The sequence below is a fragment of the Polyodon spathula genome, chromosome 15 (assembly GCF_017654505.1).
Source record: "Polyodon spathula isolate WHYD16114869_AA chromosome 15, ASM1765450v1, whole genome shotgun sequence".
Classification (NCBI taxonomy): Eukaryota; Metazoa; Chordata; class Actinopteri; order Acipenseriformes; family Polyodontidae; genus Polyodon; species Polyodon spathula.
Window position 1 is genome coordinate 25,450,536 of NC_054548.1, and position 288,358 is coordinate 25,738,893.

The 288,358-nt window shown below is 39.9% G+C and overlaps 5 protein-coding genes and 1 pseudogene across 9 annotated transcripts in view; 1 reads left to right on the forward strand and 5 right to left on the reverse strand.

Moving 5' to 3' along the window:
- LOC121327904 (ras GTPase-activating protein 3-like) overlaps positions 1–17,236 on the reverse strand; it is a 72,363-nt gene extending 55,127 nt beyond the window's left edge. The window contains exon 1 of the mRNA XM_041272229.1: positions 17,034–17,236. Coding sequence (XP_041128163.1) covers positions 17,034–17,088 — 55 coding nt within the window. The 5' untranslated portion in view covers positions 17,089–17,236. The remainder of the gene's footprint in view (positions 1–17,033) is intronic.
- Positions 17,237–33,881: 16,645 nt separating this feature from the next.
- LOC121327866 (tripeptidyl-peptidase 2-like) lies at positions 33,882–71,345 on the forward strand. Of its 2 annotated transcripts, XM_041272151.1 has the most exons (30): positions 33,882–34,269; positions 35,592–35,720; positions 36,626–36,721; positions 39,821–39,925; positions 40,220–40,344; positions 41,343–41,506; positions 41,923–42,077; positions 42,956–43,032; positions 43,341–43,468; positions 53,495–53,594; positions 56,353–56,501; positions 56,652–56,767; positions 57,097–57,268; positions 57,704–57,861; positions 58,096–58,172; positions 59,500–59,606; positions 60,090–60,244; positions 60,879–60,995; positions 61,664–61,764; positions 61,998–62,094; positions 62,535–62,672; positions 62,848–63,092; positions 63,712–63,790; positions 64,979–65,017; positions 66,535–66,686; positions 67,466–67,562; positions 68,302–68,432; positions 68,696–68,903; positions 70,402–70,521; positions 70,852–71,345. In XM_041272151.1, the coding sequence occupies exons 1-30, from the start codon at positions 34,105–34,107 to the stop codon at positions 70,939–70,941; spliced, it is 3,792 nt and encodes a 1,263-aa protein (XP_041128085.1). In that variant the 5' UTR covers positions 33,882–34,104; the 3' UTR covers positions 70,942–71,345. The 2 variants fall into 2 exon arrangements, with proteins under 2 accessions (XP_041128085.1, XP_041128086.1); XM_041272152.1 differs by lacking the exon at positions 64,979–65,017 and having other exon boundaries at positions 33,883–34,269.
- A 1,132-nt stretch (positions 71,346–72,477) lies between these two features.
- On the reverse strand, positions 72,478–75,366 carry LOC121327784 (annotated as a pseudogene).
- A 6,342-nt stretch (positions 75,367–81,708) lies between these two features.
- Positions 81,709–185,008, reverse strand: LOC121327777 (FERM, ARHGEF and pleckstrin domain-containing protein 1-like). 4 transcript variants are annotated; one of them, XM_041271983.1, is made up of 27 exons: positions 184,811–185,008; positions 177,160–177,349; positions 121,989–122,093; positions 121,404–121,446; positions 120,868–120,946; positions 116,223–116,320; positions 114,901–115,015; positions 112,571–112,718; positions 112,177–112,272; positions 111,644–111,807; positions 108,410–108,478; positions 107,774–107,849; positions 107,203–107,440; positions 99,913–100,100; positions 99,555–99,644; positions 97,119–97,252; positions 94,740–94,821; positions 93,322–93,559; positions 90,884–91,014; positions 90,576–90,644; positions 89,824–89,913; positions 89,010–89,092; positions 88,262–88,374; positions 86,989–87,152; positions 84,451–84,558; positions 83,852–84,003; positions 81,709–83,170 (listed from the first exon to the last, which is right to left on the reverse strand). In XM_041271983.1, the coding sequence occupies exons 2-27, from the start codon at positions 177,328–177,330 to the stop codon at positions 83,089–83,091; spliced, it is 3,126 nt and encodes a 1,041-aa protein (XP_041127917.1). In that variant the 5' UTR covers positions 177,331–177,349; positions 184,811–185,008; the 3' UTR covers positions 81,709–83,088. The 4 variants fall into 4 exon arrangements, with proteins under 4 accessions (XP_041127917.1, XP_041127914.1, XP_041127915.1 ...); XM_041271980.1 differs by having other exon boundaries at positions 111,644–111,810; XM_041271981.1 differs by lacking the exon at positions 184,811–185,008 and adding an exon at positions 182,265–182,341 and having other exon boundaries at positions 111,644–111,810.
- Positions 185,009–187,798: 2,790 nt separating this feature from the next.
- Positions 187,799–210,621, reverse strand: LOC121327776 (importin-5). Its single transcript, XM_041271979.1, has 26 exons — positions 210,502–210,621; positions 207,909–207,989; positions 205,382–205,574; positions 203,998–204,100; positions 198,595–198,691; positions 197,852–197,956; positions 197,462–197,584; positions 197,254–197,374; positions 196,641–196,728; positions 196,257–196,363; positions 195,708–195,832; positions 195,496–195,585; positions 195,235–195,408; positions 194,760–194,978; positions 194,565–194,648; positions 193,706–193,838; positions 193,424–193,545; positions 192,967–193,063; positions 192,421–192,593; positions 191,971–192,082; positions 191,576–191,631; positions 191,302–191,424; positions 190,685–190,904; positions 189,839–190,067; positions 189,380–189,521; positions 187,799–188,525 (listed from the first exon to the last, which is right to left on the reverse strand). The coding sequence occupies exons 1-26, from the start codon at positions 210,577–210,579 to the stop codon at positions 188,439–188,441; spliced, it is 3,282 nt and encodes a 1,093-aa protein (XP_041127913.1). The 5' UTR covers positions 210,580–210,621; the 3' UTR covers positions 187,799–188,438.
- A 62,130-nt stretch (positions 210,622–272,751) lies between these two features.
- On the reverse strand, positions 272,752–287,988 carry LOC121328025 (ras-related protein Rap-2a-like). The gene is made up of 2 exons (XM_041272476.1): positions 287,086–287,988; positions 272,752–275,018 (listed from the first exon to the last, which is right to left on the reverse strand). Exons 1-2 carry the CDS (start codon positions 287,397–287,399, stop codon positions 274,784–274,786), a joined length of 549 nt encoding a protein of 182 aa, XP_041128410.1. The 5' UTR covers positions 287,400–287,988; the 3' UTR covers positions 272,752–274,783.
- Positions 287,989–288,358: the final 370 nt, after the last annotated feature.

Here is a 288,358-nt window from a genome sequence, read left to right on the forward strand (position 1 = left end):
ACCCCAAAAATGAACTTCACAAAAGCGGAGGTTTATTGTTTTTCGTTTCAGTCGTAAAGCAAGCTGTGATAAACAAACAAACAAAAAAACAAGTTAACTGCAAAGTATACTACAGCAGAAGCACACAAAGTCTTTTTGAACTTCTATTTTTTAAAGGTACGTAAAACCTAAATTTGTGCTTGCTTTTAAGAAAATATTTCTTGAACACTCAGTTAATCACCTCTAACAAAATATCTGGCCTGTCCTTTGCATTTTGCACAAATAAACACTTGATTCCATTCAAGATTCTGGCAGTGAAAAGCTCAAGGACAGCATGATTACAACAGTCAATTCCTTCTCTCAAGTTTGCAGTCTGATTTGCTTTTTAACTACTTGTAATGCAATGAGTGTTCCTAAAACACTAAAAACAAGGAGGGAAAGATCCTTTCGCTGTATGGAAAACACTGCTTCATCGAACATGTATGTAAGAGTAGAACCACAAGCATTCCCTGCCAGGGGCAGTACATTGAACACTGCATGGCTACTCCACAGAACACATCAAATAAGTACAATTAGAAGGATAAACTCCTACATAAAGATACACTTAGTCTATGCACTGTCTGAAAGAGAACTGTTGGGAGTAATCCCATTACAATAATCCTGTGGTGTACAGCTATGGCCAAAAGTTTTGCATCACCTAGAATTTTACGATTGAGACAGAATAAAACATTTTAAAAAACTATATGAACATAATTTAGGCATTTTATTTAACATCATGCAATCAAAGAAACTACAATATGATATAGCACAATTCTCCTGGAATCCATAATAGTACAGTATTTCAGATTGCAAAATGTCAAATGTTTCAATTTGTCAGTTTTTCGTTAAGTGGATGCAAACCAATATGTTAATGTAACATTATTCAGCAGGTTTCATTCAATTTTCTGAAGCATCATTAGTTAATTCTATAGGGTGATATAGCAGTTGTCCATAGCTGTACAGTACTGAAGTAAATTCAAAGGCGCACAGTGCGTGGCTCTCAAAAGTATTCACCCCTCTTGGACTTTACCACATTTTATTGTGTTACAACATGGAATCAAAATGGATTTAATTAGGAGTTTTTGCCACTGATCAACTAAAAAAGTCCATAATGTCAAATTGTTCTAAATTAATTACAAATACAAAACAGAAAATAATTGATTGCATAAGTATTCACCCCGTTGCTATGACACATCTAAATAAGCTCTGGTACAACCAACTGTCTTTAGAAGTCACATAATTAGTTGAATGGAGTCCACCTGTGTGCAATTAAGGTGTTTCACATGATTTTAGGTTAAATACACCTGTCTCTGGGAGGTCCCACAGTTGGTTAGTACATTTCCTAACAAAAACTACATCATGAAGATGAAGGAACATTCAAAGCAAATTCAGAATAAGGTTATTCAAAAGCACCAATCAGGGGTAGGATATAAGAACATTTCCAAGGCATTGAATATCCCCTGGAGCACAGTAAAGTCCATTATTAATAAATGGAGAGAATATGGCACAACAGTGAATCTGTCTAGAACAAGCCGTCCTCAAAAAGTATCCGGGCGAGAAGGGCACTAGTCATTGAGGCCACCAAGAAGCCTATGGCAACTCTAAAGGAGTTACAGTCTTCCATGGCTGAGCTGGGAGACTCTGCATAAGGCAACAATAGCCCGAGTACTTCACAAAACTGGCCTTTATGGGAGAGTGACAAAAAGAAAGAAATTGTTGAAAAAAACTCACATCAAATCTCGGCTAGAGTTTGCCAGAAGACATGTAAGAGACTCTGACACCAAGTGGTAGAAGATTCTATGGTCTGATGCGACCAAAATAGAGATTTTTGGCCTCAACGCTAAGCGCTGTGTTTGGCGCAAGCCTAACACTGCACATCATCCTGAGAACACCATCCCTACCGTGAAGCATGGTGGTGGCAGCATCATGCTATGGGGATGCTTCTCTGCATCAGGGCCTGGAAAGCTTGTGATGGTAGAGGGCCGAATGGATGCGGCAAAGTACAGAGAAATCCTGGAGGAAAACCTGCTGAAGTCTGCAAGAGACCTGGGACTTGGGAGAAGATTCATCTTCCAGCAGGACAATGACTCCAAACGTACAACCTAAGCCACACTGGAGTGGCTTAAAAACAAAAAGGTTAATGTCCTGGAGAGGCCCAGTCAAGGCCCCGACCGCAATCTAATTGAGAATATGTGGAAAAGTTGAAAATGGCTGTTCACCAAAGGTCCCCATCCAACTTGACGGAGCTTGAGCAATTTTGCAAAGAAGAATGGGCAAAAATTGCAGTGTCCAGAAGTGCAAAGCTGGTAGAGACTTATCCAAATAGACTCATGGCTGTAATTGCTGCCAAAAGGTGCCTCTACCAAATATTGGCTCAAAGGGGTGAGTACTTATGCAATCAATTATTTTCTGTTTTGTATTTTGAACTAATTTATAAAAATTTGTAGATTTTATTTTTAACTTTGACATTATGGACTTGTTTGTGTTGATCAGTGGCAAAGACTCCTAATTAAATCCATTTTGATTCTATGTTGTAACACAATAAATTGTGGACAAGTCCAAGGGGGGTGAATACTTTTGAGAGCAACTGGACATTCATACATGTTCCAGGAATCATTTTATTGAGACAAGATTCCCTGAATGAAAGAGTTACTGTGGAATACAGTCATTCTTAAATGTGGGCGAGGAAGTAGGAATGCAGTTGCAGACACAATGTACCATCCAAGGGCTTTCAAGTGCTCATCTCTTTGAAAACCAAGCCCTAAGAAATACAAGTTCTGCAGTCCTGCTACCTCCTTTTGGGCATCTTAAGGGATGTTTTCTATCAGACACCATCAATGAGATTCAGCATCTAGTGTTTCTAGAACTCAAAGTTTCAAACCCAAAGTTCTGAAAATCACAGCCTGGTCCTAGTATAGCAAAACAGGAAGTGTGACCTTTGATCGCAGACATCTGTTTCCATCCCACGCGAGTTTGATCTAAAAACTAGTCGTGAGAATTTCTTGGGGGGGTGGGGGGGGGGGTGAGGGGGGTTCTGAACCCTGAATGGAACTCCATGAACCCTTGTATTGTATAGGTTGTTGATGTGTGGTTCTGACACGTCACATACAGCTGAGGGCTCTCCCATTTAATACCCCTTTTTCTCATTGTATGATTTGTATAATCCCAGGGGCTGAGAGTACTTCACAACCAAAGCAGCTTTTATTTTTTAAATGTTAAACCAAAAAAACCCAACATGTTAATAAAGAAATGTGGGGCTCCAGAGTGGTGCATCCAATAAAGGTGCTCCGCGTGGAGTGCAAAGTGTGCCCTATAGTCTGAACGTCGCCGGTTCAAGTCCATGCTATTCCTTTGCCGACCGAGGACGGGAGCTCTCAGGGGGCGGCGCACAACTGGCCAAGTGCCGCCCGGGGGGACCAGGGGTTAGGTCAGTCACCCTGCCCTTGGCTCACCGCACACCAGCGACCCCTGTGGTATGGCCCGCCGCCTGCGGGCTTGCCTGTAAGCTGCCCACAGTTGCGTTGTCCTCCGGCGCTGTAACTGTGGGTGGCTGCATAGTGAGTCTGCTGTTTGTAAAAAAATAATTGGACAATTCTAAATTGGGAGATAACAATAAAAAAATAAATAACTGCCGACTACTATTTCAAATAAATAAATAAATAAATAAATTTAAAAAAATAAAGAAATGTGAGGCTGTTTAGGAGACCCGTGCTTGCCACTTTGTCAATCATGAGCAACACATATTGAAAACAGGTCTGTGAACGGCATGAATGAGAATCACTATTTAGGTAGAGTGGATTGTATTAGGGAAATATGGCATTCTATGTTTGTTTTTGTTTTTTTGTTTTTAAATAAAGGTGTCAAACCATTCAACAGGAAGTCCTTTCTCGACATCTTCAATGAGGAAATGGGGTTAGATTCACATACTTCAACAATGAAGACATTGAGAGAGAACTGGACTCCAGGTGGCTCAAAACCACCTGAAAACAGCATCGGTCAATAAAGGGTTAAAAAAGGCAAACTGTGCAAATAGGCATCTATATCTTTCCAGGCTGAGACGGCGCACTAGAGCCCACTTCTCCTTGTTTCAAGTGTAGCATGCGGTCTCCTGGCTTCGAAACAATAGTAACATTTATATCAAACATGTTTACACTGGCACTCTGTCGATTACACAAAAAAAGGATTTAGGCTTGTCATTTTAAACATGCCACGATGTCTAGAATTATCTTTCCCTTCTGTCGTGTTTCAAAGGCTACCAGAGTCTCGGAAGCTCTCCCAGGGGCCAGCGGAGTCACTCACACCACCCCGTCACTTACAGTGCCTATAGAAAGTCTACCCCTTGAACTTTTTTCACATTTTGTTGTGTCAGTGCCTCAGAGTTTCATGCATTTAAAATTAGGATTTTTTTCCACTTATCTACACATCATACTCCACATTTTTAGGAGAAAAAAGTTTTACTGAGAGAAAAATTATATATTAAAAATCCAAAACTGAAAGATCATAATTGGAGAAGTCTCCACCCCCTGAGTTAATATGAGGTGGAAGAACCTTTAGCAGCAATTACAGCTGTGAGTCTGTTGGGATAGGTCTCTACCAACTTTGCACACCTAGATTTGACAATATTGGACCATTCTTCTTTACAAAACTGTGCAAGCTCTGTCAAGTTCCTTGGGGAGCGTTGATGGACAGCAACTTTCAAGTCATGCCACAAATTTTCGATTGGATTTAGGTCGGGGCTCTGACTGGGCCACTCAAGGACATTTACCTTTTTGTTCCTTAGCCACTCCAGTGTAGCTTTGGCTGTGTGCTTTGGATTGTTGTCATGCTGAAAGGTGAACTTCTGTCCTAGTTTCAGCTTTCTTGCAGAGGGCAGCAGGTTTTCCTCAAGGACTTCCCTCATTTTCCCTTCTATCTTGACAAGTGCTCCAGTCCCTACTGATGAAAAACATCCCCATAACATGATGCTACCATCACCACGCTTCACAGTAGGGATGGTGTTCTTTGAGTAATGCGCTGTGTTGGGTTTGTGCCAAACAACGCTTTGTATTTAGGCTAAAAAGTTTCATTTTAGTTTTGTGAGTCCACAAAACTTTTTGCCACATGGTTACAGAATCTGCTGAGCGTTTTTTTTGCATACTTCAAAACGTGATTCAAGGTTGGCTTTCTTGAGTAATGGCTGCCTTCTTGCCACCCTACCATACACGACAGATTTGTGGAGTGCTTAGGATATTGTTGTCACTTGCACACTTTGACCAGTGTTGGCCATAAAAACCTGTAGCTCTTGCAAAGTTGCCATTGGCCTCTTGGTAGCCTCTCTGATCAGTCTCCTTCTTGCTCGGTCATCCAGTTTGGAGGGATGGCCTGATCTAAGCAGGGTCTTGGTGGTGCCATACACCTTCCACTTCTTAATAATCATCTTGACCGTGCTCCAAGGGATATTCAAGGCCTTTGATATTTTTTTATACCCATCCCCTGATCTGTGCCTTTTAACAACTTTGTCCCGGAGTTCTTTTGAAAGCGCCTTGGTGCTCATGGTTGAGTCTTTGCTTTGAAATGCACTACCCAGCAGAGGGAACCTACAGGAACTGCTGAATTTATCCTGAAATCATGTGAATCACTACAATTACACCTGAGCTAATTTTGGATTGCTATTACAAGGGGGTGGACACTTATCCAACCAAGCTATTTCAGTTTTTAATTTTAATTAAGTTTCTACCAATGTCTCTAATATATTTTTCACTTGTAAGTTGTGTGGTAGGATGTGTAGATAAATGGAAAAAAAAAAATGTATGCATTTTAATTCCAGACTATAAGGCAACAAAAGGTGAACATTTTGAAAGGTGTAGACTTTCTATAGATGCTGCATATACTGTAGCACTGTGGTGAAGTGGACAATAAGCAAACACTACATTTCACATAGGACACAGAGGCCCAAATTTATAAAGGATAAAAACCGACCGCAAAAAGCCACATAATGTGGTGTTCAGTATGGCAGCACTCAGAGTCAAAATAACAATCTATTTTATAAGACTAATTAGGTGAAGCCAGCAATTCCGCAATCAAACAATTGAAATACCCCTCACCGCAATTAGTGGTGGAGAATTACACACCTCTCACAATAAATAGCAGGTTTGGGTCCACCCTGTGTGTGTAGGCTACACATTCCAAAATAAAATGAATGGCACACAGAGCCCTTAGCCTGGTACTAGCCATGGTGATGAGGATACTCAGAAGCGAAAACTGAAATTTACCAATATGGAATTGGAGATTTTGGTACAAGCAGTACTTGTAACACATGAAGATGTGTTACAAGCTCGAAATACATCACCAGGACAAAAGAATAAAATGTGGAATGTGCAGTGGCTTCTTAATGAACAAATGTGCTACTTCCGAGTTTGTAGTCTAGGTTGCTTATACATTACAACACATCATCCAGTTACTGTGCTTAGTTCAACTTCTTATTTCGTATAGAATAATTCCAGGCATACAGACTTTTCAAACTTCAGAAACAATAAGCTTTACTTACATCCATGGATAATCCTTCCAATATTTTACAGCAATATGTTCAGCAACAATACAGCTGCATACAAACAGTCTTCAGTTTAATTATAACTTCTATCTTCTTAAAGTCTTATGCAGTTACAACTCTCCTATTTCTTATGTTTGTCTGTATTTCCTACTCTATATATGATTTTAAAGCATATCTGTATGTTATATATATTGTCAAAAAACTGTGCTCTAGCTACAAACTAACCGCGTCATCTGTCCCTCTGCCCTTTTTTTTTTTACCGTTATCTTTCTAACTCGAATTTAACAATACTGCCTGAACCAATATTTTTAAATACCAGAATGCTATATTACAAAAAATACATTCTGTAGGCATTACTAAAATAATGGTGGAGGATGAGCCCTCATTGTATGAGACTTTTTCTTTCGTGCGCCTCGGAATATCGTTTCTTAATCTCCTCCACCATTCTTTTAATATTGCCTACACTCTAAGTAGTAAAGGCTCTCGTTAGAACAATGCATTATCACTATGGGGAGACCCTTTTGGGTGCTTCCAAGAACCTTTTTTACATGGATTCTATATTCTCTATTTGCTGACACTGTTTTGTCATGTAAGCTATGAAACATGTACTGAAAATGGGAGTTTGCAAAACAATACAGTACCGGTATTATAAACCATAATTTACAAACTGGCTTGATCAGAAGGGTTAAAACAATGAGCGCTTTGCAAAATGCTATTAAATGTTTCTTTGTCCTTGAAAACAATGTCTCTTTCTTGCTGCAGACAAGTCTCCCACATCACCTTGTCTTTTATATAGCCTACTGTCTGACTGCAGCAAATTAACACATGCTTTTCAGAGTTCTGAAAATGATCACGCAAATACGAGGCTCACAGTTACCAGCAGCTTTAATAAGTTAGACTGAATATTTAATAGACCTCACTTGCAAAATCCCCTCCCAATTTTTGCGGTTTTTTTCAGAAACGCCCCAAAATTACATATGCACATACAGAATTACATATGCATCAAGGGCTAAAGCACACAGAGACATTGGTCCCGCAAATCATGTATTAACTGCGTGTTTATGCCATTGCGTGTGTTTTATAAATCCCATCCAAGAAATCAGGACCCTCAGCGCCCATTTTACAGTCGTAAAACACGCGCAATCCTTTTATAAATCTGGGTCAGAGAGTTGTAAAAATGACATATTTCACACATTTTAGTACCTTTTGAATTCAGATGTAATCATGCTACTTTGTATGAGTAAGTGATTAATGACAAATTGACTATTTTACTAAAAGGCAAAATGCAAATGTCACATGGATGAAATCAATAATGAAGAGCCACTGGGTGAATAGCTTTTTGTATTGCAGCTATCTGCGTTTCTGGTCCTTCTTTATCATGATAACAACAAGCAGAGCTTGAAAATGGCATTAATTTCTAAAATGTTCCTGCTGCAGGTAGTGGAGAAGCATGCCAGTTTAGTTTATAGGGGCCTGGTCATTGCCTACAGAACTGAACTAAAATGGAAAGTAAACAAACTGGAAAGCCAACACAGGCTGAAAGCTAGTGGAACACACAGAGGGGTATGTAAGAACACAGTCAAGTCACAAAAGAAACACTTGAGTATAAAATGTAACATAGTTGTTGGAGAACGAAGATCAGCTTCCCTTCCTCCCTCCCCAGAGAGAGAGAGAGAGAGAGAGAGAGACTGCTATCCCAAGAGAGGCCTTAGCTTGTAAGATGTAAAAAAAAATGTTTTAATTGGGTGTCATTTTCTAGCACTGCTAATTGAGTTTCATTGAAAACACACACACAGACGATTTTCCTCACTTCAGTTCAGGTCAGCTCAGCATACCTCAACAGAAGATATACAGAGCTGAAAAAATTAATTAAGAGAAAAAAATTAAAGAAATAAAAGAAAGCATTACTTTAAAGACTCAGGCTTTTCTTTTTCTTTTCAATACACAGACACACTTCATTGTAGCCAACAGTTAGGGTCTCCAGGGAATGGATCCCTAAACCACAACAAAAGTGCTCCATTAACAAGCACAGCAACAGCTGCATGGGAATCATCCAGCAAGCGGGACTTTAAACAAGACCACAATTAAAATCAATAACTGGTTTCCTAGAGCGTGGAAAACAGCGTGCTTTAACAGAGATCCCACATGAATAACCCTGCTACACACACTGTAAAAAGAGGAAACCAGGAACAGAAAAGGAATTTTAGCAGCATCCCAGACGTAACATATAAAGTAGTTAGGTGTGGTGTAACAAAAGGACACAAGAAAAAGTAACAGAACTGTAAGGACCAATACAAAATGTTTACGATGTGTTTTTCTACAAACAGGACATTTGTGTAAACTCATTTTGCTTTGTTTTGAATGAAATTATTCTTATTTTTGCAGCTGGATTTTCTTTTTTTTTGTCGTCTTGCAGAAGGAACGGCGGAAGGAAATGACACTAAATTGTATGTATTCACATCTATCTCCACTCCCTTGCAGTTTGCAGGCAAGGTGGATTGTCAGCTAAAGCTAGGAACTGAAAGTCTACCCTGTTTGCCATTTCCCCTTACATGTAACACAAAGCAGGTGCAGGTCTTTAAATGGAAGAGAAGCATAATGGTAAATGGGTTGAGAAAGCAAACAATGGAACGATGTGCCACTTAATATCAGTATACAAGTGCTATTGAAAAAAAAATGCACCATTGTTGTGCTCTCACCCATAAAGGGGACCTGTTTTGAACAGAAACGACAACGTTCATTGTTCCATACGTCAAATAATTTTAAAATTTAATACATTTAAAATATTCCTCCCCCCCAAAGATGTTTATTTTACAAACATATACACCACTTTTAAGATGAATACCGTCTGCAAAAACACTTAAAAAATTTAAAAACACATAGGGGACACTACAGCTTTACAGACAACAAAACATCTAAATAAAAAAATTGCACAGCAAGTTTTTACATTAGCATAGCCTTTCAGATGACAGTTGCACTTATAGCAAACACTCTCATGTGCCTTTATTGGAATCCCTTCCTGTATTTTAAAGAGCCCTGTTTTCAATTAGAAGATCACATGGCTAGCTGCATAGCTCTGTTTTTAGGCAATAACAAACAAGAGGCTGGGAGCTTGTGGTTTAGTAAGCCACCACAAGGGTATGCTGGTGAAGGAGGAGAAGCCAAGGGCCCGAAAATCGACACTAGTTAGTGTTACCAGACCACAAATAAAGCATTCGCTGCTTTATACAATAACGATGTATATCGGCTTTCTCATTTTTTAACAATATCTGATCTTGGCCAAAAAGACTTTACATTATGTCTTTGTTTGTTGCTGGCTTACACTTAATTAAACTAAATAAAATGGGAAATACAGAAAAGCTGTATTTTTACAGAAATACCAAAAGACAAAAGGACAAAAAGAGGTTTTAGTAAATGTAATACAAGTGTCTCAAGTTCGTCAGGTTTTGGAGGTTGACCCAATTTTCTTGTTACAGGTTTAGCCAATGTCAGTATTGTAGAAAATTCTGTTATTTGGGCATTATTTCCAGGCAACTGGACTGCAAAAAAGGGCCTAGCTTTTACAACATACTGGTAAAAGGAGTCTTAATTCAATTTTGTAACTTAAGTCATAAGTGATAGGGAAACCTATGTGTATAGTAGATCTCACGGTGCACCCTTCAACCCACTAAAGTGTTTTTTAATCTGTACATTACTACTATAATTGTAGTAGAAACTTCAAAGCTTCAAAAGAGCACTAGCCACAGAGGATAATACTCGTGCCCAAGTGTTTTGGCTTTATGCTGTTTCTGGGTACAAGCCTTTCATTCCTCCCTGAGCAAACAAAAAATGTTAAACAATGGAAAACTGAAGCCACATGGTGCAACGTGGAACACTGCTTCAGTTACATTTCATATGCAAGCTGATAAATATCAGCCCATCTGTACTAGAAAGCCTTCACCGTTTACAGAGCATTTGACTTTTCTTTCAGCTTGGGTCCAGTTCTTCTTATCCATGCTGATCTCAACTTAAGAAGAACAGAAACAACCAAAGTGGTTGCAGGATCTGCATATTAAGCAGGAGGTCCCCCAGTTGCAGCAACATACTGAACACAGGAAACTGCATTGAAACACCACATTCCGCAAAGTGGTAGCACCACTGCACACAAGCCCACTGCCTATGAATACGTGCTTCAACAGGAAAGTGAAATCTTGTATGCTGCTGCTCATCAGGCCAGTAGAACAGTGAAATCATTTAATGGAATATTCCCTCTGCGAGCAGTGATCCTGGTTTAAATATGACCTCTCCCTAGTCTCCTCGGGGGGGAAACACTTGTAATTTTAGTTTTAATCTTGTTAAAGCACATTCTCATATATCTCTGACTGTGTTCTTCCTCGTCCTGCCAAAAAAAAGCACACACACACACACACACACACACACACACACAATCCTGATTCAAATAAAAACAATAGGCAGAACCCAGAAAATTAAGTAAATGCTCTGCACCACCCACCCACCCCCCCCCAAGGCATTTTAAATTCCTTAAGGCATAGTCCCCAGACACATACAGTCCCTGGAGCATTTCCCAGACGCATTAGCTCCAGATTAAGGATAACAATGACCTCTTGGCAGGTACTGTACAGGTTCTGTCATTAACCCAGCCAACTTTTCATGCACTCTTTCTTAGTTCTACAAGCTTACTTTACAAGTCCACCTGTCTGTCTGACTTCAGTACACAGGGCATTCATTCCTTAGTAACTGTAGCCTATGGGTCAATCCAGATCAAGCGGGTAAAGATCCACAGAATTGGGTGCTGGCATGTCAGATTTTCATCGAAAAATGAATGAGAAAGATATCCATTAGAAATGAAAAAATGTTAAGTTTCAGCTAGCTGTGTTTGTAAGGTACTGTCCAGTTCATTAGAAGCTAAACGCTCACCCGCATTCACTTAATTTATGTTAGTAACGTTTCCATATCCTAGTTTACAATCTCTTACTTCAAACCCTTTCATTGCTGAGCAAAATCTTGCCTTTACTTGAAAGTACTGGGACACAGTAGCTTCATCAAAGCTTTGGGAACCACCTGTCTGCAGCAGAAAACACAGAGCTACCTGAAGTAGGTATAGATCCCTGCTTTCTTTAGTCTCACGTGAGAAAAAAAGTGTCTGTCTTAGTTATTGACCCATGAGAAAGATTTGCTGAAACTTCTGTTAATAAATTATTCTATCATCAAACAATAAATAAAAATCGCACAAGATTAATACAGAGGTAAAGATAACCATTGTTTAGATCACTTAAAAACAGACACTACAGAGTGTTAGCTAGGAATAAGTAAGGTACGACAACACTACTACTATACAGGGTACAGGGCATTGTGGTTTATGTCACTGACTGGAAGCTACAAGAAACTTGTTTCAGATCTCAGCTCAATTAGGTAAGTCACCCCACCCAGCTCAAACACCGGGGTGCCCAGCTAAAATATATGTAATATGAAGTACCATGGCTAGTCTTGGTATGCTATTTTAAATTACATAAAATACAATACAAAACAGGATTTATAAATGGGAAAATGATGGAGGTCTACATTTATATAAATATGCTTTAACAGCAATCTGGCTGGAATTAGCTGGTTACTAGTTAAAAAAAAATAAAAACAAAAAAACATTGTAGATTCTCCAGCTAATCAGCCTCACTGATGATTGCTTCCTTTCTTTCAAGCCCAAACCCTTGATGGAAATTTCAGGGCTACGGCATGCTGCTTCCTTCAAAAACACACAGAAGTGTTTTTGTTTAGTCTTTTGAAACTATGGCACACTTTGTTTTGTTGAAAAGCAAAACATAAAATTGGCAAGAGTGGCTTAGCATTATTGTAAATCAAGAAAACAATTATTATTAATAATAATAATAGCAAGTAATTTAACAGACGCTTTAATCCAAAGTGATTTACAGAGACTAGGGGGTGAACTATGCATCACAACTGCTGCTGCAGAGTCATCTATAATAGGACCTCATTTTTGTGCTGTTAGGGGACAAATAACTGTGGATCCCCTTTTTTGGACACCTTACGGAAAAAAACCCCCGGGGGGACGGGGGACGGGGTAACAGTAAGGGGCTCTTAGGCAACCGCGAAGACTTTTTCAAAACTGAATGTCTAATTTCACAGGAGATTCACAGGAGAAACAGAAAGAGTGTTTTGTGCAGCTTGTCTAAGGTCACGGTAAATGCACATTGCATATAAATGAAGGAAAGCAAATGAAACAGCCTACACAGCAAGGCTTGGGTCCAAATGCTTTGAAGCGGTCAGATTTCACACCACATCTATAAGCATGTACAAGGACCCACATCAGAAATAACTAGAAGTGTAATGCAATTGCATTACTATAGGATATATTTAAGAATAGACTCAATATGTTACTTCTAGCTATACAGAACCCGGAGTAAGAAACTAGTGCACACAAAAGGTCCTCAATCTCGTAATAACCACACAGTACCTGAAAGGTTACACATATACGTATGAAAGATCAGAATTTATCAGATTATAGTCAAATGTAAAAACGTCAAAAGAAAGCCAGGCATGTATGATAGCCGGGTGAAACTAGGTGCAAAAAGATTGACAGGCAGACGACACAACGTTTGTGAATTAGCCATGGTTGAGCCACCCCTCTTCCTGTACTGGAGCATAACCCCTGCACTGGAGTGCTAGCTTTTCTGTGACAATCAACATCTCATGCAGAGGACACCTGCCACACAGTGCTCTCACACCATGAGCCTCCAACACTATCTCATCATCCAACTCATTAGACGTATCCTATCCCATTTATGACTGGACCCAACTCTGCTTAGCTTCTGAAATTTGATGAAACCAGCAAGACTTTGTTCTAACTACGATGATGTAACAAAGAAGATTCCGCACTTGGAAAGGCTTGCAGCGGTGCCTGTGATATTTATGCAATATTTAGCGATGTGTTCCCCCAGAATCATTGATACAGGTTGGTTAAAAGAAAGAAACGTGTAATTGGTGGATATCCTTCTAAAATATTCTTAAGGTCACATTTTGGTTTTGAATGATGCTTCAATCCAGGAGTTTGCTACTCCTTTTGAAATTTGCTGGTCACATTTTACTATTCTTTAAATAAGTTGTTAAAAGTTAACCTCGCGAACACCTCACGCAGCTTTGATGCTTTTTCAATGTAGATTTATGGGTAGCGAATTAGAAACCACGCCTGTATCAAATTCATCCACAACGACAGTTTAACACCGCCACACTAGATTAGATTAGAAACATGAACATTTTGTTTAAGCGATTCTACTTCTGTCATTATGTTGCTTATATTTTCCCACAAGTTTGGCTGATCAAATTTCCTATTGCGTAACCTACTGTATATCTACAGCCCTCCGTTCCTCTTGTGCAGTTTGCCCAGCATCGGGTATCGCGCATTATGTGCTCCACCCCCCTAGCTCTGCTGTCTTCTTGGGAATTCAGAATGGCCTGCAGAATGTGTGACATCACTCTTCAGGCCTGGGTGGGTGGTATCAAGAAACATCTGAGAAAGGGAATGCTGCTAAGCTGCAGCGCAGGCTTATTCAGAGACACACACACACTATGACTTCACCTTCTCTGCCCAAATCAGCAAAGGGAAGTTTAAGGCTAAACGACTGAATGAGCGATTCACTTTTGAGAGGCACAGCAATCAACGCAAATTAAATAGAAGTATTCACAGCACAAAGTGTGTTAACTACATCTGTAATTAAAAAGAAATAATAATAATTAAGCAATAAATATTTTTACATTTCTAGCTTCCGTTCGGATAATGATATCAACATAAAAAGCAGAACAGTGGTTCTGCACACAAGAATTCCACACAATTCTTCATAACTACATTAACCAAATGAGCCCATACAATAATTTATTTAGGGGTTGATTCGATCAACCTAAACCGGACTGGCAGAAGCCATTTAACAGCATGAGGGGGGTCCAGTTGTGGGTGTGCATGTGTGGATACAGCCGATTTGTTTACATTTTAAAAAAAGAACACAAGGATTTGCATGCACCGCCAGTCAGCACGTATTCTATTCATAGAAGTGCATTACACAATGAAAGCAATTATATAGCCTGTGCTCTTCTTAATGGTCTGCTGGTGTAGTAGAATAACAACAGACAGCTTTGATGGGAGGGCTTTGTATTTCTGTTTGTTTTGTTCATCTTTACCACACTTGAACTCACAAGAAGCCAGCAGTCAAACGAGTAATACTTATTTCAACTGGACTGCCAAACACTATGGTTATGCAGTAGAATAGCCCAAACATATTTTTCGGCCTAAAAATGTTCAGAGGTAATCCAGGCGAGGTACAAAGCTCGTACTTTATTCACTGCTAATTTGCCGTTTCATGTTCCCTTGAAGCACCATGAACACTTTAGTCTGCAAAAAAAGGAACATAAATCAGGTAAACTATGCATGAGTGAGAGTTTCTCTTCCATGTTTATTAATTCCAACCTGAACAAAAACAGTGTATCATGTTTTGACTTCGGTTAGTGACGCTACAGATTGAGACAGATAAAGCACGCGCATAACAGCATAACTCACCTGGTTTCTATTGTGTATCGCCAACAACGGTGTGTGGTCTTATTAAGAAGAATCTATATATGTGTTTAGGAGAGATTACTTAACACATTGTTAAACAAAACCACTCATCAATTTACTGAGGGGATACATAAAGACAACGTGTTGTGGCGGTATACTAAGTTACAAAAACAAAACACATAGCTCACATCCGTATCGGCCGCTGGTGCTGCAGGCAGGTGAACGGGAACCTTTCAAGCGTTCATACTTGCGTAATGCGCATGCCCACACTATTTTCACCTTGCACTTTGCATGCACATATTTTTGTTTCCTTGCAGGCCGAGAACACCCATCAAAAAAAAATACCCGTCTTTGGATATTAAATACGTGTTTTGTAAACTTACATTTGATTCCTCATGTAAATTGAGTTGTTCTATATTGAATACTATTACTATATATACTAATACTACACTAACTAATACAGCTATTAACAAACGATAGTGTACTACAGAGGTGGTTGCTTTTTTTATTTTTAAAAAATAAGAATAAAAACCTCTCACACTAAAGCAGAGCTCGAGGGCTCTTTTTTACAGCGGTATCGGTGCTATGCTTCAGTGCGAGAGGTCCCGGGTTCGCGTCTGCCCCCCGCCTGTGTGATGCTACTGCCTGCGTTAACCGAGATCGCTACAACATTTTTCACCGTAAAAAGTATTTGCGCAGTTTTCTTACACCATCTTATTAAGCATTCTGACATTTTACCGATGAAGAGGAATCAGTGGATCCCTTTTAAAAAGTGCAGTATTTTTGAAAACTTGTTGAATGCAGCACAATGCAGTACTATCGAGATTTTACATGATGCACGGATGTAGTTTCTGAAATACCGCAGTACTGTTTCGTAGAAGGCTCATCTCCCTAGATATTTACAGAAACTTACACTGGCATTCTGCGACATGTTTCATCAGAAGACTCTCTACATCAGTGTTCGTCACTAATTTTCAGAGGGGGGGGGGCACTTTTGCGATAAGACATAAGTGTGAGGGCCGCCACACTGCCTTTTTCACATTTGTGTACTGTCGGGGGCTGCATGTCAGGGGCCGCAAGTGGCCCGCGGTCCTTGCAATGAAGAACACTGCTTCACATACAGGTATTACAGATCTGTATAGCGAGTCAGGTCACTCAGCCGCACAAGTTCACAGAAAGGGGCGGTGTCCGGTGGGGTTCAAAAACATGTCTCCCAACTCGGGTGAAAAAAAAAAAAAAAACGAGAACACGCCTACAACTGCAACACATGCAGGTCAAGAAATGGAACTGCACCGGCTTACTACAAACAGCGGATCGGAGAGCAGGAGAGAGAGGAGTGCAGCCATTCAAAGGACAAGCCATGAGTTTTTAAAATGTTTGATCCGATACATATAGCCGTAAGTATTACACATAAAAAGACTGTTAACATCGAGGGAAATACTGAAAGCGTTCTCGTTGACAGCTGTTACCAACTAGAGTTTACAGCTTCCCATCAGAGCGCTGGCTGTCACAGTACTTGCTAATTCCATGTACAGCTGCAGCAGCAAGCAGCAAGCAGCAAGCCGCAAGCCGACAAGCCGTGTTGAAATTAGCACGCAATCTTAAATGACCTTTTCTAAAACCGTGTCACGCGTCTGTTTCAAACATCGTGCTTTAAGAGAGACCCTTTTAGTAAATCAATACTTTTCATTATATATATATATATATATATATATATATATATATATATATATATATATATAATATATATATATATATATAGTTAAAACAATAAAATAAACAAATTCCTCTAAATTTCCATGTGGACTACATCAGTTCGTGGGAAACAGAGAGTTTTAAAAAAAATGTACTTGGAATCAAGAAAGCAACGAGATGCTTATTATTTTAGTTAAACTGTTACAGCAGCCTGGGATTAAAATGTCTTACCTATTTTGATTTTGACGCTTTGGAAAACTCGCAGTCCCTCTTCCTCCACTGCCATTCTCACGGCCCCAATTTTCTCTTTTTGGTTCCGGGCGGAGGGTGCCTCTACAGTGTCAGTACTTGGGTGGATTGTCAGTGCAATGTAATTCTATCGGGCCGGACGGATGGCTCACACAGTCCACACACACACACAGCCAGACTGAATGTTCAAACTCTCAGAACTTTCGTCAGAGGGAGGGACATGAACCGCCCTCCAGTTATCCGATTGGATTAACCTCAGGGGCCGCAAGAAATAGGAGGGGCGTAAAAATAGATTCCTTGGCACGAGGATGTGGCTGTATCTGAAACGTTAGGAAGTTGGCTCAGTTGGTTAAAAACTGAGTGAGTACTTAGGGCAAGCCGTTTTAACATTTAATCAATTGCTGATATCAAGAATGGCATTTCTGATGTCAAGAATGGCATTTTTTTATATCAAGAATTGTATTTTTGATATCAAAAATGTGATTACAATACTGATAATATCAAAAATGCCATTCTTGATATCAAAAGTGCAATTCTTGCTATCGGAAGTGCCATTCTTGATATCAGCAATTGAGGATTAAATGTTAAAACGGCTGTAATTGTATATCTCATGTCAGATTAATTTTATGCTTGGAATATGCTTCGAATGTGCCTTCGCATTCCAATGGTGTGCTGCTGAAATTCAGGACGGAGCTGCGCTAAGGTAGTTCAGACAACACTACCACAGATACGTGTTTATACAAATTGTTCTACAACTTGAGAACGAGTTTAGTCAATAATGGCAGTTAACGGTCTGTTTTAGGATGTCTTTAAACAAACCACTCGCCCTTCTCAAGGTTCGTGGTTTACTGGGACATCCTCCTGCGGTGAATAAAACCCGTATATACCACAAGCGATCAATCAGTATCCTCTCTCTCTCTCTCTCTCTCTCTCTCTCTCTCTCTCTCTCTCTCTCTCTCTCTCTCTCTCTCTCTCTCTCTCTCTCTGTGTGTGTGTGTGTGTGTGTGTGTGTGTGTGTGTATATATATATATATATATATATATATATATATATATATATATATATACACACACACACACACACTGCTTAGGTATACACTACTGGCCAAAACACCTCCATTTTTCCAGTTTTTATTGAAATATACGCAGTTTAATGTCTCAATGTAGTCTGAAATGAAAGTATAGAACAAATAAACAATTGGAGATAAAAAAAGAAATCATGCAATCTTTTTGTTTAACAAAATTTAATCTAAATTTTTGACTCATCAAAGTAGCCACCTTTTGCAGATATAACAGCCGAACCCACTTGTGGCATTCTTTCTACAATGGAAATCAAATATTGTTCGGAAAGTTCTTCCCAACACTGTTGCAGAAGTTCCCACAAATGCACTTGTAGGTTGCTTTGCTTTCACCCTTCTGTCCATTTCATCCCATACTAGCTCGATGGGGTTTAAGTCTGGAGACTGTGCTGGCGATTCCATGATTTGAAGCCTACTGTCTTGTTCTTTTCTTTTAAGGTAGTTCTGACATAGCCTGGAGGTATGTTTTGGGTCATTATCTTGCTGTAGGATGAACCCCTGACCAACTAGGCATATACCAGAGGGTATTGTATGGCGCTGCAAAATGCTGTGGTAGCCGTTTTGGTTCAGGGTGCCACTCACTCTGTGCAAGACGCCGACTCTGGATCCAGCAAAAGCGTCCCAGACCATCACGCTTCCTCCTCCATGTTTGACAGTTGGTGTCACACACCGAGGAACCATCCTTTCGCCTACTCGACGGCGTACAAAAACCCTGCGTGATGAACCGAAGATTTCAAATTTTGATTCATCGGTCCATAAGACCTTCTTCCAGTCTTCAGTAGTCCACTGGCGGTGCTTCATGGCCCAGGCAAGCCTCTTTTTCTTATTTTGCCATCTTAGCAATTACTTTCTTACTGCCACTCGACCTGTCAAACATGCAACTCAAAGTTTTCTCTTCACAGTTGAAACTGAGACTTGCTTACTTTGACCAGTGTTAAGCTGTGCTTGAAGCTGTTGTCCTGTGAGCTCCCTATCACGCAAGCTGTTGACTCTCAGAAACGTGTCTTCTGATTCTGTTGTGGCTTTGGGTCTGCCAGACCTCTTCCTGGCATAGTTTCCTCCAGTGCCTTTTGATAGTGTAGGAAACTGTACTCACTGACATCTTGGATTTCTTTGTAATTTCTCTAAAGGAAAGACCTACACTTTTAAGGGTTATAATGGTCTGTCTGTCTTCCTTTGTTCATTGCCTTTTTCTCACCATTATGATAGCAATATACTACTTCCTGCAGTACAACACTGTCCAAATAATGCTTAAGAGGGTGTAGCAACACAGTCTGTTCCAACACTGCTTTTATACAGACAGAGGGTTTGTAAATAATCAACAAAAGTTGGGACACCTGTAGGAATTGTTAGCATCATCTTTCAAGGCTTAATTTACTTCCATTGCTGCAGAACAGCTGTAAGTTGTTAACCCATTACTTGTTCCCTGAAAAAGGCATTTTTGTATAACTCTGAAATGTACATTATTTTTCAGTTTTTGATAACCTAAACTTTTTTTTTTAACCTCTGGCAGTTTATCGCTTACCTTTGTACCATTTCAGGTTATTCACTAGACTTGAACTGCTTAAATTTCAATAAAAACTGGAAAAATGGGGGTGTCCTAAAACTTTTTTCCGGTAGTGTGTGTGTGTGTGTGTGTGTGTGTGTGTGTGTGTGTGTGTGTGTATATATATATATATATATATATATATATATATATATATATATATATATATATATATATATATATATATATATATATATATATATATATATATATATATATACACACACAGTACCAGTCAAAAGTTGGAGTACATTTGCTGGAAACTATTTTTTTTTTTTTTCCCATAATTGACAATGTTTTACGTCTATACATTTCTGTAAATACTTGAAAATGAAAACACATGTTACAGTATACAAATCAAAACATAAGGAGTATCAAAGCAATGTTCAAGAAAATTGAAAATTGTCTCTAAATCTTGGATTCCTCAAAATAGCCACTCTTTGCCTAATAACAGCCTCACAAACACGAGGCATTCGGTTAACAAGTTTCAGCAGGAAATCACCCGACATGTCTTCCCAGCTCTTCTGCAACAATTCCCAGAGATGTAGGACACTTGTGGGTAGCTTTGCTTTGACTCTTCTGTCCAGTTCGTCCCATAAAAGTTCTGTGAGATTGAGGTCTGGAGACTGGGCAGGCCTGGTCATTAGATTGAGTTGTCCTTCACTTTCTTTCTTTGCCAGATAGTTCTTGCACAACTTTGAGGTGTGTTTCAGGTCATTATCTTGCTGAAGGATGAAGGACTGCCCAGCTATCCATAATCCTAATGGAATGACTTTCCTCTAAAGTATGTTATGGTAGCCATGCTGGTTGAGCTTGCCATGGACTTGGTAAAGATCACCAACTCTGTCACCAGCAAAGCAACCCCAGACCATGACACTGCCTCCTCCATGCTTGACAGTGGGAACCACACATGCAGAACTCATGCAATAATCGACGGTTGGACCCAAATATTTAAAATTTTGACTCATTGGTCCATAAGTCCGACTTCCACTCCTCAAATGTCCAGTTTCTGGGTTTTCTGGCCCAGGAAAGTCTCTTCCTCTTATTTTGCACTCTTAGCAATGGTTTCTTTGCAGCAATTCTTCCAGTTAGGCCAGCTTCACGCAATCTCCTCTGAACAGTTAATGTTGAAACATCTGTACTTCTAGTAGCATTTAGCTGTGCTTGTATTTAAGGGGCAGTTAATCACCGGTTTCACAGACTTGTGACTCGAATGAACTTGATCTCTGATTCTGAGGTCACCATTGGCCTGCCTGACCTTGTTCGGTCCTCATGAGTGCCAGTTTCTTCAAATCGTTTTATGGTCTTGGCCACAGCAGTTACAGACACTTGTAAAGTTATTGTGATTTGTCTTAAAGATTGACTTTCATTTCTTAAAGTAATTACAGACTTTTTTTTTTCTTTGCCTAACTGAGTGTATTTTGTCATTTTCTGCTCCCTTACATTCAGGAATGACAAAGTTGTGCCTATGCTACCTATATTTATAGTAATCATGGACCCTCACCTGTTAACAATGATTGGTGATAAAAGGTTAATTAGGTAACATGCTAGTTAACTCAGAGAACATATAACAAAGACACTTTTATACTTAGGCCAGTATTCTAACACCGTGTTATACACATTTCAGACTTTTAACTGACTTGGGCTTCAGGCTGAAATCCCCTTGCTTTGGGTGACCATTTCATTGAAATTGACAAGATTTACATTTTCATTTAAAAATTAAATTTAATATAATGAAATATTAAGTGTTTATAAACAAGTTTATACAGTTAAAAGCATAAATAACCATGAAAAACCTGGTTTCAAGCAGGTGTACTCAAATTTTTGACTGGTACTAATATATATATATATATATATATATATATATGCCTTTCAGAATTAATTATTGTAAGGTGACATTGGTTTTATGTTGGGAAATATTTTTAAGAAAAATCCCTAGTCCTCCCATCATCGTGAAGCAGCAGGAACCGGGATTCATCAGACCAGGCAATGTTTTTCCAATCCTCCAGTCTCCAATGTTTTTATTCCTTAGCCCACTGCAACTGCAGTTTCTTGTTTTTGGTGAAAGATGTGGAACTCTGTTAGGTCGTCAGCTGCCAAACCACATTCGTGTCAAGGTACGACGAGTTATGCATTCTTTTATGGGTCTTTTGGGACCAATCTTGTACTGGACTGTCAGTTGACTAATTGTAGCCTGTCTGTTGCTCTGCACAACTCGTGTCAGCCTCCTTTGGCCTCTTTCATCAATGAGCCTTTTTCAACCACTGGCCTGCCGTTGCCTGGATGTCCTTTGTGTGGTGGACCATTCTTGATACACATGGGAAACTGTTGAGCGTGAAAAACCCAGCAGTGTTGCAGTTCTTGACACACTCAAACCGGCGCGCCTGGCACCTACTACCATACCCCGTTCAAAGGCACTTAAATCTTTTGTCTTGCCCATTTACCCTCTGAATGGCACACATACACAATACATGTTTCAATTGTGTCAAAGCTTTAAAATCCTTCTTTAACCTGTTTCCTCTTCATCTACACTGATTGAAGTGGATTTAACAGGTTACATCAATAAGGGATCATAGCTTTCACATGGATTCACCTCATCAGTCTATTTCATGGAAAGAGCAGGTGTTCCTAATGTTTTTTGTACATGTTGAGTACACTATATCGTATATATATTTATAGTATATAATATATATATATATATATTATATATATATATATATATATATATATATATATTGTAACATTGGTTTACTTTTGCTATCTAAAAACATTGTAGCTAATTACTTAAATCATGAGTTCACGAAAATGAACCACCAGGTAGCAGTATAGAGCACAGTAGTGGTTTATACTGTTTTAATACACCACTGATATTTAACAACTCCAGTAAACATGATACCAGGGTATCTGTACCATGGCTATTAAAGAGGGGGCTCAGTGGACAGGCAGCTGACTCACTAGTATTTTATGCAAGTTACCATGAGAGACTTGGTTTCAAATCAGGATCAGGTCTCAAGTGAACATGATTTCCATTACATGAGAGTAGATGTTGAATTTCATGTTGATTTGAACTCGGCTCTCGCCAAGATAAGCACCAACTAAGATGTTGTTTTGCTGTAAACTAATGTGATCCATCTGCATCTCTATCCATTTGCGTTGTTTTCCATCTGATGATGTAAATATCCTTCTGCCTGGTGTTGATGGCTGAAGTGTAATGATGGCTCCATGGATCAGCTCATTTTGCCTCCCCAGTGCATCAGCACACACAACGGCTGTGATGCTGGCTCCGGGGATCAACCCAGTGCAGTCTCCCCAGTGCATTAGTATGACAACTGTATGGATTGAGCTAAGTAGGGTACATCTCTGGGGTCTTCAAGTGGGCACCTTCCATCCTCGGTGTTTCGTTGACTAGCCCACGACACCTCAAGAGACCTCAAGAGGGCTGGGACGCCAGAATCACCCCCCTCCATCCCCCACTCATCTCAGCCCAGCTTACTTACCTGTACATCAGCGTTGCTTTCTTTTTTTCTATTTTGCTTGAGATCCCCATCCAGAATCTTTCCGTCTCAACCACAGCATGTTGCTGCTCCTTTCTGCTGCTTCAGATAAGTTCTCCACTATGTGATGCAACTCTTGCCACTGAACCCGATGTCTCTGAGAAACCGGGTTGTAGAGTGTGCCACAAATCCTCGACAGCCCACCTCCACTGGGTAAACTCAGACTCTCCAATCTCGCTGTTCCACTTCAGTAGCTAGTTGAGGATACCGAAGTTTCTTCCTCTCATACGTCTCATCCACAGTATCTTCCCATGGCACTGTTAACTCTACCAGATGAACAAAGCATGCTGATCCAGACCACAAGACAATGTCTGATCAAAGGTTAGTGGTGGCAATCTCAGGTGGAAAAATAAGCCATTGACTAGCAGCTTCCAGTAGTCCTGAGCGAGGCTTGATTTTAACACCTTTTTTTGGTGGTTGCTCTCCTGGATGGAGGAATATTGTCTTTTGTGTGTAATGCTTTGATGGAACTGGTGGCAACTTATTGGTCAGGTTACGCTTGTCTTCCAATGCTAAGGCCAAACATTGCAGCACCTGGTCATGGCAGCAAGGAAACCGTCCTTAGCTGAGACCAACCTTATATCCAGTCAAAATGTGCCTTAATGTTGCAGGTAATGAACACAAAGGACATGAGGGATCCTCACCCACCCAGAGGTTTAGGTTCTGTGGTGATGGGAGAACATCATGTGCTGAACTGATGAGGAAACTGATCCTACTCTGTTCCATTGTCCACAGCTCTTGCCAGCCGATCTTGCGTTGTTCCACACTCTCCCATCTCATCCATTCTCCCTGCTTGGCCTGGGAAATGGCCTTTACACATCTGATCCTCTTCTCCTGCATTTGCACCTCATTGACTACCAGATTCCTCTGTTGAGCCGGGGTTGCCTTGTGCCATGTAGCAGGAGCTGAACTAAGTCCAACCTCCTTTTCCATGCTGAACTTGCCCCATAATATGTCTGATTCGAAGGGCAGCCTTAGCATCTTCCACAGCTTTCTTTGCCGTCCATTTTCTTCCAGTTTTCAACACAGGTGCTGCCTCCCTTACGCATTTGTCACGTGAATCTACTAACGTCATTTCCAGTCGGACTTTGGCACACATAAACTCCTCGGTTAGAGCAGAGATTGGTAGCTGCAGTATTCCTTTACCATAAAGTCCCACTTTGCTGAGGCAGTAAGAAACTCCCAACCATTTCCTGACGTATGAACTAATTAAAGCTTCCATCTTCTCAATTGTTGTCAAGGAAACCTCCTACACAGTCAATGGCCACTGCAGTCTTGGCAGTAGACCAAACTGAAAGCAGCAGAGTTTCAGTTTGCCTGGTAAAGCGCTGCTGTCTATGCTCTTCAACCCTTCCACTGCTTGTTGTCTAACTTATCCCACACAAACTGTGTCCTTTAGATCCCCATTGTACCATCTCCCTAGACTTTTCACTGGCTTCTCGGACACCGTTGTTATTGCCTCACCACTAATGTAGAACCTTTTATCTACTACTTTGCCTTTAATTATAGAGATGCTCCTTGATTTAGTGGGCTTGAATTGCATTCGTGTCCATTCAATGTTATTGGTTAATTTGCCCAATAACAGATTAGTGCAGGCTACGGTTGTAGTCATTGTTGTCATGTCATCCGTGTATGCTCGAATTGGTGGTAATCGCCCAGAAGCCAAGCGCTCTCCTCCCACTACTCATTTTGATGCCCTAATAATTACTTCCATTGCCATGGTAAAAACCAGTGGAGAAATGGTACATCCTGCCATTATTCCAACTTCTAGGCATTCCCATGTAGTGCTGAATTCTGAAGTTCAAAAACTAAATTGCAAATCTCCAAAGTAGGCTTTCACTAAATTTGTTATTGTCATTGGTACGCTGAAAAAATCAAATGCTTCCCAAAGAAGTTCATGTGGCACTGAACCATATGCATTAGCCAAATCCAAGAATGTCACATGGAGCTCCTTCCTCTCCTTTTTTGCTGATGAATTTGTTGCCAGATTACACTGATGTGTTCTAAGCATCCTGGGAAACCTGGAATGCCTGTTTTTTGTACTGAAGTGTCAATGAAGCAGTTCTTTAATAGGTAGGTTGACAATCTCTGAGCAATAATGCTGAAGAAAATCTTGCCTTCTACGTTTAATAGGGAAATAGGACGAAACTGATTGATGCTTGCAGAATCTTTTTCTTTTGGTATAAAGACTCCACCTGCTCGGCGCCAACAGAGTTTGATGATCACGATTTTGCCCCTGGTGAACAGTGATGCACATACAAAACAACCCACCATACAATTTGACGTCATTGGCAGTCTGCTTCAAAAGCAGCTTAGAATGGGTTTCAAATATCAGTTATCAAATACTAATGTTTTCTTCTTGTTAGAGTCAATATGTATAATATTCTGGTCCGTGATTTTTAAAAATTCAGAAATGAAAGCAGCACTGTGGCCTCAAAAAGTCTCACCATGCAGAAGAACAAAAGTGGGAATGTATTTTACATCCACTAGAGACAAAGTATTGCAGGGGAACAGGTTTACCGTGACACTGTAGTGTACCTGACATTCTTAGAATTTAGACAGGCTTCTCACTTAGGTCCCTGTTGATGATGTAAGCTTTAAACCTCTTTAAAGAAGGCCCCAGGATGTGATGACTGACACAGAAAAGGATACAAAATGAATCCTGTCAACAAGAAGAACGCATTAGATGTGACAAATCTTAAATTTCACTCCTATTTCAGGTTGCCCAGCATTGAATGGCAGGGGACGTTCAGGTTAGGGAAGTGATAAATCAATCAATCAATCAATCAAATTATTTCAATATAGAGCTTTTCACGAGAGCCATCTCAAAGCACTCCACAATAAAGTATAATCACACTCCAAAGGCTTGTGAGAAAAGCCTTCAGCCAGGATTTAAACTTTACCTGGGAATCAGCATTTGTGATGAAACCTGGCAAAGTATTCCAGAGAGACTAAACATGTTGGGGAAAACTGACATACCTAAACATTGGTAAAACCAACAGCCCTGAGTTTGTCGATAGCAGCCAGTTGCGAGGGTGATGTAGCTGGAGCAGTTCTGATAGATATGTAGGTCCAGGACACCCAAGTGCTTTAAAGGCCAGCAATAGAATTGTAAAAGTTATATGGAATGTAATAGGAAGCCAGTGCAGTCGTAATAAAATTGGTGTTATATGTCTTCTTAGCATTTCAAACAAGTTGTAACTTATTAACTAGTCCAGGTGCTCTCAGGTTGAGCTGGGTGGGTTCACACTAGAAGTACTGAGTATCACACATTAAATATGGGGGGGGGGGGGGGGGGTTGTTACATTAATGAACAACAGTTTCTCTGCCACTGCCAAAAATGGTTTAGTTACCATCTAAATCAAACCTGTCACAGTAGTCTTTCAGCAGCAGATTCTCATGTTCAAATTGGGCAGCAGCAGTCGTGTATGCAAAGTACCCTTGGAGGCTGGTGGAAGTGCTTTCTAAAAATAAACCACTCTGATTAGGAACTTTTATGGGTGGGAGCTGAATCATTCCTAAAGGAATTATGAGTAAAGGCTGAAATTAAATTATTGAATACAAATTGTGACCTCGAGTGGAGCTTTCAGTGGATCAATATAAACATTTGAGTTATTCTGGTTAAAGCCAAGCTGCTCCTAAGATGTTAGTGTGTGAGCTTCTTACCACAGGGTTCTGACTCACTCGTTACTACTACTGCTAGGACTGGCTTCTGTAAGGACACTGCTACTTAAATAAAAATAAAAAAATAGAACTCTGTGTCCTATAGTGAGAAAATGTGTGAAGTAAAACAACGTTTTGAACAAATAGCGACCCTGGCTGACTCTCATTTTTATGTACCTGTGGTAAAAACACTATAGGTGGATGAAACGACTCCAGTAAATGAAATATAATGAGACCCAGGATGTTCTAACAAACCACTTTTAAAGATGGGGATATTAAAAAGAATTGACTATGAAAGGCTGCACCATATCCATTTTCTACAGATTCCTGTTTACTCCTTTTCTTCTTAGAAATGTCTTCTCATAGACCAATGATAAGCTTTGTGTGTTCATTTATTTTTTAGATATTGCATTAGGATTTTTTAGATCTGCAGTCATATACAAATATTGATTTTTAGATTAGCTTTAAGATTAAATTAATAAAAAATAAGAAACATTTGTCTATCCCTTCTATTTAGCTGCTTATTGTCTGTCAAGCTATCCAGTCCAGGTTTTTACTTCAGTCAGGTCTTACTGGCAGTACTAACCTTTCCCCAGGGAGCGATCACCCGATTCATAAGCATGATAGACAGCCTTGGCTCTTCCCTACAGTTTCATTGCAGGACTTTGTTCCCTCCAAATCTTTAATTATATTTAATTTTATTTAATTCAGTTTATATGGATAAATTGGTAGAGCCAACTCCGGTCCTTAAGATACGGTTTGTGCTCTCCTGCTTCATGATGGGTATGTACACCCTTGCTTGAGGGTGGCTGTGTGTACCCTTGCTTGAGGGTGGGTGTGTGCACTCCTGCTTCAGGGTGGGTTTGTGGTTGATATCCTAACAAGTGAATCTCATCTAATTATGTGGAAGCTGCTTCTATAGGAGACTTTCCATTCAACTACTATACAACCGTGATATCTTCCTGTGACAGAAATACAATGAATCTTGGTTGTTCTCCCTCCTGACCTGTGAAGGCATAAGCAGCGAGAACAGAGTTCTTTGGACGGGCTGGCCTGACAGTTCTTTGCCAGGGTCGGGAAGTCGGTCAGTCTGGAAGAAGGCGAGACTCTGTTGCAAGAACGTATTGACCTGGAAGGGAAACGACATAGCAGCCGCAGATTGTAGAGGTAGTTGCACTTTACCAAGGGGTCATGCATGACAGCATAAAAGGGGACGGGGAATCATAATCTGTTCCTTCTTTTGGTTTTGTATTCTGAAACTAGAAGGACTGTGAGAGACCCCAGTGAAACTTAAATTGAATTGTGAGTGTTTTGTTGGTTTTCGTTTTGTTAGTAATTGTCTGGTTTGTGAACCACCAGATGGCTAACTTGTACCCGGAGCTGTCGCCTTGGGCCAGCACAAAGCTGGAACAGCACTCCACCACAGTCACAAAATAACCTGTTATCAACTACCACGAGCACTACTGCACGCACCCAGGACTGGTGACCGTGTTCAGTATTATTGTGGAATTATTATTTCCTCTGCGCACTACACATTGTTGTGCATTGCCTGGGTTTATTATTTGTTCACCAGACCTGGATAAAAAAAAAAAAAAAAAAAAAAACACCTTTTCCAAATCGGATTACAGTCTCTGTCTTTTTCATTCCTGCACTGCATTACCTTTGCACCTGTATCCACTCAGCTATCTTGTCACACTTCAACATGCAAGCTACAAAAGGAATAGCGGGGGTCTATTTTAATGATCTAAACCTCAGCAGATCTTTACACCACCACCCTAAAACACTGACATTTCAAAGTTGCCTTTTGTTAGTAATCAACCAACTGACCCCAAAGACACTATTGAACTGAAATGGCCAAGTAAGTGTAAGTGTAACAGATTTCCTGGAAGGCAAGGAAAGCAAACTGAGAACTTTATTTTACTTAGTGTAGTGCCAGATATCGCGTTTTAAACGAAAATACATATTTGCTGTAACATATTTGAATGACAGGTTTATGGAACAAAAAAAAAAAAAAAAAAAAACTAAATTGTAGTAATTTTTTTGGGACACTCAAAGCGATCTTTAAAAATACACAAATAAGTCAAAAATACAGATATTTGAAACTGTAGTGTACTGGATTATATAAAGCAGATAAATAATTCCATATGATTGGTGCATGTGTAAGGAGCAACATTCTAAATAAACAGAACTGTCAAATACTGTAATAACTTGACCAGAACTGTACAGTTTGAAGTTGTTATAATATATGCCATTCTTTTTTACTTTCAGTAACTGTCTGTGAAGCTGGAGGGTAAACCTGCTGATTAACAGAGACTTGTAAAACCATGCAGGGAAACCACACGTGTGATAACAAGAGCACAAAGCCTGGAGAGGAACTCTTCAACGGAAACTACAGTCTGTAGTCTAGTGCTGCCATCTAGTGGCAGCATATAAAAAAATCACGATGTGTGGGTTGGAAACCTTGGCTTCAGTGATATAAGGAAGAATTCCAAAACTGCTTGTGTATCTGAAACCAATAGTAAACACAAGAAACAAAAAGCGGCATTTTCACTCCATGTTATATCTTCATATATTGTTTTCTCCAGATTCGTTTTTTTAATATTTTTGTCTTGAGAATATTAAACTTAAAATCATTTATTATTTACATACAGTGCAACCTAAAGTAACCAGACCAATGGAAGGTGTACACAGTCTGGTTAACTGATTTTCTGGATAGTTGGCCAATAGCAAGACAGGAAAATACTACAAACAATTACTCTCTGTTCATGAAGCCAAATAAATGTCTAAAACATGTTTTTTTTAAGGTAATAGTGGTCTGGTCATTCCACATGTTGTGTGACAAATTCTAGGATTTGATCTTATATGCTAAAATTACTCACCTCAGTCTTCCATTTCCCTTGCTCAGATCCTTCCTAGATCGCTGCTGTTAAGATCAATAAAAAGATGAGCACACACACATAGCGAACATAACTGGCTTGAATTTTCAGAGATCATCACAGCTCCTCCAAGGATCTTAAAGGGGACCCTAGCTCTCGTGAGGTCGTTACAATATGATAAAATATACTAGCTCCAATTTTTACTTTAATTTATATTTTTATTAAGCATTTTATATAATTTTATATTCAAATTCACAGAGCAATTAAATACAATTGAATAGAAAGAGACAAGACCAGTTACTAAAAAATATTTGAAATACATATTACTAGTGCTATATTTTACTTCCTCTATCACAGATAGCCATGCATTAGCTCAATGATTCTTTATTAAAAACTCCTCATTTTTAAATATCATTACAACTTGGCATAATAAAGAAGCCCAAACTGTAAACCCCACTGTTCCTGTTGAAAAGAATATGAAGAAACTTATTTCATTACATTTTAAAACCAATATACCAGTATTTTATAAGATGTGTTATAAGTTTATCCTCTTAATATAACACATAATATATTTTTAGCCAGGACCCAATCACTGAGATTGAGATTCCTGGTCTAAACAATATATTACATTCAGGAATGCTCTTAAACAATGAAACCAATGGGCCTTTAATGTAGTGTGCATTGGGCAATTAGCAGACATGTAACTTCATGGGAGTACAGAGTTTATTATTAAGGGATTATGACCCTAAACAATGTGCTGTAGGTGAAAATGTTTTGGGTGTTTAAACCTTTAGACAGTTAAGAACAAGAGGGAAGCTTCTTAAGGTAAATAGATAGGTGTTGTTTGCAATTGTCCTTTTAACATTCTAACTGCAGAAACTTTTCCCCTTGGCCATAACACAGCTTTGTGTTTATTTAAACACCTTTTCACCAGTAGAATTAATTTTATATGCAAAGTTACCAAGAGTGGGCCAGTTCAGAACTGTTTTTTTTTTACTTGATAAAGTGCAACCTCATGTGGAAACCGTGCAAATAGATTTAAAAAAAAAAACAAATAAAACATGACCACTTCACCTTGATTAAATTCTCATATCTGGCCATCCTAGGGATATCCCTTTCTAGGACCATGTCTTTGACATTGATTCTCCGCCACGACTGTGCATACAAACCCGGAGATCCCTCACATGTAAAAGCACATCACCATGACCTGCATCCACTTTTACAAATGCAACTTTGCCTTCAATGTAGCCTTCAGAAGTATACCTGCCTTCACTGTGTACACAGTGGGGGACAATACGAGAGCACAGTGCAAATATTTTCTATTTGATATAAAATATAACTAGGAGCAAGATGGTGCAACAGACTAATTAACCATTCATAACATGTGATTGATTTGGCACAACTGCCAGTCTCTGCTTGAATGGTAGTTACAACTGAGTCAGGTTTGCTCACAGAACTACAAGAGCATGGTACTTGGCTGGCTGCACTGTATTCACGTGAAACGAATGCAAGATGGAACAATCTATATGCTCTCCTGTTTTATGTTCAACAATTTAAAAACATTTTAGAAAATTCTAAAATAAGGTCAATATGCAGCAATTCCATGAGATACATGTTTTTAAGTATTTATCTAGGAAATGTTTCAAAGTGTGGTTCACAAGTTAAAAAATAAAGTCAAAAATCATATTGTATTACAAAACAGTTACAATATACATAGATAGCCACAGCTTTACAACACACACACACACACACACGCACATGCACACGCACATGCACACGCACACGCACGCATGCACACACACACACACGCACTCTACATTGTACATGACTGAACTCTTCAGGAGGGCAGGACTGACCACAGGCGATAGAAAACTCAATGCACTGTAGTTATTTACTGATACAGGGAGACTTGCTCATTTGGGAAGGGGGACAGACTACAAATCAACCACTTATATTAATAACAAGAAAAAAAATGGAACTCTTTTTTTTCCTAGAAACAAAAAGTCATGCAATTGAGGATTAACCTTACATCCACCTGTTTTTAAACATTTCTCTGGTTACAATGTAATTAGATATTACGATCAGTAGGTTTAAATGTATTTTATAGAAAGTGAGTGGAAAGAGTGTGGAACAACACAAGATTGGCTGGCAAGACCTATGGATAATGGAACAGAGCAGGATCAGTTTCCTCATCCGATCAGCATATGATGTTCTCCCATCACCACAGAACCTAAACCTCTGGGTGGGTGAGGATCCCTCATGTCCTTTGTGTTCATTACCTGCAACATTAAGGCACATTTTGACAGGATGTAAAGTGAGTCTTAGCCAAGGACAGTTTATTTGGCGCCATGACCAGGTGCTGCAATGTTTGGCCTTAGCATTGAAAAACAAGCGTAACCTGACCAATAAGTTACCACCAGTTCCATCAAAGCATTACACACAAAAGACAATATTCCTCCATCCTGGAGAGCAACCACCAAAAAAAAGGTGTTAAAATCAAGCCTTGCTCAGGACTACTGGAAGCTGCTAGAGACTGGAAGATGCTGGCAGATGTTGGTCAATGGCTTATTTTTCCACCTGAGATTGCGACCACTAACCTTTGACCGGACTTTGTCTTGCGGTCTGGATCAGCACGCCTTGTTCATCTGGTAGAGTTAACAGTGCCATGGGAAGATACTGTGGATGAGGCGTATGAGAGGAAGAAACTTCTATATGCTCAACTAGCTGCTGAAGCGGAACAGCGAGGATGGAGAGTCTGAGTTTATCCAGTGGAGGTGGGTTGTCGAGGATTTGTGGCACACTCTACAACTCAATTTCTCAGAGACGTCGGGTTCAGTGACCAAGAGTTGCGTCGCACAATGAAGAACTTATCTGAAGCAGCAGAAAGGAGCAGCAACTGGCTGTGGTTGAGACGGAAAGATTCTGGATGGGGATCTCAAGCAAAATAGAAAAAGAAAGCAACGCTGATGTACAGGTAAGTAAGCTGGGCTGAGCTGAGTGGGGGGTGAAGGGGGGTGATTCTGGGATGCCAGAATCACTGTTGAGCCCTCTTGAGGTGTCATGGGCTAGTCAGTGAAACACCGAGGATGGAAGGTGCCCTATCCAAACAGTTGTCATGCTGATGCACTGGGGAGACCGTACTGAGTTGATCCCCGGAGCCAGCATCGCAGCCGTTGTGTGTGTTGATGCGCTGGGGGGGGGCGAAATGAGCTGATCCCTGGAGCCAGCATTACACTTCAGCAGTCAACACCAGACAGAAGGATATCTACATCATCAGATGGAAAACAACTCAAATGGATGGAGATGCAGATGGATCACATTAGTTTACTGCAAAGCAACGTCTTAGTTGCTGCTTATCTTGGCGACAGCCGAGTTCAAATCAGCATGAAGTTCAACATCTACTCTCATGTAATGGAAATAAAAAATGTTCTCCAAAAATGTCATAAATCACTTATTTGTAATCACATGTACAATGTTTAATCATGATAATGGCAACAGCTAAACAGTCAGTGATTATTATTTATTTTTCAACAAAAGTGTAAGTAATTTACAGATCATTTGCCCATGGACGTTATTCTATCAACACAACGCTAATTCAAATTGGGTATTTTTCAAATGCAATTGTCTTCAGAGTGTGTGTAACGACCATAACGATGACATATTTGGAAGCAGCGACCCAGGACAGATCGGAGGCAGTGCTAGAAGCTCCGCTCTGCAGCTATACCCTTTTCCTAACTCACGCACACATTCCTAAATATACATTGCAGCTAATTATGTTCGTAACTAAAATACACACTATTTAGTAGGCTTATATAAATACAATACTGTACAATTGAAACTAAAGACAAATGGGGGTTTGTTGTGTAGTAGTTTAATTATTATAGCTAAGTATCTCGTTATATCCCCATACATTCAGTAATTCACATAATTGTACATTAGGGACAAGGGCCGTCCATAAGCGTCACCGGTATATCGACTATAGGTAAGATGAACTGATACTGCGTTAATGCATGCTTAATATTTCTAAAATGCAGGCGGTTTGGCATTGGTTACATCATAGTATATGATTTTCGTTGTTTCATAATTTAAATAAAATTGTTTGGATATCATGGGGGTTTTTTTGTACTCAGGGGTGGCTGGCAACCCTAAACCGAGTCGAGGTGAGACCAAACCCACAGTTGTGGGTAGATACTTTACTGGGCATTGCACTCCAAACTGTGCACTGTCTCTTTAAATGTGTGAGTCAGTGATTTGTTCAGTGTGTGCTTTTCCGCAGCCTCTCATCATTTCTGCTGCTTCGCTTTTTATTGTTTCTCCTCGTCATTTTGTCAGGTCATGGCCGCTCATCCAGCCGACGAATCCTTCCCTTTCCATGGGCTGCTTCCAAAAAAAGAGACCGGGGCCGCTTCTTTCCTCATCCGTTACCCGGAGTATGATGGCAGAGGAGTCCTCATCGCTATCCTCGATACCGGCGTAGACCCAGGAGCCCCGGGCATGCAGGTAACTCCAACAGGGGTATTACGGAGAGCATAGGCCTCATTCAGACAGCCTAGGGTAACGTACGGTCTTAACCCGGCGGTACATGGCCATGGGGGAGGGTATGACAGATTTGAGACAGGAGCGAATCTAATGAGGCCTTAATTAATTTAGTCACCAACTAAAAACACTGGATGTTTTTTTTTTTGTTTTTGTTTTTTTGTGAAAGATACTGCTTTCCTTCGATATCGTGTTTTTGCAACACGAAGATAAGTAACATTTAGCCAGGAAGGATTTTGTCTGTTACAGTATCGCTTACTGCTAGTGGTTGGTAAAAGCACTTATGTAAACTGAATACTATTTTTTTTTTTCCTCCCCTTTCTTTAATTAATTTATTCGCACCGGACGACAATGTGTCAGACACTGTGTTTGTTGCATTTATTATTTGTTGGGTTTATTCTGGATTTAGATAAAAACGATTGCAATATAATACATACAAAAAACAGGTACATAAATCATTTAATGTTTAATCCCCTTTATTCTCCTTTGTTACATAAACAGCCTTTGTTGTTGCAAACTTAAGACTGATGGAAACAAAAACATTTATAGAACATTGGATCTAATATCCTAGTTTTTTTTTATAGCTTTTTATAGAATAATTTTATTATTTCAAGAAAGAGATTTTTAACCAAGTCAAAATAAACATGTTGTTTAATTTCATGCCATGTACAGTAAGCCAGACTGAAGAACCGCATAATCTGCCATCTAGTTGCCAAATAAGTGAATCTGTCGATTTTATAGGAACAAAATGTCATTCACCTGAACAATATAATGTCATAGTATTATGTATTAATATTCGAATGTTTTGAACTAGAATCTTTATGGCCGTTTGTGTATTTTTGTTTTTGTGTTTCTGTAATAACCCGAGATCCAAGATGCAAGAGTATAACTTTAATCACAGTGTCTTTATTAGAACAATCTCTGTTGAAACCTACACATTAGTGTTTTCTAAGAACTTCTTCGACCCCACGGTATCCTAGGTAGAGGGTAAGTATGTAGGGCGCTACTGACCTCTAGTGGCGTAACTTGAACTGCATTATATATATACACATTCACATTACTACAGTTTCCTTAATAGGAATGTGGTTTTAATTTTCTCATTATTACACATTTACTTATGTACAAGTTTGTCAGTTTGCTTATTAGTTTGCTTAAATAGTTTTTAGCTGCTCTGTTACTAGCTGATCTAATGTCACAATTAATGTTTATTCATAAACATGAAAAGCAAGATTAATCATGAAAATGTGTTTGAAAGAAATACTGAAGATTGCATTTCTTTTTTCTAGATAACAAGTGATGGAAGACCCAAAATAATAGACATAATTGACACTACAGGCAGTGGCGATGTGGACACATCTACAGTAGTGGAGCCAAAAGATGGAACTATTCCTGGACTATCAGGGAGAACACTTAAGGTCATATTCTAGAATTCTGAATCTTATTACAGACACTAACTCACCCTTTAGACCAGCTAAAGCACAATTGTATAGTGCCAGCAATAAAAAAGGAAACTTCATCCAAAGTAGCTGATTAGTAGATGGTGCTGTCTCTTCTGTAAAGGCACAGATCTGTCTATTGTGTTTTTGGCAGACAACAAGAATAAAAAATTCCATTTATTATGTGGACATAAAAAGGTGAGAATGTAAAATGAACATGGTAGTTTTTAATCTTTATTGAACAAACTTAAACCTGTCATGAAGGATATGTTACTTTTATTAAAAAAAAAAGACATGCATAATATTTGTTGAAAATAATGGTAAACTCACAAGTGCTACAGAGAGGAATAATTAAAGCTGGCTTGTGAGCAATGATGCTGCGGAACAGTGACACTCTCTTGTAGCACTTTCAATCCATTCTAAACCAGGTCCTTCACGCCTATGTTCAATTGAACAGTTAAAGATGTTTTTTGAGTAAGGTCCTGGTGTGTAATGGATTGAAAGCACCATGTGTGAACCCCTGAATTATCTTCCTCCCACCAATTCTAACTTTAATTTGAGTGGAAGCGCAGCACAGGGGTGTTAAATGCAGCAGTCCACCATAAATTGCTTAAAACGTCTCAACTGTTATCAAAATTGTGTTTTACCTAAATCTATTTTTGGGGCAAATTCAGTTTACTTTTTCCCAGGGAAATAATAAATCAAATAATAGCAAGCAAATACTATTAAAATCCAGGGTCCTTTTGAGTACAGTTGTTATATTTGTAAATATACAAGTATGTATGCTTTAAAACCTTGGTTAGATCCTCGATGCTAAATGCATTGTACATTTGTTTCATTCATGTACACTGTAAATTAAATAGCAGTTACTCATGTCTTTGCAGATTCCTGTGACTTGGAAAAATCCTTCCGGAAAATATCACATTGGTGTCAAGAACGGCTTTGAATTTTTCCCAAAGGCTCTGAAAGAAAGACTACAGGTAATGTCTGTGTGTTATGTATGTGTATTGAGGCCGAGTCAAAGCAATATGTAATAAAGTTAAACAACTGAATTGGTTACAGTACCTGATTATATTGTGCATATCCCTGCAGGTACAATTATCACATGTTAGAGTTTTACTTCCTGGATAGTCACTTTAATTGTAATGAGTCTTGTCTAATTGTAGTCAAGCCAGCCTTTACTACAAGTTATTTATAGTGTATGTTTGTCAAGCTCTTAATACATTTTCACATGAAGTATTAAAATTCCTTCTATTTACATTTACTGCCTCCACTATGTTAGATTTCTTTTTAAACATAATCAGAGTTGTTCTAATGGTCATTAATCAACTCTGGATTAGGGACGAAACGATAGTAAATTTCCACGATACGAGTAGTTGCAAGTTCACTCTTTTACGATACACTGATTACCACGATAGTAGCTGTTGCTTTTCAATTACGTTTTTTAAGTGAATAAAAAGAAAAAAGTTGTCTTTTTTGCTCTGCGGGATATGGTCTGCAACACAAGAAAGCTACAGACATTAAAAAAGAGCAAGATTCTAGGAAAAATGAAAAAACTTACAAGCACACAGGTGGAAGAAAAATAATCTTAATGAAATTGTCCTTATAGTACCATCGTTAGTAGTTGCAAAATGGGACTGCAAGCGTTTTTCCTCCTTCTGCTTTATTTACACATGTTATTTATTTAAATGTACTTAGAAACAGTATATAATTACAAAATATGAAGCATCTGTATTTCTTTACACACATACTGATAACTATTCTAATTTTTTTTTTTTTCCAGATACTCTGCAAAATATATTAGTGTACTATACAACCTCAATTATGGAATAGAGCAGTATTGGCATGGTGTTCTTTATGCATATTCCTTTTTTTATTCCTTTTATGTCGTTATTTCATTTATAATTTAAGAAAAACATATTTCAATACCGTTATCAACTTTACCCGAGGTAGCCTGTTTTTCTGGTGGCATAATAGCCTATAATATGTACATTTTAATGGACGTGTTGAAATTATAGACTGACAATTGAGGGTGGAACAGAGGACAGTATAGGGAGGGCGCTGCACTGGGGGGGGAAAGGGGCATTCCTCTCCTTGTGATGTTATTATTTTAATATCATTGCAGTTAAGTAAAAGCTTGTGCACAACAATTGAATGCAAGGGGTAATTACGCCTTCGTAGCGTCAAGAGAAAAACACAAAACCAAAAAACAAAACAAAACACAGCATTCGCAACAAGCCTAGCAAGTTTAACATACTACAGGAGTGTTACTAAAATATTTATTCCAAACAGATTACAGTACTTTGGAATTAAGCTATATAAACTAGACCCGAGTTTACAAAAAACTTGTTTTTTTTTAATTCAGCCACAGCTGCAGCATCATGCATTGCATCATTTTAATACTGTACCACCTAACCTTCACTATCTGTGAAATGCAATGTGGAAATTCCGACCTGAAATAATAATAATAATAATAATAATAATAATAATAAAAACATTGATTTTCTTACCACAAATTGCATACCCGCTAGCTGATCCTTACTCAAATTGTGTTTAACATCACTGATCATTTATTTATTTTTAACATTATTGAATATTGTTAAATATTCATTATATAACATTATAACAAAGCAGCGCAAACTATATACAGTAAGGTTTTTTTTTTTTTTTCCCCCAGTGTGCACAATTTATTTACAGGCTGTTTGCCACGAATACAAGCCTGTTGTCCTGCTTTGGATACAAGGTTGCACGTTTTTTTTTTTTTTTTGGTACAGTGACTACACAGAGGGGCGTACTCAAAGATTTTTCAAAAGTGATTCGCTTTTAGGTTGGGACCAGTAAATCAGACGGTAGTTAACACGAGCAGGAAAAGAAGAAAATGGCAACTGCTTGTCCTTGGCAGAAATACTGTAAATAGCAAGGCCGGGCGTTCAGCGCAGTTTCGTTGAAACTCAAATAATGTTGTTAACTATGCACGATACAAAAATGTAATTATTGAATCGATTATCCAGTATTTATATCCATATTTATAACGAGGAATGGAATCCATCGAAAAATAGGTTTTTGATTTAATCATAGCAGCCCTAGTACACACCAATGATTTTACCCATATTTGGAGAGAAAAGCATCTGATCTGCTTCCAGACACGTTTACTGAGTATGTGACACTCATTTTCTGTGATTATCAAATAATTAAAAAATGTTACTGATACAATTATCAGGAATATTTGTAATTGCGATATATCGTACTATTGAAAAATCGTTTCCATTCCCTACTCTAGATGGGCTTCACAGCTGTTATATCCATACATCCTAGAACTGCGTTTCACGTAATCATTTCAGCATCTTTTTTTAGTGCTTTATTCAAAAGTGCAATGTACAATATAAAGCATTGTTAACAGGATGGCTTTGCAGGGGTGACGTCAGACCAGAAATGTAGACTCCAAACAATGAGGAATGGTAGGTGAATCTGTGACGCTACGGCATCCAGAGTTTTATTGTAAACAATAAAGAAACAAAGGATTTAAACAAAACACACGACTGAAAATAAAGGGAGCACTGGCCAAAGTAAATACACAGACAAGCAAACAAGCAAAGTGGACGGACAGAAAACAGTACTGTGCTGGAGCTTCCAGCACAAAATAGCAATTGCTAGACTCTCTCCTCTCCCGTTCTCCATTCATGAACATGCAACCCCGAGTGCGTGAAAACATGCAGCTTTTATGCAGCTGTACCGAGACTCGATTGCTAATCAGTCATTCAATTGGAGTCTCGGTACAACTGCACTTGAATTAATAAAAGTGCAATTCCCTTTGCTCACATATTATTTTACCTGCATGTGACGTGCTGTGCAATCCTCGTGCCTAAATACAAATGTACATTTAAAACACTTGTGTTCGTAACCCATATTTATATCCCCTGTATTTTATACATAAACATCAACATTAACACACTACAGACAACATAAAACACTTAATAAAGATAAAGGGGCGGGACACTCTGCTACAAGCATATTTTACATATGTAGGAAACCTTACCTTTGTCCTTCTGCTTCCCTACAAATGTTTTTGTACTCTGCAGAAAGAGCGACGAGAGAAGCTATGGGACCCAACCCATAGAGCTGCACTGGCTGAAGCCTGCCGAAAACAAGAGGAATTTGACAGCACCCACACTAATCTTTCTCAGGTAAACTCAAGTTGACTGGCACGCTACTTGTTCGTAATAATTAAATAGTGTACATACTTGATTTTCAGAGAGAGAGTGGTTATTTTACATGACTGATTGAATGCAATACACCCTCTGCATTGTAATCCTATGGGATGTGACCAGGACAGCTGTTCAGATATTTAATGATTGTTTATAAGAATTGTGAGTAGGTTCTGTATAAATGTACAGTAATAACAGAACCACAACAATTGCACGTCTGTGTAACCAGGGAATGATCTTAAGTTGGCTTCACTGTTTTGTTTTGACTTGAAGGCAGAGAAGCTGCTAAAAGAAGAACTGCAGTGTCACACAGAGCTGCTTAACTCTCTAGAGAAGAAGTACAGTGACCCTGGGCCGGTTTATGACTGCCTGGTCTGGCATGACGGGGAGACCTGGAGGTAAATGTTTCTAAAATACTTTTATAGTGATGAAATGGTACAAACAAAAGTCTGAGAGTGGGATCTGAACTCAAGCAGCTGTACAGTTACGGAAAATAACGTGGATGTATGATTTGAGTGCTTTTTCTTGTATAAACGGGATTTGAGCAATAGAATGGGTCTTATGAAAATCGATAATCTCTCTGTGTGTGGTGTGTATGTTTTCAGTAAGGGATAAACAACGATAAGTGTTGAATCTGTAAAAAAAAAAAAAAAAAAAAGTTTATGCCACCTGAAACATTTGATACTTGTTTGATTGCTTGTTAATTTGGTAATTGGATTTATTTTTTGCTCATTTTTTCAATGCTTCAAGCAGTTCAAATGTTTGTCTCTCTTTGTGGCAATGTTGTTATGAGTTCCTCTGAATTTGAAATCTCACTTGCACTGACAAAATTGTCCAGATATAGAAACAGAAAGTGGCATTAGAAAAAATTAAATACAAAAAAACAAAGGAATGTGAAGTTATTAATTGTTTTTCTGAATCTAAAACAGATGAAGACCTGAATGTCACTGCCAGCGATCGGTTAGACCTAAACAAAATAAATCTGTGTAATTGATGGAGATTTACTAAGTAGTGGTGAAATTGCTGCAGTTTCTGAACCTGTCCAGAAGAAATGTGAAATACAAATTAGAAGGGGCGATGTTTATGTGGAAGTGAATTTGTAATTATGAAAAACTTTAACAATATGAAATGCTAAACTGAAATCGCAAACCCTTTTCTAAGTGTTATCTTTGGGAAATGATTGTTGTGTAATACAATGTGATTTGCTTTTCTGTTCACTTGTTCTGACTGATTTTGTTGGAATAATCAATGGTTTTCAGCTTAAGCTGTGTGTTTGTTAATCAGCAATATATTTGCCCCACACTCCCCTTCTCTTCAAAGCCACACAGCCATTCATAGAATGAATCGCTTAAAAGATGAAAGGGTGACATCACAGAAATCTTTTCATTTCTTTTAGAGCCTGTTTAGATACATCAGAATGCGGGGACCTTAGCTGCTGTACGGTGCTCCGAAATTACAAGGAAGCCCAAGAGCATGCATCTCTGGGTAATTCAGAAATGCTGAATTACTCTGTTAATATTTACGAAGAAGGCAGCATTCTTTGCATCGTGACCAGCGGAGGTGAGACCCTTAACATTGTTTTTTTTACAAGGTATTTTAAGAACTTTGAAATGGGGTAAAAGAGTAGAGATGACCAAACTTTCAGACAAGTTGACATAATCAGTCAAATTTGAATGTATAAAATTTTGAAGCAGGTAGTTGCAATCATTTTGTGAATTTTAGAAGTATCCTATCCACAGGAACATGTTGACATTTCCCCCAAAAAATCTAGCCTGTGCAAGCTACTGAAAATCAGAAAATGATTACTGTCTGAAAACCCAGAACTATTAGCAGCATGTTCTTTTAAGACTCTCTGTCCCCATTTAACATTCTGTAATGACCTGTTTTTGTATGATTTTATGTTTGTGAAAGATAAAACAAACACAGGTATACAGTTTGTTTCGGTGAAATCGCCTGTGTTTTGTCTTTCCATTAAGGCGCCCATGGAACCCACGTAGCCAGTATTGCCGCAGGTTACTTCCCAGAGGAGCCTGAACGAAATGGGGTTGCGCCTGGGGCTCAGATCCTTGCAATCAAGATAGGAGATACAAGACTAAGCACCATGGAGACTGGGACAGGCCTGATCAGAGCTGTAAGTATTGCATTTCCTCATTCCCAGCTTGGTGACACCTTAAATCGGATCTAGTGTTTTGTGTGCTAGACAGTCACAGATTAGTATTTACAGACTTGGCTGGAGGTTATGTTATTTAACCCTCAGTGGTCCATTTATTCATTGCCTGTGTAAATTTATTTTCACACGCACTGTTATACTGTGAATAAAATTAACTAGATATAAATTAGAATAAGAATAAATTGGCACTGCACATCAACAGGACACTTAGTACTGCATCTCCAGCCAAGTCCCACCCCTTGTTCACTGTATTGTTCTCTATTTATTTATGACATACCTCTTCATAGTAGTGAGTAGTGCACTGTGGTGATAAAACACTTGTTTTATCACCAAACTCCTCAATAATGTGATCCAAGTCATTATTTAGTTTTATTTTATTACTATAACATCTCAAAAAGCTCTGCAAATGTCTATGATATTCTTTGAGCGCTGGATTTGGAAGCAGCTTTCTTGTTTTTTTATGTCCGTGTTAGGTCTGTGGTGCAGGGCCTCTGTGTATTGCTCAGATCCGCTCCTTTTTTTTCATTTGGCTTCTCTTGGCTTCTATTGGTCTCACTCTACCATTGAAAGGTTTTGTTGACTTTTTCTGGAGAAAAAATAACTAGAGATCTGTGCTTGACGTTTTTTTGATGATATCGGACCGGAAAAGGAAAATTGTAATGTCGGACATAGGACCGCAAAGGGCTAATCACATAGCTGGAATAAAGAGTGGGCTAGAAGTGCCAAGGTTGTCTATCCCTCCCTGTACATTTTCAAATAAGGTCCTGGAATCTGTGATCGAGATAGGAACAAGTTCCAACAGAGCAATATTGTAATATGTGTTTGTTTTTTCTTGGCAGATGATAGAAGTTATAAAGTATAAATGTGATCTTGTTAACTATAGCTATGGAGAGGCAACACATTGGCCAAACTCTGGGTAGGTGGACAATTATTTTCATGTTTTTTTCATGGTGCTTGTGTCTTCCAAAAGGAATTTTTTTTGTAGAGTCAGTGAGCAAATTGAATATTACACCATGGCAGTTCATGTGTTTTCCATATCATCTCCCACTTATAAAATTGCAGTTATTAAAAAAATGAAAACAAAGCTTATCTATCAGATGTTAACATTTTGTAACAAACATTTATTAAAGGTTAAACTTGTTATCTGTTGTGCAAGTCTTGTAAAGAATGTGGCACATTAATCAATTTGATCATTCACATGTTTTTGTATTGTTTTTTTTTTAGAAGAATATGTGAAGTGATCAATGAAGCTGTGTGGAAGCACAATGTCATCTATGTTTCAAGTGCTGGCAATAATGGTCCGTGCCTTTCAACTGTGGGCTGTCCAGGAGGGACTACATCTAGTGTAATAGGTACGTAAATGAAATAAAATGGGTAACTTTGTTTTACAGTCCTCTAGATTGCCTCAGCTTTTGCTTTATTATTCAGTTAGTTGTGTTGGATCTACAGTTATGGCTGATGTAACTTTAAAAAAAAGGATGGTGAGTAAGTAGATTCAAGAAAATGGAGTCCTTTTCTTCAGTCAGTTGTTAGGTTTATTGAAATATGCAGGGAGTCTGGTCCCAGGTACAGGACAAACAGATTACTCGTTCTTACAATTTTTGCATGACATTAAATACCCCTCTGTATAGATGGTCCACCTCCTTTTTCTCTGACACTTAATCAATAGCAAAGGTACAACACATTATTCTGTTACCATATACTATATGTATTTAATTTAGTGTGTGTGCGTGTCTGTGTGTGTGTGTGTGTGTAGTCTAGTGTGATGATCTCTGAACTCGGTGCATTCCACTTCAGACCCCTGGTGCCCCAAAAGGTCCATACATCTAGTTTTTGTCATCTTCCTTGTTCATATTTCTCCGTATTGCTTGGGACCCTTTGAGTCCAATGGCATTATCTCTTATTCTCCCTGAGAACCTTTGGGTCCAACAGCAGTCTCTGCTGGGCATTCCAAAAGTCTTAGAGCCTGGCCTCTTCTGGTCCACAGTGCTGTTATAGCTTGCAGTCAGTGCTGGGCAAGCAGCTTGTAAACGCAAGGGCTCTATCAATTATTAGCAGTACATGCAATTTGAACCAAACAGTCTGCTATCTGCAATATTAGTTTCTTTTCAGAAAAGAACACCAGTATAGTTCTGCCAGTCCACATGCATAGCAAACTGCTAATCAATTCCAACATATCCTACTTTTAGACGATAAGATGGAGGGGGGGTGACCCGCTACAACCAGGTTGCTCACGTGATGCCGGGCCCTCGGATGTCCTCTTTGCTGGTTCTGAGTAGTCACATCAAGTAATGTGTTTGTATAATATGTTATAGTGAAGCATGTTCTTCTCATTCTAAGTCTCTACATTATGTGTAGGTATCTACCTTGCCTTCGCTGTTTCTATATGTAAGTGTGCTGTAAGCAAAAACAAAACAGATATGTAAAAATAATACAAAAAATGAAAAATAAACATAGAAAAATACAGTAAATAGTTAATATCACTGTTCGTATTCGTGGTGGCTCCCAAGTAAGTTTACAGTTTCCCATCTACCAATGGTCCTTTCTAACTGTCGGTGTTGTTTTCTCCACCAAAAACACTGAATGCTATTCCACAGGTTCAATACTATTACCAGTAACAGTATTATTAAAACAATATAATCCCCAAAAGTGCACCCTAAGGCCTGCCCTGATCATCCATATCATTTCAATATGGTGGCTTTTAATTCTGCCAAATCAACTTCGACCTTAGCTTTGAGCAGCTTCTCTTCCGCTCTTTGTAGGGCTATTTTAAACAATTCGTGCACTTGAATAAAAATGACCGAATATGAATCTAGATATGTGTCATTCAAACTGTCTTTATACTGGTTATTAGGATCCATGTATGGCATTGAGAGAGAGAACCCTATGTGACCAGGTAGTTCCTTGCCATTCTCCTTTGGCCACACTAAACTAGCTCCCAGGAGGTCAGTCTGATCAGGATGGAACATTGCCAACCTCAACCTGAGTTCCTCCTGTGCATGTCTAGGTACCACTCTTAGCCTAATGTCCATTATTTCTTCCTTCATTGTTTTTTAAAAAGGTCATCTGCATATATTCTACATTCTATTGCTTTGGTAAAATATGGCAAGGCTCCCTCTGTTCCATCCATTAGCTCATATATAGCTGTACCCTGGAGTCTAATCCTTTGATTTACGTACATTTGTCCATTCCCCAATCTTTCCATTCCCTCTCCAACAGTACTTGCTATCCATGTTTGCCCTCTTGACATTTGATAAATGAACAGAATTTCCTGCAGCAAACCAGCCTGCTGTTTCATCAAAAAGCCCCCTCTTCCTTCGTTTCTCATTACCTTCATACATTCGTTTGGCTATTCACTCTTTGTAGTCTTTTATTGTACTACCTATTTCCCTTTGAAGCCAATTCTGGATATTGGTATGTTGCTTGCAATGCTTTTCGTTCTGGTCCGAGAATGATACCTTCCCAAGATAGGGGGTGCAAAGGCGGGGACATACTTTGGGTTTGTCCTCCTTGCATGATGTTATTGTTATATTTTTGAGTGATTTGTGTGAACAGTTATGACTACGAACTGAAATATTACTAATTTGATTTGGATATTGATACTGATATATTGTGTCGACATCCTGTATGTCTGATTTTTTTTAAAATACCTTTTTGTGTGTCCAGCCATTAATTGTCCGTCTTCCCAACTATCTGGGTTTTCCCATTCTTGTGGAGGTTCACATATAATAGATTCATACCATCCCTTGTGGTTCGTAGACCACAGAAACCTTTGGGCATCATTATCAGACCAGGTTTTTACTTTATATATGCAAACCCATTCACGTGGTTCATCACCAGCGTCAAAGAAAACTTTAAATTCCCAGGCACCTCCCTTTGAATCATCGTAGTTCGTAATCAAGTAGGTGCATTTCTCTGGGTTTGTTGTGACTTTTGTTAATGCCCATTCTTCATTATTATACTGGCATAATGAAATATTTCCAAATCTGTCCCCTGGACATTGTAGTATTATGTCCCCTCCTTTTTGGACATATCTGGGCTCTGGCACTTGATTATTGCCTTTCCATACCTTATCACGACCAAACATTTTACCGTCCTTTTTCCATGCCCCAGGCTATCTTGACATTGTAACTGCACATACTGTCCTTTCTTTATACACTGTGTCTCTGTCACCAATGTCATTGGTGGGTCCCATCGTGCTTCAGCGAGCAGAGTGAATATGCCAATCAAGGTTGTTAGTTGGTATTTCATAATTCACCTGTGGGGACACAAAAGACCAGGTTTAGTTTAGTGTATATTCTTATGCAGTCTGTGTAGGCTCAACGACCTTTTTTAGATGTGGCTTACACTGGTCACCGTGGAACCAAAAATACTGTATTGGTCTGCCACGTTTCTGTATTGCCAATTTCAGGTTGGTTTCACCCAACTTGTCCATAACCTGATATGGACCTTCCCAATTAGCCTCCCATGCCCTGCCTTTTAAAAAAGTTTTTTTTTTATCATGACCTGGTCTCCAATTTGAAAAGCGACCGTATATGGGGGTTGAGAGGACTGAACTGTGTATTGGTCTGCTGTCCCCCATCCGGTTAGCAGTATCCAAAAGTTTGTTTTGGAGAACTAATTGTTGAAGGAATTGGTCGTTAGTAACCTTGCTTGTAATAGGGGTTGGGACTCCTGTAGGGTGTGCCACCCGCATTGTCCTTCCCGTCATTAGTTCAAATGGGGGATATCCTGTTGTTCGCACTGGAGTTGCTCTAATTACCATTAGCAGTCTGGGCAAAGCTGCAACCCAATCAGATGTAGATCTACCTAGATCAGTAGTTGCATTTAATACAGCCTTCTTGAGACCATCTTTCAATGTGCGATTCATGTGTTCAACCATACCACTAGCCTCCTGGTGGTAAGGAATGTGGAAGTGTTGTTCTATACCTAACATTTTACATAGGCAGGCCATTACCTCGGACGTAAATGCCGTTCCACGATCACTTTCCAGTCTCTTAGGGAAGCCCCATCTAGTGAAGACCTGTTCCCATAGAATCCTGACTGTCGTATGAGCATCGCATCGACGTGCGGGAAATGCCTCCACCTAGCGTTTAAACATGTCAGCTACCACTAGGATATATCTATATACTCCTTTGGCTGTAGGTAATGGTCCTGTATGATCAATTTGAATAGATTCCCGGGGCCCATCATTCCAACGTGAGATACCCATTGGGACCTTGTGGTGTGTGGGAGCTGGATTCATTTGTGCGCATATTAAGCACAGCGCATGGTGATGATCTATACCTGCTTTCATGTCTGGCCACCAGTTGTATCCCTGTAAGAGGTCTAACACTTTTTGTGATGCTGCATGACCACTCACTTGATGCATGTAGATGACTAGATCCTTGTATAAACTGTGAGGTGTCACCCAGGCAAGCTGGGGTGTAGTATGATACAGTGTTCTTTCGAATACCAACAATGTGTCCTTGTATTTATGGTAAGGCTGTGGAAGTGTCTGCTGTGCAGTAGTGGCGCCCATAACCTTAACCAGTTTAGAATCGAGTGCCTGTGCCTTTTTCAAATCTAATATGGTAGGTGTGGCCGTGGTGACAGGTGATACTTGAACAGGATCAGTTGAGGAATCCCATGGGATCCCATCAATGGCTGTCTTCTTGGCTAGTGTGTTATTTGCATCTCCCTGTACCGTGCTGCCTTCTGGTTGATGTGATTTGACTTTACAAATGGATAGTGTGCCTGGTGTACGCTCATAGACCAGATCCCAGATCTGCAAGCGCTGTGCGTAATGTGTTAGTGGTTTACCTTTGGCTGTACAAAAACCCTGTTTCTGCCACACCGGCAAGTACTCTGTAAGGGAATTGCAAACCAATGCTCTCGCTGAATAGATAGCAAGCCTCCCTGTGAACTCCTGTAGTGCAGCCAGTACAGCTATCACTTCTGCTTTTTGTGCAGAGTCTGTGGGTTTACACTTTATCAGTACCTCCTTTCCTATAGCTGGAGCCCAGCATGCTGCACCTGTGTGATACAGGCCATTGTCGTAAAAGCAAGAGCCATCGACATATACAGACAGAGAGTCAGCAAGTGGGACTGTCGCAAAAGGACCAGCCTTTGCCTCCAACTGTCGTGTCGTACATTCATGAGCCTCCTCTTCATAGGTGAGCATGTTAGCAAGTGTGTAGGATGCAGAGTGTTTAACTGTGATGTTTTTAGATGCAAGTTCAGTAACCCATCTGCCCCATCATTGGGCTGACACTCCCTTCATCTGCCCTCTAATAAGCAGAGCGACTGGGGTGTGTGGTGTATGTACTATTATTTTCCCAAACTGACAGATGTATTCAGTGTGCGTCACAATCCAACGTACTGCCAAAATTTGTTTTGTACATTGATCATACAATCTTTCTACCGGTGTAAGCATACGTGAGAAGTACCCCACAGGTATACACTTACCATGCACTTCCTGCATGAGTGAGTATTGCTGGCAAACTAGTGTCTGATGCGGATGCTTAATGATGAAGGGAAGTGTGGTGTCTGGACTACGCAGAGCTGGGGCCTGTGTTAGTGACGTCTTGAGTGTCATGAAAGCGTTCTGTGATGCACTGTTCCAGGTAAGTGTGTCTTCTTTACCTGATTTTCCTTTCAGATGTTCATAGAGAGGTGCAGCTTTCTCACTGTAACCCTCTGTAAAGTCCCTACAGAAGCCTGTTATACCTAAAAATGATGGTAAGGCTGTAACTGTGTGTGGGCGGGGCAGATTTTGAATCAATTTAATCTTTTCTGGGTCAGATATACGTCCTCCAACCTCCACCTGTACTCCAAAGAAATTGTCTCACTAACTGCAGCTTTTCCTTCCTTTGGATAGGGATATTGTTTCTGTGGGGGGGGATCAATGCTATTCACAGCTACTACCATACCTTTAACATTACCATAATCATGCTTGTGCTGTGCCCACACTTGAATGTGATGCAACAGAATCTCAGCCAGCTGGCTGTCACTAGTATGTAGTAACTTCACAACATCATAATCCTCTGTACCCTTCACAGTAAACACTGAGTGCCTATCTGAAATCATGATTGGTATCTTAATGCCCTGGGGATCTCTTGCCCCTTGCCAAATCAAACGATTAGAAAGATCAATAATCAATCCCGATCCCGTCCGCACCCAAAATACAACCTTCATGTGTACTGACCATACATAATAAGTCAAATTTAATAGTACCTAATTGCAATGTAATTGGAGTGGATATTCTGGCTTTGGTTAACTTCCTCCTACTCCTACAAGCTGACTAGAGCTCCCGCTGGTTGGTAGGTCTGTGCGGTAAGTGAGAGAGCAAGCAGCCCCTGTGTCGATCAGAAATGTGTCTTGACGGCCTCCAGCCAAAACTTTAACACATGGGCGGCCCTCCTTGTCAGCAGTAATATCACTCACTGCTGCAATAGAGACCTGACCCCTTCATAGGGCAGTTGAAGGTGGGGGTTCCTGTGGGCTATTGGAAGGGTTATGTTGTCCATTGTTTCCTACCTGCTTTGAGAAGGACTGTAACAATTGTCTGAGTTCCTCATAAGAGAGTGGAGGTGCAGTAGGTAACGTTGAGCTATTTACAGCCCGTTGCTTTTGTTGTGGACCCTGCCCCTCAGCACCTCCCCCTCTAGCCCAACATTGATTCTTTGTATGTCCAGCGCGTTTGCAGTTTGCGCACATTTTAGACATTTCACATTCCTTTGACACATGACCCTGCTTACCACAATTAAAACAGCCTGACTTAACACAACCCTCGCTGGTAACAATCATATCGATTTTCTTTTTCTCTGTTGGTACTTTCTGTTTCAGACTCATTCCAGTCTTAAACAATCATGTATACCTTGCCCTGTACCTTGCGGAACAGGGTCTACTGACAGTGCCCTGCAGTACTGTATCAATATATGCTTGCATGTAGGAGAGACTAAGTCTTTATATTTGTTGATTACCAACTGCCAAAACGTGACGTTATCCTCTGTAACCGCATCTCTTGCTGTAGCTCTCTCTCTGTGGGTATTATACATTTGCACAAAACTTCGAAGGAAGTCAGTAGGGTGTTGTCCCTTTTTTGGGAACAGCGTTAAGAACCTCACAGAGTTCTGGTGCATGTCGATAATTAGCAGCCACACACACTACCCTAACTCTCGCATCATGTCCTGGGTACTGTAGGTTAGCACCTAGTGGTGTAAATTCAGTTGGTGCAATCACTTCAGCTGGTAATACTGAACTCAGGATTCTGCAACAATCCCTGTCAGTGAGATTAAACGTACGTTGTATACCACGCAGCTTTTCACACAAAGGTGTAGGATCTGTATTACCATCCCATTTGGGCAACTGTTCTTTCATCAAAGCCAATTCTGACAATGTCAAATCCCTATTAACCTGTTCATCAGCATAATCATATGTAGTTATTCCAGTTTGCTGGTCCAAAGTACCAGTTGTGCGTATCCTACAAGTCATTACAGGAGCTGTTTTGACATATTTGCCTGCAAAATATACTCTCCCTTTCGGTTCTGTTTCAGTATTGCGCCTCCTTGATTTAACATTTTCTGCAATACTGGATATATAGTCCCCTCTAGCGCCTTCCTCTTGTTTCTGAACCTCCTCAGGTGCTATAGCAAGGTCCTTTAACTCATCTAAGTCCTCCACCTCTTCATCCTCTTCACTCTCCTGTTTCGGATCCCAGTCCTCAGGACCATCGCTATCCTCACTGTTTCTTGCTCATTATCAACCAATCCCAATGCTGCAATTCTGCGCTGCAAAACCTTATTATTCTGTCGTTGTTCACATGCTTTTTTACTTACCTCCCTCAACTTTTGTACAATGTGTCTGTCTTTGTTTTCTCCCGACACATTCCATAATTCCTGATATGCAATCTGTGCATTTTTCAAACTTGATTCCAAGTTACTTGTCTTTCTTTGACAATCTATCAATTGTTGTTTTTGGGTTGCGTTTTCCTTACACATCTCTAATTGTTGTGTGACAGCCAATTGCCTTTCAACCATCAAAGCACTTGTAACTGATTCTAATCGCTTAATTTCCTCACACAAACCTTTATTTTCAACAGGTAATTTCTTACAATTTTCTCTTGTAAAATCCTATCTTGTTTTCAATTCTTTGATAGTTTGCCTCATTGCTCTTGTGCAATTAGCCTGTTTCACTTTCTTATGCTTTTCTTTTCCATTCCGAGACATACATTCCTGCCCTATAGTACTGACTGGTTCATTACTGTCTTTTGTAGAGGGTCCCTCCTTGCCATGTTTAAAAACATAGTCCATACTCCATGTTCTCCAGTCATCCATTCGATGACCGTCAATGTTATCTTCTAACATATTTGGAGTTGATCAGACTCCCAACAAAACTAACAAAAAAACAACACTTTTTTTTGTTTTGTTTTGTTTTTACCAATGTTCCGTGTTTAAAGCTATGCTTAAGGAAGCATAAAATTTTGTTTTGGTTTATTGCACATTTAATTTACACTTTTTTTTGTATGTGCTATTGGGCTTAACTGGAACTTTATTGTCTGATTGTTCCTTATTTGTACCACCTAATGTGGACAGTTAAATAAGAGGCTTATCCTATTGCCCCCTTATCGTGACTTGTAAACCAAACAGTAAAAACAAAGACAAAACAGGTCTAACAAATCCTCTTAAAAACAAACATTAAACATAAATCAGAGTGTGCCTGTACCTGTTGAGCAATACAAGTCCGTGTAGTTAGTCCAATAGACTCTACTGGCACTTCATAACAGTACACGATTTACTCTGACTTTTTTTAGGAATCCAGAGGTCCTCTTTCATACATAAAGTCCTAATAGTCAACACACTTTTAGTTAAGCAGTCTTAACTAATTGTGAACCCAATGTACATGAATTATCAAGAAGTCAAAAGTCCTCTTTCATACTTTACCCTTGATTCTCACTACATTCTAAAAACTGCATATAAAACAAGGTTTCTCCATAGTCGAATCAACCCCCCTGGTATTTTTGGAAAAAAAAAAAGTATTAGAAGTACTAGAAACAGTCCGCAATTGGCTCACCAATGATGTAACTTAAAAAAAAAAAAAAAAAAAAAAAAGGATGGTGAGTAGATTCAAGATAATAGTCCTTTTCTTCAATCAGTTATTTATTGAAATATGCAGGGAGTCTAGTCCCAGGTACAGGACAAACAGATTATTCGTTCTTGCAATTTTTGCATAACATTAAATACCCCTCTGTATAGATGGTCCACCTCCTCTTTTTTTGACACTTAACCAATAGCAAAGGTAGAACACAATATTCTGTTACCATATACTATATATATTTAATTTAGTGTGTATGTGTGTGTGCGTTTCTGTGTGTGTGTGTGTAGTCTAGTGTGACGACCTCTGAACTCGGTGCGTTCCTCTTCAAACCCCTGGTGCAACAAAAGGTCCATACATCTAGTTTTTGTCATCTTTCTTGTTCATATTTCTCCGTATTGCTTGGGACCCTTTGAGTCTAGTGGCATTATCTCTTATTCTACTTGAGAACCTTTGGGTCCAACGGCAGTCTCTGCTGGGCATTCCAAAAGTCTTAGAGTCTGTCCCCTTCTGGTCCACAGTGCTGTTATAGCTTGCAGTCAATGCTGGGCAAGAAGCTTGTAAACGCAAGGGCTTTATCAATTGTTAGCAGTACATGCAATTTGAACCAAACAGTCTGCTATCTGCAATATTATTCTATTTTCAGAAAAGAACACCAGTATAGCTCTACCAGTCCACATGCGTAGCAAACTGCTAATCAATTCTCAATCCATGTTTTCTAACAATGGCCAAAAGTGTTGCATCAACTAGATTTTAGGATTGAGGCATAATAAAAATAAAAAAGTTTGAAACTATATCAACATAGTTTTTATCTTTTATTTATCATGTCATCAACAGAACAACAAAATGATATTGCAAAAGTCTACCGAAACTCATAATAGCCATAAAATTTCATGTTAGATTTAGAAATGTCACATGTTTTTCGTTAAGTATATGGAAAACCTACAAAGCGGTATGTAAGTTAATGTAGCATTATTCAGCAGGTTTCATTATGAAGCAAAAATGGTTACTACTGTAGGTTGATGCTAAACCTTTGGCCATAACTGTACTGTAAGACTTTTACATTGAATTTCAGATTATAGTGAATACATGGATGTGGTCAAATATTTGTGGCTCTATCTACAAAAATATCACTAATTTATATTTAAATTTATAATTTTCCTTATGTGCTAGAACTACATTACTGACAACAGTGTGCTAATCTGTTATAATCTTAATTTCAAAACGTGAGAGCAAGCCTAAAGAATAAATAACCTGCTTGTATGGATATTTTCCCTGTAAATTGGTCTCTTGTGTTCTTGTAGGAGTTGGTGCCTATGTTACTCCTGACATGATGACTGCTGAATATTCCCTTCGAGAGAAGCTTCCAGCTAACCAGTACACTTGGTCATCCAGGGGACCTACGTAAGAGTTTGCTTACATTCACTAATGCAGGATAAAATTACTCTGGTAGTAATTAATGCAGACTCAAAACTACACCAGGACATGGAGTAGGTTAGCCCAGTAGTGAAGTACAAGTGTGAAAACAGTATTGGAATATAATAAAATTGTGGACATTATGCTACAAGATAGACAAGAACTCAATTTGTTTTGTAACTTGTTGGGGATAGGGGAACAGATGTCTACCTTTCTGAAAAATATTACAAGTAGATGGTGGTTTATACACAGTTTTAGTCAAAAGTTTACATACCACAATGGAAACTTTATCATTTCAAGAAATTTCTCAAAGAAAGAATTGTAGGAAAAGTCTTATGTAGTAAAACTTTTGCTTTTGTGGGTGAGGGGAAAAAAAAGTTACAAGAAATAGATGTATGCAGTTATTTATTTCAGCAATTTTTTTGTAAAACTCAAATGCTAATTCAGAAGTATTCATACCCTTTTATGCTATGATAGTATTGTCACAGGGTGCTGGAAATTTCAATATGATAATGCAGAACCTAGTTCTAGAAAAGTCTAAAAAATGCTTGATTCTAGGTGAACATTCTTAGAGAGTATAAAAGGGTTAGGTATAGGATGATTGCTGTCATTACCAATAGATCAATATGGGAAAAAAGTAAAGAGCTAGCTGAAGACCTTGGACATGAAATGATTTATTATCATAAAGCTAGAGAAAGATACAAGAAGATTTCAAAGCATTTAAGTACCCCAATTTCAACTGTTGTTTCTATTATCAAGAAATAAAAGACTCATGGTACTCCCTCAGTTTGGAAAAAAGAATGTTCTTTCACCAAGTAAAGTAGAAGAATTGTGAGGCAGGTTAATAACAATCCGACATTAATTTCCAAAGATGATCCCAGTGGAGCCAAAGTGGGACTGGAGTTTCCATTTCAACAACAGGTCAAGTATTGCATGGTGAAGGTCCCAATGGTTGCAGGCCAAGGAAAAAGCCACTCTTAGGAAAATGTCACAAGGACAATCGCTTAAAGTTTGCAAAACGGCATTTGAATGATGGATATGAGTTCTGGTCAAAGGTTTTATGGAGTGATGAAACAAAAATTGAGCTATTTGGTCACACTGGTAGTTGTTACGATTGGAGAAAGTCTGGTGAGGCGTACAAAGAAAAGAACACCATACCTACTGTCAAGTATACCCCTTCTATGGGGCTGTTTTTCCTCTGCTGGCACAGGGAATTTAGTTCAACTACACATGGTAAAAATGGATTCCATAGCATATCAAAAGATATTGGCCAATCATCTTAAAGCCTCAGCTACAAAACTTGTTCCAACACGACAACGATCCAAAGTACACATCAAAATCTACTTCAGAATGGTTAAAGAAGAATAAAATCAAGGTTCTGGAATGGCCGAGTCAAAGTCCCAGTCTAAATACAATTGAGAATCTTTGGTATGAGCTGAAGAAGGCTGTGCACAAAAGAAGTCCTCGGAATTTGAATAAACTGGAACAATTTTGTGTTGAAGAATGGTAAAACATCACAAAATATGCTGAAATAAATCATTGCATTCATCTATTTCTTGTAACTTTTTTCCTCATCCACAAAAGCTAAACTTTTGCTACAAAAGATTTTTCCTATAATTTTTTTTCATGTAAATGTCTAGAAATTGTAAATTTCATTTGGGGTATGTAAACTTGACTACAACTGGATGTCATTTTGGGATGCTTAGAGTGACCTTTTTTTAAATATTAGGCTGTAAAACTTTAAGAAATGAATGCCACAGCATAGACTTGAATATATTGAAATAAAGTTGCATTATAATATAGGAATTTAAGCAAAAAGCCTGTTTTATGTGGCTTGTATTCACAAACATAATTCAGTTGTGAAAGGGTGCTTCGTATCATTAAGGCTTCATATATTTACACTCTATACTCTTACGATTCGTATAGGTTTATTGTGATGTGATGATGTGATGGGTGTGGTGGTGAAACAGATGTCACGGAGTCACTGGTACAGATGCAAATAGCCCAGTACCAACAATGGTAGAGGGTGTGTTTTATTCACGGAAACACAGTCCAAAGCAACAAAGAAATACAAATCATACGTCCCAGTAGAGCGAGTCCCTCTCAACTCTATTGTGCACTTTCGGGGTGGTGGAAAGTGCAGGTGCTCAGGTGTTGAAGTGTCCAGTTCAGTTGTGCGGGGTGTGTGGTGTCCCAGGTGAAAGTGCTGGCAGTAGTGCGGCAGCTTGTTGTCGTGACAACTCACTCTGACCCCGGTCTTGATGATAAACAAACAAAACGCATGGCTCGGCAACAACATTCCAGTGTTACCTCAGAGGTCCCACACTTGCAAAATGACAGTCCTTATACACCAGGAGACTCCACCCCATGATGAGCGCAACTCTGCACACCTGCCAGTTGTCTAATGCAGCACAGCTGGTCACAGTAATCTTGTCCCCTAATATGGTCATTCCGCCCTGCGCTAAGATGGCCGACATCCTTTTCCGCCCCTCTCTCCAAGCTGGCCCGTCTCAGTACAGGCGTGCAAGTACCTCTGCTTAGAACCCTCTTGGGTCGGGAGGGGGATTTGCAGCTTAGATCCTCTCGCTGTCTGTCACAGGTGATAATACATGTTAATATAGTTCCAAAAAGAAACCTGCATCTTGGAAATTCTGATTTTAACCATACTTTATAGAGGTTTATTTGTTTCTGAGTATTTTATAATACAGAGTGATACCATAGTAACCCATGATGTTTGTGACTGCAGCATTGATGGAGCCCTTGGTGTCAGTATCAGTGCTCCTGGGGGTGCTATCGCTTCTGTTCCAAACTGGACGCTCCGTGGCACACAGCTAATGAACGGGACATCGATGTCCTCCCCAAATGCCTGTGGTGGCATTGCTCTGGTGCTGTCAGGTAAATGGTGCAAAATTTAAAGGAATTCTTTTAAAGTGGGAAAATATCATGTGTTAAACCTTATTTCTTGCTTTCTTGTACATATTTTGTGTTTATTTTACAAATAATTTAGTTATCTAAGTGAGTGGGGTTTTTTTTTGGTTTTTTTAGGGTTGAAATCTAATGGAATCCAACCCACTGCTTTTGCTGTAAGAAGGGCATTAGAAAATACAGCTGTAAAGATGGATGACATTGAAGTATTTGCACAAGGTCATGGAACTATTCAGGTACTAATACTTTCTTTTGTTTGAATACACTGCACTGTTGCTGAGAATGCAGACCTGACTGCCAATAAAGCAAAACAGTTAGAACTCTTTTTAGTTGTGCAGGAAAAACCAAACGAGTTCAAAGGTGTCCTAGCTGTTTCAGCATTATTGTTTGTGGTTAAATTGCAACAATCATGGTTTTTGCAGTTTTCTGTAATATAAACATATCCAGAAGTTTCCCTATGAAATCCCAAACCTTACCATTATGTCCATCCCATGCTGCCCCAGAGTGATCACTTACAGTACAGTAAATGCAGTTTTCACATTATTTGTTATATCTTGTCTGCCAGGTTGATAAGGCTTATGACTACCTCACTCAGCATGCATCCTTGCCAACCAGTAACCTGGGTTTTACAGTTACTGTTGGTAGCCATCGTGGCGTCTACCTCAGGAACCCTGTCCAACTTTCTTCACCTTCAGACCATGCAGTCGGGATTGAACCAGTTTTCCCAGAAAGCACAGGTGCGTTTTGACTTGCCTTATTGTGACTGTGTCGTGAATTGATTAATATTTTCTCATTTTATTGCAGGCATTGGTGTTCTGTTGTATAAGGTTTTTTTCATCATGAGGGGGTCAATACATATGGGCACCACTGTATGTTGTTCCATTCCCTGCAAATTAAGGCAAATAAATATTTTTAGATGATCTAAATATACTCAAGTAAATAAACCAACTTTAAGTATGGTTAAATCATAAATTAAACTGAGAATAAGGTGTAAATGTATGACGCCTTAACAATGGTAACAAATGGCCTTTTTCCAGTTCAGTTATGTTTGTGGATATAAACCACATTAAATAGGCTTTTTGCTATCTTTTAATGTCTAATGCACTTGCCATCAAGTAACATTCCAGTGGATCCTCTCTCATTTCTTTAATTCCCCTTGGTTTGTATTGCAGATAATTCTGAAAGGATATCCCTCCAACTCCATCTAGCTCTAACATGCAGTGCACCATGGGTTCAGTGTCCCACACACTTGGAGCTCATGAATCAGTGTCGACATGTGAATATACGGGTGGATCCCCAGGGGCTCAGAGAAGGACTGCATTATACAGAGGTACAGTGTGACTCGATTGAAGTTCTTAGAATTCTACGTTTAGTGCAGTATTGGAACTCACCTTCTTGGAAGCACATCATGCTTTTATTAAAGAAAGTATAAAACCAAAAGTTTGGGGAATTTTTTGATTCCTGTGTCTAATTAAGACTGACGGTATTATTCTTTGTGGATCTGGGACATTTCTCGTGGGTGAACTTGTATTATGCTTAGATTGAGCTATTGTCTCTCCTGCAGGTGTGTGGCTATGATGTTTCAACCCCAAATGTTGGTCCTTTGTTCAGAGTACCAATAACTGTTACAATACCAACAAAGTAAGTCAGTGTGATATATCATGTGTGGGTTAACAAAGTAATTCAAGTGTGATTGTCTGTTTACTTATTTGCCATTGGACAGAGCTAAAAAATATATATATCTACAGACCTAGTGTGTGTGTGTGTGTATATATATATATATATATATATATAATTTTTTTTTTTTTTTTTTTTTTTTTTTTTTTTTACAAAATACTTATGATTTTTATACCTTTTTTATGGAGAAAGAGAGGTGTGTATGTGTATATATGTATATGCATTTTTGTTTTATTCTATAAACTACTGACAACATTTCTCCCAAATTACAAATAAAAATATTGTCATTTAGAGCATTTATTTGCAGAAAATGAGAACTGGTCAAAATAACAAAAAAGATGCGGTGTTGTCAGACCTGAAATAATGCAAAGAAAATAAGTTCATAGCCGGGTCAATCAAGGTGTGGATGGAGGACCACCAGATCAAGACCCTGTCATGGCCAGCCCAATCTCCAGACCTGAACCCCATTGAAAACCTCTGGAGTGTGATCAAGAGGAAGATGGATGGTTACAAGCCATCAAACAAAGCTGAGCTGCTTGAATCTTTGTGCCAGTAGTGGCATAAAGTCACCCAACGTCAATGTGAAAGACTGGTGGAGAGCATGCCAAGATGCATGAAAGCTGTGCTTGAAAATCAGGGTTATTCCACCAAATATTGATTTCTGAACTCTTCCTAAGTTAAAACATTAATATTGTGGTGTTTAAAAATGAATATGAACTTATTTTCTTTGCATTATTCGAGGTCTGACAACACCGCATCTTTTTTGTTATTTTGACCAGTTGTCATTTCCTGCAAATAAATGCTCTAAATGAGATTATTTTTATTTGGAATTTGGGAGAAATGTTGTCAATAGTTTATAGAATAAAACAAAAATGTTCATTTTACCCAAACACATACCTATAAATACTAAAACTAGAGAAACTTATAATTTTGCAGTGGTCTCAATTTTTTCTAGAGGTGTGTGTGTGTGTGTGTGTGTGTGTGTGTGTGTGTGTGTGTGTGTGTGTGTGTGTGTGTGTGTGTGTGTGTGTGTGTGTGTGTGTGTGTGTGTGTGTGTGTGTGTGTGTGTGTGTGTGTGTGTGTGTGTGTGTGTGTGTGTGTGTGTGTGTGTGTTATTATATATATATATATATATATATATTGCACCTACAAAAGTGAACAAAAAATGTCAATATATTTAAATTTAATGCATTCTCTTTAAATACAATACAAGATGGGAAAATCTTGATTTATGCAGTTGATTAAAAGTTTTGATGTGTTTTATAGTTTCCGAATCCTACTGTGTTTGCAGGGTAAATGAATCCACTACATATGAGGTACATTTCAACGATGTCTATTTCAAACCTGGTCAGATCAGGCGACACTTTCTTCAAGTTCCTCAGGGAGCCAGGTGGGCAGGTAAGACATTTGAACAAAGAGACTCTTGTGTTGGTTCTACATTACCCCAAGAATAAATGGATCCAATATATAGCCTTTTCATGTACAGCACACCAGTTCCTGATTTAAAGACTTACCTATATTGCCTTTGCTACAAGCATGTTTTTACCATAATTTGTAAAATATTGATGCGACTCTTGGGTACTAAATTTAAATCTCTGCCTGGTTTACGGTAATTGGATAGAAGTAATCATTATGGTTGCAACAAAGACCTGAACCACTGGTCCAGTCTAGTTTTAAAGACGTGTGTAATACAGATTTAAATGTTTCCTAAAAATAGGAAATTAGCAAATGGCGTGTTACGCCTCAGTTGGTTTGTGCTTGGTTGTACACATTTTAGTATGGTGTGCTTGATTAAATAGAAGAACGTATTCTGCTTAAAAACATGTCTCCTCTTCTATGGCAGACTAGTTTTTAACTGTAAAGAGGACACTGTCTTTTCAGAGCTCACCATAACTTCACATTCGCATGACGTGTCTTCAAAGTTTGTCCTCCATGCAGTTCATCTTGTAAAGCAGAAAGCATATCGTGCCAATGAGTTCTACAAATTTTCATCTCTTCTGGAGAAGGGGTCACTGACAGAAGCTTTTCCTGTGTTGGTAAGTGGAGTTCAAGAACACATTTCACTAAATCCTGTGACTCGCTGGTATTTTGACCAACTCAACTTTATTACAATTACAGCACTTTCATGTTCCTCACCAACACCTAACATCTTAATTTTAACCTTTTAAAGCCAAAGAGAACCCTGTCTCCTCCAGTGTTTAGAAATCAAACAAACATACACCAATAGAAACCAAATATAACCTTCAATATTTTTAAATAAATCCATAGTGCTGGTGGTAAATGCAATTTAAAATCACTCCTGTGGGTTTCTCTGCTTTAATAATCACATTGTCTATTTATTAATCTCCATTAACTATCTCCTGTTGGTGTTTTCTTAATCTATCTAAATGCATTACATATATGCTTCGTCTACTTGTGCAGTAATATCCTTGCATGTTTGTGCACTGAAGACAGTATGTCAAGGCTACATGGACTCGAATTTACTGGATTTTTTCTAGGTGCCCAAAAACCCACATTATTATTGCTTAATAAATACCAACAATGTTATAAAATACATAGATTTGTTTTGAGGGGTTCTTAATTGTTCTTGCATTTTGTGTTTTATTCAGCTTAAGCCCATTCATCTGGAACATTCAGTATGTAATTGTGGCCTTCATTTAAATTTTTCAGGAAGGGAGGACAGTTGAATTTTGTATCGCTCGATGGTGGGCAAGTTTGGGTGATGTTACTATTGATTATTCCATTTCTTTCCATGGTGTGACCTGTTCTACATCACAGTTACATATCGTAAGTGTTTCATTTTTTGTACCAAAAAGTTGTCTTGGGATGACTTTAAACTTTTGTTATCTGTTTAACTAATTGTGATAGCTTCTAATTAAAATAATAGGATGGGACTTAACTAGAGAATATTTTATTGTTAAAACTGTAATTTATTTTATTTTTATTTTTCGCCAATGGTTTTTTACCCCAGTTTTCTCCCCAATTTGGAATGCCCAATTATTATTTGTGTCCTGGTTCACCATAACAACCCCCTGGTGACTCGTGGAAACAGAGGCTGGAACACGCATCCTCAAAGTGTTCATGCAAATCCATCATTTTTCGCACTGCGGATCCACAGCGAGGCCACCAGACTTATAGTGCTGGAGGACAACACAGATCTGATGGCTCCACTGCAGAACCGCAGGCGCCCTATCTGCCACTGTGGATTCCCCTGCCAGCTTAAGCCCTCCCTACCTGGGTGGTGCTCGGCCAATTGTGCACCGTCCCCTAGGTCACAGTTGGTAGTGACATAGCCTTGATTCGAACCTGCGATCTCCAGGCTATAGGGCGGATCCTGCACTCTAAGCGGAGCGCCTTTACTGGATGCGCCACTAGGGAGCCCCTAAATCTGTAATTCATTCTAATAAAGTCTCTTCATTGTTGGTTCCGTAAAACTGCTTTCCTTTTGTTTGCAGCATGCTTCAGAAGGTATCTCTAGTTTTGAAGTGCTGTCTGCGTTAAAATATGAAGAAATCTCACCTAGCATAACCCTTAAAAACTGGGTGCAACCCTTAAGGTAAATCTTGTTTTGATTATTTCTATCTTTCTACCCCTCATCCAGATATTCACCTCAGTCATTGCAAGTCAGTCAGTGCTTCATTCTGGTTGTGTTGCCTTCTGTTCATCAAGTTTTCAATGGATTTGTGTATCTGTTTCTATACTTTATGCCCAGTTCAGTTTGTGTCTAGTTTCTAAGGATGCAACAGAAACAAGTTGTTGGAATGTGTGCTTACCTTTCCTGATTTGCAGACCAGTGAGTGCAAAGACAAGGCCTCTTGCATCAAGGGATATTCTGCCAAATAATCGCCAACTGTATGAGATAGTTCTGACCTACAACTTTACCCAAGTAAGTATGGCCTATGGCAACAGCAGAAATGATTCTAAATGCTTTTTGGGGAAGAGCATGGGAGTTGACCTATTTCTCAATGCACAGCTTTACTTGGTAAATGCTAAGGTTTAAGGGGGGCAATAAGGGAATTAATCTTTGCGCTACATGTCAATACACAAGTCAGGCTCCCATTTAAGCATTTTTCCAGTTGCATGGTAGATCTGCTCATTAGGTATGAAAGTCCCCGTGGCTTGCAGTTCTGTGATTGGCACGTGGAGGTGATGGACACCCAGCATTCCGTACTTTTTTTCAGTAATGAGTGCTTGCCTGAATCATGAGTTTGTTTACCCAACATAAGGTTTAACTGGCACGTTCTCCCCTAACCAAGGTTTCAGCTTTATATATTTTAGATATATTTCTCAAGCTTTAACTGTTCTTGGTATTTACTCTCATTGCAGGCTAAAAGTGGAGAGGTGACACCCAGTTGCCCCTTGCTTTGTGAGTTATTGTATGAATCTGAATTTGACAGCCAACTGTGGATGTTGTTTGACCAGAATAAGAGACTAATTGGGTCAGGAGATGCATATCCACACCAGGTAGAGTTGAAATACTTAATGCTTACTCTAGACTAACACTGCACAGTGCTTTGATAGCTTGTTTTAAATGAGGTAGCAAAATCCACAATATTACTAGCAGTTGCTTGATTACCACAATTGACCTAAATACATGTATAATTTGTTTTAAATTTTGACTTTCGATGATCTTTTGCAGTATTCTTTGAAGCTGGAAAAAGGAGACTACACTATACGGCTTCAAGTCCGTCATGAACAGATTTGTGAATTGGAACGTCTGAAGGACCTTCCTTTTATTGTATCGCATAGAATTTCTAACACACTGAGCCTTGACATCTATGAAACTCACAAAAATGCACTTCTAAGCAAGAAGAAGGCAAACACGATAACTTTGCCACCCAATTGTTCACAGTCTTTCTTTGTTACGTCTTTACCAGATGACAAGTAAGACTTTTTCCTTTTTTATTTTTTTTTAAATCAATCACTTATTTAGTACAACTGCTTGGTCCAGCATAACCTTTTAATTGATATCCTGGTGTTTGTAAGTGGTTATTTCATTGCTGGGAACTCCACTGCCAACATTGCTGGCTGAGAACAAGAACACTAACAACAACAAAAAAAAGAAAGATCAGATAATTTTGTATGTTTTATAAACCATTAAATGCTCATGGCTCAGAACTGTATTTTATTCATTCTGAAGTTCTTGCTCCCAGCCAGCAACATACACATTTGAATCCAAGCAATAAGTAAATGTAAAGAACAGGTTAAAATAGCAATTAATTGCACAGGCTTATTTAAGATGACAGTTACCCACTACTGGAGATAAATATCCCTGTTGACGCAACTTGGAATGGATGAACTTTTCTTAGTATTGGAGAAGTAGACCTTCTTTTACATGGCAGCTCTACCAGAATTGATAAAACTTAGTAGAAGATATTCCAAGCGTATGTGTTCCATGCATATTTTCCAGTTAACATGGCTATGAAACAAAGATTGAACAAAGCAAGTGCTGTCTGCTGTCTCTTCCGTGCTGTTTGCTTTTATTTTCTTCTTTTGTGTCTAGGATTCCTAAAGGAGCAGGGCCTGGCTGTTACCTGACCGGATCGCTGATAGTTCCAAAGAGTGAATATGGGAAGAAAGCAGTGAGTATTTCTTTAGGAGTGCATGTCTGTGCACATTCTCCTGGCCTGTTTCTCCATTCCAAAATGTTTATTCTACATTCTGGGTTTAACTTGTTCTGTGGATCACAGCTTTGCTTTTCTCTCACCAAGTTGGCGCTTTGCTTTCTTCTAATGTTTATGCATGCTGCTAAGCTTGCTGAAGCAGAATCCAAATTGTAGTTGGCACACAAATGGAGAAAATGTCTGGCTTTTGTAGTATATTTGTCCACTTTTTTTTTTTTTTAAAATATGTAGTGACATTGGGGTAAATGACAGTCTTATTTTAATGCACAGCTCAGAATGGTAGCATTTTAGTAAGTACATAATCTCATTTTGGGGTATAGCAGATTAAATGTACTGGGCAATATATTCCTTTATTAATTAAATCCAGGCATAGCAAAATTTAATCTAGACATTAACCTATTTAATGAAGTTTCCGTTGCTCCTTCAAGTATAATTTGCATCAATACCTATTAGGTCTTTCTGTGTGATAGAAAAAAATAAATGGATGGTCAGTTCTTGTATGGATAAACCTCCAAGAAGCTCACCTGGTACTGTTGTTGGTGACAGATTGAATCCGCACACTTCCTTAATGGTCAGGTGAGGCATTAAACTACTTGCTTCGTGGACATCAACGATCCTGTTTCGCTGTTTAACGAGGACCGCTGGCTTAAACCCTGAATTATTGGCAAACCAAGCCACAGAACATTTACCTGGCTGCTTTTGTGTAATTTTTGAATTTTTACTCCAAACAAATTAATTGCTTGGGCTTCAATTTGGTACATGTAACTTACTATAACAGTTCTGATAAATAAAATAGTACTTTATTGTAAAACTTTTAACTTAAAAATGAATGTCAGAAGGTGGCTTTATGACTTGCTTCTTGCTGACTTGCTGATATATATATATATATATATATATATATATATATATATATATATATATATATATATATATATATATATATATATATATATAAATATATTTATTTATTTATTTATTTATTTATGTATTTTTGTAGGTTAGATTGCTGCTTGATAAAAGCTGTCATTCTGACTTGTGCCCGTCAGTAGATATTGTTAAGGGGTGAATGATTATGCAGGGGTGGGTGATATCCTCATTTGTGCAGTGTTTGCATGTTTTCTTACAGTATGTTATTCTGACTCCCAGGCGCAGGCTGCATCAAAACGGCAGAGAAAATTTAAAAAGGTACTGAATCTGTCCGTAAAAGATCTAAAAATATATAAAATACAGTATATCCAGACCGTCATGTTAGAAGACTTAAGAACTGGACACTGCACCAGGTACTCGCTGTTGTAAAAAAGTGTATTTAGGGGTCGGGTCCTCGAGTGGCTCATCTGGTAGAAGTGCAGCCGAATGGTGTGCAGGGTGAGTCATACAGCGCAGGTATGCGTCCTGGCTGAGCGAAGTAGGCTGGTCTTTGCTGGGGATGCCACATGGAGTGTCTGGGGGACATTGACTCTGGCGCTCCCATGGGTTAGGGTGGTAAAACCAGCAGAAACCGTTTCTTCTCATCGCATTACAGCGAACCCTGCTGGCCAGGTGCCCAGTGAGCTCAAAGAGGTCGTAGCTTGCTGACATCTGCTTTCGACTTCCCGGGTGAAAAAGGAAGCTGGCTTGGTTGTGGGAAAGGAAGATTCTCACTGAATCTTCTGGTCTCCTGAGCCGTGTGGGAAATTGCAGTTTTGAGGGGTCAAGCGATTGGGTATTCCAAATTTTGGGGGGGGGGGGGTTGGTAAAGTAATAGAGCACACTAAAATGTGAAGTTGTTGTTTTGTCACATTTGTTAGATTTCTCCTGTAAACACTGCTTGTGTCTTAACAATTCAGTTTCTTCACACATCTCTGTCTTTCTGCCTAAGGTCTGTGTATGGTTTCATATTGCATTGTTGTGCACAGTTTATTAATGGGAAATTTCACTAATTGAATAAGGTAACCCATTTTCCATCTGTTTGCAAAACTCCTGCTAGTCAGTGTAGAGGAGGTGGGTGTGCTGATGAAGGCACTACCTCTCTAGCCAGTGTCTCATTGGTATTGAAACTTTTTTTTTTTTTTAAATATGCTGAGATTATTGTTTTTTGGATTGTTGCATATCTGTCAAAAACATTTTGATTAGTTTTGCTTTCTAAGTTGAAAAATAAAGAAATAAACCGATAATAATATAGCTGGACATCTTTGCCCAGCAAATTCCCACGCTAGAGATTTAGTAAAACGGTCATTTTGAAATATTAAATATAAGGCAAAAAAAAAAAAAAAAGATCTAGAAAATGTTTCAATGTGAAGTTCCCAGAAAGAAAACTGAGAAGCCATTGCATATTGGTAAGAAGGGAGGGGTTGGGGGGATTTCATTAAATACCTTTCACTGTGTCTGCCATCTGTCTTTTTTTTATTTGAAAGCAGTACTGTAACATTTATTGTGTATATAACAATGCTGGCAACATGTTTAGTCGCTGAAAACATTTCAAGATGAATATTTGTATTTTTAATGTTGTGTATGAAAACAACATTATGTTCACCCTGTGTTATTGGGAAGCAGTCTGTTGTGCAGCTAGCTCTCTTGTCGGGAGGGCCAGCTGCCAGCTGTTTCATGTCAGTATGTTCCTGAACTTGTCCTTAGTCTGCAGTTGTATTAAAGTAGTAACATTGACTTTATTCTTAAATTCCGAGGCCTACAATGAATCAAAAACTTTATTTATCTGTTTGCAGGATGTGTTACCTGTCTATTATCATCTAATACCGCCCCCAAATAAAACCAAGAATGGAGGCAAAGAGAAGGAAAAAGACACGGACAAAGAGAAAGATGTGAAGGAGGAGTTTGCAGAAGCAATGAGGGACCTGAAGATACAGTGGATGACAAAGTATGATGTGAACAGAGACTTAGTAAAGCTTAAAAACAGACACGCATCACTTGCAGTATTCTGTTTAGAAGACCTGGTTTAATTTAGGTGGACTAAGAACTGATGGTTTAACACATGTAAAACATGTTACTGGCCACATATCTTTGTAATCATGCAAAGTTGTGTCTGTCGCCTTAACCCTTTGCGGTCCTATGTTGGACCAGGTCCGACATCGTCAAAAAGACGTAAAGCACAGCTCTCTAGTCGTTTTTCTCTGGAAAAGGCCGAGAAAACCTTTCTCCGAATGAAACCGAAAAAAAGGGGCGTATCTCATAGCCCAATGCAATACAGAGATAACACTGACACAACAATGGATGTGGCCGCTTCTGCATCCAGCGCTCAAAGAATATTGCGGACATTTGCAGAGCTTTTTGAGATGTCATAGTAATAAACTAATTACTTGGATCGCATTATTGACGAGTTTGGTGATAAAATGAGTGATCAGGAGATGATTTATCAGTATGCGTGTCTATAAAGAGGTATGTGAAAAACACAGTGAACAAGGGGTGGGGCTTGGCTGTAAATACAGTACTGAGTGTCCTTTTGCGATTCAATTCCTTTTAAACCTGTTTTACTCTGGGGGAGAAAAAAAAATTAAATCGCACTTGTAAAATAAACAGCAAGTGAAAATAAATTGGACCTGACTCGCCTGACAAGCGCTGAATAAATGGACTGCAAAGAGTTAACCTTTTTAATGTCTTTCTGCCCCCAACACATTTACCTTTTTATTTCTCCTGCAGGCTGGATACAAGTGGTCTGTATGATGAATTAAAAGAAACCTTTTCTAATCACCTGCCTTTGCATGTCACAAGACTACAGCAGCTGGACTCTGAAAAGGTGATCATGTTTTCAGTAAATAAACTTTGACGTATTTCTGTTTGTTTTTATTTTATTTAGAAAGTGCACTGTTAAATGCTTTGCTTGCTTTATTTAACTCGAAGTGGGTATACTAGCTGTGTGTCAGTTGGCATGATATTAAATGTCGGCATCCATACTACCTTACGTTCTCCTCTTGTCAGCAGTCTAACAAGCCTCTAGCAGCTTTATGCCAAGTCTGTACAGGGATACAGTGGTGGTGGTGATGTGTCAGTAGGGGGAACTAGCTGATTTGTAGAGCAAAAATATGTGAACTGTCGTACAGTTTATGTATAAATCTTTGAAACTCGTTGCACTGTGATTGTAGAATTGACAGCTTTGATAAATGTTCTTGTGCTGTGGTTATCCTGAACAATGGTATTTAAATGTTTTTAAGCTGAAGGAACACAAAGCCACTTTTTCAGGAACAGTGGCTTGAAACCTGGTTCCAGGAGCCCAGAATCCCAGAATACCTAGTTTGAGGCAAATTTGCTGTATCAAAACCCAAGTCTCCCATGGTGTTCCATGCAGGGGCTTGAAACCTAGTCTCTAAAACCCAGTTCCAAGCCACAAAGTGGCTACGTGTTCCCTCAGCTTTATTTACTTAAAATCCATGGCCAAGTATACAGTGGGTAGTTTTGTGTTTAAGTGAGATCTTTTGTTGTGATTTATTGATCTATCTTTGGTGATATTAATGTAATCTGTCACTTGTCCTGTCCAGGAGCGCATGAAACGACTGAATGAGATAGTTGTGGCTGCAGACGTTGTCTTGTCCAGTATTGATCAGACTGCCCTGGCAGTTTATCTCACTATGAAGACTGACCCCAGGCCAGATGCTGCTACTATAAAAAGGTACATCTTACCAGAATGCTGTAAAGACTGTCTGCTTCCATCTCATGTTTTCTTTTTCCTAATTAGAATGCAGGCATTGTTTTATTTGTTGGGCTGCAGTATTTTTTTGTCATGTTAAGGTAGTTTTTAATGTGTGTTTAGCAGTTTTAACCATCAAACTCAGAGCGAAAAAAAAAAAAAAAAGTTTTTGAGTTGTATCAATTTTCTGCAGGCTTTAGTTCTGTGTGACTTCAGCTAAATGCTTTGTTATATTCCTGTCTTAGTGACATGGAGAAACAGAAGTCCTCCCTGATTGACGCGCTGTGCAGGAAAGGCTGTGCCCTGGCAGACAAACTCCTTCAGCTGCACTCGCAGGATGGGGCGGTTTCTGAGGAGACGAGCAGCACAGAGGACAACCCCGAGGGCTGCTTGAAGGATCTCACAGACACCTTCTGGGAGATCCAGAAATGGGTCGACCTCACTGACTCGAAGGTGGGTAACAAGCTGGGCTTTAACTTCCATTAAGTGTCATCTCTAATTTTACTGGGGAATTAGTTCCACATAGATGATGTAGAATTAGGCCATTCAGTGGAACGTTGTATTTTTGGTTGCTGATAGTCATCAATGTGAATCTAATTGAGAGCCCAAGATTTTTGTAATCCTGGGAATCCATAATGCACAAGTATGATTATCAATGTCAGGCTGGCCAATCCTGCACATTTACTGGGTCTCTCTTTAAAACATCAATGGCCAAAGACTTAGGAAACATGTTAGTGTTGTCCAGTTAAGAAAACAATTGGTCCTATTAAGAAAATAATTGTTTCAATTAATTGAAAACTCGGGTGGAACAAAAACCAGAAGACCCTGTGGCTCTCCAGGATCAGGATTGGCCTCCCCTGACATACACAATGTAACCTTTTTATTTTCATGGAATGGCCCTATTGTCTAACATACATTTCTAGAAGGAGTAGCTGCATAAATAAAGTTTCAATGCCTTCAGGATGTATATATTGCAGCTAGGCAGGCATCCATGAGGACATATAAAAACATGTTGCCCAGTGCAAGTCCAGATTACACTGCTGCTCTATGAATTACAGCCTTATGGCTATCAAGATACACTTGCAGGACTTGGACATATTAGACAAATCATAAATGTTGCAGATGCTGCACCTGCTGCCATGGCCTGAGCTTTACTGTGGATAACCAGTGACCTGAGGCATGTCTCATGGTGTACGGTTGGCTTCATACAGTCAAGCGTCTGGGTGAATACATGATTTACAAGCATGTTTATTTGAAGCAACATGCCTTGTTTATCAGATTGCCTGCTATTTGGCAATAGCTTTGACTGTGTAAACAGGTTGAGACTACTTTTTCTTTGACCTTTGGTGGATGCCCTATTAATACATCTACTGCAATGAGGAGTCTGGGAGTAGTATTGAACGCTGGTCTTAGTTTTAAAGTTTTTTCTGTGGTTAAATCTGTTTATTACCACCTGTGAAACTACTGCTTGAGTTTGTACCTACCTTTCTTTACGTGATGCTGGGGTTCTGGTTGATGCATTTGTCTCCTCACATTGATCATTGTGATGCTCTATTAGCTAGGTTACCTGTTTAACTAGTGTATATTGCAGCTTCAGGAATTCTGACTAGTACTAAAAGGACTGAACATATCACACAGGTTTTTAGTATATCTGCGTTGGCTTCCTGTTAGTTTCCGTATCGCTGTTAAACAATTCTGTTGTTGACCTTTTAAAGCACTTTAGTGTTCGACCTATATATCTATCAGAACTGCTCCATTCACATCACCCTGGCAGCCAGTTGTGATCGACAAACTTAGGGCTGTTGGTTTTACCAGTGTCTAGGTATGTCACTCTAGGAGGTGGTCCCAGTTTTTCCCATCATGTGTTCCATTTGTCTCGAATGCTTTGCCACTCTCAAACCCAGAATGATTAGTTTGCTTTTTACACTTTTTTTTTCTTTTTCTTTTCAAGGTTTTAACATTTGCATATAAACATGCCTTGGTGAATAAAATGTATGGAAGAGCCCTAAAATATGCAACAAAGATTGTAGAAGAGAAGCCCAGTAAAGAGAACTGTACAAACTGTATCCAGGTAAGATGTCAATTGCTTCTTTTTATTGAACATCTTAATTTTCTTACAAGTAATTCAAGTTAGATTCATTACAAAATGTATTTAACTCCCATTGTCCTGTTGATAAACTTCTGTAGGACTCTGCATACCCATCCCTATTAGACCGATACTAACTGAGCCAAAGTCATCAGAATAAAACTGCAGCTGTTAGTTGAGCCTTAAAAAAAACTAGTAAATGATCTCACAGTAGTAAATGATCAAGTTACGATGATTGTGAAACAAATGCTTACCCCGAATCTCTGCCAGTATGCATGGATTCTAAGCAAAATGTCTTTTGAATATTTTTCTTAGCTAATGAAGTCACTTGGATGGACCCACTCTGCATCTTTTGCTGACAACTGGCTTCCCGTAATGTATCCTACAGACTATACCCCCTTCTAATTTTTATTTGTATTTTTATACATACATTAGTCCTGTATACTGTATTTAGGGCAATGTTTTAATAATTTGAACTTTCTTTTTGTAAAGCATGGTTTCATTGTTCAGCAAAATGCCCTTTCTTAAATAATATATGAAACTAACACACATTGTGCAGTAAACTCACAGTATACAACCTACTGTTTTTAACTAAGTTGACATGTCAGGGTTTTACAGTATATATTCTAGAAAATATATATATATATATGTATACTTTTTAGAAGCTGCTTTTAACTAACCCATAAGCAGGTATTATTTTATAAACATTATGTATCTCATTTTTTGTTATCAATGTAAAGTGAAAAAAGTATGAAAATGTCATATGTTAAATGACATGAATCCTGAATAAAATAAACAATTGGAAGTCATTATTTGTGTGTTTGTTTGTGTTCTTTCAGTCTAACAGACCATCTGAATTTTTAGTTTTATTGAGTCCTCTGACTGGAGATAAACCAGGACCCAGGAATGAAAGGTGATTTTTACTGCATAAAAGGTATTTTAGACCAACAGAACTGGCAGAAGGTACAGGTGGTGTTGTCCATCCATCAACAGTGCAAAGCACCTTTTGACCATTGTTCTGTAGTCCAATTTATGTGTTCTTGTGCATAGTTTAGCCTTTTAGTCTTGTTCCCCTTTCATAACAGAGGTATTCTTACTGCAACACATCCTTTCAAGAGTGACCTTCGTACTGTTGATTTGATGGACAACACCTGTGTCGTCTGCCAGTTCTGTTGTCCATTCAGTGCTCGTTGTCTTTCTATTCCTTAAGCGTATTATCCTCAAGTATTGCTCATCCTTGTTAGACTTTTTTTGGTCTTCCAGTCCTGGGTTTGTCAATTACAGGAGACATTTCTCTGTACTGTTGATTTATGCTTCGAATACCACACCTTGAAAAGCAAGTGTGTGAGCAATTTTACTCAATGTTTTCCTTCTTTATCCAAGTCAAGGTTGTTGTAACAGTAGAAAACACTAGTGGAGGCTTTGAGTAAATTGTGGATGCTCATAATGTGTCAGAGTAGAAAAATGCAACATGTCTAAGACTTTTGCACAGCAGTGTATATATGTATGTCTACTGGCACCAAAATGAAATGTTGCTGGTGCTATATACGAATATCGTGCCATAGAGTCAAATTTGCACCCCTGAGTAAGTGTTGACATCGGGCTTGTCTCCAAGCAGGCCATTATAGGAACTAAAGCATGCTAACAACTCAAGCATCAACACCACGGTGTCCAGTCGATCACAGGGCTTTGAGTTTCACTTTCTTTTTTGGATCTGAACTATTGACAGTCCAATGCGTGTGCATAGTGGAGAGACAGTGAGTGAACATTTATTTTCATTGGTGTAGTTTGAATAGGGTACGTTTTAATAAAATAAAATTCTCACAGTACTGATAAAAATAATTCTGCATTTCTGTGATCATCCTTCCACAGTGCAGTGTTGACTTTTTTTTTTTTTTTTTTTTTTTTTTAAAAGATGAGAGAATCTTGATTGGGGCTGTGTACAAGTAACAGAGGAGATCAACACCTGTACACCAATTTAATATTTTAAAAAACAAAACTTTAATGTACATTAACAAATGGTTGGCACCAGCCTTCGATCTGTGAACTATCATTACACAAACAACTGTTTCTGTTTCTGCACACTCATACAATATAAAAATGTTTGTTCTCATTTATTTTAAGTTACTGGTGTGGCAACATTATGGAAATAATGTGATACAAAGGCGCTGAACAGCATGAGATACTGAATACCTGACTGCAGTATGCACAGATAGCTGTTTATTGAATTTATAATGGGTAGTAGCAAAACATTTTGATAGGAGAACAAAAAGTGGATGCTAGAGAAGTCAGAACAACTGGAAAATTGCCTCTGGTGGCTACTAATCATTGCACACTCATGAGCAACTGGAGACTGATTGGGAAACTGATCAGTCAATATGAACAGTCAATATGCACAATAACCCAGATGCTGACTGCTATGATTAAGCAAGCAGTATCGAGGGCACAGACGATACATGCTCTTGTAATTGACTTTGTTGTCTACACTAGTAATAAACTGTATTATCATGTAACAGCTGTGCAAGTTCAACTCTGCCTCTTAAGTGGCTTTTGCTCTATACTTGTATGACAAGTTGTCCAGGAACATGGCAAAGACTGACTAGATTTAACTTTTTATTTCACTAACCCATACAAAAAAATGTTGGTTCCCTACTCCTGCCATGTGCACCATAGTTTCTGTTACAATTACCAGAGGCCCATGGAGCCAGCTGTAAACAGAAACCACATTTACAAGTCATAGAAGCTTCATTTTTTCATCTAAATGTAACAGACAGGCCAGATATAGGTTTAAGAACCCTAGATGTCAAGGCAACTAACTGTTAAACTGCCATTGGTATTTTTAGTTTTTATTGCTTGTCTTTTACTATTGCCATATAGATCTTCACCTCCTTATCTGGGAACTCTGCAAGAAGAGTGGTGTAAAAAGTGTTTTGAAACATCTCAGCAAATTTGTGGTCTGTCGTAAACCGATATTTGTTTGACCACAGAAATATTGTGCCCGGCTGGCAGAAATACTCCATTGTGATGAGCAGTTCAATCAGGCAGTTGTGATGGTATACATCAGCTGCAACAACAACTTTATATCGGTAAAGAGGGATCCGCAAGATTTCCCCCCATTCTAACTCAGCCACTTGAGGAAGATACCTGCACTTTCCTCTGGTGTTGTATTCGAAATGGTTCTTAGATTTCCAAGTACATCAGGCAGATCAGTAGCTGTGACCCAGGCACCTGAGGATAGACAATAACATCAGCAAATACAGACAGATCAAAAAAACCAACATAGGAGCAAGTATCTCAATCCTGCTGCTTTTGATGTCCATATTACTCTTATTTGCTACTTTATGTAAGGCAGACCAAGATTAGTGCTAATCTGGGTTCTGCACTCCAGCAGGCAGTCTTAAGGATTTAAAAATGTACAAAATACTGATTTACCAAGCAAGCAAGCCACTATGGAGAGCAATCCTGTTCCAGCTCCTATCTGCAGGACAGCTTTGTCTCGGAGATTAAACTGGTGCTGGTTGTTCTGCAGAAACTGACACAAAGCCAGTGCCTGAAAAAATAAACAGTGGTAAATGAGTAGATCGTGTTGCCTAATACACATTGGTTCACATGATACAAATACTGCACTCAAAACAATGTGCCATTTTTCCTAAAAGGCTTTATCTTCCCCCAGCAAAGGGAATACAATGGAGGTATTCAATTTACAGTATGATTCGAATATAACAGTTATAACTAATATCAATTAGATTTAAAAAAAAATCACACATAGGAATAGGTATAACCCCTTCAGTTTTCTGTGTCGATATATTTCTCTAAATGTACTGTACATGTATTATATACAGGTACTTGTATACCTGAGGCACCCTGCAAATATTTCTCTCTTACATAAACACACTTTAATATATAGCCTGAAAACTAATTTATCATAATAACATATTGTTTATATACCAGTATTATAGTTTTCTAGTTATATTGTTATTATTATTTATTTGGCAGGTACCTTTATCCAAGGTGATTTGCAGGTGTTATCAGGGCAGTGTGGGGCTACAATGCAGAATCAATATTTAAATACAGTATAGTTTACAGTAAGTGTAATTTATGTACTACTAAAATACATTATGAAATAAGATGCAAATTGTGGTTACTTGATCATAGTCACAAATTAGTTCATTGTATATACTCCTTTTAAGGAACTGCTTTGCACCAGTGGAAGAACACAAAATCTAAGCTGGATCAAAAAATTTTTAAAAAATGTGCATCTGGATGTTTTCATTTCAGTTATTATTGAGAGCACATGTGAATTATACATATTAAATGTGTAATTGCAAATGGCAATAGGTGGTTCAATGTTAACAATGACAAATATGAATTTGCATTGCTAGATGAAGAGTCACTTCAGCAGAATGCTTTTGGCAAGCACAGATTTTGCATGTTCAAGTGCTGTTATTGTCCATTCATTATCTGTAGCTGCTTAATCCTACAGAATTGCGTTGAGCTGGAGCCTAACCCAGCAAACGCAGGGCGCAAGGCGGAACTACACCCTGGACTGGATGACAGTCCATTGCAGGGCAACTAAGGGGCAATTTAGAGAGGCCAATCCACCCAGCCAGCATGTCTTTGGACCGTGGGAGGAAACCAGAATACCAGGTGAACACGGGAAGAACATGCAAACTCCACACAGACAGACCCCTGAGACTGAAATTGAACCCAGGACCCTGGAGCTGTGAGGAAGCAGTGCTAATCACCACATCACAGTGCTGCCCTGCTGTTATTGTGTTAGGGGTTATTTCTGGAGGGGTTATTTTTAGTCTACAGGTTGTGTACCTCCATGTGAGACAGTGTACAGAATTTTACAACCCTAGCATACCTGATTCATTGTAAAAATGAACAACCTGCTGGGCAGTTAACGTGCTGAACAGGACATTAAATAAAGCCTCATCATCCTTTAGTGACTGACACCCCAAGAGGATTGTGTTGTGTACTGACAAATTAGTACACCAAAATGGACTATCACTTACATTATTATTATTATTATTATTATTATTATTATAGTAGTAGTAGTTTTGCTTGTTCATTACAACAGTTACGTTGAAGAAATCACCTAAGCACTTCTAAAATTAGACAAAAACCGATGAGACAATATTTGATCTGGAAAATTCCAAGAAACATTAGTATAAAAACTAGGAACATAGACCTGCCTTTATCGTTTTCACAGGCCTCTGAATCTTGATCACTCTCAGGGTTGATCATCAGATCGTTTTTCCCCTTGTGCTGGATTTCTGAAGAGAGCGTATCCATGGCACCAATGCTTGGGGTGTAAACAACATCATTTGGAATTACTTTGCAATTCAATCACAGTACAATTTGCAATTCTTCTGAAGCTGAACAGCTTTTCATTTAGAAGTCATTGCATAAAACAATGCTCATGCAGTATTGTGGGAAAGAAAGTTAACACATGTAACACATGTAGTACAACTATGCAATGTGAGTCTTATTTCCATCCCTGTGTTGCAAGTAAAACCTTGCATAATTATTACAGCACTGATAACACTTCTGGCTATTTTTAACTGCAAAGCAATTACTAGAAAGTATTTCAAGGAAAATGCTTTCCTTATTTATTTATTTTTGCTTCCCAGAGAGATATCAGAAATACTTTTGACATATTTCACTGCGCTCTAGTAGTTTTGGCAACAGTTGTATTGAAGACGGTTTTTAAAAATACCCTTCTGCTCTCGGCACCCACATTACTGTGTATGCTGTAATTCAAGAGTAGGGGGCGCTGGCAGGTCAGAAACACAGTTATAAAACGCTTCAATGCATATATCTAAAACCATGATCACCTACACTATAGACCATGCATCGCCCAAACATTTGTGTAAAATTAAACTGAAGTCAATTAAATTAAAAGTGTCATACACATCATTTGTTTCCACCTCTGGTTAAGAACACGAGCCAATTATCTGAAAGCAGATTTAAACTAAAGCAGCCTTTAGCACCTTGAATATTAAATATGACAAGCAAGTTTCAGTCAGTGATAATGTGCTGCTTTCATATACACAGGATCATATTACAGTCATCAGCTGGCAAGATCTCAGTGTATTTAAGATGCAAACAGCAAAGCCTACCTTTCAACTACAAAATTATCACCAAGACAGCAAACTATCCAAAAACCTGTAAAAAGAAATAGATTTCATTGTGCAAAGCAAAATCGTACAGTTTAAGTAATTTACCTCTTTTTTTTTTTAAGCACGGATCCAAAAACAGTGAAGCAAACTGCAAGAGACTTTTGCCTCCGAGTTTATAGAAAAAGAGCAGCATGAAAGACCTTCCCTCTCGGTTAGTGACACCCAATAAAGAAACATAACAAAAGCAACGAGGAACTTCTCCAAGGCAGCCTCTTAAAACCTTTCTAGAGAGAACTGATGAAGCCAGGCAGAGTGGACGCACAGTGATGTCAGACAATATAAACAGTGTGGACAGAAAAACATTTACAAACAGGGTCCCTCGCCAGGGTCATTTGTGCTATTATTTTCAACAGCATTACCCTGAAATATAATAACTTGCCACCTGTTTATGATATGACTTCAGAGTTCAACCTGAGGTAGCTTCAGCTTCGACCTTGCTGCACACCTTAAAAGCTTACCCTGGTTATTTTTTCACCATGCATTTCCCATGGTTACATTATTATTATTATTATTATTATTATTATTATTATTTAGCTATTCAGCAGACGCTTTTATCCAAAGCAACTTACAGAGACTAGGGGGTGAACTATGCATCACAACAGCTGCTGCAGAGTCACTTACAATAGGACCTTGGTTTTACGTCTCATCTGTGAGCTGGGACTGGACTGACAACCTTCTGGTAACAAGCCCCTTTCTTTAACCACTGGACCACAAAGCCTCCCTATATGCATATGCCATAATTTACCCCGGTTTGTCGTGTTTATTAATATGTTTTACCATACCTCTACTATGCTAACTTTAATAAGGGATGTTTGACAATGTTAGCCCAATAGACGTGCACCTGAAGCCATTGGAGGTTATTTTTTTTAGCTCTGAAACCAGCTATGCACTATTGTTATTGTTGTTAAGATGATAACATGTACACATTTGACAGTAATATTTCGTTTACAAATGTAAAACAAATAAGCTTATGGGACACTAAGTCCCTAAATGTATGGTCAAGCTTGCTTATAATGACTGGTCAGTAGTTCCTAAATATTTTAACCCGAGGCCAACCTGTTCAGCTGCATTAGGCACTGAGGCCCACTATTAACGCTCCTTCGAAAAATTAAAAACATGTTAAACCTGTAACACTGTGAATACACCTAATCTAAACTGTTATTTTCTCATTTGACTTATTTTTTCTCATTAGTATTTCATTGTTGCTTTTTGTTACTATCTAGGTGATAGAAAGTAAGTCACATCAATAATATGGTACGTTGATGTGGTAAACTTACTTTCTAATCACCCTGTTATAAATAAATTACATAGAATGACGTTGTTCCAGCAGCCCACACAAGTTAGGAACCCCTGGTCAAGGGACCATATAAGGTTGAATATAAGGTTGGAGCTAGGGTTGAAGCTAGTGTTAGAATTAAGTTCGGAGCTAGTGTTAGAATTAGGATTGGAGCTAGGGTTAGGGTTAGGGTTGAAGCTAGGGTTAGGATTAGGGTTGGAGCTAGGGTTGAAGCTAGTGTTAGAATTAGGGTTGGAGCTAGGGTTAGGGTTAGGTTGAGGTAGGAACTTTGTTTCCCTTTTTTCTGTAGGGTTAGATTATCTTGTGTCCTGTAAGAAGGTTGGTGTCTTATAATTTGTTGGTTAGGTTTTGTTTCATCCGTGAGTTTGCTGTAATGCTAAAATGTGAGTAGGTAGTTATAAGTGGAATAATCTTTTTGCTGTCTCTTGGCTTTTGTTCCAAGAATGTTTTCCTTATTCCTCTGAGGAAGGAACAGGAGTATCCCCTTTGCCTGAGTGCTGTGAATAAGATTTTGGTAGCTGACTGGAAGACAGTAGGCTGAGTACAAATTCTGTGGAATCTGAGTAGTTGTGATTTTATTAAACCTCTAAACGTGTGTTTAGCGTGGTAGCTGGTTTTGTGTAGTACAGTGTGTGTGTCCGTTTCTTTAAAATATACTTTAGTGTCTAGTTGGTGTGTTTTTGAGAATTTTTAAATTCCTCTATGCTATGTGTCCAAGTGCCCCAAATGTCATCTAGGTACCTGAAATAGTGAGTTGGTCTCTGTGGGCATCTGGGGAGGATTGTTTCTTCCCAATCGGCCATGTAGATGTTGGCATATGATGGCACAAAGTGTTTCCCCATCACTGTTCCGTTGGGCTGGAGGTAGAATTGGTTGTCAAACTCAAAGTCATTTTTTGTTAAGCTGATTTCCAGGAGTTTGATCGGTACCTCATCTGGTCTGGTTGGATCCGGATTTAGATTCAGACATTTCCTGATAGCTGCAATGCCTGCATTGGTCTCTTTATTTGTGTACAAGCTGTCTGTATCTATTGTAAAAAGAAAACCTGTTTGTGGTAGTTTGAGTGTTTTAATTTTTTCTATAAAGTCATATGTGTCTTTGAGGTAGCAAGTGTGTTTGGTGGATAGGGGGTTTAAAAAGTGATTATGTATTCTGCAATTCTATATGATTCGCTGTTGCAATCCAATACTATCGGTCTGTCTGGTGGTATGGTGTGTGGGATAGGCCATGTCTCTGGTGATGTGTATTTTTGGTAGCATGCAGGTCGCTTTGTGACGTACTACCTCAGTACTGGCTCCTTGTTTTTATATTTGAGTGTTTTATTTGTTCTCTGGACACTTGCCAATGGAAACGACAACTAACCAGAATTAATGTCCTTGAAGTAAGCTAATTATCAACAAAGATTACAAACAATTAGCGAATCTTGGCAAATGACACCGTCATGTAGAAGTTTCACTGCGCAAATCTGAAAAGCAGTGCCCTCTAGTGGTTAAATAGAGGGTATGTTAGCATTGGCAGAACAATCAGTGGTCCCTCCTTTCTTGTGTTGAATACCTTTGTATATTTCAAATTAAAGCAGACCCAATAATTAAGCAATGTATAAAGCTTGCTTTGTAATTCGCTTATAAACATGTGAAGGGTGCAACCCCTCTTTTATTAAAAAGCATTCTCAATGTGACACAGAGCAGTGAACTGCCCTACACATACTATCTATACAATGCAAAATCAACTAGGTTGAAAAAACAGAACTGCCAATTCAAATTCGATCATATTCTGCACAATGCTGTTCTGATCATGAAACCTCTTGATCTACAGATCTCCTGTTCACACCACCTATATAATGCCGATGTTCTGAAAGGTGAGTATAAATTAAATGCAACCACATGGTTTCAACACACGGCGACAGAGCATTGTTTAGGTAGCATGAAGAGGGTATACATGTATTATTAACAAGTACACCAATTGGTGCAACCGATAACCCGAGTAATACTTTAGTTAGACAGTCCTGTTTTGTTAATCGAGATTAAGGCAGGAGGTCTCACCCATAAATCCTTCTCAAACGGGTTCCTGAGCGTTACAGTGGGATGGGGAAGCCTAGATATTAGTATATGGTCACATTGTATTCCAAAGGAAAGCTGGTGGCTTGGTGTCCAAATGGGGCCACTCCCTCTGTTGGGGACATGGTTTGCTGTTAGAGGTTTAAACTGCTTTAATCGTTGCTTCAGGTTTCTACAGGCTGCGATGTTCAATCAAACACGTATGGTTTTGAAACAGGATGGGTCCATGGGCCAACACCACAAGTGTTGAAGTTGGTTGCTCCCCCAGTCAGACTAAGCTTTTTTGGGTCTCATTTTGTGCATTTTTGCCAAGCCAAACAGACACTTAGCCAGCTTGGCAACAGCATATTCTGAAACTACCCCTTCCCCACATTTGTTACTGAAAATAGGTGTTTTCTGAATTTTTTTAAAATGTGATTTTAAAAGAGTCTTTGCTTTGAAATGCACTACATAGCAGAGGGAACCCACAGGAACTACTGAATTTATCCTGAAATCATGTAAATCACTACAATTTAACACAGGTGGAGGCCACTTGGGTGTGTGAAGGTGATTGGTTACACCTGAGCTAATTTAGGATTGCTATAAGAGGGGGTGTGGACACTTACCCAACCAAGCTATTTCAGTTTTTATTTTTAATTTTCTACACATTTCTAGAATATTTTTTTCACTTGGAAGTTGTGGGTTAGGATGTGTAGATAAATGAAAAAAAAACAGAACAACTTTTTTAATTCCAGGCTATAAGGCAACAAAAGGTGAACATTTTGAAAGGGGGTGTAGACTTTCTATAGGCACTGTACCTCTAAATTTTCACAATTCATCATGATAGGAAAGACTACAAATCTGCCAAACATATATTGAATCTCAAACCAATCTATATTTGTATCTACAATCACCCCTGCTCCTTTGGAACGTGCATCTATTTTGCATTTGGAGGCATTTCCCCCAGGATAAGCATTTCAAAATGCTACCGTGTGCCTTTTTTCATATGACATGAACAGTAAAGTAATGTAATGTAACGGGTAACGCTGCTGCCAAGGTCTGAGGAAAGCACTGCATGATGAACTCTGAAGTTAAATGCTGTGATAGAAATCCCTTTTACCATCATCACTTCGGGTGTCTTGTGTTTCTGTACTGATCACACTGAAATAAAAGGAATAAAAAGTACTCTAAATGCATATATCTACAGAGGTTCTGGAGAATCAGAGAGGACACTTCCAGAACCAGCTACTATACACAGCACTGGACAAGTATTGCAGGACAGGTGAAAAGATTAGCCCATCCTGAAGCTCTGACAGTTATTCACAAGTCTCGCCAATAATGAACCACACAGCAATTGAAAGCCAGTATCTACAGCTATGGCCAAAAGTTTCACATCACCTAGAATTTTAGGGTTGCGACATAATTTAACAAAAAAACCCAAAAAACTATATGAACATAATGTAGACTTAATTAACATCATGTAATCAAAAAACCTAACAAGTATATTGCAAAAGTCTACCAGAAGCCATAATAATAGTACAGTATTTCATGTTAGATTTCAAAATGTTTAAATTTGTGTATCTGTCGATAAGCTTAATGAACCAGATCCCTTCTTGACAAAAGCCCAGTAGCAGTGAACAAGACAACAGACCAATAGGCTTGTAAAACGTGATTTTTATTGCTTTTTTTCTCCCTGTAGATTACTCAATGATCTTACGTAGAGTCTGATTCCCATCTATAGTAAATGTTTAATGTACAATAAGTGATTAAAACACATTTGATTGTTAAAAGACATGTCTTTACCTCAACAGATATGCATTTAATTTATTTAAATAGGCACATGCTTTTTAAACATGTAAAACCTGGCTTGTTGGACACCAACGGTATCTTTATAGGGGGGCAGTGGCTTTGTAGAGTTGCAATGCTTTACATGCAGTATATGAACTGCTTTAAAAAGAAGATTTAGTGCATTTGGGAACTTCCCTCTGAATAATAAGCTTCAGGAGGAGGAAGGGATTTTAATCAAAGCCACACATGGGTATTCTTTACAGCTGATAACAGCAGCAAATGCTAGAGATTATTGTAAAGTAGATTGACCCCGAGAATGCCAAATATAAATCCTTTACACATATACATTTTTATATATATATATATATATATATATATATATATATATATATATATATATATATATATATATATATATATATATATACACACACACACACACACACACACACACACTATTTTGGTAATGGTGAGCATGACCAAGTCGTAAGCACTTGTTGGAGTAAAAATAAAATAAACCCACCAGCACACATTTAAAAATACAGGTGTCTATTTCTTCAGATTTTTTCCCTAAAAATAACATAACATTTTAAAATGTGTCACAAGATTGTATTAAAACCAGTCATGCTCTTGTTTAGAAAAGGCTGACAGATCATTCATTGGCGGTGGCGTGTATAAAAACAGTTTGGCACTCAATGTGAATCCTGAAAATCTGCGTCAGCCTTTTTTTAAATACATATATTTACAAACAAAGCTATGTAGAGTACAGAAGAAACTGGTAGTGTTGTGTCATGACTTCTTCACTAATTAAAATCCAACTGCAATGTAGTCTTTGTTTTCTTCAAAAATTAACCTTTCAACAGGTCAGTACTCCAAGTACAAACATACTGCCAAGCATTTCACACAGATGAGAATTTATAAAAATTGGTTCAAAACCCTAGAATTGTCAGTTTGCAAGCTAACAGCTAACAGGTACCCTTGTAGTATAATGTAAAGTATAAAGATTGTGCAGTTACACTCTGTGTGTGTGTGCATGTGTGTGTAAATATCTTTGAAATACAACAGGAATAATAAAGCTGAGTGAAATAATTTTGCCTTGCTTTCTGGTAGCTCTTTCAAAGAGCTTGCACTTCAGCAATAGATTTAGAGATGTGAGTGAGTGTAACTGAAACTGAAGAGAGGAGCCAGCTGGTATTGGAGCTTCCTAGACTTCTGGGTTTGCAGTCTTGTGAGAAACATCTACTGATCAGTATGGATGAGAATCTTTGTGGCTTAAAATCCGGGTGCGACAGGCCGAACTTGTGGCACTTCGGATAACTTCCATCCACCTGGAAAACACAACAGGCCTGCTCAGTTACTGAACAATTAGCCTGGAGATATACACACACCCCTGGAAAACACAACAGGCCTGCTCGGTTATTGAATGATTAGCCTGGAGATACACACACAGGAGCACGCACGCACACACATCTGGAAGCTGGCCTACTTGTTTCAAAGCGGTTCGGTTCTATTCCCAGTACAGAAGAGTGAAAACTGCTCTTAAAACTTATTAATAAAGATTGCAGTGAAATTGTGCATATATTAAATTTGTAACATTAAAAAAGTTAAAAACACTCAAATAGATTGTATAAGACATTAAGGCTAATGAATTATTTTTCATTGAGAGCTGTCTGACCCAAATACCTAGAGTCAACTTTCACTTTTAAATGTTCACTGACTGTACTTCCTGCACAATGCCTTCAGCTTCGATTCTAGTTCATGCTGGAAGTAATCTGTGAGCTTCCTGAATAACCAGGATGAATTAAAACAAAAGTGAATATTACAAATACAAAACGAATATATGGATTTAGAAAAAAATAACAATACAGCAACAAGATCAGACCATTCCAAGCCTTTTTCATTATTAAAGTATTACACCATACCTCATTTTTATAGACAATGACACACTTCCTAGTCTCAGCTAGTGCCAATATTTGCACAGGTACGACTGCTTCCATGAATACACGTACCTTTCGAAAGTGTATTCACTCTCTGATCTGAAGTAGTACACGTGGGATTTGAAATGCAGTTTGAAGACATAATCTTTGTGAATGTTTTCCGACTCGGAAGGAATGGTAACAGAGTATCCGAGCAATGGTAGGCTGGCCAGAGGAAAATCATCCTGGAAGGAGAGAAAGATCGACATTACTGAAGTGTGCTGGTTTACTCATATTAACTTGACTAGTAAAACCCACATGGGACCATTTACAATTGTGTCCTTATAAAGTTGAAGTTAAACAATGCTTTCACAAAGTGGATGACATCTGTTTAGGGCACCTATGGTTCCACTCTACCAAGCATACAGTATGTGATCTGATCCCTTTCACAAAGCAATGTGACCATTGCTGTTTTGAAGTCGGGCTTCAAAAGGATGGGAGACCTAGTGACTAGACAGCAAAGAAAGTCCTGTCTAACCCTCCAATTATGGGAAAAAAATATGAATCCTTTGGTAACAATCTGAGCACTGTATTGTGTAACAGACATGTTGCTTATAATGAAGAACCTAGCATAGTATAATGTATGTATTTACAGTTTGATGGTATTAAAATAGATGTAGGTTACAGCTTACCTGATGCGATTTGTAGAAAAACAGGCTGAAGTTTGTGAAGACCACCCACAGCTTCTGCCAGCCATTGCTGTTTTTGAACTTTCTCAGCAAGTTACCCGACAGCTGATTCTAAAATCAGCAACGAGAAACAGAAGGTGTCTAACGAGGGACAGTCACCAGAATGCACCTGACCACTGTCCACTTTCAATTTGCTTTTGTTATAACATTAGACAAAAAAACAAACAAAAAAAAAGGACAGGAATTAAATATTTATCATTAATCCATAGTACGAAAAATTGAATTCCAGTCGATTATTTTGTTTTTATGTTACAAAGTTAAGGAGTTGCATGGAACCAAAATTAATTTTCCTTTTTAAGGTAGAAGCAGAGATATAATTGAATCTAATAAAACATGATTTAAGATTTGAGAGACAGACATGAAAGCAAAGCAGGTAGAAAATCATTTCAATAAAATTAAAAGAACAGATGAATACAGCAGCGCCTAAATAAAAACAGCAGCACTCCTCTTCTTCCTATTCTCCCTCTTACAGTCTTATTTCAATTCAAGCTGCTCTGCTGTTACCTGCACATGCTGGAATTCTCCTGGGTTTATTGCAGATGCCTATATTCATGTTTTCATGAGAAGAATTCCAAGCATTAGACTTGAAACATAATCCACTGGTGGCAGACCTAGAGTGCATTCCTATTCTCTGTAACTGTCAGCCCAGGGCATTACTGTTCCGAGGAGATCATTAGCACCCCCTAGTGGAACGATCTATAAAGACATTTAGATGCACACATTTTAAGGCACTTCAGCAATGTAACTCAGGACAACGGAATACATTTGTTGTTGTTGTATAGCTGCACTATATTGGCCACTTCTATATTTGGTTAATCTAGTTGCAATTTTATTAAAAGCTTCCCCAGGGGTCTCTATAATGGGTGTCCAATTGTGCTGGTTTGCTACATGGTGGGAAGTCAGGAGTGTGTAACATGTTCAACAAAGCTCCTTTAGCCAGGCTTCTTTATTTTATGCTATACTGTACACTGAGAATGTCTGACAATGTCACAACAGTTCACTAGTGTGTGAAAAAGCAGCAGATGGGAATATAAAACTATGCAGCAGATTTATTTGAAGTTATTTCTTCTGGAGTACTCCTTGTTTGCAAGTGATTCCAAGGAACATTACTCCAAACTTTTAGTTTTTTTTTTTTTTTTACTTTGGTAAACTCTACTTATCTTATTGGTCAAATCCTTACTGTTTGTTTACCACCATTTGAACTGTATTTCACTTCAACAGCCATTTCTCCCCCTAAGACACCTAATACTATCACAGGTGAAATATGGAGCTGACATTGTAGTTTATTCCATTCTACCAGGCTGTGCTGCTGGAAGCTTTACCTCTATACTCCTGCAGGTATCATAAAAGGAGAGGCTGTGCATTCGGTACCAGCAGATATGAGACATGGCAACAGGTCTCTGGTCAATGATGAGTCCAGAGAGGAGGGACTCAGAGGCACTGACAGGGCAAAGATCTTCTACCACAGGAGGACAGAGACACAGAAAACAAAAGGGGGACAGACACAGAAACTGAATAGGTAAACAGCACAGGAAGCATCCACAGCTTAAACAGCTGTGCCAGCAATCATTCTGGGGGTGAAGCTGTAGAACAGACATTAAAAACCCATGATGGAAACATCAAACTAAACCATTTCCTTGAAGGATATTTCAGGTCTTATAAATCACCAGACTTGTTGCAGTGAGAGAGTGAAAGTCCTACAACGGTTAAGGGAGTTACAACATGCAAATGTATTTCAAAAGTTCAAAAGCCAATTAATTAATACAGAAACCAAGTCCTTAATATATTCTAGACTTTCCTTAATTAATCCAGTATGTTGTCTTTTCCACACCAGCCTGCTAAGAGACTGTCAGGCTGTCTTTATATCCTGTACCATGGAAACATCCTTCAAACCAGAAACGGGTTTAGCCAATGAAGAAAGACCGCAGCACAGACGCACATGTTCTGCTGGTGTGAGAGGTGAATGCGATCACATGGAGCAAACACAAATCAGCAGCACATGGTGATGAGAGTACAGAAAGCATCCGACTGTCCTAAAGAAAAGAGTGTGTGTTCAAACTGTACTGGCCTGAGACAGAGACCGTATCCGTTATTTATTGCAAATTCATATACTGGGGAGAAGGATCAACATTTTAGTCCATTTCAAATCTTCCTCTACAGTTTCTATTATTCATAATGCTGCTTTTGATAAGGATCTGTGACATGGTGCAATAGTAAACAGATGCATGTTCAGCTTTAGCATAAAAAGCACCTGAACACCAGATGCAAAATAAAAGTACAGTTTTAGTAAAAGTCAAGACAACAACTGTACTCTGAGATGATCATTGGTCTTAACTGTCACTCTACTGTATAAAATTCCAACAGCCAAACTAAGCAAAGTAAATGAAACACATCAAGATACTGTCTCATGGTAGCAAATACAGTTTGATCACCGAGTGAGAAAGCGAGAGAAGGCTGTGAGCTGGTGTCTGAGATGGGTACCTCCACGGCAATGCTAAAGTCGATCATTGAAACGCTGGTGTTTCTGTGCCAGCAGACATGCACCGTGGTGTTACCACGGTGAGGGGACTGTCTCTCAAGGGAGGTTCGGGAAGAACTGAGATCATCCTCAGATTCCTGGTCTACAGTTGAGTCCTCTGGAGATTCTAAGAAATGCATTAAAAGTTGCATTGAAGAACATTTTGATGCAATGCACAGAACTGCCAACCCCACCATGCCAAGCCAAGGGCTGTGTCTTCCATAGGCTTGGGAACAGTACCACTAGGTGGCTCTGTTCTGCATAATTTGATTACAAAGTCATCATCAGTCTTGCACAACCAGAGAAACAAAAGTCAGCTTCACACAGATGTACATAAAAATGTTGGGCTTTGCAGATACAGCAAACCAGAAGGGTAGGGCCACTCTGTGGACTGCATGTGTGCCTACCATAGGTTTCAGAAATCAAAAGATCTAGGTTCACAGCTTCAAATTCAACTAAACTCCTCCATGATTTCTATACATTATATACCTGAATGGAAGCAGCTTCACCTGTGCTCTTTTCTTATCTTGTTCTAATGTTTGCAATCCTGCTGAATGGTTCTTATTAAATGAATCAAGTACTGTTTTATTTTCTGGGTTGAAAAGGGGCTTTGGTTGGGATTTTGGGAGCTGCTCTTCAGTTCTAGTTAACCGTCATAGATATATGAAGTGGGGGCTAGATGAGCACAAATGTATTTACAGTAGTAAGCACAGCACCATCTAGTGCACAGCAGTATATTAAGCAAACCAATACACTATAAGGAAACTGTCTATGAACTAGAACTGGAGAGCAGCTCGTTAACATAAACAAGAAATACAATTTACTTTCTTAAAGAAAACCCATTGAAATAATACTGCAAGCCATCAATGCAATACATGTGCAATTTGCAATGCAACAGACTGTGCATATTCAGATCAGAAATGACACTGAACAGAGCTAATTGCCAGTCCCCACACAGAGGGTTAGAAACCTCCAGTAACTGCAGCCAGATACTGTTTACTGGAAGGAGTAGACATTGTACAAAATATGCAAAAACAACAGGAATTCAATTGGATCATCAAGTTTCATCACTCCTAGATTAATTTATGAAAACAATAACCACTAGCCAACAAAACAATACAAAACCTGTTTTTTTTGTACATATTTATTTGTATAGTATTTCCCTGGATAGAAACAACCCTCTAATGCTGCTTTCCCGTTCCTGCGGGAGGCGGCTTGATAGTTTAATCCACTTACTGCTTTCTGGAGGGCTGCTTGCCAGCAATTCAGGGGCCGGTGCATTGCACTTCTCAGCAAGGTCAATGGCCATCTTAATATCTTCAATCCATTTATCCATTTCTGCAGCCGTGCTAGAATAAAGAAACCAGGGCTCTGGTTTAGGGAATAGGCTTACAAGTAAGATGCATTACAGTTTAGGGAATTTTAATACTGCTTAAAATAAAAGCTGCACTAATGGGTCTAGAAAAATGTATAGAATTTAGAAAATATTCAGTGGTAATGAATGAGCAAAAAATGGATACTTGAGAGATGTCTAATATATATAAAAGGTACTGTAACACTTTACGTGGTTTTGAAGCTTACACATGGCCACTTTATACTCTACAGACAATACAAAGAGAAGCAGGAGGAATCAGATCACACAAGTCCAAACTATTACACAGCAATGAAACTGTTAAACAAAAGCTGCATAGCAATTCCCATTCTCAACACAATCTAGGCTGATATTATAGTGGGGGTCTACTATTAGATTGTATTGTAGCGCTAATGTTTTCATAGCAAGTTAATAATGTTCTATTGGACCCACATTTATAACACATAAAAAACAATATTGTAACATTCCAATTCTAACTGAGCCTGAGGCACAAGGTACTGTCTCCTGAAGGGAAAATGGCTCCCTCAAGGGAACCCATTCCCAATTCCAGTTAATCTGCTCAGAATCTCTGCCTGTTTGTGTGGAAACATTAGCTGAACAGCACAGCGCTACCTTGCTGCTACCACCACAGTCTGACGCGGCCCAAAAAGAGTGAAACTGTGAGGCACTCCCCACTCATCTTCACTTTCTGTGATCTGAAAAGGAGGCAAAAAGATGCTCTTCAGCAAACAACATTTACAGCTGATAGTAGCTGATCTTCAACACCAGCTTCGGAGTACTAACAACAAATGTGAAGGCACAGGACAAAATGGTTTGTGGACTTGACTGTTTTAATGACAGTGTCTGACAAATTAATGAGATGTATAGATGCTGACATGTGAATGGCTACAGTCCTTTTCATTGTAGGTACAGCAATGCAAATGACCTGTTCAGGCTATTGTGGTAAGAACTGTAGTTCCATTAAACTAACTAATGGTACAGAGTCTTACATGTTCCATATTTAACATGCACATGTACAAATTGGTTACCGGCTATCTCAACTACAACTAGAGAGTGGTCCTGCAGCGATGTAATCTTATAGAGACTCTCAGGAGGCAGTATTTATGAATTCAATTACAGTATTTATATATACGTCAGATGCAAGAATGCATTCAGCTGTTACACCAAACATAATACCATCACAATGCTACATTATACAATGCAAATGATTAAAAACAAATTAAAACATGAGTTCTTTAAAATCTCATAAACTTATTGCACGTCAGTACAATTCAAACATGTTGGCCTGGCTGGGTTCAAGTTTTAGGTTTGTAAAATTGTATTGAAATGAGTATCTGTTCCTCCTCGCATTCATCAGTCCCTCACCCGCTGTGGTCGTGATTGAGTTTCTAGTGGTAACAAGATGTCCTGAAAAGGCTGTACTTACCGTCATACCATAGAGTTGGAGTTGCCCATGGACCTTAAACTGATTGGACGCGGTCATTCCTCTGCTTGTGTACAACAAAACATCATTGAACTGGCCAGGGGGAAAGAGAACACCACGATTATGTTGGATGAAGGAACATTTTATGGGCCTCCTCCCATAGAACTTGCAAGAGAGAAGTAGGGTCACTGGCTCCTGTTTCTACTAGCAGCTTTGCTTCCAAAGCTCGGCATGAGGACAGGACTGGAAACATGTCCCTGAAGGACTGCCCTGTATAAATATTCTATATATAATAAACAGATACAGTATATGCCTGTCCTTTGAATGTATAAAGGAATGTATAATATGTACCTTTATAACACTGTCCAGACAGATTCCAGTAATTACATCTCTTTACATGCATGTTTAAGGGCTAGACTTTTGTGTTGACATCTATTTTGGCACTGATAAAATCGTATCCATAAACATAAATCATGAAGAAAACAATAAGCCTATCAATTTTGGAAGGTATGAATGCCAAGTCATTTCAGAGAAAGATAACTTGTATGTACAGTATGTCCATTTTTCTTTTCCCCAGAAGGGGTGGAATACACAAGACTAGTTTACTGGTCTGTGGTTTTGGATAGAATTGTATTTCCTGGACATATAGTTAATAATAACAACAGTCTACCTTTCTTGTTGCTTGTCAATATATAAACATATATAGCTCAATAACATTTAAAAATGCAACATTAAGATCCAGGTTCTTTACATACCAAGAAAAACATGCGTTGCTGCAGGCCTTTTCCAGAGAGCTTGCTAAGGCAGCCCAGTCTGATGAATTCCTGAAGAAAAAAAAAACAAAAAAAAAACAACTTGGTCAACGGCAACTTGGTTCCCAGAGTGCACTCTGCAAGCCACAATACATATGTAGCCATGCCAGGCCACTGTTATGCTTACAGTTTTGTGACCACTGTTTTATATTTATTAATGTTCCAATCACACGGCATCCCTCAGGTTAAAACATGGGACAGCTTTGTATTGATGGGAAGCGATACTGTTTCTTTATGGAGACTGCACTCACCCGCCCTGGAATGACTAGGTTATCAATGCCGATCAAGTCCTTCTTCAGTTCCAGCAGCTTCTGGAAATTCTCCATCTTTATCATGGTGCCATGGAGCTGAGCTGCCATCTCGGAGATATCAGCCAGAGCAGCTAAATGAAAGAAAAACTAGCTGATGTCTTTGAAAGACCATCCATACAACCATGCAGAATGGAAAGTTATTATAAAATGATTGATTTTCCCAACATGATAATTAGATAATCAGACTGCCAGGCTATCGTTGCTTTCAACTTGCAGCAATTAATTTAGACAATTCTTTGTTGCTGTACAATTAATGAAGCATACTCAAGAATATCGACCTGCCAGGCATCCCCACTGTGAACAGCTGCTCTGCAAGACCGTGTCCTTTAGGTGTGCAAATAGGTGAGCCACCGAAAGGCTTTAATTAAAGGGTCGTCCCTAAACGGAGAGATGTGTGGATATGCATATGCCTGACATCGTAACGCAGAAGATGTTTTGCGAAGGAACACATTGCTGTCCAGAAGTAAAGGCAGTGTGGCTGTGTGACCCAGTTAACCTCCTGCCTGTTTCAAAGGGAGACAAATCGTAAGGTTGGGACCCTACCACTATATATATATATATATTATATATATATATATATATATATATATATATATATTTTCAGTCACAGATCAGCAGAAACTATGACAAGCGTTTTACTGTTTGGGAGTCAGGAAGCCCACCTTTAGATCTCCATTAGGCTCAGTATAAAAAGGTCCAGCATAAAGCAAAACATAAAAAAAAAAAAAAAAGTTTAAATATAAAAAGTTTGAACATGTAAAACAGTAACAAATAAATACCAATGCAAAGTCTTCATTTTGCAGACTTTTTGCACAAAATATTTATAGGATGAACACTTTGCATCTCTCTCTGCTTCCGCCACCCCCTCGACCCCCCTATTTAGACTGCACTTGCAGATCTCTTAATATACCCCTTCTACAAAGCATTGGACTTTACTGACCTACACACCATGTCACTGGATCCTCAGCTGATGCACTATCCTTGCACTATTGCACTACTAATATGCAATTGTAGACATAACTTGTTGCAATGCTTATTTGTTGTATCCTAGTTCATATTGTATTTTAATAGTATTACTTACACTTGCTGTAAACTATACTGTATTTAAATATGAATATTGCATTGTAACCCTGTAACACCTTTAAAAGCATCTGCCAAATAAATAAATAGGAGTGTTGTTTCTGAGGCCCAGTTTTGGAACTGCTGTCCTAGTCTTAGTGAAAAGCAAATGGCGAGCTAGTCTTGCTATCAAGAGTAGACCACCGATAACAATTCTGTGATGAGAAACGTTTATTCTAATGGATTTAGAGCATAAAACAGATTTCTGGCACTTAACTATTATCTGCATTAACACTACAAACAGGACCTGTGCTTTGAGGTAGAAAATGCATCCTTTATTAACAAATCTCTCCAATTCCCATTAAAACAGATGGATACTAATTATCACTGGAGATCAGAAATAGCAGGGTAGGAGAGGGAGTGCTCACTATTTTCCATATTGTCTCTTAGCGAGGCAGAAACCCAGCCTTGCTCATGATCAGCAACAGCGTAAAACAACTTCTGACAGCAAAGTCATCTTCTTCGTGCTCTGCTGTAACCAGGACTACTTTGTTTAACCCCTTCCTGTCTAAGTAGTGTAAACCCAGTATATAGGCCTTAAGATGTTCCAAGAGGAGATCCATCTCTCTCCTTCAACTCGGGGTGTGAAGCGTCGATTTCCTTTGGACTGCTCTACTTCTGGACCGTTTGGACTAGAAGTCTATCAATATCAAGGAATTGCATTAGTGGTCCCCAAGTGGCTCATCCAGTTAAAGCGCCGCTGGGAGTCACACAGCTTGGATGGTGCTGGTTTGCATCCAGGCTGTGCAAAGAGGCCGAACTTTACTGGGTACTCCGAAGGGGGCGTCACATTGGCGCTCCCATCACACAACAGCGAGCCCTAGTGGCCAGACACCGAGCACATTCAGAGTGGATAAGAAGCAGGGCTGATCTCTGCTTTCCAGGATCGGTAGCCTGAACCTCTGCTCTGGATTGCTTGGTGTAAAAGAGATTCTCACTTTAGGCTTGCGAGATTTCTCATACGTCCTCAGAACATCTTTGCTGGGTGTGGACTCGTTGCGGAGAGGAGAAAAAACATCAAATTGGACATTTATAAAAATAATTAAAATAAGAGAATTGTACTAGCTTCTTTAAGTATTTACTTAAACACGACATTCGCTTTAAATGCCTAGGCAGTTCTCTTAATGTAATTGTTCCAATTTGCCCAGGATCCTTCCTGAAAAAAAAACAAGGCTTTCTCATGTCTCGGATCTGATTGATCAGAAGTGAATCCCCACCCAGCCCAGGTGTTAGCTGTGACCGCCCTGCCTCTGCTGTACCTCTGGAGTCCCTGAAGTCAGCGTGATTGGGAGGGTAGTGCTTGCAGAGCCGCTCCAGGATCTGCTTGTAGTGCATGAGGCGGTGGAGTGGCCTGAGGAAGAAGACGTTGAGGGGGAGGTAGCAGACCTTCTGGAGCTCAAAGTCCCTGCACAGGATCTCCTGCCTCCGCGAGGACCTCGCCGTCTGCTCCAGCTGCACCAGCACCTCAGAGTGACTCTGCAGGAGTGCTGTAAATTGCTGTCAAAATAAAATACATCAAAATGACATCACTCATTGTAGAAATAAAACACAAATACCCATTAGTTCAGGAACAGTAATACATATTTGTAGGATCAATACATATAATGCAATTTCAGAGGGTATAAGCACTCATTCAACATTACCAGGTTTTCATTGTTGGTGTGTAATGAAACAGACATTGACATGCTGGCTCTCTAGTTTGGCACAACGTTACACTACCCCACCACCCCGATCAAAGCTCCAGAATACATTCAACACAGGAAACAGAATTTACAAAACCCACAAACCAAAAAACAGTTAAGTGAAAAGTGCACAGAAACCCAGGCATATTGCACATTCCTTTAAAACCCAGTGAGGCTTCAATAGCCACCTCTTACGATTGTCCTTCCGCTCAATTTGAAGGAAGACTAGAACTTGACCTATTCTGTATTCCACCCAGACAGCCAGCACACCCTGCTGAACACAGAGCAAACTGTGCCATACCTTACTCTAGCAGCAGGGGTCACTGTTAGGCAGGAAAATTTACTTAGACGCTGCTAATGCTGGAAGAACAAAAGGTGGGAAAACTAGCTATTCAGACACACAACCTTAAAAGAAACCTAATATAAAAAGAAATCCCAGTAGGGCTCAAAACAAAGCCTTTAGCCTCAGAGAGGTGGGAAAGCTGTGTACTCGCTCATAATTAGTTTTGCACTGTGGCCTGGCGTGCCTCTGCTTCAAGCCATCTGTTTTTCTGAAAACAGGAACTGTTCAGTGCCATACATTACAATGCTAGATTATGTACATGTATTACCAGCATTGCACGGATTAACACAAGACTTCACTCACACACTGAACACGGACATCACTGGTATTATAAAATAAACAATTCAATCTACTAGTCTTTCGAGTGACAATAAAAATGCACTACTGCATTAATACATTACAGACTGGCCCAGAAATGTGAGAATTACCTTCATAACCTCCAATCTGGTGCACAGCTAGAGTGACAACATTGCACATGTCTGCAAGGCCGCTAAAACAACACTTGAACAGGTCTGGCTGTTCTGCCGTCGTTTTGGTTTGAGCGCGCTGTTTCACTTACAAGACTTTCAGAATACAGTCTGAAGCCTTCTTAAGACCCACTTTGCCCACACTGATAGTGCTGTACAGAGCTCATTTTGAAAGCCAGACTTACCTTCAGACCCTGTATGTTCTTCAGCATAACATCCCCAATCCTCTGATAATCTCCCTTAATGTGAGCGTTGGAGCGGCCTTCCCTATCACAAAGAGAAGCAGAGCACTATGTTATACTGAGGGACTATTACACACAGAAGAATGTTTCCCTTCGTTATGGGACTGAGCCACCTTGATAAATACAGGCTAGCATGTGGACAGAATGGTTTCTGTGCGTTTGTGTGACTAACGACTCCACTGTCATACATATTCTTTTATTATCATTACTGAGCACAAAAGTGACAGATAATACATAATGTCCTTATTGCTTTCAGGGTTGGGTTCAATTCCAATTGCTATTTTAAATCAAATCCCAATTTGAATCATAATGGTCGCGATTATTCAACTGCTTTAGCTTGAAGCCAATCGAATTCACAACAGTGACTTCAATTTAAATAATCTGTTGCCACTGTGAGAAGCTCATTTTAAGAGAAGACTGCCAATTGTAATTTTAATCAGTGATGCGTAGGAATTGATTAAAAGGGAAGGGAAATTTGAGATGTATTTAAAAAAGGAATTGGGATTGATCAAACAGGAATTGACCCCATTCCCAATTGCTTTTGAAACAAAGAATCTCAAATCCCACGTGTTTGAATAGCCTCCTTGCCACAACAGTACACTCATGCTTATTCAACTGCTGGTTATACCAGCAATACAATCACCACACCGCATTGCTGCCAGATGAAAAAAAAAGGTAGCCAGTGAGATTTCTTCGTTAAAAAAAAAAGGCTCATCTATCACATCAGTCTCAACATCAGAGATTTTAACTAGAAAATATAATACTATGAAGCCCTTATAAGGCATGCTGACTACCAGGATAAAGCCCTCTATTGTATTTCATTAGTGATAGAATAGTGTTCAGTAAAACCGGTTTAATCTGGTATCAGGTTATTCAGTGTGCTGCTGGGTTACGCTGTATTGAGAAACTGAACACTGGAGCTAAAAAATAAGACAAATAAAAAGGTGTCAAAAGGACTATTTGAACACTGGAGACCGTTAGATTTACAAACCATGCCGGACTCCAGATTGTAATTTGTATTACACCATTCGTTGCAATAGGGATTAAGTCGGAACCCACAAATGTTGCCGAATTATAAAGAATGCTGGTTTGTAGCTAGATTAGACAGGATTTACTGTACATTCCAAGTGTGCTCTGCTAATTTTGCCCAGCAGGTCTCACTACTGGACAATGGTGTAACTGAAGATCTCCAAATACGAAACAGTCTAACAAAACTACACTTACATAGAATGTGTTATCATGCAGATCGTGCATGAGATTTTGTCTTGGTATACTGTTGATCAGTCCTACTGTAGAAAGTAAAACAGTGTCGGGTTTCATTCCCCCCGGTTTTTTAACTTTTCTTTCACAATCTGATCAACCCAATTGACTGCAGAGTGGGGACCCATGGAGCTGTAAAGGTAAATTCGATTGGAACATTCCCCAGCATGGCAAACGCCTGCATGTTCAGCTGTATCCTCCCGGCAAGGGCTGCCAATTTGCTACCACAGCACCACAGTGCACTGGATAAACAGCTTTGTGTAGATCTCCTCCTGCCCCAAAGGGCTATTCCAGCCCATGTTTAATAGGGTTACTTAAACTATCAAATATTTTGGGACCTGCTCAGGAGTATAGTTAAGATTGGAACCAAAAGTTGGAATGGAAGAGTCAGCGTTGCTTACCCCAAGCTTTGTGGTTAGTGGCACAAGTATGTTTGCAATTATCCAGCCTTGACTCATCCCAGTGAGCAGCATAAAATGAGGTGCCTGGGGCGAGCAGGCAGACAAGCAGTCTGATAGGAGGTATAATGTAATGTAAATCCTGCTTGGCTGTATTGTCATGGTGACCAGAGTTCTATAGGTCATGTGATGTGCTGTACCCACATATATACAGAGGTCCACATGGGATTTTGCTATATTTTCTATTATGACTGGTGGTGATTCCTCCAGAGTTCAATAAAACTGTTACTGTCTGGCCATTCAGGGACCTATTATGAATGCATTATTTATAATATACTACCGTTTATTACTGCAACAGATTCATACAGTGATAAGCACGGTGCAGCACGTAACCAAGCAACTGGCATACCGTTAGTTTATAACGTTTAGGGAGGCACAACATTGCAGTGTGTTGCAGTTGTTTTGTGCAAGGGTGCGTAAACCACATATTCTAGTGTTGATTTGATAGAAACCATGAATGATGCTCTGCTGGGTCTGACCTACAACATCATGGCATATCTGCTTTCTTTATTTTATAAATATACTATTTTTCCCAATGCATGTTCTTCTGCACCTGGAACAAGACTCCGCAAGACTCAAAGTCTATCAGTCTGACTCGTCTTACCAGAGTGCAAGCCTTTGTTCAATTTCTTTTAGGAAACCAGAGTGAAAAGTATGGAGGGGATTGAAGTTGGAGAAGATGAGGTTTCTCAGCGAGTCAGGCATTGCTTCATCTTTGCTCACAGCATTTTGGAAGGACTAGAATGAAAAACACAACACTGGGTTAGCTAACAATGATCTATCCAAAAATAACGATCAACCCAATAACATGGATTCCTTAGTGCGGGGTGCACACTCTTGTTTGTTTGTCCATGCATGTGAATTTACATTTCATTGAGTGGGAAATAAAATGACAGCCAACAATTCACAGATCTCCTGTTGCAGTAACTGGCAAAGGCAATATATGTGTTTTCCTGTCTTTGTATCAACTCGATATTATGAAGAAACCATTTCATATTTTCACAAGGGGTCTTGGGAGGACAGAAAGCAGCAGTCAACAGAAACACAAGTTTAAAAAAAAAAAAAATTCATAAACAGTTGCCAATAAAACTATAGGTTTAAACCTGCCCTCTGGCTTTTAAAATCTATTATAGTTTGGGAAGCGGAACACCCAAAACACATCTACACATATTAATTTCAATTATTCTCTTCCCATGTACATCACATCTTGTTCTTAAGTTTGCCATATGCTGGTATAAACAGATCAATGAAATATTTAAGCAAAATCGGATATTACATGTTCCGGCTGCTTTGCATAAATCAAATACAATTTAAAAGGAAGGACTGTGTTTTTCAATGTTCATATTATGTGGCTTCTTCAGAGGTATGATTAAATGCAAACTGTTTTATGATGGCGATATGCAGTTACCTTAGAGACAGAATCATGCCCATATAGGTTATAACAATGTTCCTAAAGATGTACTGGCCCTTGTAGCGCCATTCCCTATCTTACCAGATCACTTGAAACAATTTAAAGTATGTTTTATGAAGTGCTTAGCGCGACTCTCATCTATCCTGAAGCTTGGTGGTATGCTTAAATAATTTGCTGCAGTCCTGGCATTAGCGTCTTCATTCTTTCCAGTCAGGTAGTAGAGTGTGCACAAGTTCCCCAGAGCTAGATTTTACAGATAGTAGCTGCTTGGGTTGCTAGGATACGGTCTGCCTGGTGCCACATGCAGGGATGAATGAAATAATTTTCGTAAAATCGAAGTAGTAATTATATACAGTAAATTAAACAACAAGACCTCTCTGGTTGTCATCTCGTGCCCTTTTCTGAACCAGAAGCTTAGTCATTCTGGTACTTTTGTATAGGCTACAGTATTTGTGCATTTGTTTAATCTTGCAATGTTACTGCAATAAAAACAATTAAAAAAAAACTTACACATTTGAATTACTGAAATACCAACCAACTCTGAAAGATACTTTAGGGAAATGTTTCTGTATATTGTGGAAAATGTTGAAATGTTTCTTATATATATATATATATATATAATATATATATATATATATATATATATATATATATATATATATAGATATATATATATATACACATATATACACACACATACACACACACACAGTGCCTTGCAAAAGTATTCAGACCCCTGACCAATTCTCTCATATTAATGAATTACAAATGGTACATTGAAATTTCGTTCTGTTTGATATTTTATTTTAAAACGCTGAAACTCAGAATCAATTATTGTAAGGTGACATTGGTTTTATGTTGGGAAATATTTAAGAGAAATAAAATAAAAATCTAAGAAAAATAAAAAAACTGAAATATCTTGATTGCATAAGTATTCAACCCACACCACAGGTTTCAAAACACACCTCAAGTAAATTGCAAATGTTTAAAACAAATAAGATTCCAAGAACTTATGTGGTTATTAGTCTTTGAGAAAATGTTGTTCTTCACAGACAAGGAGGCAGTACTTGAATGACAGGCAACTTCTACTGCAGTGAGCAGGCAAACCTGGATTCCTGCATTTTTTTTTAAACAAATCAGTCGTTGAAATTTTATTTCTGGAACCTAAATCGAAAATGCATTAAGAATTAACTTGGGTAACTCAGCAGGAGGGAAAACAAGAGAACGGCAAAACACTGCAAGAAAAACTTTTCAGGTAAGGTAAAACTGTTTATAATTGATGCCCAACATTACTTCTGTAGTTGGGTAACTGCTGAAATATTCAGGGACATATCAAAATGGTGATATGAATTTGCATCAGTTGGCTATCCGATAAATGCCAAGGCTGCTAAGTAATGCATAAAAGACGTTCTATAAGAAACACAGTGGCTAACACAGTTTATAAAAATAGAAAACAAATCTAACATATATTTCATAAAAATAGTCAGTTTGAGCAGTTGTGGATGAAGCACCAGATACCACAACAAACCGGCAATGGTCGAGAGAAGGTATAAAACATTTTTTAAAAAAAGAGCTGAAGACAGAAGCTCCATTTTGTACAGAATATCAAAGATTTCAGCTGGAACTCACCACTGTGATGACCTCAAGGTCCTTTAAGTATGTTCGCTCTGTAGTCAATACTTCCTTGGCAATAAAATAGGCTTTATCTGTGGGGAATCTCTGTAAAAAGTACAAAAATAATTCTGTATAAAGTCCTCATCATTCAGCCTATATTTACAATGTGCTAAATCTATTACCTTCTTATAGTGGGCTGTAAATCCACACTGACATGTACATATACAATTGGGGGGGTGGAGATCAACAAAAATCTAATTACACTTGAAGTTGGACAACTTTTTTGTTTTGCTTTTTTTTCCCCCCCAATGTATTAATTCCCACCTGGAATCAGCTAAAATCTAAACATGCTCACATGTGATTAGGTGCTTACCTTCCTCCTGCCCTCGTCCTCATCGTCGGTCCGGACACAGCCAGCGTCATTCAGCAGGGGGCTGGCGTAGGGAGAGGGCTGCCTGCCATCAGGGCTCAAGCAGGGCGACAGAATAGACCTCTGGGCTGTCAAAGCTCCGTGTGAATTGACGGATGTCTCTGATAAACGCGGGCTATTGTTCACGGGGCCTGGGAGAGGAGAGAAGGGAAAGAAACATGTTACAATTAAAATACAAGGCACCCTTCATTTCAAGTGCATGCGTAGGAGTAAATTAGCTTTGGTATCTGCTAGAAATAGGTTTGAATAAATGCATTATAACCCACCTAGCTAAGCGTAGAACTAATATAACAATACCACTGCCACTGCTAAAGCGTTTTGCCAATGATGGAAGCTTTCAGTCACACTACAGCATTGAGTAATTCACATATTATACCAAGTGCCTTTTTAAAACATATTTGCATAATTCTTCCTTCGGATCACTGGAACCTAATTGGTCAAGTATTCATTCCTTTAAAAAGGCTGGGAATAGAACATGTCAATCCTATCTAGACTGCTTACTAGCTGGGATACAAATGTGTCGGCTATGGTTTATTATGCACTAGGAACTAAGCTATTACTCTTTATCAATTTGGGGGGGGGGGGGGGGGGGGGGGGGGGGGGGGAAAAAAAAACTTACCAAAGAATTCTGAAGACAACTAAAACTCACATTAGTGGTATGAAGCTTGCTTACATACTTGCCTGCCTTTGCTTTCTTTTCCAATTATTTCACTGAGTTGATACAAACAAAAATGTGAATGAATCACAGACTGCTTTAGTTCTAAGTCTACCGGAATGAATTGAAAAATAATGGTGAGGGGACTATGAAGACAGATTCAAAACTACAAATCTTTCAACTTCACATACACACTGTTTATATGCTTGATAAATATATATTTATATAGATACAATAAATGTGTATTATGTAGAATATATATTTACTTGGCTATACAATCACACAAACATACACAAATACCAATTCACATTATTCTATGCACACATATATATTTCTATATATGTGCTATATATAATAAATATATACAAACTACAAACACACTGAGACTACACCTAACACAGCATATTAGGGAGGATGGGTCATTCTAAAATCTAGGCAATCACAATACGAACATTGTTTGGCCTCTAAAGAAGATACCAGAGTCCCACTTGACAAAGGTCAACGTTTATTGACACTAGTAAACAACCATATACAACGTTAAAAAGTGTAGAAACCCTTCATAAAGAAATAGCAAAAGTCATAGAAAAAAACAGTGAGTTTGCATAGTAACCGCAGTACACACTACAAAATACAACATGTTATATATGAGAGAGAGAGAGAGCGAGAGAGAGAAAGCACATAAACCCTTGTGTGTGTGCAGAAACATTTTGTGGTGCTGTCAAAAGGACACCCACCTATTGTATGCGACAACTACAGTGGACTGGTGGTTAGGTGATACAAATTATTATTTCTTTACTTATTTTTTTCAAAATCACTCGTGGTTAGCAAAGCCCATTTTTCCCCCTAGTGTTTTCAAATTACAGTTAAAATGTTAAACAATAAAAAACAATTTATGTGTGCTTAGAACAGTGTTAAAGTCTTGGCTTTCCCCAAACATTGGCAGTTATAAAAAAAATAAAAATCAAAATTGTAATAGAAAAATGGGACAACCGGCTACATGCAGGTTGTAACATTCAGTGCCTTGAAAAAGTGCTTTGTTTATCTGTAGTTGTGAGAAATGCAGCACACTCATCAGGAGGAGCTTCATTCTTATGAATCAGAATGCAGTATAGAACACGAACAGAGAAAGCTGGTCCAGAATGAAATGTTCCTGCACAGTAAATCAGATTCAGCAAGTGAACCTGTACGATGACACATGTGTATTACAAAAGACATCCGTTATGCACTTGAAGTACGAAATACAGAATTAAAAAAATACACAAAAAGCAGGGTATCCCAACCTGATGAATGCGCTACCTTACATTTTCATGGCAAGAGATCATAGGGGATAGAGAAACTGAAACCAGGAACACTTCCACAGAGGAATTGCTTGTTAAAGAGCTTGAGAAAGCTCATGAATAAACAGAGACATCATGCTTATGTACAAAGTGCCCTTCTTTCGACATGCGGAAACAACAGGTAGTGTGGACACACAGAGGCCCATGCGTTTACCAAGCAGAGGGGTTAGGAACGGTGAGTATTCAGCAGGCCCTGGGGCTGCTGGACGGCTTGTGAGGCACTTGCAGTGGTGAAACTCCCTTTTCAGCAAGACAAAAATCAAGCACCTACTTTGTGGAATACCAATCCGCACACATTTATGTGGCAAACTATTGGCTGTTATTATGTTTGAGTTGCCATGCAAGTACCATCTGTAGGCCAACACCCAGGGCTCTGTCAATTGCAGCAAGTCGCCCCTCCCCCCTCTGTTTGCAGTGATCCAGTTACTGATGTTATAGTCATATAAACAATACAATTCTAGTGGCTTCATACATTTTGTTTGGGTTGGAAACTACATATAAAATCACATTACCCTCATCACTAGATCCAACAAGCTTCCTTTATTGCCATCACCATTAATTCTATACAAATAATATAAAATTGGGGCGGGGGATGAGCCATAAAGAAATACACTAACATAATTTGAAAGATTTATTTATTATTTGTTTTAACCTGCTGTATCTGCATTTTTGGTGGACAGTGGGGAATAGCAAATTACTGTACAAGTAAGCCTAGATGCCTAACCCCTAAGGTATCTGGTACATCCCAAGAGGAGGTCTGAGGGGCTTCTACAGAAACAAGTGCCTTCAACACTCGAGTCAGCACAAGCCTATGACTGAGATGTAAGTGGAGAACGAGGAACCATGGGATGGCACGGGTTGTTTGTTTTTAGACAAATGTAATGTGTGACGTACCCATCTTCCAAGATCCCAACTCCCAGTCTTTGGATACCCGGTTCGGTTTCCTTTCCCCTTCCCACCCTTTACCTGCTAACCGGATCACTGCGTTCCAGGAGCAGCAGGCTCAACACCCCCACACAAAAGGTTAAATCTGCAATCAACACAACAAACCAACAGTGCACGAACAAGAGGTACACCATGCTTTGGAGAGAGAAGAACAGGACAATGGGAGACTCTTCCCTCCCCAAGCAATACATGCTGACAGAACAGTGCTTACACTGGACAGAAAATAAAAAGCTGTCTTAATACAAAATACAAAACAACCCTCCCCCCGCCAAGAAATGACAAGAATGAGAATGAAACCCCCAGCAACTTTGGACTTATCCAAGAAACAAAAAAGGAAGGGAGAGGAGGGAGGGAGAGGGAAAAAAAAAAAAAAAAAGTTTTTTGGGACGGTTTTCCTAATGAACGCTGGAGAAGGTGAGAGAGTCATGCTTTGTTTCTGCCATGCTTGGGTATTTCTGTTAGTGCTTTAGACATTCCATCTTAGCAGGAGATACAGGCTTCAGACAATCAATAGGTGCTTGCACCACACTATGTGTGCTAACCTGAGTGTTACCTCATTACTGGGTCTTACCCGAGAGGACCCGCGCTAATCACAATGCCCATTCACATCACCCTGAAGGGCTGGCAACCAGTTACTGTATTAGGAATCTCTTCAGTAAAATGGAGCTCTGGTTTAAAACTAAAAATTTGCTTTTTAACCAGTTTGTTACGGATCGTGTTTTGATACACTCTGGAAATACAGGTTGACCAAAAAATTAATGCAGGTTATTCTTTCTGCAAAATGAAAAATGCTTCACGGGAAAACTGGACTCAATGTATTATTTGTAAAAACGGTTTTGTGCTTATGTGTCATCACCATATTTCACATTTTCTTCTTATCTTAAAATTTAGACCAATTATTATTCTTATTTATTTCCCCCTCCCCCATTTGGAATTTCCAATGATGTTTTTTTTCTCCTCACCGCAGCGAGTCCCCACACAGCACAGACGTTCTGAGGGCATGTGAGAGTCCTCCGATCTCACAAGCCTAAAGCCAGAATCGCTTTTACGTCGAGCAATCCAGAGCAGAGGTGGGCGAGCTACCGATCCCAGAGAACAGAGATCAGCCCTGCTTTTTATCCACTCTGAATGGGCTCTGTGTCTGGCCAGTAGTGTTTGCTGTTGCGTGATGAGGAGAAGAAAAATCTTCCGGCTGCCGATCCCCCACCCCGGCAGCGTCAGAGCTAATGTGGCTCCCCTTTCGGAGTCCCCAGCAAATCCCGGCCTCTTTGCACAGCCCAGACGCAAACTGGCACCGTCCAAGCTGTGTGACTCATCCTGCGCTCCCAGTGGCAGCGCTTTAACTGGATCAGCCACTCTGGGACCCCCACAACAGGGACGGTACATTCAATTCAAGAACTCCAACTCACTGGAGTGCTTCACACAGTTTGACAAAAAGTATTCCGAGGTAAACAGAGTCTCACATGTATTAAAAAACTTCAACTAATTTTCTCATGTTTTTTTTTCCAGATTTTTTTCTGGCAGAAACATGACAACTTGGTGGTGTTCTGCCAAATGATCTTACACTCTTACACACCCCTGACTTAATTTGACTACAATATCCAGTATAGCAATGCATTTATATTGGATTAGAAAAAGGGAAACCCCATCCAAAAATCAGCGTTTTCTCTTTGTTTTCTAAGTGAATGAAGTGTTATTGTTTTTTCCTACATCTATCAAGGTGCATGTCCTCAAAGATAACCTGGTTTCATATTCTGAGTTCAATCAAAACTACCTTAATAAACTACATTTCAAAGTAAATCACGTCCAGAAATAACCAATATATTACATTTCAGTACCACAAAATCCATTAGCAAATCACCTGACCCCGTGAAGATGCAAGGTATACTCTAAAAACTGCAGAAGAGGATATTCATTTAAAAACTGTAAAACAAGAACAGCACACTAAATACTATATAAACTGGTATTTAGTGGTGTTAGTGCAGTGCACAAATTAATTAATACCACTGTGCATTAAACAAAGGGTTGTTCATTATTCAGCAGTTAGAATCACACACACTATAATTAAATCAGATAGATGCAACTTTTAACCAACTGCACAATCAACATTGTGTAAAAAAAAAAATAACTAAAACAATTTTGTATTTTTTGTAGTTTTTTTTTTTTTTTTTTTTTTTTTTTTTTTTTTAAACAGCACTGTCTCAATGTTTAACTACTGTACAAGTCTACACTTAAATACATTGTCATTAGAAAAGCTAATCCCTCAAGTGCACGGGTTCAATTATAAAAGAAACAGCCTTTCGGCACTCTTATTATAACACGACTGGCTCTATTTACACCATGCCCAAAAGTGTTGATTGGATCTCAAAAGAAACAGAAACTTCAAGGCAATATATTCAATGATTTAGTTGCATTTAAATCTTGCAGGCCATCTCCTACATTCTGGAAACAACCAGTCAGTCAGTCTCAATCACATACCTCACCAGTCAAAAGTGAACCTCCAGTCATCCTATGAAGAATTCCTTCATTTCAAACAATTCTGCTTAAAACGAGTTTCAATACTTACTGACCGAACAGCATCTGAATAAAAAACAGCATTGAAATCCACATTTACAATGGGATGCAAGACGGTTGGTTGGTTCACTTTGCGACACTCAGAGGTCACAGACAGAGTTTTTTTTTTTTTTTTTTTTTTAAACAAAATTTGCTGTCTTTCAGTATGGGATTTTTTGGGGTTGAATGAAGAATTAGAATAATTATTTTTAAATATGTTTAAAATGGACGAGGTTGATGTCCAAGTATTGCTCCACCCATGTTCACATACTGGGATTAAAACTAAAAGATTCCCTTCTGCTTGTGGTCAGAATGATTTTCCCTTTGCACAGATGTTTAGTCATGTGACTTGTGGTACAGCATCTGTCAGCTGCCAATGGTGACTCAGCCCCCTCTGGCTAATGTTATTTAATGCATTGTGAATCTCAGCCCTTCAGTAGGCCTTATTATCCAGATATTACACTCATGTCTGTCTATTTATGCCTGCAGCGGCAAAAAGAGTGCATCAAACTGCATGCAGAAACAGGCTTTCAATGGGAGCTTGATGCCGCCTTAATATGCATACCTCCCACTGACTACTTCAGAAGACTAAAGCTGACATTTCTAAACAACCAGCGCATTCTTGTGCCTGTCCTATAGACAGGGAGACATCTCATTGTAAAAACAGGGCTTCAATTTCCCTACCTAACAGCTGAAGACCCGACCACCATCTTCATCACTCAGATTAATCTACCCATCCTCGTCTACCTCCTCCTCTACATGCAGGCTCCCGAAGGAGTACTTATTCCTAGGCATGGGTGATGAGCTCACTGCGTTGGGGTTCCCAAACATCAGCGGGTGGCTAAAGGGGGGGATCAGACTCTGAATCGCTGGATTCTGACCTGCTGCTCATGGAGCAGTCGATCAGCTGAACAGCCCCTCTGTGGTCAATCGTGCCACTCGCATACAGCCTCTTCGTAGTGGGGCTCGCCTTTGACTGCCCTGGAGAGGACAGGCCATTAGCCATCCTCCTCCTTTGCAACGCAGCCATTCGCTCAGCTTTGGAAAGACTTCCTGGCCTGTGGTTGTTGGCGGGAGTGGAGGTGACATGACTAAGTATGAAAGGATCGGTGTCTGATCTGTTCTGGGCATTCTGAAGCTTTGGCAGGTGCACCCTGTTTACCATAGGGGAGCAGTTTCCATAACTACTGCAAACATAACTTTGCTGCCTTTCCTCCCTAGGGCTAGACCTTTGGCTGTAACCTTGACTCTCCTCCCTACGACTAGACCTTGAGCTGTGGCCATTCTGCTCGACATAGCTCCGAGAGCCAGTCCTGCTGAAACTGTTTGCATGAGGACTCGACCTCTTGCTACCAGGCGTGAGAGGGGTAGCAAATGTGCTTCGGTTTTCCGAGCCCCTGAAGATCTCGTCTACAAGAGTGCTATGCCTAGGCATTCGAGGGGTCCCGCCAGAGTAGAAAAATACATTGGCTGGGTCGTCATCAATAAACTCTTGAGTTATATTAAGGGGGGTATTGGAAATGGGAGGGGAGTCCCTGAATCTGAGTTTGCTCAGATGTTCATTCCTCTCGTAGGTGTAGGCACCATCACTATCAATTTCTGGTTCATCCTCAGAATTGTCATTTGCTTGGGACTGGGACCTTGTAACACGACCCTTGATGACATCATACTCGCTATCTATGTCACTGCAGTCTATATAAGGAATGGAGGAGCTGCTGCCCCTAGCAGCCCGGGATGCTGGACCTGTGCTTGGGTGTTCCGCTTGCTGCTTGTTCTGCTCTTTCCCCTGGATGCCTCCATCCACGTCTTCCGCTGCATATTCCTGTTTCCTGTCCTCCTGGGGGCTCCACTTCAACGAGGGGCTCTGGCGCTGCTGCCCGGCTGTTTCTTCCACAGGTGCAGCCACCGCTGGCACCTCCTTCACCTGCCGTGACGGCTTGGTCGGGGAGTCAGGCTTGTCACCTAAGGTGTAGCTTGCGCTCTGCAAGTGACAAATGACAAGAAACAAAAAGAAGAGATCAGGGGTTGGGGCAACAGGACAAAATGCTACAGTGCAATGTCACCATGAAAACCATGAACAGAACATCATTGACATGGTTAGAGATACTGTAGCTATCAATTATAAATTTGTAAAATAAGGTGGACTGGCTCAGGAGGTTCGATATGAAAAATATGGGATAACATTTTCCACCTGTTCCTTGGGACAGCAGACAGTGTGTCTCTGTGTGAACTCACTACTACACAATGCATATACAGTACAAAACAGGTAACACCTCCCAAGAAGCAGGAGTGTAATACAGACAGTTATACTGACTTGCTTTGGCACTTCTGATGGGCGCTCTGTAGGCTTTGGAGACAGGCTCACGTTAGACCGGATCTTGCTGTGTTTCCTGAAAGACAAAATGTGCCAATGTGCCATTCTCAGTTACCAAACCTAGTGGTAATTACACTGTCTACTTCTGCTCGACTTAGTGATTACTGACAATATGAGGAACACAACATTCCAGTGACACTCTAATCCCTGGCTCTGGATGACAATTAGAAGAGAACTATCATTATCTTAGTTACTTTTGATTCTTCCGTTTCAATTAGCCAATTGCCCCTGGCTCTCGCCCCCTCCCATTCCCTCTCCCCTTCTCTTTTAAATCATTGCAGGAATGCTCAATGTAATTATGTTGTTTTTAGAAAAGCAAATGACTGCACAAATATTGTGTGCACCAATTTTAATACTGTAGAATTACCGTACAGTAAATTAAAGACGGGGTGTAATTCCATAAGGAACTAATGCAACTATGCAAATTATTTTGTTTATTGTTTGCATAACTTTAGGTGAGACCCACCAAGTTCAGATGCATCTTTTTCCAGTATTTATCAATGTGAGATTGTGGGATTTGTGAAGATACAACAAAAATAAAAAATGTTAAGACTGACAGCATGCAATAGATGTTACCTTTCAAAGGGCATTTTCTTGAACTCAGAGTCTCTGACGTAATCAAGCACCTGTTTTTGAGTCCGGCCACTGATATGTAGAAAATGAACAAACAATCCCATCATTTATTATAAAAAAAAGGAAAAAACAAACAAACAAAAACAGCCTCTGAATACCTGCAAAAACTCCTACAACACAGACATGTTTGAAAAACGGAAAATATATATATACAGCTCTGGAAAAAATTAAGAGCCCAATGCAAAATTATCAGTTTCTCTGGTTTTACTATTTATAGGTATGTGTTTGGGTAAAATGAACATTTTTATTTCATTCTATAAACTACTGACAACATTTCTCCCAAATTCCAAATAAAAATATTGTCATTTAGAACATTTATTTGCAGAAAATGACAACTGGTCAAAATAACAAAAAAGATGCAGTGTTGTCAGACTCGAATAATGCAAAAAAAATTAGTTCAGATTCATTTTTAAACACAATACTAATGTTTTAACTTAGGAAGAGTTCAGAAATCAATATTTGGTGGAATAACCCTGATTTTCAAGCACAGCTTTCAAGCGTCTTGGCATGCTCTCCACCAGTCTTTCACATTGATGTTGGGTGACTTTATGCCACTCCTGGCGCAAAAATTCAAGTAGCTTGGCTTTGTTTGATGGCTTGTGACCATCCATCTTCCTCTTGATCACATTCCAGAGGTTTTCAATGGGGTTCAGGTCTGGAGATTGGGCTGGCCATGACAGGGTCTTGATCTGGTGGTCCTCAATCCACACCTTGATTGACCTGGCTATGTGGCATGGAGCATTGTCCTGCTGGAAAAACCAATCCTCAGAGTTGGGGAACATTGTCAGAGCAGAAGGAAGCAAGTTTTCTTCCAGGACAACCTTGTACTTGGCTTGATTCATGCCAAAGCTGCCCAATTCCAGCCTTGCTGAAGCACCCCCAGATCATCACCGATCCTCCACCACATTTCACAGTGGGCGCGAGACACTGTGGCTTGTAGGCCTCTCCAGGTCTCCGTCTAACCAATAGACGACCAGGTATTGGGCAAAGCTGAAAATTTGACTCATCTGGGGGTGCTTCAGCAAGGCTGGAATCGGGCAGATTTGTCTTTGTGAACGGCGCATGAATCAAGCCAAGTACAAGGTTGTCCTGGAAGAAAACTTGCTACCTTCTGCTCTGACAATGTTCCCCAACTCTGAGGATTTTTTGACCAGTTGTCATTTTCTGCAAATAAATGCTCTAAATGACATTATTCTTATTTGGAATTTGGGAGAAATGTTGTCAGTAGTTTATAGAATAAAATAAAAATGTTAATTTTACTCAGACACATACCTATAAATAGTAAAACCAGAGAAACTGATAATTTTGCAGTGGTCTCTTAATTTTTTCCAGAGCTGTATATATATATATATATATATATATATATATATATATATATATATATATATATATATATATATATAGTCGTGAAAAAGTATTTGCCCCCATCTGATTTTCTGCATTTTTGCACATTTTTTGCATTGAATTTGGTCAGATCTTTTTGTGGGTTGTAGTAGTAGACAGAGTTTGGTGCTTCTTTCATTTGTTTGGTGTGCAAGGTAATCAAATATGCAATCTTATTGCCCCCCTGGTTAATTAAAGGGCTAATTAGGGTCAGCTGTTTGAATACTTTGGTTAACAATCAGGCCTGATTTGGGCTAGCCCTGCCCAATATAAATCTGACTAACTGACCCTTACCATCAGAGTGAAGTTGTCAGCACACAGGTTCTAGAGGCACATCATCCCACAATTAAGAAAATCCTGAAGACCTCCGGAAAAAAAGTTTTTGATGCTTATCAGTCTGGAAAGGGTTACAAACCCATTTCTAAGGCTCTGGGGCTCCACCAAACCACAGTCAGAGCCATACTGTCCAAATGGTGAAAGTTTGGCACAGTAGTGAATCTTCCCAGGAATGGCCATCCTGCCAAAATCTCTCCAACAGCAAGGCGTAAAATCGTAGGAAGTCACAAAGAACCCTAGAACGGCCTCTCTCATCTCGGCTAGGGTCACTGTTCATGACTGCACCATCAGAAAGACACCGGGTAAAAATGGGATTCATGGCAGAGTAGCAAGGCGGAAACCACTGCTCACTAAGAAGAACATGAATGCTCTTCTCAAGTTTGCCAAAAAGCACCTGGATGATGTCCTGTATATGTATATCATGAGTTCGGGAACAATGTTCTATGGACAGATGAGTCAAAAGTGGAACTTTTTTGGCCAACATGGGCCCCGTTATGCTCGAGCAGTTTATGCTCGAAAACCAACAAACGTCACAGAGTTGAAGCAGTTCTGCATGAAGGAGTGGGCCAAAATTCCTCCACAGCGTTGTAAGAGACTGATCAATAGATACAGGAAGCGCAGCTATTGCTGCTAAATGTGGCGTAACCAGTTATTGAATCTATGGGGGCGATTACTTTTTCACATGGGGGCATTGGGTGTTGCATAACTTTAATAAATAAATGAAAAAAAAAATATATATATATATATATATATATATATATACACATACACACATATATATATATATATATATATATATATATATATATATATATATATATATATATATATATATATATATATATATATATATATATATATATATACATATATATATATATACATTATATATATATATATATATATATATATATTATATATATATATATTCTATTAATTTTATTGACAGACATAATACTCTTGATATAACATTTGATTTCCATTAGGTTTCTCATGGTAACCAACGGCTACAGTAATCTTAAATATATTCAACACTCAAAGCTGGTGTCTATCATTTCCCTTGTATATTACTCAGAGGGTTATTATTTTTTGTGGTACCCTTATTGACCATAACAAGGTTTCTGTTTATTCTACACAAAACATCAACACCATCAAGTGCTATTGATAGACAAATAAGACTGTTTGATCATATATGCAAGTGGATACAAACTTCATGACAGGTTCTCAGACACACAGAAAGCATTCTGGAAAACTACCCAGAACTTTTAAACACTCAATCAAAACCCTTGATCACTTATAAACCAAGTTGGTGACAGAAAGCTGGACTGCAAGCTTCTCGCCTCCTCTCTCCCTCCCCCCCCCCCCCCCCCCCCACCCCCCGATGGGAAATAAAAGTCACTTGGCCAAAATCAGCAGACATTTCAGAACAGGGCAATACACAGGTGACCCCAGCATTACCTAAATCTAAAAGAGGAACCCCTGCTGAAGAGGACTGGCTTGGGTTTTGGTTTCGGCTCCTCAAAGAGTCTGAAGAAAGCATGGTACTCCACACAGATCTTCCACAGCACCTTGCAGCAGTTGCGGCTGGCCATCAGAAACTCTAGAGTGTCCTGGAAAGAGCTCTGCTGGGGGAGGTCGACACAATGCACCCAAACATTAACAATATTCTCAAAGGATGAAAATCTGTGTCTGCATCTGAAACGGTACAGTCTAGTCTAGCGAGCCTGAACACTTGATTAGGGTTAGTAATGTGCCTGCAGAGTAACATTTAAAATTGACAAGAAATCATGACATATAAACATTGTTTTAATTTGTATGATTTTATAGGAATTTCAATATTTAGCCAAATAAAAAAAATACTAGTTAGTGGTTAGTGTTACTGTCAGAAATTAGCAACCAAGCTCTACATTCCGTCTCATTTAGACAAACTACCTTCATTAGACATACTCTAAACAGAGCTAAAGTAGTAAAACACACAACTTAAGACTTACATTCACGTCTGGACGCAGTTTGATGAGAAAGCGCTTTCTCTTGAAGCTCAGCTTCCGTACTTTCGACCAGTTAAAAGCATTTATTTTAGTGTGACCCTTTATATGAAATACAAAGAACATTTTATTTATTTATTTTTTTAAACAGATTATTTAATATTCAGCATCTTTGATTTGATCTTTGATTATGTACAGAAATCTGCTTTGACATATTACTCTCCAGTAAACCCAGTTTCTCAAAACATGTTTCCTGATAGTTGGCTACCGAACCCAAGATTATGTACAGTACCAAAACAATATCAGGTGGGTGTGGGTGCGTCTTTTAAACCAGAATTGTAATCACTCTCTCAAGTCTCTCTTTCTCGAGCAGCAGCAAGTGCATTTCCTGTGACTGTACCTGTAGGACTAGGATCCCGGTGTGTGCCACAGCCAGGTTGATCTTCGTGCCTTCCCTGTCCTTGGCAGGATGGAGCCGGAGCCCATACATCTCCAGCCTCCGGGCCACCTCCAAGAGCTGATAGTCCGACTCGGCCGGTGTCTGACCCCTGACCCAAAAACAAACAAGCAAATTCTTTATTACATACTGACCAAATTCATTAGAAAATGTACTTGAATCTGACACACAAGTACTGTATACTGTGCAGCACCTTCCTTAAGTGATGCCCTTCCAAGCAAGGTTGATTCCTGATATGAGACCTGGAACCATTTCCAGAATTAATTCTCAGTATTTCGAGTATTCCACTGTTAGCCCATGACAGGGTAACAGTGGGATGAGGTGACTCCTTTTTGAATGTTCCATGAACTTATTTATTTTGTAGTTGTACCATCGATAGGGCAAATAACGAAGGTACAATAAAATAAAAAAAAAACCCTGCATGCCCAATCAAATCTCTATTGTTTCACCCCTCTGCTGGCGAGTAACACAAAGAGAGAAGTACACCGACAAACTATACTTGTATTCCCCTTGTCAGATTTAGTAAAATATTTCCTGTTTCCAGTGCGCGGCGGCTAATTAGAGTTTCTATTGCCAATACGGCACAGGGCAGAAAAGTGCCAAAAATAACCAGCTGGGCAGAAAACCCAGCCAACAGCAAGAATGGGACACACAGATGTGCATTTTAAAACTTCTTAGATTATTGTTTTAATCATCTATGGATGTTACTATAGTTCTTTTACAAAAAACTCCAAACACACAAGAGCTGAAAGCATATGAATCCTGAACGTTGAAAATGCTGAAAATCAAACCCACAAATGTAGATTTTTCCATACAGTACGTTCTTATCTATTTTAGTTAAATCTCAGTTAGGTATATAAATGTATTTTAAACAAATCAGCCAGAAGCAGTAGCACAGCTTTGGGACTCCGTTTTGAACACACACAACAGCAGCTCTTTGTTACACGAGTAGAGTAGATGGCTGCAATCGCTCTGTCTGAGTATATTCAGTGAAACCCACATCAGGCGTTAACTGCTGGCACAAGGGAGAAATATCTGACAGGAGACAGAACTAGGTAAGCAAACATGTCTTTATATGACTGTATACTGAGAAAAGTGTGCTTGCCACAAAACTAAAAATCGGTCCTACACTAAAGTAGCTACTCCAAATGTTGCTACAAACCTGCCTACAGTCCTGTTTATAGAAGTGTTTCTTAAGAAGTGCTTGCAGCTAACATCATAATTCCATGTACCTCAGCCACTCCACTCTTCCCATTAGCTACACGTCTCACATTTACAGTTTTAAAAGAAACACGCTCAATGGCAGTATTTTGTTAGCTACAATTACTTTAATTTATTTCTTTCTCCAGGAAGTTGATTATGAGGATTGTTTTCTTGTTGCACTATATAGTTATATTTTCTATATATTTGACAGAATTTCTTGCCGTATGTCAAATGCTCTGTATATTCCTATTCATGCTATCAAAGGTTACCATATTCAAAATTTGTTCCTGTAACAGTAAAATTGACAATTGTAAAAAAAAAAAAAAAAAAAAAAAAAAAAAAAAAAGCTTATCTTTAACTAAAGAGGCTAGTCAGGCTTTTCTTAATTAAAAGATGCTATGAGAAGCAAACTGTCATGCAGTCAGAGATTTCTCTCAGACATAAGACTGTCTGCTCCAGAACTACAAAGCACAACAGTGGTCACAGTACAACACTGTTTTACCACATGGGCAATTTTTATAAAACCGAGCTACTAAAGAGAGATTTAAAACATTTTCACTGCAATAGCCTGCAATTGTTTCTCTGTTAATATCTGGTAAATGAGGCTGGAGCACAGTGCACCAATTAGGTGGATAACATTAATTATTAACGAGTAATGCGTCATCTTTAAAACAATCGCAATCTCACGTCCTGCCACATATAAAACACCTGTAGAAAGGTCACTAGAACTTGATAAGCTGCTGCCTGCTATGTGGGAGCTGTATTTGACTAATCCTTTGGAGATATAAAAAGGGTAATGGTTAACTAGAAGTACTGCATTTACAGCCAAGTTTTGGAATTGAATGAATGCATTTATATCAACCTAGCAGGAATACTAATTTTCCAGTTACTACCTTTTCACAGTTATAAAATAACAGAACATCATTTTCTCCCACTTTACAACAATGAACATTTCTGTTGCTAGGTTACTAAAAAATGAGGATCACAACATGTTGATTTCTGCAGAGAGACAGCTTGAACAGAAGCAGCAGCATTGCAGCTAGACCATGTGAAGCAGTGAGGGAACGCACACGTGTTGGCCATGAAACTCAGCAATCTTGTCCTCCAGTGCTTCCTGGTCAGGAATGTACTTGTTTTCCCGGAGGTGCTGTCGGCTTTGGGCTTCGTCATAATCTCCAATCTCGGCTGATCGAAAATAGGAAAGAAGAAATTGGTAGTCAGTTCTGAAGAGCTTTGGAAGATAATAAATCCCCCCCCCTCCAATCATAATCTGCTTTGTACTCCTAGATTGATGGATAGAACAAAAGCTGGATGTGCCAGACTCCAAATAAGAGATAGAACACTGCTCATGCTTAATTATGGCTTTCTTTACAGAGGCAGAAATGACAAACATTTAGAAAACAAAAATAATAGAACTAAGTTTAATTAAAATGTACAACTCAAAACCACAAATATAACAACACACACAGTATTAGTATGTATTTATTTTATTTTAAAGTGCATTTTTTGTTTTTTTTAAAGGTTTTGGTTGGCGGAACATACACTGTATAGCACTGTCTTTAGGTAGGGCTCCTGACTAACGTGTTACAGTATGAGGGCACATCCTCTGTTCTCCAAAGAGAACCCGGTAAACTGGATGTTCGAGTATACTATGTAAACACTAAATATCTAACTGTAGCCTTTAAAATGGTCACAGCTCTGCTTAACAGCAATCCCTAATGGTAGAAATGTTGCTGACCTAGTGACTTACATTTGTTTCTGAAAAGTGACTGAAGAATATCCCTGTCCCCCTATTCCAATAAGAGTCTGAGATTAACATCCAGAAGCTGTCTAAAACCTCCAGACTCATTAAACCCAGGGAGGCAGCTCATGCGAGGACTTACTTCTTTACTCAGCAGTGTAGCAGACTGACTGAAGTGGGAGCTCCTTCACAGCTTACATCAAGCTCCCACTTTGAATCACAATGTTCTCAAGAAGGTGAAAAACCTCCGACTGGGAGCTGCTTCCCAGGTTCGAGCCAGTGTTAGCATTGTTAGGACATTCAAAGTGAAAGCAGACAGACGTCATGTAGATTAGACTGAATACTAAGAGCACTTCAGAGGGCTACCAGCAGGTGATCAGGTCTGGTCCACTACAAAGTCACAAGGCAGCCAGTCTGCTGCACTGGTCTGAACTCTGGCATCTTATTTCAGAACTACAGTAAACTGCTACACCCATGCAGAGCTTGGGTTTCAAAAGCTTAAAATAAGTAGTCAACAAACAAACCAAAGGAACCACAGTGCACGACAGTGCAGCAGATGCATGATTTATTATTTAGACACACTCAGACAAATCAGAAGGTGTTACTGTAACTGTTCCATTCATAGTAATGCGCAATACAGACTCTACTTACATTGAACAATATGGGAGACGAGGAGTGCGGCACTGCTGTCGTTACAAGTGAGTCGGCTGGATGCAAGATCCTGCTTTACCTGCAAGGCAAAGAGGTACCTGCCAAATATAAAATAGGGAAAACAAACAGTCAAATCAATTGGATTTTACATTTCAGAGCTAAATGTATTTGCTTCCTCTCAATAGTCCTAGTCATTCACTGGAAGTTTAAATAAAAAACCTGAAAGAATGTGCTTGTGCCACAATGAGACCCTTGTTATTGTAAATGTAAAATCAGTGAAGTGAAAAAAAGTCCTATGGCATTTACTCTCAGCCTTCTCGCTCGGCTTAGTTTTCTGAGACAGGACTAGTCTTTTATTATCCTCTATTTAAATAAAACTAATTTAGAGCAAGTCAAACAAGATACATTACCCCATGGATCTAATCTTGAAATACAGCCAAGTGAAATCAGTCTGTATGACTCTAAATCAGGAGTGTATGAATAGAATGTGTACAGCAGTGCTGTATAAACATACAATGTTCAGAATTTTATATTAGGTGATATTCCAATGGCAAAACAAATGGAGTGTCATAACAGTTCTTAATAACTTTGGGTTTTTTAAAAAGCATGAAAGAAAGCAACTCTGCCAACCAGTTCATACTCCTGACATCAGGAACTCTTCCCATTTGACTGCTGAGTCTATCACAAAGAGTAAACGGAGAGAGTGACTGACTGCATTTGGCAGTGATCCATTTTAAACACAAGCCTTAGACCTCTGCTGGAAACAGTATTGTATGTTACTAGATAAGATTTACAATATTTTTTCTTTTTTAATGTTCTCCTAATTGTACAGTGTTCATTACTTCTTACACTGCATCTGTAAAGCTCCCTGGAGTCTTTCCAGAAAGACACCAATCAATTTAAAATACAAGCCACACCAGTCTCAGCTTCACAAAATAAAAAAAATTCCAGGAAACAGAGAATAAAAGTATTGATGAGATAACAAATTTAAAGCCACAAACTATGTGATGTATGTGATGAAAATAATTCAGTTACAGTAATGGACGGTCCATTCCATTCAAAAAAAAAAGTGTTGGCACTGGGAAACAGTTATAATTTCAATCCTCTGGAATCAATCTCATTTTCAATGCAGCTGCACCTGAGCGAAATGCACAAATGATTGTGTTCATAGATAAGCGATTCAGGGCCAAGGTTTTTACATTGGAAACATTAACAGATCAATTTTCACCATCAAAAAATGTGTACCAACATAACTCTTCTAAATGACCTGCTCTAAATTACTTGAGTTAACACAGTCAATGAGGCCTGCTGAACACCAACTCAGTGCTACACAGTCGTCCAAACACTATATGTGGTTTCAGCCCTAAACAGCGATTTTGAAGCATTCAGTACTGCTCTGTGAGATTGTGATTTGTGTACCTAACTACTTAGAATGTATTGTTTCACTACATTTAAGAGAACAGACAACAGAACAGAATTGGTCAGAAAAATGGATAAATGAAGAGCTTGTTTTCAAACCTGAAAGTCAAATACATTGCAACTTTGGAAGGAGGCAGTGTGGTCCAGTGGGTAAAGTCCAGGGCTTGTAACCAGAAGGTCCCCATTTCAAATCCCACCTCTGCCACTAACAGACTCACTGTGTGACCCTGAGCTTAACCTCCTTGTGCCCCATCCTGCAGATGAGATGTTAAATCAAATGTCCTATTGTAAGTGACTCTGCAAATAATGTGCGGTTTGCAGCCTACCTCTGTAAAGCGCTTTGTGATGGTAGTCCACTATGAAAGGTGCTATATAAAAATAAAGATATTATATTATTTTCATCAGTTACACTATAGTAGCAGAAATCAAAAAGGATCTGCACACCGTGATCAGGAGAGTGGAGACAAGGAAAGCACTACATAATCAAAGTAAACGAAAAAACATTATTTTATTAGACCAATGAACAAGCAAATAAAGTGCTCAGTGCAAGTGCAAATGTTTCGGGCTTTTGACCATCTTCAGTGCTGTGCTCAGTTACACCAGCCATGTGTCTATAGAATAAAGAAAGTGGTGACTGTTCAAATTATCTACAGTTTTTAGTGTAGTAAATTCTTTTGAACACCAATTCACCGTTCTTCACCGACACTGTACAAGGACATGAAAACAATTATTAATATCTTTATTTTTATATACCACTTTCATAGTGGACAACCATCACAAAACACTTTACAGAGGTAGGCTGTGAACTGTGCATTATATGCAGAGTCACTTACAATAGGACATTGATTTAACATCTCAGCCACAGGATAAATCGGTGACCTTTTGGTTACAAGCTCTGGACCACACTGCCTCCTGTATACCTACTGTATTTTAAATGCACATACTGTACTGGTTCAGAGCAGAGTACTGTATAGAGGTAGATTACTTACTAAATTAGATAGGTATGTTTCTGCTGGCTGAGCCCTCTACACACTGTTGTATGCACCCAGACTACTGTGCAAATACACACGACCTTCTCAGCTCATGTGTAGTAAATATAGTGTACAGACAATGTATGCCACAGTAGGCTTTAGCAACAATCAATACCATTCTTAAAAAGCAATAAAAAAAATACATATGGTGGAGTTGGTAGGTGAAGCTTATTTTTCAATATTTGCAAAATCTGTGTTTTTGTTTGGGGCGGGAATAGGAAACCGTAGCAGGGATGGGCAGTACTTCTAGGGACCGAGTCTTGTGAAATCTCACAGAGAAAGGTAAAGTGTCAATAACCTACTCTATATAGATATGACAGCAAATCTGTAAAGTAAACAAATATCGCAAAATAGATGATGTTGCTGTTCATCACTTCAAAACATCAAACCATCTTGACGTTATGGACAGTCTGTTGAGCAGAAACATTGCACAAGGGATTCTGACTGAAGCAGAACAACATTTTTTTTTTAATAAAACAATTAACACCTTGAACTTTGGGCCTATAAAAGAACATTTTTAAATTTCTATAGATTGTGCTTGAATGTCTGCTTCACAGTTTTTCTCCTTTCAGAGCAAAACAAATTAAACAAAACAGTCAACAGGCTATAAAAAAATGCTTTTTACTCAAACTCCAGACTACAACTGCAAAAACAAGCCTGTTGCATCAGATACAGCCAAAGAAAACGGCAGGCCTTCATATTACCAGATGATGTCATTCTAATGTTAAAACTATATAGAGTATGTAGCCCCTGTATTTAATACTCAGACATGTACTGCATTTGAAACAAGATTTGCAATTCATCCATAAAAGGATTTTTTTTTTTTTTATATGGGGGGAAAAAAAATATAAAAATAAAAAACCAGAGACTCTGTCTGTGCCAGAAAACGGGAGTAGGATAGTTCCGGAAAACAGTGCATCACTGGAGCTATTCATGGAGCTAGAGGAACCCTGGCAAAATAACCGAACTGGCATATTTCAAAAAGAGAGAAAGTCAAAGCACACTAAAGACAAGCCTGACATTATACACTGCAATTCCAGCCCTGAGGTACACTGTTAAACAAGTTCCCACGCAAACGTTTCTAAAATCAGTGAAAAGCAGGTAACAGCAACAACCTGTTGTACCTCTGACTACTTGATAATTAATGTTAAATATTCCAAAACTATTCCGACTCTGCTCTGAATGAAGTGTGCCAACCAGCTGCAAGACTAAGAAAACCCAAGTCAGATTAAATTAGGTTCAGTATAACTTCTACTATCAAAATACATTGACTTAATTAACGGAAGCCTAGCTTACTTATGTGGTAATGCATCCAGCTCAGTGCCAATATTGATTGTGATATCTCAACACCAGTGGCTTGTCATCTATGTATGCAACCCACGCATTGCATACCTCGGAATTCACAAAAACATTAATTTTATTCTGAAACATACATAGAGCAATGTGTTTATTCTACAACATTTTAAATTATATGATAGCCATGCATGAAAGTGATCTGTTCGCCTCACCAGACTTCTTGTTTTGCTGGTCAAGGCATGCAGCTCTCTAAGCTGCATTGTGTTGTCTAGGTAATGTGTTGGCACATGCACCGCCTATTGGCTGGATGCTAGAAAACACAGGCAAGGCATGCAACTGTAGAATTGAACCCTGCTGAATGGAACTCCGAGTGGAGTGCGAACTCTAACTTAGTGAAAACAAATCCGTTTAGCGCAGAGACTTTGCCTCAGAAACAGAATTATACAAAACGGAAGGTCAAAACTGAAAATACACCTTATCCTTAAGGAGTACCGAAATAAAACTACACATGTATCTGCACAGCCTGTCAGGTTTCCACAACCCGGTCACCGAGGAGTTTGTTTAAAAAAAAAAAAAAAAATAGAAGGAATTTTTATTTCAGTAGCAAATTAAGGTCAACACAAGTTTTATATTCTCAGCTAACAGCTTTCATAATATCCGACTAGCATTTCCCAAAATGAATGTATTTGATTTATTGAATTGCTGTGTGCATGTAAAAAAAAAGTTTTTTTTTTCTTTTTTACACCATCTTAAAGTTGTTGTATGCCTTGCTGTAGCAGTCACTGCTCAACACATTTTACAGCATGACATCATTCTTACTGTCCGCTACCAAGGAAACACAGTGAGCACACAGCCAGAGAGAACGCCCCTTCATAACCGACAGAGAAACTTGCGCTGACCTTGTTAACTCTTCCAGCAGCTGTGTGTGATCAGGAGGAAAGAACTTCACCACAAATCTCAACACCGTATGCTTGGGTCCTGCAGAAACAGGGTTACTCAATTACAAACCATACACAACACATGCAACCTAGAAGAAAACATGGCACAATGAGAATGGCATGTTGTAAAACTCATGAAACGAGAACATTAAATATAATAGTTTAAAAAAATCAAAAAAACAGCTTTAATATTTAACAATGTATCGTCTCATTTTGATATGTTTAATAAAATGATCACCAGGCAAGTCTGTCAAAATATTTTCTGCAAATTGAAGAGGACTAGTGTCAATATATTTGAAACTAGCATTAGTACATTATGTAATGTAATAAATTAAGGGTGCACTGATATTAGAGCATGACTTGTTCTGAATATTCTTTAATATATTCCTTTAGCGAATTAGACTGTAGCACAAAGCTAATAAACAGGGGTATGTCACAGACGGTTTAAAATCTGATCTTACAGAAGCAAACGACCACTACTACACTGCTCTACTTACTTCTTAATTGTTTCATAATGGGTTTTACAAGGTCCAGCCACACCTGCAAAAACAAACAAGTCGTCAAACCAAGGAGCTTGTCAGAGTGAAAATCTGATTAAACATAAACTCTTAAACATAATAAACTGTATTCCATTCTAATGAGCTGAAAGCGAGAACCTCGAAGGGTTAAAAACAAAAAAATTCCCAATGACTTCCTGTGCAGCAGTTACTAGGACCCTGTTGGTGCCTCACACTCACTATGCTGCAGCTTCCTGTGCAGCAGTTATTTGAACCCTGTCAGTGCCTCACACTAGCTATGTTTCAGCTGGTGGGTTCTATTACCTACAGGAGGAAATGAATACTGTATATAGTGAGGAAACAAAATAACTGGACTTGATTCAAGAATAACAAAACAAAGGGACCCAGAAAGATGTGCTAATGAGAGGATATACACGGTTTTCATTTTTATTCTTGGTTATTACTCCTGGATTAACGCAAAATTATAGACTGTGTTTTGACATCATCATAAAGCCAAGGTCTTGAGGTACTTGCTAACAGTAGAGTGACATCGCAAAGCTGAAAGTATGTGCAGGGTACACTTACTGTCATTTTGCGGTGGTCCTGGAATTCTAGTCCAAAGTAATCCCCCTCGATGAGATTCAAGTGTGTACAGACCAGATCAAAGAGGATCTTCCCTGGTGCCCTTTGCTGTGAACAAAACGAGAGGAAGAAATGAAGCAACTACGATGCTTCTCAGCACAATAAGGAAATAGTAACTTTAGCAGGGAGCCATATAAAGTGAACAGCAGATTCAACCACAATACAGTATATCGCTCACAAAAGCCATTTCACTTTGTGTTTCGTGCATTAGAGCATCCTTGGTGAGTTCAGAGTGCTTGAACAGCTGTATCTTATTTGATATGCCTTTGGGTAAACTGGGGCAATGTTTCACTGTGGTGAAACAGCTACAGCTTTATTTTATTAAGCTGGTATCAGAGCTTCTCCCGCTGTGCGCCTTCAAACCACAAACAAGGCAGAGAATAGCAGATTTAACCTCTGACAATACTGGAAATAATGCTGTAAGGACAAGGGAATTCTACATAACACCAACTACACTCCTCCTGTATCTAGTTCAGACTGTACTGCAGAGGGCAAAACATCTCCTATAAATTTCCCCTTTGATAAAAAAAATGTATAATGATAAATCAGCAGTGTAGCCTAATTTAGATGGTATTCTTTATTTATGAATATTTTGGCAAGATTAATCCCCTGACATGCTAGCAGCATCAATAACATATCAATAATACATACCTGAATATTTAAGTTACACACTTAGGCTACATACCGTACATGTATGATCAGTAAAAACAAAGGAATACCCTCATGAAATAATTTTCCCTATCATTTTCTTTTGTACAAAATATGAATACATTTTACTTATTTTTAACATTCCTATACGATTGTAAGAATAAGCAATGAAATAATGTTGTATAGAGGACTGTCAGACAAATGCTCAGCCCTGATTGTGTTTACCCCTTGCCACCGAAGTCAGAACAGTACTCTTTACAATGAGGGGTTTGCTAGATTTCAGATCTGAAATTTGCATTGGCTCTAATCTACCATGAGATTGTATCCATGCTGGCCACGCAAAGACATTTACATGTTCAGCAAGCCCTTTTAACCATCAGGAGGGAAGATCCACTGCTATTTTCAAAAGAAAAGAAAGCAAGCCGATTTATCACAAAACCCTGCCACTTCTTCCTCTGGGTGCAATGACCCACTCTTGATTAAATGCTCATGAGCTTCTCCTGGGAGCATTAAAACAGACAAGCCCGTTTGTTTGTTTAGTTATTTTAAAATCAGGTTTACCAGTTCGACATTTCATTTTGTCACACTGATGTGAATTTGTGTCATTTTAAAGAACCTCTTTGATATAAAACACTTCATTGTAGGGAAGACATTTTCTCCACAGAACAAAACTTAAAAAGTCTGGAAACTCCAGGAAAGGATAGTACACCAGCAATGCTAAGTGAAGAACAAAAATCAAAAGAACAAGAGTAATTTATTTGTATAATCAGTTTAAAAGGTATTAAATATTAAAACCACCAATCCTGAAGACGACACAGTATTTTATTTTATTTTTTTAATTTAAAGAAATTTAACTAGTCACAACTTTATAAATAATTGTTTTTAAACCTGCGTAGCACAACCGAATTGATAAAATCAAAGACAGCTCGCTGCTCTGCATTACTGTGAGATACCAGATCCTGGAGATACTTTGTTCTCGGCTCCTAACATTTCACTGGGAGTGATGCTCTTTGATGTGGTCATGCTGGCATGATTTAGTGAAAGCAACTGTTTCTCCACAGACCTCAGCAAGCCTTTGAAGAGTTACTGTCCTGTTTGTATTACAAGACAAACACGAGCATCTCCATGCAGAGGTATTGAGAACGTGGCGATTCAGCGCACACACGACAAACATGAGCATCTCCATGCAGAGGTATTGAGAACGTGGCGATTCAGTGCACACACGACAAACATGTGCATCTCGTTTTCAGGGGTGTACAGAGAAAAAAAAATATACAGGAGGACTTGCAGGCCTGTGATCTTTTGCTAAATACAAGACTTGCATTTCTCTATACACTTCCAGTTTTGAGATTAGAGGGTTGGGTATCTGTTGCCTGTTTTCATTCAGACCTTGCTCATCTGAAAACTGTCCTATTGTATTTTCCAAACAGCTGTAAAATTTCAGAATGACAAACCTACCCCACGTGATGGCAGTCACCATTGCAGACAGCTACTTCGTAGAACACAGTTTCAAATGGTACTTGGGGTACCAATGCACTTGTGGGATGATTGCTCAATAAAATCACAGGTACGTATAAGCTAATCCTTTTGTATTTATCTGAACAAGTACTTTTATAAAAGCATTTAAAAAAACAACAAAGAATGTAGTAGGATAAACAAAAATGTGTGTAGCTACTCTGATAAATTAACTAACAGGGTAGAGAATTCACTGCACTGTCTTCCTCCTTCCTCTACCAGATCTGATGCCAAGGGCACAGCAACCCACGATCCTGGCTTTCATTAGCTTACAAAATCAACCTGGACTAAGAAAAAAAAAAAACACAAAATACAGGAGGCTTCAGACTGCTTCCTCTGTGATGCAACTATTAAAAACAGCTATCACTTCAAAAGACAGATTCTCCATCACCCACTATAAGAGCTTACAGCTTTATTACACAGGTTAAAATAACATAGGTTATTTAACATGAACACACACCTAAAGGCAACTAGGCAACTTGACCAAAAATGAATGAATAAATAAGTAAGTAAGCACCAGAACTGAACCCCTTAATTTCTTCCATGTTTTATTAATTATGCCTTTCCTGAAAGAATCGGCTGGCCCCTGAAGATTCCAAATGTTGCCACTAGAGTGCACCACCTTTTTAGGCTCAGGCAACTGAAGAACATGTTAGGGGTCGAAAATGGTTTAATAATGTATAGTTTCAAAATCATGTAGCAAATTAATTTCCAGTGTTCACCTAAATGGATATTTGGCTTTCGTATTTCAATATATTTGTGTTATTTGGTCTGGCGTGCTAGGTAGCATACTGAAGGAGTCATGAGAGCAGATTATTTCGCAATGTTGGCAGGACCACTGTCGCTTTAAACTGTGAGGAATACAAGGGCTCATTGGACTGGCAGATGAATGGACTGATGCTGCCATGTGCTGCTGTGTCAGCCAGCTCATCAATGGCAACAGATCAGAGTGCGGGGCAGGAGAGTCAAGGCTGTCTATCTTCTAGACGAGGAAAGTCATGTGAAAGAGAGATAATAGAATAAGAAAGACAACTACTGACTGCACCGTCCTTCTGTTCTATGTGCAATAGCTCTCTGTACCTTGGACTGAGGAATTTGCGAGACAATGGGGTTGTCGGACAGTCACTAATTCAGGTCTGTGGTTATAATGTATAATGGGAGTTACCCCTCTTTGCTTCCAATGTTTATCAGGAAACACAACCCAATTTTGCAGTATTGTATTTGCTTCTCCTACTGTACTGTACATGTCTGACCTGCCAACAGTACGACATCATGTCACTAGGGAAATTAGGGTTTAAGAATAATATCTGAGTACTGTTGTGGTCTAACCTGTTTATTACAATGTCACATTTATAATACCAAGGAACTCTGAACTTTCAAAACGGGTCTTCCTTTACGCTGTTACAGATTTGAATAACCCTAAAATGGGAACCTGGTTTGCTGTACTGTACCTCAGAAATAAAATGACCCCTCACAACACTTCCAAACGGTGCGATCGAACCTGAATCTCAAATACGGAAAAATCACAAAAAACACAGGAACTTTAAAACTGAATAAAATCTAAATGCGGTTTAGATTAAGTTGACTAAAATAAATCAAAGCAGCCGAAAAAAGCTTTTTTTTTTTTTTTTTTTTTTTTTTTAACCAGACTGTCAGTTTGGAATCGTGACACAAGATGCAAAATAAACAATATTCCACATTTTGCTTTAACATTTACAAGCTACTGCTCTTGTGTGAAATAACTGGAATCAGACCCAGCATGCCTGTGTGTGTGGGGTTCAGTCTTCTCACTAACATGAGCGCATTCCAGGTGACAGCAGATGCCTGAATTTGACCTGCTGACACTGCCCTCCAAGACCACCTTCACTGGTCCGCTTGCAAGAAGCAGCAACACACACAGTACCACCTTATTGCTGCTCTCCTCAAAGCTCACAGACAGAACATGTTTTAATGCATGGAATGTGTTCCATAAAGTGGAGCATGAAAATAGTGAAACAAACCCAGCCTTGTGTAGTACTGTCAGGCTTGCCAGAGCAGCTCTGAAATACATACTGAAACAGTGCCAGGGCCCCCAGATTTACTGCGTGCTGTAAAGAGTAGAATATCGTTTCAATCATGCCTTGAAACACACTAGACTTCTTTTTTTGCCTGCCCCCCCACTCCCCTTCCCCAAGAGTAGAGTAACCTGAAACTACAGCTTAATTACAGTAGCTGATCATGTCATCGTTTTACCAGCCCGTGCTGCTTTCATTATAAACTAAAAGCTGGTTTAATGGATGCATCAGTGCATGATGTCACTCAAAGTCCCTGTGTCACTGTATTTGAACAGCATGTTAGTAATCTTAACCCGACGCGTTTTTTCCCAACTTTGCATGCTGATTGTAAAACCTGTTTTAGCATAAAGCCATGGACGTTATTTGGCAACTGTTAATTTTGGCCCACGGATATAAATGTGCCTCCATAACCCCCATACTGTATTTGCATTAATGTTTACATTTCAGTACTTTAATGATGTCAATAAAAACACGACACTGGTCATGCTCCTTTGGGCACAGCAGGATTAACTGCAAATCTGAGATCCAACTGGCACGGGAAGGAAGAACAGCAGCATCAAACCGAGAAATAACACTCCTATTGCATAGCTGTGTGAGCCATTGTAGTTTTTACAAGCGGACACACCTTTCTAGCCTTATCAGCACTAAGCCATCAAGAGCTTTTCACACTTCTACTACAGGTTTCAGTGCAGTCTCCACCCCCTTGCAGAGTGCCACCTAAAACTAATTTTTAACACTGAAGACCCTAAGAAAGAGTTCTAGTCCCATCATTTGTCACATAATGTTCTTGTATAACTACTAAACAGTCTTCTTTAACACAATTTTGAAGTATTACATAGTCTGAACACAAACACACACTATTGTATGAATCTAAACTAACTGTACAGTACACAATATGTTGGATGGACTCATGAAAGTGAACTATTATATTTTATTGTGGGACTTTGACAGCAGAGACATTTAAAAACTATACTTTTCAATTACCTGATTATTTGAAAACAAATGAACTAATGTATAGCAATTTTTTAATTCTGGTCAATTAAAGTACTAAGTATATAGTATTGAAATAGAACACATTTGTCTAAATATTATATAAAATACTTCATGGGTTAACTTCATGAGAAAGTTATACTATCGAACAACACGTTAGATGCTTGAAACTCAAAAGAATGGCAAGCTGATAACTACAAAGAAAAAAGTCTTGCAGATTTGCAGAAGCAGCTTCCATTTCACAATGACTTTGCAACACCACTCAAATCGTGTTGCCCAGCCCAATGGAATCTTAAATGTAAAAAACCTCAATTCTATCCCTCTCCCCATCCATCCCTTAAAGAATCGAGACTATTCTCCAAACTGCAGTAAATGCAACAAAAGCCTCCCTGTGGTTTCTACAGGATTTGCTGTGCTGGTAAAAAGACAAGACTTTGTTGACTAGAGTGATGGAACTTCTGAAGTTTCTTTTCTGAATGAATGAACAGGCTGGCCACCAATGCATTTCTTCTTCAAGGCAAAGGCTCCCTGCCTGCAAATGAAGTCGTACGTGTCATTATCGTTGCCAGTTTTTTTCCCTCATGGGTTCAGAAACAACACTGTTTGGTTATGAGCGTAACAAATAGTGGGCAAGCGTGTGTGTGTGTGTGTATATATATATATTTACACACACATATACACACACTGTATGTGTGTCATGACAACCACGGTTTAAGAGCTGCCCATTTAATGGATGTGCCCACAGTCATAATTATGTACACAGCAACATTTTATGACACAGAGAAACCAAGCCTCTGAGTATATTTAAAAGTACAGAAATATAAAAGATGCTTATTATTTATTAATTATAACTTCACTTTGCATTTCAAAATATTGGACTGTTGCAGAGTTGAGAATTGTAAATATTGGATACTGTGTCGTCTACAAGGCCAATTAAAAACAAATCCCACACTTTTAGTAAAATCAGCATCATTGCAGCATGGAAAATAAACCCCTCTAAAGCCACACTGTCCATTCACAGCCCCAGCGCTAAAGCTCTGGAAAAGGATCGAAAGGAGGGCTTGTTTGGAAAGCACAAAGTGACAAGAGGACAGACTCAGCTGCCACTGCTGAGCTGACCTGAACTGACAAACAAAACAGCAGAACCATCTCCTTGGATTCGAGGTGAAACACAATTCACCAGGCCAGCTAGTACTTTGAGAAAGCTCAGATCAAATTGTAATTCCCTGATGTAGAATAACTAAGCCCCCCACTAAAACAACATGGATTTACAGCTGCTACAAAGCTTTTTTGTTAATTGTTTCTGTTTTATATTTAGCGGCTGCACATCCCTTGAATCACACAGAAAACAGAAATAAGTTATTATAGCGGTCTGCTGCCACAAAATGTGTTGTATCTACTGGTAATGTATCCAAGTGACAAACAATTACAAAGTAATTGGTTTCTCAACACAACACAGGACTTCTCTGCAACACAGATGAGAAAAAAACCAGCAAAAAACTCCATTCCACAGAATTCACTGACCCAATATCAAACTGCACAGCCTGTGAATTCCACATGTCATACCACCATGGCATTTCATGGACCTTGCAGTAAACTCTTAGACTCTAACCATAACAGCAAAGCAGTGCAACATAGATGGACTGTGAAAAAAAAAAAGCCCTTCAACAAATGTCTAGTAAGAAAATGGTTTTCAGAAGCCTCCTCGTTTTACACGGACCGTCTTGAGGAAGGGCTCTGCACTCGAACTCTGACCTGGAAGAGGCATATTTCCAGATCATTCCATAGCAGGACTTGAACACTACCGTACTCTATGTTCATGTTACAAACGCCACTTTTAAATAACTTGCTATGGAGAACTTATCATTTGTGAACAAACTGCTTTTCTGGCATTTGTGGTCTAAAATGTACAACATTGTCACTTTTTTACAGACACCATAAACAATGTTACAGAAACACTATTGTTTTCCCTAGATTGAGTTCTGTTTACCATGCAGCAGAACAATAAAAGTACAAGTTCCATTAAATCTGCTTTGGCAGCTGCAACATAAATAAATGAACATTACCAGCAGTTGAAAGCAGTCTCACAATGAACAGAGATGTCTATTTACAGTATTTATACCACCAAGGGCAGACTGGAAGCTACTGCTTATTACAAGTAGGAAAATGACCTTCACCAATGTTGTCGGTAAATATACGGCTTACTGGTCAAATGCAAATCGTGCATTCAAGCACCACTCATGTAAACTTAACTAACCATGCAGGTGTACACCTGCTACTTGCCCAGAGATAAGCTTCTAAATGCCATGTGCGATCTTCTACATCAAACTTCAAAAGCAATTATTAGTGACCTAAGCATTCCTTTGTGGAAGTCTACTGCTTTATAGAGATGCCAGGTCTCCACAAACTGAAAAAAAAAAATAAATAAATTAAATCAATCTAATGCATTGAAAAATAACGAATTAGCACTCTGTCTGGTTCTCTGTTTATAGGTAACAAGAAAAGGAAGAACACCCTGCTTTGTAATTTAACAGATGAAACTCTGCTTTTCAGCCTGTCACCCCTTTTCGCAAGCCAACTTTTTAGTATGTGTTACATCAAATGTGGGTTTACATAACATTCAACTTACGAGACACACTTGGAGACTGTAAAACACTACAAAAATAAATCACGTGGCAGACCATAAACATCAATAACATCTTTTAGCAACTGAATTAAAATATTTTATACTGTGCAAAAGTTTTAGGCAGGTGTGAAAAAATGCTGTAAAGTAAGAATGCTTTCAAAAATAGACATGTTAATAGATTAAATTTATCAATTAACTAAATGCAAAGTGAGTGAACAGAAGAAAAATCTAAATCAAATCCATATTTGGTGTGACCACCTTTTGCCTTCAAAACAGTATCAATTCTTCTAGGTACACTTGCATAAAGTCAGGGATTTTGTAGGCGTATAGTCAGGTGTATGATTAAACAATTATACCAAACAGGTGCTAGTGATCATCAATTCAATATCTAGGTTGAAACACAATCATTAATTGAAACAGAAACAGCTGTGTAGGAGGAATAAAACTGGGTGAGGAACAGCCAAACTCAGCTAACAAGGTGAGGTTGCTGAAGACAGTTTACTGTCAAAAGTCATACACCATGGCAAGACTGAGCACAGCAACAAGACACAAGGTAGTTATACTGCATCAGCAAGGTCTCTCCCAGGCAGAAATTTCAAGGCAGACAGGGGTTTCCAGGTGTGCTGTCCAAGCTCTTTTGAAGAAGCAGAAAAAAACGGGCAACCTTGAGGACCGTAGACGCAGTGGTCGGGTAAGGAAACGTACTGCAGCAGATGAAAGACACATCATGCTTACTTCCCTTTGCAAAGGGAAGATGTCCAGCAGTGCCATCAGCTCAGACTTGGCAGAAAACAGTTGGACCCTGGTACACCCATCTACTGTCCGGAGAAGTCTGGTCAGAAGTGGCCTTCATGGAAGACTTGCGGCCAAAAAGCCATACCTCCGACGTGGAAACAAGGCCAAGCGACTCAACTATGCACGAAAACACAGGAACTGGGGTGCAGAAAAATGGCAGCAGGTGCTCTGGACTGAGGAGTCAAAATGTGAAATATTTGGCTGTAGCAGAAGGTAGTTTGTTCACTGAAGGGCTGGAGAGTGGTACACGAATGAGTGTCTGCAGACAACAGTGAAGCATGATGGAGGTTCCTTGCAAGTTTAGGGCTGCATTTCTGCAAATGGAGTTGGGGATTTGGTCAGAATTAATGGTCTCCTCAATGCTGAGAAGTACAGGCAGATACTTATCCATCATGCAATACCATCAGGGAGGCATCTGATTGGCCACAAATTTATTCTGCAGCATGACAATGACCCCAAACATACAACGAAAGTCATTAAGAACTATCTTCAGCGTAGAAGAACAAGGAGTCCTGGAAGTGATGGTATGGCCCCCACAGAGCCCTGATCTCAACATCGAGTCTGTCTGGGATTACATGAAGAGAGAGAAGCAACTGAGGCTGCCTAAATCCACAGAAGAACTGTGGTTAGTTCTCCAAGATGTTTGGGCCAACCTACCTTCCAAGTTCCTTCAAAAACTGTGTGCAAGTGTACCTAGAAGAATTGATGCTGTTTTGAAGGCAAAGGGTGGTCACACCAAATATTGATTTGATGTAGATTTTTCTTCTGTTCACTCACTTTGCATTTTGTTAATTGATAAATATAAACTATTAACATGTCTATTTTTGAAAGCATTCTTACTTTACAGCATTTTTTCACACCTGCCTAAAACTTTTGCACAGTACTGTGTATATATATATATACACACACACCCACCCACCCACCCACCCACCCACACACCCACACACACAAACAGTGAGTGTACAAAATATTAGGAACACCTTCCTAATATTGAGTTGTACCCCCTTGTGCCCTCAGAACAGCCTCAATTTGTCAGGGCATGGACTCTACAAGTGGTCAAAAGCGTTCCACAGGGATGCTGACCCATGTTGACTTCAATGCTTCCCACAGTTGTGTCAAGTTGGCTGGTAGTGGATCTCGTTCCATCTCACCCCACAGATGCTCAATTGGGTTGAGATCTGGTGACTGGGCAGGCCACTGCAGTAAGCTGAATTCAATGTCATGTTCGTGGAACCATTCCTGGACAATCCTAGCCTTGTGGCATGGGGCATTAATCTGCTGAAAAAATCCATTATCAGATAGACACACTGCTGCCATGAAGGGATGCACCTGATTGGCAATGACGTTCAGATATCCTGTGGCATTCAAACGTTGCTCCACTTTTATCAAGGGACCCAATGTGTGCCATGAAAACACACCCCACACCACCTGCCTGCAATGTTGACATGTGGCATGCTGGATGCATGTACTCATGTGGTTTTCTCCATACCCTAGTCCTCCCATCAGCGTGAAACAGCAGGAACCAGGATTCATCAGACCAGGCAATGTTTTTCCAATCCTCCAGTGTTTTCTTTCCTTAGCCCACTGCAACTGCAGTTTCTTGCGTTTTGCTGAAAGAAGTGAAACTCTGTTAGGTCGTCATCTGCCATACCCCATTCGTGTCAAGGTACGACAAGTTGTGCATTCCTTTATTGGTCTTTCGGTACCAATGTTGTACGGAACTATCAGTTAACGAACTGTAGCCCGTCTGCTGCTCTGCACAATTCGTGTCAGCCTCTTTTGGCCTCTTTCATCACTGAGCCGTTTTTCACTACTGGCCTGTCGTTGGCTGGATGTCTTTTCAGTGGTGGACCATTCTTGATACACACGGGAAACTGTTGAGCGTGAAAAATCCAGCAGCGTTGCAGTTCCTGACACACTCAAACCGACGCATACCCCGTTCAAAGGTACTTAAACCTTTTGTCTTGCCCATTTACCCTCTGAATGGCACACATACACAATCCATGTCTCAATTATGTCAAGGATTAAAAATCCTTCTTTAACCTGTCTCCCATTTATCTACACTGATTGAAGTGGATTTAACAGGTTACATCAATAAGGGATCATAGCTTTCACATGGATTCACCTCATCAGTCTATTTCATGGAAAGAGCAGGTGTTCCTAATGTTTGTGTGTATACTGTGTGTGTGTGTGTGTGTTTATTTATATATATATATATATATATATATATATATATATATATATATATATATATATATATATATATACACACACACACACACACACACACACACACACACACACACACACACACACACACAGTGCCTACTGAAAGTTTACACCCCCTTGAACTTTTTTCACATTTTTTTGCGGCAGTGCCTCACAGTTCCATGCATTTAAATGATTTTTTTCCACTTATCTACACACCATATATTAAAAATACAAAACTGAAAGGTCATAAATGGATAAGTCTCCAACCCCTTGAGTTAATACTTGGTGGAAGAACCTTTAGCAGCAATTACAGCTGTGAGCCTGTTGGGATAGGTCTCTACCAACTTTGCACACCTAGATTGGACAATATTTGATCATTCTTCTTTACAAAACTGTTCAAGCGCTGTCAAATTCCTTGGGGAGCGTTGATGGACAGCAATCTTCAAGTCATGCCACAAATTTTCGATTGGATTTAGGTCGGGGCTCTGACTGGGCCACTCAAGGACATTTACCTTTTTGTTCCTTAGCAACTCCAGTGTAGCTTTGGCTGTGTGCTTTGGGTCGTAGTCATTCTGAAAGGTGAACTTCCGTCCTAGTTTCAGCTTTCTTGCAGAGGGCAGCAGGTTTTCCTCAAGGACTTCTCTGTACTTTGCTCCATTCATTTTCCCTTCTATCTTGACAAGTCCCTGCTGATGAGAAACATCTCCATAACATGATGCTGCCACTACCATGCTTCACAGTATGGATAGCGTTCTTTGGATGATGTGCTGTGTTGGATTTGCGCCAAACATAACACTTTGCATTTAGGCCAAAAGGTTCCATTTTAGTTTCGTCAGACCACAAAACTTTTTGCCACATGGCTACAAAATCTCCCAAGTTTTTTTTGCATACTTCAAATGGGATTCAAGGTGGGCTTTCTTGAGTAATGGCTTCCTTCTTGCCACCCTACCATACAGGCCAGATTTGTGGTGCTTGAGGTATTGCTGTCACATGCACACTTTCACCAGTCTTAGCCATAAAAACCTGTAGCTCTTGCAAAGTTGCCAATAGCCTCTTGGTAGCCTCTCTGATCAGTCTCCTCCTTGCTCGGTCATCCAGTTTGGAGGGACGGTCTGATCTAGGCAGGGTCTTGGTGGTGCCATACACCTTCCACTTCTTAATAATAGTCTTGACCATGCTCCAAGGGATAATTAAGGCCCTTGATATTTTTATACCCATCCCCCGATTTGTGCCTTTAAACAACTTTGTCCCAGAGTTCTTTTGAAAGCACCTTGGTGCTCATGGTTGAGTCATTTCTTTGAAATGCATTAACCAGCTGAGGGAAACTACAGGAACTGCTGAATTTATCCTAAAATCATGTGAATTAATACAGTTTAACACAGGTGGAGGCCACGTAACATTGCTATTACAAGGGGGGGGGGGGGGGGGGGGGGGGGGGGGGGGGGGGGGTGTGAACGTTCGTTTATTTCAGTTTTTATTTTTAATTAATTTTCTATAAATTTCTAGAATATTTTTTTCATATATATATATATTATATATATATATATATATATATATATATATATATATATATATATATATATATACACATATATATATATACATATATACATATATATATATATACACCCTATATGTACATATATATATATATAATATATATGTGTATATATATATATACCACATATAATATATATATACACACATATATATATACATGTGTGTATATATAATATATTGTATATATATATATATGTATATATATATATATATATATACATATATACATATATATGTGTGTATATATATATATGTGTGTCCATACATATATATATATGTGTTATATAATATATATATGTGTGTATATAATATATATATGTGTATATATATATATATACACACCATATATATATATATATATATATATACATATATATATATATATATATATATATATATATATATATATATATATATATATATATATATATATATATATAATATATATATATATATATATATATATATATATATATATAGTAAACGATCCTCGCACTCACGGAGTTCGTTGCCCCTTTAAGATAGACCCAGGACACAAAAATTGATTTTTTACGGCGCTGACGCGCACTTTTTAATAAACACAGAAATGAAAACAAAACAAACGCCTAGCTCCCTCTTGGAGCTCTGACTAAACATAGACTGGTTCCTCACTAAACCACAGGACGGCTAAGCCGTTTACCTGACAAACACCAAAACGGGCTTCTCTCAGCACTCTCTTCAATACGACTGGACACACACGCAGTCGGGCTCTTCACTCAGCCGCCCCGATCAGTCTGGCTGCCTCCCCAAATACCCTGCACCTGTCTCTAATTTATAATTACGATCAGGTGCCGAGGATTAACTAAATCATTAAAACAATTACACAATTAAACCCCATAACACCCAAATGTGCATTCTCACAAGGTTTTTAGCAGGGAAGGATTTTAACCCCCTCCCTGGTACCTTACAATATATATATATATATATATATATATATATATATATATATATATATATATATATATATATATATATATATATATATATATATATATAAAAATGAGATTTGGTTTCTGAGTTGGTTTGCAGTACATATTACTGAATGAATGTCATTGTAAATAATCCTGGTGCGCATGCCAACACAATAGGTCTCCTAGGTGGCAGCACCAAGGACACAGTTCCACAGGACATGTTGACTACTTTCACCAATAATAGTGTTACTAGGGTTACAAAGCAAACCCAGCAACATATTGTACAGCCAGCTCTTTTTCCCCCACTGGGTGGTATTGCAGCAAATGTTCAGAAAAAAAACCCACCTGCAATTACCCACAGACGAGAGAAAATACTAAGGAACAAACGTACATTTAGATTTGCTAGTTTATAAATAAATATGTCTTTAGTTGTTTATTTACAGTTACAGGATAAATGTGTCAAACTGTGGATGCTAGTGTAATACACATTGGATTCGAGTGGCAATGACTTGACCCTATAACAGAACAGAAGTCCTACAGTCCATGCTTTGGGGATGGACAGGGAGGCATGCAGGGGTGGGCCAGCCATGGACAAGGTTATTGCACTACCTGGTGTTTTTGAAATCCATCGTTAACCACCCCCCCCCCCCCCCCCCCCCCCCCCCCCCCCCCCACCATAAAAAATAAATAAATAAATAAATTACACCAGCACACACACCAACCCAAATATTATTTTGTTTTTCTCACTATTAATGCAACAACCTCTACTATTACATTCAGAAGTTATATAATACTGGTCAGACTAAACTACATTTTAGATTTCAATGTAATGCCTGTAGGACCCATTTCGACATCTGTAATGGTCTGGTACCTTATCATAACCTGAAATGGTTTATTATAAGAATCTAATTTTATGAATGACTCACAGTTAAGTCTTCCCAGAACTGAGTTTAGCAATATATTCAGTGACTCCAAAAATGTGGAAAGTTGCACTGTATTATTATGAACTCATTTTATAGGCACAATCCTGAGTCTCCGTTTCAAAAAGCACACTGTTTCACATTTAAATTTCACTAAATATCGGAGTCTGAAATCTAGGATCTACCATTAAATAGGTCTGAAACGTTGGCTCAGTGAGCACAGCTTGAGTAAAATAAGAAAACCTGACCTTGATGACACTTTTATATCAATCCTTACTTAAAATTCAACTAATACTTCTTCATCCAATCGGAATTTGATGTGCCTCAGATCTGTTTATTTACATGCCTGGACAAACTTAAAATGAGAAAATATGAGGGAACGTGACACGGTTCAAAAAACTTGAAAACATTGGAGTAGGTGGATCCCTCTAGGAGCTGAGCGTGAACTGAAGTGACAGAAAACAGTTCACTCAACTTTCATACTTGCCTGGTCAGGAAACCAAAACTGAGCCAGGGACTCTCTCTCAGGTCTTATACTGCACCTTCATGACAAGCAGACACTAGACCATCCGACTCGAATGTTTTGAATGCTAGAACAAAACACAGAGGCGGAAAAATAAACAAGCGTCAGGGACCAGAGATGGGTCAATTATTTTCTGCGAGGGTGGAAAAAAAAAAAAAAAAGTTAATGCAAGGTTTTAGAAAAAAATCAGGAGTGAGCCAGCTGGGACGTTGCGTGTATGGAAGTCGGACAATAATGTAAATGTTTAGAAATAAGATATTGCAAGACAGGATACTTGAAAACTTACTAGAAAACGTGTTACATTTGTTTTGTTTTATCTGTAACTCCTATGGAAGGTCTGTGGCACAGACTCTCTCAGGAACAATCACGTCAAATTACTACTGTAGAGTATACCTGTTTAAAGTGATGAAGCCAAACAAATAAACTCTATAAACCTTACCTATTTTTCACTTCCATAAGCTAGGTAGGTCTCAATGTGCAGTTTTGAAACAAATACAATTCTAGCAAATCCATGATATACCATTTTATTGCTCATTATCAATAATTTGTTGACTACTATAATTATTATTGCTTGTTGTAACATGGAAAAGAAAAACAGCAGATATTATTCTGTTTGGTTTAAATGATCTGTCTCTTTACATTGCACATGCCATACACCCAAGTGACTACATTCACAAATCTCCTATACGCTGTTAGTTAATGAGGATTTGCAGAGGAAGCGGGAGCAAGTAGTAAGGTCATCTGAAGTTACATATTCTTGACAAGACTGTTAAATTAGCCAACAGCACCTTCTCCAACGAACAATTGCTGGCAGCTGACGGGGGGGAAAAAACTGACACACCCAAGATAATAAACACAACAATAAATGATAATTTCTTGCTGACGAGCCATTTACAAGGCTACCTCAAACACATATTGTCACATCTTTTGAACATGTCTCAAATTAAGAAATCTAAACTTTTCTGTTCCTTCATGTTTAAAGTATCTCACTCAGATAATACAACATGGACAGACATTCTTAACCATTTCACAATTCTCTTGTTATAGTTAAGTATTTATTCCTTCTTACTATATCCCCCCTGTAATCTCACACACCTCCAACACCCTGTCTGTCTGGGGAAACAGGATAAGATCTGGTTACTTTGAATTTCAAAGGACCCTTTGAAATTCAGGCTTTTGCTGGGTGGGGGGGCATGTAAAAATACCAACACCCATTAACTGAGTGCTTTACCATTGGTTACGTACCAGAAATGTGCAACCGCCCTGTTTTAAAGGGGAATTTATCATCTTGTAAAGTCATAAACTTTTAATCTGTTCTGTGCTCGAGACAGGATTCCCTGCATGTATTATAATAAACCTATTATTAACTGAAGAAAAGGACTTCCTTTATTTTCTTAAACATCGGAACTCACTTTTTAAAATCAACAGCATTGCTACATTGCATCATGATTTAATGTCCTAACAGTGACTATGTTAGCCCTAGTCAATACATGGAAAGACTGCTTTTCTGTCCATTAGTTCGCAGAGACTCTGTGATTAACCAGGATTTAGCTTTGAAATCAAGCACACTCTTATTGCTGGGCTATTTAATTCAATTTACATTGGCAGATGAAATGTGTGTTTGTCCACATTAGAAAGAATTATAGTGAACTGGTCATACCGTAAGGGATGAGGAATGTAGAGGTTTCAGAATAAATTACCAAAATTGGTTAACAAACTGAATTTACTTTGACAGAGATAATCCTACCATACCTAGCATTCCCCATTGTGTTTAAAGAAGTCCTCTGTCAGGGGTTTAGTATTTAACAGTCCACACATCCATCAGTTCACTTTGGGTTTGTGTGTTTTGGCTTTTCTGTGCAAACAGTAGTGGTACAGTGGTGCTGAAGACACAGCTCAGCCTGTATTGGTTTAATACATCCCTTGTATATATATATATATATATATATATATATATATATATACACATCCCTGGTCTCTTGTTCTCAGAGCTGTCAATGTCAAACAAGCTCTTTCCTAAACTAGGTTAAGATGGTGCCCACCTCTCAAACACTGTTTCAGGCAAAACAGAAATAGAAGTGGAAAACTGCATGAGGAGTATGTGTTTAAAATTCAGACTAAAGGTTTTGAATTGTGAACCACATTGCTGGTGGTAAAACACTTCTGTTATACAGACCCTGAGGCAGACTGCTAACTGCCCAGCTGCTGGAGTTCCAAACAGTTCCATGCTGCGCGAGTGGCTTCCTCACTCCCTGTGCTTCCACTGGCATGTCAAAGTAATATAACATTGTTTATCCCCAGATGATGCAAAATGCAAATCATGACATCACACCACAGACACAAAGGACCTTCAAGTAAACCGCAGACATAATGAGATGCTAGTCCCCAGCCAGATCTGGTGGAATAGCATTACTGTAATGGGCTCCCCTCTGAGGTCTCCACGCTAAATAGAGGATGCTTCTGTGGCTTTCCATTTCAGTCTCATCACTAACATTACCTGCATCCATCCACTAGAATTCTCCAATACTCCAAAAAACAACAAAAAAGCCATGTTTCTCTATACCACACCTTGTTATGTATAAGACAAACAGTATTTATGGAACCAAAACAAGCTTTCGATGGGCAGTGGCAGTTTCGGGTGTGCATCTTTTCACGACGGGGTCGCACTCCGCTGCCGATTTGGGTTACTCCTTATCTCTCCCGTAATAAATGATGGCAGCTCCAGATGCCTGCCTCCTGGCGAGACCAATCAATGTGTTTTCTTCGGATTAAGTTAAACTACATAACCTTCAGTAAATCCACAGTTACTTTAGACCTATGTGTGCGTTTGGCGTGACGTGTCCATGGAGCGGAATAAATCAGGCATCCCGTGCAAGGCAGAAGAGGAATAACATGTTAATAAGGTCTAAATATGTTCAGCGTAGTATAGAACAGTTTGCCATCCTAGTTTAGGAAAGGTGATCAGTCTTGCCTTCTGCTTCCTGCAGTTGTCGCTCAGTCCACTGCAACTTCTCATAATGCTGACAAAGACCTTGAGATTGAACACAGGAAAGATACTGAACCAATGACCTCTTGAGCAAACAGTGAAACACATATCATAAAGATTTTGAATACTTCTAAAATTAAAGTTAGACCTACAGTTTGTCTGGAAGCACTACATATATATTTATTTTTTGCTAGGCAGACGTTTTGAGTAGGAGACCCAGCACAAGCGCACCCATCGATATACTGTATTATAGTGAACTTCCAGGAAATGCTGAAATTGTAAACAGCTTCAATCTGAACAAATGATTGGTTCACCAGATGTTGCATGTGAAGTCAGCTGACTGGTACATGCTGGGGATGAAGGTTAACCTCAGCAAAACCACTGCCTTTCTATTACCTCCTTCTAAGAAAAGGTGACCACTGAGGACTGATCCTTTAATAATGAACTACATTAAAAAAGAAATACATGTTAAAAGTAGGGTATACTTCACTTCTTTAAAATTGAAATCCAGTCTTCAGCTGACAATTGACAGAATCCTCTGAAGATTCAATTTTGTCAACATTCTGCAAGGCTCATCATAATACTATCTAAGAAATAAAATAAATTACAAACCAAAATGTAAAATTAGCCACAGACAAACAAAAGACTTCCTGCAGCACAACAGGAACTATCCACAGGAACAGCATGTTGCCAGAGAGCTGTCAATTACTTTGGTATGACAATGCTACACTAGTACTGTACCTTTCAAAATGCGACGTCACTTCCAACAGCTGCACATAATTGTTACTTCAACACAAGTCCAATTCTAATTTTTAGGGCTGGGTTTCGAGACATTTCTTTCAATACAGCTTACGCTCAATGCTTTGCTGTCGAGGACGGCATCTGGATAACACAAGCTGGAGGGGGGAGGGACGGACGGTGCTCAGTTTTCGAAATTAAAGTTATTAGTGTTAGTGTACATTTTGTATATTTTAAACATATTCCACCATAGCACTTCTCTTCTACTGTATTGTAATTGAGGTATTCAATACACATTTTTCTGAAGCAATAGTCACTAGAGGTACGAACCCACTGCTTCGAATACCCTGCTCCACACACAGCAGCGGCGCCATGCAGAGTTGTACTTAACATAGAATGATTTGGTAGCGGATTTCAGTACAACTTTTGTTTATGTAATATGCATTATACAATTTTGCATGTGAGTGACATGTAATGTGTGATTTACAGTATTGACACATTGTCAAAAAAAAACAAAAAACATTAGTGTGTGAACCCGTCTGTTCACATACTAATGTCCATAGTTTGTGCAAGTTTAAGGTGGCTATGCTACCCTGAAACCCTTTTCTCAAGCACATTCAAGCAGGCTGTAATCAACCCCACACTGGGGATTATTAATTAACAATTGTTACGTAGGCTGCCCTGATCCTCCCCAATGTTCCTTTTCAGCATGTCAAGTTATGATCCACAGGGCTTGCATGCTTTGCTAAGCACCACTAAAAATGTGCTAAAATGATCAGTCTGGAAACAGTTTAACACATTACAGGGGTGGCCAATTAAAAAAAAAACAAAAAAACAAACAAAACCCTGTGTTGTCCAAGGGACAAAATGCTAGAAAAACCTACTTGATTAATCAATGGTCCCAGCAAGAAGGAAGGCCAGCTGGTGGCTGCATTAGAAGGGGAAGCCACGCAGGCAGTGTTAGATCTCAGCACAGAGACAGAGGACTATGAAGCCTTGCTCACATTCCTAGACCGCTGGTTCGGTATAAGTGAACATGTTGTAGGGTTTAGACAGCAGTGGGCTGTTAGGACGCGAAGACCAGAAGAGAGACTAGACGTCCTTGCCGCAGACGTGCTGTGCCTGGCTCGCAGAGGGTTCCCGAACCAACCACCCGCCGTGCATCAGCACCTTGCCACTGAAGTCTTCATACGTGGGTTAAACCCTTCGACCCTGCGCCAACAGGTCAGGATGGCCGCCCCCGTCTCTATAGAGCAGGCTGTGTCTCAGGAAGAATGAGTCGAAGCTGTGCTTAAGGAAGACGACCCGGCTGGCCCTGCTGCCCCCAGAAGCAACCCTCAAGCTGGCACAGCTCCCCCTACTGCCAGGCAGACCCAACCTGAAGGTCCAGAGAGCTATAGTGACCCTGGCAAGCCACCATGGATGCCCAATTTGATTGCCATGATCACATCCACTACCACATAGGCGCCCCCCCCCGTGCACATCCGTCTCAGGATCTGGGGTATCGGGGGGGGGGATTGGATCAGGGCTGATTTTTTTAGGTCATCAAAAGTGCGTTGCCGGTCCTCGGTCCAGACGAACGGTTCCTCTTTCTTTAGCACGCTGTGGAGCGGGGCCGCCATCGTGGCGAACCTGGGGACAAATTGTCTGTAATAGGACGCAAGGCCCAGGAATCCTCGTAGCTGTCGGGGGTTGGTGGGCACTGGCTAGTACCTCACAGTGTCAATCTTGCCTGTGTTGGTCAGGTGGGCAATCTGGGCACATCCAGCATCGATGCTCCGTTGCTCAAGCTCCACCCCTCTTCCCCCAGAACCAAAGCTTGTACCCTGCCACCACGCAGGCACCCCAGTACAACCAGGACCAGAGCCTGCATGGAGTTGCGCTACCCCCACGAGCTCTTAGCTCTGGCCCTATCTACAACATGCCACCCAGCTGTGACAGTTCAGCTCGGGCCCCGGCCAGCAGATGCCTGGTGCCCAGCCACTGCTGCAAAATAGAAACCCTCTTGTGCAACAAGACACCCTACTGCCGCAATCAGCTAACCCAGGGCAATGCTTGCCACCTGTTGCCGCACCCCAACTAAACCCGTTTCGTACCCCTTGCCCTGTATCGACAACTCCTTGGACCTGATCGCAGGGTCCCAGTGGTTTTCATCGCTGGATCTGCGAGTTGGGTACTGACAAGTCGCCTTCACCCCAGAAGCCTGCCCCAACACCACCTTCTCCACCGGCCATGGACTCTGGCAGTTCACGGTGATGCCCGTCGGACTTTGAAATGCACCTGAAGGTGCTGACTGGAGTGCCCCCAACAGAGTGCCTGGTCTACCTTAACAGCCTTCTGATCCACGGTGGTACATTCAAAGCTGCTGTAACACCTTTGTACCAGGTACTTCACTGCGTCAGAGGCTGGGCTGAAGCTCCTTCCAGACAAGTGCCAGTTTCTGCGGCAAGAGGTCAGATTTCTGGAGCATTGCGTGGGCGCTGATAGTATCAAGATATAGCCAGGCAAGACTGACGCTGTGAGGTACTAGCCAGTGGCCACCGACCCCCGACAGCTACGAGAATTCCTGGGCCTTGCATCCTATTACAGACAATTTGTCCCCAGGTTCTCCACAATGGCGGCCCCGCTCCTCAGCGTGCTAAAGAAAGAGGAACTGTTCGTCTGGACCGAGGACCGGCAACGTGCTTTTGATGACCTAAAAAAATCAGCCCTGATCCAATCCCCCCTCCTGATACCCCAGATCCTCCTGCTCCCTTCCTCTTGGACACAGATGCCAGGAATGACAGTATTGGAGCTGTGCTCTCCCAGGTCGTCCCGCATGGGGAGCAGGTCATTGCCTACTACAGCCGGGCGCTGAACAAAGCCGAGTGCCAGTACTGTATCACTTGGCTGTCATTGAAGCAACCCACCACTTCACAATCAGGACAGACCATACAGCGCTCCAGTGGCTGATGTCCTTTAAGGAGCCAGAGGGACAAGTAGCGAAGTGGATTGAACAACTGCAGGCGTGTGAATATGTCATCCAGCAACGCAAAGGGGAGAAACATGCGAACGCCGACGCCTTGTCCAGAAGGCCCTGCAAGGTTGATGACTGCAGCCATTGTGCAAGGCAAGAGCAGAGAGAACAGGCACTTGGCACCGGGAGGCTGGACTGGACAGGGGGATGAGGGGAACCAAAAGCCGGCGAGCTGACCCCAGTCGACGATGGGACTAGAGAAGAGGGAGTGAGGCTGAGGAGAGCCAGGAGCCGATTCTCCGCTGGCAAGAGCAGCAGCGACAACCAGGCAGGACAGAAGTCACACCCCTCTTCACCACCACTGTGGGTCTATGGTCTCAATGGGTCAGTCTGGCCATCCAGGATGGAGTCCCTCAGTGCCGTTGGGTAGAGCCAGCAACAGGCGAAGCAGCGTGGCAGGTGGTGGTTCTAAAGAATATGCAGGTACAGATGCTAGCTACCCACCATGGTGCCCCCGGGTCCGGGCACTTTGGGGTGACCAAGACCCTGAAACGTACTCGTCACAATTTCTATTAGGGACGATGCCGCCAGGATGTGGAGGACTACTACCGGCAGTGTGAGTTCTGCATTGCCAGGAAGGGCCCCCAGGGCCGGTCGCAGGCCTCTCTCCAGCAGTACCCAGTCGGCTGTCCCATGGAGAGGGTTGCCGTGGATGTCATGGGTCAGTTTCCACGGTCCAAGAAGGAAAACCGCTTCATGCTGGTGGCCCTCGATTTTACCAAGTGACCAGAGGCTTACACCATTCCGGACCAGAAGGCAGAGACCATTGCAGGAGCACTGCTGGAGGGTTTCTTCAGCCGGTTCGGAGTACCTCAGGAACTACTCTCAGACCAGGGTCAGAACTTTGAGGCCAGAGTGTTTGCAGAGACCAGAACACCCCTACAGATGCGGTGGCCTCGTGGAGAGGTTCAATCGAACCCTGGCGACCCAACTCGGACCGACTACCTCTGCTCACCAACAGGACTGACACCAACACCTGCCCTTAGTGCTCATTGCCTGCCGATCCGCGGTCCAGGAGTCCACCGCCTACACCCCGGCCATACTCATGCTGGGAAGAGAGCTCTGGACACCTGCTGAGTTGATGTACGGAAGGCTACCAGATGCCCCCCCAGGCCCAGAGCATGTCCGCCGACTGCAAGACCGGATGGAGACAGCTCATGACTTCGCCCGACACCACCTACAGGCTGCTGGTGTACGACAGAAGAGGTACTGTGACCAGAGCACTCAAGGGGGCCACTTCACTGCTGGGGAAGCTGTCTGGGTATTCAGCCCCAAGAGACAGGTGCCTGAAGAGGTGCCCGAAGCTGGACAGCAAATGGGTTGGACCGTGTGAGGTGATGGAACGGGCTAGGGAGGTAATCTACAAGGTTCAGTTGCCACCGAGGGGCCGGAAGGTCATCATACAATTGGACCGCATGGCACCGTACTTGGGGACGGGGATGGGAACTGGGCGCATACCACCTGCCACCCTGCCCAGAACACTGGGCCCACCACCGTCGTCACCCCCAGATCTGAACCTGCTGCAAGAGACTCCCACCGTCCGTAACCCAGACATAGACGTGGCTGACCAAAGCAGCCCGACCCCTACAACTGGTGACCCTATTGCCCCAAACCAGGAGGGGGCACAATGGAGCTTGCGGTTACGCCCAACAGAAGGATGCCGAGTTGCTTTCGGGACTTGGGGATTCCCTTGGGGACGTGGGACTAAGGAGGGGGCTGTGTAGCAACCCGGACAACTGGGGGCTCAGAAGACCAGCTGCTGTGGGTATTGTGTTGTATGTGTTGTGTGTATTGTCAATCTGGTATGCATGCAGGTTAGTTAGATTGAACTGCTTCGACGTCTGCATGTGTGTGCAGGTCAGTGGTGCACGTTAGGTTTTAAAAAGTGTGTGTGATGTTTTGATGGTGAATAAATAAGACGACTAAATGTCATTCACCTTGTCAGCGACTTTATTGCTGGCGCCATAAAGAAAAGGGATGGTAAAAACACAAACTAGGTTAGCAACACTAAAATAAAAAAAAAAAAACATTACATTTTTTGCCATCGAAAGTTTGCTTTGAAATGCTTCTAAAACAGTAAACTTTATGCTTGTGTTTTTTTTTTTTTTTAAACATATTCCCAACAAGTACACGCTTGACCACGAAATTATACAACACGATTTTTTTCAAATCCGCCAATACCTTAGTGACTACGGGTGTATTTTTTATTTTTTTTGTAACTTTACTAGCTTGCTGCATTTAAAATGTCAGGTTCATGTATTAAGAAAGCATTATCACTTATTTGGCCAGTTACAAAAAAACATAAATAACACCTTAAGTTTAAAAGATTAGCGTGTGTCTTAACTAAGGCTCTCGCTCTCAGGCAGCCATTTTTGGGTTTCTTTGTAACCAAAAGAAGATCAGCTTCTTCCACAGCTAGCCAAACAGCAGCGATAGGGGTGGGTTGTAAACACTTTAAAAAGTTTGTGTACGTGCTCGACTTCGCAATTCAGTTTTCAGAAATACCCAGAGTGCCTTTCTAGTAACAGAGTGAACATAGGAAAAATAAATAAATAAAAAAACTACTTGTCCGACGGGCAAAGTATAACGGCAGAAGTTGTTGTCAGTCCTACAAATCTTGTTGTCCCAGGCGTCGAGCGATACAAATTGGCCAACTCTGCATTAGCAATAAATCCGTCACACAATGGGTGGTACACTTCCTACAGAAGTTGTCCTGTCCGGAGCTGTTCTCCCAAGAGAAGAGTTATCCAATACATGTTTTAAAATCTCTGACCATGTAGTGTCTCAGATGAGACTTAAAAATGATTATCTACTTTTGTTTAGAAGATGCCATCACTTCCATACTTCTGAATGCAGCAGAGCTGGGTTTGCAATGCAAGATTAAAAACAGTTAATTGCACTTACCAGAACAGTAAAAGTTGAGCAAATGCATTTACAACATGTAAAACTAAAATATACCCATGTTTGGTATGTGCACTAGTACTTGTATACACACACTGCCACATTATCAATATACAGTAGGGTCTATATATAGGGATTTCTTTATTTCTAGATTGAAGGCTTCAGTGTTTGTGAGAAGAAATGAGGCCAGTACAGTCAGTTTTATCTCCAGCCTCTGGTAGGAGACTCCAGATTACATTCAAGCCACCCTGCTGGTCAACTACTGTAACTATAGAGTCATGGTTCAGTCTTTTAGGCCAGGCATTGGCTGGACATGGCTTTTTAATAGTTTTTTTTTTTTGTTTGTTTGTTTGTTTTTTGTTTAGTGGTTTGCTACACAAACCTCCTTGTAAATCCAACTCTTATAATATTGAAGATGCCTGCAGGCACCTGTGTTTAACCAAACAGTGTGGTATAAACAGCTGTGTTGTCGTGTTTTTTAACTTTTGAAACTTTTTTCCTTAAGTAGCACAAGAACACATTGACTTTCCCTTGAATTGTATTTATCCTTGAAATAACTGGAAGAATGAGTGTTCAAAAAGAGACTCACCATACAGTTCATGTCTCCATCACCTACATCCTCACTGCCCTTCACATTAACACTTGATAATGACTCTAATCACTTTAACATGCTGTTATTGCAGCTGTTCCTTGGTGCTTCTACTTTAACTAGAAGATGGCCAGAAAGCTTGCACACCTAATTTCCAGAACCTTGCAGAAATAAAATGTCAGCAGCTTAACATTTTCCCTCTTCATGCTTGAAATCCTCTACCCCCACAGGATGCTGCTAAAAGCCATTGACATGATTAAAAACAGCCAAGCTGCTTTTGGCTAACTATATTTCTAGATGATTAAAGCTCATTCGATTTCCCAGCACTGTATGGCTGCTGCTGTACTGTTAACAGTAACAGACATGCAGTACAGCACTCAAAACTAAAGGATCTCGGGTTTCGTCTTTGAGGCTTTAAAAAAAAAAAAACTGCTGTTCATTACTTGAAATCTTCCCAGACAAGAAAATGATGAGCCCTTGTCATCTTTAAGTTTTGTAGTGAACAGTTATGAGGATCAGAAACATATGCAAAAAAAAAATTGATAGAGGTTTAGGTTTCCTCTCCATCTCCCTATATCTGCTGAACTTCACTAAGCGGGTTACATTGACTCTGCTTGTATGGCTTACTACAGTATATGAAGGGGTCAGTAGAACAAAGACCTCATCCTTACTTTTACCAAAACTGAGTTTATACATAATGCAGGAACATAATTCTAACCCACTTGACTACACCAGCTCTCTGGTTTTGTGTCACACAAGAAGTGAGAATACTGTAGACCAATAATCACAAGCATTATTACAGTGTTGAGTTCATACTGCTAGTCACAGCTGACCCCCGGCCTAGATCCATATTTGTTTAGGTTTTTCTCATAAAATGCAATATAAAAAGACACTATGTGGTATAAAATAATATTGTATTAATTAATTAAATTAACAGCAGGTAAAGCTCCTGCAATCTCTTTTTTGAACAAGGCCCCACAGTTGTTGGCATTCCCATTTATATTTTTAGCCAGCTAACAAACTTCGTAACTCAAGACGTGTCCATTTGACTAAAAGGAAGGCTCGGTTGTGGGCAACAATTTGGGCGGAACCCCACAAAGCCTTAGAGACAGCTATTTCTACACTATACCAGCAGCCCTAACTTGTAACCATGGTTACATACAAAAAAAATAAGTCAACGTTTCATTTTTCCAATCTCTAAATATAATGTTTAGTAGACCACATCCTGGAGGATAGTAAGTTTATCATAAATCCTCAAGCACCTCAAAATAAGAGCAGAGACATGAATAATTAGAATGGGTAAGAACAAACCCTTCCAATTAAAAGTCTGCTGCGTTTCTTTTTTTATTCCGAAATCTTATCAATCCTGCCTGCTGTTGTTTTGCCGCACTCCCTGTACGTGAGAAACTGAAAGCTTTGTGATACAATGTCATTGTCACATATTTAGCATGAATGCATGGTGTTTTATTTGTTTAATTTGGTGAAAATATGAAACTGATAAAACACAATCTTCATTGCAAAAATGCACTCCTTACCACAACAAAACAGGCCTTTTGAAAACAAAACATTTAAGTCTTTATATGACCAGAAATCAGTTCATTCATTCATTCCTAATCTTATTGCAACAGGTTTTAATATCTCTCCTGGGTATACAGTATACACTAGCAGGAGTACCAGTTTTAACATTCTTGGTCTCAACATCTTGAAAAACTACTGTTTCAAAAAGTTAATTCAATTGGGTCAACAGAACAGCAACCCTACTGAATTTCAGACAATACATACGTATTAAAGTTGAAGCTCATCAAAAGCCTGTTCTGTTTTAGCACGTGTTCCCATTCTAGCGCATTTACATATTTCTTTCATCAAAAGAGAGCTGTGAGCTTCGCCATTCATTTGGTAAAGGTTTTTTTCTTTTAGAAAGAAAAAGGGGGATTGTTGCCAGCTGGATAATTTTAAAAAGAAACTATTTGAACCACTCAAAACCAGATTTTGTATAGAATGTCATATCAACACAGATATGGGACCTACTTACACTCTGTGTGTGTGTAAAAAAAAATGTAACTACAACACACACTCCTTACCCTTTATTGTCCTGTGTATGTCCCCATGCAGTACCTATGTCATACTTATTTCTGTCAATGTCAAATATATTGGACACTGGGCACCGAGATATATGCTCCTGTCAGGGCAGATAATAAAACTGGTTTGTGTTGAACTGTGGTTTAATGAAGCGATACTGTGCACATATGGCAACATATTCAGGGAAACGCAAAAAAGCAGAATGTGTCATTTTTATTTGTAGTTTGCCATTTCACTGAGCTTATAAATGTTCTGAATGATAAAACCTCCCTTCTCAGCTGATGACATAGCAAACACTGGCAATTCTACAGCTAAAGTGCCACATGCACAATATGCAAGCTTCTCCTTGGCCAGGCATGATGCAGACACACAAGCACTTTCAGAGCGCACCTGCCCTGCAGGGTTATTAGGTTCATAAAAACTGGATCACAAGAAATGATGCAGGATGATTGGGCGCTCATGAGCTTTATAAAAATCAACCTTCCAGCTGGAAACCAATCACCTTCAACATCCTTCACATGGTCCTCAGTATGTTAGTATCTCCATAAAGCACTCCCTAATGTTATTGTTCCCGGCCAGAGACAATGCTGCATACACCCCCTCCCCACTCAGAACCCACTGCCCGAGCTCTGAAGAAAGAGCTTTGCATTCATTTCTAATGTCACATCCAACCCAGGTGGGGGTTGGCTTACTAAATACAGCTTTAAGCAACTCAGCCTTGACATTTAAACCTGATGTTAAAAACTTCAACACACACACACACACACAATACAGTTTTGAATAAACAAAGCCAGATATATAATTAGTTAATATAATATAATTAGTTAGCCAAGACAGCAAGAGAGAAGGATAAAGCTAACTTATTTTCTTTAGGTCTGTCTTCAAGCTGTGGATAGTCTCATCCTATGTGTTATTTTAGACAGATAGATAGACAGCCTACAGCAGCTTATAAACCATGGGCAAGTCTGAATCAATAGATAAACCAGTAAAACAGGGCAGCTCGTGTTCACAGAGTCACAATGACGATCGGGAGGAACACAGAACACTTGCATAGCATAAGCTGTTGACTAAACGAACCAGGGCCTTTGCAGAGGACTCAAAAACTCCTTTCACTCCCTCACTACATGCTTCCACAGAGCGTGAAGGAAGGGGGAGGAGGGGGAGGTTAGAGCAGGCAAGTTCACAAAGGGTCTGTTCTTTCCACAGTGTCCAAAAACATATATAAAAAACTAAAATTAATGAAATCTTGCATCGGGAACTGCATATGGTGTTCTGGGAGACATCTTTGAATAGGTGCTTTTTAGTTTGCTGCAGTATAAGGACTCCTGTATAACACAATCCCTTCATTCTGCACAGCTGTGTGTTTTGACAGGACTTTTCACTGTACTGCATTGACCATCAGCCTGGAATCAGAAAACAGCCAGTATAACAAAGTTAACCCACCCCCCCCACCCCCCCCTCAATTTTATTCATTTATTTTTTTTAATTTAAAAAACACTGCCAAAAACCATAGCTTATTGGTGATCAAGAACGCTTATGTTTTGGGTGAAATTAAAGCACTATCTTTAAAACTTAAGTTATCGCACAAGTTGAAAGTATTTTGGGAAAAATCAAACCAAATCTTCCCTGATTTGGGAAATACAAACTTACAGTACCGTTATATTGTAAATATAAACGATGTGCACTGTAGCACGCTGTCCAGATATCCCACCAGAATATACACTAAGCAAGTTTATTATTCTTTTTGCTATTTATCATGCTGGTTTGCTGTAGTGGACAGTACACTTTACAACACATGTCCAATTCAGTATTTCTGTCTGCTCCGATTCAGCAGCTTGAATAAAATTAACCAACATCCCAAGCTGCTCCCGTTGTATTCCAGAAGCTCTCAGCCATTATTAGAACTCGCTGTTGTAATGTTGGGAATGTACACAATGTAAGCATTGCCAACCTTATTCACCCGAGAATAATGTTCAATTGTAGTGTGTGGGCAGTTCCAGCAATATTAAATTTTTGTACATGCAGAAAAAACAAAATTGGTACTCATGGAATTATTAGTCATCATGGTGATCCATATGTCAGAATGTATGAAGATGCCAGATTTTTTTTTTTTTTTTTTATACCAGTCTCCATTTCAAATTAAATTAGGCATCTGAATTCTAACGATGTCAATTTCCAAAGCATTTAAAATGCATTAACACAGAGGAATGCAATTAATATACACCATGAATGAAAAATGCAGCCGTTTGGACAAGGCACACACTCTTCAGCAAGTAGTGTGGGATGAACAACATCAACTGAACAGATGAGGGAGGAAGTCCAGGACTCACTGCCAAGATGGGGCGAGAGAATGCACAGATTAGCCAAGCCAGCTGACCCAATGGAAGACTGGCTGAAAGGCAAGGGTGCTGTTCAACAGACTTTATAAAAGAACACTTGCCTGCTTGGTCTTGTCATGGTCAAGTGTCTGAGAAACATTTATGGAGGCAGTAGTTGAATGAATTAAAAAAAAAAAAAAAAAAAAAGCATTTTATTTATGCATTTGTTTAAGCTGTAGAGAACCACCCTCTCCCTCATTACTGTCTTCCAGTTTGGGTTATCACTTAACTGTGCTGTGGTTCATTAAGTTAATGAGCGCTGCATAATACAGTACTTTAATTGTCTGTTCAGGACCCAATTAAACCAGTTACTTGGCTACACCCACTGTCACTTCCCTGCATAATTTTAAGGAATACAAATCAGCCATTTCATCCACAGGAATACTCACTGCAGCAACAGCATAACTACAATACCATATTCATATTGTGAAGTCAGTCTCCCTCTGACTCACAACAGAGACACTGACTGGCTCCAGCAAAGCTATTTTCAGTCAGGTTTCCTTCACCATGGGGAACAGGGGGGGGGGGGGGGGGGGGAAATAGACAGAGGATGTGAAATCAAACCGAATGTGAAGTTAAGAAATTATCCCTGGCAGTCACTGACATCCTACAAGCACTCATCCCGTTTCCATGGGAACAGATTCACAGAATTTAATGTGGAACTGCATCCATGCTCAAACTGTAGAGCAGCATTCTCTCTCTCTCTCTCATTAGTTCTGGACCTTCCTGTCACAGTCTCCATAAAAGTGTAAATTTCTTCTCTCAAATGGTGTGCTCATGGAAACACACAACAATAGAAAACCCTAACTCAGCTGGACAACAGCCAATTATGGGGCAGTGAACGCCGACAATGATTTTCTTGGCCGATCTGGACAGCTATCTACTAGAACAAGACAGGGTCTATATTTAAACTTTTATAATTAGACATGTTAAATTAACAGGACTCGTTTACTTTAAGTATTTATGACAAAAATGAGCAGGTAGACTATTGTTTACTTGTTGCATTTCATAAAATGAACACAATTATATTGTGTGCTTGACAGCAATTTATACATTTGTATTACAACAGTAACACAAAATAACACTTTGTATTTGTACTAGTAAAAACACACTAGAAAAAATATATATGTGACCTTAACTTTTGTAGCCACTTACTGTCAAACATTGCATATTATAACCTATAAAAATGTACGCAATGTGAACTACAACAATGTTCGTTAAATTCTTTAAGCATACACTGCGTAAACTTGAATTTGTTACTTAAGATGGCACAGAAATCAATTTCTGCTTCAAAATGCCCCCGAATATACCCACAGCCAAAGCAGAGTAAACAAGATAAACAAAAATTTCAAAAGGCAAGGTAGTTTTGAAGTACATAGTGTAGCAGTCGTAGTTCCAATAACTTTATCCATCAGTGTTATTTAGGATTCAACTTTTTTTTTTTTGAAGCATCAGAATAATATTCTACTCAATTCATCGTTGGACTTAATGGAGCATCAAGTATGGCACGCCGTTTTAACATTTAAATCCTCAATTGCTGATATCAGCAATTTTAATACGGCTATCAGCAATGTATTGCCGATATCGGCAATTCTATTTTTTGATACCAACAATTCTTAATGTTATTTTTTTATATCAAATATAGAATTGTTGATATCGGAAATACAATTGTTGATATCAAAAATGGTACCTTTTATTTTGATATCAACAATTGTATTTCCGATATCAACAATTCTATTTTTGATATCAACAATTGCGTTTTTGATATCAAGAATAGCGTTTTTGATCTCAACAATTCTGTTTCTGATGTCAAAAATGCATGCTAATGAGCATCCGGATTCAATTTTGGACTTCAAAAACACATACTAATAAGACAGACTTCCAGTGGACACATTTGTAAGCACATTATCCTGGTTATGCCAAGAATGCCATGGCTGATAGTGTAGATAATATTTCTGCTGTATTAAGTCGTGTTTTTTCATCTATAGAACGGGCCAGAACGGACATGTCTAACAATAACGATCACCTAATTAGTATGCACTTCTGATATCAAGAATTCAAACTGGAAGCTCATTAGTATGCATTTTTGATATCAAGAATGGCATTTCTAATATCAAGAATACGATTACAATACTGATATCAAAAATGCAATTCTGGATATTAGAAATGTCATTCGTGATATCATTAATTCCATTCTTGATATCAGCAATTTAGGATTAAATGTTTAATCGGCTTGGCATAATCAAGTCTGTTCAGCTGCACACAACTCACTATCGTATTGTTATCTTCAGATATTTAAAAGAAATAATAATAATTGAAACACCGCTCTTTTGAGATTTATTTACCGAACATTCGTTACACAGCACTGGGAAAATAAGTGCTGGTGCTCTTGCGTCATTACATTAGTAAGCACGCCTGACCAAACATTACATTTTGTGCTGGAAGAAATTCAAGCATGAATATCTGTGTAAATTATCAGCTAAAATAACAAAAACTGCAGATCGCCGATAGTGTTATCTTTCCTTATATCAGTGTCACGCCGATAGGCTACCTGTTATTGGTCCACCCCTAGCTAGCAGGCAGGCACATCACACAGGGCGAGGCAATCCACACACAGGTGGAGGGCAGGAGCAAACCCGTGACCTCTCGCATGAAGGATAGCGCCAATGCCACTGTATTTATTTTGTACATATTGTAGAAAATGGTAAATAAATAAATCCTTGGTTAATGTGTACTGTTCAACATAGTGAAATTCACACTCCAGCAGTAAAAAGGTTATTCAATAAAACTTCTCTCTTCTCTGATTGCTGACTAACCTGTGTTAATGGGGCCTTGTTATCAACCTCAGGCATCAGCAACTGTGACAGTGCATAATCTATCCTTGAGGCTTAGGTAATGTTTGACCAGTAAGACTGTGAAACTAAAGAGCTAGCAAATATTCTTGTACTTGAAAACATAGGAGAGGAACTCATTAACAACAGCACTAACCTGACATGACTTACTGGATACAATTGACATCTTGGGTCCCTGTATAATGAAGGGAGATTCTGCTCCTCAACCATATCCAGAAACAGGGTCAACACTACAAATCATTTTAAACACTTAAGTCAAAAGCCTAACATACACAGATAAGAAATGGACTTACAAACCTATTAATGGGATGACGGATGTTAATTGTCATCATGTTGAGAAAGCACATCTGTAATAAAAGACATGCAGTGCTTGCTGTTCAAAGCAGGACTACACAATAGAAGCAGACTATAGACTCAAGAAGTTTGTTCAGAAGAAAGAGAGGAAGGCAAACAGCCTTGGGATGGGGATCCCTAAAGGGCTGAAGGTATTCCATGAACCTAGCGGGATATTCCAGTCTGTGGTGTTGTGACAAGAGGGCTCACTATAGCAACACACTTTGTTTCATTGTCAGTGACATGAATATGGTTTGGCAACCAACATTACACGAAGAGGGGGCTTGTTGCCAAAAAGATGCATCATTATTGATAATGACAGGTTGTTTATGCTGTGGAATAGGCAATATAATTATATATATATATATAGGGCCAAAATTAGAGATGTGTAATGGCTCTATTGAGGGCCACCTACAAAAAACAATAAATAGAAGCATGTGTTCCTAACACAACAAATCAATGTCCCAATGTTCACTCTATTAAAAAGCCAACTTGTAATTGAATACTTTGTTAAAAAACAACTTGCAGCTGTGTGCGTTTCAGAAGTTAAAATCCTTACCTTTTTTTTCTGTAATAAACTAGCCATGAAGCACAAGCATATTTGATATGCATCTTGTTCTCTGCTAAATTCTGGCTACATTACAAAAAACAACAAAGTTAAAAAATAAACAAACAAACTTGGGTGGAGTTAACTTTAAATACACTCTTTAACAAGGCATTTCCAGAGCCACATCTTCCAAATCTGAAGGAGTTCCAAACTCCCCAGCGATTCAAGCACTTCCTCTGATAAAAGCAATGTTACATGTTCTGATTTACTGCATTTCAGAAAGTCAAGCAAAATGTGAATTAAATCCCTGTAATGAGTCACAATGTTGACTGCTCAGTGATTTCTCATGGCTTTGCTTTCAAAACTACAAGAGATTTACTGTAATCTGTAGATTTGTTTTTTGTATGTATTAATTTTTGGCCAGGCTTTCCATGGACAAAACATACATGTTACAGAGGGGTTCTTAAACAGACCAAACCTGTGCTATCATTCAGTGCTAAATAAATACAATCTTGTAGTACATCATTCAGTAATTGTTTACATTTGAGAAAAAAAGTACACAGTTCTGGGGTACAGTAAGTAGCAACTAAAAACCAACAAGCATTGCTTCAAAAGGTGTAGTGATGTGAGATTTACAGAATTTCAAGCTCACACATGGAGTTTTAGAAGCTGTTCATTCTGTGTTTTAATTCAGCCAAGTCCACAACGGTAAACAAGTTGCGCAAATAATTAAACTTAAGCAAGGCTCTACTCAAAATTATGGTGTCTTCCTCTGTGATTGTAGAGCCACTGTTCACTGCATTACAAGTTCATCTGGGAACTTCATGGAAGATCCTTTAGTGTGCTGGTTCCTTAGGCATGGACTGGTTCAGAGTTCTTGATATTCCAATGGTACAGTAATTTCTGAAATCGAAGCCTCTCTCAATTCACTGCCGTACTGCACAATACAAATTATGCTACGATATCTGCACTTGGGTGCTGCCAGTAAGAGACTTTGAAATAGAGAAAACAGATGAAAATCAGTGGCAGGGCATGTCACAGCTAGATAGCGAAAGCATTTACAGGTAGTCAATCTTTCAGTTTTGTGGCTACAGTATAGTAAAGCCATTGAACAAATACATATATATACACACACACATACGGTACTGTGCAAAAGTTTTAGGCAGGTGTGAAAAAATGCTGTAAAGTAAGAATGCTTTCAAAAATAGACATGTTAGTAGTTTATATTTATCAATTAACAAAATGCAAAGTGAGTGAACAGAAGAAAAATCTACATCAAATCAATATTTATGTGTGACCACCCTTTGCCTTCAAAACAGCATCAATTCTTCTAGGTACACTTGCACACAGTTTTTGAAGGAACTTGGCAGGTAGGTTGGCCCAAACATCTTGGAGAACTAACCACAGTTCTTCTGTGGATTTAGGCAGCCTCAGTTGCTTCTCTCTCTTCATGTAATCCCAGACAGACGATGTTGAGATCAGGGCTCTGTGGGGGCCATACTATCACTTCCAGGACTCCTTGTCCTTTACGCTGAAGATAGTTCTTAATGACTTTCGTTGTATGTTTGGGGTCGTTGTCATGCTGCAGAATAAATTTGGGGCCAATCAGATGCCTCCCTGATGGTATTGCATGATGGATAAGTATCTGCCTGTACTTCTCAGCATTGAGGAGACCATTAATTCTGACCAAATCCCCAACTCCATTTGCAGAAATGCAGCCCCAAACTTGCAAGGAACCTCCATCATGCTTCACTGTTGCCTGCAGACACCCATTCGTGTACCACTCTCCAGCCCTTCAGTGAACAAACTACCTTCTGCTACAGCCAAATATTTCACATTTTGACTCCTCAGTCCAGAGCACCTGCTGCCATTTTTCTGCACCCCAGTTCCTGTGTTTTCGTGCATAGTTGAGTCGCTTGGCCTTGTTTCCACGTCGGAGGTATGGCTTTTTGGCCAGCTAGTCTTTAATCTTCCATGAAGGCCACTTCTGACCAGACTTCTCCAGACAGTAGATGGGTGTACCAGGGTCCCACTGTTTTCTGCCAATTCTGAGCTGATGGCACTGCTGGACATCTTCCCTTTGCAAAGGGAAGTAAGCGTGATGTGTCTTTCATATGCTGCAGTACGTTTCCTTACCCGACCACTGCGTCTACGGTCCTCAAGGTTGCCCGTTTTTTTCTGCTTCTTCAAAAGAGCTTGGACAGCACACCTGGAAACCCCTGTCTGCCTTGAAATTTCTGCCTGGGAGAGACCTTGCTGATGCAGTATAACTACCTTGTGTCTTGTTGCTGTGCTCAGTCTTGCCATGGTGTATGACTTTTGACAGTAAACTGTCTTCAGCAACCTCACCTTGTTAGCTGAGTTTGGCTGTTCCTCACCCAGTTTTATTCCTCCTACACAGCTGTTTCTGTTTCAGTTAATGATTGCGTTTCAACCTACATATTGAATTGGTGATCATTAGCACCTGTTTGGTATAATTGTTTAATCATACACCTGACTATATGCCTACAAAATCCCTGACTTTTGTGCAAGTGTACCTAGAAGAATTGATACTGTTTTGAAGGCAAAGGGTGGTCACACCAAATATGGATTTGATTTAGATTTTTCTTCTGTTCACTCACTTTGCATTTAGTTAATTGATAAATATAATCTATTAAACATGACTTTTTTTCACACCTGCCTAAAACTTTTGCACAGTACTGTAAATATATACAAGTCAATCATAAGGAGATTCACAAAGTGAGGGCCTAGCAAAACATACAGAATCCAACAGTGTCAAAACATACAAGTGGGCCAACAACCACCTGGTTTGTATTCAATCTTGTGTAGACGCAGACAGAAGCTTAAACTTTATAGAAATATCAGGAAACAATGTCTTTCAGAGGGGGTGATGCCCATAGTGGCAGTTCATATTTAATGCTTAACAGAATTAAGCTCAGAGCTGAATTCAATGTTTAAGGAGTATTACATTTTCCCTTACGGCAGCTAACAAGCTTAAGGAAGTATTAAAAAACAAACAAATACAAAAATAAATAAATGAAGCACAAATGCTGGAGCACACAAAATTAACATTTATCTCTGCAATAAAAATAGCAAATAATGAGATTTTTTTTACTTTCATTAAAAGAAAAAAAAAATTCTCCATATCTTCTGCAGCATAAAGCTGATTTTTTATTATTTTTTTAAATTAAACTCAAAAAGAGGAAACAAATATATGCAAGCCAAAATTATAAGAATATTCCAGTAGTTTCAAAGTTTATCCTTCAATGTTCATCCTTATTCGCCACAAGCTGCAAAGGGGAACCTACCCAATTCTTACCAAATTAATCTAATTCTTACAATTACTGCAAGGAATATTTTGGTGCAGGTGACACAGACTTCACCAATCAAAACAACAAAATTCAAAACAGTATTGTTATACGGAACAATGAATTACATTCAATTTGAGTAAAATGCTAATATTAATTATTATTATTTAATAGCGCAAACACCTTGAACAGCTCCCCAGACTGTCTTCAACAACATGCTCTGGTTACTGTCATCTCAACTGTAGGCTTGTTTACCTGCTTCTGTTCCTGCACTTGTCTATGGATTTCAGCTCTGTCAGCATCTCTGCCAGAATTAATAGGCCTGGGCACACAGCAGGCAGTAGGAAAGGGCCGATTAAACAGCTCAGTTCTCAATAAAGGTTCTTCCCCCCCCCCCCCCAGAAGGAAATGCATGTAATTGTTGCATTTTGCCCGGCATTAATCACTCACGGCAGAGTCCCCTTTAAATACTTCTCCTGGCCAGTCTCCAAGATGATTGCTTTGATGTTTAATTTTCACAACAGCTCGTGGAACACTTTTTGCTAGCTTGCCAACATTTCAACCTTTTATTGACTTAGAGATGCCAATGGAGTAGATGAGTCAACTGCACATGAATGTCTTTCTTCCTGCCAGACTTTAAAATCCCCTGTTGTGCAATTCACCTTCAGAACCTGAAATGCTGGTTTTTAAATGGCTTGTCGCTGTGGCATATCTTAATACAGTTCTGTGCTGATGAGCCGAATGGGTCAAAGGGCATGACAGTCTAAACCCAGTCTCAGCCCTGAACCATTCGACAGATTCGGGAGACTGCAGCAGGTTATCGATCTACCAGGAATTAAGGTTTCTTGGCTCCCGGCCCCTTGCAGATAAGAATCAGGTGCTATTATATCTGCCGGCTTGGGGGCAGGGAGGGGGTAGAGCTTTTAACAACCACCCAGCAGTGCGTCTTAAGTCCAGCATACACAAGGAAACATGTTTCTTCAAAAACTGTCAAGGAAACATCCTTGGGGAAACTTTTTCAAGCAGCACGTGGTCATTCCTGCCTTATAGCACTGAGTGGTACTGCGCTTCTAACGGCATTAAAACTTCGTAGAAGGTGCGGATGGTTCAAATGAAAAAGACGGGTTTTATTAACCGAACAGCACCGGACTAATCAGCCCCTGCCTAAAGTTTTTCAAAAGTATTTATCTTAAAATCACCTTAAAATCCCTGTTTACATTGTTGTTTATGTTATAACAGTTATAAACACTAATCTGGAGCAAGTTCTTTGAGAAGTGCAAACATGAATATTAATGCATGCTCCTGTCATCTGGCTAACACCAGTAGTACTATCTTCTTTTGCTATCCTAATCAAGTCAAATAAATGTGTGACAGGTAAATACAACATGAACGAAAAAAATCATTAAGTACAACTAAAATATTTAAAATTAACTCCACTTTTTGTGTTACATAACATTGTGTTAACTACTGCTAGGCTACACAGAAATTACTACAACATAAACATTGAACTAATGTAGGTATCCGTAGACTGCAGAAGTCTGTAGAAGTTGACCTCTTGCAAAGTCACATGACCGATGAACTCAAGCTCAGAGTCTCTCCTGACTGGCCAAAAGCAAAATGTTTCCGAAAAAAGTTTCTCAAAGTAGAACCTAGGTCTACTCCGGGAAACACGTTTCCTGGTTTCCGCACACACGGAAACAGCTAGCATACACACGGAAACATTGTGTCTGGAAGCATGCTTCCTTGTGTATGCTGGGCTTTAATACAAGCTGCTGTTTAGTGTTGGTATATGGGTATATACATAGGGACTAACTGCATTGTATAAAAGGAAAATCTATTGAAAACCTATGAAGAAATCAAGCTATTTGACAGGTTGCTATATTTTGCGCTTATAATTATTTCTGTTCAATAATCCACACTTAATGACTAGAGTCATACAATATGCATTTTTCTGTAAATAAATGTTTCTTGAAAACTCCTTTGGCAGCCCTGTACTAGACTTGATGTTGTGGGACCACGTTATTCAATACCCGGCACATGTCCTTGTTACTATATGTAGACCACCACTTCAGATTAAAAGTCTCGAAACAGAAACTGCTATTCCTTAACCTCTCCCCCTAAACAAAGCCAGAAGAGTACTGCAATTTGAGAACTAGACTGATGCAATGACAGGTTGTCTCTGCTGCACAGTATATTTTATACAGCAGGAAATTCACTACAAAAGACTGCCATTTTATATTTTGAAGTCCAGTCCAGGAACCCTCTGCTGTTTGCTCATCTTTACTTCTTCTGAAACATGTTATTGATGGATATGAAGCCATGTTGATGGATATGACTGGGTGGGACCGAGTCCCAAGGAGATTAATCATGACTGCCCAAGGTCACTGAAGAAGTCAGCAGCATCGCTGGGATTGGAACACCAATCTACCAGCTCCTACCAACACCAAAAGACCTGGTGGTCTCCTGTTCAAATCAAACAAAATTAAAAATACCTCCACACATGGAGAGAGGTTAATATCCTGAGGAGAGTTTGCTGTACACTGTAGGTAGATTACAGTACATTATAAACAGGCTGTATAATTGTGGTAAACTGGCTGCTCACTGTTATTCTCTAGGGACTCATCTGCTGTTGAATCGGTTTTTAGAGACAATCAGTAATCACTGCACACATCAGTCATGTCAAAAATGGTCCCAGAGGACCAGATACACTGCTTTCAATTCCCAAAGGCACAGATGCAATAAATACTGAAAAGCACTGCACGTCAGCAGTCATCTCAGGGTACATCTTCCATTGCAGCGTTCGTGCTAGGCTGCGCAACTGCCCCCCTGAAATAAAAAATGTCCCGCTGAATTTCTATTAATGAGCCCGTGTGTCCCCCTTCCCAGACCAGATGCAATACCAATACGCAGTAAATTAAATCATTTTGTATTAAGATGACATGTCTGACGACAGGCTAATCTTTTTTTACTTGTTTGTTTACACCTGCGTCTTCATAATTAAACTCCTGTGCCACATTATTCTCCAATCCAGTAGGATGCGCTCACACCCACCCTGGTTACAGTCAAGTCGCTGTGGCATATCATAACACAGTAAAGCCTGGACAACAACATCAGGCATGTTAGCAACATGGACCGGCGCAAATATAACCTTGAATCCCCATTACACCCGACCATTACTAATGGAAGAAAAAGTAATCGGCTTCGGCAGTGACTGTTGAAGCGTAGGCAGTTACATTAAAATTACTGTTAAAAATTCACCCTCTGTAAACTTACCTAGTTGCTAGACAAAAAAAATCTCTCTGATGTTTGGCGATACGAAATGACCTAGCAAGTGAATGGAAGAAATGAGTACTTCTGCGTACTACAGTACAGTTTATAGACAAAGTGCAGTAGATTTGTGAAACGAAAACCGCATCATTGATTAAAAAGAATAAATAAATAAAGTTGCCGATGGTAAAGTTATAAAAGTATATGAAATTTGTCTCAGACAAATGCTAAAATTCGAGGCCAAAATAACTCAGTATGTGTTAAGCACCAACTGTCTCTTGGCCATTTCACCAGTAGGCCTATAATGGCATGATAGATTTTATATATATATATATATATATATATATATATATATATATATATATATATATATATATATATACACACACACACACACACACACACACACACATACACACACACAGTGCCTTCCAAAAGTATTCAGACCCCTGACAAATTCTCTCAGATTACTGAATTACAAATGGTACATTGAAATTTCGTTCTGCTTGATATTTTATTTTAAAACAATGAAACTCAAAATCAATTATTGTAAGGTGACATTGGTTTTATGTTGGGAAATATTTAAGAAAAATAAAAAACTGAAATCTTGCTTGAATAAGTATTCAACCCCTGTGTTGTGGAAGCTCCCAGTTTGCACCGATGAAAGAAATTGAGGACACAATTACCTTACCATTGGCCTCCACCTGTGAACCATTAAAGTTCCTGTCACATTTTCTGGATAAAAACCCCACTGTTGAAGGATCATTGGTAAGGCTGTGAATCTGAAGGAAAATGAAGACCAAAGAGCATTCTATAGAAGTTAGATATAAAGTAATACAAATGCATAGATTAAAGAAGGGGTACAAAATAATATCCTAGTGTGTGGATATTCCTGTGAGCACAGTTGGATCAATAATCAGGAAGTGAAAGCTGCATCACACCACCCAGGCACTGCCAAGAAAAGGTCGTCCCTCAAAACACAGCGCTCAAACAAGGAGACTTGTAAGAGAAGCCACAGAGAGGCTAACAATCACTTTGAAGGAGCTACAGAGTTCAGTGGCTGGGAGTGGAGTAATGGTGCACCAGTCAACCATATCAAGAGCTCTGCATAACACTGGCCTATATGGGAGGGTGGCAAGAAAGAAGCCGTTACTCAAAAAGTACCATCTGAAAGCACATCTGGAGTTTGCCAGAAAGCATGAGTGTGACACAGCTGCAATGTGGGAAAAGGCTTTGTGGTCAGATGAGACAATGATAGAGCTTTTTGGACAAAACTCAAAGCGCTATGTGTGGCGCAAACCTAACACTGCCCATGCCTCAAGACACACCATCCCTACAGTGAAGTATGGTGGTGGTAGCATCATGCTGTGGGGATGCTTCTCATCAGCAGGGACTGGGCATCTTGTTACAATTGAAGGAAGAATGGATGGAGCAAAATACAGGAAAATACTGCAAGAGAATCTGCTTCAGTCCGCTAAAAAACTGAAGCTTGGGAGGAAATTCACCTTTCAGCAGGACAATGACCCCAAGCACAAGGCCAAAGCAACATTGGAGTGGCTCAAGAACAAAACTGTGAATGTCCTACAGTGGCCCAGTCAGTCCTGATCTCAATCCCATTGAGAATCAGTAGCACTATTTGAAAATTGTGGTCCACAAGCGTCGTCCAACCAACCTGAACAACCTGGAGCAAATCTGCCAAGAAGAATGGGCCAAAATCACTCTGACACTGTGTGCAAAGCTGGTACATACTTACCCCAAAAGACTTAAAGCTGTTATTGCAGCGAAAGGTGGCTCTACCAAATATTAATGTGTGGGGGTTGAATACTTATGCAAGCAAGATATTTCAGTTTTTTTTTTTATTTTTCTTAAATATTTCCCAACATAAAACCAATGTCACCTTACAATAATTGATTCTGAGTTTCAGTGTTTAAAAATAAAATATCTAAGAGAACGAAATTTCAATGTACCATTTGTAATTCAGTTATATATATATATATATATATATATATATATATATAGCTATATATATATAGATATATATATATATATATAATATATATATATATATATATATATTTTCATCGTTTAATCCACAAAACTAACGAAATACATATTGCATATTTGACATTTTATTTTTTGTGTTCTGTGTAAAAAGCAAAACAATACCTTAAGCAGATATTCGCGTTTATCATATCAACATCACGTGTGTTGTAAAAATGAAGCAAAAATAGTTTTGTAAACTGTACAAAATATTTACTTGGTGGCTAAGAATAAAAAATGTCAAAGAAAAAAAAAAAAAGCCTTTTTTTGATATGGAAATTTTCAAAATAATGCGGTTTCTTCTAATGCAGCGGTTTTCAAACTGGGAAAAGTTCTGAATGGCGGACAACGCATTTTATTTAGCAACACTTGCCGGTCTATTGCAAACTCTTGCAATGTTTAATCGCTGGTGTGCTGTGACAGAGCATTTAGAGCACAAATGGCTAATTTACATATTAAATATGTACTTTTGAAATAAGCCCTGTTTAAATGTCATATAACCAGTTGGGCGGTTACTGCAGTCTGTCTTTGGGATAAAAAAAAAAACATTTAAAAAAAATTAAAAGCCTAGTCTTAACTCCACTATATTTCCTTTGTTTATTGTAATTTAAGTACTATTGGTTCATTTCAGAATCCAGAATGCATGGCCAATCAGAAACTGAAGTATTGCCATGCGGTCTAATTTTACAAGCCGTTACGTCTGGTGTTAGTGTAAGAGTTTTTAACTTTCAATCCAGTGAAAAATATGGATTATTGGCTCAATACTATTACTAGCAAAAGGCGATCAAGACGAAATAACGTCAGATTAAAAACGCCAAAATTTCTTGCGAATGAAACTCTCAAATTTCTCTGCCATACCATCAGTGATTTGTATGGTAACAAGCAGACATCACACAAACTAGATAAGCATTTTATTATGATTTTTAAGTTTTTTTTATTTACATCAGTACTGTACGTTTTAGTCACCAAGAATCAAAAAATGCCAATGACATGTTTTGGTAATAAGGTCAGCTGTAGAGATGTGTGGATAGTGAACTTTTCTTTGCCTGCTTTTCTGCAATTGTATTATCAATAAAAATACACCATTGCCATTTGCTATCACAGAATAGTTCTGTCATTCTGAGTGATCTGAGTGACTCTCTGCATTTTAATGAATTAGTAATTACAATAAAATGATGATGTTTCCAACAGTACATTTTTACATGTTTCCATTAATACTGTAACTTTTATAATTGTATCCATCACACACACCAAGGCCTATGCGTTTTGTTGTATCATGTTATTGTGCAGGCCTTTTTTTCCCCATGTTTTCATTTTATTATGGCTCTCAGATGGGGATATGCAGTGGACTACATTTTTTGGAAAGGGGTACGCAGCTTTAAAAGATTGAAAACCCCTGTACAATGAACCTCTACTCAAACACTGCATTGCATTTTATTATAAAAAAAAAAAAATACCTGGAGGTCATTATGGACTCCTTATGAAGCAGCTCAAGAACAAAAACAATTGATGAATGTTTTCTTAAGTAGGAAATAATCCCATCTCTTAATTGATAGGCTCTTGTTCTATTAACTAGGAGAAGTGTTCTTTGCAGTACATTCTCATTAAACATGTTGGTCTCGCTCCATTTACAGAATACTAAAAAGGTACATTATGCAGAAAACAGAAAAAATAAATTATATCTGCACTAGAACTAAAAAATAAAAAGAAACACATATATATTTGGTTTTCAGTACACTAACCAAGGCACGTTGCTAGCATGCTGTAGTGGGGTTTGAGGCAGAAAGAGAGTCTCTAAAGCAGTAGTCTACTCTCTCTGCCCCCACTTGGAACGCACAATCATAAGAGGAATGTAAAGAGCCTCCAGGCTCCCTGTGAGCTGGCACAAAAGCAGGTCCACCACGGTGAGGGGGTTTGGGACAGTCTGTACTTATTTAAAATGATCATATTAAATGGAGTTTTGTTTTTGTTTAATGTTGCTGACCCAGATACCCAGAGTATACTCTTTGCATCTGGCTGTTTAAATGCAATATGGTACTGAAAGATAGAAGTCAATATCTTTTACATTATGTATTAAGTTATTATATTATTCACATTTAATTATAATTGTGTGTTGTAAAATAAAATACAAATAAATATATTATATATATATATATATATATATATATATATATATATATATATATATATATATATATATATATATATGTCATAAATGAAATTGGAGCGGTTAACTGCAGGAGTCTGTATCTACACCTGGTCCGAGGAGCTCTCTTAAATGTCGCAGCTCTGCCCTTTCACAAAAGCAGTTACAACAAAGGTCACCAGATATTTCACAGGATTAGTGCTTATCAGGGCTTCCAGTAACGAATTGAAGCAAAGACAGAAAAAAAATGAAATGCACAGAGAGGTCATGGAGCAACAGGAATGGCATTGATTAGACTGTTACTGTTCCCAGGGACTGTGGTTACAGACTGAGGAATCAGCATGAGAATGGTACTGCCATCATAAAACTGCCTTCACTAAATGGTCTCTCCGCCCGACAGTCTTCTTGGAGTGGGAAGGGTCACAGACAATTAACTACTGTGTCTCATCTAGATTCCCATCGAGGTTGGTTTCTGGGCACACTGCAGCTGCCTAAACCACCCTGATATTATGGATAAAGGACTCCTGTTGGCCAAAGGCCTACTTTTTACAAAATATTTGTAATTGTGAAGCCATATATTTGAGCAGATGCTGATGGATATACGATGGGGAAACTGAGGTTATTTACAGATGAAATAATAAGTAGGTCACACTATATCCTGTACGTGATACGAAGGCTGAATCGGTTTTGACACAGCTGTTCTGCAAAATTTCTACAAAAGCTACAGAGCAGGCAAAAATAGGACACTCAACTTGCAGAGTCGAGATTTTCTTATATATCTGCAATGTTTCTTTTGCATTGGAGTTCCTGATCTCAGGTAGAGTGGTCTAATAAGTCATCATTATTTAGGTGATATATGTGCTATGGGGTGTAGATTTCTGGTTACCAAATTGCTGTGTAAACTACCTGCACTTTGTAAAATAGCCAGAACTCCTTTCAACCAGTTTATATATCTGCACCTCTAGGGTGTAACAAGGCTCACATCCTCAGCCTAATGAATTTCTTAAAATAACTTATCAGGTGCAGAGCAATTACGTGTGAATCTCAGTGGATTCAGACTGTATTTTTATCCCAACTCTCCAGCCTAGATTTTTTTCATCCCATAATCAAAACTGCAAAAATTCTGTATGATCAAATAAAAAAAAATATATTTTGTTAGATGACTTTGTCTTTTTTCTCAGAGTTAACTAGCATGTTACCTAATTAACCTTTTGTCACCAATTATTGTTAACAGGTGAGGGTCCATGATTACTATAAATATAGGTAGCATAGGCACAAGTTTGTCATTCCCGAATATACGGGAGCAGAAAATGGCAAAATACGCTCAGTTAAGCAAAGAAAAGACAGTCTAATTATTTTAAGAAATGAAGGTCAATCTTTAAGACAGATCGCAAGAACTTTGCAAGTGTCTGTAACTGCTGTGGCCAAGACCAAAAGATTTGAAGAAACTGGCACTGTTATACACATTTTAGACTTTTCACTGGCTTGGGCTTCAGACTGAAATCCCCTTGCTTTGGGTGACCATTTCATTGAAATTGACAAGATTTACATTTTCATTTAAAAATGTAATTTTTGAATGCAATTCACTTATGATTACCAGCTTATAAGTACACGTATCATATAATGAAATATTAAGTGTTTATAGACAAGTTTATACAGTTAAAAGCATAGATAACCACGAAAAATCTGGTTTCAAGCAGATGTACTGAAACTTTTGACTGGTATAAATATTTATTTGTACCAGTCATCACTGAGTGTACAAAACATTAGGTACACCTTCCTAATATTGAGTTGTGCCCCCTTTTGCCCTCAGAACAGCCTCAATTCATCGGGGCATGGACTCTACACTTCAGGGTGTGGATTTAAAAACAGGATAAAAAAATATGCATCTACTGCGCAGCACAAGATTTCTCCATTTATTTGGCAAATTATTTAAACAGCACTATAAAAAAGTACATTCTTGGGAGTTTTGGGAGTTTGGAGATTGCAACCAAGATGGGTGGCTTTTCTGTGCTAATGTAAGGAAAACCATCTGCTTTTGGAGCTGCACTAAAATTCTCTCAAAAATATTACCTTGGCAACAGCCAGGGGCATCCATTTCTAAGACTAACTGGGTAACCCTTTCATCCCCCTTGTTTGAAACACACCCTATACTGCCTAGTTTATTTAATTTTTTTAACCAAGCTGTGTTCAAGGCAGACATTAAAAGTGTATCACCAGCCTGCGATATTAACTTCCAATCTCAATGATGAGAAATTCATGCTCCCAGAAACACCAGCAAGGTTCTCATCACTGCCAGCATCTGTAAGATAGACCAGCTGGACGTGTACCAACATACTAACTGATTTGCCGTAGGCTATCAAATTCCCAGGGGCTTGCTGTTGTGCTGTAACACCCTTTTAATATACAAGGAGGCCTGGGCCATCGCAGCAGAATGGAATCCAATAAATACCCTACTGCAGCCTCGCTGTAATGAACTGTGTTTAGTGCATGAATTTGATGATGTGCAGTATGATTGCGTACTGCCCCATCAGCAATGGCGAATCAAATCCCATTTTTCAGTTACCTCAGGCAGATGTTTACACAAATGTAATATGGGGTTGTACAGCTAGTTTTAGATGAAATGGTCTAAAAAAACAGCAAATATAAACTTGTTGCAATACCACCTTAAATTAATTTGCTGACATCGGATTTTGTATTATTTTAAATAATTAGAGAAATAAATGCTGGCATATAGAGAGATAGATATCTATACAGATAGATACCTATATAGATAATTACATATCACACACATACATTATACTCACTACGTGGGATTTAAAGACTTCAAAAGCAAAAATGACTGCACAGAAAGCTTACATTCTGGTGTTCACATAACTGCTAGACTGTGATGTCCAGCCAAACTCATGACTTCCGTTTGAGCCTCTACAGTTAATGAAGCATGTATGGGGTGGCCCATCTTGCACAAGGAAAGGAAAGGATGAAGTAGGGCAGCTACAATTACTGCTTTCATGCCGACGCCCAAGGGCGTGTTGCCACACAGGCTGACTATTTTCCTTAAAGAACTTTAAAAATAAATAAATAAATAAATAATAATGAAATGCAGAAGAGCATTTGTGTGGGACACCCTAAACAGTCAATGACAGAATGACTTCTGTGAAGAATCTATATAAAAGAATATAATTAAGTGGCTAACAAGCAGAGAGCTACCTCATGAAGACAGCAGTGTAAATACAGATACGAACAAAGATGCAATGCTACATCTGCGGGTCCTGCTTCATTAAACAGTGCCCAGCAAATAGAACTGTTAATAATGTATGAATAACATTTTAGCAATCTTTCTTTACATCGTTAATTACACACTTACTTCTACAGCAAGTGATTGAGGTCCAACAGTGTTTCTAAATGCAAAGATACAGCATTGCAAATTTCTGCTGTGGCACTGAGGTAGCTTTCCATTAGCTACCATTAAGATATGCATGACATGAGGCAGCACACATGCTGGATAGAAGTGTGTTCTGTGTGTGGTTGTACAAAGAAATGTACTGTACAGCTATAGCCAAAGGTTTAGCATCACCCTATAGAATGAACTGATTCAGCATCATAGTCAAATTAAACCTGCTGAAAAATGTTACGTTAAGATATTGAACTACATAACGCTTTGCCATTTTCCTTAGATGAACCTGTTTGATATCACCTCGCTTAAGATCATACCCTGTTTATTATCATAATTTTTGAAAAACCACTCCATGCACAACAGGTTTGAGAAATGACCTCTCAATACCATCTCACAAACCCACTTATTGTCACGTTTTGTGCAGCCTGTCAAATGCTGCGTGGGCAGCCTTAATGGGACACAGTTCAGTTATGATGCACCAATGTCACCAAATTTTTCTTCAACAGTCAGTCTTGTAATTGGTGTTTATTTTGTGTGCATTTGTACAACGCCTAATTGATAGCTCTCAGACGACAATTTATAACTTTTTTTAGATAATACAAACTGTTTCGTTACAGTTAATGATACAAAACATATGTCCTGTAGTAAACTAAATGCATTTGTTTAAACGTAAAGAACGACTACATGTACAGTATCAAAACACTGCTCTTTAATTCACTGTTAGTTTTCTTTCTTTTACTCTCATTATATTATGACCTGCTTTATATCACGAACTATGCCTGCACAGCAAATCATGATATAAAGCAGTTCATCTGTACTTAAACTGACAACTGAAAAATGTGGGGACATATGATCTAAAATTATGTTCATATTATTTATATAAATAAAATGTCTGAATCCTAAAATTCTAAATGATGCAAAACTTTTGGCCATAGCTTTAGCTGTGTTTACAATAAGGATACTGTAACATTAGTTTTCCAAAGAATGTAATTATCCCTATCTCATAAAGCATGTAGTGAAACAGCCTATATAAAAGAACACACATGAAAAGCTCCTTTATACTGTACAGTACATGAACCCACAAGATTACCGTAAAAATACATGTTTTTGTGTAATCATTTTAAAACCATCTTTGTTCCAGATCTGAAGCCTGAAACTAAATCACACACAGTCAGAGTACCTCTCCTGGGTTGGTGCCATAAACTGTTGGCAAAAGACCAATACGCAACCAGCCTCCTCCTGCCTGCTCCATTGTGAAGCGAGAGGATAGAAACACTACTGAAGTGGCCAGCCCTTCTCTCTCACTTTGTAAAACGACAGGAAAGAAAACAGCTCAAATTGGTCAATTGCATAAATACAGACATATTGAAAATTAGTGAAAAAGAAAATGTCCGAGAAACTACTTCAAGAATTTCTGATCCAAGCAGCAAATACTGGTAATCATCATTTCCATGCTTTCCAAGCCAACAATATTGTAATGCACAGTTCACAGCCTACCTCTGTAAAGCACTTTGTGATAGTGGTCCACTACAAAAGGCGCTATATAAAAATAATTATATTATTACTGAGAATAAGCTTCTGCATCGCAGGCACTCTGTTCTCGCATTACAAACAAAAACTATGTTTTTATCCAGCTTTTCTAATTTTGGTTTAATCTACAAATCTGAAAGAAAAGTAGCTTAGTACAAAAGACGACATGTCAGCCTGTGGGTGCAGAGTAACATGTGCTGTTCACACAGCCCTCCGTTGTTACTGCTGCTGGTATTTCTTTATCATTTACATGATTCAAAGTGAAACTGAAGTTGCGTTTTGCCTTTCCTTTGTATCCCACCCACAGTAAACTCTTCCTTGATTAAAAACACATTGAACCTTTGTGAAAATATTATTTAAAAATATTGTAATAATGTGCAATCCAAGACTTAAATCTGAACAAACTGCCACTGTCTACGTCAGGCGGCAGTAAGTCGCTCAGTTAAAAGTGTGTAAAATATTTTTCCTTTATACCTCCAAATACAATCCTCAGGTTCTTACCTGGAATTGCAGTTTGTAAAAGTCTCAATAATTCTTCTCCCGCTCAGTGCCTTATAAAAGTAGTGAGTTATCAAATTCAATTAACTGTTATTTAAGAAGCCAGCCACAGTCCAGAAGTTACTGAATACCAAACTGCAATTCATTTTTAAAATGTAAATTTGAAAAAAAATACACACGTGTAAAGTGTTGTGAATAAGAGTGTGGCAACTTTGGCCCTTCAAGTCGATCTCTTTGTTTAAATCAAGTCCTTATTAAAATGAACACAATAAACCTCCGAGCAGGTGCTGAAGCACTTAATCATGTAACTCCACCTACAGTATTAAACCTGGAACAAACTTCCTCAGACAGAGCGGTCCAGCCCTGCTGTAAGACAGGCAACGTAAAAATGAGCTTCTCTGCAGTTTAACTATAGTGGTCGACCTGGTGGAAGCCACTCCGGAGACACAAAAGCATAATCCTGACAACTCTGGATATCTCTTTCACACACTTTCTTTGGGTCAGGACTGAGGTGCACAGTTTGTCTGTCCATCAAAGTCTGGTGCAGATAATCAAACCCCAGCCCCTTCACAAAAACTACATTTAATCACTACAGGACAATAAATAAACAAACAAATAAATAAAAAAAACCACACACACACCATGCTTCCCATCGTTTCATTAAACAAGAATTATTTGTAAAAAGGAGACGCTAGTCCCTATGTGTTTTAATGACTCGAGCAAACACATCATCATACAGTGCAATTAAATCTTTGCAAGTAGAAATGTGGGTTAATTGGAGAAGGCAATGCAGAATAAAGAGGTTTCAGAGAACCCCCACAAGTCAGCAGTAATGTATCAGCACATCTGTGCAAACCCCTGGAATTCCTTCAGCAAACTGCACTTCCTGAACTCGGGTTACAGTCTCACACCGTCCTCAACAAAAAACCTGCGACATTCTCACATAAACTCACTAGCAGGCAAACCAGGGAAACATTCAGTTTAAAGAAAAACAGATCCAGCATGTGCAATGGCCTTTAAATTAAAAGGAAAAAAAAAAAAAAAAAAAAAAAAAAAAAAAAAAAAAAAAAAACAGCTTGTCGATTTCTACTTCATATACAGGTATTCAAATTTGTATCCTTTCCTTTACCCTACTCTCGCTACAGTATTAATCCGATTGTTCAGAACTCATTAAAGATTTTGGGGACAGTGCAGGTGTTACTTTGGCTGGCTATACTTTCACTTGCTCCATTGCAGACAAACCACTTGTTCCCTACCTCACTGAAATATTCAGCATTCAGTACTTGGCATCGTTGTGGTATTAAAAACATTAAAAACACCTTTGCCTCCTTTGATCAGCTCTCCAATAAATTTGATTTGCTAGACATTTTTTCATTACTTACAGATTAGAGACTTTGTACGTAGTAGATTACTTAATTTTCCAGTGTTACCCCCTAAATCTCTAATTGAATCCTTAATACAGCATAATCCTACCAATAGAGGTGTAATTTCTAAAATATATAAAATCCTACTTACACAAAACAGCCTCTCTTTGGATCCTTTGAAACATCGCTGGGAACAGGATCTTGGTGTTCACTTCTTAGAAGATGAGTGGGAGTCTGTTCTTTGAAGGATGCACTCATCCTCAGTTTGTGCTAGACATGGTTTAATACAATTCAAAATAATACATCATATCCATCTCTCTAAACTTAAACTATCCAAGATATACCCGGGGGTGGACCCAACCTGAGACAGGTACAAGAAAGCTCCAGCCTCTCTTACACATATGTACTGGTCCTGCCCCCAGCTCGCTCCCTTATGGACCTCTGTCTTTAATACTTTGTCACAAATTTTCCAAATCTCATTTGACCCTCACCCACTGCCTGCTTTGATTAGGGTTGTTCCCAGTGGTGTCTCATTGTTCAGTCCTCAGTCTAACACCATAGCCTTTGCCACTTTATTAGCTTGTCAATTAATTTTACTTAATTGGAAGCAATCTGCCCCACCCTCTCTTCTACACTGGTATAGGGACCTAATGCATTTTCTGAAATTAGAAAAAATATACTATTTGTGGGTCTATGGAAACATTCTATAAAATTGGGCAGCCTTTTTTGAATCTTATTGATCACCTTAACCCCCGGGGCACCAATAGTGCAATCTCAGGTTTTAAGATTAGTTAATGACTCTTTCTTTGACCTCATTTTTCTCTCTTTCCTATTTTTTATGCCTTTTCTTGTTTTATTTTTATTATTATTATTTTCATTATATGTCTTGTTGAACATATTCGTTTTAATATGTCACCTCTTTTTTTATGTAAGAAAAAACTTAAGTAAATCGGTGACTGCTAGGAGATTAAAAGATGGTGCAAAAGTAAATATTAAACAAGCAGCCTCCCATAATAATACTGTCTTTATTATGAACATCTCATTTTGCAGCACAGTCTTGGTTGGGAGTCAGTCTGTACATGAACCAATCATATTACGCTCCCTTTTCAATCTCTTATTCCTATGGCAGCCCAGCCCAGCAACACTTCACAAGGGGCCCATATTCTGATCAAATTAGTTCTCATGTTCATTGTGCCCTGCAGCGGATGTGCAAATACTACACTTACTCCCTGCTTAGCCTGGACACACTAATGCATATTTCATAAAAAACAGCATATGACATGTGCAGCATTGCCAGGCAATGTTATGTTTCACGCAAATTTAGTTACAGCCTGCCCTGTAGTCAGATAAAATGAAAGGGTATTTTCAACAGACTTCAAAGTTTACTCAATGTGTTTGTTGCACTTCACCTGCTGAAAAGATTGAATAATGTTCACTTCCTCCAGTCTCTTTAAAGGCATTCACCACTTACATTACTGGTGTTAGGACAGCCCCCAACATGACTTTAATGGGAATTGAAAACATTCAAAGCTTTTCAGTAGGAGGTACACATGGGAGCTACCTTAAATGGCACTTTATAACTGCAGACACAAATAGCACCCTGTCAATGCCACCTTAAAATGGGTAACGCAAGGTTTATCAAAAATGCATGCTTTGCACTAAAACTAAATAAGCAGTTCTTAAAATTGATGAAACTCAGTAGCTAAACAAGGTATGGGGTGGCCCAGACAGTGTTAGTAATAATCATTATTATTATAGGTGCAATTATTCCATATTATTTTGCCACTGTAGTTTGTGGAAATGAATACAGGAGCTCAGTCTCTGCTCTGTTCCTTCATTCCTAGTCTGCTCAGCTTCCAAATTAGGAAGTCTTTTTTTCCCTCCCTCCCGCGCTGTGTGTGTGAACTTCCTGAGCAGGAAATGCGTTTTAGTAAAATGGACCCCAACAGGGTTACTAATCTAAAACTGCCACACGTTCCAGACTGCCACTCCTGCAGAGGTCATCTCCGTGTACTGAGAGGGATCTGGGGTGCACAAAACAGAAGGGCTTCAAAACAGCTGTCTTTACAGTTCAAAAACCACTTCTAAGATTTTTTTAAATTTTGTATTGGATATTATTTAGCTTTGTACATACAACTGCATTTTATTCTCATCTTTTTTTTCTTTTTTTTTTTTTTACTACTGAATAGATAAGCAGTTTGCCAATTATCCTCAGCCTGGCTTTCGCTTTACTGAGCAATGCCCTCAGCACTGTGCCTCTGTGTTCATTCCTATGATCTCAAATCCAGCTTAGCATGGAATTGCATGAAGCTGTAAATGCTTCCAATGGTTTACACAAGTACAGAAAAAAGCCTTATGGCCAGTTATTAAAATGTATTACAAAACTATAAAAGCAGAATGAGCCTGTCACATGTCCCAGCTATCATGAGCAATGTGAAGTGAAGACATACAGCACAATGTAGAGAAGGGTTGGACTTCAGCGGTTTCAGTTTGAGCTTGTGCTCAATGTGTATCTCTTCAGATGCTGTGTAGCTGGAGAGCTGTTTGAGATAGAGGTCTGGCTTGAAATGCTGTTACAAAAGACGACAACTGAATGGAAACAGGTCACCAGTTACTGAAGGGAAGATCCTCAGTATTTAGTGAGTGCCAAAAATCTAGGCAATGTCGACTCTGAGCAACATTCCATCTCATGAACAAGCAACGCTCTGTGTTCGGTGAAAGCTTATAGTTGGGATGTTGCTGCTTCATTTTTCCACCAGGGATGGCATAATGAACTAGAGAGAATTGGTTTAATGGACTGAAAAGATCTTTCATCACCGATATGTTCTCAATGTATCACTGATCCCGTTAATCAAAAATTACTGTTGAGGAGAAATTGTTTTTTTTGATTTTACAAAACAGCATTTTTTTAAAATTTTATATGGAAGGACCAACCAATTTGTTTAAAAACTTTTCTACTCTACCCAGATCAAAAACAGGTTCTGTTCAGCCCTTTGATCACAATGATCAAGAACAAGAAAAACACGACCTAGTTTTATAATCAATCACTGTTTGTTTGAAAACAAGGAAAAACAAAAGCTGCTTTTTCAAGCCGAGGACACATTAATTCCCCAGGTTACTTTTCTTTTCCAACTGTGATGTACAGCCATGCAATGCAGCAATGGCTTCAGCTTACTAACACACAAATAAGGATTCCTGTAATTCTAAACTCATTCTTAACCAGGAGTTGTGGGTTTTGCTTAATGCATGCAATTCACAGATTAATTTTACGTACATTTTATATAATGACAAGTTTTATATCAAGTCTAATCTCTTCATACCAGGATGGATGAAATATTCAAGAAACCGCAGATCTGTACTGTGCTCACATCTATATTTTAGAGAACTGAAACACAAGTGGGTTTAGTTTACACAAAGACAGACGACCCATCACTGAACAATAGGAACTCAACACAACTGAAAATGATACCCGGTGGCGTTTTCTACTCTAGTAAAATCAAGCAAATGAGTGTTGTGGGATTTAACCCTAAAACAAGCAAATATGTTACAATAAAACTAACTAATGTCTTGTTTGCGTGGTTTCTCAGTTTCATACACATTAAACAGAAGAAAAAAAAAAAAAAGGATTTCTCATTGGTTATATATTTTCACATCATTTAGTATTTTAATTATTTTCCACATTCACTTGGATTTTATTGAATAACTGGGTACACTTCAGTATACAGGTACAGTACTACACTAAAAAATGTAATGGCCAAGAATACAATTAGTGACTATGTAACACCATGGAGTTCCATCCTCACAATCACAATGAAGTGCAGCCGCACAGCATGGTTAATGAGCCAAGGCACCGGTATTGGACAAAAGATGAGACTAATGTTTGTTAGACTCGTTCATCCAGTTAGCACCTGGAAGTTGATGCTTATCTTAGGTTGTCATACCAACAAAAACCCAAAACAGGCCGGTTTTGAGTTCTGCCTTTCTGAAAACACATGCTTCAGGGGATTACAATTTAGCTGTTCAAAACTACGTAACATTAATAGCTTGTCATTTAAGAAAACATTACGTAGGATAGATGAACATACCTAAGAGATTAAAACACTGCCACTTTGTCAACACGAGAACAGCTTTGGAAGAAACCTAACAAAACGACATCTTGTAAAGGGCCAAACATGGAATAAAAGCAACCGTGCTTGAATCGAGGTAATTTCCATTACAGTAGATACCAACATGCCTATATTTTAAATGCTACAATATACATGTAGGTTTATTAATGAATCCCAGGAACGGATGGCTTTCAGGATAAACCAAACACCCAATGCTTTATTTGAACCAAAACACAGGCAAACTTACAGATACATCAAACACTTCCTCTGTATCATCCAGCATGTGGACCCTGATGGGGATCGGTCTGCCCGGGGGCATTACAGGAGGCTTCTGACCAGGTTCCAAAGTACTGATCCCCGCGCTTTCCCGTGGTCCCAGCCGCAAGCCGGCAGTCAGTCTCTGCTCCGGTTCACCCATGCTTACAGACCCAGCCTGTCTGAAAACACAAAGACAACGAATGAGATGCAATCTGGATTACAATACCAATACCACAGGGAATACGCCCTTCGTTTGTAAATGAAAGCCAAGTGCTAATTTGCACCCAGAACCATGAATTACAAATGTTCTGCTCCCTCAAAGTAGGTCAGACAGTACTCATTTAAAAAATAGTAAAAAAAAAAAGTTATCAATGCACAAAATTGTAATAACAAACACTTTACATTCGGAAGCATGTCTGCAGTGGTGAGAAAAAAGAAATAGTTCAAGTTTGCTAATTTGTTATGTTTTGTTTTCAAGGTACAAAGTGCTGAAAATGTACTATTTACAACAGCCTGTTTCCATGGAGATTTAAATAAATCATTTTAGAAACAAAGGACCACCACCAGGCCTTTATAATACTGAGAGAGGTTTAATGAAGCCAAAAACAGAATTACACCTACTGTATAAAAGTCCTGGAAATAATATCAGAAAGTGTTTCCAAGAATATTTCAAGCAGTAGGGCCTAAAATAAACAGACATGAGAAGACCAGCAGGCCAGGCTTTCACTGGAGTATCAAAAAGATGCACCAATAGACTGTTCGAAGCAGCGGAGGGAGGCTGCACAGAGGTACTAATTTCCAGGTTTGAAATAAAGCCCATTTACCGGTTACTATGGTTACACAGATCTGTAGCCAGAGGGATATCTTATTTATTTATTTATTTTTTAAATAGCCAGCTTCACATCCCCCATCCTTATAAAATGTCAAATAATCTCCCATTTGCCCAGCTGCAGAATTCTGAAGCCTATCATCATAATCCCAATTTTCTCACAGGATTTCGCTTTCAATTGGTCTTCTTCGCTGTACCCAGAATACAGATCTGACAGCTGTACATCCAAAAATCAAACAAACAGTCACAGCTTTGAAGTCATCTGTATTTAATTTCTTTTTTTTTTAAAATCAGTTTTCTGCTGTTTGTTTGTCAGGAAGAGCACAATAAAATGTACGGTACTGTTCGTGTCCTTTTGTCTGTCTGGACAAATCCCAATTGGAGTAGAATGACATCATTTCAGCAGAGTGGGAAAACAACAACAACAACAACAACACTGCGTCTCTAGATTCGTGCATTTCATGCTACGACTGTGTTTGTTCTGCGGTACGGCTGGACCCACCCTCTGGTTACGAGCTCAGATAGTTTTGGGATGCTTGAAGGAGCCATGTAATGAAATCATAGTCGCTGCTTGGGTCTCAACTAGTCTGACTCCAAAAAGCAAAGAAAATTCCTAACAACAAATCTGGATAGATTGTCTATTGTTCTGAATCACTTGACCTTAATAAAAATCTCTCAAATGTCTTCCAACAAAAAATAGGAAGACTGTTGTTGGCTTGAATATTTAAATGTAAAACTGAACCTTTTTTATAATTTGAGAACTAGTGGTTTGTAATAAGCAGAGCTCCAGAACATGAAAGTAATACCCTTTAACAACAGTAGTTGTTAATAGTTTACAATGGAAGCAAAATCTACCCAGTCAAGAAGACATTTGGTTCACATGTTACTGTTAGTGCTACAGGAATTGCTAATTGCCTCACCAAGTCTTGCAACTGCACTTCAATTGTGACCTGAATGAGCACTACACCGTTGACCATTACCAAGAGACAATCAGTCCAGTTAAAAACATTGGCAGGCTGTAATTGTAATAAAAAGGCTCCTGCTTTCAGTATATACTAGTAGATTTGGTATCTTGACAGTTCTAGACATACAGTTATCAGCAACTTCCTCTTTCTGCGGTTCGCATCTCAGTCACAGGAATTACAAAACGCAGAGCAGGACAGAAATAAGTGCATTGCGGTTTGATCCATCCCAGGCTTGAGGGAGATTAGAGGCTTTTCTGTTCTGGTTTCCCTTTACTAAATCTGTAGTTTGTAGGGCTATAACTCATAAGCTATGTAATGGGAGTGAATACTTCACATGGAGGTCAGCAACATCTTGTTTTCATACTATAGTTCACTGGTGTCAGGTTACTATATTCTTCTTTAGTTAATCCTTCTGCAGAGTCAATTTTATCAGAAAAGCCCTGCGATCCTAGTTGTTGTAGCTGCAGCTTTCTCTGTGAACCAAACAAGCAAGCTTCAGAACTGGGAGAAACAGTGAAAGCAAACTCTGTTGATACAGTGGCTCAGCTAATTTAAAAGGGTCTGCCTTTTCCTCCCCGAAAATGGAGTTTGTACGATAACATTTTACCAGAAAGTTCATAAAGTAGAGGGCTTACAACCTAAGAAAATATTGGATCCTGCTCTTACTAACAAAAATAAACCAATACTTCCAACCACAATAAAGCACCATCAACATGGCTCCAGGAACCATACGCCAGTCTTGTGATGAATGAACAGGAGCCCCTGCTCCCAAGGGATGTCACAAACTATTTACTTCAAAATGGAAACAATTGAAAGCCTATTTCCTACAGCCCTAAGGTATTCTAAAACCAAGACAGATGCAAATAAATTACTACCAGGAGCTGAATGTGATGGTTCAAAATCATGTGTGAAACTTCAAATGGAGTATTACTCCTAATTTAAAAGCATAAGATTAACTTTAAACAAAGAAGCCCTGTAATTAAAGCTGGAGTAACAAATTGCAGGGATAATAAGCATATCATTTGCCTTGTTAAACTGTGCCTTGTTTCGACTGTACTTTCACCAGACAATTTAGCAAACTAAAGAAACAGCTGTTCTGCTGGAACACCACGTTAAAAAAATAAATAAAACTTCCATAAAATATTTTGGAAGCAGTTACAATACACAAAGCAAAAAGAATGGATTTTGAAAGTAGAAAGCCTAAGCCAAAAATAAATGGCTGATTTGGAATATAAAATGAGGACCTCTGCCTTCCGTACCCAAGCATGACATTGCCAGTACTGATTCCTCACCCCTCATTAGCATTACCAGTAAAGCTAAGAGTCAAGGCATGTGGTGCTGCCACGTGGCTTCACTGCCCACGGAAAACAACTTTAAAATCACTTACAAAAATGTTATTATAAAATCACCCCGATTACACACACTATATATATTTTAATTTTTTTCTTAAAAAGGATTATCCTTCAGGATAAGGTCAGCTTACCCTGTCCACCAGCCTAGCTACAACAGCCTAGGTAACTGTTTAAATTAAAAGAAAGAGGCAAAACTATTAAACATGACACTGGAGTAATTACTACTAATATGGCCCTAACTCATGTAAACAAATGGTTTTAGATGCAAAATACATGATTTAAAAGATGCCCTGGACTGAAATACTTGCAATGACCTCACCCCAAACCCCTCCAGCAGCCACCTGGTCATGGTTATGAGTGGTAAGCTATCTGGGTGATGAGTAGCCCAGCAGGTGCTGTAACGTATCTGTAAACAACAGCAGCAAACACAGTATCTGGAATTATACCAAATAAATACAGCAGGGGGTGAGCTACACCACTGACAAGCACAATACTTCAAAACAGAGTCCAGCACACAGCTTCAAAAACTATGGTCATCCTGAAAAATGAACGCACACAGTACAGTACCGACGAGATGTTTTATTACCCATATTAAAATAGTATTCTTTAAAAATACACTTATGAATTACACAGATTTACATGTTGATCTGAATAACAAATACATCTAGCTTAATGTTTACAAAAATCTGTCCCAAAGAAAAAAAAAACACAACTTTTCAAAGCATGCAGAAGAAGAAATGTGTTGCGGAATTGCTGGCCTCTGCGCTTCAGCGATACTGTCAGCTGGACTGAGATCTGGCAGAGTACCGCGTAAGAGTCACAGGTACAGAACGTTCACCAAATTCACCTGACTGACCATTTTGATGGATGGTAATAAAACTGCTTTACCAAAATATTCTGGTAAGACTACCTATTGAAAGTTGTATGGATTCACAAAGAACTTGTCAAAGGTCTCCAGGCAGTGACTGTGCAACAAAGTACTACATTTGAGCTTTTGCATGACAAATTGATCCATATATCCTTTCAACATCTTTCAGACAAGGAGTCAGGAGGGACTCATTTCAGCTTTCAGTCGCATCTTTGTTGACAATACAGCACGCGCTACGGACAACCAATTTCAAAATTGTCAGTGTGCACATCTGAGTAACAACGATTGGTGAAAATATGTCACTGGAAACCACATCTTGTGACATTACTGCTATGGTGCTAGGGTAGGGTAAATATAAAACGTCTTCCAAAATTACCAAAATACCTTACTGGACACACCAGGCAGTGTTGTGTGATGCACTGCAGATCTGTATCTACTGGTGAGGTTTTAAAAAAAAAAAAAAAAAAAAAAAAAAAAAAAACACACCTCTATACCAACACCTGTGAAAGAGCTTGCCTATTTCACATGGTGTGCAAGACCCTCACTTGAGGTGTGTGTGGTTGCTAGTTCGCTCACAGCCCGTTACAAGTGCAAATTAAATTGATATCTGTAAACACTATAGCATATGAGCTGGGACGGTAGCTTGAGCCAAACCTAACTTGCATAACAGGGAGTGGGTCATTACGACCTTAGAGTAGGAAGAGTGAATTTGAGTTTCATTTAATTTCCAATGCTGTTGTGGAATACATGGGAACATTAAGTTGAGTCATACAAGCAAAGTTTTTTTTTTTTATGGCACTTATGTGCATTCCCACAATCTGCATCTCAAACCCTGTCATGTAGAGCTCACAAATCCAGGCTGTACTTGAAGCCGCTTTAAAATAAATGAACATGCAAATCTTGGCTGACAAACATTTTGGTCTAAAAACCTAGATTAGAGAAGCTTGCCCTACTGAAGCACAAAGATCATAAATCAATAAATCTGCCAACTGCTTCCACCACTTCCTGAATAAACTGGCTTCAGCGCAAGGCTGAACCACAAGCCACAGAAGGATGAAACTCTGGCTTATGTGTACTTACCTTTGTTTCAGCAATCACATCTGTAGATGGTTAAGCAAAGGTTTAGCAACGGCTCCCATCTGATCTGAAGGGTTCAGTTTTAATGATCTGGAATGACAGTTCCCAAGGAGGATGTGTGCATACTGTGTGCATGCTGCTCAACACTACATACCTGCAACTCTAATATTCAAACTGCTGGTCATTTACTTTAACAAGGGGGGCACAGAAAGCTGCTTTTAAAAATGTGACATACAGAACATAGCCTCCTTCACAGCTAATACAATATCTCATACTTACAAATTATCCATCTGGTACCTAGTACTCTATCTAAATGATCCAAGAAATGACATTGAAGACTCCTGTGTACTACCTGGTTAGCTGCATTCCTTCTTAAGACACATATCTAGGCATTTCTCACTCCATGCATGTTGAACAATACGCTATAATTAGTATAGTTAGGAAGCAGTGCAGAACAGGTTAAGTAAAACAGACATGTAATACTATTACATAACACCTCATGACCATCCCAACTCTGCACTGCCAGCGCTATTCACAAGCCTGGGTGTTTGAAGCTCACCCTTCAGATTTGGCTTCATCTTGCTTTCAAAAGACTAAAACTGTATATTAAATGTTATGCTGAGTTCTGAAAACGTATTTATTTAATAAACAGTTGAATAAAACAGTGCAGTCTGTTTAAGAAGACAGCCCAAGACTTCTTTACACTAATCACACTTCTGTGTATTAAGACAGACCTGTTACGACAAAAACCTTGCCATAAGTTTGACACGGATTGATTGTACTCACTCATGTTTAAAAATTATTTCATGGAACTAAACCGATTCTTCAGGAAAGCCCACACATGGAAAAACAGTATTACATATCCAACACTGATACACACCAGTGATTCCTCTTTTCACCATACTGTACAGCAAGGTATAAAACTGGGTTTCAACATGATTGAGACCCTTAACTTATTTTAGAACAGATTTCTAAAACAGATACCAAATACAGTAACCTACTCTGAAGAGTCTAAGGCAGGGGTGTCAAACGCAAGTCCTCGAGGGCCGCAGGGTCTTCCGGTTTTCATTCCAACTTAAGCTCTCAATTAACATACTTGATCTAATTATTTGTTCAATTTGACATATTTAATATTTTTCAAGGTCTTTTGCAGTTGATGGTTTTAAAAATGAACTTGATTCAAGGTACACTACCTATTAAACATTTTGAGGCCTGAAGAGAAGTGTTAAATGTGTCCAGTTAATCAAATCATTAGACCAATTAAGTAACTGAGAGCTCGGGTGGAACGAAAGCCAGTGCGGCCCTCCGGGAACTTAGTTTGACACCCTTGTTCTAAAGGATGGTTGCGTTAATACCAAGCACTATGACTGCATACAAATCAATCCCAGAGTTTAGCCACCACACCCCCCTGCCCTTAACGTGTCTGTAGGTTAGTGGTCAGAGACCACATCCCCCAGAACAGGCTCGTCAAGGGTGCAGTTCTCACTGGATCCAACTATTCAGTATCCCTGGACCGGACATACTGTATGTACCGCACTACCTGTGTGTGTCAGTTTCACAGCACGAGCTGTGAGAAGCTACTTCGCTGTGTGTGTGTGTGGACTAATCAAAATTGTCTATTACTGTATTTTTTCGAAATGGTCATACGTTTGGATAACTGACATGTATTTCCTGATTTGAGTGGAGGTTTTGTTACCTACCTAATATAAGTCATTGCGTGTGTGTGTGTGTTTATATATATATATATATATATATATATATATATATATATATATATATATATACACACATACACATACACACACACTTTCATAAAACAATCGTCAGTTTGTCAACACCACTGTTCCACTGCTTGTGGAAACGTTCCCTTCCTCACTCCAAAAATAAACTCTTCCATATGGCACACAAAATGTTCTCATTTACAGCAAGCGTTTAGGTAAAAAACACATACACAGTACCAAAATTATATCGTTTCCACAATGTCCACTTTCATACGGAGAACATGTTTTAGAAATGTAAAGTACAGTTAATACTTCAATTATTAACAGATGCATAACCACCAAACCCGCATAAGCGTTAACCGTGTCAGTGCCGTGCGGTCAGAGCGCTAGTATTCATTAATAACGCAAAACAAAGACCATTTCCAGATCACGTGTGTTTTTAATGCAATTCTCTCAACCCATTTCGCAAGACAAAACAAAAACACCTAAACTTAATCTCCGTGACAAAATCGTTTGGTAAATCGAAAATAAAAATCTTCTTTGTCGGCACATTTTTGCGCGTAAATTGCAACCTAAATTGTCCACGAGGCACAATATACATAGGAAAGAATGTATTTCTCTCTTCCCAGTTTTACCAATAAACAGCTCTTCATTCTTCATTCTTCAGTGCGCGGAAAAACGATGTGATACTAGTTACAAGAGCAAGAAGCTAACAAAGGACAAAGCATACGGAGAGTCCAGGTAAAGATCAAGACTCTAATCTGCCATTCAAACAAGTTACACCAGTCTCTATTCAGTACATGAAAATACGCTGCATTTTCTTCTTACCTCTGTGAGAAACTGTGAAATTTTCCCGAAGTAATTATATTCCAAAGGTATTTTGAGAATGTTTTCTATCAGTCGCTGTTATCGGCAGTTGGACAGTACGTAAAACCGTTCAAACGTTGGCTCTAGCGAGATAAGGCTGCTTCAGGCTCGCCATGTCCGACTGACTGCTTTTGAGAAAAAGGATTACATTGAAACTAACACAGCACAGATTCACATCTAGTTTACAACTCGAACAATAAAAGTGCACACACTGCCTCTAGCTATTGCAATTGGTTCTGCACCTGAGCTATAAGAACGTCTTATTCAATCAAGAACATACATTTGCAAGGACAGCACCACCTACCGTTTAAATGGAGTAAGACAATGGGAACAAGTCTGCTTCAATCAACCACTAAAAAAAGACCCAAATCAGGAAGAAAAGGCTGTCATGTTCTATGTGTGCGAGTTGTTCTAAACAGACTCCTGTTTTAGAATTTAAGAGTCTGTTTTGCAGTGGATGGTCTGATAATTTTGTAAAAACTTTTTTTTTTTTTTTTTAATGTAAGTATATTTTGGGGAAAAAACGCTGAACTGCATCAACCACTTAATTCTGGTTATCCCAGGATTAACCTAAAACATAAGAGGCTGATAAAGTCCAGGTCGATGCTTGAAAAGAATCCACCTGTATCTCAACCCAGAGCGATATACTGTAGGTTTATCAAATATATCATTAGCCAAAACTGTGGCAACAGCAGGACTGTATTGAAAGAGACCACAGCCTTACACGGGAAGATTCTCCAGACAGACAGCCAATAGGTAACTGAGAAATGGAAGACCAAACTGTCGTTAACTTGAATGTTAACGCACACACCGTACTACTCTCTGCTGGTGCATGGCAACACTGCAAGCAAATAGAGGCTGGTTTTAAGCGTTCATGCTTGGGCATGCACACTCCCAAACGGGTGATTCGATTCATTGCCTTTAGCTTTATTATTTTGTACTTGTACCGTGACAAGTTTATTCAGCACTTTCAATATATGGGGTGAGCAACTGTAATATGGACAAAATAAAGCCACAATCATAATTTCTCACCCTGTCACTGTTACATTTGTTTTTCCACAACTATTGTTAATCCAATCTCAAACCCTGTTAACTTCGAGGTCATACAGCTATATTTATTTTTCATACTCCTAAAATCTCACAACTTTTTTTTTTTTTTTTTACTGTGTTTAGCAGAATAGTTTCCTTGTGAGTACCCAGTGTAAATATGGTGTCATGTTTTAGTTCTTCTCCAAATTAGGCAGCAAATGGCTTGCTGACATTGTGCAATTGGTGTAACTTCAAAACGTTCAATCACAATTGTAAGGTAAAGGTTATTAGAAAAGAACTATGATGTAATTCTCTGTGTGGATACAGCTGCTGGTGCTTGTGGTTGGCAGGGCTGTGCTAATCTTTGCCAGTTTTCTGTGTCCATGTTTTTTTTCTGTGCAAACGAGTTACACCTACCACAAAATTCAGGCACACCTTGGGAATCTATGACAGGTGACAACACTAGTTAGAAGTAGGACATAATGTGGCCTATTTATAAGATAATAAAGACATTGAAAATAACTTCCAGCCAAAATGTTTGTCATTTCATTTCTTAGGTTCCTTTAGGTATTTCTAAATGTCTTTCTATAATGTAGTTGCACAGGAACTCAAAGCAATTAGTAAGGTCATAAGCACTTATAATTATATTGTCATTAACACTTCCATCCATTTAACATATCTAGCAATTTAAATTTCACACATTCACATTCCAGGCTTGTGAGGATTATTTTGGCTGCATCCATTAAGGGAGAGACAGATTACATTTATGGTTGTAATTGTGCTTAATGAGAAATGAAATGACTGTTGGATTGCATTACTTCATGAGAAATTGCATTACGTTGGATTTCATGTATTCGTTGTGCTCGGGGCCTGCTGCCCCCTTGTGATCACAGGTCAGAAGCTTCTGAAAGATTATTCAAGCAGACGGTTTATGGGAGCCGATTTCAAATGGCTGTGAGACACCACCACTAAACTTTACTTGGATTGATGGAGTTTGTGTTTTAGAGGAGTCAAAGAGGCTTAAAATGGAATCCTGACAATCAGTTGTTAAATATTTTGTTAATACATCTGAGATCTGACCAAACACTCAGCATTGCAGGTGAACTAGTATGTTTTCTGTAAAGAGAAACAGATTGCTTTATTGAATGGCACTATCAATCTTTTTTTTTTTCTTTATTAAAGACTGCATTTATAATAAAAACAGTAATCTGTTAAGGGGGCTGGTACAGTTTATATTGGAAATGTTTTATTTTTTTTGTGACGTTGTTTCATACACATTATTGTTAAATGTATATAAAAATAAGGGGGCCCAGGCTCATTTTATACAAATAAAAAATGAACACAAAAATTAATTTAGAAAATGGGGATACCGTGATAACTTGAGCTGTCATTTTGAGAAAAGAAAAAAAACAACATAATAAAAAACGATAAAGAACAACCTTAAGATTGTTAGTTGTAGCACATCAGTAAGCAGCCAGAACAGCACAGATATAATGCACAAGAATTACTGCTTCCACTAATCAGCCATGTAAGAGGCAGTCCACTTACCTCAAAGCACGTGCTACATACCACAAGTGTTTTAACTGTCCAAACTCCTCTCTAAGACTTGGCTTGAATCATTCATTTACTAAATTAAGAAAAAGTTTTACTGCACAAGTGATACCAGTCGATGTTCAAAACCATTCCCTACCACTAAGGTTAACTGAGATCTTTGTTAGTCCTCATGTAAAAAAAAAAAAAAAAAGTTTCTACAGCCAGGCCTTTTTGAATAGGAGGACATGGGAATGCAACACAATCCAGCCATGCTGGTTTATTAAGAAACCCTAATAGAAAATGTACTGTACAACAAGCCAATATAGCAGGACGGATTTTTTATGTTGATTAAAATAAATAAAATAAAATATGACACAGACCTCTTGGTGTTTTTTCCCCAATCACTGTTTATTCACTGCAGGAGTGAAGGAGGTACTACCAGGCATGCCAAAGACATTTCCACACTGAGCATTTTCAGCAAGCTGCCACAGAGCTTTCTACGCTGCGGCTCCGTACTTCAACCCTTTCGCTTTGATTTAAAAACCAAAGAGTGACATCATGATGGACCTTCACCCACCATAAGCGACTGCTGCACTTGGTAGAGGAAGCTAGAAGACTCACTCCTATTAGTATGGTTAACACTAGATTAATAGTAATGCTTACAATTTATTATATTGCACACCTAGCTCTGAAAAGTGATTCCAGAAATGCATTCTGCCTAACAATAACATTTATTTTTACCCCTACAAAATTCTCCCTTTAGCCACGCTTTTGAGTGGCATTCGGATAGAAAAATAGTGTGTCAGGTTTGTTAGATGGTTTTACTGAGACACTCTCCAAGACAGGAATCCATTCACACGCGCACACACACATACACGCACGCACGCACGCACACACCCCTGATGATGCTGTCTGTGGTCTGCAGAAGTGCTCAACACACACTAGTTTTTTTTGTTTGTCGCTCAAAACGGGGATAGTATGGATTATCATGAGCTAAATCTGCTAGTTGAACAAATGTTAAGGCCTTTCAAGCAGTGTTCAGCAGGTCTTGTATGGCTTTCTGTTGTGCTTCATTCAGCATTGACATACATCCTGTCCAGAGTCCTCCAGAGACCTACAAAATCAAGGGGGAAAAAATATTACTGTTGAAACTTGTCTATTTAAGGAAAAAGGAATTTTTTAAAAACAGAAAATAACCGACTTATCCTTGGATAAAACAGTACAGCCAGGACACAGCTCTAAGTTTAACCCTTTGTGGTCCTATGTCAGACTAGGTCTGACTACAATTTTCCCTTTCCAGTCCGACATCATCAAAAAGACGTAAAGCACAGGTCTCTAGCCATTTTTTTCTCCAGAAAAAGCAGAGAAAACCTTTTAATGGCCAAATGAAGCCACAAAAAAAAAAAAAAAAAAGGGGAGGCGTATCTGACAGCCCCATGCACCACAGAGATAACACGGACATGAACAAAGACAGCTGATTCTGCATTCGGCACTCAAAGAATATCAGAGACATTTGCAGAGCTTTCTGAGCTGTTATAGTAATAAAACAAATGACTGATTGTATTATTGAGGAGTTTGGTGATAAAACGAGTGAGTGATGTGGGAGAGGATTTATCAGTATGCATGTCTATAAAGAGGTATTTGAAAAATACAGCAAACAAGGGGTGGGGCTTGACTGGAGATGCAGTATTGAGCGTACTTTTGCGATTCAGTGCCTTTTAAACTCGTTTTACAATATACATTTTAAATAGTGCGTGTAAAATAAACGGCGCATGTGAAAATAAATTGGACCTGACAAGCGCTGAATAAATGGACTGCTAAGGGTTAAATTTAACCAGGGATTTTCAGAATTCTACATTCAGTTTTGCCTTTATTATTTGTTTACCAGATATAATGCAGCTTATTTTGAATGAGAAAAATGTCTATTACAAGAATAGACAAGCCAGCCTTTTAATTGTTCTTACTAACCTGTACTTGACGAACAACATTTGCCAACCGTCTGCTACATCCATCTTCATGCTTAACAGATTCACTGATAACACCATCAGCGATTATTGAAAAAAGTTTGGGCAAGTTGGAATTGTCGGGTCCAAGGACAATAGGGTTGTTGCTGATTATATATAAAAAGGGAAAGAAACTGTTTCAGTTTAAACTACACACCCTCCCACTTGGCAAGCAGAGAGGAATTCTTCCATATGCTTTTCTACAACCCAACCAATAAACAAGATCAGCCTCGAATACACAACAAATTAGGAGTCCCATCACATGAACTACATATGCATATTCTTGGCGTAACATTTTTCTGCATATTTTCTTCTTTACAGTATTTTTTTTTTTTGTTATGTTCAGTCAGACTGCTTGTAAATGTTAGTAAATACATTTCAGCTCATCCAAAATAAATAAATAAAACAAATAAATTCCCCTTACTTCTCAAGAAGGTCGCACAAGAAATTGAAGGTGTGAACAGCTTCCTCTTTGTCTTCGTTCAACGGCAGCCACGACAGCCAGTGAGGAAGGACCTCGCTGACGTTCACACACTCAGGCCTGTACTTCATTACCTTCCCCACTGCCGAGATGCAGTTTTCTGTTGCGTTCACATTTTCTTTGGCTTTGGAATCTGCAGCCTGGATCACTCCTACCAGCAGTGGAATGGCCTCTATATGGAAAATATATCACAATACGGAAAATTAAGATCGTGTTCATCTTGGGATCCCTACATTTCACTGAATAAAGTGTAGTGCAACTGGTTTAAATACATGCTGCTGATATACACACACTTCATTCAAACGTTTCAGTTGAATTTGTTTTGTGGTGCACCGGTTGTGAATTTTGGTATTCCATATTTCTTTGATAATGTTCTGTAGCCATTTCCTTTGTTGCAGTTTGTGATGAATGCTTTTATCAAATGTGAATTTGTCTCCTTTGTCTTGACCATCATCTGCTGTGTTGCCACAACACTCACAAATAAATTACCTTTCTGGCTATTGACTTTATAAAGCAGCTTAGTTTTTCAAGCAACACTTATTCATTTATTTTAATATTAAATATATATAAAAATTAGTTTGTCATAAACAAAAACATTTTTATAAAAGATTATTGTTAAACTAGCAGAAACTGTGTATTTTTGTCCTTGTCACATGAATTAGTGGCTAATGTTCACTAAATGCTTGTATTAAACATGTTTTCTTGAAGGATCTTATATTAAGTTTATGATGTCAATACTTTTCTCTGCGTGCGTGCATATTTATGTATAGTTTTACCAACATACTGTACCTGTACAAAAGGGTATGTAATTATCTCCTCCAAACTGTGCCATGACACCAATTCCATAGGCTGCAGCTTGTCTCACCTCTGGGCTGCTGTCACACAGTGACTGCATCACGGGTCGAATGAAGTATTCCGCATATTTAAAGGATGCTGGGCTGCAGTGCTCAACAACATCATCGAATATGCAAAGCCCCCACTGTCTGTCTGGCCAAGGCCTGTGTGGGCACTACAATGAAACAGGGCAGGTTTTAAAAACAAACCCAGAAAAGGGAGTCTCAGAGCAGAACAAGGGGTTTGTAAATATGAAGTTTGGCAAGCGAAGATCTGCATCATTGATGTTTCCACAGGGTACACCAATGCAGCAGCAAAACCGGTTTTTGATGTGCAATTGACGGACAATCAGTATGAAGACATTCGTTTCCGTCTTGTTATTGGTTTAACAAGGCTGCAAGCCATTATCATGGTAATGGACAATGAATGAATCTTCTACTTCATGACGTTTCCACCAACCTTTAAAAGATTAATACAGTATGAAATGCAAGTCCAGATTAATGTTCACTTCAAAGCCCCTCATCTTTCATGGCCACAGGTACATGTAATGATTTGAATTCTGAAATACTTACAATAAGATTGACTATTAACTGTAACAGCTGTTCAAACCAGGGCAGCACCTTCTCTTTGTAGCTGCTGAATATAGAATGCAGAATGTCCGAAACTTTTGTCAGTATGTACACGTCGTTATCATCCTGAAATATGAAAGGAGAAACAGAAGATGCGTCAGCTTTGAACTGAAGGGTTCTTTGAAAGCATTCATTGCACACGAGGCATTTATCACTGATGGACAGGCAAACCTCTCCCAGAAGAGAACTGTAAAATGGAATCGAATTTAAAATGTACCTCATCCTGTAAACTTTCTTCGACTTGTTCATCATAATCTTCATCTTGCCTTTTGGCTAATGACAAATTTAAAGCATGTAATTAATGGGGATTCCATCCACAAGGATATTGTACAAAGAAGAAACAGCAAAGGAGATATGATCTGTTGGCAAAATGTTGAACAGAACTCATAACAAACACCCAAGCGCAACTAAATTAAAAGGACAACAAAATTGCACACACTCCAGTACTTGTTCAAGAAATTCTCAACACACAACTTTTTTATTTATTTATTTATTTTTTTGCCCAACCAAAACAAGGCTTTACGTACACAACTTAGTGACACATTTGTGCCTGTAAGTTTGATGCTATCTAAGCCACACCCCCAGAAATAAACAACGTTGTCATAAGTTTACCTTGTCTTAACTCTTGATTTTTAAAGTGCTCCTCCAGTTTCCCTTTCAGGATTCCACCAAGCTCTTCCAAGTGTTCATTGTTAATGCAGCCATCTCCCATTAACTCAACGCACTACAGAATTATTACAAAGTTTGTTTATTTTCACAAGCTTGAGACACTTAAGAATTAAATTAACTGTGTTCAATGATTAACAGTCCTTGCAGTTGTTGCAAAAGGTCTTCCCACCCCCATCACCTGACATGTATAAATGAAAGCACAATTCTATTTTTTATATAAACAAAACTGACTTTGTAGTGTTTCATTTTAAGGTTCAACGTGGCCCCTTAAGCACCGAATGTATCCGTTACATTCTAGATGGTGAACACGACTGCCTTTTCTCCAAACCTTTATTTTAGGCTTATTATCGATTGTTGAATTTAAACAAAAAAAGTGGATAAACGTTACATTACCTTTGCAAAAGCGTGCATGATTTCAGACAGGACGTCTGAATCGGGTTCAGTTCCAATTGCCTTGATGAGGGCGTCGCACATGAAATGCCACATTTGCGTCAAGTACTCGGGGCCCCGCACTCTCGCACATTCCAGCAGCAGGGGCATGGACTCTGCTGCTGCGACACGGACACGTTTAAGTGTGAAGGAAAACTACAATAGATAACCAAGGCTAAGCACCCCCAGGGGAATAATGTTCACGGCACACCACACAGAATGGCTTGCAAACATTAAGCATGACTTGCCCAGATAATAAAACAAATGTGGTAGAGAAACAGTACTCTTCCACTGGATGTTTCCACTATGGAACTTGTATAATTAGAGACTACTTTCTGGGAATGCCTGGCAACCTACAACAATAAACTAAAACTGCTGTTTTGAGGCAATATATCAGGCATCCACTGCTAAACAGATGTGTTTTTATGCATACAGTAAAACGGCAATGTCAAGACAAAAATAACTATAGCTGAACATTTGTTTTCTACTGGGATGCACTGTAAAGGATATCATCATGGAAATAAAACTTTAGCAAAGGGACCATCAGTTTCACAACTTGCTCTGTGTATTCCACAAATCCTTCCTTCAGTTCTTTGGCATAACATACCTAGGAAGGAGGGAAAAATAAATCTACAAGTTAGCATTGAGGCATTTAGTAATGATTAAACAAACAGACCCTGGTCCAAATCCCAACTTACTCAGTGGACTCACTGTTTAACACTGGGTTAGGTCTCATTGCGCTCTAACAAAAAAGGTACAATTTGTGAAAGTAGCGTCTTGATATGAAAATGAATCCATCAGGGAGAAAGCAGTCACAGCCAGTCTTCTTCATAGTCAACTAGGGATGTGACTTGATTGTCAGCTTGGTCTGGCACTGATCCATGGACCCAGAGGTGAACGTTTTCACATCATACGACCTGCTGCTACAGGCGCACCGCAGCTACAGGCGCTCTGCAAAGTCTCTCACCAGCATTTGGCATGCAGTTGCTTTCTCCTCCAGCCCTGCGGTCTTGATTCCAAAGCTTTGCTGGTCTCCCAAGTTCACAAACTCCCATCCATCGTCCTCACTCATGTTCTCCATGTCTTGGGCTGGGAGGAAGTGAAAGACGAACAGGAAGAATTAAGTGGGTTTTAAAACACACACAAACAGCCAATTATTTAACCTCTGTCTTTACATATTTAAAGCATCAAAAAGACTGTCTCTCTTATGAATGAGTGTTTAAGGTTATGGAAGAAACTTGTTACTCACTGTCTAAGAGGGCCACCTCTGGTTTGATGGAAGCAGTTTTCATCAGCGGCCCCATCACAACAGGGAGGTACTGCTGGAATTCTTTGCCAAGGATCTTGCACATTCTGGCCCAGGCTGAAATCATGTAAGATATCTAAGAAAGGAAAGATCCACAAGGTTAACTTCACCAGAGTTCGAGTTAAAGTCCTCCTTTTCAGTTAGCATCTTTCCAATGGTGGAATCTAGTTCTGTCAGTTAGTTTTTTTTTTTTTGCTTAGCAATTTAAACTAATCAATCCATTGTGACTTTGTAATGGTTTGTATACCGCAAACCACAGGTCAAAATAGTGCAACACACTATAGCCGAAGCCATACAGTGAATTCACGTTTAAAATCAGTAAATTGATCACCCTGGGGACAGTTTTAAACCTACAAGAATAAAAATCATTCGAGTGTAAAAGAAGAAAAAAAAGGCAGAGGGAATTAAAGGATGCAGATCTGTTCCCATTACTTCATGCTTTGATTATTAACGTTACCAGGACTACGGCCGTATGTCAGCCAATGCTTTGGTCACTCTGCCATGCTCAAAGTCTCACAGGGCAAAAAAAAAAAAAGCCTTCTAAACTGGCACATTTTGCTATGCTTTACAAAAGCTGTTTTGGATGGAAGCGAAGAAATACAGCTTTGTAGCGAGCACAAGAGTGTTTGTGCCAGAGTGCAGTTGCTTATAATAAGGCAAGTACACACCATTATATAAACAAAAATAACCTACTTTCTTCAACTCCCACACTTGTTTAACCCTGACAATGAAATCTATTGGATTGGATTCATCCCAGTAAAACAGAGGCTTTTAAAATAGCCCCACTGCTATGCAGCCCCACCTGCGGGTCATCATCCTCCAGGTCATTGAAATCAGTCTGTGTCTTCAACAGGAGCTGCATCACCTCAGAGGCGTCTGGTATGAACTGAAATTATAAAACAGGGAGGGGAAAGTGATTGATGCAGTCTGCTTCACACAGATGTACTGCATGGCGTTTTGGACTGAAGAGCTATCTACCTTGGTTTACCCAGTTTACCTTGTCTTTCCCAACAGCGAGACCAATGAGGCTGATGCACTCGATAGTCTTTCCACGGAGAAGCCGGAGCTCCTTCTGCACAGCGTTCTCCACAATGTGCTTCAGGGACGGCATGAAGAGGTCATAGTAGGGGACAAACTTCTCCTCGGCGGTGTCTGCCACTGAGGCGATGGAGGTCACCACCTGCTCCAGCACCAGCTTGGTACCCTTCTGGATCAGCTTGAACACCAAAGAAAACAGGCAATGCAAAAACAACACTTTACTTTCCACTCAATTCTGCATGAAGCATAGTTAGAGCAAGTCCTAATTCAAATAGGAGGTGGTAGTACCAGAACACAGCCCATACACCAGCACACTTCAATGGAGCACTGTATTTTCAACATGAACTTGTATCCTGGAAAAATTCCATAAGCCTAATAACCCTTGGTTTACAAAAAAAAAGTAGTACCATTTCTAAGCCTTAAGGCCATCTTACCTCCTGAAGTTTCGCCACCATGATGACATGCAGGTTTTTAACAAGGCTGTCCAGGTATGGAATGAGCAGAGATTTGGGACAGTCTTCAGTAAAGTTTATTAGAGCAGCTGCTGCGTGTGCCTGAACCCGGGGATTGGCCTGGTCTTCCATGGTCTGCAACAGGGAAGAGATCACCTGCGAACGGACACAAAACAGGGGCATCATTCAATGGTTCCTTCATCACAGGTCTGACTAGCAGCAGGGATCCACCGCCATACCCACCCTATCGTGGAATTTCTTTTGGAAGGTGGGGGCAAAGTCTGTGGCCATTTGCCCAATTGCATTGCAAGCCGCATATCTCACTCTTGGATGCTGAAATAAATAAGAATAGATTACTTTTTTTTTTTTTTTTTTAAAGCAACTTGTTCAGGTTACATTAGACAAGTCATTTTTTTCAATCATGTAATTAGTTTTGGGGCTCAGTGAAAACTTACAGGATCTTGGCAGAACAGCAATACAAAGTTGACTATTTCCACGAGGATGGCCTCCATCTGCTGGTGGCATCCTTCACCGATGGCCGACAGCGCCATTAGTCCAGCATGCCTGTACTTCCAATCAGCTGCAAGAAGGAACAAAGGCCATTTCATGCTATGAACAAAAGTACTGTTTAGAAGGAGCGTTCTCTTCACTATCCACCGCCTAAAAATTTTATTAACTTGAGTACTTGACAGTTATAACAATACTCCTTTAGAAACTAACGGGAGTGTTAAAAAGCACAAATAAAATGCAGACCAGACGCCAACCGAGACTGAACTTCCCAATGGGATTGAAGAAGTACAGTTCTTGGATGCAAACGGATAACCAATTAGAAGCTAGAAAATCTCTATGTAATTATATAAACTAAGATTCTTGCAAGATGCATTACAATTTAGCGAAAACACCAGGATTAACACTATGGCCAGTCTTCAAAACACAGTGCCTTTTCATTCTTTAGTACAAGAGAAACCTTTTTATTCAGACAAAAAGTATAGCAATGCACTTACGATTCTGCAGCATCTGCATGATGTGTGCTTTGATCATAGGAAGTACAATCTTCCCACCCAGACCACAGGCTACTCTGTCCAGTGCACTCTCCCCAGCCACTGCATTGCTGTGGGGGAATCATGAGGAGTTAACAGACAAGTCAAGGAGGAAAAAATTTACTGCGAGAAAACTGAACCACTACTTACAACAAAAACCCAATCTGTACACAGATGGGAGCCTCAACGTCAATTTTCCTTTCACATAAATAGTTTAAATTGCTTTATTATTATTATTATTATTATTGTAGAGCCAAAATAATAATTAATATTCAAACATGCATCCCACTCCACTGGGCATATATACCTCTTCTCAGAGGTTTGATATGCCGTTAGGAATTCACACACCTGTCAAAATCATCATCTTCAAGTTCATCAGCCATGGCCCACTCTACATCTTCCTCCAAATCCACCATCATTGCCAACATCTGGGGAACTAAAGAGAAAAGACAATGATGTAAAACCATTCAATTTTTCCAGTACTGATACTGTAGTCCTGATAACCATCAACTAGAGTGGTGGCATGAAGTAAAAGGGAATGGCATCGCTGATGCAACAGTTTGTGAACAAAGTGGAGCCGGTATGTGAAAATCCTCTGTATTGGGGATATGGCCAGTGGTTAAAACTGTCAGTGAAAAAGGGTTTACATTTTATTGAACCAATATAGGTCAACCAAGGAGAAAGCAGCATTGGCAACACATATATTATTCTATACCTATTAAGGATCTTATGTACATTCTTTTACATGATGTACTGTAATGCAAGAGGTAGGGGTGACGAAACACATGGCCAAATAACTACAAGGCATCATAAAACACGAAGCATCATAAACTGCATGTACCAGAATAAAAATTTGTACTGTTACCTTTATCAGTGCAATAAGTATTCTGGCAGAATTTCAATCAATGTGTGTTATCAGCAGCTGGGGGTTGACAAGCCTTTACAGGAGTCTTATACTTACTACTCTGCTCCACAAGGTTTGTGTGCTTTCTCAGCATGGCAGAGCCAGTCTCAGAGAGAGTGACAATGACCTCCAGGGCCAGCTGGCGCTGCATGTTACTCAAACTGGTGTCTGCACACAGCTGGAAACATACAAATACATAGAATAAAGGGAATGCAGCAGGGCAGGGCACCAGCAAGTATCTGCAGATTAATCCAAGACCGCTCACCTTGAGACTAAGCTGTAAAGTGGCCTCCAAGTTGGGCCGTAGATACTTGGGGGCAGTGTCAGCAATCTCCACCAGTGACTTCAGCACGGAGTCATCGTTTTGGTAACAGGATTCATTTACGGCCTTTGGGGTAAAAGAAACATGTACTTAAGTATTGACCCATTTTTTTGGACAAGGGGTATTTATAAAAGGATGGCTTAAAATGTGTCAATTATATCCGTACTAACAAAGAATACAAATCCTGTCTGGAGGTGCCCCTGACACGCTTGTGATCTATCAACTTCGGTACGTGGCGTGACCATCAGTCAGATTAGATAAGAACGCACATGTCCCATTTTCTTTGGCTTTTTCGTGCTGCACATTACTCAAGGATATCTGCTTTGTTCTTACCTGCAGGACACCAGGTAGCAAGTCAGCAAAGTGCTTTAAGAGGGGTGTGTTGCTTTCATTGGCTAGAACAAAGGAAGCTGTTGCCCTTGCAGCCAGAGTCCGGATCTAACAAAGATAGTGAAACTGAATTAACAAAATAACCAGCACAGCAGAAATAAAAAAAGGCAAATCAAATGAATAGGGAACCTGTTGTTACTGGTGGTTATGTCTTCTGCAAGCAGTTCCCTCCTTGCAGTCAAGTGGAAGCATTGCTGCTGAGCCTTCATTTGACAGTGCCAGATAAACGGCCCACTCAAATTTTAGCGCATTCTTGGGTTTAAAAAGATATATTTTGAGGGAGAAGAAACTAAAAACCTATTTGTTTCTTGGAAAAATGAGGCAATCCTGGAGCGGGGCTGGACTGGTTTAAAAAGACCAGATTTTTTCATTAGTGAAATGCACACTTATGGCCATATAAGGATTTTTGTGTCTATTTAAAACAATATATTTTCCATTATCTGGCACATCTCTCACCATTAATCAAATCGTACCAATTACTTTCATAAAGCATGCAAACCTAGGAACTATTAAATTTACAAAATTTACTTTTAACAATAAACCATTTAGTAGGGTCTATAGTTTAAAATACAACACATGCAATGCCTTGAACTGTTCCACGCCCCACAGAACTTGTATGCAAGGCAAGGGATATATTTTCACTCACACACACACACACACACACACACAAGGAACTTGCTCCTCACCGGTGGGTTTTCTTGATCCTGCATGCACTGAACCAGCATACGTTTAATAACCTCCAGGTAATGCTGCTGCTGATTTCCAAAAATTCCAGGGAAATTCCTAAATGGGAGAGAAAATGAATTTGGAAAAAAAAAAAAAAAAATATATATATATATATATATAATATATATATATATATATATATATATATATATATATATATATATATATAGAGAGAGAGAGAGAGAGAGACACACACACCACAGTGAAACTGATACAACATACTGCCTAGGGACTGTAAAAACAGTATGTTATAACCGAGGTACATAATAACCAGATACATGCACATACCCGCCAAATCAGCACACAAATCAAAACCTAGTACAGTACTAATTGATTAAAGTACATATACAATTTATATAGTATAAAGGTTTATTACAGAAGAAACAATATAAAGCAATGTAATGTAACTAGTACTGTACATTACTATACAGTATGTAACACTGTGTATTTTAATTATTTAATACAGTAATTCTATGTTGCCATGGATAAAGATGCTCAGCTAAATGAATTAATAAAAATAACAAAAAACATGTAATGAATGTACTGAATAATACTGTAATTAGTAAAATAAACAAATTAATAAAAACACAGAACAGTCATTATAGAAATAATAAAATTAATAACAATAATATACAAATCAATAAACATTACCATACAAACTTGTCAGTTCAGATACTGTACAGTAATCATTGACAGTACACTATACAAGTCTTTTAGGCCCTGGCCACATTGGCGTTTTAGAACAGAGTTAAGGGTTCAAAACCTGTTTAAAAGTGCTTAAATCGATTTGCATCCACACCAAAGACGGTTCATAACCGAGTTCAACAACCGAGTTTGAAACCTACTCAGGAGGTCTCGAACTCCGTTGTCGGCATAACTGGGTTAGATAAACTGGTTTAACTAATCTGGGTGTGAACCGTGTTCGAGTCTGGTTACACAGTATCCTCCAATATCCCCTAGTGTTTTGCCATAATCCCCCTGGTTACATGAGACAAGAATAAAGAAAAGACAAACCTGAATTAAAATACAGGAGGATTTATTCTTGTCATATTCCATTGGCACAGTCAGCTAGGCTAATGTACTGTAATACACAAAACTTAAAATGTGTCCAAAACACCTTTTAAATTATTTTGGATCACACCACATATTAGCAAGTTAAAAGGTCTTTATTTCGTCTTTTAATTAAATTAAAGAACGTCTTATCTGCCCCAGATTTTCCCTTTGTGCAAATGCCTATCTAATTTATTTACTATGGCGTGGGCATTTTTTCCCCCCATACGAATTATTCCCCTTTTGTACTTAGGCACTTTCTCGTAGCTCCTCTGTTCTGCTCCCGTATTCAATGAAAACAAACAACATTTACAAATGTCCAAAAAATAAAGAACAGTGTATAGATTACAGTGGTTTTTGGGATATAGTCATCCAGTGAAGTGTCCCCCCAGCTACAGCTGGGTTAAACTATCTTAGTTTCATTATGTCAATCTGGTCACTCAAACACTGTTGGGCTATGGTTCAGGTAAATCGGTTTTTAACAATGTTGTTGATTTTATTGCTCTTGATGTGGACAAGGCCTTAGCCAACTGCCACAGCGACTGCTGCTTTTAATGCTTGAGCTCTTTGACAACATAATTCTGACTGCTTTCGTCCCTTTAAGATTTCTCCAATAATGTACAGTTTGTCATGAAGAGACATTGACGATCATTTAGCACTAGCCATGACAATAGTGAATAAATTAGTAATCGAGAGCAAGGACAAGTTCAACCACAGCAAGAAGTAGGCCTACAAGTACGTAATATGCGCAGCACAGACCACTGCGTGCCATCACGGTGCGTGCTTAATAACAGGAAGTATGCCCTTTTAGAGTACGTGCCAAAAGGAGAATTTAAACAGGATTTAACACGATTTTATTTGGTTCCATGATACTGGTTCTATATATCAGTGTGTACGTTATATCCCAGGTATGTTGTAAATGGGTTTGACTGTATGTATGTATGTATGTATGTATGTACAGTGCCAAGAAAAAGTTTGTGAACCCAAATAATTTGGGAATTCCAGTTTTACCATAATAGCCGCCTTGAATCTTAAATATCCAATAGGGTTTATATTAACAAAGTCCATGTCTTTTGAAACAAAATGATGTGTGGATTAAACAATGAGTAATTGAGTATGTGAAAAAGTAAGTGAACCCCTGGTTTTATCAGCTCGATTAAGGGGATAATTAGAATCAGGTGTTTAAATAATTAGGTAGATCTTCAGGGGATGAGTTTGGGAGGCCCCACACTATAAAGATCAAAAACCTTGAGAGTTTGGTCTTCACCATACAGGTGTGTGGAAACACATGCCACGATCAAAAGAAATCTCCGAGGACCTAGAGGACTCATCAGTCCAGAAAGGGTTACAAAACCATTTCTAAGGATTTGGGGCTCCACCAAGCCACTGTCAGGCAGTCTACAAATGGAGAAAGTTCAAGACCACAGTCACTCTACCCAGGAGCGGTCATCCTACCAAAATCTCTCCAAGAACAAACTGGAAAATCAAAGAAGTCACAAAGAACCCCAGAGTAACATCCAATAATCTGCAGGCCACTCTCACCTTGGCTAATGTGAGTGTTCATGACTCAACTCAGAAAAAGACTGAACAAGAATGGTGTTCATGGAAGAATAGCCAGGAGGAAACCACTGCTCTAAAAAGAACACTGCTGCCCATCTAAAGTTTGCCAAAGAGCACACAGATGATCCACAAGACTTCTGGTTTAATGTTCTTTGGACAGATGAGTCAAAGGTAGAACTTTTTGGCCTCAATGAGAAACGGCACAAACCAAACACTGCGTTCGAACAGAAGAACCTCATCCCAACCGTCAAGCATGGTGGTGGGAGTGTGATGGTTTGGGGCTGCTTTGATGCCTCAGGACCTGGGCGGCTTGCCATCATTGACACAACCATTAATTCTGCATTGTATCAGAAGATTCTAGAGGAGTATGTCAGGCCATCCGTCCATGAGCTGAAGCTGAACCAAAAGTGGCAGCAAGACAATGATCCTAAACATACAAACAGATCTACAAAAGAATGGCTGCAGAAAAAGAAATTCCGAGTTTTAGAATGGCCTAGTCAAAGTCCAGATCTAAATCCTATCGAAACGTGGCACGACCTGAAGCTAGCTGTCCATGCAAGGAAGCCCTCAAATGTCACCGAGTTGAAGCAGTTCTGTAAGGAGGAATGGGCCAAAATTCCTCAAAACCAATGCGAGACCAACAGTTGCAGGAAACGCTTAGTTGAAGTCATTGCTGCTGGGGGTGCCACCAGTTACTGAATCTAAAGGTTCACCTACTTTTTCACACATGGATATTGAATGTTGAATCATTTGTGAATAAATAAATATTGAAAAAGTATCATGTTTTGTGTCATTTGTTTAATCAGGTTATCTTTATTATTTGGACTTAGATTAACCCTTTGCATTTATTCAGCACTTGTCAGGCGTGTCAAGTCCGCTGTTTATTTTACATGGCTGTTTAAAATATTTTTATTTCAGAGGAGAACAGGTTTAAAAGGCATTGAATCGCAACAGGACACTCAGTACTGTATCGCCAGCCAAGCCCCACCCCTTGTTTGCTGCATTTTTCACATAGCTCTTTATAGACATGCATACTGATAAATTCACTCCTGATCACTCGTTCTATCACCAAATTCCTCAATAATGCGATCCAAGTCATTATTTTATTATAACATCTCCAAAAACTCTGCAAATGTCCGAGATATTCTTTGAGTGTTGGATGCAGAAGCAGCTACCTCCTTTGTTATGTCCGTGTTATCTCTGTAATGCATGGGGCTATGAGATACGCCCCCTTTTTTTTCTGTTTCATTCGGTTCCGATCGGTCTCACTCGGCCATTGAAAGGTTTTCTTGGCTGTTTCCGGAGGAAAAAAAAAACGACTAGAGACCTGTGCTTTATCTTTTTTTAATGATGTCAGACACGGTCCGGCATTGGACTGAAAAGGGAAAATTGTAATGTCGGACATGGTCCGACAGAGGACTGCAAAGGGTTAAGATCTAATAACATTTGAGGTTTGAAATATGTGAAAATCCTAAGGGGTTCACAAACTCGGCACTGTATGTGTGTGTGTATGTATGTGTATAATATATAAAAAAATACACATACATACACACAGTAATCTGTCGTGTATCAGACTACGGTGGGACCAGAGTAAGGGCGGATATTTAAAAAGGCGAATGAATGAATCCTGTTTTAAATACCATTATACACAGCTGTAACAAATGGCTATATTCACACAACTATTGTTTTGAGATCCAGCTTTTATTAGGCAGCCCCCCTAAATCCCTTGTTTAGTAAGATACAGGGTATTAACGCTTGTGACAGAGTAGCCGTCCACCACGTGGGTGCATGCACTCAATGCTGAGTGACAGGCAGGTGATCAAGACGGAGGTGGTGAACAGGATTTATTTACATATCAACACACTGAACAGCTCACGTGACGTTGCCAGCAGGGCAGCACACGGATCACATACAACATAGTGCACGGAAACTTTGGTAGGATCTACAATATCTGAACTAACCTCTGTTCAATAATAAACGTAATATTGCTGAAGAGCTTAATATTTTTGCATACTGCTGAAGAGGTTGATCACGGTGGATAAACAGCTAGGGTGATAAGTGATCGGCGGACACGCAATGGAATACTGTAATATTATATATACAGCAGTATAAAATCCAAATTTTATAAAATAACAAAGCACCTACTGAATCTGACAGATACAAGATTTGTTGTAAATGCCAGTTAGACTGTTTACCCAGCTGATGGCTACAGATCTTTGAATACAAAACTACATTCAAACCTACTGACCTATTGCTAATGTTGAGGGCTTGGGGTTTACTGTTAAGCATACATGCCTGAATTCTGTTTAAAAAGCAGTAGGTGTCAATACAAGATTCTGATCCAGCAGCTGTGGAATCACATAGTAGAGAGTGAAGGACTCCATTAGGAAACTTGAACAATGGAACTCAAGCAAAGGTAAACCTGCCGCCATCTTGTGTACAAGGTAACCTGTGGTATTAACACACTACCACTACATGCCACATCGCAGATCCTAGTTCACATATTTGTTGGCAATTTCGAGCGGTTGTGCTACATGTTGATTGATAACCTTTATGACAAGTACGACTTTTGCAGTGTGTAAAAATGTATGCGCATTATTTGGTAACTACTTTCTTGAGTGACTGGGAAGCCAGCATCTGTTTCTGTTTCAGTTTTAATAAGGGTAGGGGTGGAATAACTGAAAATAAACAGATAGAAAAGTAAATACAAAATCTTTATTAAATAAAACTATGAAGGTGAAAGAAAGACTTACCAAAAAATATGCAAGGCAGACTCCCGTAATCCAACGTCCTGAGAGCTGACTGAATCAAACAGGAATTTCAAAACTTCTGGCCACTGGTTGTTTCCATCGTCATCTTTTTAGAAAAAAAAAAAAAAACCTTAACATACCACAACTGCAAGTCACATGTAAATACAGATAATCATTGGTTTCCATCTGTCTTGTGCCCAAGATTCCAACTGTGTTTGGAGATGTGAACACATCTCGTTTGGAGATATGAAATTCCTTAATATGGTTAATATTGTTAATGTGATAGCAACACGAAACTCTACAGGGGGAACTGTCACCTCCAAGGCAGAAGACATTAGGCTCAAATCCAGCTACAACCTTGCCAAATCTGACACACCAGCACAGTGGCAGCAAAGGAATTCTATGATGGTGCTACAGCAGGCAGGTGACCCCCCAAGCAGTATTGCTGAACTGTACACTGGGACAAACCAGCATACACAGCGCACTGCAAGAACAAAGGTTACAGCGTCAGGACACATTTGTTCAGATGCTGTTCCACAAGTCTAGCGAGGCTGGAGGCTTTGCATTTTAATTGGAAACTATACATACATGGGGACTCATCCAGATCCCTTCCACAGTAGCTTTTTATTCCCCATAGACAGCAGAGGAATGTTAAGAGAAAGCCATTTAATGTCTGCAGAACCAAGTGCCCTCCCTCAATAAATTATATATTTAATTCACAGTGTATGTAACAGTAGAAGAATGCACTCCACTGCAGATACATTTTAGGTTATAAACTATCGAAGAGCAGCGATGCAGAAATAAATCCAGTACTAATTAAATCCTTTTTATGCCTCACAGTATTTGATAGTTATTACATTTACTGTACATGACAATAAAAAAAACAAAAAAAAACAAAAGGGTGTTAGGAAGGAGGAGGTGGAAAAGTATTTGCTGCTTGAGGATTCCTGCAGTTTCAAATTTCTGCTTAGTCATGGACTCACTGGGACGGACTGGTATAAATGTGCAGGAACACAGAGCTCTGAGGAGTATCTGTGGACTCCCTTGTGTGCGCCTCAGACCTACTGTTTAACAAGGTGGATGTTTTTATCAATTGCTTTATTCTGTACACATAGGGGATCGATGCAATTGACCGAAATAGCTGTGAATCTAAATGCTGTCATTCAAATCATTAAATAAAAATACAACTTCTTCCTATTTTCATACAAAAAGAAACTAGACAACAAACTGTTTGATGAACCGCCACCATTTGGACGAATTGAATAATATAAAAAAAAAAAAATACAAAACAAAAAGAGAGTAAAATAAACTTTCAAGCAGAAACAATAATAAAAACAAAACAAAAAAAATGAAGCACTTTGGACAGAACCCTGTACTGTTTACTTACCGAGCAGGTTCCGTGCCAGTTCAGCAGCGATGTCACAGACCTTCTTTCTAATTCCCGGGGATGCCTCCATCTGGATGCCCATTAAGAGCTCAGTCTTGATGGCGTTTTGCATGTCCTCCGGAAGTGTGGGGTAAACCTCGTCAAAGGCAGAAGACAGCAGTCGCCGTAGCAGGACTGCGGCCATCTGCCTGGCCTGAGTGGAAGCACAAAGGCAACTTAAACAGGACTGAACACTGACTGCTGACTGGCATTACTATAGTCCCTGTTATAGACCACTGCAACATGGGGGTGTCCTAGCAATGCCAAACTAATGACACAGCTGTCAATATGTATTGCAAGTGGGCCGCGAGGTAAGGTTTGACAGCCTAAAGTCTTGTACATGAGGTACTGCTGTGCCTTATTTACATTATACTGCAGATTTGCAGTTGCAGGAGCTAAACACGCACTTAAATAAAACAAAATCTTGGGAGGAAAGTGTCGTCCCCTGCTGTGGGTGTCTTTAAAATCATGCCCAAGTGGTGTATGTGTTCTGGGGCTGATGCTAAGCAATCTGTTGTGTTGAGACATTTTTTCTTTCCTAAGAGAAGAAGCTACTCTATAAACACCAACTTTAGTTAGGCCATCGGGTACTCCAAGATGCTCTCGTTTCTGTGATCTAAAAATAGCCATGCTATTCTTGCAGGTCAGAGACTCAACATTACTGTTATTTTCAAAAGATTGTTTCTCTGGTTTATGATAGTATAATCTACAAGCGGTGCATGTATATTGAGATCAAACAACAGTGTACATACAGATGTCACATTGAGAACTCAATGACTGAAGACACGTGTCAGAGCGATATATCGGGGAAAACAATTAAACGTGTAATAAATAGCAAAGCCAGAGCTGCATTGTTCATCAAATGCCTGGCTGTCTTCATGCTGCACAGAACTGCTTTCCCACTAGTCTGGTTATCAGTGCACATGGACACTTCAACTGTAATATACAAATCAGGCTGTAAATTAGACACACAGCAGCTGCCCAGTCTTTGTGTTAAATGTCGTTGAACACTTAATCTGTGGACCTGAAACGGCTCTTTTTGGCTGATGGTTGGAACATAGAAATAAAAGCAGCTCTCAGAAAATGTATTAATGAACGCCTGGCAAGGCCAGTGGTGCAGGATGGGATAGGAGCAGTACACATGAGAATTTGAAGGTTATTACAAATGTAAATGATAGCAAATTAATGGAAATTGGATGGGCAGCATATTTCTTTACACCCAACTACGGGGCTGTTTGCCTAACACAGCAAACCACACCAGTGTGCAATCACAAATGAATTCACTCACAGTCCACATTTAGGCTTTTTTTTGGGGGGGGGGGGGGGGGGGGGGGGGGGGGGGGGGGGGGGTTGTAACTGTGACCCCACACCATTAAGACATATGTGTTGTCAGCTCTCCTCCCAAAGACAGGTTGTCACAAGCCAACATGCAATAGAAGCATGTCCCTCTCACATTTCGCAGCTTCAGAAATGCTGGATCTGTGACAAGCTTCACCCCTTGAGAACCTGCCTGTTTTTCAGGTGAAAGTTTCAGTTACATTGCAATAGGTTTACTTGTGTATCCATACAATACAGACCATGGTAATGAGGTCTCATGGCTTTCAGAAGGAGGAACCTATACCAAGGACCCTGTGGTCCCAAACTGCACATCACGAACACACAGCACATGCTGACTGGTATGAACCTTTGGCTCTAAATACAGCAAGCTGTGTGTTCCCTTTGTTAGGTGCACTGTGGATTCATGCCTACTTAATATAACTGGACATCCTTAATATCAAACAGGAGGTTCCATCATTGGGTGGACACAATGTTGGGATTCAGTTGCTTTAAGTTATTGGGGCAATTAGTCTCTCTTTTTTTTTTTTTTTAAACTCCATCTCGCTGCATCATTTTAATATAGGCTGCAGCTGCAAACGTGTATTGGAAGTGTCACTTCATGTTACAGGGCTTCTGCATTGTATAACTACAATAATAGCTTACAAGGCGTCCCAGAACATCTGAAAATCAAACCTTGAGAAGAAGACAAAACCAATTCATCTTTGGCCTTGTCTGCGTGTACATGAAGAATTGTATTTCAGGTCATTCACCATGAACTGGTGAATTTACAGTTGTATAATACATATATCTGTGTTGCTGTGGTCACTTGTAACAATGTCCAAACTATACATAAGGCAGGCAAACAACTTTCCAGCCTTCTCAGAATAAGCACTTCCAGGGAACACAAATGATGAGCTTTGTTTAAAAGCCTTGCTTAAAAAGGGCTGACACTACAAAAGAAGTTCTGAAGAACTAAGATGCACTGCCCCTCAAATGAATGGGGCTCAACCCCAGCAAGACTATTCAAGTATGAACTGTCGTTACTGCAGTGACAAAAGAGTTAAAGCCAGCCCCTCCCCTCCTCCTCTTTCCACACAATAGACTTCTCAACTCATACCGCCTCAGCCGGCCTCCCCCTCTTTCCACACAATAGACTCTTCTCAACTCATACCTCCTCAGCAGCAGCTGCATCCCTGACTGCTTGAAGCAGGAACGTGATCTTGGATGAGCCAGGGATGTTCTCATAGGTTTCCTGAAAAGTTTAAGAAACAAAAAATTTAAATGATGCCTTTTATAGTCTAATAAACAAACAGTAAATGGTAACTTAAATGTATTTAGAGTTCACTCCCTGTGCTTTCGCAGCTAGCTAAATTCCACTTGAATTACACAGCCATGACCAACAGACAAGACAGTCAGACCCATTCCTCAGCTGCAGAGAAAATACATGCCTTACTTTTTATTTGATAGGAAACAGAGGCGGCACATAACTTAGACTCTTTTCAGATTTGTCATGCACAGCACAGAAAAAAAGTCATCAGCTAAAATATAAAAGAATGAGGTCCGATTCAAGTTAACAAGCACAGTAAACCGGAAGATGAAATCTACTCTATGCCAACAGAAAGGGTGGCGCTCCGGCCAATAGGGTAAAGAGATTCACCCATAAGCTTCCAAAGTTCGTCAGTGGCTTAACTGGGGTTTTAGGTCTACTGTATTAGCCATCCATACAAACCCTTGCTTCCAACCACAGCCCAAACATTTTCATAAATCTATGCCGCAAGGATGTATTTTAGCAATTTCTCTGTATATTTCTGCACCGCAGGTGATGTTAAACAATAATGGACAACACTATTGCAACTATAAAAATGTACTGCTGTCCTCTAGTGTTTTTCTTGAGATGTTGCTGACCACACCCCACATTACAGACAGACTCTGTTAGTTGGGACTATCCTGGCTGTACACCATCACTGATCTTAGTCCAAACCAAAATCAACGTGTCTTTACCCCAGTACTGTTTACTGTTCTACCTAAATATACATGACAAAGCTTGTTTTCAGATACAATATGATAGCATACAATCCTAAGCATAAACCCAATTTTTGATTTAGAATTACAATATTTGATGTGAACAAGATTTTACTAAAAAAGAAAGTGTGAATGTGCAATGCTCTATTTCTAACCTAGGCTAAAGTGAAGCTTCTGTATCAAGTGGTACTGAATCCTAGCAGACCATGCTTGATTTCTGAAGTATCCATGTAGGAGGTTATAGGGAATTAAGCACTTTTTCCTAATACAACTTCAAAACACTCAACACAAGATATAGATTACCAAGTAATAAAATGTAAATATTACAACAAAGACTGTCAAAGTGGCGAATCAGTTTGTATAAGCCAAGTTACTCCACGTTAAAGGGATCCGATTATAAAGCAATAGTCCAAGTTCATAACTGCAGTTTCGGTAATAGAACGATACACAGTAGCAAGAGAATGGTGCCCTAGAACTGTCTGTGATAAAGTTCCTGACAGAAGTGCAAAACCCACCCCCTGTCTGCTAAAAGGATTTTGCCAGGGATTAGCACATCAGTACCCCATTGTCTTTAAAAAAGAATGTGCTGACCATTGAAGGGATGTCTGTGATAAAAGATTCAATGCAGGCAAATCAGAAAACCAGCTGGGTCAGACCTGGGAATCTACACATTCAATAGGGATTCCCCACTAGGCTTTTACACCACATACACTTCAGCACACTGGGAACAGAAGAGTAGACTTCACCCTCACACAGAGGTCTGTGGAGAGGCTGCAGTGAAAAGTGTGGTGCCCATGCTGAAGTTCATTTTATAAATCACCTTCCCGCAATATAAAATCTTGTTGTTTCTTTGCATATCAGTAAAATGTTTGGTTTTACTATGGTAAAAGATATTTTTATTTAATATAAGTTATTACCAATGGTGTCAATAACCACATCTACCTATTATATACAAATAAAAACAATTGCGCAAAATAAACCAATGACTGTACTCCAATTGCCATTCATTGTCGCTAGATTTAATTTTCATACTTTCTACAACGATTCTTGGCACTTGACTCTCACAACTTGTTGCATGGTTTGATCTAACACCTCCAAAGGAGGGAACACATCAGGCAGGTGGCCGACCTGTCTGTCACTGTAACCCACCTGTCTATATTTCCACCCTAGCCCTCGGTGTAATATGCGGACTGTGTTCAGAATGTGTTTAAAAAAAGTACACACACCACATAGCAAAGAAGAAACTAAAACAGCAAACAAATATTAATCCCCCATCCATCATACCTTAAGTATTACATCCAAACCATTCAAAAGTGCACTGCGATTACAATCTGATTTATAATTATACGTACACTTATAATTATATAATTATATCATTTCTCACTAACTTTTTTTTGTCTGCGACTGCACATTTGCAATGACATCACCCACTAACAGTACAAGTACACGTCTATCTCCAACACCAAACCAACATATAGAAAAAATTCAAATTTAAGATCAGCTCTTTTTAAAAGACTAGAAACAATCACAAGACTCTTAGCCATGTATCTGATACGGAGTATACAGTACACTGCGCCAAGTAAAAGCATCTCTGATCCCAATACAGCGTCTCTGCTACTTCCCTTCTGCTCAATCACACACGTGGGCTGGGCCGCTTGTGTAACCCACCTCTTCTATCTCGTTTTTCTACCTCTTTTACTTATTTACCTCTTCGTGAACATGTCTAGTAAAGGATTTTGTACCTCAGACTGCTTCCTGGTGGTGTTGTCAGGACTCATAAGGTTACCCAGCAAGAGGTAGAACTGCTGTTGCTCCGCCATTGCAATCAGATCCGAAAAAGAGGCCGAAAGCTGGAGGAAGAGGAAAGTAAAACCGGCGGGCGCAGCTACCTCTAACACCGGACACACCGACGAGGACCAGCTGATTGGACGGCACCCTGCCGCTGCAGCCTTCTAATTGGGTACATTTTCAGAAGGTTGTACTACATTCGAGAGTTTGGGTGCGTTCACGGAGATCATTCTGCGCAGATTATGCGCAGAATCTGACCAATGTAGCCAATTGGTTGGCTGAATTTGTCAGATTCTGCACAGAACCTGCGCAGAATGGTCTCCGTGAACGCATCCTTTCTCTAACAGGGGCATGTCGCGCCAATTGGGCAATGTTGTTCTTAGTTTTTTTTCTGTGATTGGGCAATGTGGAGAAGCTCCCCAGATATAATTGGTTCATTCCTCACAACCTCGCGCCAAGTGGTGCGGGAAGCTGGAAGAGACGATGATGTAATGCCAAAATACTACAGGTGCAAGCGCGGGAGACTAGCACACTTTAAAGGGAAATCTCGGAGTCAGTGGTAGCTTTACTTCATCAGCACAAATACGCTTATTGCCAGAAGTGGAGAAAAGAGAGTGGGTTAGCTAATAATAGGGCATTTGATATCGGTATAAAACAGTGCTTTAATTTGATACATAGTTACAGTGTAGTATTTTTGCTAAGTTCCCAGTGTCGTATATATGTTTAGCAGTTAAACGGTAAAGGGAAAGTGTGTTTGAAAACAAGTAGTGGAGGTTGTAGACTTTTGGTGCCATGACAACTACATTCAAATTTAAATAGAAATAATGTGTTTGCTTCGGGCGTCATGGTATTGAGTCTAATATGATAAGTTAATGCAAGCTGGCGCATCACACAGGACGAGACAATCCACACACAGGCGGAGGGCGGGCGCGAACCCTGGATCTTTTACACTAAAGCATAGCGCTGATACCGCTGTACACAAGAGCCGGCTCCTTTGCAGGGAGCATATATCGGGTTCATGTCTCTGTACGTGATTACATCACCTACTACCAGCCCTGCTGCTGGCTACCCGTGCAGGCTGCACCCTGGCAACCTCAAGTCCGCTACTTTAAGGGTACTGCAAGTATTTTATGCTATAGTACTGAGTATTTATTTTTGGATTATACATGTAAAATACATTTTTAGAAGGGAATGCTAGGTTGTCCTGTGTTGTGATCTTTTCCGGTTCTGAGCTAGTGGGGGTGATGTAAGTATAGGCGCAGTGCAAATAATTGTGGACCCAAAATTCAAATTGCATTGCTGTTATTTTGCACTGCACTCTATGTAAGTGTAGCGAGCACGGGGTAAGTCAGCAGCAGGGCTTGTAGATGACGTAATCACATACAGAGACATAAGCCTAAGGCTCGCGAAATTTTGGTAATGGTACTTGCCCTTCGGGCAGTCCATTGTTGACATTTGGTTGCCCAAAAAAATATGAAGTTGCCCATAATTGACCTATGGACTGTGATTTGTACAAAGTACACTGTACTCAATATAGGTACAGTATCACAGGGTTCATATACTTTATCCAGATTTCCATTTGTTTTTCCCAGACTTGTGTTTTTGTTAGTTTCTACTAGTTTTTTGATAGTTATCCACATAGGCAGGCAGCCACAGAGCATTATAGTTTTTTGATCCAGAGCAGATGTTGCTCCTGGTTTTCTAAAAGTATTTGTCAGAATCTGGAGGTGCATATTTAGCAAGAGACAATGCAGGTATGCAAAAGAGAAGTAAGCTACAATTTAAGAAATGTCCAATATTTGAGAACTATGTTGCATTATTACATATATATATATATATATATATATATATATATATATATATATATATATATATATATATATATATATACACACACACACACACACACACACACTACCGGTCAAAAGTTTTAGAACACCTCCATTTTTTCAGTTTTCATTGAAATTTACGCAGTTTAATGTCTCAATGTACTCTGAAATTAAAGCATAGAACAAATAAACAATTGGAGATAAAAAAGAAATCATGGAATCGTTTTGTTTAACAAAATTTAATCTCAATTTGTGACTCATCAAAGTAGCAACCTTTTGCAGATATAACAGCCGAGCACACTCGTGGCATTCTTTCTACAATGGAAATCAGATATTGTTCAGAAAGTTCTTCCCAACACTGTTGCAGAAGTTCCCACAAATGTGTTGCACTTGTAGGTTGCTTTGCTTTCACCCTTCTGTCCAGTTCATCCCAAACCAGTTCAATGGGGTTTAAGTCTGGAGACTGTGCTGGCCATTCCATGATTTGAAGCCTACTGTCTTGTTCTTTTCTTCTATGGTAGTTCTGACATAGCCTGGAGGTATGTTCTGGGTCATTATCTTGCTGTAGGATGAACCTGACTAACAAGACGTATACCAGAGAGTATTGCATGGTACCAGAGGGTATTGTATGGCACTGCAAAATGCTGTGGTAGCCGTTTTGGTTCAGGGTGCCTTTCACTCTGCAAGTCGCCGACTCTGGATCCAGCAAAAGAGCCCCAGACCATCACGCTTCCTCCTCCATGTTTGACAGTTGGTGTCACACACCGAGGAACCATCCTTTCGCCTACTCGACGGCGTACAAAAACCCTGCGTGATGAACCGAAGATTTCAAATTTTGATTCATTGGTCCATAAGATCTTCTTCCAGTCTTCAGTAGTCCACTGTCAGAGCTTCATGGCCCAGGCAAGCCTCTTTTTCTTATTTTGCCATCTTAGCAATGGCTTTCTTACTGCCACTCAACCTGTCAAACCTGCAGCTCAAAGTCTTCTCTTCACAGTTGAAACTGAGACTTGCTTACTTCGACCAGTGTTAAGCTGTGCTTGAAGCTGTTGTCCTGTGAGCCACCTATCATGCAAGCTGTGACTCTCAGAAACGTGTCTTCTGATTCTGTTGTGGCTTTGGGTCTGCCAGACCTCTTCCTGTCGAGTTTCCTCCAGTTTCCAAGTGCCTTTTGATGGTGTAGGAAACTGTACTCACTGACACCTTGGCTTTCTTTGCAATTTCTCTAAAGGAAAGACCTACACTTTTAAGGGTTATAATTGTCTGTCTGTCTTCCTTTGTTAATTGCCTTTTTCTCGCCATTATGATTGCAATATACTACTTCCTGCAGTACAATACTGTCCAAATAATGCTTAAGAGGGTGTAGTAACACAGTCTGTTCCAACACTGCTTTTAGACAGACAGAGGCTTTGTAAGTAATCAACAAAAGTTGGGACACCTGAAGGAATTGTTAGCATCAACTTTCAAGGCTTAATTTACTTCCATTGCTGAAATTTTGGCACAAGTATACTTGCAGTATTTTACTTTTTTGTAAGGGATGATACTGGATTCTGATCGAAACTTCTTTATACCAGCTGTTAAAGGTTGAACATTATGGGTGGTGAAAAATAACAAAAATGAAATAACAAATGTGCACACATTATATATTAAAATGTGCAAGTGTGGTATATTAAGCATATAAGTCAAATACTAAATACAGTACACCCTCGCTATAACAACCCTGTTTGAATCCAAAGCCATTTGTTCGCTATAGTAAAAGGACAATCCAAAACGAACAATATAAGCTGCTGAAGTAAGTTAAGGAAGTCACCTTGGATAAAGGCATTAGCTAATATTATTAATAATATTAGTACTGTTTTATTCTTTAAAATGTCTTTATTATTACAGTATTTGTCACTATTCTGTCACCCCGTGAGCGTTGTCCTTGTTCATGGTTGACAGGCAGCTAAACTCCCTCCTCCTTCACCACACAAGACGTTTTGGCACATTTATACTTGCCGTGTGGCAATAAAAAAGGTGGGTGTGAAACTACACCAGAGAAGCATACACAAATAAAGTTAAATAACAGACACCTGCTAGACTAACATACATACATTTCTACATTGAAGCTAGCAAATGAACGTCATGTGGATAAGTAACGTTAACATAACGAACACATAGCTAGATAGATGGCGGTGTATAAAGAGCATGTGTTAACCTATCAAACTTAACGTTAAACAGAATTGCGTTACATATATGCGATTTAACATAAGCTAATAATTTACCAGAGGTAGAAAACTAACTAAAAGACTGAGTACAGGTGACTGCTCTAGTTAGTTAGCAAACAAGAACGTAACATTAGCTTTTAAGACTTTTTATTTTGCTGCTGAAAGATGGCTTGTTTTCAAACTGTCAAAATAGCAACAATGTACTTTGTACCAGAACAGTCATTACTAGCACTAATAATAATAGCAATGAGATTGTGAATACAAGTAGAATTACAAGTACAGTATGTATTTGTGGCATGCTGCATCCAGCCGAATTCTGGCTATATCCTATTCATTGAAGAACACAGTAACCCTCCATCCCACCCCCTGTTAATTGAAATATTGGTTCCTTATTTAAAAAATAATAATAATAATAATAATAATAATAATAATAATAATAATAATAATAATAATAATAATAATAATAAAACGTTGCTTTGCCGTGTCGATTGCATAGACCTGTATTAGCCAAAATCATCAACATGATTTTTTTTTTTTTAAATCAGTATTTAATAGTAGAATTAAGGCCATATAGCGAGGATGTAAATAGTATATCTACACTTGGCTGACGGTTTGGACTCAGTACTGTAAGTTACAACCAAGCACCATGCATTTAAAATAAAATTACCGGTACATTTTATTAATCACATTAACGAAATGAAAAAAAGCGATGTCAACATGCTACATGCTAAATCTTAGATTATTTTTTTTTCCTGGGTTGCGAAATAACGTTCTTGGTGAGCAGAGTACTGTAGCTTGTAATTCCAGTCTGTAACTTCGTTTAAAAAGTCATAGCCTTCTATATAAAACTATATACTTTGGCTGTCGTAGTGTTCGTTTCACCCTTCGTTTCACTGGAGAAGACGCAGTCATGTGATATATACCAGTATGCTGACTAGATAAGATTGTTTGACTTGTCAGGGGTGTTAAACGGGGCAATCCTCGCAGGATTTGGTCAGAAGAAATGTGTACGTCACCCCGGAAATCACTCAACCACTCCTAATGAAAAACTTCGATCTATTTAAACGTGCTTTACCGGGCTTATTTGTGGGCAGAATTTCGATTGAGAAACTGCTGTTTGATTAAGGCACAGAACGTTTTCATATTATAGAGTAGAAATTTGGATTGTCCGTCGGGCAAGCAGTCATAAAAAAACAAAAAAAAACACGTTGTCTGCCAGATTTTTTGGTTTTACCGTTACTTCGGGCTAGCGATTTTGCGAGCCATGAGGCTGATATACGCTCCTTGCAAAGGAGCCGGCTCTTTTGTACAGAGGTATCGGCGCTATGCTTTAGTGCAAGAACCCCGGGTTTGCACCCACCGTCCGCCTGTGTAGGGATTGCCTCGCCCTGCGTGATGCGTCTGCCTGCGGGAACCGAAATTACCACATAAGCTTCAGAGCAATTCAAATTACTCAACACACACAAATAATGATCCACAATTATGATAATGGTGGTCTCAATGAGCGCACTTGCAGAGTTAGGTGTACAGAGAGCAGTAGTCGCTGTATGACATTGTGGAGCATGAAAAATACAAACCAAAAAAAAAACTGTCAGAGAAAGGGCAGCAAAGTCCTCTTGGCGCACAAAAAAAAAAAAAGTTTTCTGAGAAGGAGTTGAGAATGCTTACGGCTGAGGTCACTCAGCATGAAACAGAGTTGTTTAGAAAAGCCTCAACCAACATCAGTTATATACGAGTATCCTTAGCAAATGTATTGGCTTGCCCTTTTTAGCATGACATCCAGAAATTTGACTAGCACTCTGGAAAATGTGGATTGGGCTATCCCTCCAGACATTCCAACTGTGGTGTGAATAGAACCAGAGGCTAAGTAGTGCAGAGAACACAGCACTTTCACATGTGCAGGGATAGCGGTCCCTAGATTGACACGGGGGTCTAGCTCATCCCTTAATTCAGCTATTAGGTCTAGGATGACCTGTGGAGTGAGACGATAACTCTTTAGCACCGAGTCCTCTGGCATCCCAAGCAAAGTGACACTGGGGTTGAATAGGCGGGGTCTTCTTCGTCTTGCCCTTCTCCGAACATGCTCTTGCCTCTCCTCAACAAGAGCCAAGTGTCGCTGCATCAGGAAGTGTACCACAGCAGCCATCCTGAAGCCAATGACAGGTCTCTGCAGGTGGGTGCTTTTATACAGCTTAACTCGTTTCTACAGCGGTTTGCATATTGTAAGAAGAGGTATAAAGTTTTGGAAGGGTCAGCAATTGCCTAAGTGCCTAAGTAGCCTTTCACAAACACTACCCAACTGAAAAATGACCTTCGAAAAAGTTAGAATTCTACACAGATGGCTTGCAGACATCTTCATGAGGCTGGTATGAGGTTCAGATAAAACTTAATTCACTGACCTCTGACATCTGACACATCCAGAACGTTTGAGATGGGCTAAGGATCATGTTAGATGGAGCATCAAGGATTGGATGCCAGTCCTCTTCACTGATAAATCCACATCCTGTCTTGATTATACTGACAGGCGTGCCAGGGCCTGGAGGCAACATTTCTAGCTGCAGCATGTTGCAGATCAGGATAGATTGGAGTAGGATCTGTTATGGTGTGGGCTGGAATCAGCATGCAGGGGAGGACAAGCCTCCATGCCACCCAGAACACCAACCTCATTGCTGAGGTGAGATCTTCATCCAATTGTAAGACCTTTGGTGGAATGTACAGGTGTTGTAAAAATGTAATTTTGTGTTATGGCAGCTACAGGATTGTTAGAGCACTTGCAGTACTGGGCATTGGACCTGGCTTACAGAGATAAAGTAGGTATGGTTCATGCAATCCAGAATGATTCTCCAGTGCTGTAAATTATATTATCTCTTGATCTAGTCAACCCCTTTGTTTATTTGTGCAATGATATCTAAAGGCAACACTGTGTATTACATGAACTTGACAAATGTCATCCAAGCGTTATGTATATGTTGAGGTCTTGTCTTTTTAATCTTCAAAAGAAATCTTCCTTTAACTCCTTTAGAACTGCCAACCCATCTTTAATGCTGCGTTTGTGTGGAGCTTCACTCTCAGATGGCCTGTCTCTGTTGTTCTTGTCAGGGGCCAGGTTGTCCTCTGAACGCTCAAAGTGACCAGTGGGATCTGCGTGAAGTGGACTGCTCTCCAGTGCAACAATGTCTGTTGATAGAATAGGAGAATGAACTAGATATGTGAAAAAAAATGACATGCACTACACTGTGTTACCTGAAAACTCACATTTTAAAATAATTGTTTTTAAAATGAGCCACTGCAGCGAATGTATTCTACAGTAAATCCTGGACCATAATCTGTCATGAAAATCCTCCTTGTCCATTACCTTTATAGAGACCCGTAAGTGCTTGATAGTTCTGAGAGAAATATAGTTTTGATGCTTTTTTGATGATCAATTCTTTCTTCTGATTTCAGAAAGATAGCCAAGCTTTCACAGCACTTGTAGCAAGGGCTGAAAGACATATGCAATGTCAGTATGTAGTTATGAACTGTGCCTGGATGGTTTTCTTTAATGCTTTCTGCGTGGCTTTGACATGGATCATTGTACATATATCCACAAAGATCCCAAAGTGCCTTGTTTTCCCAATTCAGACTGAAACAAAGCAATGTTTTAAAACTTCTGGTAGTGTGTTGGAGAGTTGTCCCGCCCCTTTGTTTATTATTGTATTTGTATTATGATTTAGATGTATTATTTGTATTTTAGTATTGTTAGACTGCATGTTAACACTGCTACCAATAGTCCACAGGCCAAGACCAGACATTTTCAAGTTGGCTGCACCCCGTCAGACTAAGGTTTTTGGTATCATTTTGTTTCTTAACATGTCTGGATTCCATTTATTGCCTGTTGCCAAGCTGAGTTTGTGTCCATTTTGCTTGGCAACAGTATATTCTGAATTTTCTTCTCAAATCTGAAAATCTGTTTCTTTTTTTTAAATTAACTTCCTGAGATGGATTCAGTTTCATCAAGCTACAAAATTTGAACTTCTACAAGATCAGTTTACTTAAACAAGGGTTATCTGTCATGTTTATATACATAATGATACTACTTATCTTGATTTTAGGTTTTTTTATGCTGTACAAATTGCATTTATGGTCAAATATTGTAGTCGGCTGCTAAGTAAAGACGGTAAAAGCAGGATGCAGGAGTCAAGCTCTGGCTTTAAACAAAAAATGTATACTTTAAGGCAGTGTCAAGATCAAAATAAATAAAGTTGTCACAATCTATGAAACAGTTGTTGTCCTCCAGTTCCAAACCAACACTGAATTATGTACTTCTCTCCAATTACCTTAGATGAATTGGAAACAATAGTTAAGCAGATGAGAACCACTACCTGTTCCCTTGACCCATTTCCTACTACACTCTTAAAAGATATTTTTAATACTGTTAGCAACCACATTCAAAAAATTGTAAACAGCTCACTTTCACCAGGCACAGTTCCACTGGCACTTCAGATAGCTGTAGTAAAACCAGTACTTAAAAAACATAACCTGGATCCTCAAGTCCTTACTAACGATAGGCCAATTTGCAATCTACCTTTTTTAGACAACATTTTAGAAAGAGTAATTGCAACCCAACTAGACAAACATAGCACACTAAACAGAGAGAATTTTGGAGAAATTCCAGTCTGGATTCCGTAGGGCTCATAGCACTGAAACAGCCCTTGTAGAGTGGCTAACAACTTGCTCTTAAGCTCTGACTTGGGCTCTCCTTCAGTATTAGTTCTCTTAGATTTAAGTGCAGGATTCAACACTATAGACCACTCCATTCTACTTAAGCACCTTGAATACATTGTGGGGCTGTCTGACACTATTCTTTCGTGGTTTAAGTCTAATCTTGCAGACAGATTCCAGTTTGTCTCTTATGGGGAGGGCATATCTGAAAGGTCTGATGTCCTTTATGGGTTCCTACAGGGCTCTACCTTGGGTCCACTGTTGTTCTCACTATATGCTTCCTCTGGGTGACGTTATCTGTAGACATGGGGTGAATTACCATGGTTATGTGGACGACACCCAGCTTTATTTGCTCGTAAAGCCAGGATATACTTCTGCTGGCGGGCTGCTTCCAGCTTGTCTAGCAGATATTAAGTGCTGGATGACTCGGAATTTTCTGCTGCTGAACTAAAAAAAAAACAGAGGTTATGGTCCAAAATAGGCTGTATTGCATCTAAACGGATAATTATTCAGCTTGGCAAATTCAAACACTAAGGGCTTTCTGAGTTTTGATCATGGACAGCAGTTACAGAAGAATGATATGCAATGTAACCTCAGTTATGTGCAGCTGCTCTTGCCACTTCACACTGATGTTTTTGCCAGTTTTAATTTGACTTTTCAGTGCTTTACAACTTGCACACATTCATACAACAATAAATAATGATATATGGGCTTCAATATGCGTTTCAGTATACAGTGTATGAAGATGACGGTGTGAATTATTTATCTGAAACCAAGCCTCATACAAATGCCTTGTTCGGCCTGTCAATTAATCACAGTTAACTTCTGCGATTAACACGTTAATTTTTTGGGAGATTAATTCGCACTCCTCCCTTGTACCTCTTAGCAATACTGTAAAGTCTTAAATATTTGTGAGAATTTTACTACACGTGTTTTGCGTATGGGGAAAAAAAAAAGAAAAAAAGAAAAAACATTTGGGCACGAATATCAAATTCCACTAAAACACATATTTCGTATTGCAAGTGTATTGATATATTGCAAAAGTACTTGCAATAGTACTTTAAGTATGCAAACTTATAACAACATTAACACTGTCCTACTTGTGTGTGCCATGATAATGGGCTCCCTGAAATACTGGAGACAGATAATAGGCTACTAATTCCTGACTACACTAATGCAAAAACACGGAGATGGGAATTTTAAGTCATCTGTGTTCCGGACAGCGTGGTGATGGTCAGAGCATGAGACCCATTATTCCTCCTTTACATCACATTCGTGCAAATTACTGTAGATGGCATGTGGCAGGTGTGCAATGGGAAATGTAATTTTAGATTTTTTATTTTAATTCTATCAATAATTAAACCAGTCTTGTCTTGTAACCTCAGGTACCCTCCATTAACTCAAGTGACACTGCCTGAGCTGTGTTTATGGGCCTGAGATGTTCATACCGGTAATAGTCATCTGAGAAAACAACCACTAGATGGCACTCCCACCTTGCTGAAATCCCTGTACAAATATGAATTCATTTTAATAGCTCAGCTTCCATGTAATTAACTTTATGTTTAAAGTTAAATTCTAAGGTTTGAGTAGGATACGCACTGCCACACGTTGAAAACACGGGTGTACCACAAATTGAAACAAAAAATTTAGTTACATAATTACTTGCCAAGTATGGAGAATTTTTATGAGTATCATTTTATGATGCCAATTAATGTTTAAACTTGCTGCTGGATGTAACACAGCAGCCCCTGATATCGAATGCTGAGAGAAAGGGGTAAATAGTATGTCTGCTGTGATATTAAGAATGCCAGATGATGTGGGTTAAATCACCATGAGCTGCCCTTTTCTATTAATTAATTATGAACACTACATTCACAAATTTTAATTTGTGTTCTGGAGGCGTTCTGCTAATCACCCAGCATAATTACCTGCTTCTCTTCTGTCACCACTCTTGCAATGCTTTTCCTGGGTGACAGATTGTGAATACACTTCCATGGACTGAGCGTAAGCAACAGCCTGTGAGGTACTGCACTGTGGGGCAGTGCTGTTAACAGGACTCGAGGCACAGTTTGATATCTTCTAATCCGATTCAGCCAAGAATACTTAATTTTGTGAAAATAGCCAGAGCAACATGTTATCCAGAACAGATCATTTTAAAACCAGCTTGGATGTTTAGATAATTATGCCTTTGATTAGTTGAAATGGTGGCCATGCTTCCTTCTGATAAGACAGACGCTTAAGGCAGTGGTATGACTTCACTCCAAGAGCAGCTGACCAACTTACTGCAGCCGCAACCTGGGATACAAAGGGTTATTTCATTCATATCTTCATCAGATTATATGGGATGTCAATGGGTTTGCTGATGATAGGCTACCGCTTTTCTGTCTGTATTGAATTCTTGCTCTTCAAGTGAAACTTGTACATTAACCCTCTGGAGGGATCCTGCACACAAACTGTACTGTAAGGGGTTGAAAACATTACCTTACAGTATGGATTACAGGAGAAGGGAAAAGTAGCCTAGTGAATAATTTAGTAAATTATGAAATGTTCCTCCCCCAAACTATTGTCTGAACCTACATAACTATATACTGTAGATGTAGATAGTGGATGCAAAGCATAACCCTAATATATACACTTCTATATTCTTACCTTTTTTACTGGTGTAAAAGATATTCACACTGTAAAAAGTAGCTCATACATTTTAATGAAATCTTGTACTAGAGGAAAATGAATCTCATTTGGTTTGAGAGTGTGCTGGTTACCAGCAGGGGACCTAGGAGGCAGACATTCACCAAACTTGCAAATGAGGTTTTCTGATGAGACTTGGGACCTGAGAGGTGAACAGAGTTAGATCATTTACATTTTTCTTAGCTGTTAATACTGCTCCAGAAATATGCTTCTCAGGCCTCAATGCACGCCCATGGCAATATCCTAGCTGTGAGACGTCTTGATCAGCCCATGCCAGCCAGTTGGTGATTCAAACACTGCTGTTTCGGAACCCCAGAGCTTGGGTGATATTGGAGAATCAAGAGCTTTAGACGCTTCACTCTCCTTTTGTGGTTCCATTGAGAAATGCTGTGGAAAAGAAATACACAACACTACTGTAGTACACTTTGAAGATCAAAAACTTCCTCTTTCATAATACTTTGGTGTAACCAGGCAAACACCTTCATTTTGTTAAGCAGTTTTAATTGGCAAGTGAGGCTATTCAGGAATTAGTTAAAGCAAGTTTTCTGGTTAGGAACTAGAACACACATAAAATGGTTTCTTGTTAGTTATCACTGCATATTGAAACTCAGTATGTGTTTACAGTAATTATAATTTAACAGTAAATGTCACTGTAGACATTGAAATAGCACTTTTTAAACTATTGTATAATTATCAAAACCTTTTAACTCATGCCAACAAATTGAATTGTTTAAGGTACTAGGACCAGGCCAGTGTTGCCATAGACACCATTAAATCTTGGGTTGTTCAGATTTGGAGGTCGCTGTTTAGTAGCTTGTTACAGTAATGTGTATATTGTCTGTGTAGGTGTAGAGAGTGGGAGGGATACGGGGAAGTAGAGAAAGACAGCCTACATTTTATGGTTTGCTATTATAAGATTAAAAAAAAATATGGAAATAATACAAATTGTTAGCATTGACCAGCCTCACGTTATGGGCCAACTTAGAGTTTCCTTAACCTGATCAAAAACAAATTATTATAAAAATTGTAATTGCCAAAATAGATACAAAAAACAATTGTGGAACATGTGTTCAAGTGCCGTAATTGTACCTCAGGGGAGGGGGTTGTGACGAGAATGAATGTTAATACAACTGGAATCAGCCTGTCTGAGATGGGGGGTGAGCTATTGTATGATAAAAGGTTTTAACAAGAGCGTATCTAATATGTATAAAAGTAAAGAGTGTACATAAATAAATCCGCTTACAAGCTCTCGGGGTTTTACATTTCTCTACTCTGTTTTCTACGTGTCATTCCTTATCTCCACCAGGAGATCCGTGCCTGTTTTACAGAATGGATTAGCTGCTGGCGCTTACTGGGATGAGTGCCTGCAACGCCCACTTGTGATCAGCAGCCAGTTTCAAGGCTGAGTAAGAAGACTATATCCTGCTTTTCATCAACATCACTGCCTGCACCACATGAAAACAAGCCCCAGCCCATGCCCTCGCTGTAGGAGACGAATGATTTCACCTTGCTTTGGCAAACCTCCCACGAGATGCAATCGGTGGAGGTAAAATCAAGCAAAAGTGCAAAGAACAGAAGAAGTTTGCTTAGAAGATGGACTAGTAATACTTTACATTACATGCCAACTGGGGTCCCTGTCCTCTATTCCAACTACTTCACAGCAAACATTAATTTACTACGAAATTTGCCAGTAGCTCACACTCAATGTTTCAGAGAGATGACGCAGTAGACTTTTGTATACAACATTTAAAAGGGTTTATAGCTAATTAAATAATGTATTAAATCTTATGTGCCATTCACTTCTATTCGTTAAGTAAGTAGGTCTCATGTTATACTAAATAAATATTTTCAATTAAATAATAATAGCTGGTACCATAGTAGTTGTCAGTCTGCATGCTTTACTGTCAGGCTGCCTGTTACATTTGCACTCCCTGGGTCATTGCACCTCATCAGTGTCTTTGGGGTCAATAAAGTAATTGATTGCAAAGTATGTCAGTCGTTCAGGTAATAGCTGGTTGGTTATTGACAGGAAAGCAAAAGATCAGTCCAGTAAAAGCAGCACGCTGCAGCTGATGTCGTTAATGGAGTCGATTGCCATGTGTTGTAGCATATAGAACAAGAAACTGCCGCTCTGATTGGTTTAAGGTTCAGAACACTATAATATACACTAGCATACTTTAGCGTGGCAAGAAATACTAGAGTGCTACAATGTTGTTTGGGAATAGGCACCATGCCATGAAGTGTACTGAGAAAAATCTCTAACTTTAATGGTGAACCGAGGCAAAGAAAAAATGTCTCTCTTTGTCCGAATATGGCTGATCTGTTGGTTTTAAACCTTCAAATGGTTTGTGTCCATGGTAACATTACACTTTCGAGAGTTGATCGAGAGTGCTCCTGCCTTATTCTTACATCAGTTTACTGATTAGAACAGGTTTCGACCCATCTTTGAGATTGACAAGCGGCCATTTCTCTCTGTTCCACTACCTTGTGTAGTTTTTCTGCCGTTTTGAGCTGTTGTGGTGCTGAAAGGTGACCCCGAGGGCTCGTGGCGAAATCCTCTACGCCGTTTATTCAGCTTCAGCGACCTTAGAAAAAAACAAAAGAAAAAACAGCTTGGGCCTATGCGCCCCTCTCAAGCCTTGGGTTCTCCTAGCGCGGCTGTCCTCGCCTTCGGCATCAATGCCGATTGACTCGGCTACATCAGCCCGGCACTGACAGCGCTCTCCTCAACACCGACCTCGGCGGCGATTGACCCAGCACCGACTGCTCAGCTTCGACAGCGCTCTCCTTGGCACCGATCTCGACGCTGAGTGATTCGGCACCGACTGCGGTCCCCCTCGGCCCCCTCGACACTTGACTCGGCACTGACCGCGCTTCCTTGGTGCCGACGCCGATACACTGTACCGATTGGCAGTCCGGCTTTGCCCATGCTATTTGTGGCAACCTCGGCTCTGACGCGTTGCTCGGCACTGACTCCCCGCGCAATGTCAGTGCACTCCACTGTGTCCTCCACTGGTTTCCACCAGTGCGACCAGTGTGTGGCGAAGCTTCCCAGGGAGGACAAACATTCGTCCTGAGCCAGATGCTTGGGGCCAGACCATGCGGCCAAAGCACTGGCGGGAGAGTTGGACTGCACTCCATGCAGAAAGTTCTCTAAAAGAACTAAACACAGGAGATCATCCCTCTCCCCAGTGAAGTCTCTCTCCTCGGGTCAGGGCAGAATGAATTCACAAAGGCCCTCGAGAACGTTGCCCGCTACTGTGACCAGGGAGCTCCCCTGTACCCCTGGGTCACCCTCCCCTTCTTCGCCACTGGTACAGAGGTGCAGGCGCCTCTCAGGGGAGGCGGGATGGTCGCCGCCGAGGCGGCACCGGTTTAGGGGATGCTCACCGGAGAGCAGGCGGTCACCGCGCAGGTACCGGTCTCCTTCCCCACATAGGCACAGACCGAGCATCTGCCCCCTCAGCCTCTAGAACAGCAGAGGCCCTACTGCACACTGCAGGAGCCCAAGAAGCAGGTCTAGGCACGTTCCCCACCATCGGGGACACAGTCACAGTACAGGTGCAGGGGTCTACCTTCACCAAAGGGGACAAATACCCGACCTGCCCATCCAACCTGTGCAGAACAACGGATTTAATGATGAAAAATGGGTATGCTTCAGTGGCATTTTCAACCAGGGCGGCTAATGCTTTGTCCATACTGGTCTTCAGAGAGGATGCTCTTCTACAGGTCAGAACATATCAAAGGTTGTTGGGGCTGATGGCAGCCGCCTTGAGAATCCTTTCACTAGATTTGCAGAGAATGCGCCCGCTTCAAGCCTGGGTAAACACGCTCAAGGTGCACCCGGTCTGCGATCGGTACCGGCTGGTGCGAGTGTCCAGACAATGCCAGAAGACACTGGAGTGGTGGCTCCATCCGGGCAATCTACACCTCGGATCTCCCCTCGACTCATCTCACAGAAGGGAAGTGGTCACTACAGATGCCTCCAGCATAGGCTGGGGAGTGGTCTGGAATGGGAGGGGAATAAGAGGTCAGTGGAAGGGACATTGGTAGCAAGCGCATATAAATGCTCAAGAGCTGCAAGCAGTAGCACTGGCACGCTCTCATTTTCGCCAGCAGCTAGCGCACAAGCATGTGCTGACCTGGACAGACAACACTACAGTGGTAGCCTACATAAACCACCAAGGCAACCTGCGCTCGCCGGGCCTTCACCACACAGCGCAAAGACTCCTGTTCTGGATGCACATACACTTGGGTTCCATCAAGGCGGTTCACCTCCCCGCTGTGGACAACAAGGCAGCAGACCTCCTGTCCAGAAGAGCTTCAGACAGCTTGGAATGGAGACTGTATTCTCAAGTAGTGAAACAGATTTGGGAGAGGTTTCATACTGCACGAGTCGACCTCTTTGCCACAGCCGAGTCCACTCATTGTCCCCTATGGTTCTCTATGGAAAGAGATGGGGGCCCCCTGGGAGTAGACACACTAGCTCACCCCTGAACACAGGGGCTCTTGTATGCGTTCACTCCGCTACCATGAATACTCCTGACACGAGAGAGGATCAGGGTAGAAATAGCACAGGTTTTGCTTGTTGCACCCAGATGGCCAAGGCGCCCCTGGTTTGCTCTTCTCTCCGACATGTTGTCAGGTCAACCGTGGCAGCTCCCGCTACGCAAGGACCTCTTGAGCCAAGCAGAGGGGCTATTATGGCACCTGAACCCAGCCCAGCTCCAATTCTGGTTCTGCCTGTTGAACGGAGCCATCTATCCAGACGAGGTTTGCCAGATGCAGTGGTAGAGACACTACAGTCTGCTAGGGCACCAAGCATTAGAGCCCAGTATTCATATAAATGGTTTTTCAAGACTGGTGCATTGCCGAAGGTCACGATCCAGTGACCTGCCCTATTGAGACAATACTAACCTTGTTACAACACCTGTTTAATGCAGGGAAAATCTGCATCCACTTTGAAGGTATACCTGGCAGCAATATTAGTGTGCCACAACACAATTGACTCTGTGTCCCATGGGGCACACTTCCTGGCAGTGCAGTTTCTTAAAGTGGCTCGGAGGCTTCGTCCTTCCATGAAAAGCATGGTCCCTAAGTGGGATCTGGAACTGGTACTGGGGGTCCTTACGGGTCCCCCATTGGAGCCCATGGTGTCAGCAGAACTGCGCCCTGTTTTCTTGAAGGTGACATTTTTAATAGCCATTACGTCTGCCAGACAAGTAAGCAAGCCTCACGTGCTGTCCATCGATGACACATTTATGGCTTTCACTGGAAATGACTCGCATTAAGAACAAATCCAGCCTTTTTACCAAAGGTGGTCTCTTCATTCCATATTAACCAACCAGTGGTTTTAGAAACTTTCAGACCTCCCCTGCATGAGTCATGATTTATGATTTCCATTACATGAGAGTAGATGTTAAACTTCATGCTGATTTGAACTCGGCTCTCGCCAAAATAAGCACCAACGAAGACGTAGCTTTACAATAAACTAATGTGATCCATCTGCCTCTCCATCCATTTGTGTTGCTTTCCATCTGATGATGTAGATATCCTTGTGTCTGGTATTGATTGCTGAATTGTAATGCTGGCTCCAGGGATCAGCTTATTTTGCCTCCCCAGCACATCAGCACACACAACGGCTGCGATGCTGGCTCCGGGGATCAACCCAGTGCTGTCTACCCAGAGCATCAGCATGACAACCGTCTGGATTGAGCTAAGTAGGGTACATCTCTGGGGTCTTCAAGTGGGCATCTTCCATCCTTGGTGTTTCGTTGACTAGCCCATGACACCTCAAGAGGGCTCAACAGTGATTCTGGCGTCCCAGTATCACCCCCCTGCATCCCCCACTCAGCTCAGGCCAGGTTACTTACCCGTATATCAGCGTTGCTTTCTTTCTATTGTGCTTGAGATCCCCATCCAGAATCTTTCCGTCTCAACCACAGCCAGTTGCTGCTCCTTTCTGCTGCTTCAGATAAGTTCTTCACTGTGCGATGTAACTCTTGGCCACTGAACCCGACACCTCTGAGAAACCGGGTTGTAGAGTGTGCCACAAATCCTGGACGAGGCTTGGTTTTAACACCTTTTCTTGGTGGTTGCTCTCCTGGATGGAGGAATATTGTCTTTTGTGGGTAATGCTTTGATGGAACTGGTGGCAACTTATTGGTCAGGTTATGCTTGTCTTCCAATGCTAAGGCCAAACATCGCAGCACCTGGTCATGGTGCCAAGTAAACCATCGTTGGCTAAGACCCACCTTACATCCTGTCAAAATGTGCCTTAATGTTGCAGGTGATGAACACAAAGGACATGAGGAATCCTCAACCACCCAGAGGTTTAGGTTCTGTGGTGATGGGAGAACATCATATGTTGATCTGATGAGGAAACTGATCCTGCACTGTTCTATTGTCCATAGGTCTTGCCAGCCAATCTTGCATTGTTCCACACTCTTTCCCATCTCATCCATTCTCCCTGTTTGGCCTGGGAAACAGCCTTTACACACCTGATCCTCTCCTCCTGCTTTTGCACCTCATTGACTACCAGTTTCCTCCGTTGAGCTGGGGTTGCCTTGTGCCATGTAGGAGGAGCTGAACTGAGACAAAGACCTGTTTTTCCATGCTGAACTTGCCCCATAATATCTCTGATTCGAAGGGCAGCCTTAGCATCTTCCACAGCTTTCTTTGCCGCCCATTTTCTTCCAGTTTTCAACACAGGTGCTGCCTCTCTTATGCATTTATCACGTGAATCTACTAATGTCATTCCAATCGGACTTTGGCACACTTAAACTCCTCGGTTAGATCAGAGATTGGTAGCTGCAGCATTCCTTTACCATAAAATCCCACTCAGGCTCAGGCAGCGTGGAACTCCCAACCATTTTCTGACGTATGGACTGATTAAAGCTTCCAGCTTCTCAACTGTTGTGAAGGGAACCTCGTACACAGTTAGTGGCCACAGCAGTCTCGGCAGTAGACCAAACTGAAAGCAGCAGAGTTTCAGTTTGCCTGGTAAAGCGCTGCTGTCTATGCTCTTCAACCATCCCACTGCTTGTTGTCTAACTTCTCCCACACGAACTGTGTCCTTTAGATCCCCACCGTATCATCTTCCTAGACTTTTTACTGGCTTCTTGGACACTGTTGTTATTGCCTCACCATTAATGTAGAACCTTTTATCTACTACTTTATTTTTAATTATAGAGATGCTCCTTGATTTAGTGGGCTTGAATTGCATTTGTGCCCATTCAATTACCAGTAACCAATTAGTGCAGGCTACTGTTGTCATTGTTGTCATGTCATCCATGTATGCTCGAATTGGTGGTAGTTCCATTCCAGAAGCCAAGTGCTCTCCTTCCACTACCCATTTTGATGCCCTAATAATTACTCCCATTGCCATGGTAAAAGCCAGTGGGGAAATAGTACATCCTTACATTATTCCAACTTCTAGGCTTTGCCATGTAGTGCTAAATTCTGAAATTGAAAAACTAAATTGCAAATCTCCAAAGTAGGCTTTCACTAAATTTGGGTCTAGAGGTCAGGCCCTATCAAATCAACATCTATTGCACTGGGTGGCAGATGAAAAAGAATGACAACCATTGCCCTTTGAGGTCGTGTCCCCACCTCTGATTTCAAAAGAAAATGGCGATGTGCTACTGTGAGGACGACCCTCTTCAGCAGGAGGTGGGAGGGACTTACTCCTCACAGCAGGGCCCTGATAGAGCAGCATTTTTACATATGCTCAGTTACCGAATCTTCCCATTTGGTAATTGTTGTCATTCTTTTCAGGGAACCAGGGTTATGGTAATAACATAACATTCTATACCTGACTGACCATACAATGGCTACACTCACTAACTTCACTGCATGAATGGACAGAACAGGATTCCAATTTTCAACTGCCTGCTGTATTGATACAATTCTCTAAGGCTACATGCTCTTTAAATAGCTACTTAATGATGTCATTTATAGCCTGTTTGTGCATTTGACGTTGAGCACAGAGTCACACTCACAAGACAAAAACACAGAGAAGCACATTCTTTTATGAAGCCTTTCACTACAGTGCCCTATTTATGGCATGATTCAACTGTCAGTACAACTCCTTTCTAAGCGCATTGCCCAGCTGCCACAACAGGTGAAAGGAGGCAGAGCTGTGAGAATGTGTATGTCTGCCACTGAGACCCACACTGGGAGCCACATTGTGATTTGAAGATATTTCACAGCACAAGATACATCTTTACAGATTGGAATATAGAGTAGTACAGTCAAACCCTGTTAATGTTGCTTCCAAGGCAGTGAGCGGAAATGGAGTTCACCCATAACCTGGCAAAATAAGCATTACAACAAATTACTTATTTTTTGCTGCAGTATTTATTTACAGTACAGTTCCTTAATACATTTCTATTCAATATAATATATATATATATATATATATATATATATATATATATATATATATATATATATATATATCACAGTGTTCTGTGTGCTGCATTGTGCTACCATACTTTTCAATACTTTACAGAAACTTACATGTAAACCTTCTAAAAAGTAAGTTTTCATTTACCATAGTGATATTAAGAAGGTGGAAAGCAGATGCAGGATGGATAAATGTGTGTGATATGAGTTAGGGTTAAGGGTTAGGGTTAAGGGTTCCCTTTCAATTCGAAGATGGCCACCAAATCATTGTTATGGGATACACTCCTGCCTATTGGTAGGTGTCACTGGGCTCTTACTATCAAAGCTGCCTATAGACCCTCTCCCCTCGGTCCCACCTCCCAAGGGTATTTAATCGTCACGCAGGGGAGATTCGCTCTCTTTCACTTCTCACGATTGGTATGGTAAGACCTCTCTGTTGCATTGAGCCTTTTTCTTCTAAAAAGTGCTGCGTAAGCTACTGCTAGTTCCCCTGCACTTTGTGCTGAAAGCTGGCCTTCACCGCTTTTCCCAGAATCAGTTTTAAAAATGATTTTTATTCTATTTCTAACTATCAGCACCTGCTCACTCCGTGTGTCAGGCTGCTTCTTTATGTCTGTCTGTCTTAGTACGGTAAGTATTATTGTTAAGAATTGTGTGTGTTTTTCACCCTTTCTTGCTTCAGAGAGCGCTGTTTCTCCACGGGGCTGGCCTTGCCTTGTCCCCATTGTTGAGTTAGCCCACCAGCCGCCTGCAGGTTGGGCCTTGTTTTGATTGTAGCTACGCGTCTCCGTGCTTGCGCAGAGGACTAGCCGCAGCGCGGCTGCTTCAGCCAAGCCAGCCATATACTCCTCACTGAGGCTTTCCTCGTTCTTGGGTTGAGACGTACGCAGACTGTGCGGGCCTTCACCTCTGGTGTAGGTCGCTCAATCAACAGAAAGTGTGCTCTCCCCCATCTGTCCTGTAATATTTTAACTGTTTTTTGATTTAAAAACTGTTTTGTATTACTGTGTGTGAAAGCTAATTGCCCTCCACTGCTTCGACCCTGGCCCCTTGTGGTACGCTATGCGCTGCTCAGGTGTGTGACCACGCGGTCAGGGTAGGCACCTTGCCTAGCTGCCCCGGTGTTATTTAATACCACAGTATGTAAGACTCTGCCCGTGCTACCTCGGTACCACGGTGTGCACAGTGCCCATTGACTCGCTGTACCGATACAGGCTAGCGCGTCGATGCTGCACAGTACTCGGTGCGCATGGTGCCTGGCACTGCACAGTACTCAGTGCACATGGTGCTTGGTACAAGCTGTACACGCATTGCATGGTACATGCTGTGCTCGGTGCACGCGCTGCACATTATACCCGGAGCTGCACGGCACAGGGTGCTCGCGGTGCTTGGTGCAAGCGGTGCACATGGTGCATATTACACTGGTGCTGCACGTTATATGCGGTGCTCAGTGCATGTGGTGCCCGGTGCAAGAGGGGCGCACAGTATCTATTGCTGCACGGTACTCGGTGCACGAGATGCACACAGTACTCGGTGCTCCTTAGACCCAGTCCTACGTGACACTTGGTGCACGCGGTGCACACGGTGTTCGGTGCACACGGTGGTTTATCTACCCTGCGCTATAACGGGTAGGGCTGGCTTCCATGCCTGTGAGGCCTGTGGGACCAATATCCCGCAGAAGGACAGGCACAACATGTGCGCTTGGTGCCTAGGCCCCGATCACGCTAGCCCTGAGAAGCTACTGCGACATCTGCGCGGCTTTTCAGCCTTGCGTGCTCGCAAATCGCTTGGAGGGAGTTGCACGGGGCTTTCTTCGTCCCCTGCAGGAGGCCCCTCCCAGCCATGACTCCTGACGCCATCATAGAGCCCCTTCGGAGAGATCCCCAGTGCACAGGCATCTGTATCCACCCACAGCCGATCCCAATTACCTCCGGCTAGATGGGTGAAGAAGTCCCAGCAGGCACGGGACATCATGGATATGAAAGATTGGTCGGATCATGGAGCTTTTGGAGAGACAGGCCCCGCAGGCTCCGGCCGTGGGCCCCCATGTGGTGTCCCCCACCCCCTGTGCCGGCCGTAGTCTCTGTACCGCCCCCTGACCCCTGCAGGTTGATCTCTTTACCTCGGTGGAGACGACCCACTGCCCCCTGTGGTTCCACTCAGCTTCGACGCCTTAGCCCACTTATGGCCCAGAGCGCTCCTTTACGCGTTCCCGCCTCTGCCATTACTCCCGGCCTTTCTCAAAAAGGTCCGGTCATAGAAGGCATCAATTCTCCTAGTGGCCCCAGGTGGCCCAAGAGAATCTGGTTTTCATCCCTGTGCCAGCTATTGAACGGCCCGCCCTGGGAGATCCCGCTTCGTCGAGATCTCCTCAGCCAGGCGAGAAGCACACTTTGGAACCAGGAGCCAAGCAGGCTCCAGTTGTGAGTCTGGCCCCTGAAAGGGACCATTGGTCAGCCTTAGAGCTGTCAGACGCGGTCGTGGGTGTGCTGCAGAATGCTAGGATGAATTCCACTGTGTGCCTATAAGCGGAAATATTTTCAAGATTGGTGCCGTACTAATGGTCATGATCCAATCTTCTGTCCCATGCCTGTCATCTTGCAATTTCTGCAAGATCTTCTTGAGACTAGTAGATCACCTTCCACACTGAAGGTTTACCTAGCGGCTACTTCTGCTTGGGTAAGCAAGTAATGAGGTAATTATGTTGAAATACTGGCAGTGTTTTGATGGATTAAATAGTTTTGTATTCTGTTAATTCTGTTAACTAATAGCTGTGGAGAACATTTTCATGACTATCAAACTTTAATGAAACCATCCAAAAAAAAAGATGCCATGCCCACTGTGTTTCAAATCAACGCATTACAAATTAAGAATGATTCCCATTAAGATATCTTTAAATGCATGTGGTATTTACAGGTCTATGACAATTTATCACCAACAATTCATCAGCAGCAGTTCATCACCAGGTACAATTCATCACGGAGGGTACATTATCATATCACAGCTGTATAAAACGCTACAGGTGAAAATGACCAGTGCGGTGCTTGTAGGTAGTTTGAAATTTCAGTGCTTCTAGTGTTGAAATAAAGGTTTGAAAAGAAAACTTGTTATTTTTGTTTTGGTTTTTTTTCTTGTTTGTTTGTTACTTGGGTGGTCACGAACTAGTAAAAGTTAGAACATTATGGGTTTTATTTTTGTAATTTGTGAATACGTACTGTTACATTATTAATGATTTATTATAGCTCTATTTGTTTTTAGCACAGCTTTTATGATATATTGGGGCCTTAACTGGTGATGAATTATCACTGGTGATTAATTGTTGGTGATGAAAATTGCGTTACAAAATGACTGGATACTGGTATGTTACATATCTATTTTGAGGATTCTCAGAAAAAAAAAAAAAAGCTTTTTTGGCAGACCAGGGTGTGCGACAGACGGTTACCACATTATGAAGTACTCGTACTCTCACTCTCTCTCTCTCTCTCTCTCTCTCTCTCTCTCTCTCTCTCTAATTACAATGTGAATTGAAACTTCAGTGAGGGGATTTCACCTTCCCTCAAGCACCACAAGAGTGACTTTCCGAAAGGTTTTTCATTTTCTTAGTACATTGTAATCAGCTTATGCTGCACCAGACATTAGAAATGGATTGGAAGCGATTGTGGCAATGATGCAGCAAGTATCATCATGTAACCTTAGCGACATATAGTTCACTAATTAAGGACTTCAAATATTTTGTCAACAGTCTGATTTATGTGCGAGGTGGAAGCAAAATCCAATGTAAATAACTGCTGTATCTGCAATATTTGACCATTTTAAAGGTTATAGAGGAAAGTGCTTAAAGGGGTGTTATTGGAGCTGTGGTAGATCAGTATAAGTTTCTTCCTGTGAAGTCCATTTCTAAATCAATTTGAGACTGACACAATTGCCTTGACTGTCGTAAGTAAGTAGGTGAGTCTCCCAGGACACTCACAGAAACAAGATCTGCCCATCTCACTGAGTTTTTGTTCCAGATTAGCAAGAAAAAAAATCATAACTGCAGTACTGTATATTGTTTTAACAGGCAGTAAAGACAGTTAGTTGTAAACATTGCCCGAATAAAACATGTGTTAAACTCATGTCTTTTAATTTGTTTGCCAGTCTAAGGTATTGAGGAAACCCTTTTTATAGAAACATGCATACGCGTGCGCACTGCAGCTTAGAAGTTGGGAAATCAGTGGAAAATGAAAGCCTCCCCTTTGGCCTTAACTGATATATGGCATGTACAAAAAAAACAACTTGAGCCCTTCACCTGACAGTCATTATTATAGTTTCTGAGGAGTCTGTTTGGAAGAGCCCGTTAAGACGACCTTGCCACTTGAATAGCAGGTACCATACTACTGTAGGGTAAAGAAAGATCTCAATGTGCATGCTTTACTTGGTAATTATACCAAAACTGCAATTCTCGAGTGAGTTTCTGTCTTGTCTTGCAGCTGCTGCTCCAGCATGTCTTGTACTTCAATCCAAACAACCCTTTCTCCTGCTGCTCTGTTTTCCCGTGGTGATTTTCTTCCTGCACTACATCATTTTACAGTCAGGGTTATAAATCTGGGGCTGTGGCACTACATTCTTTTTAGACCGAGAAAGAGCTTTCTAGTGTCAGATAGTAGACCTAAAAATAAATCTGATTCTTATTTTTGTCACTTCTTAGCTAGTTTCCTTTCTCACTGTTACTCTGACTCTTCCCTTCCCTCAACTGGGAGAATTAGAATATGCTGGTCCTCAGAGATTCACCAGCTGCAGTACAAGCACAATCAATGCAATCGGCAGCTGGTTTCACATACATGCTCGCTCACATGCAATACATGTTGTGCAACTGGTCAGGGCTTGGTGAAATTGCAACCTGTAATTTGTATTTGTACTTCTCAATGATACAGTTCAGTAGGTTTGTAAAGCTTTGTTGAATTTATCAGTAATGACCTGGGATCTAGACTTGTAAATGCAATTTTTATTTTTTAATTCTTTAGTTTATGATGCCAGATTCTAAAATGGAAAACTGTGCCGAGGGCATTTCCGTCACGAGATTTATCACGGAGCTTAGCACAAAAGTGTGTAGCGATTAGTGCCTCCTAACATTAATACATTTCATTGCTTGTATTCACCACTTGTATGAAAGATGTGATCAACTGGCACCGCTAATGGCTTCTAGATTTTGGTATTCCACACCTGTTAATACTGCATTCATGTGTTTAATTGTCTGCCAACATATTTAAAATTAATTTAAAATGTTCTTTCACTGACTTAGATAATTTGAGCCAAATTAGAAACACCCTTAGTCTGGAAATGGAAATATACATTGTCCCCTGAAATGTCATGTGATCCACTAGACCTATATAATTTGAGAGTTGTGTGCAACTTGTCAGTGATTTGTACATGGATACAAAGACTGCAATGTTGAGTCAGAGGCAATATCCCTTTTACTGGGTAACATTGTTCACAGCTGAGATGCTGCCTGTCTGTCTGGAAGAAAAGCTGCATGGAAACAAATCATTACAGAAGCAAGTGCTGCTGGGAACTTGAAGTGTCAAATACCAGTAATAGACGTCCTGTGTAGGTTCACTTAGTGCTGGTCTTCAAGCAGACTTAAAACGACAGCCTGGGGTTGGGTCTAGCAAGCCAATTTTATGGTAGCTGAGCAATAAAAACCTTGGCACAGAGATACCCGGGTTCCTTTCCTCTTCCCTCAGGTATCTGCTGATTAAAAAAAAAACTAAAAACATTTCCCACCCCATTAATTAGGAGTGCCTTCTTTGTAATAATAAATTGTATGTCCGTTCTTTGCCAATTCTGTTATAATCAGATTTTTGATTATGCTAAATTCAAAGCTACTGAGACCTTTTTCTTCCTGCGTGGACTGTAATTGCACAATAGTGGGTCCACTTAACCAAAGTTCTGTTTTAGTCAGCAAAAATCCTTGTTAATAGTGGATAACACAAGACTATTAGTATGGTCTTGTTCTTAGATGTGCTGTCAAATGTCCTTTTCTTCTGTGCGCCTTGCTGGCAGCGAACTCCATGCTCCTGTTGTAAAAGCTTATCTAAATATTATCCTATTACATTGCAGAGTAAACAATTCTGGGATTCTAACAACTACAAGGTCATAATAATTGATTGTATGGCTCTTCAACTGTGGTTTAGGTATTGTATACATTTATTTAGAGCAATATTGATCCAGTTCATTTAATATGTTTAATGTTTTTCATTTGTGGTATTAAAACGACATCACATCAGCAAATTCAGGCAGTGAATGAGGGTACTATTTAACACTGATAATATTGTTTTTAATGAATAATACGTTAATGAATAGTATCAAAGTACTTAAGAATCAGACATTTTCAGTCAAATGTCAATCCGTGAGGATTACTTCAGCACTGGACTGGACTGCTGTATAAACTAAGCGATATAGCAGCAAGCACGCATGTCCAGGTGGGCTTACTCCACAGAAATACCTTATTGCCAATGCAGCTCACTGGAAGCCTTGGATTTGCATTGCAAACCAAAAACAAAATCCAGATGGGCTTATTCAAGTGTGACTGAATGCAAAATTATTATCTTTCAGTAAATGCATACAGTTGGACGTGGGGAGAGAGCTGCTCCAATGTAAAGTTGGTGTGTAGAGAAGTCTCTAAAAGCCTGAAGCACCTGCTGCTGAAATAAGGCTGCTTGGTAGATCCCTCCACCCTTATTATCCAACATATTTTTTTCGGTACCGGGATTTATTATTTTGTGAGCATAAAATAATAAAGCTACAATAATTTACTACAGATTTACAGTAGCATGCTGCATTATGTTGACTGCATGCCATTAATTATTGTATAATGGTTCATAGTTTAATAATTGGCAACAGACTATGGTAAAAATATAAATGAAAATATATATTGCAGATCACATGTACAGTAAATTAATATTGAACATAGTAGTGTAATATTTCAGTGATCATTTTACGATATAGGAAGCTTTTCATGTAGGGCATAATTAACCAGTGAAGTGTTCTACAATGACAATCAGAACAGTATGCATTTTATATTGTTATAATTTTTGTAATATAGCCTGAAACATCTAAATGTCCATGCGTATATGAGCCTGCTAAAGTCACACTCACCTTTCTCTCTGGCCCAAAGAAGTACAAAATGTAAGTACAACCTTGAAAGCCTCCCTTGCTCTTTGCTGGGGAAAAAAAAGAAAAAAAAGGTGTTCCTCAGCATGCTATTTAAAGAAGGCTAGTTGCTGCTCTAGCAGATGTCTTGCTTTGTAAATACCTTCCCCATTCTGGTTTAATTGTACTTAATTGCAGGTTGTTTCAAGTTTAACAATGTAATTGTGTCATTACCGACAGGGACGTGTACCCACTCTACTGTGAGGACAGACTGTACAAACTAAATAATCCTTGCACAGCTACAGAATCATTCAGTATCTAGAAAATAGTTGTTGTTTTTTTGTTTTTTTTTGCACGTATGCTTGTCAGAGCTATGCTTGCATACCCCCCGGTTCTACTTTGCAAATCACACATACATATCTATGAATCATACATTCCAGACAGCTCCAAGAAATCTGCTTCAGTATTTGTAGTGAGTGTGGGTGTTCAAAATGAAAAAGCATATTGAAAGGCCATGACCAGGGACTGCTCCAGACACTTAGGGCCTCATTTACTAAAGGCTCTTAAAAGAAGCCATAATACATGTGATAATACTAGACAAAGAATAATTGTGTACAGAAAAGTGCAAATTGGTTATGCTCTGAAGGTACAGAATTATCTGTACAGAAGTAAAAACAGGTATGCAGAAGGTATTGACCCCCAGTGCTAGCCGACACATACAATTTTATAGCAGTGCCCAAATCGTGTGGAGAAAAAAAAAAGTGCACTGTGTGCAGGTATGTGATTTACGAGATCGCTTCCTTCTTTGATATTGCAGTGTTTTGCGCTCCGTCTCTCGCAGTCTCTCTCCGCTCAGACATTCACTCGCGTTCTCCCGCTCGCGGCTCCCCCCCCTCCTACTTATAGCCTCCGGGGGAACCTCCCACTGCGCACACACACACACACACACACTCACGCAGACATACACCAACAGCGTAACAAACAAGACAAACACAACGTCCAGGATGCTGCCATCGCCAGGGTCGTTACACAGCCCCCCCTTTTAGTCCCTCGTCCCAGAGGGAAAAACAAAGTCTCAGAAACGACCCGGGAGGCGATGATGTCTTTGCGGGCGGGAGCCCTGTGTGGAGGACGGCCTCCCATCAGCCACAGGGGACAGGGAAACTGAACCGTCGGGGGAGGAACCCTCAGCCCTGGGGGTGGGAGGACTGTTAGGGCAGAGTGGATCAGGAGGGGGCAGGAGAGGACTGTCAGGAGCTGCTGGGTCAGATGGTGCTGGGTGTTGTCCCAGGTAGGGGGCCAGCAGATCCCGGTGCAGTACTACCTTGCGTCCTCTGTGAGGTAGCTGCACCCGGTAGGCCACGTTCCCGATCCTCTCCAGGACATGGCAAGGACCAAGCCAGTGGCTGTCCAATTTGGGGCAACAGCCCCGCTGTCTCTTGGGGCTGAAGACCCACACGAGCTCCCCGACGGTGAAGTGGCGCCCCCATACTCGGAGGTCATAGTTCCGCTTCTGCCGTACCCCAGCGGCCTGCAACTGGTCCCTGGCGAAGCTGTGGGCTGATTCCAGTCGGTCCTGTAGTCTCCTGGCATACTCAGGGCCCGGGGATACACTGGGGGCATCTGGGGGATGACCAAAAGCTAGTTCCGCAGGAGTGCGCAGCTCACGCCCCAGCATCAGAAGGGCAGGGGTGCATGCAGTGGAATCCTGGACAGCAGAGCAGCAGGCCAACAGCACAACAGGCAGGTGGGTGTCCCAGTCCCGCTGGTGGGTGGCGGTGGTGACAGCCAGCTGCACGGCCAGCGTGCGGTTGAACCTCTCCACTAGTCCGTCACTCTGAGGGTGCGGAGGGGTGGTCCGCATCTTCTTGATGCCCAGGCGCCGGCACATCCTGGCAAAGACCCGGGACTCAAAGTTGCGCCCTTGGTCGGAATGCAACTCTTGAGGGACCCCGAACCGGCTGAAGAACCCCTCCAGCAGTGCTTCAGCGACCGTCTCCGCTTCCTGGTCTGGCAAAGTGTATGCCTCTGGCCACTTAGTGAAGTAATCGAGGGCCACCAGAACGAACCAGTTCCCCCTCTCGGAGCGTGAAAAGGGGCCTAGTACGTCTACGGCAACCCTCTCCATAGGCCCCCTGACCTGGTACTGCTGGAGTGGGGCGTGCGACCGGCCCTGGGGTCCTTTCCGGGCAGTGCAGATGTCACGGCGCCGGCAGTGGTCCTCCACGTCTTGCCTGCACTGCCCCCAGTAGAACGACTGGCGGATCAGCTGCAGGGTCTTTGTCACTCCAAAATGACCAGTGCCTGGGGTCCCATGATGGGCCTCTAGCCCCTCCTGGCGCATCGCCCCGGGGACAACCACCTGCCACCTCACCTCCCCCATGGCGGGCACCTTCCACTGCCGCTGAAGGACTCCGTCATGCAAGGCCAACCCGCTCCACTGAGCCCACAGCCCCCGAGTGGCTGTGGAAAAAGGGGCCACCTCTTCCCAAGGGGGCCTTCACTGCTCCTCTAGCCATTGTAGTATGGGGCGGAGGTCCGGGTCTCTGTCCTGATGGGCTCTCCAATCCACCCTCTCAGCCGATACTGCCACCCGGCATTGCTCTTGCCCCCGGTGGGACAGCTCCGCTTCCCTCTCCTCCTTTCTGCTGCAATGGGCGCATCCCTCCCGGGCACAGGGACGACGGGACAGCGCGTCCACATTGGCGTGCTTCTCACCAGACCGGTGTTGGATCCGGTACTGAAACGTCTGGAGCTGCTCGATCCAACGGGCGACCTGTCCCTCCGGCTCCTGGAACGTCAGTAGCCACTGCAGGGCAGCGTGGTCTGTGCGAATGGTGAAGGGGAGCCTGCAGAGATAGTGGCGGAAGTGGCGGACCCCCTCCACCACCGCAAGCAGCTCCCGTCGGGTGACGCAATACCGGCGCTCCGCCTTGCTGAGTGACCGACTAAAATACGCCACCACATGCTCCCCTTCCGGACCCGGCTGGGATAAGACAGCCCCGATCCCCTCGTTGCTCGCATCCGTGTCCAGCAGGAAGGGAGAACGGACATCCGGGGGAGCCAGCACCAGGGACTGGCACAGCGCATGTTGCAGGGAGGCGAACGCCTCCTGGCACGCCAGGGTCCACTCAAAGGGCTCGTCTTTCCTCAGGAGGCGGTGCAGGGGGGCAGCGATGGTGGCAAAGCCCTGCACAAACCTGCGGTAGTAGGACGCAAGTGCTAGGAAGCTTCTAACATGCCGGGGGGTGACGGGAATAGGCCAGTCCCTCACTGTGGTGATTTTGTCCACCTCTGTCTGGATCCCCTCTGCTTCCACTCGGTGCCCGAGGAATGAGACCTCCTGACGCATCAGCTGGCACTTTTCAGAGTGCAGTTTTAGCCCCGCTCTCCTCACGCGCTGGAGCACCTCACGCAGGGAGGCCAGGGTGTCCTGGAAAGGTCCCTTCGTGGACCAGCAGGTAGACCAGGCACTCCGATGGGGGTTCTCCGGCCAGCACCTTTTCCATGAGCCGTTCGAACATTGCGGGGGCGTTGCAAAGTCTGAACGGCATCACAGTAAACTGCCACAGACCCCGTCCAGTGGAGAAGGCAGTCTTCGGCCGTGCAGAGGGATACAGCACAACCTGCCAGTAACCGCTGCGAAGGTCCAGCGAAGAGAACCATCTAGAGCCGGCCACCAAGTCAAGGGACTCATCGATGCGGGGAAGGGGGTAGGAGTCCTTCTCCGTCACATCGTTCACTCGCCGGTAATCGACACAGAAACGCCACTTGCCGTCCTTCTTCCGCACGAGGTCCAGGGGCTGTCGGATGGCTCAATGATCCTTGCCCCCTTCATCTCCTCCAGCACCTGCTCTGTGGCCTTCTGGAGGGCGAGCGGTTGGCGGCGAGGGCGCTGCTTAATGGGGTGGGCGGCTCCCGTCTCGATCTGGTGCTGCACCAGGTGTGTCTGCCCCACGTCATCCGAGGCGGTAGCGAAACTGTGGCGATAGTCGTACACCAGTTCCCACAGCTGGCGACGCTCTTCTGCGCAAAGCCCTTCACAGCTCCTGAGCCAGACTGCGTGCACTGCACTGAGAGCTGGGTCTTCAGTGGAGACTGGTGGCGGAGGGGAGATTGCTGGGGACGCTGAATTACCCCTGACAGTAGGGCGTGGCATGGCTGTATCCTCCCGCAGCCCTTGGGTAGCGGTTGACGGCGCCGGGCAGGGTGGCGGGGCTGCCTGGGGGAGGGCTGAATTGCCCTGGGCCACACCAGAACTGCAGGAGGGCGGCTGTACACGCTGGCGAGCGTTGCGGCCTGAGGGTGGGCGTGTTGGCTTGCGAGCGTTGCGCCCGGAGGGTGGCCGTGTTGGCTGGCGAGCGTTGCGGCCAGAGGGTGGCCGTGTTGGCTGGCGAGCGTTGCGGCCAGAGGGTGGCCGTGTTGGCTGCCGAGCGTTGCGGCCAGAGGGTGGCCGTGTTGGCTGCCGAGCGTTGCGGCCAGAGGGTGGAGAGTAGCTCTCCAGTCACAGTGCGCAACTGCACGGTGGTGGGCTCCAGCCGGACTCCTGCAGGGAGCACATCGGGGCGGATGAGAGTCACCGTTGAGCCAGTGTCCACGACAGCAGTGCACGGGACCCCCTCAATGCGGACAGGGACATGGCAGAAGTCCCCGGCAGTGGTCCTTCCTACCGCTATAGCTGGCTGGCACTGTCTGTGGTCGGCTGTTTCCGTGGGGGGTGACGCCCCGCTCTGTCGGCTACACGGGTTAGTACCGGTGGCGGCCGCTGCAGCTGGGTGGTCCGCAATTAAGGGGACTGGACTAGGGGCACGCGTCGTCTCGTCTATGCGGGCCCCTTGGCGTTTCCCTGCGGTTGCTGTGTCAGGCGTTGTGGTGCAGCACCTGCTGCTGGGCAGTGGCGCCGTAAGTGGCCAGGCTGTCCACAGCCCCAGCACTGCTGTGGGGGGGTCTCAGGAGTCCGAGCCGGCTGGGTGATCGCCGCCCTGATGAGGGTGGCAAGTTCCGGGGGCCAGGTGGGGTCAGTGGTGCGGTACGGGGCCTCCTCTTCTTCTGCTTGGGCCACGCGAGCTCGAGGTGGTGTGTGGTCAGGCTGCCTCTTCTGCTGACCGCTCTCGCTCCCAGGGGCATGGTCCCGCTCCCCCTCCTCGAGCACCGCCTCGACTCGTACGACGTGAGCCACGGCGAGCTCTAGGGAGGTTGGGGCAGCAAACCGGACCTGCTGACGTAGAGCGGTCGGGGTCAGTCCGCAAACAAAGGCCTCGACAGCCAGGTCCTCCTGGGTGGCTGGCGGGAACGTTGGGTACCCCTTCCGGGCCAGGTACTGGACATCAGCAGCCAGTACGCCCAGTTTCTCTCCAGGAGCTCTAGTGCAGTTGGCCAGCACTCGACTGCGGGCTTCACTCTCCCAAAACGGTGCTTGAGAGCTGTGGTTAGCACCTCGTATTGGGCCACCTTGTCTGGGCTCAAGTCCAGCAGAACCTGCAGCGCATCTCCCTCTAATGCAGCTGCCAACTGTCCTGCTTTTTCTGTCGGCCCCCAGCCATTAGTAAGCGCTGCCATCCTGAATTTGACGTGGTACGCCTCCCACGGCGATCTACCGTCATAGCGGCCTGCTTTCACTGACTGCCGGCTCGCCCCTTGCAATATGTTCCCCCCACACCGCATATTCTCTCTCCCGTGATCGGCACGGGGCCCATGTCGGGGCTTAACGTCATACTCCCTTGTCAGACACACGCTCAGTTCAGCAACCAATGCCCCACACCTACTACAGCCATTTAGATTGTGGCAGGCGCTGTACAAATCCCACTCCTGAAACACCCATGTAGCGTTTTGTGCTATGGGGGTGAGACAGACTCGACGGAGACCAGATGAGGTTCCACGTACTTTTATTTTTTTTTAATAACACAACGGAACCCTGTTTGGGCCGGGGTTCACCCCAAAATAATAAACGGCTGTATCTCTCTCTTTTACACCGCACTCTGCTTCGTCGGTAAGCTCTCAGTCAGTTCTCAGTCTCTCCCAGTCTCTCCCCGCTCAGACATTCACCCGCGTACTCCCGCCCTTGTTCTCCCGCTCGCCGCCTCCCCCGCACCCCCTCCTACTTATAGCCTTCGGGGGAACCGCCCACTGCGCGCGCGCACACACACACACTAACGGCGTGCCCCTTACCCTCACAATACACGGAACCTTAACAGGACGTAACAGACAAGACAAACACAACGTCCAGCATGCTGCCATCGCCAGGGTCGTTACAATATTATGTGCTGTTGTGATTGTAAACCCAATTTCCTATGTTTATTTGTATTACCGTGTTTCAACGATGTATGTATGAACGCAGTTCTGTCTTTTTTTCTCTCGATTGCTTAGTGAGCTTTTGCATGCTTTTTATGTCTATAGGCTACTTAAACACATTTATTGTCAATGTCCTGTTACTTATTTTGTTTGAACAGTTTTATTTAATCATAATATACCTGTATAGAGACGCATTTCTGTTCAAACGTTGTTTCTTTATTTTATGCAGTCGGCTGGTTGGTACGTTTTAGTATATAACCGCATTTATTTTAAAATTAGTCTTACATATTTGCAGAGTTTCGGACGTGCAGTATCCTACATACCTGTACCTTGTGTTGACAGACATCTTTAAGAGGGATCGCGGCTCGTAACACCTGCTTTTCATCAGAGCTATCTAGCACGTGATTTAAGGTGTGCTTCATGGTTAGCACAGTTTAGTAAATATCGTCTGAATGTCATTAGCCTCATTAGTGCTCTCATGCCACTTCATTTGAATACATCACCATGCATTTAGCATATTCAGCAGATGTTAATGTACTCATCGTGTTATTTTTAAGGCGTGCGTGCTAACTCGCATCAAGCCAGTAATCTGTGACACCTGCTTGATGTGGGAAATCCGAGAAAACCCAGCGGAGCTAAACCAAGTGTGCGTAAAGTGCTGCGCGATCCAGGATTTGCATAAACTAGTAAGCATGCTAGAAATGGAGCTGGAAGAAGTGAGACAGCAACAGGATCTTGAGGAACTGGCACACCCACAATTCATGGAAGTCTGCATCACCCCTAACAGACTGAAAGCCACCAGGGAGATAGAAGGTCAGAACAGCTGGGTTCAGGTAGGCAGAAGCAGGGAAAAAAAGAAACTTCGTCAAACACCACCAGAAATCAAAACAACCAACAGATTTGAGTCACTTCAGAATTGTGATGAGCAGAACCAACAACAAGAGAATGAAAGGAACAACATCCAGGACCCCATTGACAGTGGTGACCAGACAGCAAAAAGAAGGGAGGTCATGATTGTTGGGGACTCCATATTGAGAAACACAGCAAGTTCAGTTCGCAGTTTGGACCCCCTTACTACAACAGTGTGCTGCCTTCCGGGAGCCTCGGTCAAGCACATCACTGAGAACGTGGACAGGCTCCTAGAACGAACAGGAGACGACCCGGTAGTAGTCGTCCACATCGGTACAAACAACATTGGAAGAGACAGACCAAAATCCCTGCAAAACAAATTCAGAGAGCTAGGAAGGAAATTAAAAGAGAAAACCAAAACTGTGGTATTTTCTGGTATACTACCCGCACCTTGCAAAGGACCATATGGACAGCTGGAAATAATAAATCAAAACCAATGGTTGAAGACGTGGTGCACACGGGAAGGCTTCACCTATCTTGATCATTGGACCACTTTCTACAACGAGGACTATCTGTATAGACGGGATGGACTGCATTTAAATAACAAGGGAACTAGTCTACTTGGAGAAAAGATCCTCGAGCAGGTTCGGAAGCATTTAAACTAGAAAGGAAGGGGGGAGAAATCAACAAAAAAACAGAAGGGAGACCGCATCAAAACAAGAACAACAACTCAGGTAAGACAACCATTAAATGTATTTATCTAAATGCTAGAAGTATCAGAAACAAAATTCTAGAACTTGAAGCTACTGCACTAACAGGTAACTATGATGTGATAGGTGTTACAGAAACGTGGTTATCTGAGAGTGATGGGGACGAATATAATATTTGTGGGTATACACTGTATAGGAAAGACAGGCAGGACAGAAGAGGAGGAGGGGTAGCGCTATACATAAGAAACAGTCTTGAAGCCCAGGTGTTAAACCTGGACAAAGAAAATAAAACCGAATCAATATGGGTCAGAATAACAGACAAAAATTCAAAGGGCATAATAATAGGAGCATGCTATAGACCGCCAGATTCAGACGGTGAGCAAAATAATCTGTTATACAATGACATTAGAAATGTGTGTAGCAAAGGAGAAGCCATACTAATGGGGGATTTCAACTTCCCCCAAATAAAATGGGAAAACCCGGTGGGTAGCGCGAAGGATGAAATAGAAATGGTGGAAATGACAAATGACTGCTTCCTAACACAATTTGTGAAGGCACCCACTAGAGGGGAGGCATGCCTTGATTTAGTCTTTTCAAATAACGAAGATAGAATAACTAAAACAGAGGTCAGAGAACCACTGGCAAACTCAGACCACAACATGGTCTCATTTGAAGTGTTTTTTAAATCCTCAAAAGTAATGACTAAAGCTAAGGTTTACAATTTTAGAAAAGCAAACTATGAAGGTATGAAACAGAGACTAACAGAAGTAGATTGGAGTAAAATAGAGAAAACACCCACAGAAGAAGGATGGTTGTTCTTCAAAAATGTAGTACTAGAGGCGCAAAACAATTATATCCCTAAAGTAGACAAATCTAAATGTAAAACTAAATTGCCAAAATGGTTTAATAGATCAATTAAAAAAAAATATTCAGCGAAAAAAGGCACTTTACAGAGCATTAAAAAAGGACCAAAAAGAAAGTACACAGAAAGAGTACACAGAACTGCAAATGCAAGTCAAAAAGGAAGTTAGAAAGGCCAAGAGAGAAATAGAAATGAACATTGCTAAGGGAGCTAAAACCAATTCCAAAATGTTTTTCCAATATTACAACAGCAAGAGAACATTCAAAGAGGAGATTAAATGTTTAAGAGATACAAATGGCAAAATCGTAGAGGAAGAAAAAAAAAATAGCAAATATGTTAAATGATTACTTTTCACAAGTTTTTACAAAGGAAGATACTGACAACATGCCCCACATGTCATCCAGTTCCTATCCAGTTTTAAATAACTTTAGCATAACTGAGGCAGAAGTGTTAAAGGGACTAGGAGCTCTTAAAATAAACAAATCCCCTGGGCCGGATGAGATCCTCCCAGTAGTACTCAAAGAAATGAAAGAAGTAATTTACAAACCGCTAACCAAGATCATGCAGCAGTCTCTTGACACAGGGGTGGTACCGACAGACTGGAAAATTGCAAACGTAATACCGATCCACAAAAAGGGAAACAAAACTGAACCAGGTAACTACAGACCAGTAAGCCTGACTTCTATTATATGCAAACTTATGGAAACTATAATAAGATCCAAAATGGAAAATTACCTATATGGTAACAGGGTACTGGGAGACAGTCAACATGGTTTTAGGAAAGGGAGATCGTGTCTAACTAACTTGCTTGATTTTTTTGAGGATGCAACATCGATAATGGATAATTGCAAAGCATATGACATGGTTTATTTAGATTTCCAGAAAGCTTTTGACAAAGTCCCGCACAAAAGATTAATTCTCAAACTGAACGCAGTTGGGATTCAAGGAAACACATGTACATGGATTAGGGAGTGGTTAACATGTAGAAAACAGAAAGTACTGATTAGAGGAAAAACCTCAGAATGGAGTGTGGTAACCAGCGGTGTACCACAGGGATCAGTATTAGGTCCTCTGCTATTCCTAATCTACATTAATGATTTAGATTCTGGTATAGTAAGCAAACTTGTTAAATTTGCAGACGACACAAAAGTAGGAGGAGTGGCAAACACTGTTGCAGCAGCAAAGGTCATTCAAAATGATCTAGACAAGATTCAGAACTGGGCAGACACATGGCAAATGACATTTAATAGAGAAAAGTGTAAGGTACTGCACGCAGGAAATAAAAATGTACATTATAAATATCATATGGGAGATATTGAAATTGGAGAAGGAATCTATGAAAAAGACCTAGGAGTTTTTGTTGACTCAGAAATGTCTTCATCTAGGCAATGTGGGGAAGCTATAAAAAAGGCTAACAAGATACTCGGATACATTGTGAAAAGTGTTGAATTTAAATCAAGGGAAGTAATGTTAAAACTGTACAATGCACTTGTAAGACCTCATCTTGAATATTGTGTACAGTTCTGGTCACCTCGCTATAAAAAAGATATTGCTGCTCTAGAAAGAGTGCAAAGAAGAGCGACCAGAATTATTCCGGGCTTAAAAGGCATGTCATATGCAGACAGGCTAAAAGAATTGAATCTGTTCAGTCTTGAACAAAGAAGACTACGTGGCGACCTAATTCAAGCATTCAAAATTCTAAAAGGTATTGACAGTTTCGACGCAAGGGACTTTTTCAGCCTGAAAAAAGAAACAAGGACCAGGGGTCACAAATGGAGTTTAGAAAAAGGGGCATTCAGAACAGAAAATAGGAGACACTTTTTTACACAGAGAATTGTGAGGGTCTGGAATCAACTCCCCAGTAATGTTGTTGAAGCTGACACCCTGGGATCCTTCAAGAAGCTGCTTGATGAGATTTTGGGATCAATAAGCTACTAACAACCAAACGAGCAAGATGGGCCGAATGGCCTCCTCTCGTTTGTAAACTTTCTTATGTTCTTATGTTCTTTAAATCAAGCTTTATCGTGGTTGATAAATACGGGATTATCTAGCACACACGTTATCTTGGATAGCACACGCCTTGTCTTGGATTACACGTGTGTTATCACATATTTAGTAAATTAGTCGTGTCCCCCTCCCCTCCCTTTTTTTTAGATAAAAGTGAATTTTCAGCTTAGACAAAACTCTACCCTGCTATTTTCACAGTCTGTATACTATTTTATTTTTTAAGATATACAAAAATGTAACCAAGCAACCCCCCACTTATCATTGTACATTTGCCAGTTATCAGTCAGCTTTGTTCAGCATTGGCAAAAGCAGATCTGTTGCAGTAATGTTTTAGTCGAGCTGGTATGCGCTGGAAGACGGTTCCTCTGCTATTTTTTACAGGCGGCTCAGCCATTATTATTGTGCCACTGACACAGACTTGTAAAGTTAATTATTGTGAAAAGATGGAGAAAGACACTTTGTGGAAATACTTGTAGAAATGAGATAAACGCATTACCTGTGTTATTAGAAGTTCAGTAAACAAATAAAATGTGAATTTGTATAATTATTTAAGGAAATCAATATTGTAGTGGTGTTCCGGTACTTTGGGATTTAAGCCCACACCGCTGGAGCCAAGTCAGGTGAAGTAGATGCGAGTGTGTGGCAACAGCACAGTCAGAGATCCCTGATTGCAGCATGGACCTCTGTTTCATCGTTTAGGAGACTGGAACAAACCCAATCGCTTTACCTTTCAAATCCTTTGGAGAAATTTCGTTTGGCACAGCCTGGCTAGTACTGGTGTAGTATTAGATGAATATTATTACACAATCTGTTCTGCAGGCAGAGTGCTGCTTGGTAGTAAAGCAAGAAAGTCTCATTTGACAAGCGAGACACATCTGTACAAGTTAAACAGCAGCTGGTACTGTACACCTCACCTCGGTATACTGTGTGGTTTTGTGTCACCTTCCTTGGCTGAGACAGAACACCAGAAGCCATGTGTTTTCTTCCAGAGTCCACAATTGCAGCTTTTGCTGGTAATGCATGGAATCCCTGTCCTATATTTAAGAGAGCTTGGTCTCCCACATGCATCTGAAACAGGGTGGTGGCAGGGCACAAACCACGCAGCAACCAACAGAGTATCTTAACCCCTGCACAGCACAAACAGTTATGAATCTGATCTCACGAGCCTGAATCGCAGCAGCATTGCATCACATAGCACTGCTTTACACATCTGCCAATTGCCAGTGAATTTCCTCGATCCTTGTGTTTTAATAATGTTACAAATGTTTTTTCATGACCTCTTCTTAAGGAAGAGGTGGCATGGTGGTATGGTGGTTAGCACTGCTGCCTCATAGCACCAGGGCCCTGGGTTCAATTCCAGCATAGGGGTCTGTCTGTCTGTCTGTCATGTTCTCCCCACGTGTATGTGGGCTTTCTGCAGGTACTCCAGTTTCCTCCCATAGTCCAAAGATATGCTGTTCAGGTAGATTGGTCATTCTAAATGTGTGTGTGTTATGCCCTGCAGTGGATTGGTGTCCCCATCCAGGGTATAGTCCTGCCTTGCCTTAATCCTTTACAGTGTGGTGGTGAGCTAGAGCCTTGATTAGGCTCCAGCTCACCACAACACTGTAAAGGATTAAGCAATTAATGATGATGGATGTTCTTAAGGAAACCAAATCTCATAGTGCAATATCATGTGCTTCTTAAAAATATTTATTGTTTTGTCAAAGTCCAGCAGGTTTGCTTGAGTGGCATGAACCTTTTGACCCATCCTTGTGTGTCATAATAATATTCTAGAACAGAATGGAATTAGATTTTGAGAAGCATGCATAATAGCAGTACTTGTTAAATCCAATTTGGGATGCTGAAATAAAAACAATGTAGCACACATATCTCTTTCAAGGTGTGCCAATCTTTACCTTCACGCTGCTCATCAAGCATCGCTCCAAGTTTCTCTGTGCTCCAGATCAAAACAACACAAAAGATTAATTTTTGCATAAAAATTCATGCCCACATGTTTTAGGCAGGGGTTTCCCCTGCTGTTTTGTATTGCATATCTCCCCATGCATACTACAGCTGCATTGTACACTATATTTATGCATTAATGTATTTATTTGTTTATATATTTTAACAATTGTATTGAAATATTAGAGCATGGAGTTCACAGGTTATTTGATGCGAACAAGAGTATATACTCAAATGTACATGTGGGAGACAAGATTTGGGGTATTATTGTTGCTTTTGTGAATGTTTTATAGCTATATCTTAGGGCTGCTGCCAGCATATACCAAAGATGTGCTAGCTCTCCCAAATGGTTATAAACACATTGCCATGGAATTATTATCAGTCATATGGTTTGCCTGAGTCTATGAAAATGATGTCCACAATTTCTACTGTATAAAACAATGTGCTACTTCTCTAGATATAATAGAAAATGAATGTGGCAGCCTGCTTCATTTTTTTTTCATATGACAGCTTATAGATGGCATCAGCTAGTGCTCAATTGGCCAAGCGCTGCCTGGGCGGGGTAGAGGTTAGGTCAGCTGGGGATCGTAATCTCGAAAAACTACTCACTTCTAAATCTTTTGTAGTCATTTTTGTATTACTTTAGTATAAATACATGTTAATTTGGATTCATATGTTGTTTTTTTCTGACTTTATGTGAACGAAAAGACACACATTTGCCCGTTTTCCCATTGGAAATAGTGATATTTTGAAATATCACTGTCCTGGTCACAAAAGCAAAGTTTGTGGGGAATAATAGCCGTTTTCTATACTTTTGAGGCATAAGCAATTAGGAAATAACACTTACTACCCAGGAACAAAAATTGTGTTACATAGTGTAACTGGCCATTCCAAAATTGGGGGAAAATTGAATGACTAGCATCTCAACCCAAAAGAAATGGTCAAATTAAGAAGTCTCAATTAGGGGACTGCTTACCTTACAGTAGAAGTGTAGGTTTATGAGTAGAAATGAGAGGAGACACATTATTGCCAAATATGGGTCTTGATGGCCTTCTCTTTATTTGGTATCACACCCTTGTCCATCTTTTAAAGTGTGCTGTGCTTAAGTCTTTAATGTTCAGAAAGCAGAGCAAACATCATTGTCAGCAGGAGAACCACATTAACAAGTTCTAGCCCTGAGGGGGAAGTGCCCCCCTACTGAATCATGAACACCCCTTCATTAAACCTGGACGAACAGTAATGGCGTAGTTACACTGCAGGGTAATGTACGGAATTATTTTTCCATCTTCCTTAGGCAGTCAGAAAGGCTACCACGAGTTAATAACGTGCTGCTACAATATGTTACATGAAGAAGTTCCTTCATTTTAATTCATATAAAATCTCTACAGGTCAGCCTATGGAATGTTATGGGTTTGACTTGCATTCAGGCACCAGACAAAAACATTTAAAACAAGCATTCTAAAGGTGGTTGACCACATGCCTGTATAATGGTAGCTGCTGTACTGGATATCCTGCTTCCTAATCAGTTACATAGCTGTACCAAGTCTGACAGGCAGCAGCAGTAAAAACTCAGCATGTAATGTGGCAAAGCCCCAACAGTGTTGAGCAGGATATGAAAGAGACTATAGTGGGGTCAGTCTGTGTCATCCTGAAGCCAGCAGCTAAACCGAATTACATTTTGGGATTATGGTCTAACTGTGTCTGCCTGGAAGGAAAAACAGAGATAATCTGTAATCAATACAGCAGGATTTTTACACAAAATCAGATCCACAAATCCCTTTCTTTATGAATGATGCGTCACAATGAAGGACTTTGGAGGCAAACACCTTGTTGCGATAGCCCAGACTGTTTTTAAACAGACATTCAAGCCCAAATTTATAAAGGGGAAAAACTGACCGCAAAAAGCTGCCTAATGTGCGTGTTCAGTACGGCCGCGCTCAGCGTCAAAATAACGACCTATTTTATAAGACTAATTAGGTGAGGGGCTAATTAGGTGAGGGGCTATTCTACAGGCTATTCCGCAATCAAACAATTTAAATACCCCTCATCGCAATTAGTGGTGGAGAATTACACACTTCTCACAATAAATAACGGGTTTGGGTCAACCCTGCGTGTGTAGGCTACACATTCCAAAAGAAAATGAATGGCGCACAAAGACCTCAGCCTGGTACTAGCCATGGTGATGAGGATGCTCAGAAGCGAACACTGAAATTTACCAATATGGAATTGGAGATTTTGGTAGAAGCAGTACTTGTGACAGATGAAGATGTGTTACAAGTTCGAAATACATCACCACGACAAAGGAATAAAATATGGAATGTGTGGTGGCATCTTTAAAAAAATGTACCACTTCAGAGTTCGTAGTCTAGGTTGCTCATACATTACGACGCATCATCCAGTTACTGTGCTTCGCATATTAGATCAACTTCTTATTTTGTATAGAATAATTGCAGGCTGTGGCAAAGTGGTGAGTGGATATGGGTGAGAGCAGTGCTGTGCAGGTACAAAACACAAAGGCAAACACCTGTAAATAATAAATGTTGGAGTGATACAGCGGCGTGTATCACTCGTAACTGTAATCCCCGGGTTTGACCCGCAACCAAAAGACCAGGTTTTCCAAACACCCACACTAAACACGAAACAAACAAACACCAGACAGTGAGTGAATTTATGTGCTAGTGGTGATTACATTACTCAGTGAAATGCTGGGGTGAAAAGTGATGTTAGGGTTAATGCTGGCTTGTACTCCTGGTCTATAATATAGCTACATTATTCAGATGTGCCTACAACCAGCTGTACTGTGTTTGCTCTAACTGCCTCACCTGTCCCTCTACGTCATTTTTAATTTAATTTTTTTTACCGTTTTCTTTCAAACCGAATTTAACAATACTTCCTGAACCAGTATTGTTAAATACCAAAATGCATTATTTTCATAGACATAAATTCAGTAGGCATTACTAAAATAACGGTGGAGAATGAGCCCTCATTGTATTTGAGACCTTTTCTTTCATGCGCCTCAGAATATTGTTCCAGCTTTTCTTAATCTCCTCCATCGTTCTTACAATAATGCATACACTCTAGAAGTAAAGGCTCTCATTGGAACCTTGCTTTGCCACTGTGCGGAGACCTTTTAGGTGCTTCTAAGAACCTTTTTTTACATGGATTCTATGTTCTCTATTTGCAGAATTTTTGTTTTGTCATGGAAGCTATGAAACATGTATTGAAAATTGAAGTTTGCAAAACAATACAGTATTATAAACCCCAATTTACAAACTGACCATCAGAAAGGTTAAAAAATGACAGTAACTCTTTGCAAAATGTTATTAAATATTTCTTTGTCCTTGAAAACAATGTCTCCTTCTTGCTGCAGACAACTCTCCCACATTACCTTGCCTTTGATATAATAGTCAAGCAAATACGAAGCCTGCAATTACTGGCAGCTTTAATAAATTAGATGGAATATTTAACAGACCTCATTTGCAAAATCCTCTCCCAATTTTAGCGGTTTTGTTCAGAAACGCCCCAGAATTACATGTGCATATACATAGTTATATATGCATCAAGGGCTATAGCGCAGTGCCTTCGCAAATCACATATAAATTGCGTGTTTATACCATTGCATGTGTTTTATAAATCCCTTCCAAGAATTCAGAACCCTCAGTGACCGTTTTACGGTCGTAAAACATGCGCAATCCTTTAGAAATGTGGGCCTCAGTTCTTCAAGAGTACTTCAAGGCTCCCGTAGGAATGTAAATGGCATGTCTTTGAGTTACATTTTCGTGCTCCTTCAGCCTGATGTCTGCTATTCAACTGTTTAATGTATTATGTTACTATCATGTATTATGCACTTTCCACTGTATTTAATGTAATATGCATTTTTTTTTTTTTTTTTTACTGTATCATGTATAATGCATTTCTTTGTATTTGATGTATTAAGGATTTTCTTGTTGTTACTGTGTCTTGTAAAGAGCTTTGTGATGGTGGAATACTATGAGAAACGCTATATAAAATAAAGATTGATTGATTGATTGGTTTGCAGCGAGATCTACCTGCATCCAACTCCTTTTTACAATTCTTTCATGCACTATTGTGCCTGATGCTTCTACATCTTTCTTTGAGTCTTTTTTCACTGCTTGGATGATTCTCCTGACTGCTGTACTCGTAATTTTCTTTGGACGTCCATTTCTTTCAAGTGTTTCAGTTGACTTTGTTTGGTGGTATTTCTTGATTATTGGTCTGATTGTGGGTTTTGGTATTCCTTACTCTCTTTGATTCTGTTCTGTAGCCATTTCCTTTGTTGCAGTTTGTGTGAGTGCTTTTCTCAAACGTGAATTCAACTCCTTTGTCTTGGCCTTCATCTGCTGTGTTGCCAAAAAATACAAAATGCAATACATTCTGGAATTACCAGTAATTAACACTTTTCTGTCTATTGACTTTATAAGGCAGCTTAATTACTGTGTAATGGTTTTCAATCAATGAGTATATATTTTAAATTACATTTTTTAGACTTTTAATGTAAAGATGCCAATACTTTTGTCATGTACAAATATGTGAAATTACTTTGCAAAGATTGCTTGTTAAACTACTAGAAATTGTGTATTTTGGTCTTTGTCATATTAATTAGTGGCTAATGTTCACCAAATGCTTTTATTGAATGATCTTATAGTATAGGGTGCTTACAGTCTTGTGGGCGACTGAATCTGGTAGCCAGCCCCTGTAAAGGTTTACCACAGTTTGTAGGCAGCAGGTAGTTGTGATTCTGCTTAGTAATGTAAATTACATATCTTTCAGTGCAATTCCCTAGAAAACATTTAATAAATAATTCATTTTTTTTACAGGTTTCTTCCTTATTGAAAAAAAAAGGATTTAAATTTTCATACCAGTCATACAGTCTTCATTTGATATTTAAAGGTCATTCTCTCTGGGCTCATTTAAGAAACTAAAATGCAATTTCCCAGCTCAATATGTGAAAAACTAAAATATGGAAAAACTTTTCTATTGCTCTTACAGTGTAAAATAATGTTGAGTAACAAAATCTCTTCAAATCATGTTACCTCTACAAAATACTTTGTAAATAAATGAAATACCGATGTAGTTGCTATTGTCTTGCGAGCCATGTTTTGTATCTGATGACTTGTCAGAACAGGTCGTTGAGGATGTGAAGTTTGGTTCAACAACTATAACTGTGCCTGACAGAAACGAAACGAGAGCTCTTTCTAATGTAAATTTCCTGTTTTGAGATAACCTTGTGCACCATCTCCACCCAGCAGCTAGCTGAAAAAGCAAAGGACAAAAATGAAATGTAACTGCCTGTTAAATATGGAAGATGCTATTCCAATTTATTATCATAGGAAGAAATTATTGTTATAATTTTTAGGTCATGCATTTTCCTGTGACGTGCTATAATGCAGGAATAACACAAAAAATGAACCTAAACATATTCTTCTGTTGAAAAACTACAAAAATGTTGATGGGAAGTAAAGAAAATGACAGCATGTATGAGGAATTGTGCTTGATCAAATTACAGCTGCACTACACCTGTGGTTCAGTTAGCATATAGGGGCTTCTGTAGGACTGCCTGGCTGATTGGACTATGAAAAGCTTCCTCAAATCCTGGCTGCATGCACAGCACCTGCTACAGAGAGCTGGGGGTGGCTTCACTAGCCTGTTGGTTCAAACCATGTGTAAAGATGGGCATACATGCACACATACAGTGGTTTGCAGAAGTATTCACCCCCCTGTAAAGTTTTCACATTTGTTGGCACCTGAGCGTACTCCACAACGCTTTCAAATTAGACTTTACATGTAGAATCTATTCCACATTGATAAAGTAAAAAAAAAAAAAATGCATGTAGAATATAAATAAGTAAGATTTACAGGGAAAAACAGATTAATCTCAGTTACATAAGCATTCAACCTCTTTGCTACTACAGCCATAAATCAGCTCAGGTGTAAATTATTTGTTTGAAAGGTTACAAAATTTGTGAAATGGTTTCAGCCTGTGTGTACTCAAAGTGGTTTAACTTGTAGATAATTTCCCTCAGGTATATAAAGACTTTCAAGCTGCAACTCACATAGTGATCCAACAAGCAACCATGAAGACCAAGGAGCTTTCAAAACAAGTCAGAGCTAAAGTGGTAGAGAGGCACAGAGCAAGAGAAAGGTACAAGAAAATTTCAAAGGCACTGATTATCCCTCTCAGCACAGTGAAGTCCATCATTAAGAAGTGGAAGATGCATCATACCACCCAGACACTACCCAGATCAGGTCACCTTCCCAAACTGAGCAGCCGGGCAAGCAGGAAACTGGTTCGGAATGTCACTCTGAAGCCAACAATGACCTTAAGAGATCTGCAAAGTTCTGTGTCTGAGATGAACACACCTATGTGAACCCATTTTATATAAAAATTTTTTATTATTATTATTATTATTATTTATTATATTATTATTATTATTATTATTATTATATTGTTTAAATGTATGCAGGCGGATGAAAACCGTCCGCTATTTTATATTGTATTGATTCAGCAGGGAGTGGGTTAACTCTCCCTGCCTTCAAGTGTGGGATGCAGGTAGTCAGGAGATAAATGATCGTCAATTGTCTCATTAGCTTCTGACTGCCTGCTATATAAGATCTCCCTCTTGGAGTGTGGACAGAGAGTTGGAGAGAAGGATGGCTTATAACCTGTAAAAAGACCCCAAAACGAGTGCTACTTACTGTGAACAATCCTGAAAGGGACTCGTATCCGTGGTTTGTTTTTGTTGTTATTTGTTTGGCCAACGTGCCATTTTGTTTAAGTGTTTTTTGTTTTTGCAAATCTTTTGTTTTTGTTTGGATAAAGTACTGAGCGCCATAGCGTTTCAGTTTCAACGCCTTTCCTTGTTTCTTTGTTTTTTGTTTTGGTTTTCTGATCTGTGACGTCACCGCAGCTATGCACTGCAACCACTCTGCCACAGATGGGAGTCAGTGTTCACACATCAACAATAAGCCAGTCCCTACACAAAGCTGGCCTGTATGGATGGATGGCAAGAAAGAAGCATTACTCAAAAAGCCTCCTCTTAAAGAACGTGTGAAGTTTGCGAATAAGCATGTAGAAGATACTGCAGACATGTGGAAAAAGTTTTTTTTTGGTCTAAATTCCAAGCGTTATGTCTGGTGCAAGCCCAACACTGCACATCACCCAGTCAACACCAACCCGAATCCTTGAGGAAAACCTGTTTGAGTCAGCCAAGCCTCTGAAACTGGGGAGGAAATTCACATTTCAGCAGATCAATGAACTGAAGTACAAAACTAAAGCCACACTGGAGTGGTTGAACAAGAAGAGAAGTAATATTCTTGAGTGGCCCAGTCAAAGTCTTGACTTGAATCGAATCAAAAATTTATGGCGAGACTTGAAGATTGCAGTCCATCGATGATCCCCAACAAACTTATCAGAACTGGAGCAATTTTCCTGTGAAGAATGGACAAAAATGTCACCATCCTACTGTGCAAAGCTAGTAGAGACCTATCCAAAAAGACTCATAGCAGTAATTGCTGCAAAAGGTGTTTCTACCAAGTAGTGACTTAAGGGGCTGAACACTTATGCAACCAGTAAATTTCATTTTGTACATTTGCTTTGCAAGTTTTGCTGACATTTAACTTTCTCCTTATATAGGAGAGTTCAATTTAACCACTACAGCTTTGAATCAAAAAAAGTTTGTTTGAAAAACTGTGCATAACTTATTTGTAATTCAACAAAATGTGACATTATTGGTAGGGGGTGAATACTTCTGCAAACAACTATATACAAATGGTAAACACAAAGGATTTTTCATATCTTCCGTATAGTTATTTGAAATCGCTGCTTTACAATATGCAGCATTGGGGATTATAAGTGAGGATTTTTGGGCCTCAGTGTGCCAGCAAGCATCTATGTCTAAAATATAGTCACTATTGAAATTTTACAACAAATAGGTATACGTTACTGCTTATTGGCATGCCATGCTCGTCTTGCTGCTAAAAAGAGACAGGTGCTACTAAATTCATTAAACAGTATGTTTACCCAAGCCTGATAAAAGTTGAAAACAGTCATCCATTCTATCAAGCTCATTTTAATTTTCATATAGTTCTGTTAAACCTTGGCCATGTTTGTCTTTTTAATTATCTAAATGTCATTGTGCTCTATTCCTCTGAACGTTTGAAAGACTGCACTGCACCGGTGTATGTTCAAAAGTCCCTTTGATGCATGGTAGTTATTCTTTCCCTGCGACAGTATGGCTTTTTTATTCAGCTTCCCTACATGACTGTTTTCTGTTTTACACTAAGCTTTCTGTATTGTCATTAACTGTCACTTAACATGCTTAACAGAAAATAAAATGTTATGTAATGTTAATAAAATACCTTGAATCTTGGCTTTAAACTATCCAATGGTGACCATGGCACAGTGAAACCACTGACAGTGATGGAATGCTGCAGAGGCTCTCAAGGAGGCAGCTTCAAACGATGCCAGAGGCAGGCTGGAAATTGGTTTTGTGAATGAATGAGGCCAATTATCAGTGACAGCAGCAGCTGATAGCTGCTCACAGTTGTCAGCAGTAGTCAGCTTCCACCATCCTCCTTCATGCAAACAAGCACCACAGTGTGCAGCCTCCTAGCTTCAGGCACCTTGAGACCTCGGGCAGAACAGAGAAAGGGGCATCTCAGTGTAGGGCAGCCTGCCTAACACAATGAGAGGGTTCAGAGGCAGCCCGCCGGAGACAATGCAGACACACATTTCCTGGACAATCAAGTTAGCGTTAACAGCGGTGACCCAAGTTAGAATCCAAAGGGGTAATCAGACCTCATAACCAAAGCAATCTGAGGCCCAGTGGAATTATTACATCTGTTTAATCATTGTTTCCTTATTCATTCTATGAGATACACGTTTATATAATGAAATGTATTTCAGCTGAAGAAAACAAATGGGATTGGGTTTTTATGTATTAGCAGGGAAGTGCGTACACTGCAGGGATAAACATGGGATTATATACTGAACTGGTGACACCTGGAAAACAGCAGCAAGCAGGGCTTTCACTGCTGACTTTAATCACTGCAGATGTGAACAGTACCCTGCCAGAGAGATCCTCAAAAGTGTTATGTTTGAAAACAATCGCCATTACAAGTTATTTTAAAATGCTTCAGGTGCTACTGGGTTTGGTAAAAAAGCAATAACGGTGTATCTGCCTTTCACAGAGTACCACCTGGGAGTAGAAAGCAGTGCCAATGACTTCTTCACCTCAGTGATTCTCTTACTTCGGCTAGCTCTTTCAACTGATTGGCAACAGGCTGCTAAGAGATGCAATGTGCCTCAGGCTAGTTTTTCACTTATCGTGGTCATATCACTGACTTATTGTCAACAAACAAACGGTTTCCATGCTTAAGTTACGAGACGTTAGTCATTGCTTAACCGCGCTATGACCCACTCTTACATCATCACATCTTTACAGTTCTTTTTTGGTCTATAACGTGGGCCTTTTTGTAAATGTGGAATATTTTTGGTGAGATTGAAATGCCTGTGCTGCTACAGTTCAGGGATATAGTAAGCATTGTAAATCCCCAAACCTGAATTGAAATAACACCTAACACCCCTCTAGAGGCATTATGAATATCTCTAGCGTGGTGTTAGACAAACACGCTTCACTTTGTGGAGCAGTGCACACATGCACACCTGTATAGACTTGATTAAGCTGTTTTTTTTATAGGCACCTATAATATGCCAATTACTGGATGCAGCAAAATAAGCAATTCAATGCACTGCAAGATACTATCCACCTTCTATACAGTAGGGGGTGGTTGGATGATGGGGTTACCAACATGATTAATGCTTATAATGGGAAAGAGGAGACCTTGACAACAGTGCATTCAGTATTACTGCAGATATGAAGTTAAACTACAAGATGCTTGTAGGTGGCTGCTGTTAAACCAGCATGTAAAAAGTATCCGCTCAACCCTTCCTATTGAACAAAGATTTATTCTGTTGATGCTGTGTAATTATCTGTGTACCAAGCAACAATTATCTAACTGTATCTCTAACTGCACTGTGCTTGCTTTTTTTGTACCCACTCAAATGTAAGCTATAAAATGTTCTGCAATAACCACAATGAAATGCAATAAGACCATGTTACATAGCTGGAGCAACCTCTTGCCTGACCAGACCCTGCGAAGAGGAGATAGTGGAGACGTGATTAGGTCACACTTTACACATTTATGCTGTCACCTGGAGAATTGCTTATCCTATTGTCATGAAGCTTAGTAGTAACATAATTTATCTTAAATTATTGCTACCAGCTTTCCACTCATCCAGCATTAATCTGGTAATCTGGAGAATTGCGTATCAAATTGTGATGAAGCATTTCATTGCTCATTCTTATTTTATACTGCTCTGCAATAGTGTTGCTATCTGTCACAGTCGTCAGTGTTTTCATCTGTAGTAAGATGACTTTGTTAGATGTGATGTATTTAGTTAGTGTTCTGTCTCTGACTGGAATTACTCTCATACCGCGCACACTGGGTCTGCTGCTTATTGTGTTGAATTGCAAATGAGAACCGCATCGGCGGCGCTCCGTCTCTGACTCGGGACCTGTTGCATTTCCATCTCAGACTCAGGAATTGCTGGCTGCTCAGTCTGCTTCCACGTCGGATCAGCTGCTGCCGAGTCGCATCGCCGCCTGTTCCATCTCAAACTCGGGAAGCGCCGGATTCAGGAACTCTGCTTTGCACGCTTGCGTTTAATGGAAAGCTCTTTGTTTGGTTTTTGTTTGGTTTTTAAAACGCTTTATTCAAACAGTAAAAGGTACACAAAATAACAATCTTCAACACAGGAATCCAAAGGATCCCTGGGTCTGACTGCAGGCACCGAGCTCAGTACAACTTTTCATTCACATTTCCTGGAGTTAAATAGCCCTTGTTCCACCCCAAGTCCCTTTAGCAGGCAACCTATAGAAGGTAAGGCATCCTTATCAAAACTGTCTGATTGGTCAAAATCCTACAGAGCTTGGCTCCTCTCAGTCTGGGCTCACGCTGAGACTTGTCAAGTGTACCGTAGCATGTGTGACTAATGCTTTTGAGTTCTTACATTCAGTCTTATTGTACATAATTATCACAAACTAACATTCAATAGTATCTGATTACAAGATCATACAGTACATAAAAACTAGCATTCAATTGTGTTCAAGGATTACAGATAATACTGCATATATTTGCTTTTTAATGCAGTGTTTTACTGGTTACTGTCAATATTGTGCAATTCCTGCAATATAGTAGTAATAAAACATAGCTAATTTCCTTACATCAACACTCTGACAGCACTGATTTTGAATTGACAGCCGTGGTGATGGGGGATGGATGTCACTGACATTCTTGTTGTAATAAATAATAATAATAATAATCCTGAATGACACAACACAAGGAGGTTAAGTGACTCGCTCAGGGTCACAGGGTGAGTCAATGGCTGAGCTAGGATTTGAATCGGGGATCTCCTGGTTACAAGCCTGTTTCTTTAACCACCAGACCACACAGCCAAGCAATACTAATGCACAATGTTAAGCACTGCATGCCAACACATTAAGCATCTGTTTTAGGCCTCACTGCATACCTCGGTAACTAAGATGCAGCTTCGTCAGTGCTTGGATAAGGGACTTCTATCATCTAGATAAGAAGCAATAACCCTTTTAGGACAAGACACAATCAATGGGCTCAGGAGGCAGTGCTGTTGAAAATATAGGGCTGTTTCACAAACCCGAATGAATTTGAAATCAGATGACAGTTTTACATGATTTCCATTACATGGGAGTAGATGTTGAACTTCATGCTGATTTGAACTCGGCTCTCGCCAAGATAAGCACCAACTAAGACGCAGCTTTGCAGTAAACTAATGTAATCCATCTGCATCTCCATCCATTTGCGTTGTTTTCCATCTGATGATGTATATATCCTTCTGTCTGGTGTTGTTTGCTGAAGTGTAATGCTGGCTCCAGGGATCAGCTCATTTTGCCTCCCCAGTGCATCAGCACACACAACAGAAGAACATCATATGCTGATTTGATAAGGAAACTGATCCTGCTCTGTTCCATTGTCCATAGGCCTTGCCAGCCGATCTTGCGTTGTTCCACACTTTCCCATCTCATCCATTCTCCCTGCTTGGCCTGGGAAACAACCTTTACACACCTGATCCTCTCTTCCTGCTTTTGCACCTCATTGACTACTAGCTTCCTCCGTTGAGCTAGGGTTGCCTTGTGCCATGTAGGAGGAGTTGAAATGAGATCAGAACCTCTTTTTCGTTGCCAGCTGAACTTGCCCCATAATATCTCCAATTCGAAGGGCAGCCTTAGCATCTTCCACAGCTTTCTTTGCTGTCCATTTTCTTCCAGTTTTCAACACAGGTGCTGCCTCCCTTACGCATTTGTCACATGAATCTACTAATGTCATTTCCAGTCAGACTTGGGTGCACTTAAACTCCTCAGTAAGAGCAGAGATTGGTAGCTGCAGTATGCCTTTACCATAAAGTCCCAGCTGAGGCAGCGTGGAACTCCCAACCATTTCCTGACGTATTGATTAAAGCTTCCAGCTTCTCAACTGTTGTCAAGGAAATCTCATACACAGTGAGTGGCCACAGCAGTCTTGGCAGTAGACCAAATTGAAAGCACCAGAGTTTCTGTTTTCCTGGTAAAACGCTGCTGTCTATGCTCTTCAATCCTTCCACTGCTTGTTGTCTAGCTTCTCCCACACAAACTGTGTCCTTTAGATCCCCGTTGTACCATCTCCCTAGGCTTTTCACTGGCTTCTCAGACGCTGTTGGTATTGCCTCACCATTAATGTAGAACCTTTTGTCTACTACTTTACCGTTAATTATAGAGATGCTCCTTGATTTAGTGGGCTTGAATTGCATTCGTGCCCATTCAATGTTATTGATTAATTTGCCCAGTGACCGATTAGTGCAGGCTACTGTTGTAGTCATTGTTGTCATGTCATCCATGTATGCTCGAATTGGTGGTAGTCGCATTCCAGAAGCCAAGCGCTCTCCTCCCACTACCCATTTTGATGCCCTTATAATTACTTCCATTGCCATGGGAAAAGCCAGTGGAGAAATGGTACATCCTGCCATTATTCCAGCTTCTAGTGTTGAATTCTGAAGTTGAAAAACTAAATTGCAAATCTCCAGAGTAGGCTTTCACTAAATTTGTTATTGTCATCGGTACGCTGAAAAAATCAAATGCTTCCCAAAGAAGTTAATGTGGCACTGAACTATATGCATTAGCCACATCCAGGAATGTCACATGGAGCTCCTTCCTCTCCTTTTTTGCTGATTGAATTTGTTGCCAGATTACGCTGATGTGTTCTAAGCATCCTGGGAAACCTGGAATACCTGCTTTTTGTACTGAAGTGTCAATGAAGCAGTTCTTTAATAGGTAGGCTGACAATCACTGAGCAATAATGCTGATGAAAATCTTGCCTTCTACATTTAATAGGGAAATAGTAAAAAACTGACTGATGCTTGTAGAATCCTTTTCTTTTGGTATAAAGACTCCACCTGCTCGACGCCATGCTCTTGGTACAACCTGTTTTTCCCATGCCACTTTCATCAATTTCCACAGGATTCGTAGAACTCCAGAAGCACTCTTGTACACTCTGTATGGAACTCCATTAGGCCCTGGAGATGATGATGCCCTTGCTTTTTTCACAGCTTGATCTACTTCTTTCCACTTAGGTGAACAGTCCGCCATTTGGTATTCTGGTGGATTGATAGGTGGAATATCTGAAGGAATTGACATAGGCTCCTGCATTTTTGAATCTGTATGTGTTTCCTCCAAATATCTCTCCAGCTCAAACTTAGATGATTTTAGTGTGCCATTTTTCTCGCTGGTAAATAACTTCTTTACAAAGTTGAATGGATCTTTATAAAAGTTAGTTCTCACACGCTCTTTCTTTTTGTAGCGTTTCCATAGACGCTCAGCTCTGCGCAATGTTGCAAGCTTATCTTTTATGACCCTTTGTAACAGATTGAGTCCCTTCTTCTGACTTTGTTCTGCTTTTTTCCATTGCATCCTCAACTGACTCCTTTCTCTAACTAAGCGTTCAATCTCCTGCTGCAGTCTTAACTTTCCAGGAATAGTTTGTACTTTTTCCTTCTTTTTTTCAATTCCAAACCTCTCGCTTCCATATGCGTAGATGATGTCCCCAAATTTATCCAGCTTCTTTTCAACTGTTCCATTTAACCTTTCCAAAGTAAAACAGAGATCCATGTTTACTGTGTCCCACACAGTTTTCTCACAAGCTCGTGGCCATTTAATTCCAGGCTTGTGCCCGTTGAGGTTCTTTTCTCTCTTACGTTGGTTCGTATGACCGGGTTCGCAAGGATCATTAGGTTTATCACTAGTTGTATGCACGCAAGTCCTCCTCACATCTATGACAGGGGTGCTGATATCCTGCGAACTGTGGTTTGCTTCCTGTCGTTGGATTTCATTCGACTGACTTGACAGAAGTACTGATCAATGCAAGGCCCTTGTCCCTTCTCCCTCAAGCATTTCATTCTCCCTTGATGAATGTTCAAACCCCTGACCATTGTTGCCTTGCTCCAGCTGCAGACACAAACCTGGAGTTCCATGTCTTTGCTAACTGCAAATCTTGAATTAGTCTTTTGTGAAGTGCTCTCCATTCTCATATCCATTTCTGTTCCTAAATCGTTAACCATGTTATCCAACGTTGAGTCATCTTCCGCCCCCCTCTCGCAGACTCGAGGGGTATTTTTCTCTTTAATTTCATAGAAGCCTTGGGCTTGTGTCTCCAGCATCCTGTTTACCTTTGAAAACATAGAGCTGGATACTGCCGACCAAGGTAGCTAGCCCTTGCCAGCCCCAATGGGGTCTCTTTGCTCCTGTCAGCTGTCTCTCCATGCTGTCACAAGGTCTTTCCTTTGTTGCCAGCTGCACTATTCACAGCAGTCACTGGATGTATTCAGATCTTTGTGATTTCCATTACATTCGTTGACTAGCCCATGACACCTCAAGAGGGCTCAACAGTGATTCTGGCATCCCAGCATCACCCCCCCTCCACCCCCCACTCAGCTCAGCCCAGCTTACTTACCCGTACATCAGAGTTGCTTTCTTTCTATTGTACTTGAGATCCCCATCCAGAATCTTTCCGTCTCAAACATAGCCAGTTGCTGCTCCTTTCTGCTGCTTCAGATAAGTTCTTCACTGTGCAACGCAACTCTTGGCCACTGAACCCGACGTCTCCAAGAAACCGGGTTGTAGACTGTGCCACAAATCCTCAACAGCCCACCTCCACTGGGTAAACTCAGACTCTCCATCCTCGCTCTTCCGCTTCAGCAGCTAGTTGAGCATACTGAAGTTTAATTCTCTCATACGCCTCATCCACAGCATCTTCCCATGGCACTGTTAACTGTACCAGATGAACAAGGTGTGCTGATCTAGACCACAAGACAATGTCTCTCCTGGATGGAGGAATATTGTCTTTTATGTGTAATGCATTCAACGTGCTTATGTAAAAATTGTCATTTTATTGCAGCCATAGTATCTAATCGGGTAACTAAGACAAACCTGAAAACACATGGCATGTTTTTTTTTATGTATTATAGATCTTTAGCATAAGTTTTTTGTTTTTTATGCCCAACTCAATTTCCATGTTTGAATCTAGTCTACATATATGTAGATAAATGAAAATGCTACTAAAAATACTATCAAGCTTGATGTACTGTGTCTTAGTGGCCGATTGTCATAACAACAGGGTGGGAGAAAAGCACATTATTATTATTTATTTATTATCAGACGCCCTTATACTGGACGACTTACAATTGTTACTTCAAAATTTAGATGATCAAAACCAACATCAAGAGAATGAAAGGAACAACATCCAGGACCATACTAACAGTGGTGGCCAGACAGCAAAAAGAAGGGAAGTTATGATTGTTGGGGACTCCATATTGAGAAACACAGCAAGCGTCAGTTCACAGTTTGCACCCCCTTACTACAACAGTGTGCTGCCTTCCAGGAGCCTCTGTCATGCACATCAGTGAGAACGTGGACAGGCTCCTAGAACAAACAGGAGATGACCCGGTAATAGGTGTCCACATCGGTACAAACAACACTGGAAGAGACAGACCAAAATCCCTGCAAAACAAATTCAGAGAGCTAGGAAGGAAATTAAAAGACAAGACAAAAGCTGTGGTATTTTCTGGGATACTGCCGGCACCTTGCAAAGGACCATATGGACAGCTGGAAATAATTAATCTTAAAATGCATGGCTGAAAACGTGGTGCACACAGGAAGGCTTCACATATCTTGAACATTGAACCACATTCTACAACAAGGACTATCTATATAGGTGGGACAGTCTGCACTTAAATAAAAAGGGAACCAATCTGCTTAGAGAAAAGATCCTTCAGGAGGTTCAGAAGCATTTAAACTAGAAAGGAAGGGGGGACAGGACAAAAGAGGCGGAGGGGTAGTGCTATACTTAAGAAAGAGTCTTGAAGCCCAAAATCAATATGGGTCAGAATAATGTACAAAAATTCAAAGGACATAATAATAGGAGCATGCTACAGACTGCCAAATTCAGAAGCCGAGCAAAATATTCTGTTATGCAATCACATTAGAAATGCATGTAGCAAAAGAGAAGCCATACTAATGGGGGAATTCAACTTCCCCCATATAAAATGGGAAAACCTGATGAGTAGCACGATGGACAAAATTGAAATGGTGGAAATGACAAATGATGAAAAATGAAATGACATGCTTCCTAACACAATTTGTCAAGCCACCGACTAGAGGGGTCATGCATTGATTTAGTCTGTTCAAAAAATGAAGACCGAATAACTAAAACAGAGGTCAGAGAACCACTGGCAAACTCAGAACACAATATGGTCTCATTTTAAAACCCAAAAAGTACAGTGGCTAAAAGTATTCACCCCCCTTGGACTTCTCCACATTTTATTGTGTTACAACATGGAATCAAAATGGATTTAATTAGGAGTTTTTGCCAGTGATCGACAAAAAAAGTCCATAATGTCAAAGTTAAAAATAAAATCTACAAATTGTTCTAAATTAATTACAAATACAAAACAGAAAATAATTGATTGCATAAGTATTCACCCCCTTGAGTCAATATTTGGTAGAGGCACCTTTGGCAGCAATTACAGTCATGAGTCTATTTGGATAAGTCTCTACCAGCTTTGCACATCTGGACATTGCAATTTCTGCCCATTCTTCTTTGCAAAATTATTCAAGCGCTGTCAAGTTGATTGGGGACCTTTGGTGAACAGCAATTTTCAGCTCTTTCCACATATTCTCAACTGGATTTAGGTCCGGGCTTTGACTGGGCCACTCCAGGACATTGACCTTTTTGTTTTTAAGCCACTCCAGTGTGGCTTTGGCTGTATGTTTGGGGTCATTGTCCTGCTGGAAGATCAATCTTCTCCCAAGTCCCAGGTCTCTTGCAGACTTCAACAGGTTTTCCTCCAGGATTTCTCTGTACTTTGCTGCATCCATTTTCTAGACAGATCCACAGTTGTGCCATTTTCTCTCCATTTCTTAATAAAGGACTTTACTGTCCTCCGGGGGATATTCAATGCCTTGGAAATGTTCTTATATCCTACCCCTGATTGGTGCTTTTGAAGAAACTTATTCCGGATTTGCTTTGAATGTTCCTTTGTCTTCATGATGTAGTTTTTGTTAGGAAATGTACTAACCAACCGTGGGGCCTCCCAGAGACAGGTGTATTTAACCTGAAATCATGTGAAACACCTTACTTGCACACAGGTGGACTCCATTCAACTAATTATGTGACTTCTAAAGACAGTTGGTTGCACCAGAGTTTATTTAGGTGTGTCATAGCAAAGGGGGTGAATACTTATGAAATCAATTATTTTCTGTTTTATATATGTAATTAATTTAGAACAATTTGTAGATTTTATTTTTTTAACTTTGACATTATGGACTTTTTTTGTGTTGATCAGTGGCAAAAACTCATAATTAAATCCATTTAACAGAAGTAGATTGGAGTAAAATAGAGAAAACATCCACAGAAAAAGTATGGCTGTTTTTTTGTTTAATGTAGTACTAGAGGCGCAAAACAATTACATCCCAAAAGTAGACAAATCTAAATCTAAAACAAAATTGTCAAAATGGTTAAAAATCAATTAAAAAAATATTCAGCAAAAAAAGGCACTTTACAGAGCATTTAAAAGGGACCAAAAACAAAGTACACAGAAAGAGTACTTGGAACTGCAAACACAAGTCAAAAAGGGAGTTAGAAAGGCCAAGAGAGAACATTCAAAGAGGACGTTAAATGTCTAAGAGATACAAATGGCAAAATCACAGATGAAGAAAATAAAATAGCAAATATATTAAATGATTACTTTTCACCAGTTTTTACAAGGAGAATACAGACAACATGCCCCACATGTCAACCTGTTTCTATCCGGTTTTAAATAACTTTAGCATAACCAAGGCAGAAGTGTTAAAGGGACTAGAAGCTCTTAAAATAAACAAATCACCTGGGCCGGATGAGATCCTCCTAATAGTACTCAAAGAAATGAAAGAAGTTATTTACAAACCGCTAACCAAGATCATGCAACAGTCTCTTGACACAGGGGTTGTACCGACAGACTGGAGAATTGCAAACGTAATACCGATCCACAAAAATGGAAACAAAACCAAACCAGGTAACTACAGACCAATAAGCCTGACTTCTATTATATGTAAACTTATGGAAACTATAATAAGATTCAAAATGGAAAATTACCTATATGGTAACAGTATCCTGGGAGACAGTCAGCATGATTTTAGGAATGGGAGATCGTGTCTAACTAACTTGCTTGATTTTTTTGAAGATGCAACATCAATAATGGATAATTGCAAAGCATATGACATGGTTTATTTAGATTTCCAGAAAGCTTTTGACAAAGTCCTGCATAAAAGATTAATTCTCAAACTGAACACAGTAGGGATTCAAGGTATATACATGGATTAGGTACATGTAGAAAACAGAAAGTACTGATTATAGGAGAAACGTCAAAATGGAGTGTGGTAACCAGTGTGGTAACCACTGGATTAGTAATAGGTCCTCTGGCATTCCTAATCTACATTAATGATTTAGATTCTGGAATAGTAACCAAACTTGTTAAATTTGCAGATGACACAAAAACAGGAGATGTGGCAAACACTGTTGCAGCAGCAAAGGCCATTCAAAATGATCTAGACAAGATTCAGAACTGGGCAGACACATGGCAAATGACATTTAATAGAGAAAAGTGTAAGGTATTGTACGCAGGAAATAAAAATGTGCATTGTAAATATCATATGGGAGATACATGAAATTGAAGAAGGAATCTATGAAAAAGACCTAGGATTTTATGTTGACTCAGAAATGTCTTCATCTAAACAATGTGGGGAAGCTATAAAAATGGCCAACAAGATGCACGGATATAATTTTGAAAAGTGCTGAACTTAAATCAAGGGAAATAATGTTAAAACTGTACAATGCATTAGTACGACCTCATATAGAATATTGTGTTCAGTTTTGGTCACCTCGCTACAAAAAGGATATTGCTGCTCTAGAAAGAGTGCAAAGAAGAGTAACCAGAATTATTCCTGATTTAAAAGGCATGTCATATGCAGACAGGCAAAAAATAATTGAATCTATTCAGTCTTGAACAAAGAAGACTATGCAGCGACCTGACTCAAGCATTCAAAATTCTAAAAGGTATTTACAATGTCGACCCAAGGGACTTTTTTGACTGAAAAAAGAAACAAGGACCAGGGGTCACAAATGGAGATTAGACAAAGGGGCATTCAGAACAGAAAGTAGGAGGCACTTTTTTACACAGAGAACTATGAGGGTCTGGAATCAACTCCCCAGTAATGCTGTTGAAGCCGACACCCTGGGATCTTTCAAGAAGCTGTTTGATGAGACTCTAGGATCAATAAACTACTAACAACCAAACGAGCAAGATGGGCCGAATGGCCTCCTCTCGTTTGTAAACTTTATGTTCTTATGTTCTAAAATGGTTTGAGGGATGGGGGGGGGGGGGCTTGAATAAATTAAACTTTAAACTGGATTAAAATCAGAGAGACATAAGATTCATTACATTTGACTATATACAGAGAGAGAAGGAAAAAAAAGCTGTGACCATCCGTAGGGTGTGGAACGGACAAGTGAGGAAAATGTGACAACCAGTATTTATATTATACACATTTAAAACAACCAAAAAAGTAGCTTTATGCCTCCTGAAAAACCAAGCACTGTATAACTACCCTAAAATAACCTGAGCCAAAATAAAACTGGATACATTCTACATCTGACATTATATCTAAATATATAATCCAGAACAAGCAAAGAAAAAGCATACAAAAACAGAAAAGTAATGAGGACTAGCGCAAACTGTAGAATTAGGAACACATAGTTCCATTAAAAATTAAAAAAAAAAAACTACTAGGATATTTGGCAGACAGATGATAATCACATGACAGTGTAATAATGTTCTATTTGTTCCCATGGTTAAGTCTTTCATACAATTATCTTGAAACTGTACATTTTGAGGCATACTGACACTGCTGTTGGAAACACTATGAAAGAAATGAAAGCAGTCACCCCAAGCGTGCAGATTTCAAAACACGAAACAAACTACTTTAAGGCAGCTCTTAAAAGTTTTTTTTTTGTTTTTTGGTTTTTTTTAGAAATACTAGGATTCCCCCAACTTAAAAGTTTATACATTTAATTGCCAAGTCATACCAAGTTTTTCTGAAATACAGCAATCATAATGACATTTAAAAAAAAGAGACTATTGCCCTTATAAGAACTATTTCGACATTCTAAAAGATTTCTAAAGAACAAATGACTAATTAAACAGCTTTCATCAGAACTATTGTAAGAAAGCTATTTTTCTAATGTGAAGCAATAAATCCAAATAAACACATTAAACATGCATGGTGTTGAGAGGTGGAGAAACCTACAGTAGGAAATAAACTTGATAATGATCTACAAAGCAGAAATAAGAACAGAGAATGTGTATTCCATCCTATGTAGGCCCACTTGTGCGATCTCGTTTAAACACCATCATCTTTTAATATCTATCTCATCTCATAATACTAAACTGCATTCTGAAAGTTGTTTATAGGATTCGACACACATTGAAAAAACAAGAATGCATCAAGACAAGTTTATTTCTGCAAATATACCTTATGGTACAGTATGTAGTTCCATTATAGGAGAAACAACTTCCATAGTAAAGATTTCATTTTTGACCGACAACATTCCCCATCTAATAGAACCATGTTCTTTCATGAAAAAGTAGATGGGAAACTATCACTTTAGTGTCAAAGATAAATAATGCTATGCTACAACTGGCAGATTAGCTGTCCACTCCCCTGCTTCTAGAGCTCGCTCCTTCTCCACCCTTGCCCCTCAGTGGTGTAACCTACCCATGGATATCAGGACTGCTCAGTCCCAGACCACCTTCCGGTGTTCTCCTCAAGACACACCTGTTTAGATAGCATCTGTAAGCCTCACAACTCTCGACTATACTGGACTATATGGCACCCAGTTGTATCAGTACTTGCATCAGCTTGTACTTGCACTGAACTGCTTCATACTTTGCCGTATCCTACTTCCTATATCTGGTATTTGATTTTACTCTTATAGGTATTCGTATTCATGTTTTTTGTAATTGCTCATTGAAATCATTCTCATCCATTCATCATACTTACTACATGCTCATACTGGACTTTACTTGTACGAGCAACTATTTTTTATATTAAGTTAACTGCTCTTAATCGAACCTGCTCTTACATGTAATTATTTACTGTATTCTCTATTTTTTGCTATTGATTTTATTGTACTTTACAACTGTTCTTATCTGTGATGTGATATTCTGAAATGTGATATTTTACAATGCGATATTTTGTACTGTGATATTTTGTAACATTTGTAATATGCCCTGGATAAGGGTGTCTGCTAATAAAATAATAATAATACAAATAATATCATACTAGAGATGTATATTAGTTCATTCCAAAAATACTGCAACGTCTAGTTAGTTAAGATACAATAATAAAAACAGTAGTACTGTTCTCGTGGGATCTCACTATTGCCACCACCAAAGGCAGCACAATTTCAACAGAGACGGTCTTTCCAGAAATAGAGCTTAAGAACTGTGTTGAATTTGAAAGGGACTGACAGACTGCAGGCCGAGGTTGAACGGTCACATCACGATTTATGGGCACGGCGCATGAAAATCTTAACATGGAAAGACTCACTGTTGTTGAAATGTAAACCAAAGTGGGATTCTTAAACTTAGGTTAACCCCAGGAGATGCAACATCTTGTTAACTTTATTACAATTTGCTTTGATCACAAGTGACTTGACAAAGTAACACAGAAAGTCAGTGGTGGAGTGGAAATCTAAACTAGCAACTACAGGCATTTTAATCCTTAAATACTTAATGACCAACCAGTTAATCCTTTTTCCTGAGTTCCTATACTGTACATGCTTTATTGCAACTTTGCTCCAAGAGTGAGGAAAAAAAAATAAAAAAAGGAGACAGATATTGAATTTGGCTCTTTGTTAGTTTTATTATTAATATGAATTCAGTCTTTATATATCACTGTGATTTGCCAATGACATAAGGAACCCTTTTCAATTACGCCTTTAAATTTGGAATCAAAATGCTTACTCTGATTTATATTGCTGCATGTACATTCGTGAAACTGAAAACAGTGATCAATGGACAGCATCGGGGCATCAAGTTAAAGCATTTCAAATTGTTCCACAGTTATGGAAACTATGCATTATAATCCAGTTTGATGTAGGATTTCAAGTTTAATAAAAACTTACCCAAAACATAAGAATGACTTGTTTTAACCTAAATTCCTGTGTTCACATCGGGGTTGGGGCCAATTTATTAAATCAATTTCAATTCCTTTGAAAGAATTGGAATTTTTTTATTTATTTTACAGACATAATTATTGTGATTGTTCAACTGCTTTAATTTGACGCCAATTAATTGAACAGTTCACATTGTGATTTAAAAGTGTAAGTAACTCAAGAAAGTAAAGAAAATAAATAAATAAATGCAACATTAGTAAGAGTTCCATACAATTCTTGCAAAATAACAAGTTTAGCTTCAGATGAAATGCTTTCTTATTACTGTACAACACAAACAATCTTAACATTAAGGCCACGGTTTCTTGGTGACTTGTCAGGAACTGTTGGTACTGTAGAATTTCTCAAGTCATTGTACTGTACAGTTTAAAAGAAAGCAGCAGTCAGAAATGAAGAGTTAAAGAAACAAAAAAACAAAACTAAAGTAGTAAAGAAGACAATGTTTTTTTTTTTTGTTTCGAAGAAAACTTTTTTGAACAGCCTCCGAGCTTGAGTTTTTCGATAAGGACCCTGCATGGGTGTCCTTATTTGTAATATTTATTTATTTATTTATTGTAACTAGCTATGCATATGGTTGACCATACAGAGAATTGCACAAATTGTCTTTTGATGAATGAGCACCTTTTATTAAAAAAATATTTACAGCCATTTTGAAGCCCCACTCCCCGAAAAACGAGAAAATGAATCTGAAGAAAACTCATTGGATGGGTTGCATATGACTAAATTCTGAGCAGTTCACTTTTCCTGCCTCTCCAGATACAATTCTGATAATTCCTTATATTATTTTTTTCTTTCATTGTCAGAATAATCAAAAGAGGAGTTTCAGGGATTCTGTTTACTCCATTACTTAAACAAAAAAACCTCAGCCCTTAAAAGAAATGGAAATATGGATTTTATTATTATTTTTTTACAGCTTGTTTCATTAAAGGAAATTAACTAAGTTTCTCTTCCTGTCAACATGGTAAAAATGAACAGCATGTTTTTCAGATGTCTAATTGTAATAATATCAGATGTAGTGTGAAGAAATAAATAAAATAAAAAACACCAATTCCTGCTTTCTAAAGAAGCCCTGTGTTTGTCATTTCTTCAGCGAACACATAAAGCAGCAGCAGCAAGAGACAGGAGGACGAGCAGCTGCTTTCAGAATCTGAGCACCGTGGCAACAACATCATCCTTGTGTTCATGAAATCCAGGGATCCGCTCAGTCAGCTTCGCTGTTCCTCTACAGGTGACTAAAAAGCTTTCCAAAGCTTTACATGGCTTGTCCTTCCTATGCAGAGGAACCTGGTACACTATTCAATTCCTCATCAAATGTTTAAAAACCTGGACCACAGTGACAACTCTCCTCCTGCTTGGGCTGTTTCAGTAGGAATCAGCTTCCATGTCACTGTAAAGTCTGAGCACCATAAGGCATGGCCAACAGTCCTGAACTGAAAGAGGCTCAAATCGTTTGTGCGCCGTGTGATGTTTATTTTAGTTGAAGTCTTTTTCATCCTGCAAGCCATCAGTTTTCATTTTTTCACCCCACTTGCTGTGACTGTTGGAATGGATTTTGTCAGGATTCCACAAGTTCTCTGTGTCTGTACAACTGAGAGCTTCACAGATTATTTCTGTCAGCTGTTCAGTGATTCTTTTTGTTCTGGTGCCACTTATAGGACTAGTTAATACACTTCAAATCGCAGACATTCCACTCCTTGCTATTGTATATTGCAGGAGCAGCAAGGGTCGTCCTTGTCAGGTTGGGACGCGTAGTCCATCTGCCGCACAATCTCAGCAAACACTTCATCCACCATGGTTTTGCTCTTGGCTGAGGTCTCCATGAAAGGACAGCCCCACTCCTCTGCCAGTGACTGACCCTCACCTGAAGACACCTCCCGCTCACTCTCCAAGTCCACCTTGTTTCCAACCAGAATCACTGGCACCTTCTCATACCTGCAAACAGTACAAAACAGAACATTACTTGTGTAATCTGTAGTAATATTAATGATACAATATACAGTATCACCACCAACAAAGTTAGCTTACATAAATGAAGTTAAAACCACACACACACACACAAAATAGCATTTATTTACAGCTATCACCAAATGTTTTGCATCACCAAGAATTTTAGGATTGAGACAATTTAAATATTTAAAAAAAAAAAAAAAAAAAAAAACCCAATAACTTAATAAAAAGGAACATAATTTATATCATGTAATCAAAGACACTACATAATCATATTGCAAAAAGGAAGTCAGCTGGTTAGATTTCAAAATGTCACATTTTTCAATTTGTCAGTCTTTTGTTAAGTATATGAAAAACTAAAGAGGTATGTAATTAAATATGTTAACGTAACATTATTCTGCAGCTTTCATTTGACTTTATGAAGTTAATTCTATAAGGTTATGCAAAATGCCAATTGCTGTAGGATAGATCTGTAAAAATGTAAAGTAACATCCCATTTAGACTCAAAAGGCTCAAAACATACTGTACATTAGATGCATCTTTCTGATTTTCTAGTATAGGGTTAGTGAAACAGACTGGATTTTCTTTGAAAGGCAAGAGGCTGAATTTGTTAAGTCAATATACAACCAGTTCCAGCTGTAAAGCCCTCTTCTGTTATTTGTGCTATGAAATTTCACTAGTTGTAGAACCTTCTCAGCATACACTGTTGCAACAAAGTGTACCCCACCCCCAATGCACTGAGAACTAACATGTTCCCTCTTGCACAAAGGAGAGTTAAAAGCGGTCATATTGTCCAAAGCTTCAGTTTTCTGTGGTGTTAAAAAACCTTGGCCTGCGCCACCCTCAGGAATCAGATGGGGATTAAATTCCACAAGCCAACAGTTGACTGGGTTTCTAACCACTGTAAAAACATCACCTATAGCACATCAAATGTATAAAAAGACCAATATCTAGGTTTTTCTTTTTTTTAGTATCATACAAAAAGCTAATTAGAGGTACTACAAAAAACAGATATCTTGTATCTGCTGTTAATAATGTTATACTGTAGTAGTTGATGCACTTAACCAGGCTAGCATTGCACAGGAGATGGATAATAAAGTGCAATGATCCCAAAAGAATAGTCAGCAACATTATTCTCAGGGTTTCTTTTAACTCCTAACTGCTTGAATATATACAAATAAAGAAGCACATTTTAATATTGTTTTACCACAGCTTGTAACCATGTATGTTTTAATAGCTACATATAGTAGGTCTAACGCCTTAACAACCCTTCCACAGATAAATATGTAATGGCTGGGTGGGGCATTTGTAGCCTATTTTACTGCACTCAGCTCTTGTCACCCCTGAAAATCTATGATCAATAAAATCATCACATCTTCAAATACGTACAATAATTTTAATGAGCAGTGCCAGTGGCTCCCAAATACTAACAATGTGCCACCAATTCAGAATCACTGAGTGAGACAACTGTTGTACTGCTACCCTAAAGCACAGGTTTCTGCACTGGTGTGTTACCAGCCTGAGCAGTCACCATTTGGAGGTAAAATGAAGAACAAATACTCCACCTGAGAGTCCCAATACATTAAGGGTAGTGTACATCTGTATTCCACTTGTGTAGACAAGACTTTCAAAGATGTGGCCAAAATACTAGTCACTTTGAGAATACTTAAATGCAGGTCTGAAAACCAACCCTTCTGTTTTCAATTTGAACTACTCAGACCACCCTATGTATGTTTTTCTCCTTCCTGCCACATTTTTTTTTTTATAGCTGTCCCTTGGGTGATAAATGTTTACATTCAGTTTTCCTTGAAGGTGCCTCTTAGCATAGCTTTCTCAAGCAATAGGATTTTACCCTGTCTATGTGTCTGCGTGGTACAGCAAATATTAAATATTAAGGGATTCCTCTGCTCTATGTCAAGGAGTCAGGAAAAACCTCATAATATAAAGTTGCTTGTCACAATTTTCCACAGAACACTCACTGTTTATTCACACAGACCATATTATACTGCACTTCAAACTTCTATAATTACAGTCCTATATCTTGACAATGAACACACATAACATCCAACACAAAAAAGAAAAAAGAAAAAAATGAAGGTCTTAATGCAATATACTACACACAGACTTCAAAAAACAATACCCCTTTTTGTATATAAACTGCATTTATCTACTTTGTATCCTATAGCTCCTACATACCTACACCTTAGTTGGATCTTACTGTAGTTTGTCATTTTACAAAAGGGGGGGGGGGGGGGGGGGGCGTACACCAATCAGGTGTGAATTAATTCTAAATACCATCAATGTACATGTACACGTTTGCCCCGGTGTAATAGGGGCGTCCAATAACGCCACCTTCTCTGTCTCTACCACCTTGGCCAGAATTAGCCACAGGTGTCTTCGGGCGGCTACCATGCCGCTAGAGACCTGCCTGATGCCTGACCTAACTCCCCATTAGGTTGGTCATCGCCCTTGTTACCGCCAATAGCTCCCCTGCCCTATCCTGCAGCCTCCCAGCCAGCTGCGTCTGGTACAAGACCAGTATGGCCATAGCATTGGCCGCACTAGCTGACAGTGCCGTGGACACTAAAAAAAGGCATACGCATTGCGTCTGTTGTTCTGCACGGCTTGAAAGGGCAGTTAGGGTCTTTGTCCCCTTTGGTAAGGGTGGACCCCTTCATCAGTACTGTGACTGTGTCCCTGATGGTGGGGAACGTGCCTAGACCTGATTCTTGGGCTCCTGCGGTGTGTAGCAGGGCCTCTGCTGTTGTAGAGGCTGAGGGGGTGTATGCTGGGTTGCTCCAGGATGAGCGCACCAGCTCAAGAAAGTCCTGGCATAAGGGGAGGGTATGTTGTGGATGCCCCTTCTGCTCCGCTGGCCAGGGAACGTCCGTGGCAGCAGCTGCACTCTGCATCAAAGCCCGGAACTCCTCCCTCTGCGATACATGTGGAAGAGGTGGTATAGAGCCCCCCGGGGCAGCTTTTTTACATATACTCAGTGATTGACTGTCAGAGAGTGCTCTTCCCATTCAGTAATGGTTGTCATTCCATCGAAAGGGAACCCGATTTGTAAAAGATTTGCCGCGGGAATGAGTACCAACACAGCATTTCAGTATGTAGTCTCAGATTCTGACTGTACAACAAATATGACGCGCGGCGGCAAAGTTAGGCTTAGTATGTAGTTATGATTTTAAAAAATGGTTTGTAAATTAATTCAGCTTTTTGACACACTGGCCCATTTCCCTGGATTCATGAAACGGAAGCCATATGCACTATATATATATATATATATATTATATATATATATATATATATATATATATATATATATATATATATATATACTAGTTAAATGTAACTGGCCCAGTCGGGCCTGTGGTGCTTCATAACTACTGACCAAACTGCACTCTCTACTGTCCCCAGGCCACCGGGCCATGGTTAATGTCAAACCCTGCTGGGGCAGCTAATGAGTTACACTCCCCCTCGATTAATAAAATCGGTCCCGATACTCAAGCTTCAGACTGATGGAGAATGACAGCACAAAACAAGACTGACAAAAAGTGGAAGGTTAGGGACTTGGGCTGGAACTGTGCAATTGCTGCTGTACAGTATAACTATTACTAGGCACATAGTTCTACAATGATGGAGCCAAAAATATCAAACTTAATTTGCTGAATAATAATAAAAAAAAAAGGTTTCGACCCACTCTTGTACGGTGTATTACAATAAGGCTGCGCTGCTCGTTTTAGATATTTAAGTTCTTGCACTTAACTGTTTTGTGCCATAAAACACTCATGATGCCTTGCCTGTACACAGCAGAGTGGTCATGTTATTTTATAACGGCTCCTTCTCCACTTTTGACAGTCAATTTCAACGGATGACGTAAACTGAGTTCAGAAGCGGCATCGCAAATGGATTGTAATACAGTACACAGGAAAACAGAAGGAAGACTGGTTAGGAAAGACAGAACAGAGATTTTTCTTTTACTGATTTTTTTAAAAACACTGGAACTGTGACCAAACCAAGCCGTTTAATCTAATTAGGTTCCCATGGGCCAATACCAACTTGCGTATTATTATTACTGTATATGAAACAAAAAGTTGTTGTCACACTGGAAATGGAGGAGTCGCACTGCACTGGTTTCAATAAAAAAAAAAAACAAAGGCTGGTCCAGAGCAGCCGAGAACAGCTGTCCAACACCTGGGTTTCCACTGTAAAAAAATACAAATAAATCCTCCGCCACAGCAGGAGAACAGGGGTATTTCCAAATCGTAGCTCAAATACCTTCCCCTTTATTCATATTAGAGCTCTTAAAATTAAAACTGTAGGACTTTACAAGGAAGTCAGCATTACATAGTAAAATGAATGTGTATCACGGAGGAGACATTAACCCACTAGGAGAGTGGAAGTTAAACATTGCTTTACTCCAGTGTACTGTAGGAATTTAACAAGCAGTTTAAGACCTTTCAATAGTCCCAGCAAATTGACTACTGTCCAGATCCTACTGTTTCTTCATTCTTCAAGCTCGTGTTATTGAAGTAAATGCTACTCAAACTGGAATTTCTTCCTGCATCATTGACAACACGGTCATCAATTGTCTTAGCACTATCACTGGTCCCTCTTTTTCCTTTGTATAAAGATCGAAAAGCTTTAGTTTTTTCTGAATAATATTTCTGGATAAAAGTAGCCAAATATAGTGGATGATAATCTGCTGCATCCTGGTACTGTGCCTGTGCAGTAGGTCACATGGTCTGACTGCAGCTAGATCACAGCAGAGAGTTTGAACTACAATATAGGACGCTGAATGTATCTTCTTGAACACAAGATGAGGGTGTGGGCAGTGATACTGTGGCCATTGCCATGCTATAAAACACAACATCAGCTACTGGACATATACAGTTGCAAAAGTCTTAACTCTAGAGCTCAGTGTGGTCACATTATTTTTCCTTTACTACGTACTATACTTTCAAACATTAGGATCATTGGAGTATAAACACTCTGGCTACCTTAGCTTCTTTATAACAATTTCTCCCTAAACCATGTGCCAACAGTTGAAAGAGATTTTCAGTTATTGCTTTTAATGAAATCCTAATGTTTCAGAAGGCTTAAATGAGATTAACAGATTTTGGCAAGTGAGCAAATTCTCCCGTTTAGCTTGTACTCTAGCCTGAAGATGATCAGGTCACACTTCAAACAATAAACAGCTATCATCTCTCCCCACCCCCATCAATTTACCCTGCAGTCAACTTTCATATTGGTGTGCAAATGCTTTGAACATAGCCCTGGATCTGTCAAAGGTTTGCCCCGTTCCACTGTTTTCCCTCCACCCCTCCTCTCGAATGAAGAATGTAAACCTTGTGTGGGTTACTAAACACTTACACCTACAGTATAGCAATGATGTGTCTTTAGTCAAGGTGTCTGCAGTTGAACCCCTTCTTCGAGTACTGCACTTCCCACACTAATTATAAAGTCATAATATCATGTGCACTGCCTTGGGGGAATTCCAGCATCCCTTTCAGTTCCAGTCTGATCTAGTTTGTTCTGTTCAATGTATTTTTCTCCTCATTTTGTCACTACAATAGTTTGACTCTCTCAGAAACTGGGATTTATATGTATTTTCCCTCCCATCCATGATTGTGGGCCACTGGTCAACACTGAAATTAAACACCCAAACAAACAATGTCATGTCAATGTCAAGCAGCAAATCATCTTAAAGTTACCACGCTGGATTTGGATAAAATGTTAGTCACAATGTGGGTTAACGTGTTGCTAGAGCAGGGGCACTCGATAGGTGGATTCTGGTCCGAATCCAGACCGCACATTTTGACCAGACCGCCAAGTCATATGCCAATCTATATTTTTACTTGCATTGGAAATGCTGTGAGTTTTTCACCCAACATGGTTCTTATGAGGGCGTGGTGCACAAGGGTACAGTAGGTGTTGCTGTTATAGTAAGCAGCACACACTCAGTGCAAGCTACGAATGAAACAAAAATGTATAAGTCAACAGTATGAGCAGATCAAATGACGTGAAACTCAGTGTGTTGGCTGCTGTGGCCTGTTTTGTAAGCATCAACATATCCCTTCATTATGGCGAATAAAACAACCGTTAGTACTTTTTTGGAAAATACAATTTTCATACCTTATGGTACCAGTTCAGAAAAATTGCACTTCACAAAAAACAAAACAAAAAAAAAAAAACAGTGACAGGTACTGGTGCTACAAAGCCCAGTTTTGTTAAGTAGCTTTTCCAAGGCATATTTGTGTTACTGTTGGTACACCTGATTCAGGTAAAGAACATAAGAAAGGTTACACACGAGAGGAGGCCAATCGGCCCATCTTGCTCGTTCGCAGCTTATTGATCCCAGAATCTCATCAAGGAGCTTCTTGAAAGATCACAGGGTGTCAGCTTCAACAACATTACTGGGGAGTTCGTTCCAGACTCCCACAATTCTCTGTGTAAAAAATTGCCTCATATTCTGCTTTGAATTCCCCTTTATCTAATCTCCATTTGTGACCCCTGATCCTGGTTTCTTTTTTTAGGTCGAAAAAGTCCCTTGGGTCGATATTGTCAATACCTTTTAGAATTTTGAACGGTTGAATCTGGTCGCCGTGTAGTCTTCTTTGTTCAAGACTGAATAGATTCAATTATTTTTTGCCTGTCTGCATATGGCCTGACTTTTAAATCAGGAATAATTCTGGTTGCTCTTCTTTGCACTCTTTCTAGAGCAGCAATATCCTTTTTGTAGAGAGGTGACCAGAACTGAACATAATATTCTAGATGAGGTCTTACTAATGCATTGTACAGTTTTAACATTACTTCCCTTGATTTAAATTCAACACTTTTCACTATATATCCAAGCATTTTGTTGGCCTTTTTTTTTATAGCTTCCACACATTTCCTAGATCAGGGGTGGGAAAACTTTTAGGACCGAGGGCCACATCAGGGTATGGAAATCATGTTCAAACAAACAGACACAGAACAATTTTGTGGTAAAATCAACAAAGAACACAATGTGTTAAAATAACTTCTTGTTGAACAATGCACTGTGTTAGAAAATTGCATCACTGAGTTGTATGTTGATTTTAACACATAATTATGTTGCCCCTGACTGAACGTTGTGAAATGTTCACAGCTCACAATCTCAGTGTACTACACTATATGTTTGGTAGTTTTCCCCGTTTATTGCTATAATGAGCTTTTTTGAACTATCAATGTTTCTTTATTAAACTATGGCAATGACCAAAACATATCCATATTTAGCTTACACCACAAAGCAATGGTGTTGTTAATTGATTTAACAGATTTAACAGATATTAAAATAAAAGGGAGATGTCGAGGGGGGAACTTACAACCTTGCTTATTAAATATATCATCATAAAAATGCATTACAAGAAAAAAGGATACAAAACATACACCCTTTTTTTACGCTCTCTTTGCTGTTAATGTGAACAATGCAGTTGGTCTCCATTCTTTATAATGGCATCAAAGCCCGGTGCTGTCCTTCTTGAAGTCCGCAACACAGAGCCGAGATGCTGGTCAGTTAACTGGGATCTGTGGTGAGATTTGCTGAAATTCAGTAGTGAAAATGTTTGTTTGCACACATAGGTGGAGGCGAACAACACAATCATTTTCTGGGCTACGTTGCAGATATTTGGGAACTTGGTTTCATTCAAAGAGGCATAAAACGTGTCCAGTGTTTGTGAATGGTACTTCTCCTTCAAAGTGGAGTTCGATGAGCTCCAGTTGTAATTCTTCTGGTGCTTTCATTTAGTCAAATGAAAGTGGTTATGACACCAGCTCCAGTGTCTCCTCGATCTTCTCAAAATCAGAGAATCGACTAGAAGATTCTCCAAGCAAGTCACTCAGAATGTTGCTGTACTTGTCTGCCTGCTCTGACAACACTTCCAAACATTTAAGTGTTGGAAAATGAGCGAACAGTTTGCTCTTCATTTGTTTTGAAAACAAAATTAGCTTGACTTTGAAAGCTTTCACATTGGAATACAATTCGTGAACAAACACATCCTTGCCTTGCAGCTTCACATGAAGTTCATTTGAATGTGTCATGATATTCACACCAAAAGCGAGGTTGCACACCCAGTTTGAATTCCTTAATTCAGGGAAATCATTTTCTTTCCCCTGCATTTCCAAGAAAATGCTAGTTTCACCTCTAAGCTCCCACACTCGCTGCAACACCTTTCCTAACCTGACCCAGCGGACTTTCGTATGATAAAGTCCTGGTGTTCAGCATCAGTGTCCTCAAGAAGGGAAATGAATTGCTGATGATTAAGCCCCCTTACTCTAATATAGTTCACTATTTTCACTGCTGTGTGAACAACAATCATTTATATGCACAGTGCCTCCTGATGTATGATACAGTGCAGAAAAGTGATTCTTTCTCACAGTCCAACTCTTTTACTTTGTCCTCAATTCATTTAAAAAGTCCTACGTTTTTTTCCCCAGTTAACTTTGATGATCCATCTGTGGTCATGTTTGCGAGTTTACTCCAGGGGAGCTTCAGACGTTCAAGGCAACCAGACAACTTCTCATACAACTCCAATCCCTTTGTTGTGCCTATCGTCGGTTCCACAGATAAAAATTCCTCTGTGATTTCAAATTTGTTGTTAATTACTCTCACAAAAAATCAAGAGCTGCGCTGTGTCCTTTATGTCAGTACTAGTACTATCGAGAGCTAACAAAAACAGCGTGAAGCACTGTGCTTTCCTGTTCAACTCAGAGGTCAAGTCTTCATCAATTACTTCGATACGGCAAGCAACAGTTCTTCGTGACAAAAGAATGTTCTCAAATGTATTTTTGTATTCAGGACACAGCATGCGACCATGCATTCTTTCAAAAACTCCTTCAGCAAACGGCTTATTTTGTTCAACTATCCTGAATGCCAAAACATAACTTGCCTTCGTAGTGGCTTTCTGAACTGCAGCTTGTCGCACAAAAATGGTTTTGAGTTTTTAAATTAGTAGCGAATTTCTGAGCTTTTCTGGACTTTTCTTCTGTTGTTAAGTTGCTGCCATAATTAGGATGTTTCGTTGTAAAATGGCAATTCAAATTGTACTCCTTTAACACAGCGATGCTCTCTTGACAAATCAGGCATAGAGCCGTCGAGTTGATGTTTGTGAAAAAATATTTCTCAATCCACTCTTTCTTGAAAATTCCACACTCACTGTCCACTTTTCTTTGAAGTGCTCACTTTTCATCACAAAGCATAAAAACAAAAACCTAGCTGCTGCAATTCAAACGCCTGTTTCGTAAGCTTGCATGCATTCTAGCAAAGATGAATAAACGTCATACACATACTGTGTCCCACGTGAGACATTGCAAAACGCTTTGTTTTGGCAATGCAATCTATGTCTGTGTGGGTCGTAAATTAGCCTAGTAAATTAGTAATTTCTAACCCAAATTAATCAATAACATGGATCGATTTAATGAATTTTTATAATTTTACTATTCATTGTAATCTAATACTTTAATTGTTAAACTCGCGGGCCAGATGAAAAGCTCTCATGGGCTGGATTTGGCCAGCGGGCCGTAGTTTGCCAACCCCTGGCCTAGATGAAGACATTTGTAAAAAACGTGATCATATCATCCCCATCTTGCCCATCTGCACTGGCTACCTGTAAAGTTCAGGATTATGTTCAAAACTCTCCTGCTCCCCTACAGTGCCCTTCATCACACAGGTCCCGAATACCTCCTCAACCTGCTGACCCACTCTGTCCCTGCCTGCAAGCTGAGGTCCTCCGACTCTGGCCTGCTTGTTATCAAAAGCAAAAGTGCACCACACTTGGAGAACGCTCCTTTAGCTTCATGGGTTTGACTCTTTGGAACTCTCTCCCAGCTTTGGTGTGTGATGCTCCCACCATCGTTCGCTTTAATCAACTCTCAAGACCCACCTGTTCTCTCTTGTTTTCCATGCTCTTTAAGCCGGATATCTGCTATTAGCTGCTGTGCTGCTGCTACTATTTCATGTATTATGCTACCGTCATATATTATGCACTTTCCATTGTATTTATTTTAAGATGCATTTTACTTATTTTTTACTGTATAGCATGTATTCTGCATTTCTCTGTATTTAAAGTATTATGAATTTTCTTGTTACTGCATCTTGTAAAGCACTTTGTGATGGTGGTCCATTATGAAAGGCAATATATAAAATAAAGATTGATTGATTTCTGAATCAACATAAACATAGTTTCCTTCTTCAATTTCAGTATCTCCCATAATGGTATTTTTAACAGGCATTTGTATTGCCTACATGCAGTATCTTACACTTTTCTCTATTAAATGTAATTTGTCATGTGTCTGCCTAGTTCTGAATGCCGTCTAGATCATTTTGAATGACCTTTGCTGCTGCAACGGTGTTTGCCACTCCTGTTTTTGTGTCACCTGCAAATTTAACAAGTTTGCTAACTATACCAGAATTTAATCATTAACATAGATTAGGAAGAGCAGAGGACCTAATACTGATCTCTGTGGTGCTCCACTGGTTACCTCGCTCCATTTTGAGGTTTCTCCTTTAATCAGTACTTTGTTTTCTACTTTAACCACTCCCTAATCCATGTACTCACAATATGGTACCGTACCACTCGTGCGTACGAAACCTCACATTGCAAACAACTGTACCGCCACAGACAGAACCCTGGCCATGACAGATATCGCACCACTCCACAATCAACCAAAACATGCTGTGTGTGCAAAGCTTAGCAATGAGCATGCCGAATGAATTGGTGATTAAAATGGTCAAATGCTGCAATCCAAGTCAGGCTTACAACACATGCAGATAACATGTTTCTGGTCTTAAGTATCTGCAGATCACATTATGTGTGTGGATATACGTTCTCCAATACGAACATTATTAATATCAGCGTTCTGTTGTGACCAATGTAAATCTTTGCGTCTCTGCATTGCTCTTGCTGAGCTCACCTGTAACTCAAGGCCCTTCAGGACCTGCCACTTCTCCCACGTACTGCGAGTATTAGTCGATTATAAAATGTACTGAAAGTAAAATGGCTTATTTGTAAGGTGATTTTATTTTTAATTCACTTGAAATAGAAAGAACAGTGACTTTTCACTTCAGTTTTTTTTTTTTCTTCTTGTGCTTCACTTTTATTTGCTTTGTTTTTGCAATGGTAAAACAAGGTTTGGCTTTGCTAACATACACATAAGAATACAGCAGTTCTACAATTCTATAGTCATGGCAGGGAAAGAACTCAGGCAATAATAAGTCAGTAAAGAGGGCTGACTAGTAAAAATGAGAGAGTTTTGATTCCCCCCAAAACTCCTTTAAACCAACAACACGTGTAAAAGCTATATTTGTGTAGCTCTGTTTCTTTGTGGTATGGGGATGGCAGTGAAAATGTGCTCCGGATCTTGACCTTGTTGTAACCAATAATTTTGGACCTTCACTAAAATAATTGAATACCTCAGTGCTATGCTGAGCTCCAGTGTTGTGTGCCCCCTAGGATCATAAACACACAGATACATATACTGTATACACACATACCATTAAATACTTCCATACACTGATTCATTTTGCTTTCTTTAAGTTCTAATTCAGCACATTTAACATGAGGTTCTGTTGTGAATGTCCTAATCCTAAGTAAGCACACATCACTCACACAGCAGAGAAACAATGAACAAATATTAAATTGAGCAATCACTTTAAGTGTGAGCTGGTCGCAGAAGCCCTGTGTTGCAGGCACCGCCTCTGTGGTGTAGTAGTCGTAGTACGCATGTTGTCCATGCAAATCTTTCACTGGGTCCTATAACGATGCTAGACTCATTCCTGCACTTTATTATTTATGACATGAGTTTGACAGTGTAGTTCAAACTCTGTGAGCATCTCCAATCAACACCATTTCATATTTGACATACACACCGAAACCAATTCATACAGTGTAAAGTTCGCGACTGAATGGTATGTAACCGTCATTTAGAAGTTTGGAATTAGCAACCGCATGTGCAGACAACCAGACGTTCCTTCAGGTAACAATAACACAGCTCGGCTTTAATTGACAAAAGCATGTTTACATTCTGGTACCTTTTTACTCGGATGATCTGGTCCCTCATAGGTTTGATATCTTGGAAACTCTGCTGGTTGACCAGACTGTAGACCAGGATGAAGCCCTGTCCGTTTTTGATGTAGAGGTCCCTCATGGAGGCGAACTGCTCTGTGCCAGCTGTGTCTAGAATCTCCAAGACAGAAGGCGACGAATCGACCTCGATTTCCTTGCGGTAGAAATCCTCGATGGTCGGGTCGTATTTCTCGATAAAGGTCCCAGTCACGAACTGCACAGTCAAAGCGGATTTCCCGACCCCGCCGCTCCCCAGCACCACCACTTTATACTCGCGCATTGTTTCCGAAAAAAAAACAAAAAAACAACAGAATTACACGGGAAAAATAATAAAGATAATAACAAAAAATAACCAACTGTCTTTAATAATAAAATCTAAAATAAACTTCTAAAAAGTATTTAAAAAAAAATCGTACATATTATTTTACCCCTGCAAAATACATCTACTGTGTAACGCATATATGTCAACAAAAAGGACTTTCTTACATTAATGGCTCACATGACCACTAATAAATATTAGTCGAGTGTAACGTCCAAATACGCTCCAAGGAGCAGAAAGATATCTAATAACTTGCACTTTTTCATTAACCTAGCTTGTCTAAATGAAAACAAAACGTGCTTAACCGAGCACGGCCCTTGTAATACTAGGAAACCAAAAACAGGTCTCGCGTTGAGTTATTAAAGAAAGAAAAAATACATATTTCTAAAAAGTACAGTATCCGTGTTTGCTTTTAATCAACACTTTCACCTCTCCCTGTCCCTGTCCCTGTCTCTGTCCCTGTCCCTGTCTCTGTCTCTCCCTCACACCAATACGTTCCCATTCGCCATACTCTCAAACAGATACCCATAGCCGTACCGTCTCCACTCGGCTTCCGTACATGGGTGAGGGCTGTGTTATTCAAACATGACAGATTTCTACACTAACCAATGGCAGCTTCGGCTCTCGATAAACCACGCCCTTCATCTCAAAACTATTTTGCGTTGTAGCCAATTGTAGTTCACAGGGTTGGATTTCCGTTGTTATATTTTTAAATCTTCTGTGATTCGCTACAGTCGGTCATGACGATCCAGCGCCTGCGACCAACCACAGGAGTCGTTTTGGGACGTGTTTCCAAGATAGGAAAAATACGCCGGATGCTGTTGCTATGGCAACAAGAGAAGAGATTTTCACCGCTCTAGGTGAAAAAGACACAGTGGCATAAGTAGCATGCAGGCAACGACGTTCATTTGTCAGTGACG

Bases quoted from the DNA above. Each gene is read 5' to 3' on its own strand.
- LOC121327866 (XM_041272151.1), top strand. From the start codon at position 34,105: ATGGCCGCTCATCCAGCCGACGAATCCTTCCCTTTCCATGGGCTGCTT. The intron at 42,078-42,955 runs GTAAGTATTGCA...TTTTCTTGGCAG, and splicing joins GGACAGGCCTGATCAGAGCT to ATGATAGAAGTTATAAAGTA. The intron at 60,245-60,878 runs GTAAGTGGAGTT...TAAATTTTTCAG, and splicing joins CAGAAGCTTTTCCTGTGTTG to GAAGGGAGGACAGTTGAATT.
- LOC121327777 (XM_041271980.1), bottom strand. From the start codon at position 177,330: ATGGGTGAACCGGAGCAGAGACTGACTGCCGGCTTGCGGCTGGGACCA. The intron at 87,153-88,261 runs GTAAGTGGATTA...TGCATTTCTTAG, and splicing joins AAGCAGCCCTCCAGAAAGCA to AATCTCCAGAGGACTCAACT. The intron at 83,171-83,851 runs GTACGTGTATTC...TGTGTTTTCCAG, and splicing joins AGTGAATACACTTTCGAAAG to GTGGATGGAAGTTATCCGAA.
- LOC121327776 (XM_041271979.1), bottom strand. From the start codon at position 210,579: ATGGCGGAGCAACAGCAGTTCTACCTCTTGCTGGGTAACCTTATGAGT. The intron at 196,364-196,640 runs GTGTGTGAATTC...ATTCCCCCACAG, and splicing joins GAAGATGATGATTTTGACAG to CAATGCAGTGGCTGGGGAGA. The intron at 191,632-191,970 runs GTAAACTTATGA...ATTTGTCATTAG, and splicing joins AAATCAAGAGTTAAGACAAG to CCAAAAGGCAAGATGAAGAT.
- LOC121328025 (XM_041272476.1), bottom strand. From the start codon at position 287,399: ATGCGCGAGTATAAAGTGGTGGTGCTGGGGAGCGGCGGGGTCGGGAAA. The intron at 275,019-287,085 runs GTACCAGAATGT...TACTGTTTGCAG, and splicing joins CAGATCATCCGAGTAAAAAG to GTATGAGAAGGTGCCAGTGA.